This window comes from Podarcis liolepis, assembly GCF_965112155.1.
Source record: "Podarcis liolepis genome assembly, chromosome: 4".
Taxonomy (NCBI): domain Eukaryota; kingdom Metazoa; phylum Chordata; class Lepidosauria; order Squamata; family Lacertidae; genus Podarcis; species Podarcis liolepis.
Window position 1 is genome coordinate 72,608,584 of NC_139558.1, and position 243,793 is coordinate 72,852,376.

A 243,793-nucleotide genomic window follows, 5' to 3' on the forward strand; every position below is an offset into this window, starting at 1 on the left:
TTGTGTCTGTGCCTCCTCTGTGAATGAGAGAGAGAGAGAGAGAGAGAGAGAGAGAGAGAGAGAGAGAGAGAGAAATGATTCAATGGTGCTGTCTAGTGAAATTAATTCTGCATCATTTTGCAGTTTGGGGACATCAGCAACAGGAGTCAATTGCTTTTTCCAATGGACTGTAAATAGGTCAGCATTCTTTCTACAGAGTTTATGACCAGCACGTTGAACATGGACAAATGTTGGAGCCACGAGTATTTTACCTGCCAACATGGAACAGTTTTGCAATTCCCTGTGTTACTAAAGGAAATATACAGTGTTATGTATAGGGTTTTGTAATAACAGAGAATGTATTTTGCACAGCATTAAGCCAGATAGTCCATAAATGGGCCACAAATTGCCTCGTTACTCTTGCCACTCCCTTCATGTATTTTTTACAACACGCAATAAATGTGAATGTATTGTAATGTTAAATATTTAAAATTACAGTAATATGCAGCATTAAGTGGTAGTAGCATGGTTGTGAGGAATTACCAGCTGCACGGTGAAGCAGAGTGTGTTTTCTAGTCATAAGTGGGATCTCTGGTGGCTTTCCTTGAGCCTCTTTATGGTTCAGGGCCCACTAGTTGCCAATTTCTACTTTTTCTGTATATAAAACACTAGATACAAAATAACACAAGTGACAACAAAAATACACTATTAACTTTAAAAAGACTACCAATGCAAAACATTTGTATCATTTCAAGCCCATTTTATATTTCATAAAACTGATGTAGAGAGTCCAAGCTCTCTACGTCAGAAATGTCTGAATTAGAGAGAGGGAGATTTAGATAAGTTTCATTGCCAACTTCCACTTTAAAATACTGAGTTATCAGCAACTCAAACCTTTTCTGAAGCATAGTCTAAACACATATTGTGGGATAAAAAGCTGCCTGAATCAGCTTCCCCTTTGATCATTTCAATCTTCCAAAGCCGTGAAGAGTCCAAAACTAGCTAAAGTGAGGGAGACATTCCAGGCACACAGAACATTTGAAGTGTTAAGTTCTACTTCCGAGATAATACTTGTAAGGGTGACTAAATACTGACATATTATTGCACTAATTCTTGAAGACTAAGAATTTTAGGAATTGTCCAGAATGCTAACAGGACCATAAGTACAAGCTCAATGATAAAAAGTAATGAATGCCCAAATAAATACATTTCTCATGGTAGAAGTCTTGCAAGTAAGGTTTTGGGTTGCTTAGCACAATATAGCACAGGAACAGATGGTAAGGATCTTTACTCCATAACGTTAAGCTGTATACCATATGCTTGTTATTTCAGTGTGCCTCCTTTTCGGCTCAGCAGGCTTGAAAAGATTTTTCCATAGTTCAAATTTTTCTTCCTACTTTGAGTTCATGTGTTGACTGGTTGCTTAGAATTCTTAAGCTGATACATTTCAAACGGTCTTACTTAACTTTAAAACGTTGCCACAATATCAGCAGCAATATAGATTTTCAAAGCTGATACAGCCCGTTTATGTGCCTATAACATAAATTCGGGAATTTAAAGGCATGTGACTCTAATTCCAGCCTTGTTGAAGCTTCGGTCCTAATTTCCCATTCGTGTTTCAGAATCAACAGTTCTCTTGCGATCGTTCCTCCTTGCTGATTCCCAGATTGCTTCTGCCAATGAGAACATAAGAAACAGCCCTGCTGAATCAGGCCAAAGGCCCATCTCATCTAGCAGCCTGTTCTCACTGTGGCCAACCAGATGCTTATGGGTAGCCCTCAAACAGAGCCTGAGAGCAATAGGACTCTCCTCACTTGTGCTCCCCAGCTGGTACTGAGCCATACTGCATCCAGAAGTGAAGGTAGAACATAGCCGTCATTATTATTATTATTATTATTATTATTATTATTATTATTAATGCCCCACCCATCTAGCTGGGTTTCCCCAGGCATTCTGGGTGGCTCCCAACAGAATATTAAAAACACGATTAAAAATTGAGCTTCCCTAAACAGGGCTGCCTTCAGATGTCTTCTAAAAGTCAGTGAGTTGTTTATTTCCTCAACATCTGATGGGAGGGTGTTCCACAGGGTGGGAGCCACTCCCGAGAAGGCCCTCTGCTTGGTTCCCTGTAACTTCACTTCTCGAAGTGAGGGAACCGCCAGAAGACCCTCAGAACTGGACCTCAGTGTCCGGGCTGCACGATGGGGGTGGAGATGCTCCTTCAGGTATACTGGGCCCAGGCCATTTAGGGCTTTAAAGGTCAGCACCAACACTTTGAATTGTGCTCAGAGACGTACTGGGATCCATCACACTTAGTAGCCATGAATAGCCTTTTCCTCTATGTTCAGGGAAAACCTGCATGCCATCATTCCTTAAGATGATTCAGTTGGCTCCCTTGTCAAACAGGGGACACATTGAGATGTTATTCTGTGTAGTATCTACCAAGTACAAGGCAGGGTCAGGAGAGGCTCTTTTGGTGGGACAGTGCCATGGAGCAGCCTCCTTTGCAGTGGCATCAATGCTGCTTACCTGGATGGCCTAGGTCCGTTCCCCCTGCCCCCCCCCTGCCCCCCGCCCCCCCCGCCCCCGTATTCACAAACTGTAATTCAGTGGCAAGGCCCATGAGTACATAGATTAGTAAGCAGGGCTTTTTTCAGCCAGAATTTGCTGGAACTCACTTCTGGCACCTCTCAGGTGGGCGCCATTGCCATTGTAAGAGAATAAGGGAGGCATTTGTGGTGCGTTCCGGCACCTCTTTTTCTAGAAAAACATTACTGCTAGTAAGAGAGAATAGAAGGATAAATTCATGATGGAAAAAAAGGTGTGCTAAGGGTCCTGGTGCTTCCGGAGATTAACATCAGCATATGGTTCCTTTCTCTTCCCAATTACCGGCTCAAATCCAGCTAGATCAGCATTTACCATCTGTTTTTGTTACCATCTGTTAATTTATTACCCCAGAGAAGTTAACTGGGGTACTCAATCCAGTTTAGAATGGACAGGTGGTCATAATGACAGCTCAACTCTGCAGTCATTAACGTGGAGATCTGGCTCAACTTCCTTGTGGGCAGCCAAAACTGACCACCTCAGCCAGGAGGACTTTTCCTTAATTACATTTCGCTTTCTCCTGAGAGGCATTTTCCAATGCGTTTTTCCAACTAAATAGACATTTTCCACTGAAGGAAAAAGTTGCCTCACAAATCTATTAAGCTCTGTTCTTCATCTCCAAATTTAGTACTTGTGTCTCCTAAATGCTTTTGCCCCCAAATGATTTGAAGAATGGCCAAAATCTTTATATTATCAGAAGTCTGTACTAAATAATACTAAACACAGACATAGTATTGTATGGAAAACAGAGTGAATCTGAATAGTTAGGAGTCGGGCTGAGTTGAAAGTGGGGAGCTCATATTGTGAAAATTGTCTTTCGGCTATTGTTCAAGCAGGAGTTTGCAAAATAAGCTAAAATTTCAAATGAAGAAAAAGAAGCACTTATTTGGTTTTGTGTGATCATTATAAAGCATAATTCGATTGTTTACATGAGGCATCGAAGCAAGGCTTCCTATCCTCACTCCTGACTTTGTGAAGTTAGTATGTATCCAAAATTTTATTTGCTGTTTAAAAAATTGCTGTTTAACTCCATGTTGCCCAGATGACCCCTGGATTGGCTGGGATAACCTCAGGAGGACCCTCCAAGGCTTCCTTCGCACATGAAGTCAACAATAATTATGAGAGGAAAGTGTTTCTGAAAACAACATCATGTCTTCACAATAACCGGAAGCGTTTGTATGGGAAGCCATGTGAAAAATCTTTCGATTTAAGTTCGCCCACCTGCTGCACTGTGCTATTTCCTCAGCCACAGCAGAGCACTTGCTTTTCACCTTTGCTGTTCACCTTTACGCCTAGGCATTTTACCTCAACTATACCTTATTAAGAGTGATGTCAAAGCCAGGTGTCCTGGATAGTGGAGTCATTACTGATCTTTGGCTTAAAACCAAACAACCACACAACAGTGCTAGATTTAAGAGAGAGAGAAAGCATGCAAAATGCAATTGGGGGAAGGAACACTGCACTTCCTTTAGTTGAAAGGAATTTAAAGTTCCATTGGAAGAGATTAAAAAACACACCCAGTTGCCATGGTAACTGTGGAATAAAATCTCTGTTAAACTGACAGGCTCTGTCCCCTCCTCTTCCCTCCTGAGGCTGGGAAAATGTATGCTGTATGATTTCCCATAAGTCAGATGAGCTCCTTTATCTCAGCTGATGGCAAGTGCTAGGTTAAATATAGGCTATTGCCATGCCAGCAGCTATCTAACTAATTAAGCATGAAATTCAATAGGCATTTGCCACAAGTTAATTGATCCAAACATTAATCAGATGATGCGATCTCAGCAGTGATAAGTCCTAACAGAAATGTACAGCAACTCAACAAACACAGCAACAAACGGGGTTCAAATCCTGAAGACCCCATCCCACTACAACTGATATCATTAAACAATAAATAAATAAATAGACTATTGTAAGAGGAAAGGAAGCATTGGGTGTGTGAAAATTGCCTAAAAGTGCTTATTTAGATATGAGCTTATGGTTTTTTCCCCCTCAACTGTGGGACACTTCTATTTGGCTGTGGTTTTATATAAACCACACTTAGGATGATTGCAAACTGCTAAGGATTAATGGCTGATATTTATATACCTACACCAGCACAATTGGGCACCTTCATCTGCCCCAGCTGCAACAAAGCATGTCTCTTCCGTATTGGTTTCTACAGCCACAGCAGGCGCTATAACTCTCCAATGGTTTGGCTTCACCCCCAAAGGCACACACTTCCATTTTCTCCTGAACCAAATGGATGCCAACACCAGGGGGAGATTCCTTTTCTAGAAGGAGTTAACTGCAGGTTTCTGGACATCTGTTGCTGATGCAACGTGCTAAAGTCAGACTGTGTGGGAAGGGCTAAATCATGAGCTCACAGACAGGCCTGCTTACCTTGTGTGACCACAAGGGCTCCTTTTTTGTCTCTCAGGTCCCCTGCCAAGAAGGAATTCCATCCAACTCCCACAATGGTTTATGTATGGTAGCACGGTCAAAAGTAAACTGGGATTATGTGAACTGTCTGACAGAGAACAATCTAAATTCACTTATGGTTTGAGACTCACAGAAGAACAGAAAGCTACAAATGTTTGCTGTTTATACTAAAGTATATACTAAAGTACAGTGGTACCTCGGGTTACATATGCTTCAGGTTACATTCGCTTCAGGTTACAGATTCTGCTAACCCAGAAATAGCACCTTGGGTTAAGAACTTTGCTTCAGGATGAGAACAGAAATTGTGCTCTGGGGGTGCGGCAGCAGCAGGAGGCCCCATTAGCTAAAGTGGTGCTTCAGGTTAAGAACGGACCTCCGGAATGAATTAAGTTCTGAACCCGAGGTACCACTGTATGCTAAAGTTATACTAAAGTATATACTGATGCCCAGTAGTCATGGTCCATAAGCTAAGTAGTTGCCCAGGAGCCCAGTCCTATGCTTCAACTCTGATTTCTACATCAGTAATAGAGGCTTTTTAAAATTTCAGCTACAGCAGCATCCTATGCTAATCAAGTGGGTTTAAGAGTTTTCTACTTCCCATTGGACCTCCTAAACTAGGTCTATACAACCCGCTAGGTCCAAGACTCAGTCCACTGGTATGGCATATATGCGAATTATTCTAATAATTTATAGCCTTGCCATTTCAGGAGATTTTCTGGGGGCTGAGCACTGCAGATACATACATATATATATATATTCAAAATGTACAGAAAATGCAATGAATATCAACATAAATATCAATACAGGAGGGATCAAGAATTGAAGATTTAAGTACTTGCTAAAATGTCTTGAATTTACATTGAAAACTAAGATCAGCCAATATTGTGCAGCCAGGTTAGAGAAATGTGGGTGGGTGTCATGTCATACGTCTCTAATTAGATATTACAGTGAGAAGAGGGGGAATGAGAAGCACGGCTGCCATTTTGAGTTGAGGCATCTGATCAAGGCCTGTATTTTAAAATGAGCTTAAAGATATATTTGCAAATGTTTGTATGTTTCATGCCAGGCAGAAACCAGCTGGCTAAGTACTTTGGCAGTTGTTTATCTTCCTGCTCTCCTGAACAAGGGCCCCCCTGATTTATAGCAGTAGCAGGAGACAAGTTTCTCAAAGTTGTAAAAGGAAATTACAGGCTGGGAGCAAATGTTACACTGACCCTACATATTACAGAATACAATCAAGCTGCAAAAACACTAATTAAGAGTTGGTAAATAGTAAGATTTATTGTTTAACAGAAAATAATACCATGTGCCTCCCATCAGACTCTAGCCATATTTTCCTAAGGTTTAAGGTATACTGAGAGAGTTAAAGGGCAATAAATTTTGGGAAGAGCTAATGGGAAAAGCAGCTGGCTGGGAAAGGGAGGTGTAAACTGAAGAGGCTTCTTTTGAAGCTGTTTTTACTGAGTTCCTTTTTTACTTTGCAAAGGCCTTTTCTTCTAAAAAGCTATCTATGTTATGTATGAGATTTGTTGGCTTAATGTAATTATGCAAAGGATTTAGAAAGTAAGAAATGTTAGATTCTTATGTTAGATTCTTATTTCATTGATGGTGTGTGAGAATGTGAACCCAAGATCTCTGTTTAGATAGAATTTAATACCATGAGCCATTTGTTTTAGCCATTTGTTTTGGAATGCAGGGGCAACAGGGGCAAAAGGTGATCTGGTAATTAAGGTGCCTTGTCAAGGCAAATGTAAGATATATGGCTACTTGTCTGCCATTTATGGATAGAAGGAAATATAGCTCTTTGTCTCCCATAAAAGGTAATAGGAAATGGGTGTATCTTTTATGATTGGTTCTAGCAAACAGCCAATAGGAATTTCAACCAGGCTGATTGGACAGAGGCAGCTAAAGGAGGAGCAAGGGGGCTGGGCTGAGAAAATATAAGTGCTGGCCATCAGGGCTGGAAGAGGCAGAGCTTTGGTAACCATATACCACTGTGCCTATCATTTATTTGTCTGACAAATAAATTATTATTTTAATTTCTCTATTGCTGCGTTAATATTTCATTCCAGCTAAGCGTTAACCACAAGCAGGGTGCTACAGAGTGACAAATTCCTAGTTAACAGAATGTCTAGGTTGAGCCTGTTGAAGGACACAGACCCCATACAGATCTTTTGAAGACCTTCAGTGATTACATTCCTCCATTCAGCAAACTATGGTATCTTTCATATCATCATGATTAAATTAAATTTTCAGTCTGACCCACAATTAATACTTGGAGTAATCCTGGTTGGAAGTAGAGAGCCAGTGTGGTGTAGTGGTTAGATCAATGTGGGGAAGAAGCAGGGAGGGAAGATCAACATTGGTAAAGCGGCGACTTCGGCTTCTCCTCCTCCTCCAGCTGCCACTCTTCTCCTAACTCAGCAAAAAGAAGGCAGAGTTGCTGCACGGGGGTCTCTGGGCAAAAAGGAGGCAGAAGCTACTTCCAAAGCCAAGCTGGAAGGCAAGGCCAGAAGAAGAGAGGAGTGGGTGGCAGATCTTGCCTCCCAAGGTAGTCACCTCACATGGCCTCATGGGCTGGCTGGCCCTGGACTTTGGCATGTTTTCTTGCTCCAGCCACTGAAGGGAAACAGGAAAAAATATTACAGCTGGAAGAAAAACAAGTGGCTTAGAGGAACCTGCCTTTTCTTTTAAAAACCACAGATTTCTGAACATGCCAGCTTGCCATTTACTAACATCTTCCAGTTTTCCATTGTAACACAACAATCACTGGGAACTTTCCAACTGTATTGTCTTTTTTAAAAAGGGAGTACTTGTTAGGAAGCTGCTCCGGGTGGCAGATTGGCACAAGAGATTGGCAGAAACCCTGTCTTGAAAATGAGATGCAATTTAAGTGGCATTTGCTTTTCTTGTTCCTGTCCTGTTATAAGTACCAGAGCTGCCACTGGGCTTTTGGAAGCAGTTCAGGGATCCTGAATTCAGTTGGTAAGTGCAGAAAAAGGTTCCTTATAAATTGTAGTACAGTTCTCCCGTCTCCATCAACACTGATTTATCTATAATCAAAACATTGTCACATTTCTTTCCCTTCTGTGTGTTCTATAAGAATAAATGCATGAACAAAACCTCACTGTTAAAGTTGAAAGAGAATAGAATGCAGGTGAAATGCTGAATTTATCGGCCACTGTTGGTTCAGCCCCTTTTGTCACTGAAAAACCTGCTGCTTTTCCATATGCCGTTTCTGCTTGGAAGTCAGCAAAGGTCCACTGATCCTATTTAGGGAGCTCTTGCAATCAAACTAGATTACAACTTGTGTGCTGATGGGACTAAAGGAATTGTATTGCCTAGTCTTAGTTAAGATAGTTGTACAATACTGAGAGCTACTTAAGAAGGAGGACAATTAATTCTGTTACTTCTTACACATCTTGGAAGCCACGGATAATGTAGCTGATAAAAGGTCCCTTCAGACTAGTGGGGGGGGGGGCAGTTTAGAGATGTATTCTGCAGCATGATATTGATGCAATTATTGTGCATTAGTGGTTGACTTAAACGTTACTGCATTATCGCTGTCTGGAGGGTATTCTTTCACTAAGGTAAAGGTAAAGGGACCCCTGACTATTAGGTCCAGTCGTGACCGACTCTGGGGTTGCTGCGCTCATCTCGCTTTATTGTCCAAGGGAGCCGGCGTACAGCTTCCGGGTCATGTGGCCAGCAAGGCTAAGCTGCTTCTGGCGAACCAGAGCAGCGCACGGAAACACCGTTTACCTTCCCTCCGGAGTGGTACCTATTTATCTACTTGCACTTTGACGTGCTTTCAAACTGCTAGGTTAGCAGGATCTGGGACCAAGCAACGGGAGCTCACCCCGTTGCAGGGATTCGAACCGCCGACCTTCTGATCAGCAAGCCCTAGGCTCTGTGGTTTAACCCACAGCCCAACAAATGCAGGACAAAAACAAATAAACTTGGTACAAAAAGTTACAAGCTTTCATCAGGAACTTAGGGAACACACACTGATGGGAAACAAAGCACAATGTCTGCTCTGAAACTTTTGCAGGCAAGAACAGCATTGAAAGGGATTGTGTATAAGTGTCCTGGTACCATCATGAGCACAAATAATCAAGAAGGCACAATAAAAATGGCATCTGAAAGGCACCTGAAGGTCCATAACTCTAGATCAGGAATAAAGGCAGAAATATGCCTGTGTTGTGAGAACCTTCACCAGAGGAAGATGAAGTTTGCTTCTACTTCAGTTTGCCTAGAAACTGTACAATCTTATCAAGTCTCATTTTGTGGTGAGAAAGCTGACAGAGCAAAGACAAAAAAGAATTATGCATTTGGTACTCAGAATGGATCAGTAAATCTCCACTTTTTAAAAAGCATGCTGGTTGTGCAAGGGCAGCTGAGTGCTTAAATCTACTTTAACTGGGCAGAATTATATTTCCTGATATGCGTTTGATTCCATCCTGCAAAACAGTGACAGTCAGGAAGCACCCTTAGTCCCAATCCAAACTGACTGCAGCTGTTAAATATATTTCTGAATGCTCTTATTGCTGTGCCTTATAAATTTTATTTTGCAGTGTCCACATGTTTAATGTTCTATGTAAACCTAAGACTTTTCTGAAAATCACAGCGTTGTTGGGGTTTTATATTAATTCTTTTGGGCATATGTTCTTTTTTGAATACATTCTTTTAACACAATAACATTTAACATTTTGCTCCCTTCAAACATCTGTCCTTTATTTAGAGCATCTCACTAGAGGGCAGTAGAAGCTCACAGTATTATATCATCTTGAACGCTCAAATCAAGAGATATGCAAAAGTGTTAGATTAAATGTATCCTTAGTATGGATCAGTAACTGATTCAGAAAACGGAAACAGAGAGTAAAAATAAATGACAGATCTCTCAATGGAGATGTGGAAAGTAGAGTCTCCCAAAGATTGGTATTGGGACCAGTGCTTTTTAACTTGTAAATAAATGTCACCAGCTATTTCCATCCTGAACCCAGATAATGTGTTTCCTCAAACAAGACGTGCAACTGGAACTGCATTGCACAACCATCTCCAGTACTTTGCCCCAAAAGGAGGTTTTTGCAACTGGATTGTTAAATACTGTCAGATCCAGAATAGTACCTCCTACCCCAGAAATGGCCACAGTACTGCCTCCTTCAAAGTGGAAGGCTCCATCCCTTCACACAAAGACATGTTCACCAAACTCTGGACCCACCAGTCATGTTCTTCTGACTACCATGTGAGTACGCGCACAGCAGTGTTCCATCTTGACCTTCATAGCTGATTGGTCAGGGTGGAACATTGTGCGCATACTCACAAGCACCTGGTCAATGTTTAAATTCAGGCTAACTTATTAATAATTTTAATGAATACTTTATGTAAACTGCTTTGAGCTTTTGATGATGAAGCATGTAAATATACACACGCAGCATGTAAATATATACACGGAGCATGTAAATATACACACACACACATACGATAACACCAACAGGCTGCAAAAACATGAGGTCCCTGGCTTAGACATGGAGCCAATACATAACCAACCAACACAGGCCACAATTTCATTAGGCAACTCAACCATTTGATGAAAATAGAAGCAATGGGCCCTCCCTCAAAACTGGAAAGTCTATAATGAATCTTGATACAAGGTAAACAAAGACTTTATCAGCAAAATATGGCTCCTTTTCAAACTAAAACTCAGCTGCCTGTTTCCTGCTACTGCTCTTTTCTCCTAGGGGTAACCCTGCTGCAGGCCTGTGTTAGGAGCCCTGCTAGCAAGCTGTTAATAAATCTGTGAAATTACTAACTTATTGGAGAAGCTTGTATTCCATTGTCAATTTTCAACAGACAAAACAAGTTTGCTGCTGGGAACCCCTCAGCCTCCGAGGGTCGGAGTATTGTTATCATCACAGCTTGCGTAAGGATATGGCAATGAGTACTGTTGAGGACTTGGGGATGAAAAGGAGGGAAAGTACTAGTGCTGTCAAACCCTTTTAATCAAGCTCATTTTATTTTTGCGCAATGTGGTAACATCTGTACATATTTGCAAAGGGCACATCAGGACATTTTATACTTTGTCTCAGCTTGTGCTATATAAGAGTTCTGGGTCTCTGCCCCCCCCCCTTTTAATATAATCATGCTATTATGGGAATGTTAACAAGTTAAGTCTCCAGGCTAAAAAAGAACAAGAAAATAAAAAGAAACTGCTCTAAATACCTTACTTATATGTAATGTTTCTTTCCATTCAGATACGATGGGTGAAGGAAAAAAAGTCTCGCTCAAGTCTCATTTTAAGCACGACACATTCTCTGGTTGTTCCAATATATCCTGGCAAAGAGTTTTATGACTTCACACTTTGCAGTTCTCAAGCGCCTAGCAAGATGATACAGAATTTTGAATTTGTTGCTTGTGGAGAAGTACATAGAGGAATGTGCATTCCAGAATAAGCCTCTCTTTTCCAAATGGAGTTGAATCTTTTGCAACAATTATGCAGAGGTTTTCAACCTTTCTGAGTCTCTGCTCCCTTAACCAACTACACTCTTGCTGCAGCTCCCTTGTGGGGCTCAGGTACCCAGTTATGTCACCCCTTGCCTGCAGAGCTGGCAGCCCCTCACCCCTTTTCGAACGCCCTCCCTCTCCTTGAGAGTCCTCTGGGCAGCCGCTGCTGCAGCCCCTGGTCTCTGAGCTGCTGCCCCCCACCCCACCTCACCCCAAACACAGATGCCTCACATAGGCACCATTCGCCTGTGGAGCTTATAGCCAGGGCTGCCACAATGAACAGCTGTGCAAGCCTTTGGGAGGCAGAGACTTGAGAGGGCATCAGAGGAGGGAGGGAAGGAAAGAGGGACAGAGGCCGGTGTTGCCTGTGGCACCCCTGACCATCATTCAAGGCACCTCAGGGTGCCACGGCACACTGGTTGAAAGCTACTGATGTAAGGAAATAAAAGGGCTGAGAATGGCACAGCAGTGGGTACTGGGAGCAGTATAGAAAGATATGGAGAAAATATCAGTGAAGGTGGAGAAGATATTCAAATAACGGTGTTGCCCACAGGCCCTTTATTGATGAAGGGGGATCTACAGCACAATTTGAGATCCTCCTATAAGGAAATCTACTGAAGCAGAAACAGTTTCCTGTTTCACTGACAGTGGAGGGAACTATGTGTTGCATTCCAGCCCAGTAAAGACGCACAAGGGGAAGGAAACAACAACAAGCCTTGCAGCATTTTGAGGACGAACATATTTACTACGACATCAAGTTTTATGGACTCCAGCACGCCTCATTAGACAAATGAAGTGTTATCCCAAGTCATGTGGTTGAAAAGGGGGGTTGTAAATACTGAGGTCAGAAGCAAAGGAAATGTAGAAAGTACTGTGATAATTGCATTGGCAATGCTGAATTTCCACGCACACAAATTGTTGATGAAACAGACATTCTAACATTGGTGAGCCAGTTAACACATGTGGTGTGGCAAGCATAATTATAAAGATGGTTAATAGCACAGTCTTTGTACGTGATAGCACTGAACCTCTTGATAAATTGTAATTGTGCAGTTTTACTTTCCAGTCTCCCTTTAAAGTTCAAGAATTGGTGGTTTTGAGGTCCTTTTCAGGATGTACTAGGGGTTTTAAAAATTCCCCTACTAGCTTTTGCATATTCTCATTTCTGATGTCAGATACATGTCCATTCATTCTTTTGGGTAGAGACTGGCCTGAGGGAGAATGCAAAAGGGCATTGTTGGGAGATTTTGGCATAGATCCCCTCAAAAGATGAGCAGCTGAATGAATCCCTGATGTTGCAGATGACATTATTGTATCCTGTAATAATCTTTCAGGATTAGGCATGGAGACAGAGTGGGCATCTGAGTCTGCTGCACGGTCTAGTCCCTGTGCCTCTTTCCATATATAAAACATCATTGTACTAAAACATCCAAGCGGTTTGCAATAAATATTAAAATTATCAATAAAACAGTCAAAAACATTTCAAACCAATCAACGTATTTTATTTAACAGAATTTAAAGTTTCACACTTTCTAAAACTAGTGGCCTAAAGCGAAACACCAGTCTTGCCCATAAGTGCTTATATATAAAGCAGCTGCTACAGATGATTAAAACAACTCCCATGCAGTATCCAAACAGGTGAAAAGGGGGGAAGCAGAAAATACAGAGTGGATGGAATTCCTGCCTGCCTACATGCCTAGATCACTTGCCTTAAATCTATCCTCAACACAGTTGGATCCAAGCTGTATCTTCCATCAGTTACAACTACAATGCAATACTTATTTCCAATGAACTGTCCAAAGTTTAGGACTTCGTCACTTGGCTAATACTTTGGTGCACTTGCCTTTTCAATTATTTGTGACTATCGGCAATTCTGATTGCAGTGTGCATAGCCCACAAGGGAAAACATCTGCCAGGATAGCCTTTCCAGCAAGAGATTTGTTCAGGCCCTTTCTTATTCCAGCAGGTGTGTTTGGGTTTCTGCTTGGTTTCATGATGAATTTTCATTCTATTTTCATTCTCTTTATGGTCATTTTTTAATGTACGCCACTTAGAAATGCTAATGATTAAGCGGTAGATAAATGCCTTAAATAATAAAAAAAATTAAAACAATCACCTGAGCCCTCTGAACTGCTATTCCCATTTCTTGCTGTTGCTGCCTGTTCCCCTTTAAGTGAATGAGGAGTGACAAGAGCAAGGGGGAGGAGCAGGAGGAGGAGCTTTCACTTGCCATGCTCTCTCCCTCTGGCATTGGGCCCAGAAGAGCAAGGCAATTGAATGGGCAATTGAATGGGCACCAATGGAAGCGAGGAGGTGGGGCTACTCAGGAGGTGGGTCATCTGAAGGCATCTTGCCCAAAGGACTCACAAAACATGGAATTAACATCATACTGCATTCTGCCTGAAAGCCTTCAGGGCTTGAGACAGGTGGTTGTTGGTTTACAGCACGCTGCAGGTGATGTGACATAGTTATTATTAGCCACTTTCTCCTATGCTAAGCAGGCATGACAGGAATTCACATACCTGCAAGTCTCTTTCAGCAGAAATGACAGTGCGGCCAAAGAAATGTATGTAGACTATGGGCAATGAAGCCTCTCTCATTGCATTTTCAACTCTCTTAAAATTGTTAGTCTGTGTCCAGCCCAGATGTTAGCTAGCTGTTAAGCAGAAGTCTATCTTCTACCTATCTTTCTGTTTCTCTTTCACTCGGTACATCAACAGCAAGTCTACCCAATCATGGTTTGGCATCAAATCACCTTAGAATATCGCCACACACAAGGGGGCATTCTTGGTAACCCATTGACAGACCCTATGATGGACCATATCTATTCTGTTTTGGTCAGACCCCACCTGGAGAACTGTGTCCAGTTCTGGACATCACAGTTTGAGAAGGATTTTGACAATCTGGAATTTGTGCAGGGGAGGGCAACCAAAATGATAAACGGGGGTGGGTGGGTCCCATTGAACCCGTGGGACTTGTCGATTGTTATACGATTCAAGTAGTAATGGGTTACTTTAGAAGTCAGTACTTTAGAAGTATTGTAGACAGAGACTCAACATATCTGTGCTGTCTGTAAGATTTACTAGTTGCATAAATAATCTTTCTAGGAAGGCAAAGCGCCCCCCTAAAAAGCAAAAACCCAACCTAATTTTTATATTTATCTTCAGTTTCTAAGTGCAATTCACACAGATCATAGATAGCAATGAAAACACTTCCATAAGTATGTTGGTAGGTTCAGATTGGCTTCACACTGTCATTCCATTCTTGTCCAGTATTTCATATTCATAACTAGTCCAATGTTCATCAAATTCTGCCTGCCTCTTCAAAGAAAAATCTGACTTGAATTAATCTCATGATTATCTTCTTTGTGAGTAAGATACTGCCTCAGAGGAAATTACATAAGAATTTCCTTTTTTCTTAGCGTGGCTGTTAGCATAATTACTTGAATGCATTTTATTGAAACCATATTGATAAGTATAGGGTTGAACAAAAAAGGGGGTAATATCCTGCAAAGCAGAAATGATCCAGCCATTTAAATTATCATACTTTTTGGTGAAAAAGCGTCCAATCAAGTTTCAGATCCAATTTATCTCCCATCTTGTGTGTGTGTAGCTGCAGACTAGCTTGTGATGTACATATTTGCAAAAAAGATAAAAAAGGACCCTAACTCAAGTAAAGGCAAAATTAGAATGGATGCAAACAAGGGGAACAAAACATTATGTTGAACTCTGTTCATAACAATTCACTATTCCCTTTTTCTTTGAATGTCTCCTTCCATGGGCATCTGAAACACATTTCTTTAGAGTGTAAATCCAGGGATTTTTATTTTATTTCAGAAAAGCATTTCAATGAAGGCTGAAATAGGGTGAGGTGATGAGACCAGAAGAACAAATAAGGACAAGGAAGAAGTAAAGCAAAATGTGCGAGGCCACCTCAAGTGAAAATAAGACTCAGGACATCAGTATTGGGTTGAAGTAGGCCACAAATTTTATCGATTGCAGATGTAAGTAGGCTTGGGCAAAAGCATTGGGTCTGCATCAGGTATCAGGCAGCCCACCTGCAGGTTGATAAGAGGTTGGGTCAACCCTGTATAAGGAGTCACCCAGTGGTGGGGGGTGCGGTGAGGACGGCCCACCCCTGGTGTCATCTAGGATGGGGGTGACAAAATGCCCCCTGGGCGGATCGCTGCCCTTCCCCCCGGGACGCTCGCCTCGCCCCACGGGTAGCTAGCCCCACCCCTGGGTGCATAGCATGTGCGCCACTCCGGGTGCCGGAGCAGCTAGCTCCGCCTCTGGAGTCACACTATGGCATACATCTAATTGGGATGAACCCAACAGGGCCACCACTTAGCCCCTGCTTGGTCTCCAGGACAGAGGCACCCCTTCCCAGACCCCCCCCCCTTATTATTAGGCAACCAAATGTATCATTCTATAACACCTCATACAGAAATGATTTCTTCCTGGGGAACCTGCCTTTTTTCTCCCAGATCAACTACAAGAGCAAGACCACAGCTTTAACAAAATGGCAGCCCAAACAGGATGACACCTGGGAGCAATGGTACTGCTTTGAAGTGTTCCGGATCCATTTCCTGTTCTCCCAGTGAGCAGGGCAGCTGTGGGCAAAATTATAAAGAAGAAGTCAATACTGTAATGATTTCATTCTTAGTCCTAGGATCTAGTAAGCCTTCAAACCCAACAGTTGGAATTTCATAATTCCAATGCTTTAACCATATTAGGGAACATGTATAGTTAGAAAACCAATTGCTAGTTTTGTGAGAAATAACACTTCACTGAAGTGGATAATGCTTTGGCCAAGAGCTCAGTTTTGGCAATCTTGTAGAACATGTTGCATATGTAGCAGTTCTTTCTAGCTAGAGTGAAACTGAAACCTGACATTTACAGTATCAGATAGAATTGTTCTGGAATGCCCTGGCTGTGTCTGTAGTACAACAGTTTTGGAAATCTGTAGGAGAGCATCCCACCAATCTCTTGTCATACTTCACTGCTATCAACTAACAATCAAAAGTGCTAAAATTTTAGCTACATTGGCAACAGGATGTTGGCTAGAAGCAACTGGAAACAGTTTGGTTTTCTGAAGCTAAAACTTACAGTTTTGTTCTAGGAGTTACTTGCTCACAGTATAGAACTATTTGTTTATTCCTTATGAGTTTTACACATGATGAGAACGTATACTGAAGCAGATACTTTTATAATCACTGTGCTATACTGTAATACAGTGCATAATGAGCATCCACATTCAGTTAGTCTGTGTACCATCCCCCTTCAGATTCAGCACAGAGTGCACCAAGTGACTCAGAAACAAATCAGAATTTTAAAAAGTCATGATACAAAATGAATCTTGGGGCCTGTGTGCATACCTAATGAATGGATCATAATATACATTTATATACATGCAACTCCCACTTACCAAACACAATACATTCCCAGGAAATCATTCTTTAGGCAAGTCTTTGCATAACAGGCTGACAATTTCCATTATCTCCTATGTAAACATTGTACTCCAACAATGGTTTCTTCCAAAAATAGGTGCAGCCCACCCGCAAAAGAGAAACCAAGTAAAAACTTTGTCAGATCTCCCTCCCTCCCTCCCTGGTTTCTGCCTCTAAATGGCAGCCACCAATCAGCTAAGGACAAACATGTAAGGAATCTGATCAAACTCTGGCTGCTGGGATATCTGAATGAGTCATGCATATAATGAGGTTTAGGTATAATTATTTGTGTACAATTTGTGCACATTGTGGTCGGATAGTGGGACCTACATGTATTATTTTGAGAGAACTACATATATGACTACAGTATGCATTTTGAGAGAAAATACGCATTTAATTATATAGTAACAAATGTATTTAAATGGTATATTGAGGGTTTTTTAAAATTCTAAAATTAATGTAGGGGTGGAATAGAATTGTAGGTAAAAGCATGCAAAAGTCACGCAGATCAGAAATTGACAAATTAATTCCTTCTCATAAGGGATTGCTACTTTAATGAGTTTTTGCTATCCATCCTGGAAGAGTTTGATCATAGTAGACTTAAATAATAACCATTACCACTTTTGATTTGTATAATTTATTGTAATTGTTGTCTAAAGAATAAAGTATGTGGAATAAGCAAGTGATGTATTCTTATTGACCCTCGAAACCAAAAAAAAAAATGACAGTCCAATTACAAGTATGTTGACTTGGAACAAAGTAATTCGACTGATTTAAATAGGATCTAGGTGGGATTTCATAGGATTGCAGGCATCATAATAGATGGGAATGAAGAGAGAAAAGGCATCATGATATTACATATACAATACAATACAGAGAAATAGGACAGTTCAGTAAATCTCCACTCTCTTGCCCATTCTGAGCACTTTTGCCAATACTGCAAATCTTTACAAATTTACTGTCCAACATTTAGCATCACAAGAAGTACAACTTAAGTAGAAAAAGACAAAGTGTGCTGCCTTTCTGTAATACCATACCAGCTGTGATGCTCATTTATAGACTTGGCCCATTGCTGGTGACATTTACTGTAAGACAGCTTTCCAAATACCACTGTGATGGCCAACTTTTCCCTCTTTCTGTTGCAACCAGCTCAGTCTTTTATGACCCATTTTTAATATAAGAAGCTGATTGTTAAACCATCTTCTTGATATAGGTATCCTGGACAATGTCAAGCTCACTGACGGCTAATTAGTTTTGGGGTTGTTGCTTTTTAATGCTGTGGCATAGTTAGTTGAGCTTTTCATTTTTAAAAGGGCAAACACTATGGATGGAGAGGGAACTTCTAAGTGCTGCACGCTGTACAGTTCTTCACACTTCCTGTGGGCACTCAACCATCCAAAGTGTGATCCAGTACGTACACTCAAACTTCTGTTCCCTTCAACTCTGTAATTCCCAGTGGATATGTGTAGGAATGCAACCTAAAAGTATTTGCCACAAGGGTGGTTTCATTCTTTGCAGACCTATCATATGGCAAACGTTTATTTGATCTATTTGCAGAGGCCAGGGTAGAATCTACACACATATTAAAAAAATTCTGAAAATGCTTTTTTTAAAAAAAAGTGTTTAAAAATACATTGATTTTTCCATAAGGCTCACCATCGTCATCTAGTATCACATTGTATATTGCACTTAAAACACACTTAAAACGTTTCATTTGCAGCTGTATAGCTGAGTCCCTAGTAATACTGGTCTTCCTAACTTGGGTTTAGCTAGCTGACACTTGCTGTAAGAGAATCCCACAAGATGTTGTGTACTACAGTGGTACCTCAGGTTAAGAACTTAATTCGTTCTGGAGGTCCGTTTTTAACCTGAAACTGTTCTTAACCTGAGGTACCACTTTAGTTAATGGGGCCTCCTGCTGCCGCCGCACTGCCACCACACGATTTCTGTTCTCATCCTGAAGCAAAGTTCTTAATCCCAGGTACTATTTCTGGGTTAGCGGAGTCTGTAACCTGAAGTGTTTGTAACCTGAAGCGTCTGTAACCCGAGGTACCACTGTAGTTTCTCCTCAAAATAAGCTCAGGGATTTAGTTAAGTGACATCCGATAGCCCTTTTGTAATGGCTGCCTGACAGCTGCCTCTGCAAGTGCTCTGCAAAAAGACTTCCGGTCGGCGCCAGTGTTTAATGGCGGTCCTTGCCTCGAGCTCCGAGGGAGGACTGCTCCGCAAGTTCGGGTCTGACCCGCTACGGCGAGCGGGGGACCCCTAAAATTACAGGCGCTGAAGCCTGTAAGCAAGGAGACTCGGCGGGCACCTTTTGCGCCCCCCGGTACTGTGAAAGAGCCTTTTTAAAGGCTACGGAGCGGCATCGGGTGTGAGCGCGGTGCTGAGAGTCGTCACCCAGCCTGTGGAGTGAAGCCGCGTCGCCATTGAACAGAGAGCGCCGATTCCTTCCTGAAATTGAATTTGGACTGCAAAACCCGTGAGTAAGATTGACAGACGGAACGGGACACTTAAAGTGGAATTTTTGAAATTTGGCTGAAAACGGGAAAGGCATAAAGTAAGGAAGTCTGCCTCCCCGGACTGCATGTAAATAAAGCAACGAAAGAACAAAGCTGCATTTAAATGAAGGCTAACTTCTAAGTTGTTTAAAACCCGACATCGGACTTAAACTTCCCCCCAGTAAGCAGGAGAAGGGGGGGAGTAAGAGTGAAATTTATTAACCTGCTTGAAGGAGCGGAGGAAAGAGATCTTTCACTGTCAAAACCCCGAGTCGGGCTGCCGGAGCAAGCACCGGGCAACTGAACTGTCAATTTAAACTGGATACAAAGTTGGGGTTTTGACTGAAACAAAGTTATAAGACTTTAATGGAGTTATTCTGTGAACATTTCAGGATATTGAAACTGTAAAAAGTGCTTTGATTGTGGACTTTTGGACTCTGTCTGTTGGATTCTTTGTTCCCTACCTTATGTGTTTCTGACTTTCTAAACTGGATACAATTAAATGCTCCCTCTAGAGGACTTAAAGAAAATTTGTTACCGTGAGAGGGAAAGAGTGGAACTTTCCACTTCTAAGCCTTTCCTGTGAGAATTGACCTTGAGGACATGAGTAGCCAACCAGATGAGATAACAACTAGATCCAAAGCAAAACAAACTCAGCAAACTCAAAAGAAAAGGGGTTCTATGCAAGGCACAACACCAGCTGGACAGGAAAAAGCACCAACTGCATCTATGGAGTCAATGACACAGGCATTGCTCAAAATAAATCAGTCTTTGGAAGCACTGACAAAGCAGTCAGCGGAGAATACAAAAAAATTGAATGACCTGACAACAAGATTGGACTTGAACACAGCAAGTGTAGCCTCTAATACGGACTCTATAAATAAACTTATTCAAGAAAATTCAGAAACAAGAAAGATTGCTCAAAGTGCAAAAGACACAGCAGAAGAAACTAAGAGGGAGCTTGCACCAATCACAAAAAAGGTGAATGAACATGATGCAACCTTGTCTTTGTGGGAACTTCAGAGAAAGGAGAAAAATCTTAAATTAAGATCAGTTCCAGAGGAGGAGAAAGATAGTCTTGCAGAATTCCTTACAGAAAGTATTCTGGAATTTTGGCAGGACGAATTTCAGGAGGAAGAATTCGAAATAACAACGGCCTTCCGGTTGGGCAGAAGGCAAGGCAAGAAACCTAGGGACTGCTTGATTACACTGAGATCTAAAGAAGAAAGAGACAAAATACTAGATTTACATTACCAAAAGGCTCTTGTAATCCAGAACTGCCAAGTTCAGATCTTTAAAGACATCCCTAAATATATTTTGGAGGTGAGGGCCTTTTACAAAGATCTGGTTTACCTTCTGAAGAAGAACAACATACCTTTCAGGTGGGAGTTCCCACAAGGACTGTCCTTTAACTACGCAGGAAAGAAGATTAAAATAAAAACAGTTCAAGACAAAGAATTCTTTTTGGAAAGAAACCAGGAGGATCTACAGAAAGGAACAGTAGACACAACAGCAGAGAAAGAACCGACAGATATTGCAAACCTCTCATTTGGACTTCTACCACCATCAGAGGAGGAACAAAAACTTGGAGCAGTTGGAGGAGTAGGTACATAGTACCAAAATGTCTCTGCAACTTCTTAGTTGGAATTGTAATGGTCTTAACCTCCCCAGGAAGAGGCGCCAAGTCTTTCATATCTTGAAAAGAGAGCAATTGGACTTAATTTGCCTACAAGAAACGCATGTGACCAGGACACACAGGAAACTACTTATAAATAAGAGGCTTGGACAAGAATTCATCTCATCAGATAAAGTTAAAAAAAGAGGTGTTGTGATTTATGCAAAAGAGAAATTGGCTCCTAAAATGATCTTTAAAGACGAACAAGGAAGATACCTGGCAATAGAAATACAAGTTCAAGGAGAAAAAATTATGATATTGGGAATATATGCACCAAATGAGGGGAAGGCGGAATTCTTTAAGAAGTTGCATGAGACTTTAATGGACTATCTGGACTTTAAAATCATAATGATGGGAGACATGAATGGTGTTGTTTCCACTAACATGGATAAGGCACAGAGACAGACAATCTCCAATGATGGGAGACTTCCAAAGACCTTTTTTGAAATGACTGAAACACTGGATTTGATTGACATTTGGAGAGTAAAGAACCCTCTGGAGAGGGAGGGAACTTTCTTTTCTGAAGCAAAGATGACTTGGACAAGGATTGACCAAATTTGGGTAACTAGTTGTATGGCACCGAAGATAAAAAAAGCAGAAATCTGCCCAAAGACTTGCTCCGACCATAATGCAGTGAAGATAGAGATGAAACTAACAACAACTGGAACCTTCAGATGGAGGATGAATGACGCCCTATTTAGAGATGAAGAGATTTACAAAAAGGCCCAAAAAGCACTGAAAGACTATTTTGAAATAAATTTGAGAACTGATGTGGAAAAAAGAATAATTTGGGACGCTAGCAAGGCCGTGATGCGAGGTTTCCTAATACAACAAAACTCCATAAAGAGGAAAAAACAGAATGAGAGAAAAGAAAAACTTTTGGAAAAGATAAAAGAAGCCGAAAAGAAATTGAGGTCCAAACCAAACTCTCACGAGATTTTGAGAGAAATAAAGTATTATCAGACACAATATATGGAACTGATGAATCAAGAGATAGAATGGAAGATAAAGCAAATGAGACAAAGAACATTTGAATCGGCAGACAAATGTGGGAAACTCCTGTCATGGCAACTGAAAAAGAGACAAAAATTGAATACTGTGACAAGTTTGGAAATGGAAGGAAAAATTATCCACAAACCAAATGAGATAAATAACTGTTTCCAAAGTTTCTTTAGGAAACTATATGCACAAGGGCCGGTTAATGAGCAGGAAATAGAAGAATTTATTAAAAAGCACGGATTACCAAAGATCTCAGATCAAAGTAAAAGGATTTTGAATGAGAAAATAACAGGACTAGAAATAGAGGACGCCATTCAGAAGATGAAACTGGGGAAATCTCCAGGCCCAGATGGTTTGACTGCTAGATACTATAAGGCACTGAAGGATTGGATAATACAACCACTGAAGGAAGTTTGTAATGAAATTTTGGAAGGTAAAAAGGCACCCGAATCGTGGAAAGAAGCTTTTATTTCACTTATACCGAAAACAGAGACTGAAAAGAATCAGGTCAAAAACTACCGCCCTATATCATTACTCAATGTGGATTACAAAATCTTTGCAGACATTCTAGCAAAAAGACTGAAGAGAGTTTTGGTGCAGGAGATTCATAAGGACCAAACAGGCTTTCTCCCAGGGAGACATATGTCAGACAATGTAAGGAACATTATAGACATCTTAGAGTTGTTGGAAGTAAAGATTAATAGAAAGGCAGTGATAATTTTTGTGGACGCGGAGAAAGCCTTTGATAACATTGGTTGGACCTTTATGAAGAAGAATCTTCAAGGGATGGGGGTAGGCCAAAGATTTGAAAACGGTATAGGTGCTATATATTCTAAGCAAAAAGCAAAGTTGATCGTTAACAATGTGGTAACGGAAGAGATTCCTATAGAAAAAGGTACACGACAGGGATGCCCAATATCACCCTTACTTTTCATAACAGTCCTGGAGGTCTTGCTGAACATGATTAGAGGGGACCAATTGGTTAAAGGTGTTCAGCTCGGAGCAAAAGACTATAAATTAAGGGCGTTTGCAGATGATTTGGTATTGACTTTGCAACAGCCAGAGACTAGTACTAAAAGAGTCTTAGAACTAATTGAGGAATTTGGTCAAGTAGCAGGATTTAAACTGAATATGCAAAAAACCAAAGTGTTAGAGAAAAATCTAACAATGGCAGAAAAAGACAAGTTTCAGAGGGAAACAGGTTTAACAATAACAAAAAAAGGTGAAATATCTGGGTGTGAACTTGACTTCTAAAAATGTAAACCTATTTAAAGACAATTATGATAAATGTTGGACAGAAGTGAAGAAAGATCTAGAAATATGGTCAAGATTGAGACTTTCCTTGTTAGGCCGAATTGCTGTTATCAAGATGAATGTATTGCCTAGAATGTTGTTTTTGTTCCAGACACTCCAGATCTTGGATAAGATGGACTGTTTCAAGAGGTGGCAAAAAGACATAGCAAAATTTGTCTGGCAGGGCAAAAAGCCCAGAATAAACTTTAAGATTTTAACTGATGCAAAAGATAGAGGGGGTTTTGCCCTGCCGGACTTGAAACTTTATTATGAATCGGCAGCTTTTTGCTGGCTGAAACAGTGGCTACTTCTTGAGAATACAGACATTTTGGATCTGGAAGGATATGATAATAGATTTGGCTGCCATGCATACATATGGTATGACAAGGTAAAATTACATAAAGGCTTTAAAAACCATATCGTGAGGAAAGCACTGTATAATGTTTGGATAAGATATAAAGATTTGCTGGAAAGTAAAACCCCTAGGTGGTTATCACCAATGGAGGCTAAAGAGATAAAAAAACTAAATATGGAGTCCAAATGGCCAAAATATTGTGAAATTTTAGAACAAGATGGTGAAAGAGTTAAATTGCAGAGTTTTGACAAATTAAAGTCTAAGGTACGAGACTGGTTGCACTACCGTCAGATAAATGAGGTATTTAAACAGGACAGGAAAATAGGTTTCCAGATGGAGAGGTCGAAATTAGAAACAGAACTGTTAGAACCCAATACTAAGAACTTGTCGAGAATGTACGATTTGCTGCTGAAGTGGAATACACAAGATGAAGTAGTAAAACCAGCCATGATCAAATGGGCACAAGACATAGGTCATGACATAATGTTTGATGACTGGGAACAGTTATGGAATACAGGCATTAAGTTTACAGCTTGTAATGCATTAAGAGAGAATATAATGAAAATGATCTATAGGTGGTACATGACCCCAGTCAAACTTGCAAAAATTTATCATCTGCCCAGTAACAAATGTTGGAAATGTAATGAGACTGAAGGTACCTTCTATCACCTTTGGTGGACCTGCCCGAAGGTAAAGGCCTACTGGGAAATGATCTATAATGAAATTAAAAAGGTCCTTAAATGGACATTTTTGAAAAAGCCAGAGGCCTTTCTTTTGGGTATGGTAGGCCAATTGGTGCCAAGGAAGGACAAAACTTTTTTTATGTATGCTACCACAGCGGCAAGAATTCTTTTGGCAAAGTATTGGAAGACGCAGCAGCTACCTACTCTGGAAGAATGGCAAGCGAAGGTGATCGAGTACATGGGTATGGCTGAGATGACCGGCAGAATCCGTGACCAGGGGAGAGAGACGGTGGAAGAAGACTGGAATAAATTTAAAAAATATCTTAAAGACTGTTGTAAAATTGATGATGGCTGAGATGTTATGGTTACAAGAAATAGAGAATTGCAGCTGTAAATCATAACTTTAAAGAATGCATAACGAAAATGAGCGAATTAACCGAAACGAAGGGTTGCTGAGAAAGGGTTAACATAAGGATGCAGAAAAAGGGAGGTATGGGGAAGTCCGGGAAAGAAGGTTTATGAAAATAAGTTTAAGAAATTATACATGTTTATTTGTTTGTATGTCTTGTATGGTTTTGTTTTGTTATTTGTTTTATTATATGTTTGGAAAATTAATAAAAATTATTATAAAAAAAAAAACAAGTGCTCTGCAAATGTTTGCTAATTTTTACAGCTAAAGTGTGGATAAATGGACTCCATAACGGATTTCTGAAGTTTAAGCTAAACTACACTGTTCAGTATGTGGCAAGGACCCCCAGAGTATTCATAGCCTTTTTGTAACGCAGTGACTCCTATGAGGTTGAACCAGAAATCCAAGTACAACTCTGATTCTCCAGTATATGACTCTTGGCATCAAGTAAGTTTTGTTCTCTAGGTTACCTGTGTTTAACCCTGGGAAGTGCCACAGATCACTGGTAGAACACCTGCTCTTCATGCAGAAGTTGCCAGGTTCAATCTTCAATCTAGATAGGGTTGGGAGAGGCCCCTGTCTCAACCCCTGAAGAGAAGCTGCTAGTCGGTGTAGACAATATATGGACCAGTGGTCTGCATTGGTGTAAGACAACTTCCTACAGTCTAACGTTTTCCCCAAACTGGGAAAATGGGAACTGTCCTCCTATTTACAAGGTAACAGAATAGACACAATGTTTTGAAAAACATGGGAATTTCAGAGGGGTACCAAACAAGAAATAGTCTTAATCTCAAGACCAAGGATGGGGAACCTGTGCCATGCTGACTTAGGCTGGAGTCTAACAACACCTGGCGGACAACAACTTTCCCATCCTAGCACAAGCAGGGAGCCTCTTGGGTAATATATTTACTTCAGAGTTCTACTCCTGTATCAGGTTTACACTCAAGCCCTGACAGTGACTCTAAACATTGTCAGTTGCAATTAGATGTCCAAACCCAATCTTTGTTGACTGCAGGTAGCCAGCCATGTCAACATTCAACAGACATTCAAGTAAGCACGTTGTCTAAACTCAAAGATACAGATACCAGGATTTGGTCTATGATACCTCCCACGATAAATTTGCCAAACCATTTTACTTACTGAAACTCACATCAAAACAACTGGGTACAAAGTCATTTTAATACTTCTCTGAAAACAGCTAAAGCCTAAAGAACATTAGTGCATAAAATTTGAGGTTTGAAAGTGGTATTTTCTCCATATGCTAATATTTTATTCTGTAAGCTTGATGTGGATTCAGAAGCTGACATGTTAACGCTACTCTGTCTTCAGCTTGTGGGATGTTTTCCAGATGTGGAATCCCAGAATATGTTTTTTTCAGGCTCGGAATTCTCCTTTTAAAGAAAGGATGGTTGTTGTTGTCATCAACATTAACGTGATTACAGTGTGCAGTGCTCCTGTTCAGGGTTCCTGACAGCCACATCCTCTCCCAGCATGCTCCATTCCACCCCTCCTCTTTTCCATTTCCCCCCTCCCCAACAGTCACCATTCTGTGGCTTCTGAATGTTCTCAGTCATCACTGGGTTGTATTGGATATTTCCCCTCCTTAGGTGTTTTATCCCAACCTTTCTTTCATTTTCTGAGCCCTTTGGCAAACCTTGGAGCTCTCCTAAGTCTGATAAACCCCCCACTTCTGTGTAGATTTTGGCTGTATAAGGATCAGATTCAGTGCTCAGCAAATGAGTTCACTATTTGCACACAGGATTAACACTCGAGTTACTTGTGGAGAACAAAGAAAAAAGTATCAATAGACAGGAGAATATACTTATCTAATTTTTTAATAATGAAGACTCGCAAATGTGCACACAGGTTTTCTTTCTTGAATAGATGTTCAAGAAGAACTTGAGACCATCTCTGATCATCTTCACATATATAAACTTACTTCACCCATGGACCCAGCCCTGAGCAGGCCTTCTCTTCTATACAATTTACTTCTGCCCACATTAACCAAAAACTTCAATTTGAGGGGTTTCAAAACAGTGTATGACTCTTCTCCAGGAGATGTTGAATTTTCCCAAAAATGATGTTGGGTGGGAAAAGATTCACTCAAAAATTCTAAATATTAAAAAAAGGGTTCTAGGCATATAATATTAATACATGGCCTGCTTTGTTGTTGTTGTTGTTGTTGCTATCTAGGCTCTGAAATAAGACGTTTTGTGGTTGGGGAGGAAATCAATTTGGTTTAGCCTGACAGGACAAAGTGATAGTGCATGAAACAAGCAATAATTATTAAAGGTACTGAGGGAGCAAAGGGAGCCCAAATGCAGCAGCTGAAACAACACTGACTGGGAAAGCTTTGAAAGACAGCACTATTATAAATCGTTTACTTATGAGATGACCCTAACAGAATTCTGTTGCCAAGATAAGTTTCTGTAGCCCTTATATTCATTTTCATTGCTTACTGCTTTTCCTCCCCCCCCCAAAAAAAGCTGTCTTTCGAGATAGTATTAAGGGCTGTTATGAAATTATTAAGCAAAAGCATTTCCCTCTAAATCTAGGTGATGAGAGGAAGAGTGAGAAACTTTATTTGTTTATGTGTTGACACATGCAGTCATTTTACATCCTGGTTTGCTTGTCTATGTTCTTCTTTTATGCCAGCCCTAGCACATTCAGTTTACTAGAAAACAGTGCTCATGGAGGCACATAACTGCTACAGAAAGAGCATTAAAACACCATGGCGCTATGGCTCAAGTGATACAGAAACAGGCACCGGAGTAATAAATATATTTGAGAAGAAAATAAGAATGCACATGAATTCTCTCTTAAATTCATTTAAGAGAGAAAATTCCAATTGCTTTAAATCTTAACCTTAGTTAAAGAGAAGCATTTTTACATCAATACTTTTAATTTTTCATAAATGCATCTGGAGACTTCTGTTGTTTTCTTCTCTGCGATGTTAATCTATTCATTATAGTCGCTTTCATCTGCATTCACTTGTGGAAGAACAAAACACAATTGTTTTTAGTAGAGTATAATAGGTCTGTGACAAAAGCCAGGACATTTTCAAGGCTTCACTCATCCATGTCTTTGTTACTGCAACACTAAATATTCGTTACACAAGCAGCAGAAAGATCAGAGGCCTTTGCATTGCCTTGTCAGTGGAGGAAATGAGCAGTTTTTTTGAAGGATACTGCTGGCTGCTGCTCCAACCGCCTCAAGGACTAGCACTAGGGGTCTCCCTGCAACAGCCATGTGGCAAATAACAGCCTGGTGCTCTCAAGACTCCAGTGGTCGACAGCATCTTCCAGACTGTAAAGGACCTACCTCGTAAATTACTGGGCAGCGGTGGAGTGGGAGAAACACCTTGTAAGTGACCTTTCTACTGGGTCTCCTGTTGTCATACTTGAGAAATATCACAGCGTAGTTACAAACAACACTGTCTGGGGCTCATAGCAGCTAAGAATCCAACAGCACCTGTAGAGATGCAAGTTTCCCATCCCTATGATACATAAATGACTCTCTGTTCTACTCAACTCTAGAAAAGTCAGTCCTAATGGAGTCACATCTGGGCTGGGCTGGTGGCACAACGCCAGTGATGGTGCTGTTGACTGAGCCATCACTTATGGTGGATTCAGGTCCAACAAGAGGGAGCAAGTTGTGCCAGCATTGAAACACATACAGTATCAGACTGGGGTGAAGGTGCCTACTAGCGCTCATGGCAGGTGAGTCATTGCTGCTTACCAGGATGTGGGGACAGCAGCAAGGCCAGCGCAGTGCAAGCACGCCAGCAAGAGCACAGGATTCACTTGGCTGGTGTGTTTGCACCACACTGTGCCAACTTTGCCCCTTGCAACTTATCTGCTGGGTGCTTAGATAAGTGCCATCTGCTGTTGGACACACAGATGTGATTCTAGGATCTGCAGCCTCAGTTACTATTGTGTCTCTACTGATATCAAAACTATAAGTCAAAAGTAAACCATAAATATTGTCTGGCAGCATCCATTTAGTAGATAATGGAATTTATTACTAGATTTCTATGGCTGCACATCAACACATGTTCCCTTGGTGGGAATAATAGCTAGCATAGCTATATGGCAGCCAGTGGAATAATCAAGTCAGTGATAAATCAGGGCACAGGCTAGGAAAAATGTGGTAGAAAAGGGGTATCTTCTAATCTGAATTGATTATGAACAGAGCACATCCACTGGCACAGAAGAACGAAGAATAAAGAGAATTTTACAATGGCTAAACATTTCAATATGAGACTTTAAAATGGGATTTAAAGTTGCTCCAAAACTGGGTAAACCACAAGGCTCCCAGGTTCTTCACAATGTCTCTTACACAAATGAAGCAATGTCATTCATTTAATTTTATATAATTCGTATAATTGAGGTTTTTAAATGCTAAAACTGTAAAACTGTCACACACTTTTTTCACTCTGTGCACTGCATTTTGAGCCATAACCAAGTATATTGATGTAAAACTGGTTCCTTAGGAACACATTCAACATCTGAATAAAATATCCCAGGGACAATAGGCACTATGGCAGGGGTCAGCAACTTTTGGGGGGCCCATGGGCATATTTCAAAGTGGAGAAACTATCATGGACAACTGCCCCCCTCTCCCCCAATCTAGCACACACTGCAGTATGTTCTACAGGTAACAATAGAATGTTTATTTCAAGCCTAATTTCAGAGCAGGCACCAGAAATGGCCTCTGTGGGCACACATGGCCACATTGGTGACCCTGCACTTTGGGAACTAATCTTTCCATGGTTCCCAGCAGCACTTGGATCCTGATGCACATGCTTGTAACAGGGCCTATGACTTAACAGATCATGGCACCCATTGCAACCAAGCCATCAGCATGAGTCTTTGCCATCAACATAACCTCCAGGCAGGGATTAGGATCCTCCAGAAAATGTTGAATCACAAATTTGCTTCAGAATTTTTCATGAACTGAAAATTTGTGATACCCTAGACAGTGATTTATTTTAGTGTGTTTCTTTTATTTGCATTTTGGAAACAAAGCAAAAACCTTTGGAAACTGCCACACCTGCCTGATATTGTATCTGTAGTTAGCATCCATTCATTGTTACGAATGAACTTGGAAGATGGATATTTCATAGCCTCCAACATTTTTACCTTAGAATCCAGGACATAGCCCCACTCCCACATGGGTCCTGTCACCTGCACAGAATCAGGGAGCCTTAAAACATACGTTTTTGGGCAAAATGTGTGGGAACACGACCTCACACGATACCATGGAGCCCAAAATTGGCAGTTCCATGGAACACTTAATATGGATTCCCCAGCAGTGTCGTTGTCCATGATTTGTTTGTGCACAAAATTCTCACCAGTGTGAATTAAACATTTATTGTTTGCAGGTCTTCGTGCTTAGGGATTCCTAATGCATAGCTTCTTAATCACCCCTTGAAGATCCTCATTCTGTTGCTCCAATGTCAGTTTCAGTTCCTTTATACTGGGTTTAATTACTGGTTTCCTTGCACTATTAAAAATTATTCGTATATGCGTACATGCATGTTTCCCTTTCTGTAGCTCGGTTCCAGGGGAATGATTCACAATGGGAAGATCAGCAGGGTGTGGGGGTTAACCTGCTTTCCCCTGCATGGCAGCTCTGATCCAAATCAATGGTTCCTGCCGTCACTGTGGAAGATATCAGGAAATCTCATCACAGACCTTCCATGTCATGTATACTTTGACCCTTACAAGCAGAAATTTTATTGCTGTTTCTGTATACCTCCAAAGTCTTGTGACAAGTGAAAGTCTGACCCAGTCCCTCTCCCAGAGATTGACTACAAGCAATGGCTGGCTAGCAAGAGCAGCCAAAACTTGTAGACCCCTACTGATTTCAAGCACATTGAATTCAAGGCTTATAGGCTTATATCTGATATCATGTGCTTGAATAAAAGCATCATATAAAAGTCTGAATTTATGAACCTGACATAAATCTCTCCTTTATTTTGTGTGTCCCACTCTTTACATAGTTGTGGGTTTGCCATATTCAGCACTTTCCTATCCAAGCATGGAACAATCAACAATAAATTTGAAATGTGTGGGAGGATATGAAGAAACCTGCTCCATAATAAAAAAAGGCTCTTTTAAACTATTCCATTGCTTACAAACAAAGGTTTTTTGCCAGCCTTTTCAAACTTCTGACAAAGCGGTGCCAGACTTAAATGGTAATCATCTGCTGTTTATAGCATAGTAATTCTTGAATTAAATAGGGTAGCTAAAATTTTAAGCCTCTAGTAAGACAGCAAATGGTCAGAAAGCAATGCTAGGAAAAGGGGCTGTAGCTCAGGCCTTTGCATGTGCAAGGTCCCAAATTCAAGTCCTGATATATCCAACTCAAAAGGTCTCTGTCTGAGACCCTGGAGAACTACCAATGGCTAGAATCTAGTGGTTAGATGAACAAAGCATTTGATCTGATGAAGACAGCTTCCCAATTTTTGTGTGTAGCTCAGTTGGTAGAGCATGATAATTTCTCCTGTAAGTCCTTCTCTTTGGTGTTTCAGCTAGACTGGTAAAGAAAAAGTGATTAATATGTGTTGTATATGCGATATAACATTGTGCCACCTGAAGGCGCCGCGGAGTTCCGTTTTTCTCTACCTGTTTTCCCTGTTTAAATTTACAGTGTGTTTAACTGAAATGCTTCTTTGATATGTCTAGATCCAGCCTCTGTTATTACACATGCATCCCACGTGTGACCCTAATCCATACTTATGAGAGGTGGGAACTATTGCAGGAATCAGACCTGATGCTTGTTTATAAAATGTGTTCCAGCCGTTTATTCATACCACACCAAAGGCTTCTTTAGACACAAGAAACATCCATTTACTATAATATACAAAGAGGGGTAGGACTCGAACCAATGGAATCAAATTGCAAGAAAGGAGATTCCAACTAAACTTCAGGAAGAACTTTCTGATGGTAAGAGATGTTTGACTCCCTCAGAAGGTGGTGGACTCTCCTTCCTTAGAGGCTTTCAAGCAGAGATTGAATGACCATCTTTCACGGATGCTTCAGATGAGATTCTTGCATTACAGGGGGTTGGACGATGTTCCTTGGGATACCTTCCAACTCTACAATTCTATGATTCTGTAACATTAATAGGAAGAGGAGCAAAGCTGTACTTTCCTCAGCTTCTCATTAGAGTAATCCTGCATTTGAATGAAAGGAAGGAGATCAGGAGCTATGGTTAAGATTGAGAATTCCAGGCTATGAGAGTTAAGCTCACTGCTTCTTCATTAACAGGCAACCAGGAAATAGAGACCTTACCTATTCCTTGGTCTGCTGTCCCCTGAAATGTTAAAGCTGTTCCTTTGAAAGTGATGCAAAGGTTTGTGTTCAGTAAGCCATGTAAAACCTTGATCTTCCTCAGAAGATACCAATTCTGGGGGGATGAACATTTATTCTCTCATACCAAGGACATTTCTCCAGTGGGTGGCAGGATCAGAGTACTGGGTGATTTGATCATTAGGTACATAGAAGGTTGGGTGTGCAATGGGCATACAGACAACAGGGTGAATTGCCTACCTGGCATGAAGACTGTGGATGTTGCCAGTTGCCTAGATAGCTTGAGAGTTAATGCTAGGGAGGAGTCAGTGGTCATGGTACGTGTTGGCATCAATGATATGAGATAATGTAGCTATGAGGTCCTGGAAGCCAAATGTAGGTTGCTAGGTAGGATGTTGAAAGCCAGGACCTCCAAGGTAGCTTTTTCTGAAATGCTATCTCTTCCATTTGCAGGGCCAGTTAGACAGGAGCAGATTTGTGGTCCCAATGTGTTGATGCGATGATGGTGTTGGAAGTACGGAACATTCTCTTTGTAAACTGCTTTGAGGGTTGTTTCTTTTTCTGTTTAATCAAGCATGCATTTTATGAAATATAAGTAAATATATTAACAAATTGGCTAAATACTGACTAATGGAAAAGTACTGTCCAAGTGAAAGAACTCTGACTTGTGTTTGAGACCAGCGATAAAGAACACTGGGATGCTTTAAAGCACTCCTATCACCACAGCATGCACTCCAAGCTGAGATAATGGCTTTGAATAAAGTATGGAGATAGCAAGCCCTTTTGTTTTGTTAATTGTGAATACTGCCTGTAACAGGCTGGATGAGAACTGTTTAGTCTGAAAGGTGATTGTTTTGTCTAAAAGGGAAAATATTAATTGATGACAAAGATCTGATAGTTTATTCCAGGAAAGAGAAATACCTTTGGCTAATATATGCATGTTCTTTTTTTGTTAATCTCTCTATTTATCTGCCTTTGGAGAATGTGATATGTTTGCTATTGACAAAGATGCAATCGCTATTTCCAGGAAAAGAGAAATACATTTGCTAACACAAAGAGCTACCATGTACATTCTTTTTGTTAATCTGACCATTCGGAGAATGTGATGTGGGCAGAGGCAGTATCAGAGTGCCGTGACCACAGCAATGCTGTATAACGGAGTGCAAGTTTTGGTGGGCACAATATTTTAGCGTTGCATAAGGCGCCCCTGAAATATGAGAGCCCAAAGTCCACCATTGATAGGGGCTAGCCGTACTTCCTTAACAGAGCTTTATAAAGCTCTGTTAATGAGCTTCCAGAACATGATTAGTATTGCATGGAGATTGTGGATATTAAGTTGTGGTTGAACATATCAGACGACATAGCGATTCTTCAAACAGCTCTTGTTTATTCACAGGCCCAGAACAAAACAGGACTGAACCGTTCAGCCAACCTGCTTATATAGAGCTCAACTACAAAGCAACAGTAACAACTTTCTGTAACTTATCCAATCACTGAACGTCACTTTCAGTTCCTTATTTGCATATGTGGACCTGAGTGAAAACTATCTACAGTATCCCCCTGCTGGCCCAGGGTGAGAACTTCAGTACATAACAGTGGAGCCCCAGAACTATATTTCCCAACAGCTCTTGCTGTGTCTCTGACCTAGAAAGAAGAGTTTATTTCCTGAAAGGGGGGGAGGAGAAGCTGAAAACAGAGGCAGGCTATGCCACAGCTCCTAATTTGGCCATCAAGGCTATTTGGCCAAGCCAAAACTCCTGTACTAGACCTGATGTCATATGTTATGTCCAGTATGGGGCAGGTAAAGATGCAACTGAGTCAGAAGGGAATTGAATCAGTGGTGCCCACAGAGCATTGGACACTGGACTTGGCAAACCCCAACAATCAGCCTGTGTGGTTTGCTTTCAACTTGTGTGGGCGAAAACAGCATACATGATGTCATTGTGACCCCACCTGTGAAACTTGGCCTGCAGGGTGGGCGGGTGAGGTAAAAATCTGGCCTGCTGGAAACAGTCAATTTCCTGCCCCTGGACTATACAGCCTGACAACAGCACCCAAAGAAGCAGGTCTTTAATGCCACTCTGGAAATACTTCAGTTCCACCTGGAAGGCAGACTTCCAGCTTGGATTTTGGTTGGGGAAGAATTTCACTCAATATCAAATATTGTATATTAAAAATGCAGGGTATAGTTTCTAAAACAAGATGTAGAAATTCCTTCCTGCATATTAAAAAAAACACACAACACCAACTGGGAGCCATTATCACAGATTACCCATAATCCAAGATGTACAGATTATGAGGGGAAAGCACTCTGCACATGTTAACAGCTTTTTAAAATTATTAATACATTTTTTTCAAAGCAATGAAAACAGGTAACAGAGCTCAGCCTGAGGACCCCTAGCTCAAATTAACCCATTACAAAACAACTCCAAGCTATCTTGATTTAGCAACTATGAGAGAATTTGTACACCGTCCTCCAGGCTGATTTTAAATGACAGACACGAAGCAGCTGCTTGGTTTGACATGGTTTTCCTCGAGCAGCTGCTCCTGTGCTAAGAGAGTGTCATTCTGCTTTGCCTCTCAGTGGAATTGTGCCATTTTATAACCTGGCACCCCTACTGTGCACAGCTCTCTGGGGTACATGGATATAGAGCACTGCGAAGCAGCCAACAGTTGCCTCTGCCGTGTTATGGAAAACACCTGAAATGTCACTTTTGGTAGTTTACAAGTGCTGCACACCTCAGGCAGGGCAGGGCAGTGTGTGGCTGTCTTTCGGCTTCTTTCATTCTCTTTCCACGTTTTATCATTCTCCTAAATTCTATTTTTAAGTTGTATGAGTTAAATTTGTTCAGGAGCGGGGCCAATTATTTTGTTCTGTTTGTAAGTTAGGCCTATTATTAGTAGGCAAGGGGCTTGTTAACATCCTTTGGGCCAACTGTGGCATTAGTGGGACTTACAAGGGAGACATAAAGACCATGTGCAGCTTGGAAGGTTCTTCAGAGTGTGATTTGTTAGGCTCCCAAGAATTGCAATGCACATTTGTTTTAAAAATATGCCATAGTGTATAAAGTCCTAAAAAAAACCACACCTCTCCCCTCCTTCCTTCTCAAACTTTGCCAGTTTAACCAGAACTAGCTCCCACCTGTGTCACAACTTTTACCCCAACACTCTTGATACACAACTTTCTTTATGGATGATGTTACAGTAAGTTCATAGACACTGTGGAGGCCAATGAAAATTTAAACCAAGGATTGAAAACAATGAAGCTAATAAAAAGGACCATAGACTTAGTTTTTATTTTAGCATTCATGACTGTTGCACCACATCCGTCAAGTGTTGAAGGAATAATTTTCATTTTTCTTTTTTGTATTTATATAAAACTGTGTGTTGGGACACGGGTGGTGCTGTGGGTTAAACCACAGAGCCTAGGACTTGCCGATCAGAAGGTTGGCGGTTCGAATTCCCACGACAGGGTGAGCTCCTGTTGCTCGGTCCCTGCTCCTGCCAACCTAGCAGTTCGAAAGCACAGCAAAGTGCAAGTAGATAAATTAGGTACTGCTCCGATGGGAAGGTAAACGGTGTTTCCGTGCACTGCTCTGGTTCGCCAGAAGCGGCTTAGTCATGCTGGCCACATGACCCGGAAGCTGTACGCTGGCTCCCTCAGCCAATAAAGCGAGATGAACGCCGCAACCGCAGAGTTAGTCACGACTGGACCTAATGGTCAGGGCTCCCTTTACCTTTTATAACTGTGTCAGAAAGATAACATACATATCTGACATGTTAATCTCTACTCTGGTATATCCAATGTGCTGAGAAATATAATGAAGCAGTACTAGAATCGTTCTCTCTGAAATACTAATTTTGTGTGAACAGGGATTACGTACAGAGGCAGTCAAATGCACATTTCGCCACCTGCAATCTCGTGTGAGTAGTCTGATAAGTGTGTTTTTGGCCCAATCATTTTGTATTCTGTCGCATTCCATGTCTTGACCATGTGCTAGGACTTTTCTGTTAACTTCAAATCAGATCCAGAGGTTTTTCTGTTGCCCAGCTTCACAGCAACTTAGTTTCCAGACCCAGTGAGATAGTTAATGTAGGGGTGGCTGTATATTGTAGGCTGCATATAGACAATTGCCTATGGAACTTAGAATTTGGGAAAATCAGAAATTAGGCCTGAGTTATAGCCTAGGTGGCCAGCCAAGCTAACTGCACTGTGCACCACAATGTTTCTGTTCCTCTAGGACTGATATTATTTGCCATCATGTACTCAAGAAAAAGAAGAAAAAATAACCACTATGTTTGTGTGTATAGCAGACCCTCCAAGTGTCCCTGTTTTCCAGGGACACCCCTGATTTAGAGAAGCCATTCCAGTTTCTGATTTGATTCCAGAATGTCCTGCTTTTCCTTAGGATGTCCCTATTTTCACTGTCGGCGGGTATGGAGTTATCAGACCCCAGAGCTGTCAGAAGGCAGTCCTGTATAGGGAAGGGTTTTTTATATTTAATGATTTATTATGTTTTTATATATGTTGGAAGCTGCCCAGAGTTGCTGGGGCAACCCAGTAAGATGTGTGGGGTATAAATAGCAAAGTTATCATTATAGAATGGGACGTCACTATTTTCATCAGAGAAGTGTTGGAGGGTATGGTATAGGGAGTGCTTTAGAAGAGGAAAGATACTTTTTCAGATCACTTTTTGGTAACTCTTTATTTTAATAAGCATCAAACCCTGCTGTGCTCATCACAATAACTGCAGAATAAGCCAACTTTTGCTTCTTATTGCAGGAAAAACAAATATGCTTCTTTATTACTGGCTGGGTGGAGAACACAGCTGAAACTGAAAATCAGAGCAATGGAAAGTCCAAGGGGTGGAGTCTAACTCTAGCACATACTACAAAGTACTAATATTTTACTCTTCAAGGGTCATGTCAATTATCCGGTGATTGTGATAATGAAAATTCCACTCTCAAATCAGATTGAGTGAGCAGACTTTTGGAGACTCTTCCAGGTGTGGCTTTCGTTGTGCGCTCTCCCTGCCTTAATCACTGAATCTTTCAGAGGTTCGATTCCTAAATTGCTTCTGTTCTTAAAACAAGCTGTCATTCTTTAAATGGAGGCTGCCATTGTATGACATATCACAAATGAAAAATACATTTTTTAAAAACAACCCAGGGCTGGTAGTAAAGCATAGCTCTGGGGCAGGGGTGCACCCATTTGCCTCACCCTGACTACATTGAAGGTTAGATACAATGGTTCCCGCCCCATATCCCTTGCCCCAGTTTTCCAGATAAGTGGCAATATTTAATCGCATCAGATCCAGAGACTCCTGTTTCCCCCTCCTCAATAGGTGGAGATTCTCGTATACAGCAGCCTCCTTTAGCATCTGATGGGCGGTGCCTTAAGATCAGAAGTGTGTCTTTAAATATCTAACCTAAAGTGGGTCTACCAGGTCTCCTGAGACAAATACTAGTCTTTAATTACCATTACTGCTACACAATGTTTTATTTTGAGGCTGAATTGGTCTCAGATTAACTTACAGTTGCTGAATTCCATTTTGCTTGGAAGGAGGCTGACTATTCTATGTTAAGAGCTATGCATAACATACCAGGATATCTGTCAGCCTAATATTTGATCAGTTCTAGAGACTGAATTATTTAGACCACTTATCAGCAAGCTTGTTTCTAGACTTTAAGGCTAAAATTATGCACATGCTTTCTGGGAAATAAATTTGACTGAATTGATTGGGAATTACTTCCAAAGAAACATATATTGCAGATCTCTTATGAAATGATCATCTGCTTGATCTTATTTTCTTTCTTCCTTTTTATTACTGTTGTTGTTTTAATTAATTAATATATAAATACAATATGTGTGTTAGCCACTAACAAAACAGTATTTTTTATTTATGTGGCAAAACATTTCGGCTTCCACCTTTAGCTGCTCTGATAAAAAGGACACACACACACAAATGTTCCATTTTTACAACAGATGAAAATCACTGTATGACATACCTATAGATAGATATTCTGAAATTTATCGTTCCAAAATATAACAAATGAAGACCAGTTTTCTTTAAAATCTGTTAGCTTGAACATTTACATGCAGCCGCTGGGAGAGATAATCAGGAGGTTTGGGCTGGGTGTTCATCAGTATGCCGATGATACCCAGCTCTACCTCTCTTTTAAATCAGAAAATTTGGGCTATAGTAATTATGTTGTTGGTTCTTTGGTGGTGGGGAAGCGGTGTGTGGTGGGTCAGGCATGGAAGGCGGAGGAGGGCCGAGCGACATCGACGAGGCTCGGGCAGCATGATGCCTCTCGGGCAGCATGATGCCTCTCTTCCCATCAGCCCCAATCCCATTCCTACTTGCGTGCAAGCAGGAGGGGGTGGGGATCCCACAGCTGGGAAGGGAGGCTTCCCGTTTCCTAACTGAGAGATCCCTGCCCCCTCCGATAGGCAGCATGAAGCCTCCCTTCACAGCTTAGTTGCAGGGGTCAGGGAAGGTGGAGCAGCCTGGAAGCTGCATCTTAGAGTCCCTGCACCACCATCATATGGGGACTTCCTAGCAGCTCCTGAAGCCAGCCAGAGTCAACTGCTCCGGACTGCTGAGGCTGCATTTCCCAGGGACATTAGATAAAATCCGGGGACATTCCAGGGATGGAATTTGTCTGGGGACTTATTCGCAAATCCAGGGACTGTCCCCAGGAAATGGGGATTTCTGGTAACCCTATCTTAGAAGTCCAACATAGTATTTCTTTAACTGTAGCTCTCACAATGCCTTTTTAGGTGAGAATGAAGTGGGAATCGTTCATCATAAATCGTGGGTGGAGGTGTTTTGGTCTGAATACGTATGTTGGTATGGCAAATACTCCCATTAAGAAACATTTAACATGTGAGCTTAAGAGTTTTTCAAAACAAGCAAGGAATGTTCCAGGAAAACTATGCTATGTGAGCACAGTGTTTGTTTCACTGTGTGCCAGGAAGATTTCAGAGTTCTTAGTTGGAAAAGTAGAAAATCTGAAAGGCATGATTTAATTCTGTTTAATAGCTGTAATTGTCATGGCACAAGCTAGTTCCAGAATTGTGGTGACATCATTTTCCTGTTGTGTAAAAAGAGACATTAGATGCTTCATCTTTTAGTATAGTAGCCTCGCCTGCTCTTTCTGAGTGTGCGAATGAGCTTGAATTGTATATCCATTGCTATATACATGATTTCTTTTGCTCTTATTTTTCCTACAAAATATGTCCCATGTCCCTTCAGTGATTTTGGAGATGATAGCTAGCTAGATGATAGCTAGGTGATAGATAGATGATAGATAGATAGATGATAGATAAAAATGGAAATCCATTGATGTCCAGATTGGGCAAGGCCTTGTATTACTGTTGGGCTTTTTAAACTGCTAGTAACGTGAATGTGTTTCCAAGCTGGCTTGACTCTTCATTTTCACTGTTAATATAATAACTTCTCAGGCAAGTTATAAATGGATACCTTGTTGGATATGATTCTAAAGAGGAGAGTGTAACTCATTTATCCTTAACATCAATCCATAGTGGATCTGGTTAGCGTCTGTCTTGAATGTCTTTGTAAACTATTCTGTTGGCACACTCTCCTGAAAGCGAGTTGGAGTCCTAGAAACGAGCAGTGCAATATCCATATGTTGGTAAACAGTTTAAATTACTGGCACATCTCTCTTTTCGCGCAGCAGGTGTCACACGCTGTAGTGTTAAGAAATTATGACACAATTTTGTCTCAGCTGCTGCTCAAAGCTTTTCTTTGAGCCTTTAGGATAACACGGAGAGCAAACTTTCAGAATAGAGCTTTGCAGAATTGAGAGGTAATGTTAAAGGCCAACCATGCAAGCTAATTTGAGTAAGAATGTGTATGGCAGCTGCGCACTTGGCTGACATACAGAGGGACTGAAACACAGACCTCCTGACTTCATCTTAAACAAAAAAGCAGCAGACTCTCTACATTGTAGCACTAGAGGCACACTCGGGGTCCGATCATATCACACTTGTGTTCATGCAAAGTCCACTTAGTACTGTTTATTTTTATTCTGTGGTCAAAGAATGAGCTTGTGGTAGAATGGCTGTGTAGCCGGCATAAGGACATCTTGGCTCTGTATAACACACTGCTCAATGTGCATTAGGAAAACAGAAACTGGTGTGCCAAACTGGAGTCTGCATTGTTCACTTCTCATATACTTGACTTGCTAAGAGTTTCAAGGTACTTTCCACTTCTATAAGACTCTCATAATGCAATGCAGGGAGTACCTTGTGATCCTTCACAGCCTCATTCCTGAGTCAGGTAGGTAGCCGTGTTGGTCTGACACAGTCGGGGAAAAATAAAAAATTGTCCAGTAGCACCTTAGAGTCCAACTAAGTGTGTTCTGGGTATAAGCTTTCATGTGCATGCAAACTTCTTCAGATACACTGAAACAGAAGTCACCAGACCCTTATATATAGTGGGAGGGTAGGGTGGGGTTTTTCTCAGAAGGGTGGTAGGAGATGGGTGATTGACTCAATGGGTATGGTGAACCTGTTGACGACAGTCAACCCCGCCCCACCCCACCCTCCCACTATAAATACAGAAGTCTGGTGACTTCTGTTTCAGTGTATCTGAAGAAGTGTGCATGCACACGAAAGCTTATACCCAGAACAAACTTAGTTGGTCTCTAAGGCTCCCTCGGCCAATAAAGCGAGATGAGCACCGCAACCCCAGAGTAGTGCGCGACTGGATCTAATGGTCAGGGGTCCCTTTACCTTTAGCTTTTTAGGTGCTACTGGACAAATTTTAAGCCTCATTCCTGTCCCTTTTAAATTTATCCTAATGTTTTGAAATGTTTTAACTCATAATGCCAATAAAGGTATTTGTATTTGTATTTTGTAATGCAGGGATAGCCAATTTGATGCTCTCCCAATGTTGCTGGACTCTATCTCCCATCAGCCCCAGCCAGCATGGGCAGTGGCCAGGGATGATGGGAGCTGGAGTCGGACAACATCTGAAGGGTGCCATGTTGGCTAGCCCTAATGTAACATAATGGAAACAATGGGTGGACTCAGCTAACTTTTACTCCCCATTGAAATTAGAATCATAGAATCATAGAGTTGGAATAGACCACAAGGGCCATCGAGTCCAACCCCCTGCCAAGCAGGAAACACCATCAGAGCACTCCTGACATATGGTTGTCAAGCCTCTGCTTAAAGACCTCCAAAGAAGGAGACTCCACCACACTCCTTGGCAGCAAATTCCACTGTCGAACAGCTCTTACTGTCAGGAAGTTCTTCCTAATGTTTAGGTGGAATCTTCTTTCTTGTAGTTTGGATCCATTGCTCCGTGTCCGCTTCTCTGGAGCAGCAGAAAACAACCTTTCTCCCTCCTCTATGTGACATCCTTTTATATATTTGAACATGGCTATCATATCACCCCTTAACCTCCTCTTCTCCAGGCTAAACATGCCCAGCTCCCTTAGCTGTTCCTCATAAGGCATCGTTTCCAGGCCTTTGACCATTTTAGTTGCCCTCCTCTGGACACGTTCCAGTTTGTCAGTGTCCTTCTTGAACTGTGGTGCCCAGAACTGGACACAGTACTCCAGGTGAGGTCTGACCAGAGCAGAATACAGTGGCACTATTACTTCCCTTGATCTAGATGCTATACTCCTATTGATGCAGCCCAGAATTGCATTGGCTTTTTTAGCTGTCGCGTCACACTGTTGGCTCATGTCAGGTTTGTGGTCAACCAAGACTCCTAGATCCTTTTCACATGTACTGCTCTCAAGCCAGGTGTCACCCATCTTGTATTTGTGCCTCTCGTTTTTTTTGCCCAAGTGCAATACTTTACATTTCTCCCTGTTAAAGTTCATCTTGTTTGTTTTGGCCCAGTTCTCTAATCCGTCAACGTCGTTTTGAAGTGTGATCCTGTCCTCTGGGGTGTTAGCCACCCCTCCCAGTTTGGTGTCACCTGCAAATTTGATCAGGATGCCCTTGAGTCCATCATCCAAGTCGTTGATAAAGATGTTGAATAAGACCGGGCCCAAGACAGAACCCTGTGGCACCCCACTAGTCACTCTTCTCCAGGATGAAGAGGAACCATTGATGAGCACCCTTTGGGTTCGGTCAGTCAGCCAGTTACAAATCCACTGAGTGGTAGCATAGTCAAGACCGCATTTTACCAGCTTCTTTATAAGAATATCATGGGGCACCTTGTTGAATGCCTTGCTGAAATCAAGGTAGGCTACATCCACTGCGTTCCCTTCATCTACCAGGCTTGTAATTCTGTCAAAAAATGAGATCAGGTTAGTCTGACATGACTTATTTTTCAGAAATCCATGCTGACTATTGGTGATCACAGCATTCCTTTCTAGGTGCTCACAGACTGTTTGCTTAATGATCTGCTCCAGAATCTTCCCTGGTATTGATGTCAGACTGACTGGGCGATAATTATTTGGGTCCTCTCTTTCCCCCTTTTTGAAAATAGGGACAACATTTGCCCTCCTCCAGTCTGCCAGGACTTCACCTGTTCTCCAGGAATTCTCAAAGATGACTGCCAGTGGTTCTGAGATCACATCTGCCAGTTCTTTTAATACTCTTGGATGCAGTTCGTCTGGCCCTGGAGACTTGTGTTTGTGATTGTGGCTACAATGGGGAATACTCTATTTCAAAAGTTTTTAACACAGGGGCATTCCCACCAAACATAATTAAATTAACCAAGCTTTCCACAACCCTTCCAACATAGAGAAAAGGGAGGGATTAATTTTTGACTGGCATCTAGTACCAGCGGAGGATGACCTTGAACAAGGCCTCCTGTAAGCAAGCAGATATGGTTTCAAGGTGGGGAGTGGCCCACCGATGGCACACTCTTCCATTGTCTCTCTATACAGCTGGATGCTAACATTATGGCAAAGTTACAGAAAGATATCTCTACCTAAATTTATTAAGCTACAGTACAGTTTTCAGTAAGCAGTAAACGGCATCCACTTCTCAGTCAACACAACTGGAGTAAATGTAAGTTTCTTTCCCCATGGAAATAGCAGGCATAGGGACCCTCGGCCAGATTGAGATGGCTGCAGTGGACAAAGGGTTAACACTCTAACACCCACACACACCCTGCCAAGGCCCTGCTACAGATTGGAGCTCAATAGCTGTGATTTACTTTTCAGCAGCCAGTTTACACAATTGCTTGTTGCTTGAATTGAGCATCTAGTCTTGCCCTGTAACACCTTTCTTCCCTGTACTCATCCAGAGTAGTTTCATGCCAAGCAAGTGTCTCACATCAATTGTCACATATACATTTAATTGTTTTTGAACTGTTTGTTTTCCATAAACCCTTGAGGATTACAGCTTGACTATGATTAATGAAAGAAACTTTCTGATGGCTTGAGTGAGTTTTCATTTGTACAAACAACTTTGAATGATGTAAATATTTGTCCTGAAAATGTCTGCATCCTTTTTCAACTAAGGCTCACAAACAGTACCATGTGTGCATCAGATTAACTACACGTAAGTAGTACAATATTGCTTTCATGTTTTCCCCAACTCTCTCCTGGAGCATAAAAAAACAGCAAAGTGGTTTGTCAAAAAAATTGGGGGAGAGGATATTAACCCCCCCCCTTTCTCTCTCAGATACCATCTCTGTCAATTACCAGTAAAAGCTGGGAATTTTATGAATGGAAATAATGGCATTTTTATGTTGGAGGAGCCAGAGCCAAATTTTAGGTCCAGAGGTTTGGTCTGAACAATAGAAAAATGTGGACAGCCTTCCAGAACTTCATTTGCCTACTTACTCAGTTTGAAATTATTAGAAAAATGGGACATGTGAGAATTCCAGCATTTCCCAATTCTGGCCAAGTCAAAACCCAAATGGGAACAGCCTTTTAAGTGGCATTGTACTGCTTCCAGTTGAAACCTCAACTGAACCCCGTAAAGCAACATTGTATAAGATGACAGTGGAAAAGAAAATGGCTGTTTTGTACGACTTTCCTATTAGCATGTATATCAGTACCAGACAGTTCTGTGTACCAAGTTTATTAAATATTAAATCTTAGGTTCACATATGGAATGCAGATCTTGAAGCATTATTATTATAGCCCACTCCTTAGCTTTTTAATCTGGGCTTCTCAAATGGTTCACAATTCTAAAAACCAAAATGGTTGCAGTTTTGCTGGCGACTTCCCTACCTAACTCCCTTTGTTTTGCTCATCAGATCTGCTTTTTTACCACTTGGGAGTTGCTATTGTACAGGGCTATGGATGGCGGTCAGCCACTGATGGGCAGAGCTATGTAGGGATTTTAACCACGGGCGCAATTGGGCCTTGCTCTGCAGTGGGGGCGGGGTTCTTCCTCATAGCAAAAGGGGAGAAGTAGACATGCTTGACATTGTCACAACTTCCTTCTGCTGGGAAGGATCCATAGTCAGGTTAAGCACGGGGTGGGCACATCACTTTCCCAAGGGGGTGGAGCCCCATAAGGGATCTTGGGTGCTGCCGTATGCCCACAGCCCCAGCTTGGGGGGGGGGTGTTGACTGGCTACAAGGTCACCACACTCCCAGGTTTCCTGAAGGCACCATAGAAATTATTCCATCAGTGATGGACTCATGAATCATGCTCACTCCCCTAAAGCTGAACCCCAGGACTTGGGTCAGTACTAGAATATTAGCCAGCAGTTGGGTCCTCATCCAATGCGATGTTAAACTTGTGTAGTTGCCCAGTAAACTTGTGTAGTTGAGGTAAGCCCAAGTTTAACTGTGGTATTATTCTTCACCAGGGGTCACCAACCCAGCACCCATGGGCACCATTATGCTCCTGAAGGCTTCCAATGGAGCCCTTGGGCAGGTTCCCCAGACTGAACTTTTTATTTTAAATTTAAAGTTAACCCTCTAGCCATCCTTTCTAAGTGATTTCTATGAAGTGGGAATATTATGGCTACCTTGTATATTTTCCTGGGTGCTGAGAAATGCTCCCTGTTATTAGACAGGAACAGGAGCACTCTCTGTGAACATGAGAGGGAGACACACACACACACACACACACAGAGAGAGAGAGAGAGAGAGAGAGAGAGAGAGAGAGAGAGAGATTTCCATAATTAAGACCAGCACGATATAGCAGAAGTTCTGTCATGAACTGGTAGGACAATGGGAAGGAGGAAGAGGATCCTGGTGAGGGATGTAGCCGGGACTGGGACACACTGGGGCAAGCTAGGGATGGGGAAGGAGAGGTTGGTGTGGGAAGTACTTGAGGGGGTGACAGAGGATGAGGAGGAGATGGGAGTAAGGGCACTGGAACCAGAGCAGCAGGCCCCTGTCTCTCTGGACATGGTGGGCTCTGAGGCATAGGGAGCAGCAAGCAGGGTGCTCCAGGAGGTTGAGGCAAGCAAGGGCCCACAGCCCAGCTCCGTAGCTGGCCAGGTGGGATTCATTAGCTCTGAGAGGCAGAGTGTGATTCCTCAGCTGGAGTAGGCTTGGAACAGGTGAGGGTCAATTGCCTCATCAAGCCCAGATGCTGCAATCAGCATGTAAAGTCTAAAAGGGCAGCAGAGCTGAGGTGCTGTGTCTACTCAACTGCCCATGTTGATGGATCTTGACTTGGATGCTCCTGGACCTCCATGGGACTCTGCTTCATGTTTGACTCTAGGCTGCATTATTTGGTTGTGTGGATTGACCCTTGGGCTTTGAACTTTGGACCTGGCCTACTGACTTGCTGCCAGGTAGGCAAGGCGTTCGGAACACTTTGGTAAACATAAGTTGTTGAGGGTGGTTGTCTGTTTAATTTTGTGTCATGCCATTTAGTGGTGCAATGGGTCAGTGGGTCTGACTGTTAACCAGAAGGTTGGTGGTTCAAGCCCACCCAAGGACTGCTGTGGACAGGATTCTTGCATTGCAGGGTTTAGAATAGATGACTTTCAACTCTACAATTCTATGATTCCTCATGGCACCCATGTTGTGACTGATGCCCACATTGCTCTCTCAAAATTCGGAATGTGTTCATTAGCCCAAAAAAAGCTAGCAAACTCTGCACTACATCCTGCCTTTATCCAGGTTCACAATATGGTATTATTCATTTTTTGTTTTCTTTTATACTTTTATATTATTGTAGGCTGCCCTAAGCACTGTGATCTCAGAGTGGGATATACATTATTGTGATTAAACAACTGAACAAGGTGCATCACAAATCATACTGAAATAAACTAGGATAAGTGAGAAGTGCCTGGATGTCTTTTAACACAAAAAAACAGCACTGTCCTATCCAAAAAGGTTAGTCTGTAGCAGAAGGTGGCAGAAGGAGAATTTGTATTAGAGAGAGAAATGGTGTCTGGCTGGATTTTGTGATAATTTATCAAAGTTTTGTTTAATAGGATTGGTCATATATGACAAAATGGGCTTAAGTAAGTTACCAGAGATGAAGATTTGGCCCGTGAGAGTCAAAATGAGTGATTATTGCCACATGGAAAGGTGTTTTCTTGTACTGATACTGTGGTTTAAAATATATTGTTTATATAGTATTCAACACACTGACAGGGAAAATGAACAGCAGTACAGAGACGAGCCATGAACAAAGATCAACTCAAAACATTTTCTTAAAATGTTCCTAATGAAGTTTGTTTTATCTTGCAGAATTCTTATAGTAAGAAAGTAGCTAAAGAATTGTCCTTCCTGGACAAGGTTTTGCTTCTCCTGCAGTGAAATGAAAACCAACAAAGTTTTAACCTTTCAACACCAGCTGATCATGCTGTCATGTACAACGCAAAGTAACAGCTGTTGGTGTTCGGGGTGAAAAATATCTAGAAACCCAAAACGTATTCACCACAGTCCAGAACTTCCTTGTCTGTGTGCACACAAGGGATTCAGACTTTTCAAACTTTTCCTTTTCAAACAACAATATTCTTTTCAAAAGTAGGTGGCTGCTTGCAGGCTGCTCAACATACCTAATGCAGCTCTTTGGACTAAGGCCAATAGCGACAATATTTATTTAACACCCTAGTCAGGGTACTTGCCAGAAGGGTTAATTAAGTCAAAACAGAAAGTCTAGAAGCAATCATATAATTTGCACATTTTAACTAGAGCACCCTACAGAAAAATGCTAGAGTTTTGAGATTTTGGGGGGGAGGTGATTCTCCGGAGTTGAGAGGGTGCTGCTGTTTGGGCACATAATTGCGTGGGCTGTTGATTGCTGATGCTTTATGACTTCCCAGCATGACTTTAGCAGCCTAGGTTGAACGAAACATTCTAGCAAAACTTGGGTTGTCAGAAACAGGTTGCTGACCTTATGCCATGCCACTTGTCTCTGTGTAGCTGTATCCAGTAATGTTTGCAGCCATTATACACTCAGTTTCGGTGGCCATTGCATGTTTCTTCCAAGAGGCTTCATCCACTATGCTTCTGCCTGTGGGGCACAAGTAACCTGCCTCTGTAAGTTCCTGTTAATTTCTATGCAACAGTTGTAGAACTTGTATGTAGAACTTGCTGTTCAGAACGTTGAACAGAATGTTAACAGTACAGGGTTTATATTTAGAAACACTACATTTCCAAGAAGTATAAACATTTTAAGAAGTTGACAAATTTGTTTATCCTTGCATGCACTTTCAACTTTCCTCCATTAACTAGAGAATGAGCTGTGTGTGTTGAAACTCTTATATAAAATGTCACCATGCACTTTAAATAAGGACAAAAGAAAATTTAGGTAGACGTTAGCTTTTCAGAAATGGATGATAATTTTGGCTGCCTAAATTAAGGGCAGCAAATATGCCCAAGCTCAGTATGGCTCAGCTTTTATGAGCCTTCTCAGAGACTGTGGATAAAAAGTTGTTTTCTCCCAGCTAATGTTAGTATAACCAAGCTGGTGGTGCTAAATACATGCATTTTATAATATTCTCCAAGAACTGAATTTTTGTTTTACCACTCCTACCCCAGAGCATTTGCATAACCCTAACCCATATGCATACAGTGGTGCCTCACAAGACGAAATTAATCCGTTCCGCGAGTCTCTTCGTCTAGCGTTTTTTTCATCTTGTGAAGCAACCCTATTAGCGGCTTAGCGGATTAGCGCTATTAGCGGTTTAGCGGCTATTAAAGGCTTAGCGGCTATTAAAGGCTTAGCGGATTAGCGGCTGAAAGGCTATTAGCGGCTTAGCGGCTTAGAAAAAGGGGGGGTGGAAAAAAATCGGAACACTTGCAAGACGTTTTCGTCTTGCAAAGCAAGCCCATAGGGAAAATCGTCTTGCGAAGCAGCTCAGAAACGGAAAACCCTTTCGTCTAGCGGGTTTTCCGTCTTGCGAGGCATTCGTCTTGCGGGGCACCACTGTATTTCATTACATTTTTTGAAATAGCCTTTGAGAGAACTGACACAAAGATATTCCCAAAATGAAAGGCTGCTATGGGGGATGGTCTGATCATATAGTACATAGCAACCAATGAGAGCTTAATTTAGAATAGTGGGTTAACATTAAAGAACTTAGGTGCATGTTCCCACATAACAGTTGTCTAGTCTGCTGAATGCTGATCACATAGGTGCTAGAAAGTCCTTTAACATTCTGAGCAGGAGCTTCACGACCAGATGAAAAGATGTTCAGTTCATACTACACCTGAATTTGACAAATGGGACCATCACAGACATAAATGTTTGGTTGTCTTGACTTGCAATGTCTGAAATTAATAGAATGTATGATCAGATACGGGGGGCCACCAGGTGGCGCATTGGAAGATGGCTGACAATAACATCTCTCTGACCCACACGAGGTAATTAAGAGGCTGCTATGGGAAGTATGCAGCCTTCCCGACCCCCCAAGGAGATGGGGGGACTGCCTTGCCAGCGGTGTCCATAATGTACCCCCGGAATCGAAAGAAGGGGGTGCCCGGTCACTTGGCACAAGCCCTCAGTGAAGTTGGCTCTTCCTGGCGCTTTCTCCAATCGCGCTCTGGTTCGCTACAGCTCGAAAATATAATTGGAAATATCTAATTGGAAAGAAGCTGAAGCACATACATCAAGCGAAGTTCGGGAGTTCAGACTGCTGATTAATGGATCTCTGTGACCGGAGCGATGGGCGGGACAAATAAATCAAGTGATGAACCACCATTAAGAGACTGGTATGTTTGGAGTGAAACGGAAGGGGGGTGGAGGAAAAAACTTCTTTTCTTTGCCTTATGTGAGTATTAATAACCCTCCCCCCCAGAAAGATGAATCGTTGCACTTTATTAATCACAAGCAGGAATTTAAGAACTGTGTGGAGTGAATTATTGATCAAAGAGAGGATTGGTAAATATCGGAGAACGGAGGAAAATTTTATGATGCAGTTTTAAATGGCGCCTCGCTAAGACAGGCTTGTCTAAGAAAGACAGGGGGAGGAGGACCAGGACCATCGAAATGTGAATGATGAATGGAATGTGTTCTAAACCTGGCAGAGCCCTCGGATATACTTGGCAGGCCTGGGAAAATTAATGGACAGACCGAGGATAAATTCTCTACGGAGGTGTGGAATGGAGGCTGTCCCTATGTGATATGATTTTTGGAGAGTGTAAAACCCACATAGAGGATGTTTGTTTCCAACCCGCTTGTGAAGATTATCAGAGATCGCAAAGAAAGGAAAATACGATAACAAGAAGATGAAGAAAGTAATAGAGACTATCTGGACAGAACTGGATAGAACTGTCTAATTAAAGCAGCAATAAAAGTGATGTTTGGACCCCTGTTCGGAGCTTGGAGTATGGGCACCCCCAACAAAATTTAAAAATCTGGCTGTATAATTTGGAACTAATGTGATTTGGAAATAATGTGATTTGATTGGCCTGTTAATAAAAATTATATTTAAAAAAAAATGTATGATCGGATACAAAGATTTGTGAGGCAGATGGAGACCACAGTGCAACAGGCTCTAAGTTTAAACAGGACACAACTTTAAGATATTTTACAAGCTAGTAGGCACACCATAAGTGACAAGATAACTCAGGTACGCTGAGCAGCACACAGAACAAAGATAATTGATTCTATCACCCTTCATGAAAAAAATTTCAGGGAGGTTCACAAGATCAAAACATGAAATAAAAGCACAAATAGTTAGAAACAATGAAACAATAACCACCCCCTTGACAAACACTAATTTTTATTTATAGTTTTGTGAAGTCCTAGCATGTGGTAGCTTTGTCTACTTTGTTCAGTAATCTGACCTCAACAATATTGCGACCCAAGATCCAGTCATCGGAGTTTGGAAGAATTTAAACTGTGAATTAGTTCTTATGATATTGTCTTTGAATTCCTGACTTGTCTTCTGCATGCATGCCTCTGTGTTACATCAGAATTATGTTAGTTATGATTTCTTTATGGCTATTTGAAGAGACAAATATGACCTTGTTGAAGCATGGAGCGCTCCTGTTCAAGGTGCCAGCCAGCCAGCTTTCTTCCAAGTTTCTCCAGTCTCCCCCTCTTGGGTTTTTCATTACCCTACGCTGACAGACAGTATTCTGTTCCAACTGAGCATGGTCAGTTATTTGGCCATTTTAAGGTTCCTCCCCTGAGTATTTTTTTAAAGGTTTTTGTTTGGGTACTATTTCAATTTTTTTGTTTTCCCTCAGGCCTGCTGATATTTGCCCCTTGTGCAGGGATGGTAAAGTTCTGACTGCATACGAGTCCACAATGGGGAAACCCAGCCAGATGGGTGGTGTATAAATAATAAATTATTTTTATTATTGGAGAATAATTTTGCTATTAGTATATAGGATGGTTATGGATCAGCTGTCAAGTGCACATTTAGTTAGACAGAATATGAATTTTGTCATACGAATTCTGCCAAAGCAGAGGTTTGTAATACTGCCTTTTAATGCCAGATGCATCTTGTGCTAACACATGTTGGCTGTCTACAACGGGAAGTGTACAATACATTTTAAATGAAGTTGATGGATTTTGGATGGTGGAAGGAAATTTGATGTACAAGCTCGACTGGTAATATCCTTTCCTAGTAAGAAGATGCTATATACTGGAAACTAACATGGCTGAAATGTGAAGACGTCACTGTCAAACTTTTAGTTTAACCATGTACGTGACTTACAAAGAGGCTCACATTCAAGCAGAACTGAATGTTTGCAAATATTTGAAATGTGCTAAGCATTACAACCTAATAATTCAATATTAAGCAAGGAATATGATATAACCATCCATAGGGAACCAGGGATTCTGCAGAAGCTAACTGGGAATTCCTTAATTAGAAGAACAACTGAAAAGACCACATTATCCGAGGGCAATGCAATAATCACGTTTTTAGGGTCTCTCAGTTCACATTTGGCAATTCTGAGGTCCAACACTCTAGAATCGACCTTGGCAGACATCAGTGTGGATGTGTTGCATAGGAATGTAGGAAGTTACCTTATACTGACTTAGATCATTGGTCCAAGTAGCTTGATACTACTGACACTGGCTGACAGCTGTTGTGGACTGTCTGGCTGCAGAGGAGTGGTAGGAGGCACCTGCTGGGGAACCATCAAGGGAACCCCCACTGCTGGGAGGAGTGCAGAGAGAAGAAATGCCGTGGTGCAAGCGCAGTAGCATAACTGGGCGCCTTCATCTGCCCCAGCTGCAACAAAACATGTGTCTCCCACATCAGTCTCTACAGTTACAGCAAGTAACTTTGTGGTCAACTGTTTGACCACAAAGGCGTACTCCTCTATTGTCTCCCGAGATACAGATGCCAACGGTGTGAATGTAGTGTTCCTTTATGCCACCCTCCCCAAAAGCACCTCCACCAAATGTTCCTTCAGTTCTTTTGTGACTGCTTGCAGCAGCAGAAGTTAACTGTGGAAGAAAGCTACTATATCTGCCTTTCCCATGGCTTCCAGCAAGAGCACAGGAAATGTAGGAAGCACTGGGCAGCAATTTGATTCCACTGGGGGTAGTAGTCAAATACTGAAATAAAATTATTTTATGCATGAATAAAGCATGGCCTCCCAAGTCAGATTCATGTGATATTTACATGGATTTGGGGAGCTGTTTTTATTTTGAGCTTACTGAAAGTAATGTTGGCTTTTTAAAATCCTCCTTGACCTGTTAACTGTATTTCTTGATGTCAGTAACCATTACTTCATACAATGTCTCTATAACTCAGAGGTTTCTTTAACATATGGAGGACATTTAAGTGAAGCTGCTGAAGAGATGAAAGATGGTGTTCACTAAAGACATGGGGAAATAGAAATGATTTAGGAAAAGTATGAGGACAGGAACATAGTGACAATGGTGACCCTGTTGCCTACCCAACATGCAAGCTTCTTTACCCCATCAAGATAGCTTGAAAATTACTAGTTGTAGAGCAGGGGTCAGCAACCTTTTTCAGCTGTGGGCCGGTCCACCATCCATCAGACCATATGGTGGGCCAGACTATATTTTGAAAAAAAATATGAATGAATTCCTATGCCCCACAAATAACCCAGAGATGCATTTTTTTTTAAAGGACACATTCTACTCATGTAAAAACACGCTGATTCCCAGACCGTCTGTGGGCCAGATTGAGAAGGTGATTGGGCCACATCTGGCCCATGGGCCTTAGGTTGCCTACCCCTGTTGTAGAGCATATGCTTCTTATTTGTTATGCCATACTTAAAGTAAGCAATTGAAAAGGCTTGGGCCATCCCAATATAATGTTGCTTTATTATATCTGAAAACATTATTAGATGGGGGACATCCACAGAATTGTACCTGAATGCTAAGTTCAACAATAAAAGTGGATAAAATGATTTCCTGGAACTGTTATGTGCTGGTTCTCCATACCAGTCCCTTCCTGCCACTTTTGTGGAAGCTACGCTTTATACAGGCCTTACTCTGGCCTAGTTTTTCACTTGCAACTGCGTAAAGCTCTGTGAAGGTGGTTATTTGCTGTCAGCTGTTGATAGCATGCAACTAAATGAGACAGAAGACTTTCTAAATCCCTATTCTTTCCCACCACTGCCATCAGATTTCTTTTTATAATTGGCATATCAGAACCCTCTGGCATTGTTCACAGATCAAAGCATGCCATCAGAATGTGTTAATTTATCGTTCAAAGCTCTTTTATCTTTTAGGGATTAACATTGCAAATAAGAAGAACATTAGAATTTGCAGTAAGTGTTTCTAGATGTGTAGGCTTTGACTTTTTGGAGGCAGGCCAGTGCTACATACAAGCCAAGAGAAGTGCAACATTAAGACTCTCTGAATTCTTGAACATATTTTCCAGATGAAGATCAACAAGTGAAAAACAACAGTCTTAAAATGATTAGAGCAATTCATGGAGGATGAAAATAATACTTAACCATTACTCTTGACACTCAAGAATTTCTGCCTCTTCTTCCTTCTCCCATTTCTCTGGTGCTTCACTGTTGTTGTTGTTGTTGTTGTTGTTGTTGTTGTTGTTGTTGTTGTCCTCCTGCTGTTGTTGCAGTTGCTGCATCCTTTTTCTACTGTGGTAAAAAGTGGTGGAGAAAAGATGGTGTGATTAGAGTGGCTGCTTTTGTGGTATCTGCTCCAGCCACACAGCTCAATCTCAAATGCTCTTCCTCCCCCACTCTGTGCATGAAGATGGCAGAGGCTGTTTGGGCAGTGGGGGGAGGGACGACTACGGAGGGGACCCTGCCTGCAAGGTTGGGAGAATCTGCAGCTAATGAGAGCAGGCAGCTACTGATGCTACAATAGCATTATGAACAAGCTGTTGCTGTGTGGTTAGGCACCAAAGACCTTGTGCAACCAGGGCTTAGAGCAAGAGAACAGGGGGCAAGTCAGAAATGGAGAAAAGAAAGCCAAAGACATTTTCGGGAGGGACAACTGGAGAGGAAACATGAGAAGAGTGTAGACCCAGAGGTGGAGAGTGGGGAGGAAAGAGCGATCCAGGAGGCCCGGGGGGGGGGCACCTGGATGAAAAGGGAGGTGCATAACTCTGCCTGTGAAATGCCTCGCTATAGAATATTTTATGTCCAAAACAGTTCATAGCCTTTGCCCTAAAGTCTAGACGATATTCAGTGTGACCTGGGCAAGGCCTGGTGAACCCAACCCACTTTCCCCTGCTGCCCAGTTTATCAACCATAAACTGGGTGGCAGGGGGAATTATGGCTGTTCCTGTGCCATGCTGGGACAGTGATCTGACCTGCATTTGAATTGTCGAGGGGTGTAGGTTAAAACCTGCTCTCCCCAGCCATCCTGTGGCAGCTGTTGCATGTGTACTGTTGGAAGGCTGTGTGTTTGTGAAGAATGTGGGGGTGTAACAGGGAAATGCTGGGCCTGACCACACCCACAATCATGTGGCCTTTCACTGCTTGCTCATCTGCATGTGCTTCTTAGCGTCAAAAAGGATGCCCACCCCACCCTAGTGTGACCAAGAAACACAATCCAGCAAAGAGCTATGCAGATGGGAGCAGCCTTTCATCTCTGTAACTAGAATTAAAGGAGGCAGGAGCTGGTTGAACATCTATCCAAGTGTTGCCCTGAATGCAACCCTAAACAAATGTTATAATTCCCAGCAATATTGCACTTGTGCCTTTTTCAATAGGACAGAAACTAAACTCTGCTAGAGAGCTTTTTAGGTATGGGAAAAACTGAAACACAGATGTTAAATGAAAACTGTGCAGAGCGCAGCATAGCTGTTGAACTAAACGACCAGACGCAACCCTGCCCTTCCAAGGAACTGACTCCTTCATCTCTGTGTCAATGAAAGTCCAATGCCATAACTCATTTGGCTGCCTGCGTTTGTTGTGCCTCTGACAAATCCCATTACTGACTGCAGGCTCTATAGTACTGTTCCCCTAGTCATCTGGTGCCACTGACACACAATTCACCTTGACAATGCTGAAGTCTACTCATCATCTAGCCAGAACTATTGTAACGTAAGTGGCCAGGTATCTCCTGCACCTTCCCAGTTATAGCTTTACAGGGCTAGGCAGAGGGAAAGAATTTAGAATATGAACAGCTATACATAAAGCAGAACTTGAAGGGAAGAAGTAGATGTCATTGTTTTATTTAGAAAATAAACTATCACTATGGTATCAAAACTGGATCTGGGTGAGCTTGGGCCCGTCTCCCACTTGTCTCCTGCTGAGCAAATCACTGGGAATACCTCCAAGCACAACATGTGGGATAATTCAGCTGAAGAATTTATTTCATGGATATATATAAAAAACCCAATAACCCCACAAACGACATAATTGGAAATCCCCCTGTCTTTTGCCAGTAGATTCCCCACTTGCTTCACTTCAGGGAAGTACACCAGTGCAATTATCATACTAGTACAATTATGGTAATGCTTTGTTTGTCTGAGGGGAAAAGAGTGAGGCTGTTCAGTCATATTTCAGGGATATTTTTGATGGGGAATGTTTCCCTTTCTGAGGAATCTTGGTGGAAAAAATAATTACTTCTATGCCCTTTCCATTTTTCTAACGCTCATACTCTGCAATAAAAGAATGAATGTCTCAAAGACAGTAGATAATATTGTCTATTTTAGATTTTAAATGAGGAATAGTTCCCCAAGAATGGAAACTAGGCATATAAAATATAAGCTATGGCATATGTGAGCAAAAGTTCTCAGTGTGTGAAGTAGACTTCTCTAAGTTTGTATGTGTGGCTATACAGGCAAAAGCACAAATGATTTCTTCTTAGATTTTTGAAATGAGTGATACCACAAAATTGGGAATCATACAACTGGATGGGTTCAAAATGCAATATAGTCAATTAGAATAGGCTGCAGAAAGCATGAGATATATGGTGGCAATTTGTCCTGGGTAAAGCCTGGGTAAAAATCCTGGGCAGACCCTGGGCAAATTGTGCCTGCAGCTCCTCTCGCACCACTTGTTTGGGTGGAGTGTAACAGTACTGACATTCTAGAGTTTGTAAAGTGGGATATCTCTAACAGAATCACCATAAGATGTGCTACCTGTACATAACAAGTCAGAAGTGTTAAGTCACACAGGTCCTATTGAAATCCACATTAAAAACTTAGTCATAACTAACACATTCCATTAATTTCAGTGGGACCTAAGTGTGGATAACTTTGTCTGGGTCTGAGCCATTGTATGAAATGGTCTACAAATAGCAGTATAGACATTATGTTACAGTCTAGCAAAATTGTTTTTTTAAAAAACACACATGCGATCAGTTATGCTATCAGTGCTTTCCTAAATTTGCAAAATACTGGCTGAATGCATCTGGATTAAGGGCATGTATCCATATGTTTCTCATATGAGCCACATATTTCTTATGCTAGTAAAATCAACTCCACAGTTGCTTTTCAATGGTATTTTGAAGCAGTTCATACACTATAGAAACAGTGTGTGATATGTTATAGGAGCAAGGGAGTGCTCCTATAGTTAAGGTAGATAGATTTTTTATTTTTTTACTGGCACCGTCTCTCTACCAACATTTGGTGACTGGTAGACCTCAGTAATTTTTAGCCCCTTCTCAAGTGCTCTCTGGGGGTAGGAAGTATGGGAATCCCTGTTGAAGAGGAACAACCTGTTTTATGCTTTGTCTTAAAACGATAGCAGTTTGGAAAGAGAAGAAGCTCTCATTTCTAAAATGTTTTATTTGTGGATTTGTAATATATCAAAGCAGAAAACACCACAGAACAGATAATAAATTATAAAACTGTTGCACGTCACCCCAATATCCGTGTGGTGTGAGATTCCAGGGGTTCCAGGCGCATACCCAGGGTTCATATTTCCTTTTGGAGCGATGGTGGTGACTTTTTAATATCTGGTTTATTTACACATATGTACAACCTGAGCCTATGAAGGAGAGGCTCACAGCATTAATACCCCCAAAGTGTTTTGTTTCTTCTATAGCCACAGCGTTAGATTCAAACAGAAATCAAGCATTGCTCTCTGCCTTTTTGTTGCTTTGCTTTACTGAACACTCAGCTCTTGCCTTTGTCTTTTTCCAACTACCAGCCAGTTGAGGGGCGGGAAGGATGACACCCATTTGCCATCTCACACAGATCCATTTCCTTTGGTCCCTTTAATGGCCCATCACCCAGGCAATCACCTCCTCAGGAAGCTAGCCTGGCTTATATTTTAACACTTGCTGTATCCAGGGTTTAGAAGGGTCTCGGCAAACAGCCTATTCCCCTCAAACTCATAACAGTATGTTTTTTAAAATGGTCACAGCATCGGGGGGGGGGGATCTGTAGTCCACATTAAACAAGATTTTCTTAAAAAGCAAAATCATAATGGCTCACTGGGAAGTTTCGCCTTACAGAATGCTGAGGCAAATGGCAGTTTGACTGACTGAATTGCCTCAGAAGTCAAAGAGTTCTGAGGTAACTCTGGACATATAGATCCAAAAGCCTTCAGTTTCTATTGGCAAACCATTTTTTTAAAAAAACTTTTGTTAATTGAGAAATAATTGTAAATAATATCATTTGTCTGTAATTCCATGACCTGAATACCAGCCTCCTATTCTTTGTCCCTATGATAAGGATAATATATCACTACACAGCAAAGGATTAAAACAATTACTGCAGCAGGCTGCTTCCTCAGGATCTTCTGAGGTAAGTGGATATAGGGATATACGTACTGTTAGGTTACATTTCAGTGGGGGGGGGGATTAGACTTTTCATCCCTTTCAGTTCCTTTTGAATATTTACCAGGAAAAACAAATGCAACATCACAGCAATTGCATTCCCAGAACAGCGTGTAAAACAAATAAGCCCAGTTTCATTTCCCCCCATAGTGTTATGGGGGAATTGTCACAAACAATTCATTTTTATATTTGATTATAATTATCATACTTTATTTAGCTAGCATAGTTTTATATTCTTTTTTAAAAAAAAATAATTGAAGAAGGTGGCAGAGTTCATCTTGATAAAATGGGGTTTCTTGCTGTAGAACTATTTTAAACCTTATGGAGTCCATAGTACAGGTCCCAAACCAAAGAATTATTCAGGTAGGTAGCCGTGTTGGTCTGACGCAGTCGAAATATATATAAAAAATTTAAAAAAATTGTCCAGTAGCACCTTAGAGACCAATTAAGTTTGTTCTTGGTATAAGCTTTTGTGTGCATGTACACTTCTTCAGATACACAAAGAATTATTGTTGGTCTTGCATTCTATTGGAATGAATGGGATAAGTTAGTCACAAAAGAACCATAGCTGCAGTCCTGAACCAGCCAAAGATCCTCTCAGGAATCATTGGATGTGACACAAGTGCCACTCCACAGCTGGAGTAGGCAGCCCAAAAGTGAATTGACACTGAAGGCTCCATGGTACGTTCATGGAAAGTTCTGCAGGTGTCCTGCCAGCAGTGAGGTGTTCTTGGGGCAAGATGGTGCTCAGGATTCTAAGCCTCATTCCCCTGACATACGCACCTCCTGGAGCATTGTAGTCAGTGGGGGAGAGGACAATGGAAGGGTGAAAAAGGGACAGCTCTCCCACACCCCTTGTCCAGGCTGCATCTGCATGGCAGGAGATTGGGTGTGCCAGTTGCTCTGCTATGGATTTCTGTCCCACCTCCATAGGGTAAGTCTCATGGAATTTAATATTGGGGTTTGAGGCTATTTTGTAGTTTATTGCACTAAATCTGTTTTAGTGAGCTGTTATCATAAGAGGGTCATGTGTTGTGTTATACTGATTGGCACGGGGAAAACATTGCGTGGTCTGCTGAGATTTTGTAGTCCTTGATGTTACAGATTTTTACTCCGGGCAATCAGTCAAGTTCTTAGAATTTATAGAAAGATGCTTTCTATATCAACATAAAGGGCTGCTGACACAAAACTTTCTCTTTTTTACTCTCATCGAAAAGTAATTCTATTAATATGCAACACATGCTAATTTACAGGCCAAAGGAGGATACGCCATGAAACAAGATTTTTCTTGTGAAAAGTTATATTTTCAATAATTATTCGCAATTGCTATTTGCATGTAAACTTGCATGCCATAATCTTTCAGATGGAATGAGATACTGGGTATTAAATTCATGCGGAAATATGGTGTCAGGCTGGAAAAACCAAATGACACTTTATAATTGGACTTCTGCTTTGAATCATTTGGCCATTGCAAACTTGGGTGTGAAAGTTAATAATTCAAGTATGAATTGAATGTGAGACATAAACAATTTTAAAGGCTAGTTACCCAACTTTAACGCCCATTCACATGTTTAGCTCTGCTTATCATTAGCATCGCCTTCGCCTTGAAATGTTTTTGTTGATAGACTAGGGATAGGTTCATCAAATTTATAGAATATAAAATGGGACTGGGACAGGACACCAGCGAGCGCAATGGCACTAAATTATTTTCCCCCCTATTGCCATTGGACCCGCTCTCACTTGGTTATGTTGCCCCCCCCCCAGAACAACCATTAACCACAGGCATACAAACGTTCCAAGAATATAATGTTGGGGGACCTTCGTGAGGGGAAAACTAAGAATTGGAGTCTCAGTCGGGTTTTCTTTTTAAATAAACAAGAATGCTTTATTTAAATCCAAGGTAGCATAACAACGTAGAGCAGCCTTTCTCAACCTGTGGGTCCCCAGATGTTGAACTACAACTCCCATCACCCCTAGCTAGCAAGGCCAGAGCTCAGGGATGATGGGAATTGTAGTCCAACAACATCTGGGGACCCACAGGTTGAGAGCTGCTGACATAGAGGGAATAAAACTTAGGCACTGCTTTTGAGTTTGGCTCCTTTCCAGGGTTGTACTTTACTTCAGACACATACCCCTTTAAACAGTCCTGCTCCTGAGGTACCTTCCGTATTACACTCAGAGTGGATGTTTATCTTGAACTAACTCTCTCTCCTGACTGTCCCAAAATCCCTACCTATCTCCCTATCTAACTAACCTCAGTTCCAAAACCCACCTCCGAACCAACCAACCTCACTCCCTTTCCCTCCTCACATCAACCAACTTCTGAAATCCAGCCAACAACAAGCCCTCCTTCCTGACCAACCTACTGTCTCTCCAAAATCTGTTCCTTTTATACTTTCGTTCCTGGAACCTCAGCCAATCAGAGGCTGCCATGTGTTAACCCTTTTTTAAACCAACTTTTCCGTCACAGGGGCAATCTGATATTTTTTAAATATGGAATTAATACCATACACTTGAACCTTAAAGGTAAAGGGACCATTAGGTCCAGTCGTGACCAACTCTGGGGTTGCGGTGCTCATCTCGCTTTATTGGCTGAGGGAGCTGACGTACAGCTTCCGGGTCATGTGGCCAGCATGACTAAGCCGCTTCTGGCTAACCAGAGCAGCACACAGAAATGCCGTTTACCTTCTTGCCGGAGCAGTACCTATTTATCTACTTGCACTTTGAAGTGCTTTCGAACTGCTAGGTTGGCAGGAGCAGGGACCGAGCAACGGGAGCTCACCCCGTTGCGGGGATTCGAACCACCAACCCTCTGATCAGCAAGTCCTAGGCTCTGTGGTTTAACCCACAGTGCCACCCGCATCCCTTAAAAGGGTTAGAATAAAATTAATTAAAAGAAGAACATTAAAAAACAAACATTTTTCTCTATATAACTATGTGCTGCTGCTTTCATGGGCTGGTCTGTTCCCACCGCAGAGGCCATCAGAACCAAGTGCCTTGAGAAAAAGCAGTAGGGCCCCACTGCTGAGGTACAACATCTGGACCCCCTTGAAACTGAGAGCCAGTGTGGTGTAGTGGTTAAGAGCGGTAGTCTCGTAATCTGGGGAACCGGGTTCGTGTCTCCGCTCCTCCACCTGCAGCTGCTGGGTGACCTTGGGCTAGTCACACTTCTCTGAAGTCTCTCAGCCCCACTCACCTCACAGAGTGTTTGTTGTGGGGGAGGAAGGGAAAGGAGAATGTTAGCTGCTTTGAGACTCCTGAAGGGGAGTGAAAGGCGGGATATCAAATCCAAACTCTTCTTCGTCGTCGTCCTTTGGAGGGAACAGCTGGATGTTGGCAGATTGCAGTAAGACCTCAAATGGCCGAGACCAAAAGCCTGCAAGGCTGAGAGTCCCCAACTTGGCTCTGCCAGAAATACAGAAGTCCCTCCAGCCGACTCAGCCAAAGCTGGCCCAACCAAAGTTGGTGTAAGTCCCCAGAAGGGCATCCTGGAGGCAGGATAGGGTGAGACTTACACCAAATCGAAACCTCATTCAGCTCAGTCCCATGACCTGGCAAACTGGCAGAACTTAGCTTGGCAAAATGGATGGTGCTGGCAAAAGGGAATGCAGCCTAAACGTTGCATTTTTTGCCAGATGTCACAAAACATGTTTCTCCCATAATATACAACCTAACCACAGCGTAACTAATGCTAGGCATATTTTTGTTCCCTGGCTAATATTCTTGTACTCTGCTTGCTTCTCTTTTAATGTCAGGATTTATGGCTATTTCAACATGTGTATTTCTTCCAATAATACCATGTTAGCAGTTTGGATAATATTTCTATGTACATACACCATAAGCCGTGTGTGACTATAAGAGATTTGGCGCTTTTATTTGAACAAGAGTTAGTGACATGATGAAATGAAAAATGTACGTAATAGGGTTCTTTCCCCTCCCCTCACATTCCTTCCATGGAAATTATTTAAATGAAACACATTTGGAAAGTTTTACCAGTAAGCCAATACCTTCTTTTCCTGACTTTATAAGTTACTTTCAAAACCCTGTTTCTTTCATTTTACTCATTTAAATCTAAAAGGTCACAGAACTGTAGGACAGTCAAATTCTTTTTGACTTTGTAAGGTCTCTGTATGGTACCCAACAGGATGGTATTTACTTGCACAAGACAAATTGGAAGTGTAGCAGGCAGATTTTAAATAGTGAAGGATCTCTGAAAACATAAAAAATGCAAGCATAACACCAATACATTATGAGATAGAACTATGAGGTGAATAATATCTTTCTTCTTAAGGGATTCACATCTCACTGAATAGAGTATGACATTATAGAATTATGAAAGTGCAGTTTACTGGACTCTTAGTTGTAGCCAATATTAGTCATACTCTGAGAAAACCCTTTAAATGTCAATAAATTTAAATGTCAGGCAATTTCAGTTTTGCTTTTGAGCTGCAGGTTTTCATTTTTCTTTTTTCAGTCAAAGAAACTACCAGTAAATGCTTTTTTGGATCACATAAAACAAAGCATCATTGGGGGGCGGGGCAGATATGTTTATTACAAACTCCTCTGGAAAGTCCCTCTGAGCTCTGTATGGTTTTTCTCTTGTTTCACATGATTTTCAAAAAATACCTTCAAGTGTTGTGCTCACAATGGATTGTCAAAGGACTATTCAAAGGGCTGTGTTGTGTGGACTGAGTTCTATATCATGATCAAATATTTCAATACTTGCATGCATTTACTAACGTCTTCCATCTGCAAACATAATGTATGAAAGAAAACCCACATATCTCAATTTCTGTAATCAGCTTTTAATGGAGGACAGGGATAATATTAACATTTCTATTTTCTATTCCTTTTTAATGTTTCGGTTTAAAAAACGAAATTGTGGGGTGGGGGAGGGAGGATGTCACTCTGTTTCTAGTGAGGCATTTCTTTGGATATCTTAGTTTTTTCCTTTTTTTACCATGGTTGAGGGGAGGCTGCAAACCCCAAAGTGATCAGCATTTCTGCAGCAGTGGGTCCTTTAACGTAAGTACCCGCAAAATGGAGCAAAAGTTCTGTTCAAGCCACACACTGTAGAGCAGGGATGAAGAACCCGTGATGCCCTTCCCATGTTTTTGGACTCCCCTCAGCCAGCATGGCCAAAGATCAGGGTTGATGGGAGTTGGCTTTTGGGAAAGAGCTGTGGCTTGGTGGTGGAGCATCTGCTTTGCGTGCAGACAGTCACTTGTTTGCTCTCTGACATCTCCAGATAAGGCTGGGAGAGATTCCATGCCTGGAACAGTGGAAAGCCACTGTAGATGGGCCAGTGGTTTGACTCAGTCTTGCGCAGCTTCCTCTGTTCCTACACCACCGTAAATGTATTTTAGGATGCAGACAAATAGCCCAATCCAATGCATGTTTACTCGGAAGCATTCCCTACTGGTATCAAATGTGGTTATTCCTTAGCAAGTAAGCCATATAGCAACCATGGCTGCAGGACAGAGTCTTCCATTGCAGCAGAGGGCAGCAGGCTAGTTTAGGCAGTGTAGGGCAACTTGTGTGGCTCAGTTGCTCAAGGCCAGTGGGCTGCTGCTGCTGCCGCCCACTTCAGCATCTACTGCCTGAGGCAGCCACCTCACCCTGTGTAATGGTAGGGCCGGGCCTGTCAGGCACTCAGAATGAAGAACCTTGTCAAAAGTTTTGATATATTAGTACTTTTAAAGCTGTTTTATGGACCTTAGGTGGTATATTTTCCCATAGAACCATGAACCCATGCTGGCAGCAAGGTGTGGACAGCTTAGGGGCTGAGCTCTGCCTTTTCTTTGTTTACTTTGTTGTTTTCCCCTAGCCAACAATAGCATGAATGGACAATGAATCATTCTTTAAGTACCACCATCCTTTCAAGATGGCTTCAAATAGATTGTGATTCTTGGATGGAAAGAACTATAAATGTCAAAACTATATTAGTAGAATTTTACTATGTTAATATTTTAACATGGTCTCCAGAGATGCAGCAATGTGCTTGGCATATATAATATTTAGCTTTCACACAAATTTACATAACATATGTTTTTTGTGGTTTTTTTAAAAGAAAAGTTAAGACTGGTTTAGGCAAGAGTTTACAGTAAAACGATACTTTTGTGTTTGTTTTGTTTTATGTGCTAACTTTTGTTTTAATTCATCCAAATCATGCATGAGCTGTTAAACATGTGCAGTAAGAAACATTTGTAGAAATCTCTTGAGAAAAAAAGGATGGGAATGAACTGAAAACTGAAAGATGGTCAGGAATGGCTGCAAAAGAAATTTTCAGACTACCCGCCGCATTCTTTCAGAATAAACTAATTCCCCCCCCCTCCCTCTTGGATTAAAGTCCAGAATTTCTGGTTGCATTAGAATGTTTTTCAAAATTCTTCATACGATTGTTGGCCTTGCTTAGGAATATGTACATTGGTTTTATTTTTCTCTCTATAAAATCTTATCTTGGTTCTAACCATAGCGAAGCGCTTTGAACAGAAATGTCTGCAGAAGGCATTTTCGAAGCCATGGCCATTCACAATGGGGAGGAGAGCACAGATGCATAATTTATCTGTTATCCTTGCAAACATCCATCATGTCTGGAGCGCGTCGCCAAGGAAATAATTTCTTTCTGGAAAGAAGTTTGGTCCAACAGTCAAATCATTACAGACATTAAGAGCCCCTTTTTGAATGGAAAACGCTATGCCCCCCCCACCTCACCCAATTTTGTGGGTCTCTCCATTTTCTTAGTGGCTGAGAACTCCTTCTTGCCTCAGTAGCAATTTACAGAAATCATGTTTGCATTTTGTTTTAGTCCATTCTCATCTTTTCACTTCCCCGAGATTCCATATGCAATAACTTCCTGAGGGACTTGTTGCAGAATATCACATCTGAGCAGAATCTTTTCGAAAGCTGTTAGTTTGATTGTATGAGTCACCCTGTACAGCAGAACCCATTTACTCGTGTAAGCGTAAGGATGTGACTCAGCCCCAAAAGAGCCAGTCCCTGTCCCCTTGCATTGTAGGGGATCCAATTTTCATGCCAGGAACAGGGAGAGGCCAGAATATTAAATGGATACTCAGCTCACAATGGAGATGATTGTGTTGATATGGAAGAGTTGCAACTCAAACACCTTCAGCACCACTTACGATCTAGAAAAGCAGTTATGAAGGCATGAAATGTAGCTAGTCACACATGCTGTATCTGCATTCATTGAATGGGTGGATGAACAGTGTGGGATCACATCCATTTCCCCCTTTCTCTGCACATTCAGACAAAGGTTTGAATAGAAGCTACACACAGATGCATGCCCACAGGCTACTTACATAATACTGGGGATCATGTCCTTTCCAGCTTCCCCAAAATAGTTATCTACATGTATATATCTACATGTATCATAAGCATTCAGAGCTCAGCTTCAAATCAATGCAGATGTTGTGCATAAAGCCCAGTTTTAAATAGTAGACGTGACAACGGCACAACCCCTTTCTTTCCACCTCTCCAATGGTCTTTTGTTGTTGCTGCTACAAGTGACAGCACCAGCCATTGGTAACCTGGCCACCATTTTGTTGTCATTCCAAGGGGTGGGAAGGAATGGCAGCTCCCACAGAAGAATGGTGGCCAGTATCCAGATAAAATTCTGCAAAGTGACAATCTCAGAAGTTTTCTTAGAAAAATATATTTCAAGACATTGTCACTCCACTCAGATATATTCTATGTCTCAACAACCATAAGGGATTTCAACCAAAATAAATTGATATTTACTTTAATAAGCATCTTATAAATGTGATGAATTGCCTGGTTTACTGTTTTAATGTGTATTTCAACTGAAACTAAAATTCATTTTGTTTCCTTTCATAAATGTATACTAAAATTTCCTATACATTCAAAACATATAGTTTAACAAAGATCAGTAATATTAATACTTTTCTTAAGCTTGCTGTGTTTATAGAAAGTATTTAAGGATAATTAATTAATAATCTGTAAGGTTCTTTTTTTAATGAGAACTGTTCCTAATGCCCAAATACTACTTTGATGTTGCCCTCTAGTGTCAGAAAAGCTTGTTTCTGTCTACAAATTTGATGTTATTGTGATCAGAATGTGGAAATAATGATAACTAAGTTCTAATTGATGACATAGTTACAAAGCAAATATCTGGTAACAAGACTGCAATCAGGACATGGCAAAGAACTGAAAATAAGTGTTGAAAAACAGGTTCTTAACTTGGTTATCACACAGTATTCTCTGAAATCTCATCACAAGCTATTCCAGGGGTGGGCAGATTTTAGGTTTTGGGGATTTGTTTAGCTTTTTTGCTAGAGCCACAAGTTCTTTCAAGCAAAAGCGAAAGATACAGAAGAAAATAGGGTGCCCCCAAGTACGTTCTGGGTCTAGAAATTTGTTTTCGGTACTAGTACTGAACTGAGCTCACAGTCCTCTCACACAAATCTACCCTAGTTATCCTCCTTCATATCAGCAGCCCTAACATAGGTCAGAAAATTTGTTTTGTTGTTGTTTCTATTTGCTGTTAGATCTTCTGCAAATCAGCCAGAAATATAATGGTAGATCCTGATCTACCTTCAAGCTGGCTAGGAGATTTGTTTCTGTATAAATGCATTCATTTGCTTTGTGCTGAATTGTCTCCACTACCACTAATACCTACCAGGCATGGCTATTGGCTGGTCAGTGGCATTGTTTATTTAGATCGCTGAGATATATGCATGCATGCATGCTTCTATGTGTAGCATGCATATGTCTAGTTATCTTTAGCTGATAATCACAAAACTGCCCCATACTATGTTGCCTGCTAGGAGCCTTGTCACTCATTGGTTGGTGTGCCTTTGAGAGTGAATTCAAACTGTGGGAAGGTTACAGCGCCTTCTGTGGCTGTGGAGACCGATGCATGAGGGACATGTTTTGTTGCAGCTGGGGCAGATGAAGGTGTCCGGTTGTGCTGCGCAGACTCATCATGGCGTTTCTTCTTTCTGTAAGCCTCCCAGTGGTCATTTCTCCTCTGGTGAACAACAGAGAGTTAGCTCACTGAATGCAACACAGTACATGCTTCCTGATGTAATATGTTTCATCCATGTTAAGGAAAGCTGTTTACTTCCTAGAGTAGGAAGGGGGACTCTGGTAACAACGCTGGATGGAACAGTGTGCTAAAGTGACTCACTATGTGTGCACAGTTGGGGGGGGCACACCCAGATTTCCAGCTGTAGCCCTGGGCAAGGCTTCTCCTTTCAGCCCTGCTCAGATGCACAACATGGATGAATTTATTGCCTAGCTCCAGAGACACAATTTTTCTTTTACAGCAGTTTTCCAAAGCGGCAAGTTTCCAAAGATGTGAGCTCTAGTGATAAAAACAAAACAAAACCGCACAGCAAATCACAAAAGCTATTTATCCTGCCACCCTCCAATCCCCATGAATCATCCATGCCATCTCTCCGTAGGAGAAGACTATGCACATCTCATTTACGAGCTATTTCAAGTAAACATTTCCTCGTTCTCAACAGCTTGGCCATTGCAAAATGAGGCTTTTAGTAAGTGATGCAGGCTTAATGGCAATTGACATTCCCCGAGCTAGGAATGCGGATCGAACCTGCTTGCCGGATGCATGATGGTGAAACCGAGAGTAAACTTGGCGTTGGCTGAACCCATTTTGGATTGTGCCAAATTCCTACATTGCAGGGGCCAGGTGATTTAAAGTGCAGTATAGGAAGCAGGAAAGCTAAGCTGAACCCTTCCCTGCATAAGCTTTTCTTCATGCAACCCAGTTGTTCTCCCAGCAGGATTTTCTTCCACCAGGATTTTCTTCCACCCTTGGAAGAAAAACAGTTTGGATGAAACAATGAGGGCATGTGAGGGAACACAAGCAGAAGTGGAGTTAACATCTCCTTTGCCTCTGCCCATGCTGCCCTTTAAAGGCATATTGCTTTAAATCGCCGTGTATATATTTCTCGTGCAGGAAGTCAACAAAGAAGCTGTTTCAATCAAAGCAAGAGTTGGAGAAAGTAAGGTTTTTCTGCTTGTTGACAAGTCGTGGTAGTCTTGGGCTGCTGCAAGAGTAAGCAGTTGCTTTGGGGAAACTTGTGGAGATCTGCTTTAAAGGCTGGAATGATCTGTCTGGAAGTTTTTCTATGTCAATATCTCAGAGCCTCAGTTTCAGGGGCTAAACATGGCTCATCAGGCATCTTTCTCTCTGGCCTTTGGGCCATTACCCGTCCTCATGCCACACCTCTTGCCAGCCCTCTTCAAGTGTTGGAATGTGTCCTTGCAGTGTGGTAATCTATCTTGCTTGCCTGGTGGAGGACAGAACATAAGAAAAGAACCCTCTGAATCAGGCCAATGGTCCATCTCATCCAACATCATATTCTTGCACACTCAGGTGCCAGTGGGAAGCCAGCAAGCAAGATCTGAGTACAAGAGCACTCCCACCTTCTGTGGCTTCCAGCAACTTGTACTCAGAAGCATGACTGCCATGGAAGGAATTGTGGCTCTCAAGCTGAAAACGATTCACCAATGCTGATCTACCTACTCCACCCTGCTGGCCTTGTATGTTTGTAGATAAACAGATACTAAATACCACAAGTCACCAGCACTAGCTGATCCCTAGTACTTACCACCCTGAGCAAGTGCAGAGCATGAAATATCAAACATTAAAATTGAACTACGATTTAAAAAGACAAAAAACCCATGAAGGCGAGTTTAAAACCAGACAAGCAGCAATACAGTGGTACCTCGGGTTACAGACACTTCAGGTTACACACGTTTCAGGCTACAGACTCCGCTAACCCAAAAATAGTACCTCGGGTTAAGAACTTTGCTTCAGGATGAGAACAGAAATCGCACAGCAGTGGGAGGCCCCATTAGCTAAAATGGTACCTCGTGTTAAGAACAGTTCAGGTTAAGAACGGACCTCCAGAACAAAGTAACCCAAGGTACCACTGTACTATGATCACTAAATCATATAGTAGGGTATGTATACTAACTTTCCTGCCCTGACAGTTACCGGTGTTGTAGTGAAAGGGGGATGTTAAGGAGCACTTTTTTCAGAGCAGGAGCAACAACGTCCTCCACAAGAACCTCAGGGTAATTGATGGACTCTATTCTTCTGGCAAGCGAACGTGTGAATGAAGAAAGTAGTCAAGCGAAGACTGGATACTACTGCTTATTGGGTTCTTTGAAACCTGCAGTTCAAATAGTAACACTTACTGGCAAGATTGGCTGCATCTCTAATTAAAAGTTAAAGATCGCGTTTCAGCTGACTAGAAATCTTTTGTTAAAGCTGATAGTGTTTTACATGTTGAATCTGTGCAGTCATGGTTTATAAGTTTATTGTTCTAGCCAAAGGCCAGAAGAAATTAACACTGGAGTCAGAAGTAAGCACCACTGAGTTCTATGGAGCTTCCTCCCTTGAAGCTATGGGCAGATCCACAGTATACAGTGGTACCTCGGGTTAAGAACTTGATTCGTTCTGGAGATCCATTCTGAATCTGAAGCTGTTCTTAACCTGAGGTACCACTTTAGCTAATGGGGCCTCCCGCTGCCGCTATGCCGCTGCCACACGATTTCTGTTCTCATCCTGAAGCAAAGTTCTTAACCCGAGGTACTATTTCTGGGTTAGTGGAGTCTGTAACCTGAAGCGTCTGTAACCCGAGGTACCACTGTACATTTATTTATTTTTTTAAAAAAGATATTTATTGAAGTTTCAAAAATTATATGTATATATAAAAAAACAATAATACAAGCAAAACACAGACAAAAATAAGTATAATTTCAATCCCTTATTTTCTTATAACTTACTTCCAAATTTAAAACACAGTTAAAAACACGTAGAATTTCAATTGCTTATTTTCTTTTAACTTATTTTCTCAGACCTCCTCGCACCTCCCCTTCTTGTATTCCAATTCTAATTATTAGCTCAGCAAATCCTTTATTACTTATTTCTCGACTTTAACTTAATAGTTTATCTTAACATATCATTCTTTACTTTATCTCCTTCATCCCTTTCTTCAATTTATTTTTGCTAACCTTATTTTCATTTAATTTAATTCATTCTAAAAATCCAATTTTACCTTGTCCAAACTTAAAACTCGAACTTATACATCAAAACTTATTCTTAAAACATTTTTTCTAAGATCGACCAAGATTCCCTTCCATGGATTTCCCTATTTACATGCCAACAACAAACAAAATAAAAGCAAAATAAATTGTAATTATGAACCCTTGGATTCCCAAGCTCCACCCCCCCTTTCCCGGTCTCAGTCCCCACAAGTATCCATCAGTCTTAATCTATTATCAGCCTGGAGACCTCACGTCCGAGGCTCTTAATTCTCTCTCAGTTCCTCTCTGACGGTCTTTTTGATAGTCTTTAATATTAAGTACCAAATCTTGGAGAAGCTCCAGCCCAACAGGATCCATGTTTCTTCCAGCTAGGCCTCTATACTTAAAAGTAGAGCCTATGGGGTGTTCCAATTCTTGTTTCTTGTTCCTTTCAAGTCCAAAACCCCCCAAAGCTCTAACTTCCACCTTAATCACATTTGTAATCCTTAGGTCTTCTGATCTCCACATAAGAAGATCTCTCCATTTCTCAATCTCCAATTCAGGCCGGACTTTCCACATCAAATTTTTATTCTCCTTTATTACCACCATGTCAGGCCTCAGGGTACAGCTCTCCTTTAACATCTGCAAAATTTCAGTTCCTCCTTCCTTTTCTTCAGGGGCAACATATGTCTCCTTCTCCATATCCTCAAAACTCTCAGATTTCTCTATTTGTCCAGTTGAATAGGCTTCCTGTTTCAAATCCTTATCAGATTCAAGAATGTTATTTACTGTTGAGTCCAGAGTTGTAACATTTGTAGCCAAAACATCAAATTGGCCTTGTAACTTTCCCAAGAGAACAAATACTCTGTCCAATTCAGCCTGAATTTTCCCTCCTCCAGCCATTCCTGTAATGTCACTAAGTCCCTCTAGGGGGATTTTAGTTCCTTAATATTCTTTTCAGCTCAAGTCCAACAATCAAATTATTTTGTATCAGCCCTTCCTTGTTTTCAACAGATTGTAGCAAATATAACCAGCAGAAGCGACAGAAACATAGTTCTCTTTTTCCGTCTTGACAGCTAACTTGACAGCTGTCAAGCTCTTCAGTATTTTATCAACAGGCTTTCTCACGGGGCGATCCCGGGTCCGGGGGGGGGGTGGTAAAACTTCAGCTCTCAAAATTAATCTTTTCTCCTCCAGTAAAAAATCTTGTAATATCAAACCGTGAAATTAAAGTCTTTTGCGAAAAAAAGGAAAATTCTCTCAACCTTAGCTAGCAGGTCCTTTGCTTTAAGTTGTCTACAAAGGGGGGGGGCGGACTTCCTTTTTAACCCTTCCCCGCTCGTTCCTAATTCAACAAATTTTTCCTTTAAAGCCCGAATTTCCATGCTACTCACGGGTTGTTACTTTAGAGTCCGATTGTTCAAAAGAAGAAGTCAGCGCTCTCCGACAATGGCTTGCGGCTTCACTCCACAGAGAAAGCAGTACTCTCAGCACCGCGCCGCACCCCGTCCCCGTTCCGAAGCCTTTAAAAAGGCTCCTTCGCAGTTTGGGGGGGCGCAAATGGTGCCCGCCGAGTCACCACGCTCACAGGCTTCCCCCGCCTGTGATTTTTAAGGGTCCCCGCTTCGCCGCAGTGGCAAGACCCGATTCTGCAGAGCCGATTCCCTCCGGAGCTCGGAGGAAATCCGCCATTACTCTCTGGCGCTGGCGCTGACCCAGAAGTCCCCCGAGGTACCCCTGTACATTTAAAACACATGACTTCCCCCAAATCCTGGTATCTGTAGTTTACCCTTTACAGAGCTACTTTTTTTCCTGCACCTCTAACAAACTACAGTTGCCAGGATTCTTTGGGGGAATCATGCCCTTTTAAATTTGCATGCTTTAAATTTATTGTTTGGATCTGCCCAAAGCATAGGATTGAAGCCATGCTGAACCTAATAAATTGGGTGGCATACTGCTGCTGTCTTGGCTTATTATTATTATTATTATTATTATTATTATTATTATTATTATTATTAAAATACTGGCTAAACACAGCTTCTTGTGTTTTGGACTGCCCCTTTGGGGATGGCTATGATACCTATCATTAGAACACTACACCACTGCTTCCTATACAGTGGTGCCTCGCAAGACGAACGCCTTGCAAAACGAAAAACTCGCAAGACAAAAGAGTTTTCCGTTTTTGAGTCGTTCCGCAAGACGAATTTCCCTATGGGCTTGCTTCGCAAGAAGAAAGCCCATAGGGAAATCTCCGGGGACCTCTTTTAAAATGCTGGCGGTCGGGAGCAAAGACTTTCGCCCACCGCCGGCCTTCAGAAGAAGTCCTGGATTTTAAAATGCTGGCGGGCTCCAGCGAAGCCTCCGCTGTCCCGGGGTGATTTTAAAATGCTGGCGGGCGGCAGCGAAGCCTCCGCTGTCCCGGGGCGATTTTAAAATGCTGGCGGGCAGCAGCGAAGCCTTCACTGCCGACCCCCAGCATTTTAAAAGCCCCCGGGGCAGCGGAGACTTCTCTGCTGTCCCGGGCGATCTTAAAATGCTGGCGGGCGGCAGCAAAGCCTTCGCTGCTGCCCGCCAGCATTTTAAAATCGCCCCGGGACAGCGGAGGCTTCGCTGCCGCCCGCCAGCATTTTAAAATCGCCCTGGGACAGCGGGGGCTTTTAAAATGCTGGCGGTCGGCAGCAAAGCGCTCCTGTCCCCGGAGCTTGCGGGGCGGGAGGTGAGGAGAAGGGCTTTTCTTCCCACCGCCAGCCTTCAGAACAGCCTTCTGAAGGCTGGCGGTGGGAAAAAAGCCCTTGCCCCCCCCCCAGCCTTCAGAAGAGGTCGGGGGACAGACTGTCCCCGGACCTGGTCTGAAGGCGGTTTCCATAGGAACGCATTGATTGATTTTCAATGCATTCCTATGGGAAACCGTGCTTCGCAAGAAGAAAAACTCGCAAGAAGAAAAAACTTGTGTAACGAATTAATTTCGTCTTGCGAGGCACCACTGTATAACTGCTCCCCTCCCCCCCCAAAAAAATTCAAAAGTTACAATACAGAAACAATACATTTTCAATTGATATATCCCCTCCACAGACACCTCTGTGATGATGGTGGCATTAAAATATCCTGTTCTTCAATAAAAGATAAAAAGGGAGCTTCTGAATCTGCCAAGGACATTGGAAGGTCATGCAAATCCCAGTGAAACCAAATGATGCGATCTCCAGCCTCAGTCTGGTAAAAGTGCTCTGATATCTGCTCCAGATGCAACTGATACGGAATGGAGTCTGGGTCAATCAGCTCTCCTGACATCCACTTCTGCTTCTTACTGTACAGAATGGTAGCGTTCTTAGAAGTGTCCAGCATGGACAGCTATGCGGAATGGGAAATATATTGGTATTTGCTCTGGCAGTATTTGTTCACTAGCAGAAAAATGACACCAAGAATGTGTGCATGGAGGGGGGAAGGGGGTTGCTCATGGCACGCTGCCATTAATCATGCCAGCAAGCCCAGCTTTAGAAAGTGGATGAAAGCCATGCTAAGATGCCAGTGATGCATTCTGCAGGAGTCCTATATAAATATCTCTGCAGGATTTATTGTGATATACTGCAGCCTTGATAAAATTTGGATGGAATATACATACACTGAAGAGGGGGGAAACAGTGCTTCTTTTTTCAATTACAGGCACATTAAGTTAAGGCAGACCAAGTTACCAGTATATAGGGAAGAATATTGGCTAATCCTAGGTCCTTCTCCTACAGTATTTTGCCTTTATTTAATACTGTACAAACTCAAGGACAAGCCATATGACAGCTAATAATAATGTTTAAAACAACCGTGCTGTGGAATGTTCAGCTACTGAGCTTCCCTACCTATGATAGGGAGTTTGGAATGTCAGAAATTACCTTTGACTTTGTATTATGGGCCCATCCTGCTGTGACAGGCAATTGTATGAACACTCTGCAAAAGGTCTTGTTTCAGTTAGGATAAATGAAAGGAAATGTTCTACACAGTGTGTTGTAAGCCAATGGAATCCACTGCAGCGGGAGGTCATGGAATGCTTTGCTAGAAAGGGCTGGACACTTTTAATTGTGATATCAGTGCCAAGACTGACAAACATGTTTTGGAGAATGAAGAAACCAAAAACTGCCACATAGACACAGAATTAAGACAGATGATGTTCCATCCTCCCCTTTTTTTTCTTAACGCATTCAAAAATTGTCCATAGCCACTTTTCAATCTTCTTAGGCATGCTATTATGGAGTCCTAAAGGATATATACATTTCAAAAAGCAGAGCGAGGAAAATAAATGCAAGGCAGACTTTAGTGCTGATAAGGATGAACTAGAAGAGGAAGTACTCGCAGAAGAGAGGACTCACTAATCACTACCTGCTGCTTTAGTGCAGAAGATATGACTAGGCGATCTTAATATCTCTTACATCCCATTGATATTAGAAACAGGATGCTTGTGTGAGAATGGAAAGTTCTATACTGACTTTTCTAGAGATGAGAAGAAAGGCCTGCTTTCATTCTCAGGTGTAAAGACTGATGAGGAAAAATGAATGTGGATAGCAGCACTGCACCAATAGCAAATGTAAATTTCTCAGGAGAATATAATGGGAATAATGCTAGGCAAATAAGCTATTAGCGGAGATTTAAGTTGCCAAAAAGACAAGGGATGGCAATCCATTAGGATAATCAAGCCAAACATGTGATGAAAACATCAGGATCCAATAACAGGGCACACAACAGTTCACAATGCAGAGCAGCTTCAGTGGGGTAAAGAAGTTGCATTTCAGTCCAAGACTCAAGGTCTGTAAAATAACTCTTAAAGTAACATCCTTTCTTTAAAGCACTTTATCAAGTCTATTTGTCCTTCCACCTGACAGTCCTTTGGCAAATCCATCTATGTCATTGCTTGACTGATTTTCAGAGTTACTTCACCTCATAAGAATAAAAATATGACCTCTTCTGTCACTGTCTCCTTGTTCCATATTGTTCTGCTTATTTCCTTCCTCTTAGAATATATGTGATACTTGGTTCAGAGAGTAAACACAAAAATGGAGATCTCTCTCTCTCTCTCTCTCTCTCTCTCTCTCTCTCTCACTCACACACACACACACACACCCCTCTACTTTCCCCCTTGGTGGGATTTAAGGCAACTCACAGGTAAAGTCAAGAATTGCTGAAAACATAGAAAATACAATTGAACCTCTTCCCCTTCAATTCTGGCATTCTGGAACATATTTTGCATTAAGAGAATTCTGTATTTCCCTGTGTGTTTTCCTCCTGTAAAGTAGAGCATATTCACACTTCCTCTTGTCCTGCTGCTTTCACCCAGGGAAAACTGCTCTTTAGCACTCAATCAGAGCAAATGGCAGTCAGGTTTTCTGCAGATTGCCATTTGCTCTGATTTATAGCAAAGCAGCACGCAGGGGTGCCAACTTGAATAACATATTGGGAGGGCCCAGGTAAGCTCCACCCCACATAATCATTCTCATACTGTTTGAATGGCAATGTCCATCACTGGGGGGGGGGCAGGAACCTCGGCCCCTAAGAGTTTGCTCCTATGACGGGGGTATTCCCTGAGAAAGGAATGGGGAAAGAGGAAAACCGCTTGGACCTGTGATTTCTAGGCAGTGGATGAGCCCTTACCCTTTCCCCACAAGTTGCTACCTGCTCCACTTTAGAAAACATGTACAAGTGTTTTGGCAGTGCTTGGTAACACTGATTCTGTCCAACGCCATTTTTCTTTTCTAAGAAACAATGCCTTTTACATAATAGAACCATGGACAGTTGTGTTTCGTATGTTATTGAGGTCTAAGAAATCCGTAAATTTTACAACAATTCTGCTTCCACAAGTACTAGAATGTAGCTGTGCAGTTGCTTAGAGTAAAGGAATAACAAAGTAATTTATGGATTTCGTCGTGAGCATTTTTAAAGGGTTTTCTTTCTTGCTTTCTTTTTGGTAGCAGATCTGAGACAATGTTCTTTGGCATCTCAATTTTCCTGAAACCTTTCAACACATCTTGTGACAGATTTATGGCAAAGATAAGAAGTCCAATAAATGAGTCATATACTATGGAAGCCTCATACAACTGAATGTTTATTTAATCATAAAGTACCCCAACATGTGGGATTTGTAATATACATAGAACAGGAAGTACAGTCAAGTCAACTTTGAAGGGACAGTGGCAGCCAGCTGGTAGATGTCATGGGCAGCTAAGACAAAAAAATGGAAATAAACTGAGTGATGAGAATTGTACAACTTGTTGTAAATTAGGCTTACTAACTCTTGAAAGATAAAATTAGGATACCCAAACAGGTGGAGCTCAGGGAAACGTGTGTTAAAGACATGGTATTTAGAAGGGATTGGGGGCAAGAGGCTGTTGGTGGCAAGAAGTAGAACCAAATGGCAAAACCCAGCATAAATGGCAGAGCCCACAGAAAACGCTGCATTTTAAGAAATTATTTTTATTAAATTTTTATACCACCCTTCACCTAAAGATCATGGAGAGGTTTAAAACATGAAGATGCAAAATGGAAAAAAACAACATAATAAAATAAACCATGGATTGCTAATTAGTCAAAGGCCTGGAAGAAGAGGAATGTTTTTGCCTGGTGCCTAAAGATATGCAATGAAGGCACCAGACAAGCCTCTCTAGGAAGAGTAGTCCACAAAATGGGGAGCTACCACTGAAAAGTCCCATTCTTGTGGCACCAAAGAACTCGTCCAATATATAAGACTAGCCCACAGGCCAGCCAAATACATTTTGCTGCCTGAAGCAAAGGACAAGATGGCTCCCCTTTCCCACTTCATGGGCAGGCAGTTGAATCTCAATTCAACATTGGTGATAGGGTAGCATTCCCCACCATACTCAAGGCAGCAAGCCAGATTGGAAGTGGGGAGCAGGAACAGGCATATGTGAACAGAAGGGAATCAGCCACCTGAGACTATTGCCTCACTCTGCCCAATGGTAGGGCTAGCCGTCTTATGTCAAAGTAAACAGCAGTCAAGATCCCAGTTATGCCACAAGCATAAGGAGTAAAAAGTGCATAATATAAGCAGATGAGTTGTATATATGCTGCAGATTATGGAAGAACTAAGCATCTAGAAGACATTCTAGGAAGAAATATTTGGTGAATCCATGGACAGAACTCTAAATCTGTGCAAAGCTGGTAACTCCAACATGAACCTAAGGGCAAGAACAATAGGTGAATTTATGACAGAACTGAAAACAGAGTGGATCACTCAAGAAACTGAGCCAATTCTTTAAGGTCCAAAACAGATGTAACATGGTAAGATATAAAGATCTATTGGAAAACAAAACCCCTAGATGGGTGTCGCCAGTGGAGGCTAAAGCAGTGAAGAAACTCAATATGGAGGTCGGATGGCCGAAGTATTGGGAAATTTTAGAACAGGATGGAGATAAGTTTAAACTACAAAGTCAGGAGAAATTGAAGCATAAAGTAGAAAATTGGTTCCAATACCGCCAAATAATGGAATTTTTTAAACAGGACAGGAAAGTCGGTTTCCAGGTGGAAAAATCAAAATTAGAAACTGAACTGTTAGAACCCAACACTAAGAATTTATCTAGAATGTACAACTTGTTGTTGAAATGGAATACACAGGATGAAACAGTTAAATCGGCAATGATTAAGTGGGCTCAGGATGTTGGACACAATATTATGTCAGCTGACTGGGAATGGTTATGGAACACCGGTATAAAATTTACGGCATGTAATGCCTTAAAGGAAAACATTATGAAAATGGTATACAGGTGGTACATGACCCCAGTCAAGCTGGCAAAAATCTATCATTTGCCCGATAACAAATGTTGGAAGTGTAAAGAGACTGAAGGTACCTTTTATCACCTTTGGTGGACATGCCCGAAGATTAAGGCCTTCTGGGAAACGATCTATAATGAAATGAAAAAGGTACTTAAATGTACCTTTCCTAAAAAACCAGAGGCCTTTCTCTTGGGCATTGTCGGCCAACTGGTGACAAAGAAAGATAGAGCTTTTTTCATGTATGCCACAACAGCAGCAAGAATACTCATCGCAAAGTATTGGAAGACACAAGATTTACCCACTTTGGAAGAATGGCAGATGAAAGTGATGGACTATATGACACTGGCCGAGATGACAGGCAGAATCCGTGATCAACGAAAAGAGACGGTGGAAGAAGAATGGAGAAAATTTAAAAGCTACCTTAAGGACTACTATAAACTTAATGAATGCTAAAGTGTCGTGGTTTTCAGAGACAAAGGGGTACAGGGATATAAGGTTAGACTATAAAAGAGGACTAAGATGATTGAGATTGGAAAGTAACAATTGGGAGTTGCTAGTTGAACTACGGACATTGGGATGCAGAGAGGGGGGGTATGGGGAAGTCCAAGAAAAGAGGTTTATGAAAATATGTTTGAAACTATACGTGTATGTTTGTCATTTTTAATGTTTGTTTGTTTTTCTTAAAAATGTTGTAAAACCAATAAAAATTTTATAAAAAAAAAAAAAACAGATGTAACATGGGAAATTTATGATTTTGATGTTAGAGCTTTTTAAAAGTGTTTGAAGCAGATGCAGGAAGCTCTGGTTTTGATAGCAGTGGCAGCCCTGTTAGAGGAGTGGTCATTTAATCCCTTTTCACCGTGCCTTTTTGATGATCTTTTCTCTTTTTTTTTAAATTCTTTTTATTTTATTTCCAGCATAAAATACATCAAAAAAAGAAAACCACAAACATTCCAAAAAGGAAAGGGAAAAAAAAGCAAATTACATAAGCACATTAAACTACATAAAAGAACATTAGTTCATACTATATTGTTAATCTGACTTCCCTCCACCACGGTTTGAGCTATGTCGCAATGTTATCTTCTGCAGTGTCTTTTTACCACTTTTATCTCTACATCGCAGGTTTTATGTTATTGATGATGCTCTTTTCTCAACCCAAGTTGCTTTGCTCAAGTTACTGTGAGCCCCATAGCAGAAAAATTATAGTCGTATCTTGGAAGTTGAATGTAATCCGTTCCGGAAGTCCTTTCGACTTCCAAAATATTTGGAAACCAAAGCGCAACTTCTGGTTGGCTGCATGAAGCTCCTGCAGCCAATCAGAAGTCGCGGAAGCCCCGCTGGGCATTCAGCTTCCAAAAATAGTTCGCAAACCGGAACAGTCACTTCTGGGTTTGCAGCATTCGGGAGCCAAAATGTTCGAGAACTAAGGTGTTCGACTTCCAAGGTACGACTGTACTGCTATCTAGTAGCTTCTCACATAGGTAATAGCGGCTCAGGATAGCAGTTTACAGTGGTACCTCGGGTTAAGTACTTAATTCGTTCTGGAGGTCCGTTCTTAACCTGAAACTGTTCTTAACCTGAAGCACCACTTTAACTAATGGGGCCTCCCAGTGCTGCCGCGCCACCGGAGCACGATTTCTGTTCTCATCCTGAAGCAAAGTTCTTAACCTGAGGTGCTATTTCTGAGTTAGCGGAGTCTGTAACCTGAAGCGTATGTAACCTGAGCGTATGTAACCTGAGGTACCACTGTATTTCAAAATAATAGCATGGGGGAAAGGGGTTAAATGGAATGGGGAAAAGTTTAAACACCCCTTTAGCTGATTCACCGGACAAAATTGGGCGGAATGGGGCGGGGGAGGACAAGATTTCTGCTATATAATTTATACACACACCCCTCTCTTACCTCACCATCTCTTTCTCATTCATACACACCCACCCCACTGTTTTTCACTGACTCATTTCATCACACTCACACTCCTGAACCCTATTCCAACTCTGACTGATTTGGCTGCTGGTAAAGATGTTTCAGCCTGTTTCCTCTTCCCTGGGCTGCACAGCTTTCAGCTGAGGGCTAAACAGCAGGCCAGCTCCCATGGCTAAGGAACCTAAACACGAGTGGAGAAAAACTCCAGTCGAATGTAATCGAACCCTGGTGAAGGCTCATCATTGAGTCTATTTAGTGGCAGTGAAGGCAGCAAAGAAGGCATGCTTTGCTGCCTCCATTGCATCCTTGCCAGAAGCAGTTTCGTCATGCTGGCCACATGACCCAGAAAGCTGTCTGTGGACAAATGCCGGCTCCCTCAGCCTGAAGCAAGATGAGCACTGCAACTCCATAGTCGTATTTGACTGGACTTAACCATCCAGGGGTCCTTTACCTTTACCTCATTGTGCCATCTGGCAGAGCATTTCTTTGTAGTGCAGGGCCTTTTACAGTCTGGCCTGAAGGAGGTGACACAACTGACTTGTATGCAAAGCATTTTGAGGATAAAATCACTTGCATCCATTGGGACCTTGACTTCACTGTTGCAACAGATGAATCTCAAGATGTGTCCAGAGCACAGTCTAGTCCTACTACAGTGGTACCTCAGGTTACATAGGCTTCAGGTTTCAGACTCCGCTAACCCAGAAATATTACCTTGGGTTAAGAACTTTGCTTCAGGATGAGAACAGAAATCATGCAGTGGCGGCATGGCAGCAGCAGGAGGCCCCATTAGCTTAAGTGGTGCTTCAGGTTAAGAACAGTTTCAGGTTAAGAACGGACCTCTGGAATGAATTAAATACTTAACCCTAGCTACCACTGTATGTTGGATGAGTAGTAAGGTTTGAAGATGTGGACAAGTAGCTTGGATTGGTCCAGGTTGACCACTTGTGTTCTCGACTCTTGCTTCTCTTGGCTGATAAAAACTGGTAAGGAGGGCTGGACCAGGAAGGTGATTAATACCTTCTTGCAGGGGGCCTGCTTGACTGAAGCAGTGGTAAGACCATTCCTTAAAAAGTAAAGGTAAAGGGACCCCTGACCATTAGGTCCAGTTGCAGATGACTCTGGGGTTGCGGCGCTCATCTCGCCATATTGACGGAGAGAGTTGGCGTAAAATTTCCAGGTCATGTGGCCAGCATGACTAAGCCGCTTCTGGTGAACCAGAGTAGCGCATGGAAACGCTGTTTACTTTCCTGGCAGAACGATACCTATTTATCTACTTGCACTTGAACTGCTAGGTTGGCAGGAGCAGGGACCAAGCAAAGGGAGCTCACCCCATTGCGGGGATTCGAACCGCCGACCTTCTGATCGGCAAGCCCTCGGCTCTGTGGTTTAGACCACAGCGCCACCCGCATCCCAAGACCATTCCTTAAGAAGCCGTAAATGAGGAAAATCTAAGTAATTACTGGCCAGTTGCCAATTTCATCTTCTTGGGCAAGGTTCCTGAGTAGGTGGTCATGGACCAGATCCAGGCACTCTTGGAGAAAACTGATTTTCTAGATCCATTTCAATCAGGGTTTAGGTCTGATTTTGGCACAGAAAGTTCTTTGGTTACCCTGTGTGATGACTTATGTCAGGAGAGAGGCAGGGGAAATGTGCCCTTGTTAATTCTCAACCTCTCAGCAGCTTTTGATACCATCAGCCATAGTATCCTTCTGGAGCAGTTGTCCCTCTTTGCCGTTTAGCTGTCTGGCCCAAGCTTGGGCCAACATTAAATGTGCTGGGCTGCTACTGCTGCCACCTATCTGCACTTCTAAATGTTGAGTCTGAAGCAGCACACATACAATAATATAGCCTCTTCTGGGGCTAATTCTTCCCTATAAATGCATGACCATCCAACACGCATGCATTTAAAGTAAATAAATTGCAGGGAGGGAAAATAGCTTTCCCCTTTAAACCAACACCTCATTTGGCAATCAGTCAGTATCAAACCTGAACAGCTGTCTATGCCAATCAAAGGCATGGTCATTTGGGAATCCTGCTAGTTAAAGGATGTTCTCCAGCTCCCCAGAAACACATCATACCCAAAGTAGGAAAGGATGGAAGGTACCAGAACAGAAACAAGGAGAAGAGGAAATGTTAATGACGCTCTGGAGACTCTTCATTGGAGTCAGCTAACACAGTTTCTTCAGAAGAATGGCATGAACGGTCTAGTATACTCAGAGCTGACTGAAGACATTTTGCTGCCTGTGGTGAACTTGAAAATGGTGCCTCCCTGGAAATCGTAGTTTAAGGGTGCTCAGTTACAGCATGGGTAGGGAATATGAGGCTCAGGGACCAAATGCAGCCCTCCAAACCTCTCTGTTGGGGCTCAGGCCACCCACTCTCTACCTCAGTTCTGCCCATGCTGTTCTTTGATGATGGAAGACCATCTTATTGGACTGAGAGGGTGCTGGTGTTCAGGAAGGCTACACTAAGTGACACCTCAGTATCAATGCCTTCAGTATTATCAGTGACATTGAAATATCACCATCCAGCTCATCAGTTACAAAATCCAAGGCTAAGCAGCCTTCCTCTTTTGGAACAACAACAAAAAGAGGGATATGTGTGGGGGGACTTCATCAAAAACCTCCTTTTGACTCAGCTTGTGTTCAATTCTCATACTACATTCCCCTCTCCCTGCCCCTCACCAGCCAGTTCTGGAAACACTGAGGTGAGTCTGTCTTTGTTCAGCACCTACTCCTGGATAAGGTGGTGTTAAATGATTCAAATGAGATCTAGGTGATTGGGTTGATGCTCAGAGAAGATTGGAAACTCTTGACTCTCTTACAGGTACCAGACTCTGCCCTCTCCATGGCATAGCCACTTGGCACGTTTTGTTCACAACTCCCTTGAATCAAGGAGGTCTCAGATCTTGTCTGTCTAGTGATTATTACTATACAGTGGTACCTCTGGTTATGTACTTAATTCGTCCCAGAGGTCCGTTCTTAACCTGAAACTGTTCTTAACCTGAAGTACCACTTTAACTAATGGGGCCTCCTGCTGCTGTCGCGCCACCAGAGCACGATTTCTGTTCTCATCCTGAAGCAAAGTTCTTAACCTGAGGTGCTATTTCTGGGTTAGCGGAGTCTGTAACCTGAAGCATATGTAACCCAAGGTACCACTGCAGTTGTGACTTTGTACCTGACTTAGGTCTCATTGAAATCAATGAGTCTTTAGAATGCCTATGTTTTGGATTATGTTTATTAACTATATCTTATCTGGCTGCATGCTTCTTTTGGTTCAGAGCTCTAATTCGATGTTCCTTTTTTTTTTTTTTTTTGCAAAGATTGGTTGTTTCTCTTCATTTACCACTTCATATTAATGACTGTATTCATTAAGCATGTTGCATTGTTTCTTGAACACATCTGCTTTGTATCCACTAATCCCCCCTCTTTCTTGTTAAACCAATTAGGTCAAGCTTTGTTTTCTATGTGCTTCAAAAGTCTGCTTCCACAGACTTCTACTTGGTCTCCTTAAATACAGTAACATATCTTCCTTGTATAATTATTCCTGCCAATCTAAACGGGAAGCACAAGTGATTGCACGTTAAGATTTTGTAAATCTCAGCGACGGAGTGCTCAGTTGACAGCAACAGGAATTCTGTTTCAGGCAAGAGATTGATAATATCATTTGTATTTTAATTCTCTTCTCATTTCAAGTGAGATGGTGTGATGTCATACTGTCTCCTCCCACAGTGTAAGCTAAACTCCTGTCAAAGTTTTGCTGCCTCTGTGACAGAGAACAGTTTTGCAGCTTGCACTACCTTGCATGACACTCTCAGCATCTTTAACTGTACACGTTTGGGTTTGAAAGCATGATATCAAGGCTGGTCTTTCTACTTTTCTGTGGAAATATTGCACTAAACCTTGGAAATGCTCAGAAATTGCCAAGAGGCAAGTAGATGTGATATTTTTATACTTTATTTGAGGGTGAGGGGGAGTGATTGGTCTTAAAGAGACAATCTTGTTTTCAGCATGTGTGAAAGGAGAGTGAGAAAGAAATGTAATGGGGAAAAGGGCAAAAATCATGTATGAGAGAATAGCTTAAAATTCTTTCACAAAACAAAGCAAATGATTTGTAGTTTCATGATTCAAACTAATGAAAACTGATTTTGCTGGCTGTTTGCACATTTACTTCTTATTCACACTGGTGATGTGACCACTAGGAAATGTGGGTGGGGTGCACCCCATCTTTGTAAGGATTCTGTTTTTCAAAGTGCTTGTGTTTTCTACTGAAATGCATGTTTGGAAGAGGCAAGGGGGGGGGTGTTACAAGAACTGTACTTGATTTCCTTCTCTATAGTCTGAAAGAAGATATGTAAAATCTAAGGCATAACCCCAATCCCTATTAATTTAATTTTATCTGTGTTGTTCAGGCAGTTGGCAAGTGTTCTCTTGCTACACAAACATCCAGCTGTAATGTAAAATTGATACCATATTTCTAAATCAAGATCAAGAAATACTTTGCAACACCTTGGCACGAAAGCAGCATGCTTCACTACAGTTTGTGGACTTGACATTTTTCTGTTGACTTTGCTTAAATGCTTTTTAAGTACACAGTGTGCTTTGCAGATACTTCAAGAAGACAATTTATATGAGAAACATTATTATTTTTCTCTTTTTAAATGTTCAGTTGCTTAGAGGAATGCTAAGTCAGAGAACAGCATCCATGAAGATGTCTGTATGACCAAGTTGAGGTCATAACAGCAATATTCTTTCACCTGCAAAATACTGAATAATCCTTCATCTTGACTTTCCTTCTGAAAGTTTGCAATTTTGGAATGCTATCCCATTTATCGTTGAATGGAAGTTGTGTTCATTATCCTTCCTGATGAAATATATTGAGTTGTTACATAGACTATATTTTTGCACTGCTCCTAGATAAGTATTCCTTTGGTGTGCGGCTATGCCTCAAATTCTGAAGCATCTAAACATTAAAAAATACATGAATATAGGTTAACAGTTAGCAGTGTCATTACACTCTGGAGTTAAATAGTATGTATTGTCTGCATTTGGAATATGGATCTTTTCCAAGGCGCAAACCTTGCAGATGGTTTTATTTGTCTTTCCTATCCATTTTTGTGGGATGATAGCCATAACTATCCTTGAGTGTAGATTTCTGGCAAGGAAAAATGCTTTACATTTTATGCTTGAGTCACTGGAGGAATATTCCCTCAGCATAGTAAAACAAAGCCACAAGTCTACCTCTCAAATTATGTCAACAGCTGAGAAACTTGTGTATTATTCTTCAGTTGGTTTCAAATGGCTCTCCCTTTTGCAAATTATTAAGTGTGAGCAGCCACACCAACATCTATAGCTGTAGTATGAGATTATTTTTTATTGTTGAACACGCTGCACATTTTTTAAAAAATATTATTTTGCTGTGTTAACTATTCAGAAATATACTGAAGGGTTGTGTCCTTTGTCGAAACACTTCAGTTTGGCTGGAATTGCATTCTAGAAACAAGATTTGTCTCTTGTTCCACTGTCTTGTCAAATAAAAAAGTCAAAGCACACTGAAGTGCAAACAATGCACACTTTTCTCAGTATTGTTTAATCCTATTCACAAGGCACACATATACATTCAGCATAAGGACTCCCACCGAAGAGAGTGCTTTCAAGTCACTTCATAATCCCTATGAGATTCTCTTGCCAGATTTATTTCTGGGTAGACTTAACCATTCCAGTGTCTGAACTTTCCCACTCTATGGTTCTAGAATCCCAGTACTCTGTTTTCCATGCCAGGATGTGAAATCTACTTCTTCCTGGCCTTATGTCATGAAATTGGATTTCCTTTCCCTGGTACAAGCAAGGAAAGAAAATTTGCTTCCTGCAGCTGTGGGAAAGAGAGCCAGTGAGACATTTGTATGCCAATTGCTTGCAGGGCCATTGGAGAAGCTGTTTGCACAAATATGCTATTCCTGAAGCTTACAACGTGAAGGTTCTACTTTCTGAGGTGCTGCCACTTCCACAGGCACCTGACTGAATATCATGATGAGAAACATCTGTTTTAAAATGTCAGTTTTGGAATTGTCAGCAGGGAAAATACTACTTTCTGTAGGAGTTCTTGGAAAGTTGGTTTGCTACTTAGAGAAATGCAGTGGAAAGAGAATTAATAACGGCACTCGTCACTGCATGAAAAAACAAGTTATGTGACTGCAAAAGCAGGTGTGCAAAGGTTAGCTCATTATGTTTGCACGTGCATGATTTTGACAGACTGTCCTAATGCCACATAACTGGTCTGTGACTTTTTGCAGCTAGAAGTCACAGTGGTTAATGCTGGTAGAAAAAATTCTTTCCTTCCACCCTCTGCCTTCACTTTAAACATAACAAAATCACTTGTGTCTTCTGACACTTTATTTTAAAACTCTCCTGTGTACCGATGAATAGGATGGTTCTGTTAAACAAATGCTTTGTAATTTACACTATTACTTACTTAATTTCAGTCCTGCCCTTCCTTCCTTCCCACAATAGCTCAGGGCAGCAAACACCAAAATGGTAAAACAGCAAAATTACAAGTAAACAAATCCATTTAAAACAAGTAAAAACATTTTAAAAAAAACATGTAAAACAGTCACATAGACTCACAGTTTATAATTTTAAGGTTGCCAGGAACACTATTCAGCCCTCAAATGGCTGAATAAACAGGAAAGCTTAAAATTACTACTCTCAAAGTGAATAGTGAGGGAGACAGAGGCACTTCACCAAGGAGGGCATTCCATAAATTGGAAACAACCACCAAGAAGGCCCTGTCAAGTTCAGTGCCAACTGAGCAGCACCAGTTGAAATTTAAATGTTATTTTTATGCACAGGCAAGGATTTTCAATTGAAGTCGCACATAGTTCAGCTGTTTATGGGTATTTTGAAGCAAGATATGACTTTCTCAGAGGAATTTAGCAACCAGATAACAGTTCCCAGTCCAGAAAAGATCTCTGCCACTGTACTAGTCAGCAAACTAGTACATGTATATGTGTGAGAGAAGTAGTGGGAAGGCTGTATGAGAGTCAGTGGTCAGGGGCTAGTTTGGTGTGTGTGTTAATGGCCCCACCCACCATTGGCCACACTCTGTCCATTGCCAGCCACACCCTCTCGCCACTGCATGTCACCTTTGTGGGCAAAAAGCTTGCCTAGTCCTACTTTACATAGCTATGACCAGAGCATCTTTAATCAAGAGCCTGAACACTTGCAGGCATCAGCGTAACTAATAAGCCTGGTTACAGCAGACCTTGAATTGTGTGAACCACGTGGCATTGCAATCTATGAAATGTTGACTATGGTATCCCATTTATTTAGCTTTTGGGCATGCATTAGTGCCAGCTGCTCTTACTTATAGTCATGGCAGCATTCATGCTGAGCTCACCATTGGCAATGCTGGTGCTGTTGCATAAACTTGGTAGCAGATATGGCAAGTGCTCTGTGCACAGTGGAATGCAGGTAGTTAAGTTGGGTGAAAAGAGTTGATTTAGTAGCTTGGTGCCACGCAGGTTTACACTGGCAGGTAGATTTTATCAGCTGTTCAGATAATTCAGGAAGAGAGTGTCGCCAAAAGGAATGAGGTGTGGTTTTCTTCCCAAGCTATTTTGGGTTATGACGGAAGGGGACATAATGCTACCATTCTGAAAACCAGGGTGACACAATCACCAGCTCTGGCCATTTTTGCAAAATCCTACAGATTTTGAGGAGCAGTACTACCGTTGCTTTTAGATGTGGCCATTCAAGGCTTGATGTCTGCCAGCTGGACACATGAAGCAGAAACAGCTTGTAAATATGAAGGTGTGGTGGCAAATAAAAAAATTGGAAAGGCTAGTGCTGGCTGCTGTCGTAGGATTAAATGTTGGCTGTATGGACAGCAGAAAAGGGGACCATACAGGGTTACTTTTTCTCTTAATTTTAAGGACAGGGTTTCCATTAGGCAAACTGTTACATCACCTTGGGTGGCAGGAGCAAGGATAGTCCTTCTTAGAGCAAGACATTTTGATTGAACTGGCCTGGGGGGAAACAGTTGCATTTCCACAGCAGCTAGAAAATCTATTTAAAAACCACGTAAAGGTTTAAAGTGAACTTTGCAGCTTTAAACTAAACATAGAAGATAATTTCTCACGCTTGCAGAGAAATGGCAGTGTTGCAGACATTCCCCAAGGCCACCTTGCCCAAAATATTTTGCTGTGAGGAAGGACCCTCCTTGGGAAAGCAAGGCAAAGAGGAGGGGAAAGCAGAGAGGCAGTCGGTGTCACCGCCACATTTAGCAGCAGCAAACCACTTTAAATACGGTAAGTATGGGATGTGGGGAGAAATGCTGCAGGGGCAGTGGAGCCACCCACCTCAGTTGGCACAATGTCCGTCCTCAGCCCTGCTGTCCAGACTCTCCCAGCTGCCAAAGCTAGCAATAATATTAAGAACATACCATGAGCTTGCTGGATCAGGCCAGTGACCCATCTAGGCAAGCATCCTTTTGTCACAGGGCCAGACAGATGCCTGTGGGAAGCATGCAAGCAGGACATGGGCACAGCAGCACTCTGCCTACCTGCAATTTCCAGCAACTGGGAAGAATTCCTCTGGCAGTGATGGAGGAAGATGGTCATCAGGGCTCGTAGCTACTGATAACCTTATGCTCCGTGAACTACGTCTTCATGCAGCACATAGTTAAATTGTGGAACAGGCATCCACAGGAGGCAATGGTGAACCCCAACTTGAATGGCTTTAAAAGAGGATGAGAGGAATTCATAGAAGATAAGTCTATCCATGGCTCCTAGCCATGTGTCCTGAGCCCGGGGGTAACCCGCGAAACGCGGTCCAGGACCAGTCCAGAACCCGAAGGTTCTGCTGGGAGTCAGTCCAACAGGGCCAAGGCAGGACACGAGGCAGGAAACCAGGCAAGGCAAAGACAGGTACAGGATCTCAGGCAGGATCTAGCATACAGCGATGTTGCTTCCGCAACCTGGGGCGGGGTCCGACAGCCTTTTATCTTTGTCGGGGTAGCGGCCAGTCCTGATCCGCCAGTGAGTCACCTCCCTGTTTTGCCCAAAGGCGAGCACTCCTCCTGTAAGTACTCAGGTCTCTCTTTCTCTCAGACCTTAGTCTCTGCAGCTCGGGAGACGTCGGTGGGTTACTAGACCCAGGGCCGCCTCAGCCTCCCCTGACCAAACCGGTAGTGGAGCAGCTGTAAAGTGATGGCCCAGCTGAAGGCAACGAGGTAATCCCCAAATCTGGAGCCAGGGCGGGCTCAGGCCCCTGACTTGGCCCAGCTGGTGTGTGTTGCAGGAGAACCTGTGCAGACTGGGACTCTTCGGGATCAGGCCCCAGACTTGGTTCAGATGATGCCTGAGGCAAAGGATCCAGTGCAGAGCCCGAGTCCCAGGCCATCACACCATGATGGAACCTATGCTCTGCCTGCATGATCAGAGGCAGCATGCTTCTGAAAATGAGCTGCTCAAAACTGCAGGAAGGTAGAGTGTTCTGGTGCTTGGGTCTAGCTTGCAGGTTTCCCATAGGAACCTGACTGGCCACTGTGAGAACTGGATGTCAGACTACCCATAGTCCTGATTCATCAGTCTCTTTTTAGGTTCTTATTCTGGAGGCAATTTTGCCCCACACCTTCTTGGCATGGAATGAGGCACCATGGGATATTTTTGGACAGGGGCCACCAAATTAGTGGTAAGGGAGCTAGCATTTCTATGGTCTATCTTCTCCCAAATGTGACATCTTCATCAGACACTTCATCCCATTTGTAATTGTGGGTGTAGCTGGTTGCCTTCTGGAGGACGTATGATTTTATAAATAAATGATTGCTGGTCTTTCCACTGTTTGGGGGCAACCATATTTTTTTGCTTTCTCCATGCTGCTTGATTCAGCTGGGATGTAATGGCATATTTCACTTGCCATTCACTTTTGTCACTTGTTGACAGGTAGTGTGGGCAAGTAAGAATAGGCTTTGGTGAGCACTAGGAGGCATCTCATGGAAGGTGGAGAGAAGTCTTCTCAACCTACCTCTTATTGCTGGCTGACTTGAGGGAGGGGAGGCCTTTTCTCACTGAACACTGAACAGTGGAGGTGAGATGGAACAGCATAAACACAAACTCAGGTTGCATTTAAAGCAGACCCACAATGTATCATCCAGCCTTACGAAGCCAGGGCAGTGTTGCCCAAGGCAGAAAATCTGGGCTTCCTCGGAGTTTCTTCCTGCTATTTATTCCTGCTGGGAAGAGTTAGATTTTGAGTCAGCCCATTACAGATCCTTGATTAAATAAATATGATCCCTTAATTCCAATGGTTGTCTAGTGTCTTCATTCCAGGGGTGTGGTGGCAATGAAACTTTTAGCTGAACTGATACTAGAGCACTCCTTATTTTTCACATTTTGAATTGATGATTCTTTATTTCATTGAGAAGGTTGATCACCTCTTGGGATTATTTTGTCAGCAAGTTCAGGTGGATCTTCTGAATTGATTATCCTTATTCTGCATTGATGCTAAAACAGTGTTGCTCTCTGAACAGTCAAAAAGGGCAGTCTAATTCTGACGCCAAAGTGCACCAGAAGGAAACTTTGTTATTACATGTTCCCCAGTGTATTGAAACATTACTGTGAGCAGTTTGAAATAAAAACAAATGCTCCAGTTTTTCCATAGTGCCTCATATTCTTATTAGCCTTCAGGCTGTTCTTACAAGGGTACCTCCCAGAACTGTATTCAATAAGGCAAGACTAACTCATCCAACCCCAAATACTTCCTGGGTTTGAGGGTACAAGTCAGCAAAGTAGATCAGATGACAGATTTAGCTTTACCTGACTACAATGACAAAAGAGTTCCAGGCTTCTTGAATTAAGTCTCAAACAGTATGCTGATTATATGCGACTCTGTAAAATAAAAACATTCACTTATTGACAGAAATATAGTGAAACAGAAAACACTTGGCATGATATGGAACTTGGTAAACATTGCAGAGTAAATACTATGTAGCCAAAAAAGAATCTGTGATATAGAAACAAGACCAAACAAGTTGGGTCTTAGAGTCTGTTTTAGATGCTTTATTGTGCAGCAGACTATTGCTCTGTTTCCCATTTCCTGGAGCTTATTTTGTAAAGCTGGTGAACTTTACCAGGTAAAGAAAACATAATGCTTTTGCTTTTATGGACGGCGTAGCAAAAGATGAGTTTACAGATATTCATTCTCTAGTGTATTGTGGATGTTGTGTGTGGTGGAATGAGCCAAGATGCTGTCTGGAAGTGCAATGGAAGGCAGTCATGTTAGAACTGGAACCCATAGGCAACAAAATGTAGGTCAACTTTTTTCTTACTTTCCCCAAGGACAAGAACCAGCCAGCATTTTAGAATTAACACCAGATGACTAGCCTATTCCTTTTCTCTTTTGTTTGCCATAACCTTCCATTTTCATTGCTATTCCACATACCCCTTTCTAGCATGGCAAGAAAATCTATATTGGTGTTAACAAATGCTCTTAAACTTGTATCATCTTAACCCTTTTCACCATTTTGCAGTGTAAACAAAAATGTGTGTGAAGGTGCAGCAGACTCCAACGTATGCGCCTTCAGTCTGAAGAATTGACTATTCAATCCCTATTCAAGAACCCTGTAAAAGCAGGTTCCCAAAGGCAGAGCCCACTATGCGTGTATGGAGATGTCTTGTCAAATGGTACAATCAGTGGGTTGTATCCAGTGTTGCCATTCCACTCACACAACAGATTTCCACTTGCACAATGGAACTTCCCCCTCTCATTGCACACAAATGAAGGTAATGGATGGTTGGTGAAGGACCCTGTGTGAAAGGCAGGGAAGGGAAGCTCCCAGGAGAGAGCTGGGAGGGTTCACCTCTTTCTGTGTGGGAAAAATCTACTTGAGAGAGAGAGGACTTTGTTTTTTATTGCAATATACTATGAAAAGTCTTAATAAAATCTTATTTTTTACAAAGGAACTTTCCCCTGTCTTGTGGAGCCTCAAAATCTGCCCCAGAGGGTTGGGAAGACCCTTCGGAGCAGCTTTGGCGGCAACATGATGAAAAGAAGGGAAAGTTCTGCGGCACAAGTTGAATAACATTTGCACAGCACTGGACAAAATCCTGTGAATATACATAAGGGAGATACAGTTATGAGATTGCCTTCATTACAGGCATCTTCATTGTTGTTGTTGTTTAGTCATTTAGTCATGTCTGACTCTTCGTGACCCCATGGACCAGAGCACCTTCATTGTACCCATGGATAAATGATAAGAAATTACCTTGTGGTGAAAATAAATCTAACTGATGCAATGGTTAACTTTGATTTTAGCAGAAGGAGCAAGGTGAACGGTGTGAAATAATCAAGATAAACAGGAAAAAGGTCAGAATGGATTACCTATGACTTTCTCAGTGAAATTACCAAGTCTAATGCTATCCAACAGTATTTCAGTTTACTAACTGGGATATTGATGGTGCACTAGAAAATACTCTCAGGCTGAGGTGTGTTTTGTTTTTCCCTTTGGAAAGTTCAACCTTTGCCCCAGTCGCTAACCCTAGAAGATGCACTTCTGTGCCAATGCCTGGCAGTCCTGTGCCACCCACTGTTCTCCATTACAAATCGCTTGTTATTTGGCTCTTTCAAAGAGTATAGTTAGCTGTAATCATTTCTACATTTGATCATCTGTGTTGCATTAGGTAACACTTGCCCTTAACCTCAACATGTGCTTTCATTTATTTTTGTCAAACAATGTAATTTCTTACAGTGTATTCTGTGGCAGCTGATAACTTTGACTTTTTACATTTATTTTTTTGCTAAAGGTTTTCTGGCTTCCACGTAATATTTATAAATAATTGGTGGCTGTAAGCCATACACGATCCTATAAAATTGCAGCACAACTGTATTCTAAACACCAGCCCCAGCAGTGCAAAAGTCATATAGAGTTCCATGGATTTGCCATTTACTGATTTGAGGGGAGACTTTTAAAGCAATGTCAGCTTCCTGAAAATGGGCATTAAAGTTGGGAACATAGGAAGCTGATACAATCAAATGTAATAAAATAAATAAAGGAAGCAATACAAATGCAATTAAAAATCATACAGCATCTAGCACAGCACAATGAATCCAAACCCTGGTTTGATCAGGAATGTATTGCTACAAAGCGTTCTTTGCTGGATAAGTACAGGAATTACAAATCAGCACAGCACAATGCAACCATACAGCAGGCAGAAAAATAATATTAAGTAGTCCTCCAAGACCATCAGCAATTTTCAAGGGTCCTTGTGCGGGGGCAATTTTGGGAGCCACTGTCCTCGGTCAACCTGAAAATGCTGGGAACTGCTGACATGCAAAGCTGAGCTGCAGCCCTTTCTGTTAAAATTACCTTGATTATTAGCTCCATGGCAACTGAAAGCACAATCCTATGTAAGCTTACATAGAAGTAAGTCCTACTGTATTAAGTGTGGCTTCCTTGCAGCTAAGCATGCATAGGATTTTACCCTTAGACACAACATTAATCTATATCTTTGAAATGAAATCATTGCTTATTTCTGAACTGTTTACTTTCCATTTCCATTTGCAATTTTAATATATGCCTAGTTTTGCAAATTATTTGTTGAAGGTGAACTGCAAGTGCTCTTCGATGTGACACTATACTGTCATTAATACTGCAGTTGAGTTAGTGCCGAAGTCCATGTTACGTTCATTTATTGGAACACAAGGACTGTTATTCTGAGCCTGAGGTAATCTAGCTGAGGATTTTCTTTCTGGCTAAGGATAGCACTAGATGTTTCAGAGCAGTCACATGATGAAGGAATGATTTATCCCCTCTTGTATGTGCTCCATGAAGTATTTATTTAAACTTGTCCTGTGACTGAATGCTGAACTTGAGAAAATGGCCAAGAGCACAAGTAAGAACCTATTCCAGCAAGGTTTCAGTAAGAAAGTGCTAAAACTTCTCTTGTTAAAGGTATTCCAGACGCTGCCAAGTTGAATTTGAAGAAGCTTGCTAAGATTAGCATAGGAAGAAGTTTGCTAGATCAGACCAAATGTCCATCACCTCAAACATCCTGCTCTCCACCTGGGGCAGCCAGATGCCTCCAAGAAACCCACAAGCAGGGCATAAGCTACCCACTCTGCAGTTGCTTCCACCAACTTGTGGGCATAACTCATTATGACCGATTATCATTCAGGAACCCATTAACCAAATATTTGTGTAACCCTCCTCTAAAGCGATCCATGTTGTTAGCTGTCACTGTATTTTGTGGCAGCAAAATCCATGAATTATGAGTTTCTTTGTCTAGTCTGAATCTGCTAGCAATAAATTTCATTGAATGACAGGGAATTTCTAGTGTTACACTCCACCAGCTTTTGTGCCCTCTTTGCTGTGTGTCTCCAATTAAAATCGCCCACACAAAATTACAGCAAAGCAAATGCAGCACCATAAACACATGTCCATAATTGCTCTTACCAGAGATCTCTATAAACTTGCAGGCCACATAATTGTGACATGCAGTGACATTACTTTGGGCAGGGCAAGGATAGTTTAGGACAAAGGCAGTTTGGATTTGATATCCTACTTTATCAATACCCGAAGGAGTCTTAAAGCGACTAACATTCTCCTTTCCCTTCCTCCCCCACAACAAACACTCTGTGAGGTGAGTGAGGCTGAGAGAATTCAAAGAAGTGTCACTGACCCAAGGTCACCCAGCAGCTGCATGTGGAGGAGCGGGGACGCGAACCTGGTTCACCAGATTACGAGTCTACCGCTCTTAACCACTACACCACACTGGCTCTCGCATCCTTTGCAGGGAACCCTTGAATCCTTCCCTTATCAAGCAGAATTAGGCCCTTTAGTGTAATGCTCTTATAGCTTTGGAGTGGCAAGTGAGACAAAGGCAGGCAGTTCTGTACCACGTGCTCTGCTTTATTTAAGGCGATTCCCACCCTCCTCTTTCCTACAGTCAGAGGACTCAGGGCAGCTTACAGCAACTTACAGATCAATAAAAGCATCTTCAAAATAATCAGGATCAGTTTTCTATTTTTATAAAACCCCATTCTACTTGCCCTACAAGTCCAGATGCTTGCAAGTCCATGCAGCCCTTGCTCTGCAGCAGTCTTTCAGGCAGTGGATCATTATGAGGGTCTAGGCAGAGGCAGGGCTGAGGCAAAATAAGACAGGTAGCAGAAGCTGGGAATGGAGAATTGGTGCTATCAGGCCTTTGTACACTTCCCTCACTATCTGGCCAGCCGCTGATGCTCCTTCCACCTACACACCCACCCTGTGAAACTCCTGTCCAGTATGGGAAACTCCAGTGCACCTGACCAATCCCCATTCCTAATTCTGAGGAAGGACCCCATTCTTTGGAGTGAGGGATGGGTTCTGCTCCTCCTACAGCTGCTCCCACATTCCTCCGCCTCCTCTAACAGTTGTTTTGCTTTTGCTACCATGGCAACCCTGCCAGTGTAAGCCCTCTTCTCTCCTCCTGAGAAGGGGGTCCAGATTGCCCAGAAGGAGACGTGTCTGTGCTGCTTTGCTGCAGCAACTTGAAACACCTTTTTACAAAAAAATTCTAGCTACAGCAACAAAGCAACAGGCAGCTCACATAATCTTGTTGGCTGCCTCACCAACAGAGAACACTACTGGTGTGGCCACCATATTAGCAGCAGCAAAATGGTTAATTGTATAGTAGGATCAGGGCAGCAGCAGGAAGTGGTTAGAGACCATGAAGGACAAGCTTTTCCATCTACTCTGCCTCCATCTCTCTGCCTTGGATTCTTCATTGCTGCAGGGAAGAAGCTGTGTTATGATGATCAAAGGCATCACCTCTGCAACAATCCCTTTCTGAGAGCAATTCCTCCAGCTTTCCCTTGATGGGCTTAGCACAATCTTGCCAATTTAGCTGCAGCAGTGTCAGCCTTCTTTTGCTCCAGTACAGTTTAAGCGATGTCTTGGCATGTGGCTGTAATTCAGTTTTGGTAACGCTACTATTACTATAGCAACAAGATAAGAAGTTAGCACTGAAGCTGTTCCTTCCTAGCACATAGAGCCTGGCTTTGGATATGGAAAAATGTAACTATTTGTTGCTGTGTTAGCTTAGGGAAATCTCTCTTATTATGTATATTCAGTACATTCCGTCGTCCACATTTTTGTTATTACACAAGGCTGCTCCTTTTTTCGGATAAAAGGAAATTGTGGTTAGTACCAAAACACACACACAAAACTGAGAATTCCTAGAAATGTGTCTTCTCTTTTTGAAGTCATTTACACATGTGCTGGAAAAGTTTTGTTTATTCCATGCCTCATTTCAAGCCTGAAATTAGCAATTAATAAGCACATCTTTGTAAAATACTAGCTAGTAAGTATTTGGGGAAAACACTGGCAAGGATGAGCAAACCAAAATAAATCCAGGCAAGACAGGTGAGTGCATCTGTTTGGGAGAAACTGCCTCCTCAAAATAGGGTCACACTTTCCATTAAAGAGCAGGTTGGAGGTGGGATGTGCGCCTAGATTTGGATTGCTTCTGTGTGCCCTGATGACAACTGTGTCAGGAGTACATTTTATCAACCCTGCCTTATAGGCCACTTGCTAGGGTTACCACATTTTGAAGAGCTAAAAAGAGAACACATGCTGACTTCTACTTTTAACTATGATCGCTATGACGACTCTCATTTTAAATACTCCTACTTTAATAATAATAATAATAATAATTAATAATATAGTAAAAACCCAATTTAAAATTAATTGTAAGTTATATTCCTGTTTTATTGCTCCTGTATAATTTCAACATTTTGTAAACTGTTTTGAGAGGTTGTGTACTTGAAAAATGATGCATCAATGCTTAAAAGTAAATTGTGACATAAACTACAGTCATACCTCGTGTTGCGTTAGGTTCATATTGCGTCTTTTCATGCGCACGCACAGAAGCGTTCCGTGTGCTTCGCACATGCACAGAAGCACTCTATCGCACTCCGCGCTTGCGCAGAAGCACCGCTCTAGTTGCAGACTTTTTGGGGTGCGAACGGTACCCCGGAACTGATCGTGCCCACAACTAGAGGTACCACTGTATTGTTGTGTAGAGCCCCCTTTATCTGATGCATGAGGTGTTATTCCCAACTGACAGATTATATGCTCACATATGTGAGTACAGTCAAAAGAAGGATGGTGGGGAAACATGGTTAGAAAATGAGTCAACCAGAATCTCTGTTGTTTTTGCTGACTCATACTAGCACAACTACCCCTTTGGAATTCATTGTATTCAGTAAAAGTAGCGCTCTACATATTGTGTGAAGGTTTGCTGAGATTTATTTTATCTTCACCACTGGTGCAATTTATTTAAAACAGTAAGTTCCTTACAGCAAACATAAGAGGCAAATAGCAAATTTTGTAAATAGTGAATTGATAGTGAAGGACTGTTGGCTCTGCCAAAGACAGAGTCCATGATTGTTCAGCAACTGCTGTCTGGATCCAATTCCAATATTTTATCACACTTGCTATAGTGCTAGAACTGAGCAGTTGCTTCCTTGGCCTTATGTTTCTTGTTTATAGAGATTATTTACAACTATTCATATCCTGGTGCTTCTCCCTAAGGAGTTTAGAACATTGAAACACTATAAGATATATGTAAACAATAGACTTTTGACTTCTACTCAGGCCTGGAGCTGAGGAATGGGCTGTAACTCAGTGCTAAGAGTCCCAAATTCAGTACTTGGCATTTCCAGGTAAGGCTAGGGAAAACCTGCCTAAAACTCTGGAGAGCTGCTGGTCTTTCCTTCCTTTTCATTCTCTCTATTGAGGGAATGGAGGAGAAATTTGCTCAGTCCCCATCTAACTTAATTAATTATTCACCAGTCCATGATTTCTGTGCAGATTGTTCAGTGTATCTGTCAATCAGATTAGGCATGTTACTGAATTTTGCAAGGCAGTTTTGGTTAAAAATATATATGCACAAAACGTGTATTTTAGAGCAGTGGTTCCCAACCTTTCCCCCCCTTCACTGACCACTTGAAAATTGCTCAGGCCCTTGGCAGACCACTTAATGGTTTTTCTGCCTGTTGTAGCAATTGTAATGCTCTGCGCTCGATGCTGTATGATTTTTAGTTGCAATTATTTTATGGCTTGTGTATTGTATTCCATAGTGTTACAATTTGAATTCCAATTTTTAATACAATAGACTACAAGAAATAAAGGAAGCAATAAAAGTGTGGTTAAAAATCAATAAGAAATTTAGTGCAATGGATGTGCCATTTCACTACTTCAACCACAAATCCACAAACGTGCAATGGTAAAGGTAAGGTAAAGGACCCCTGGACAGTTAAGTCCAGTCGAATTCACTTTCAGGCCGAGAGAGCCGGCATTTGTCCACAGATGGCTTTCCAGGTCATATGGCCAGCATGACTAAACCACTTCTGGTGCAATGGAACACAGTGATGGAAGCCAGAGCACATGGAAACGCTGTTTACCTTCCCACCTATTTATCTACTTGCACTGGTGTGCTTTCGAACTGCTAGGTTGGCAGGAGCTAGGACATAGCAATAGGAGCTCACCCCATCGCGTGTATTCGAACCACCAACCTTCCAATCGACAACCCCAAGAGGCTCAGTGGTTTAGACCACAGCGCCACCGGCTTGTGCAATGCAGTGGATCACATGAGTGAAGCTCATGAACCACCTGTGGTCCAAACAACAGGAACCTCTACTTACAGAAAGGCATACAAAAGTGCATATTTCAATGCATATACAATGTGTATAATTTAAAGACATATTTTTGTGAGTTTAAAAAGAAAATTTGCAAAAACAAGCCTATGATTCAGTGCCTATGATGCTGTTATGAGACGGAAATAGGCTGATCCATCCATTGTTTTCCCTGCTGTCACAATGTAGATGGTAAACTTGTCAGGGCAGAGATATTTCTTTATCTTCTTTTTCTTTAAAGCTCTGTGTGCATGTTGAATAGTGCTACATAAGTAATAATAATAACCTTTTATCTTGCCATCTGGTCTTTTCTATGGCTAATGGCTGAAAACCTGTCTTTCTCCCCCTGCCCCATTTAACTCTACTTAAAGCAAGATTTGTTCATACTTGATTATTTCCTGCTGCTGGATCCAACCTGCATATTGTATGTGAATTGGAAAAATATTTTTCTCTCTAAGTATGAAAGAAAACATTGTCACTGAAACAATTAACTTTGTTTCTCCAGAACACTCTGTTAATTCCTTTCTTCAGTTACAGAGTAATAGTACTTCAGGTTTACTTAATTCTTGTCTACAATAGTTTCTTGGGATTGCAGGGTTTTGATGTGTGTAAATTTCACAGGAATAGATTAGAATACGTAGAAGAACAAAATGGTCAACTCTCATTGTCTTACCTGCAATTTATCTAAGAGGCCAGGTCATCAGTATTCTGGGACTCATTTTCTCTTATGCAAGATGGAATAAATTCTTCCAGCTGTTAGAATCATAAGTATTTCAAGCCAACACTTATAGAACACAAATGGATGCAGCACATGTAATTCATGTGTGAGTAGATTCAGTTTAATGGAGAGACAGATTAAGTTTAATTTATTTTGTAGTTACCCTTGGAACTACAGGGTAAAAATAAAATAAAATTTATATTCATAGGACCGTAGATGTACAAACATTCTGCTAGTGTACTTAGTACAACCTGAGAGATCTAAGTAAAAAACAGATTGCTACTTTCATTTCAATATTATTTCATTTGTGGGTTATTATGATAGAACTGATAAATCAACCAAGCAGAAGTAACTTGTATTTTGCCAATTTTGAGATTTCACCAAGAACAAATTCAAAATGAAGATCTTTTACATAGAGCTAAGAACTATAATTGATTTATCAGATAAGAACTGATTTAAAAGTAGGACACAATGTCTCAATGGAGGATATGACACATCACCCATATTAGTGTCATCATGCTTAGGGTTTTTGTGTGTGTGTTTTGCAATGTAGCAAAAAGAAGTAATAGAACTCAAATTGCTACTAGGATTTGACCTTATTCCAGTAAACGTGCAACCTGTGCTTGTAGTCAGAACAGCAGAAAATTCCTAGACATTTCTGGAAGGCAATAAATTTTAATAGCTACAATCTCTTTGCTTTCCTCTCATTTTCCAGCTACTGTACAAGTTTCCAAACCATGAATCTTGATAAAGTGGGGGTGGGGGGGGTGAATGACGGGCAGATATGGATAAGCATTGCTTGCCTCTTGCCAGGTATCAAATGAATTCTTGAACAAGAATGAGCCCCAATGAAGGACGAATGAGAATAAAATGTCAAAACCCCCAGAAAAGATAAATTACCAAGAAATATCTCCTTTGTGGTCAGAAATAAGTAGTCATAATGCTTTCCAAAGAAGCATCCCAGAGGCAAGCATTGTCAGCCAGGCATCTTTTCTTTAAAACCTTCATGTCAGCTTATTGCCAGATGAACCTGGGGAACAACGATGAGTAGTTAGTGGGAGAAGAGGTAGCAGACTGGGAGGAGGAGGTGTCGGAAGCCGAAGAAGTAATGGGGTTTAGTGAGCAGGAAGAGGCTGTGGCAGAAGGCAGTCCAGAGGCAGAGGCAGAGGCAGAGGCAGAGGCAGAGGCAGAGGCAGAGGCAGAGATCAGGCAGGCTGCTGAAGAAGCCTGGGGGCCTCTCCCTAGTGCTGCGATCAGCTTCTCTCCCTCCTGGACTCCCAGAACATGCAGAGAATGAAGAGGGTGGAGTAATGAGAGGCAAGACAATGAAGCCTTAGGCTGCTGAGGAAGGAACCAGGGCAGGAGCCTTAGAAAGCAATGGGAAGGTGGGGGCCTTCAGTCCTCACAACTGCCTCATTGAGGGCAAGACCTACTAGGAAGAGTTGCTGTGATCACCTGCACTGTTTTTCGGTTCTTTGAATAAAGAGTAAAATTCACCAACACCAGTGGTTGTTTTTTTATTGCTGACCTTTTCCTGGCTCTGGCTCCTGACAATTACTCATGTAGACTTGCCCCTGGATTAATCAGACATTTAAGAATGGCACCAGGTGAACCTAGTTCTCTCAGATGAGCTGGTTTGATCGGTTTAGAAATGTCATTTTTAAAGAGAGAATTCCAGGGTGGAATCAGAATCTGAAACTGGTATCAAATCTGTGGATATAATCCTGGAGAATTAGGACAGGCAAATGGAAGTACGTAGTAGACAGAGTTAATTTATGGGATTTGCTTCCAGAAGGATATGGTGATGTCCACCAACATAGATAGCCTAATCCTACACAAATTTCTCCTTTAAAAGCTATCAATGACCACTGGTCAAGATGGCTACATATAACCTGCAAGATCAGATGGACCATGCTCTGGATACCAGTTCCTGGAAAGAACAGCATTAGAAGGCTATTGCCCTCTCATTCTGCTTGCAGGCTTTCTAGAGATACCTGGTTAATCACTGTAGGTCTGATCCAGGAGGTCTTCTATGACTTAAGGCATGGTAAAGATCAGTTTAGTTTATTGGGCAGCAACTTTTAATTATGTCCAAATATAGATATGCATAGCACAACTACTCAACCCATACTACAAGATGATTCAGCTAAAACAACAACACAAAGTTGGAACTGGACCTAAAGTTGTTTACCTAAGAGCTCTCATGCAAAGCTTTAGGTGGAGCTGCTTCAAACCACATATGCTGTTACTTAATTGTCCGTTGTTATTATTATGAAATTCAGGGTTGTGGAAGTGTTATTGTGACAGCGCTTGGGGATAGAGATCCTATAGAAGCTAAAGGAAAGAAATGGGAAGAAAGGCTCCATTATGTCCTGGAAAACACTTTTTGAAAGTGTGTGTACTTTCTAATGTCATATGACCAAAGTCTGCTTTCTAACTTACTGAGCAGTATATACAGGATCTCTCCTTTGAAATCATCCAATTTACTTTGAACCTATACCAAAGAGAGAGAACATTGCCTTTCAAATGTACTATGCCATGGATTCTAAAAACTGAGCTAAATTTAAACTAATGGAAATGAGATTGGTGAATAAGAGTTTAATCTTGAATTCAAGCAAAGAGATTTCCATGCAAGGTTTTTTCCACCTTCATGAAACTTATGCTAAGTGTTTCTGTTTAAAACCACCCAAGGCCCAATCCTCTCTTGTGCTCCTCTGTATTAATCCCTTGTGTCAAGGACAAAGATTTTCTGGCACATTGTGTTAACTAATACCACATGTTCCAACTCCTTAGAGAGAATGTATCTGTAGCACTTGTTTTTAATGTTGGGAACTTTACATGCTGTTCGTTTTGTTTAACAAAAAAGAACAACATTACATGCAGAGGGTAAAACTGTGCTGTTAAACTTCTGTATCCTGTATGTGAAATGGATGCCATGTGCCAAAATAATGTGCCAAGACTGGTGTTAGTGGATGAGGCCACTAGGCAGGAGCAAGCTGCTGCTGTTCATGGTAGAATTTAAACAAGGACCTCCAAAATAAATGCTGTGCTTAATTTGAACTATTTTTACATCTGATCACTGTTTGTAAAAGAGCAAAACTGCTGTGAATATGGCGCCATGAATTGTCCTACCAGAGACACTAACTGGCAGGTTCCTTTGCCCACTTTTTAAACCCTGGCTGCTCTTTAATGCATGCAAAACTGGCAACATCTTGTACCTGAGATTGTGGTATACTCAAACTCATAAGCAGAGCTGGCCTTCAGGCTTCCTCAGGTGGCAGAGGGTAGGAGGGAGGCAGGTAGTCGTGATGAGGTGGTGGAGGTCAAAGTTGTGTGTGTCAAGAGGTCCATGCTGCACTCACTAGCCTGGTGCCCTGGAGGCAGCTAGTTCCAAAGTGAGGTTCAACTGCTGGCTTTGGTTGCCCTGATGGATGACTGTTACAGGGAGCAGGACAAGTTGGGGAAATGGCAATCCCAAACATCTGGAGGACCCCAGGTTGAAGAAGGCTGTTTTAACAAAAGGTGGGAAATGTGTGGATCATGTCTATCTATAATTGTGTCTCTAGGTAGCACTGAACTTACTGTATTTGGATGGAGTTGGGCATTTCCTGCTGTTGCTCTGCCGTTTTTGTTTAAGACAGCCAAACACGTTCTTGTCTAGCTTCCTACTGGTGTGCCCTAAGCCTTCCACAACAGAAGACTTGGACTACATGCAGCAGCCAATGAACTAAATCAGCTATCACACCCCCATTGCTCGTACTGAAGTCAAGCAAAAAGAGAGTGGTACTTTGGGCCCAAAAACTATTGCGTGGTTCTTGTCCTTTAGAGCATATTGTGGAAAAGCATTGCAAAGACATCACCCTCTATTATTACAAATATACTAGCCCATAATACTACTATAAGTAAAAAGCTGGAAATGGCAAACGGCAGGAGCAGTTTCCTCTTTGACTGTGGCAACAAGAGGAGTCCTCCAGCAACAAGGAGGCACAGGTATTGTGGCTTCTGTTTGCTGGACTTGTTCCACAGCTGTTGTCTCTGCTTGTGGCTCCATGGGTATATACTTATCATTGTAAACAAAGCTCATAGGATAATATCTGATAAGAGAAGGAATGGTGTGTGAGGTAGAAAAGAATGGCACACACTCATTCCCAGTATGCACTTTGGTGATGTGTATCTGCAAAAATGCAGATATGTTTTGAAAGATTTTAAGAGAAGAGAGCTCTTGCATCAGTTTATAACATTAGGTTTGCAGCTTGGTTGCTAGATTCCAATTTGGAACAGGATCATTTTCCATCACCTAGGTAAACAATCCTTAAATAAATTCTAACAGTGCTAGTAATATAAAGTTACCCGCCATGTAGAAAACATGGAAAGAGTTAGCCTGAAGACTTGCTTTCTGCTATAGACTGTGCCTTCCTTTATCCATTTAATTGTGTTCTTGCAGTCCAGAAAGTAATGAACCAATTTCAGGGTATAGTTGAATGAAGCCACCAACCTGTCTTTTCCCAGCATTTCATTGGTTGCAAGAATGGAGTTCTTCAGTTGGGTCCTGGGTTCTCATCCTAATATTCAGAAAACTGCCAGTGCTAACTTAATTACTGTGACTATCCTATACTGAGGTTTCAAGTAAGTAACTGAAATTTACTGTAGTGCATTAAATTGAATCCAGATTTATAAAATGCCTTATGTTTCCAGTTACATATAAAACGAGAAAAAATGGCACAATTCAGGCTGTTAATATCCATAATTAGATAACTATTTGTCATCCATGTTTCAGTGATGAGGTATGTTCTAATTATAGCAAATAAGTCTTCAGCAGTTGTTAATATCTATTTAAATACAAGGCCAAAAATGTCAAATGGGGAATTGTATGCAGACTATTAATATTTTATTTACTAATGGATTTTGAGCCTGCCTTTCAAGGCATAATGGTCCTAAGGTGGCTCACAAAATTAAAGCAGCATAAAACAATGAAATGCTCAATAACTCCATCAAAATCTAAACTCTAAAAACAACAGCAATTTAAATACCCAACATGCCACATGTCTTTCTTTCAAAAAGAAGATAGAAATAAAAGCCTCTTTCAGAGTTTACTTAAAGGCCAATGCAGAATGGGCCATGCATTCCTTTCTAGGGTAATAAATCCTTACATGTGGGAGCACCATCAGAAAGGCTCTGGAAGCCACCCACATAATGGACCTTACTGTTGTGCTGGAGAACAAAGCCCAGGAGGCTGGATTTGAGACCTAGGCTAACTCATATGTACAGTACATTCAGATAACCTACTGTCAAACTGCCGGGCTTAAGACCAACACTTAAAATGGGAATGGAAATAAATAGGCAGTTATTGCAGGTGGTAGGGTGGCCAATTTAACATTTCCAAAAAAAGAGGAAAACATCACCAGAAAAAGGACAGATTTGCATAAAATGCACATATTCTAATACATATGCACAGATGCAAATCTAGAAATAATTATGACAGAAGAACAATACCAGGGAAGGCTGTGACTAGGTGACCTGTATGCCTGCTCAATCTGCTCTCCATGTGCTACCTGCAGATAAGCAACAACAAATCTACTTCTTAGGATTCTTTATCATTCTCTCTTTGCCATCAGCTCATCCCAGAGAGGCAGTGGAAATTCCTAACAGGTGTTTGGAGACAGTATTGGGATGGATGAAGGCAAACAAACTGAATCATAATCCTGGTAACACAGTACAGAATTAGTAGCGCTCTTCAGATATTATAGCCATGCAGTGGGGAGGTGGGGTGTCACCAGTTGTAGCCCTGGCCTCAGTTACACATGCTCCTATCACATCCAGACTGAAATATTGTAATGTGTTCTACACAGGGTTGTCTTTAAAGATGGTTTAGGAACGTCAAGTGGTACAGATTGCACTTGCTATGTTTATGCTATGTGAAGAGTGGCTTGGCCCAAGTCTGTTTTAAAGATAAAGAATCCTAAGAAGTAGATTTGTTGTTGCTTATTTGCAAGTGCACAAGACTGAGTCTGATATCTCAGTGTTCAGTAGACATATCTAGACCCTTTCTCTCCTATTTGGTAAGTTCAGGGTTTTTAGTTTTTGGTTTTAACTTGAAATGTAGGATTGTGTCCACTTGTGAGATTTCATTGTAGCAGCTCTGTTTTTAAAGGAGATTACAAACTAAGAGAAAGCCAAACTGTGGAGTTAAACTGCCTCACTTTGTTCAGCCTGTTAAACAGATAGCATCATTTACTGATTTGGTGTGTGGTGTTAATTTCTTTCATACTCAGCTGTACAATAGGGATCTTCGGAGAAAAGGCAGAAGAGGAAAAATGCAGAAAGCCCCCAAATCTTAACTACAACATGAACTTTAACATGCTAATTTCAGCTATGATCATGGGAATTGTACAGATGGACTGGAAGTGATATACAAAGTGCAGATGTCCCTTTTGTTCATCTGGCTCTTCGATGACGAGGTAGTCACAGCTGGACAAAATTCCCCAATAATTTCTTTTCAGTGATTGCAGGCCAGCCCCGTTAAAATGAGTGGGAGTTTTGCCATTGACCTCAATAAGATGTGGATTGAACTTTGCATGTTTTTGAAGAAATGTGTCTTGGTAATACTATTTTTTTCCAGCGGGTGATCAGCTACTTGATTTCACATTCAGGTGCAAAGGAAATGCAGGCAGGCCTAGGATAATATAAAGCTGAGCACATAGTCTGGATTGAGTTAATTGGAACTTCAACTCAAAGAGCAAAGCAGCTTATAGTATATTATTATTAATTAATAAAGGTATTAATAATAATATTTTTATTACTATAAATTACCTTGGTCCTCCTGATGGACAAGGGGCAGCAAACAGAATGAGTCCTGCTAAGACTGAGATTCTGCAGGCAGGCACTTCCCAGATCTAGGGGTTAGGGAATTCACTAGTTCCGGATAGGGTTGCACACATCTTGAAACATACGTTGTGTAGTTTGGGAGTGCTCCTGGATCAATCTCTGTCACCAGGGGCTCTGGTGACACCTGTTACAATGAACACCTATTATCAGCTTAGGATGACATGCCAACTATACCCTTTCCTTGACAAGGATAGCTTAGCCATTCATGCATTGGGACAATTCTGCCTATGAAACCACACCCCATAGAATATTGTAGGGCAGTGACCCCAGACAGACATTTTCTGCTGTTGCCCCTCTACTGTAGAATGCCCTTCTCTATCATTAATGAACCATCATTTGCTTCAGATGGCTTGGGAAGACTTATCTTTTGGCCTAGGCTTACCCTGACCCATAAGATTCGACCCTGTTTTGCATGTTTGGATCCTCTCAATTTGTTTTATTTGTTTTTATATGCTTTTTATGGGTTGTTAGACCGCTGTTTTATTGGTGCAAATTAGGTGAGTTCATTTTTAAATGTGAACTGAATTGGAAGTTGTACGAGCAGACCACCTGATTACAGTCTCCCACACTATGTTTTTGTATTTATATTTAAATTGCCATTGTTTCTTAGTTTGCATCAATACATCTACAATATGCAATCAGTGCCCTTTTTTTGGTGAAGCATTTTCCTCTTTTCGGCAATAAAAAAATAAGTGACCAGCCTATAAAGAACGAAAATTATTCTTTAGCAGAAATCCTGCTTTAACACCATGTTCAACTGATTTAAAGTGGTTAAGTAATGACTTAGACCTGTATCAGATTTGTCCACTGGAGTTTTTTTAAAAATAAAAATAAAAATAAACATTAACCAGCTAGTATGAATTAGTTATTTCTCTCTGGGTCATCTTGACATAACTGTAAAGTTCAAAAGCAGAAGTCTGAGGAAAGCAAGGAATCTGACATAATTTAAGACACAATATTTGGGGACATGCCAGAAGTGGAACCAAATGCCTTATACAGTATCCTTAGAAAGCTTTCTATTGACTCTGTGTGACTGTGTGCCTGAAAGGGGAGTAGGTGTCAATAAAATCCTAATACAGCAAAATTATCACCTTTTAAAAGCAGGCTATAAGACCTAAAGTGATTGCTACCTTAGAAATGTTTTTAGCCCTTCTGCAAGGTAAAGCAGGTTATTCCAATTGGTACTTTAATCAATTTACTTATTCAAAATATTTATAACTCTCCCTTCATCAAAACTAACACCAGGGCAGGGCATATCATGCTACAAGTACAGTGGATGGAGCTTTAAAGGGAAACTATGTGAAGCTGTGAGAGAATAAAGAAAGGAGGAAATAGAATGACCAATGAGCAAAAGGAGAGCTAAACTGGGAGCTGTCCGACTTTCCAGTCGGAAGCCAGGAAGTTTTGCAGTAGGAGGAAAAAGCCACTGGTGAACACTGTCCTTGGCTGGAGGACTATTAAAAGGCAGGAAAGGGCAGAGAGTGTGTCTCTTCTTATTTAAAGTACAACTCAGATGAAGACTAAGGAGTTCTAGAATGGAAGGAGAACGAAGCAAATGATGCAAACTCACCTGGCAGAGAAAGTACTTTAGTGGAGCCTTCCTATACTTACCTGTGCCCTGATGTCCCCAAAAAAGAGAGAACTGTAAAAGAAGGAAGAGTGAAACATGCCTGACTCTTACATTTCACTGCATATGTCAGATGGTTGGATTGCCTTTACACTCTTTTTGGGAACTTCCTTGGAGCTTCTGACTGGCCAGATGTGGAAACAGAATGCTGGATTAGACTCCTGGCTCTGACCCAGATGTTCTCTGATTTGTCCTGGTTCCCTAAGGAATTTTCTGCTGTAGCTCTTCAGATTGCAGGTGTGCAGCTGTTATGTTTTTGAATGGTTCTATGCTAAAAAATAAAATAAAATAAAATCTCCCTGCTTTATAATAAATTTAGCATATTGGGAAGAGAGTTACACCAAACCTCTCAGATGTATTATTTACTTTACTACATGAAGGGAATTCTTACTTGGGGTAGTAGTCAAAATTTAACTCCTTTTGTGTAATATGAAGTGCTGCATTGCAGAATCCTGCCACTTCAATGCAGCACTTCATTCTGGCTGTATTCACCCCATAGTTTATTCCATTTCCCCGTTTCCTAACAGTTAATATCTGCATTATATGTGAGCTTTCACATGATGTAAAAACCGCTTTCAGAAAACTAAAGGACTACATAACATGTTTAAGTCTGGTATCCCTTTAATTTGATTTCAGATAAAAGTCTGTTTGCGCCTTAAAATGAAGGTGCACATTTATAATGCGTATGCTACACATGTCAAAGAAAACGCATAATGAAGAGTTGTGCTGAACAATGAGAGCACACTGGCTTGGACTTGGCACTTAAGGATTTCAGTGTGATGACTATACCGCTGTTGGCAAGCACAGTGACATTTTGACATAGATTGAATTATACCTGTTTTATGACAAGAGCATTTTCTAGACGAGTAACTGTGACTACCTGTCATTTTGTTAATAGCAAGCAGACTCCAATGATTTGTAGCGTGTATGTGATAGCATATTTTAATTAGCGTGACTGTTTATGTAAGCACTAGCTAAGATGGGGTAATGTTACTAAGAATTACAGCATTGGCTCTGGACAGGGTAATGTGTCAGGATGAGGAATCTGGTCACTGTAATGCTATTGTGGTTGTTTATCAGTCCAGTTTTGATGCCACGAAGCCTCTGTTGCAGTAGTGAAAATATAGCATACTAACACTGTTTGAAACCCACTGGTATTTTGTTTTACTGTACTTCGCATGTTGTTAAATATACAATTTCCCTGGGTTTATTTTTATTGACCGTACATCACTTCAAGCACCCAAATGGTGGGAAATATGAGTAATAAGTGGATATATAGCAAAGAACTCAAAGAGAAAAACTGGCAAAGCTTAAAAACTATCAAGATCAGGCTATGGCTAACACTTAACTACAGTTGGCAAACACAACGGAATGATCGCTCCCCACATCAAATGGGGGGCCTTTGGGTGGTCACACGCAGCCCCCTGGATCCCATGTGGCTCCAGGTAGTTTGGGCTGGCTTCGCCCTCCCCAGGCTAGATACCTGGAGGTCTCAGCCTACCTCAGCCAATCACCCAATCCTGCCTGGGGAGGCATTGCTCCCCAGGTAGGCGGAAGGACTGCCCTGCCCACACAACAGAGGGTGGATCTTACCTGTGAATCGTCAGTTGGATCTTCTCCCACCCTGCCCTCCCTCAGTGAAGCCTTCTTTTACAGGTTAACTTCTTCTCCACAGGTACACGGGCGCTGCTACATCATGGTCACTGTTGAAGGGCCAGAAAGGAATCTTCCTGCATTGGCAGGTTTTCCCTTCCCCGTAGCAAAACGTCACAACTTTGGCAGTTTCAGGCCTTAGGCGGAATCCTTTAGTCTATCTTCCCTAAATTGGGGGGGGCATGAAGCGGTGACCCACGCCCCCCTTGCAGCGGTGATCCCAGGGTTCCCCATTAAAGAGGTCTTGAAGGGAGGCATTGGCCAGACACCAAGAGGTTGTCATTGCTCTCCCCTGCGAAGGCAGCAAAATGGGGGGGGGCGGGCTCTCTGCTTGAACATATGTTCTCCAGAGCCAGCCCAATCCCCCACACATTCTGGATAACGCTGATGTCCCCGAGATCCCCAGCTGGAGACTGGGAAGGATAAACACCCAATGCCTGAGCCAAGGTCTCCCTATATCTGAAACTTAATAAAGTTGTGGCCAATTTTAATCCCACAGCACGTTGTCTTGAGTCATTGTTCCACTCGGGAGCCACCTGGGGTTGGGGGGACTCTGCCTGTCCACGCAATGACCTACTGCTCTTTTTAATTTCTCGACTGTTCACACTGAGTAGACTTAACATAAAGGACAAACAGAATTGGGCCTTTCTTAAATAAATTTTAAAGAGAAGTAATATTCTATCATTTGCAGTATCTGTCATATGAACATTACAGGAATGGCTACTAGTGGTATGCTACTGGCTAGTGTATGATGACTATTGTGGTACGCTACTGAATACCAGTTGCTGGACACTGCAGGAGAGGAGAGTGCTGTTGTGCCTGGGCCCTGCTTATGGGTTTCCCACAGGCATCTGATTGGCCACTTTGAGAACAGGTTGCTGGACAAGATGGGCCATTGGCATGATCCAGCGGGCTCTTCTTATGTTCTTAATGGGACCCACTCTATCCTTTCTCAGAGCACATCACTGCGGCACCATAACAAGATTATTGTAAACGGTTGTGATGCGACGGTGAAATCACTGAAGACTTTTGGGAAATTACTGCAAACGGCTTCCTGTAGACTGGCTTTCATGTGATTGCAGCTGCCGCTTTGCAAATGTTTTCTTGCTTTACAAATGTATTATCCACTTCACAGTGTAAGACATAATACAAATAAGATAAAATACAAAAAGTTACAAACTCTAGAAACAATTAAGACTATTTGTACAGACTCTAAAGGCACCATCCCTGTAAATGGACAATTAATATTTCATAAATGACAGGGGTCACACCTCAGAGAAAGCCTTCTTAAGTAAAGCAGTAGGCATCTAAACATTATGATGCAGAGTGCCTTTCTAATTTCATCTGGCCATTGATTCCAGAAAGCTGTAGCTGCAATACCAAAAGCCTGATTTCTAGCACAAACTAGGTGCACCTGTGGGGCATGTGGTACTCTCAGCTGTGCCACATCTGTTGCTACATGATGCCACTCTGAAGCATCTGTTGAGACAGCATTGGCTACCACACATTTATGCTGTTGAAAACATGTCCTATATGTATGCTGAAAAGTTTGTTCTGCTTGAGTTGGTAACATCCCATACTTTTCTGCTTTCTCTCCCCCAACCTCAGTTAAGAGACAAAGCCTGAAAGTTCAGATCAATGCAACTGGTGATGCAGTGTGCATGAGATACATTCGACCCAGTCCAAGCACCAAACTGGAAGGCTTCATCTTGGGGTACGGCAGCAGCTTCTTCTCTAACCAGTATATTCCTCTGCCATCAGACGGGAAATCTTACATAACCGAAGTTGGTAAGCCAATGTCCAGATCTGAATCTTGGAGAGATGGTTGTGGCGTCTGAAATTGCATTTACTTGTGGTCTGGATAGGGATACCCAAGGCTTAAAACCAAAGGAAATATCGAATTTCAACAGTGGCAAACACATCTGTATTTTCTGAATTGTTTGTTATTTTGTTCCCTTCTTTGCAATTTTCAGTTACTGACATTTTCCAGAGGCACTGAATATGTAAATGAAAGAGGCTAATTTGACACAAATGCAATTGAAATGTTGAACAGGCAATCCAAACAGATCTTTAATATAAGCACTGCATGTTAGCCAGTTACTTGTTGATTTGTAGCTAAAGCTGTGGGTCTTAGCACCATAATCCTTAAGAAGTGAATCTAAGCTTTTAGATCATCATTCATTACTATTAAGTCAGCTTGCATATTCTTTGTTTCACTCTTCACGGATCTCTTATTTCAATATTAATTCTAATGTGGAATGAAATATCGCCCTCCAAATTTTGTTGAACTACAACTCCTATCACCATTGGCCCTGCTGCCTGGGGTTGCTGGGAGTTGTAGTCCACATCTCCTAACCTAGCATGCCTAGGAGATTGATGTAGTCAAAAGTGTTGTTGCTTGTTGTTGGGAGAAAGGCAAAGAATAACCTTATTTGCGGAATTTAGTACCTACAATTAACACTATGTGAATTGAATATTATGAATAATAATTCTAGTCTGCTCCACGTACAGTGGTACCTCAGGTTAAGTACTTAATTTGTTCCAGAGGTCCGTTCTTAACCTGAAGCACCACTTTAAATAATGGGTCCTCCTGCTGCGCTGCTGGAGCCCGATTTCTGTTCTTATCCTGAAGCAAAGTTCTTAACCTGAAGCACTATTTCTGGGTTAGTGGAGCATGTAACCTGAAACATATGTAACCTGAAGCGTATGTAACCCGAGGTACCACTGTATTAGTCTTGGGAGATGTGAATTAGCTCAGCTCATTTAAGCCTGTGGGCAAATAAAATTCTCCCTCCCTTTGTAGTTGCAACTCACAGGAACTGTGCATGTTGGCACATTGCCCTACTGCAAATATTCTTCCAAAAATGTGATTAGTATTGAGGAGGGGGGTGGGCAGGCTGTAACCATGGGGACCAGGTGGGAATAGCCTTGTACTTCTGTCTCACATGTTAATAGTATGGGCTGATAACCCAAATAGAGTTGTTAATCCTACTTGGTACAAGGTAAAGGTAAAAGACCCCTGACAGTTAAGTCCAGTCGCAAATGACTCTGGGGTTGCGGCGCTTATCTTGGTTTACTGGCCAAGGGAGTTGATGTTTGTCCACAGACAGTTTTTCTGGGTCATGTGGCTAGCATGACTAAGTCACTTCTGGCAAAACCAGAGCAGCGCACGGAAGCACCGTTTACCTTCCCTCTGGAGCAGTACTTGCACTTTGATGTGCTTTTGAACTGCTAGGTTTACCACTAATTTGGAATTTTGTCTACTAACATCAATTTGGCTTTCAATTCTAGATGCTCTTACCTAAAGTGCTATAAATAGTGAATTTATTCATCAGAGGTCTCTTTAACAAAGGCATGATCCCTGCTGCTAGATGAAAGTGGAGTTACTTGAAGCAGCTCTTGTTCTGGTTATTTTGTTCTGGTGCCTGCTAGGACTAGTTCACACATGGCATTTCTCTTACATGAAGATAATCTATGCAATGTGTGAAGGGGGGAGAGGAGAATTTTGTTTGGCCCACCTTTTTAAGCAAGCAGAAGTAATTTGCATAGTCCCAGACTAGTTTGAATATAATTATCATTTGGATTTTGCACATCTTTGAATCTGGCAATACAGTTTTCAGCAGAAGAAATATATCAAAATGTGGATTTTTAAGGTAACATAGAAATGCATGTATTGAGATAAAATAGGTATTCAAATGCAAATTTTGGTGGGGGTGGAACAGATGTTTGAATGACCATATGCAAAACTGATACAGTCCAGAAATAGGCTGATCTGTCCTTCCCTAGTGAAGAACATACAAGTATTTATTTTGTTGCACTTAGATTTTGGGAAGGCAATTCAATCATTCATACATATGTAAAGTAACCATGTGGCAGGAAAGTGTGACATTGTTATTCTAGGATAACCCCAGGAAGAACAAGGACATGCGTCAAGATCATTCCTAGGAGAAAAAAACAGAACATAAATTCAGAAATGCAAGACAACAAGAAAACAGGATAGTAAAATAAAGTACGGACTTAATGAGGATATTAAAATGGTTGTAAGATGGGCCAAAACAATTTGGAAGCTCCTAAAGTTTATTTTACTTAACACATGGCTTCCAAAAAGCAAATCTGTTTCTGGCTTAAAGATTCAGTTCATTTGGATAAGCTGCTTTGTGTCCATAGAAACAGGTACAGCTGAACAAAACTGATCACACCCTCTGTGAGGAAAACAGGCCTTTAATGGGAAAAAGATTATTTGACCATACTCTCACACTTATGCATGGCCAATTACAAAAGTCATTGCTGTTATTTAGTCTGCACATTAGACGCAAAAAGAGTAAATAAGCTAAGGAAACTCTGGTTGCTCTTATCAGTCCTCGTCTCAAGAAGAGAATTGTATTCTTGCCTATCAGGAATATGGTTAAAATTGACCAAAAAGTCAGAAATATATACTTAGAATGCCTCCTGGAATAAGGGTGGATTTGCCACTCTTTTTAAAGATGTCATTTGACTCTTCATCACTTTTAGCTATACTATTGCAGTCCAATGCTGTTATTGCCTACTCAGAAGTAAGTCCCATTGAATTCAGTGGCAGTTATATTTCCAGCTAAGAATGCATAGGATTGTAGCCTAAACTGATTAAAATATAACTTTTCAGGAACTATAATCTCTCTGTAGATAAAAGTGTTAATGTCATTGTGCTCCATTGGAGAGCTATAGTACTGGAGCCAAAGGCAAAGGCATCCATATTGTTAGGTGTACTCAACACCATTTCGTTCAGTGGATTTAAGAACACCTGACAGTGTTGGTTTGTATTTTCCATAATCCTTATAGCCTATCCAGTTGGCTTTAACAGAACATGTCAATTGTTTTCTCTACTAGGAATTACAAAAACGGAGAGAAACTACATATACAGTTCAGCAGCCGACTCACATTTGCTTAAAACTATTGCTGTTAAAACATTCATGGAACAGTGAAAATTCAAAACAAAAGATTAAAAATAAAATTACACAAAGAGTTTGGAATGAAAAGCTGTATACTCCCTAACCTAGCCAGACACAACAAAGCACATTGATGACCTTCACAAAGTGCTTTGCTCTGCTTCAGTTATAGAGTTTGTGTGGCCATGCTTCACTAAGATTAAGTGATACACTCTGATATAATCTGGTGGTGCACTGCATTTTGTTTTGAAGTTGTGTTTTAAATCAGCTGGATAGCTCAGTTGGTTAGGGCATGGTGCTGATAACACCAAGGTTGCAGGCTCGATCCTGCATATTCCTGCATTGAGTGGTGGCAGGAGTTTGGACTAGATGACCCTAAGAGTCACTTCCAATTAAAGAGGTAAATTAATATACACTTAATATACAGTGGTAACTCAGGTTACATATGCTTCAGGTTACAGACTCCGCTAACCTAGAAATATTACCTCAGGTTAAGAGCTTTGCTTCAGGTTGAGAACAGAAATCGTGCTCCGGCGGTACGGTGGCAGCAGGAAGCCCCATTAGCTAAAGTGGTGCTTCAGGTTAAGAACAGTTTCCAGAACGAATTAAGTACTTAACCCGAGGTACCACTGTACTTGTTTATTTGAATATAAATACAGTGGTACCTTGGGTTACAAACACTTCAGGTTACAGATTCCACTAACCCAGAAATAGTACCTCGTGTTAAGAACTTTGCTTCAGGATGAGAACAGAAATCGCGCAGCAGTGGGAGGCCCATTAGCTAAAGTGGTCTTCAGGTTAAGAACAGTTTCAGGTTAAGAATGGACCTCCAGAACAAATTAAGTTCTTAACCTGAGGTACCAGTGTATTCACTTTTATGTTTCTTATTAAAAAAATAGACCTATTGAAGTCTTCCCTCATATTGCAACATGCCTGCTTAAAGCAGATTACCCTAGGCCAGGATTCAATGCTTGATGCTCTTTGAGATAAGGAAAACACATAAAAGAGCACTAATCCTAAAATCAGCTGCTGGCACACATTAGAACAGCCACAAGGATGTTAATAGCTTGAATAGTTGCCTGCAAGGCTGTATCTGACAATTTTTTCATACATGGAAGAGCAGCTGGTCTGGAGATTTTGAATACCCTCTGGTGATTTGGGGCAACTTTATGTCTTTGTACTCCTGGGGTGGGCTTCCTACACACACAGTTTCTGGGAAGTGACTCCCACTGAATTTAGTTCTGAGTAAACACATTTAGCATCACCTTCCATGTTTCTTAATCCTGTTTTGTATCAAAATGATGAGATTGGTCACAATCTTCATAAAGAATGCAGATTGCTTTGCGAGCTTGCAATTTGAAAGTGCTGCAAGGCCCTTTCTAGTAGAAATAGCTCTACCATGGTACGTTCAAATTATTTCCATGAAGAGAGCTAATTGTCATTGCAAAAACATCATAAGAAAGTATCATTGACAGGTGGAAGTTAGAAGAGCACAAAAGCTTCTAAAGTCTCCTGCTGTGTTTACATTTAGGACAGCAGCATGATTGAAACTGACACTAAAAGGAAAGAGCTGTGGTGATCTTTCAAATATGATTCAGTCAGAAAGAGGATGCCCAAGCTCGGATTAAAAACTACTATTAAAAACTGAAATAACTTGAGAAATTGTAATAACCTCCAATTTTAAGATATGTCTTTAAGCCTTATTAAGCAAAATGTGCAGACTTCATGACAGCATCTGTAGCATTTTTTACATTGCACTCAAAAAAGCCATTAGACGAAGTTTGTGTTTATGTGTTTGTGCACACACATGCACAACAATGTTTTACTTCAGTGTAACAACAATGTAGTCTGTAGTTGTGCCATCTTTCTGCCCTTTACAGAAGTACAGTGTGAATCCACAGAGAAGTCAAATTCAGCCAATTCCGTTAGGGTATACATGATTTCAGAAACCAAGTAATGACTTGCTTTATTTTGGTTATTTATATGTTCAGTATACTGTACAGAGTGGTCCACTGTCCAAACTGAGGGGTTAAGACTGCAGTCATAGTTATTTTCCAATCAAACTCAATAGGTTTTGTTTCCAGGAAGACATCATATAGTATTGCAGGCTGAATGACTTACCTGTTTCTTAGTAATGATCATCACATCTCAAAAGAGATCCTGGAAGTACAGAGGAGTCTTAGAGAAGAGAATGTAACAAGTTTGAGGACATCGTGAAATACTCATACGCTGTTCCCTGCCAAGTCTCAACATTTTCTAGATGGAATAGATAGTGATTAATGTCAGCTTTGGACAAAACTCAAGCAGAAATTGTGTGCTTCTTCCAAAGTTGGAAGTCAACCATTGTGAATTGCTCAGAAACTTTAGTTGACCAAAGTCTACAGAATGCTGTGTTTCATACTTTTATAGTTATTGTTCTCACAAACATTTACTGACATGACCTGTGCACAGTTGAAACTGTGTGATTTCCAGCTCTTAATGGTTTGATATGCATATATAATCATTGATTTTTGTGTATCAAAACATTTACCCCTTCAAAAACAAAAACAAAAACAGAGAGAGGAAGAATTGGGTCACTGAATGAATTTATAGTTTGCACCCACCCATTCTTATGAGGAACAGTGTGTGTGCTGTTGCATGCAAGAATTTCTGCATAAGAATCTCTTAAACTGGCAGGTTCTCTTATGCTGGGTTGGGGATGGAGAGGCTTCTCTAGGGAAACCTCTTTCCTTAATAGCTGTCCACAGTCACTGCTAGCAGACGGCGCATAGGAAGGCAGGGCAGGGGGGCAGTCTGCCCCAGGTGCCATCATGGTGGGCGGTGACAAATTAACAAGGAAGCATTACTGCCCTACTAGGGTGGTTCATAAAAACAACAACAAAAAAACAAATGCCTGCTCCAAAGGTCTTATTTTACTGCACTAGGGATTATATAGCTACATATGAAATTTCATGCATATCAGTTAATATCTTGACCCTCCTCCACAAAAATAGCTGTTTACTTGGCCATTTTCCTATGTCATGAAGGCTGAAATTTCAACAAAGCACGTGCCTTTGCTAGACTCTTTTCAGGCACCCGCTAAATGCATTCTTCTTTAGGCAAGCATACCTAGATGCTTAGGAAGTTGAAGTAATTTTAATATTGATATGTTAGCTTTTGTACGTGTTAAAGTAGGAATGTTAATTTTTCTTTATTTTACTGCTGTGGTTTCTTTTGTTTTTTGTTTTGGTAAACCACTTTGCAGGTTTTTAAAAAATAAATTTTATTAAATAAATAAACAATAAATATAAATAAAATAACACAAGCCAAAACACAATCCATCCTGTAGATTTAAGTATCTGTCCATAGTCGCCTACTTGTTATCAGAGGCTCAGAAGCCACATTCTTTTGTAAGAAAATATGATATAAATAAAACCATTTTTGCAGGCAAACAAACAACAAACAAACAAACATGTGGGGGGGGGGTGACAAGAATTTTTCCACACTTGGTACCACCTGACCTTCCTACACCTCTGCTAGCAGAGAATTAGCACCTGAGCTTAACTGACATGCTTTCTCCTCAACAACATGCAAGCATTGCCCTTAGATCAGGGGTCTGCAACCTGCGGCTCCGGAGCCGCATGTGGCTCTTTTACACCTTTGCCGCAGCTCCGGGGCAGATACTAGCGAGGGGAGGAGGCGCATTGTGCGCCCCAACACTCCCCACTGTGGCAGGCGCTGTACTGGCTGTGACGTCGCATGGGGGCGGTGTGTGCGTTAGTCATGCACCGTCCCGACATCACCTTCCCGTCCGCCCGCCCGCTACATTGTAAGGGGCATGTATGCTGGTCACTGCATTGAAAGGGGAGTGAAGAACACACACACAAAAAAGGTAACTTGTTAATTTAACGTTTATTTCTATGAGGAGGAGTAATTCTGAGGGGTCAAACAAAGAAATAATAAAAAAATGTGACAAAAAAGTTATTTTTATAATGACGAGTTTTGCGGCTCCCAGTTTTTTCTCTCTTCGGAAACGGGTCCAAGTGGCTCTTTTTGTCTTAAAGGTTGCAGACCCCTGCCTTAGATAATACTAATATTGCTCACTTATCTCTCTGCTGCTGTTGCATAAAGTGCACTATGGACAGATACTGAACAAAATGTGCAAATAGTAGAGTTCCTGCAAAAAGGTTTACAGCATAATAAAAACAAGACTCAGAAGGAGAATAATAATAATAATAATAATAATAATAATAATAATAATAATAATAATAATAGACCTAGATGAGGTGATATAATTTAGAGATGGTGAAGATTAGTTACAAGGATGGAAGCTGGGTTGTTTAAAAAATTAGCTTGTAATCTTCTAGAATACTTCAAGAAGGAACTGCAAGGGAAAATGTTGAATTGCAGCTTGTAATAATCATTTCAAAAGGACAAAGAGCTGCAGCACTGTGAATGTAACAATGGAAAGAGTTTAAAAGACTCCAAGAAGCACAAGAAAAGAGTGAACATGAATCAAAGTGAATTATAGGACTGGGACAAAAGTCACTGACAGACTGAAGGGAATAGGTAGAAGAATGATGAGAAATTAGGATAGACAGAGAAGAACCACCATATAAGTATTAAAAGGTAAAGGGGAAGATACAGTGGTACCTCAGGTTAACTACTTAATTCATTCAGGAGGTCCGTTCTTAACCTGAAACTGTTCTTAACCTGAAGCACCACTTTAGCTAATGGGGCCTCCTGCTGCTGCCGCAGTGCCGGATCACGATTTCTGTTCTCATCCTGAAGCAAAGTTCTTAACCTGAGGTACTATTTCTGGGTTAGCGGAGTCTGTAACCTGAAGCATATGTAACCTGAAGCGTATGTAACCCGAGGTACCACTGTATATTGAAAATGAAAAGGAGCATGAAAACAATGAAGAAAGCAGCAATTGAGAACAGAAATTAAAGGTTTGAGTTGTGAAACATGAAGCCAGTGTAAATAATTTTATATTGCTAATGAAAGCCTTGAATAATGGTTTTACATTCTGGTTTTGTCCTGTAAACTGCACTGAGACCTGTGGGAATAGGGCAGTATATAAATTCAATAAATAGTAATGATGATGATTTATTGGTTCTGATGGAGACAAAAGGATGAATTGAGGTTATCAAAGGAGAAAGAATCAATTAGTTTTAGCAGGTAGCATTTATTAACCTAGGAGAGGGAGAAGGGAGAAGAATGTGGCACCTCACAGTGCCAACAATCTTCTTTCTGCCACCTAAACAGATGCCCATAATCTGTACTGGAGGGCAATGGTCATCTGGGCAAGGCGCCTTCCTGCCAGTAGAAGGAAAAGAGGGAAACTGGGTTAGCCCTGAGCTTCCCAAGAACAGTAGGGCGAGAAGCGTCTCCCTTCCTAATTCTGCAAGAAAGGAAGAAAGAGAATTTGTATTCAGCTCCAGTCCTACATGAGAGCAAATTGGACCTGCATGCTAAGTCTCTGCCCACATCTGTGATTTTTCACAGATTGCATTTTTCTAAAATATTAATCAATGAATAGATACCAGTTTAAAACTTTCTTTTATTGAAAATTAATGTTTTGTTTTGTTTTTTTAATCTCTTTGAAGTTTTGTTACAATCAAGTCTTTTAAAATTCAGTAGTCATAGAATCATAGTATTCTTTATATTCAATTTTTAAAAGTCTGATTAAAATGTTTACACCTTGAAGGCTTTGGTTAGTCCAAATAATTTTGAATTTGCACAACTAAATATTTTAAAAGGTCAGAAAGATCCTTTTATCAATGGAGGAAATAGATATATTCAAAAAGCAAACAAAAAAACCTTATATTTTTGCAACAAAAAAGCTTTTCTCTCATAAGCATTGTTTTAATCAGTTTATTATGATCAACTCTTGGATGAAGTTAGCTGGTTTTCACTAGAAACATTTACGTGAACTTATGGCCTCTAACCACAAAAGCATGTGTTCTTCCAGAGCATATCAAATGTACTAAGAATTTCTTAGCTAGAGAGTAAAAATATCAGTGAGTTTGGCTTTGGTTTACTTCATTTCATTGTTTCCGACAAAGAACAATGTTTCTGAAACAATTGCAAGCTGGTTCTCAGAAAATACACCCAGACAGCAATTTATTCTGACACTGGAAAAAATGTGGTTAGGTTTATAAAAGAATCCTCTGCTTATGCAAATTATTACTATTGTAACAGAGTTGTAAAAATATCGATATGTGTGTATTTTGACATTCTCATGTGGCCTAATTTATCTGCAACTGTTTCTAAAGAATTATTAGCTATCTGATTTACAGCTTTATCTTTATAGAAATAGCATTTCCACAGCTAAATTATATACCATCTATAAAATACTCTACAATTTAGCTTTTTTATGCTTCCTTATGTGTCAGTAGCTGAAAGGGCAGCATTTTATAGAGACCAAATCCACACAGAGTTAGGCATGGTCCCATTGAAATGGACTTAAGCATGTCTAACTCTTTAGGCCAATGTGTTTGCAGCAGACTTGGTAATAAAGAGGTGAGATACTTTGTTGGCAAAGACTCTCCTCCCTGAAAGAGAGGGGAGTGCTTGTGGGCGGGAGCCCGAACACCGCTCCTAGCAGGGGGCGTTGCCCCCTGCCTCCAGCTCACCTGGCTGGCACTCACGCCCCCCCGGTGGCCGCCCAACCAGGTGCCATGGGGGGGGGGGCGTGTCCAGCAGCCTCTATGCTGCAGTGCCAGCCTCTCCCCGGCCTCATTTCTCTTCGTCGTCCTGTGCGAGTCACCCACCCTCCACTCCCTTTGAGTTAGGGCTTAGGTCATTGGCCTTGCTATGGACCTTAGGTTGGTCGCCCCGGTTGCCCGGGGGGCCTGGTAGGAGTTTTTCCATTTGGCATTAGGCTTTTTGGTTTTTTCGCCTACCTCGTAGCAATCGTCACAACTTTCTGGTGGTATTGGTGGGTAGGTTAGGCATTGGAATAATGTGTTGTGGTGTGTCGAAGTGCTAGGTGTGGCCATTGCCTATGCCTTCAATTTATAGGGGTATTCCGGTAAAGGAATCTGGGGGTCGTGTATTCCGTCCGATGCCTGCTTGGCGGGAGGCCTTGGCACGACCCTCGGTGACAGCAGGGGTGAGCCTATAGTTGGATTAGCATCAACAGGCTCCACCTACTGGTGAATAACCCACTTGTTTCGATCCAATGCCTAAGCCAATACCTTTCCATTGCTGTAATCAATAAAGTTGTGGCCTTTTCTAGCCCCTTTGTTGGCAAATAACTGCAGCGGGTTAATTACTGCCTATTAATGTTAAATCCTAACTTCCAGTATGGGTAACTATTTGCTGTAGGCATCATTTTACTGCCAGTAAAGCCCAAATTTTACAGCAAGCTCTTCTTGGCTCAGTTGATTGATATATGTCCTGATCCTGGCACCTTCAAGCCCCACATGTTAAGGTGTCATGGGAGGGTCCTGTCCTCATCACTGTCCCGTGAGCTTCAGATGAGTGAGTTCGAATGAGCTCAAGAAATTCACATCCCATGTTGCCCCAAACTATTAAGACTTTGGCTTATCCACTTAAAAATTGAAATAATTGTTAATTGGTTCATTGCTATATGTCACAGTAGCTGCTTAATTCAAAGGCATAAATCTCTAAACCAACACAACTGTCCTGTTTTAATAGCTTCAGAGCTTGTCCCTTGAGATGGTCTTTCCTTCTTTTTCTTCTTTCTTAAAAAATAATTAAATAAAAATGTATACAGTGGTACCTCGGTTTTCGAATGTCTCCATTGACAAACATTTCAGTTTTCGGACACCGTAAACCCAGAAGTAAATGCTTCAGTTTTCAAACACGCCTCAGAAGTCGAACATGCCGTACGGCTTCCGCTGAGTGCAAGATCCTCAGGCCTAGCTGTTGGCTACTGAGTTTTTGGTTTTCAAACGTTTCAGAACTCAGACAGGTCTTCTGTAACGGATTACGTTCAAAAACCGAGGTACCACTGTATATCACTATCGTGTTAGTTCAAGTATTTCTATTCCTACTTAACCCTCAACTTTTTTCCTCATACTTTTATTACTTGCAGGAAAATGACATGACTACTTATAATGAGGTTGATCTAGGGAACACAATGAAACTCTGCTCGTGCAATAGGGCTTCCTTGCGTCTTCCCCCTCCTCCTCGCAGCCCCCGATGTCCCTCAAAGTCAACTCCTAGTGGTTAGAGGACCCTGTGGAGTGGTATAGGATGGAGTGCAAGGGGCTGCAGTGGATTAATCAGAATTGAAGGCAGGGAAATGCCTTGCATAAGTAGTAATGCCCTCCCACTGGAGAAAGGCGCATTTGGATCCAAATCAATAAGTAGGTATGTTTTTGTTTTCAAAACGTATCAAAATTTTGTCATCTCATAGACAGAGATGTTCTTCTACAGCTCTCATCATCACTAACCGTTGACCATACTGACTGGGACTGGTGGGAATTTAAGTCCAACATACGGTTCTCCATCCCTGCCATAGGTAATAATAAGATGCAATGTACACTCTTGAGTTTGTTGGATTTTACAAATGATCATCCTAATGCTTTTCAGACGCAGAGCCAAGATACTTGATTGCAGTGAGGCCAGCACCTGTTCCAAATTACAAGAAACCATGCTCAGGTATTGTAACAGTATTAAACATTTTTTTCCATAAACAGTTAGAAGAGAAAACATTTATTTGAGATGGCAGATAATAATTCTGCTAGTTCTGTGTGTTTATGTCAAGATATCCCCAGAGTGTTGAGATAGTGCCATGAGGGAGTCAGGGAGTATGCCTGCGGTACAACACATTTCTGCAACGGCCTTTAATGTTCAATGATGATGATGAAATGTCTATCTGCCATAGATAAACAGTGATGGAATATGTACTTTCCCAGGCCCCTTCACTCTGAGGAAGGCCATGTTGTGCTTCCTCTACTCATGCATGTAAATTCATGGGGGGGGGGCGGCAATGTGAAGCATTGGAATGTTGAATGGTGGTCCTGAAATTTTAGATGCTATGGAAATAAATACTTAAGTAACAGAAGGTAGTATTAACCTTCTAACCAGGTTACATGTTTATATGCTTTTGTAGTCTCTCTGGCAAGCACCATACACATCAAATTGCATACAAATTTGTTTCCTTTGCCTTGAAACACAACCAATGTAATTCTTCAGGTAAGGCTCAGATTTATTCCTGTCCTCTATTAGGTGACAAACTAAACTGAATTCAGTTTACTAGCTATGCCACATGCTACACACACACACACACACACACACACACACACACACACACACACCTGTTTGTGCAGTTTTGGGTGATCTGCCAAAAAATTTAAAAAGGACCGGTGAACTGCTGGAAGACCACAGTACATGGTTGAGTCAAAAGTTATGCAGGCCCTTCAGATACATTTTCTGATATATAAAATTGTTTAAAGTTTCTATTTTTTCTTACATAGGTAAAACGAATACACCAAAGCCCCTCCAGCTGGTAATAGGCACTTTAACTCCAACTTCGGTCTTCTTGTCCTGGGGGATCTTAGTCAACCCAAAGCATGATTGGACCACAATGAATAACTGTGCAAATGACAGGTAATCAACTGAAAGATACGGCTAATGAAGATTACAGGATGGCGTTTTGCCCATTTGGCTTGGATTCCAAGTTGCTGCATTCACAGAAGGATAGATGAGCTTGTGCCTATGCCACATGCTTCACACACACTCTGTGCCATTTTTGATGGTCACTCAGAACAAAACAATTGTTGAAGGGGTTCTTCCATGGGTGCAAGATCCTAGTCACAGAGCAGAAGCATAGGATCCAAGCCTTTATAATTAAGAGGCATCAGAATGACGCAATGAAACCTAACAATTTTGGTCAGAGCTTACCTTTTTCATGTTCCTTTTTATGTGCCAAAAATACCTTCCACTTTTGGCACATTGCAAACACATATGCTATTTCAGTGCTATTTCTTTGAACTTCTTTGGGCTCACATTCCTCAGCCGCATTTGCCCACAATGCCTGTTGGCTGTGGTGGTCCACATTATTTTGTCAACAATGCCACGGTGGAATGATAACGTTACAGGTACTAGTAAACAAATTCACATTGCTCATGCCAGATGAATTGGTGTGAGACTAAATGAGGGCTGTGAGATGAAGATGAAGGAAAATGGGAGCATTAGCTGAGCAGTAGCAGCAAAAAAAATGTGAATGTATGGCAGGGTAAGTATTTTTCAGCTGTCTGATCAGCCGTGGCAAACATGCTACTTTTTGAGATGACTATCAAAAGTAGAGAACATTGACACAAATATAGTGTTGGAATAATTCCTGTAACAGTTTTGGACTTGAAGTCTCCCTTCCCTAAGTCACAATTCTATGTTATTTATAGTTTAATTTATCAGGTGGCTGTTGCCTAAGAGCTGTTGGCACCTTTTTCCATATTGCTTTCCCTGCATGAACCTCATATTGCTCTCAAAATGCTGCCAGGCTTGATTTTAATCTCAATTAGATCAAGCTAAATCTGTAAGAACTGCTGAATTAAGTGGCATAGTTGGAATAAGTTGAGAGGACATTTAAGATTCCTTCATGTTTTTATTCCTGGAGGCCAATCAGTTATGAACATGATGCAGTAACAACAAAAATCAATGCTGATTCTTTTCCCCCCTTGATTGATTGATGAGTTCCATGGAAAAAATAAAATAAGCAGATTAGAAAACTAGGGCATATTTTTAAGGTGGGAAATTCTAGAGAAGACATGTAGTTGAAACAGATTTACATCAAGCATTAAAGTAAGCTTTAAACAACTATCATTCTGTTAGAAAAGTAGTTTATGAAAGCTGTTGCTTTCTTATGCTTTACTTAGATTTTCAGGTCAAATTTATCAAAATCAGAAATTCTAATTCTGGGGTTTCTTAAATGTTAAATCAGTGATATGTTGCTTAATGGTGTCTGTTGATTAGACAATACAACTCAGTAATGTTTTAAACCCATATTTGTTTATTCTAATGAACTGTGGAGCTTGGATTTACTATACTGGCAATAAGCAAATGGTCATTTTGGCTGCTCAGAATAGTCACTTTCCAGTGACTGAAATGAGTCTAAACTAACAGAGAATCCAATATTTGCAAAGAGAATCCTCAGGAAGGCTATAGTAAATTTCAGTCTAGTCTTGCTTGAATCCCAGAAGCAAAATGATACTGACTATATCACCTATTGTTCCTTAGATGAAAAAAAACACCACAGTACCTTATTTTAAATTGTATTTCCCCCTTTAATTAGAAGTATCAATTTTATTTTTCTCAACTAGGTTTTATACAGTCCGCTACAGAGAAAAGGACAAGAATAAGAAGTGGGTTCTCCAGCTTTGTCCAACAACAGAAACTGTGGTGGATAATCTGAAACCCAACACAATTTATGAATTTGGAGTGAAAGACAATACAGATAATGGGGTCTGGAGCAAGATTTTCAATCACAAAGTGGCTGTGCCTGGTAAGTAATGCCTCTTTCTGAGCAGAACAAGATGCTACAGGGTAGGCATTTTGGCACATGTCAGCTCTTTTCAGACGTAAAGTAGGTGTGGCTTCTATTCTTTACCCCCCAAAAATGAGCACATGGGTGAAGGAAGTGAAACCTTCCATTTCCTGCCTCGCTGTACTGTGTGCTATTGCTTTCAGCAAACTTCCCTCTGCCAGGCTCACTTCCATTATTGAAATTGACCTGGGGAGAAACTATTTAAAGCCAAGTGAGGATTCCCAGGTAAGATCCTCCCTCTGTTGTGTGGGCAGGTAATCCCTCCCCTACCTAGCCTGGTCTCCTTGGCAACGCTTCCCCCAGGTGGGATTGGACAACTGACTGAGGTAGGCAGAGACCTCCAGATATCCCACCTGAGGGAAGGCAAAGCCAAGCCTATGCTGATGGGGCCGCTCCAGATGGGGACGCGTCCATGCAAAGGGCGCCCCCCCCCATTTTAAGCGGGGAGCGGTCATTAAAGCAGCAGAGCAAAGTGAGGTATGGCTGGGCTGTGCATGGGTTTCACTCACATCCCCTGTGCTCTCTTTTCTTATTGCAATAATAGACTCCCTACATCTATGCATGATGCAGACTTAAGCACAGCTGTCCCATCATGTCATAGCTTGGCTCTATGTTATTGAAGGGAAAGGTCAGATTATTGGCATGTTATGCAGTCGTTAAAATTATTAATGTCAAGACTTGCACTTGACTGTACTGCATGTTGATAATCAATAAAAATTTAGAGATGGTTTTAAATTCTTTTTTTACAAATCTGACATCACAGCATGCCCCCAAACAGATTTAGTTTGCTCTCCAGTATTAATCTGCACTTTGAGACATTTCATGAACTCACATCTGCCTTTTTCTCTAGGGTTTCTTGCAGTCAAATCAGTGCAGTGCAACATGTCATATTTTAATAACCTGCTTCATTGTTGTTGTTCGCAATAACATGTAGCACTAGCCTGTACAGTGTGAACTGTTGAGGCTGTTCAGGGTGCATGTACCTTTAATTAGAAGTTTCCTGTTTGCAGATCTTTCTGGATTTCTTTCTTTCTATTGATCACAGCTAGGAGGTTAATGTTTTAATTGCCCTTTGAATAGCCTTTCTTAATTTGACAACTATTGATTTCTGCTCCTGCAAAATCAGAGTGGATGTCTCTAGTTCCTGTTTCCCTTGGATTGCTTTCCTCTCCCATTTTACATGGCAAAATAGCATCATATCCATTTTGTTACATCCGTCTATTCCTACAGTACTAGCATCTGTTAGTGCTTGGCATTGTCTCTCACACATAATTGAAGATTCCCCTTTTCTGCTCATTCACCTGAAAAACTACCATATGTTTCCATCTATTAGACGCCCTGTGTATAGTCCATTTTGGGGGACTAAGTTTTAAGAAAATGAGGGGAGATGCCCCAAAGTTGTAGAGCCTCTCCCCCCACGCATCTGTGGGCAGGAAACACTCCCTAGATCGTTTCCCCTGCCCAGATAGGGAGTGTTTCCCATGCTCAGCACCATCGAGGGAAGTTGTGCTTCAGCCAGCCAGCATCCCCAGATCGCTCTCTGCTTGCAACAGCATCTCCCCCCATGGCCACTGTCTGTGTATGGGACGACCCCAGTTTTTTGACATGATTTTTGTGTCAAAAAACCTCACCCAATACAAGGGAAAATACAGTAGGTTCTGAAGCAGCATATTTGCTTCCTTAATTTGGGTTATGGTTGTTTCATTTTATTTATGGCATACATTTTTGTTTTATTCTGATTTAAAATCTTTCATGCATGCAGTAGAAAACCCTTTGTGTCTGTATGGAATGTTTCTCAAGCTGTGTAATGTCCTCTATTTTCTATATTAATTGCTGAGCCCACACTACAATAATCTACATAAATTCAGATTAAAATAGACAATTTACAAATACTACAAATACAGTTTACAAATACTAAACCAAAAACAGGTCTTTGGGCTTTGTCCCAACCAGCAAACCAGCCACATGTATAGAGCTCCCAATCTCTGCAGGCCTGCATGCTCTCTTGTCACTCATATGCCAGTTCCTTCCTTTTCAAAGTATTGCTTCAAACCATAGTTACAATGGAAACTCTAGCTCACATTAATAATGGTTAAGCATGGTGCAGCCATAACCATTACTATAGCTAAGCTGTCAATGTGGATTTTGTGTGCAAGAATAAATATTTTGATGAAACAAGAGGATCCATTCCCTACCCTTGAACTGTTGTGTGTGTCTGAACTGGACAAAAAGTGGGAGCTCTATACTGTTGAGAATGTAAATAGAAGGAGAATAAATAAGAGTTTGATCATTAACAGCCATAAACATTGGGGACCAACTGGAATAGATCTCCCTATGTTTGAATATTAAAAGGGGTTTTGTGTGTTGAAAAACACAGAGTTATTTTGTTGTGTTTTTCAACCAGGTAAAAACAAAGAAAATGGACAACTCCAGAATAATTACAAAATACCAAGAATCCCAACTCAGGTATGAAACTAAGCTTATTTTAGGGTCTAATACTGTATAAATGACTAATATATCAAATCTGGTAGTTCTGGGGGTTTTATACTTTCTCTCAACTAAAGTTATGCAAACAATATTATTACATCCTCTCAAGGAACACACAAGTACTTCTCACTTCCTCAAATCAGAAGAGTACCCTGTCCTTCGCAATTTCACAGAAAACTGAATTGTCCTAGTAGCTTTTTTTGGGTGCAGTATATCAAATTTATACCAAATCCAGCTCTGGCAGATGAGAATTATTTTTGGAGATGGAAAAACATGGTATATAATTGCTTTATCGTTGCAATTTGATACACAAATACTGTTCTCTGGGGGGCTTTTACAGTGTAGAAGGACTTTGTTTGATTCTATTTCTGCAACAAGCATGGATAACAGATATAGATTATATCAATTTCAAAGTTTTCCCCAAACACTGTTTCTGTCAAAAACATTTGAGTTGTTGATAGAATCAATGTTTGGGAGTAAATTAGAAAATCAGGTGTCAACCTGATTTTACTTTGCTTTTCTGCCTAACAATGCCAGAACAGAATTCATGGTTAGATAGAACTGCTAATATCATAATCAAAATGAATTGGCCATCATTACAAATCTACTGTGTGACTTCACTTGGAATACTATGCACATTTCCAGTCACTTCAGCTCAAAAAATATATTGTAGAGCTGGAAAAGATTCACAAAAGATCAACTAAAATGATCAAAAGGCTGAAGCAACTCCCTTAAGAGGAAAGTTTAAATATTTGGCAGCTTTTTTGTTTAGGTAAAAAGCAAGTAAGAGGCGACACATAAAAGTGTTTAAGACTATGCATATGTAGAGAAAGTGGATAGAGCAAAGATTTTCTCCCTCATAATACTGGAATTCACAGCAGGCCCAGCACCAGTGGTTGGTGAGATCAGATCATTCAGTGATGGATAGGCAAATCTCCCAACATTCTATCTCATATGTGGATTGGCTTGTTAAGAATACTGCTTATTACAATGTTCACTGTAAATATTCCATTTTCATACTAGTCTAGCAATTAATTAAGTGTAACTAATAAAGAACTAAAGAGAGTGCCATTGCATGTGAACTGAATTTCAGCTTCGTGGCTCATGTGGGAAAATGTTAAATCATTTTGGGATGTAGTTTAACTCAGAAGTTTGAACCAGAGATGAACCAGAGACATATCCTATTTTTTTCAGTTTGTGGTTGTGCATTTTTGGAATCGGGGTACGTTTGTCTGCATGTATACCAAATGTCAAGTTTCTAAGTTGTGTGGGAAAGAATTAAAACACTCTTCATCCAGTTCTGCTCTCTTAACCTCCTTGCAAGCCAGATACAGGGTCATAGGAAAGCTGTAAAAATTACGGTACATGCCATCCTTTGGTCTGTTGTCTATTATATTCTATAAGCCATGAGTATGGAAGAGGCAGAAGAAAACACTGTCAGAAGATGTATTTCACTTCTGCTTGATTCCGATGCAACAGTTTTATAATGTCAAGTTCCAAGGTGGAGTCCTTTACTTGATTCTCTGACTGAGAAGGCAGGAACTTTAGTTTCTTCTGTTTATCTCCAAAGAAAAACAAGATTTTCTCAAAGATTTGTCCAGTCAAATGGAGCAGGCCTGACTTAAAGTCTTGCATCTTTAAAATGTATGTATGTTATTTTGGCCATTTCCCAAAAAGTCAGCAAAAAAGAAAGAAAGAAAAGATGTATTATCTGCCAAAAACTACATGGCTACTTCCTACTCTTTTATGTTTTTGCCAGACCAGATGAACGTGAAACATAGATGGTTAAGTGCATTAGGCATACAATCAGGAGTCAATATGTCTGGTTTCTGGCACTGCTTGTATAACTAATCTTCTCTTAGTTATGCAGTGCTCACTTCTATTAATCTCCCATTTTTCTGTCACATATAATTTTATGGCACATCAATCTCCGTCTGTATTCTGTGTAGGATGGATAGGTCTGCAGTCCCTATGCAAACGAATAAAAGAACACAAATCTTACAGTAATGTTTAGCCATCTCTAGAATCTCAGGCCTGGGACTCTCCCCAGGCAAAACACTCTCCTGGGCCACTCATCAGTTTGCTTTGCACCTTCCATATGTGATTTTGCCTGGCTGGAATGTGTCCTTTGACAATGCTCCTTGCTTGTCTGAGTGGAGGATAGAGAGGATAGTGAAGAAACTCATAGTGTTCAAAGCCAAAAATCATATTTATTGCTCCAGCCACATTTGCCTTTAGCCCTTCCCTTCCCATCACTGGCATGTGGCCCCCAGAAGGTTATCCAGAAGAGAATGTGGCCCTTGGGCTGAAAAAGGTTCCTGAGCGGAATTGATGTCTGGGGGGAATTTCTGAGAAATTGATGTTAGGCAAGTCAGTTTAATAAATGTTTTATTACTATTATCTTATATATTTTTAAAAAACAACCAACAACTTTTGGGGTGTCCTGGTTTTTACTTTTTGAAATATGGCAACCCTATTTATGGCCATCCTTGAACAAAGGAACTTCAAAAGGAAACACCAACATGAAACTGCTAAATTACAGCTAGGAGAAATTTGATTCAGTTTGCATTCACACCTAACTCCTTGCAACTCAAACTTTGAAACAATATGAGAACACAGCCATCCGAAAATCACACTTGAATTTTGCAGTGGAATTCTCCAACCAAACAAGATTTACAAAAATGGATTTATTGCGTAAAAAATTGTGGAACAAAGGAAGATATTCGTGAAAATATACAAAAATGGACTATGTTGTGAAAAACCACATACAAAAACTGTGTGTTAGGAGAAATTCACACTCAAATGTTGAAGAATTTTCATGAGATATTCTTTTTAAAAAATAATAATCACAGAAGTGATTTATCCACATCATAGAAATGTGAAGAATTAATTTAAGATCAGAAAAATAACCAACTGAGAAAACAAAAAATGGCAGATCCTTCCATCACTAATTAAAACTTTTCAAAGATTCTATTAAATTGGTCCTGAATATTTTTTTACTCAGCAATGCTAACATACTGTAATTATGTTATCACTAATTACTGTTACTGTGAAGGGTCACTCAGGAGGGTTCCTTTTGCATGAATTTAAGTTCTAATTTAATTGTCAGACTGTACGTTTTCAATTTCATTGCCATTTAATTCCAACTTTCACTTTTTAATATGTGCCTGAGGATTACATTTTATGCATCTGATGAAGTAGATTGTAGTCATGAAAGCTTAAGTCATAATTATTTGTTACTCTTTAAGATGCCACAAGATTCTTTGCTTTTTTTATATACTTGCAGTAGTGTCTTTAAGTCCTTCATTTCTCACATTTGTTCTCTGTGAAATAAAAGCTTAACGAACCTCACATCAATCAGTAAAGCTGTCAGTGTAAATTATGATATTGCATAATGTATCCTCTCTTTGTGATAACCATGTTTGTTTAATTTTTAGATGTCTTCTGAATATCAAATCATGCTTTCATTGCACCTTATATTGTAGGTAGACTTAGTTACACAACCTGATTTATAGTCTGGGGTTGAGACAGGTAATTCTTACAACTACAGTATCTACAGCCAGGCTGGTGCCTGATCCCTGGGAATGCCAAAGGTCTTTTAACATGATGTCAGAATTTCCTTCCCCTTTAGGAGGAAATGAGATAAGTAAATAAAACATAGGAGCTGCTTCCAGCCTTTTTGTTACAAAGTTCCTTAAATAATATACTTAACTATCAACTGGGACTAAGAATGAAGGAAACATTTTCAAGATTGTTGAGTCTTTTGAGCAGAAACTGGGTTAACACAGATACTTAACTTCTGCTCCAACTATTGATATGTAATTATTATTATTATTTCTAGTGTAAATAGTTTAGTTTCCTATGCTTTTATCATTTTTTGAACCTGCTGTCTCATAACCTAGCTGTTTTGGAAGGCTTTTTGACAAGCTTCTGAAAACCAGATGTAGAAAAACAACCATTTCCCTTCTGCCCATATGCCTGCTGACCACAAATAATTATATTAGATCCTTGTACAATTATCACCAAGTTATGCGGCAGTTTTACTCACATTCTGTCCTGGGGTCTAACCGTTTCAGGCCTGTTTAAGATCGAATCGCAAAATCTTGATTCTTCTGCTAAAGCTGTTTTGTAATTGAACCTGCCGCACCCTTTGCACTTCCTTCCCAAAACCAGATGCCTCCTTGCCCACCTTTGGGGAGGCAGAGTGAGGTTGGGGTCGCCAATTTTGGACCATGCATAGGGCACCATAATTCCCAAGTCTGCCACTCGGGAAAGTTAATGAAAAGTGTAACAAGTGTCATACTCCTGCTGGATCATGCCCAGTGCACATGTTTCCAAATTATGGACAGGATCTAAAGGAGCACTTGGGCTATTCCAGATCCCATTACCTCTGGTACCCCATATAAAGCTGCTCCTCAAGGCCAGGAGAGGGTCTGTTTGGACTGCAATCCATATAGAATTATAGTTCTGATGCATGTGATAAGTTGGCCATTTTAATATATACACACTCCCATACTGAAAAATGGACAGAATGCATGTGTTCCGTTACATTCTTACATTAGCCTTATACTCAGAGAAGATTTAAGAGTTATTGCTGATTTGAGTTTTCCACATTTCTGGCATTTCTTGTACTTTCCAGACTTTCTACAGTTAAAATGTTGGCTGTGGGAGCTGCCTAAGGCAGTGGCTATCCAGAAGGTCCAATAGGAGAGAGCTGAAGTTTGCCACTTCTGTGACACAGAAAGCTAGTTTTTTAAGACGATGGATCTTATTTTCCTTGTAAAGACAAAGAGATTTTTATTCCGTTGGAAAGCAATCATTATCAAATAAAAACACACTATACAATTGCCAGATCTAAAATCCAGTTTCTATCATGTCAGGTGGGATGTTGTCTCTGTGTGGTTGAAACTTCAAAGCAACAATATATTCCTCTGCCTTGTCCAAATTGGGTGGTAGCATAAGGTTACCAGACGTCCCCGTTTCCCAGGGACAGTCCCCGGATTTACAAATCAGTCCCCATACAAAATCCATTGAAGTTGAAAAGTGTCCCCAGATTCATTGGAAAAAAATCTGGTTACCTTATGGTAGTGCTTGGGTATGAAATGCACATCAAAGGTTTGTTTTCTGTTGCCCAAACTGAACCCCTGTTTTTTTGGCAATCCACTGCATGGATAGTGCATTTGCAGATTCAGCAATCAAAAGCCATAGGTTGTCCTGCAAGGCTGTTAGCAGGCAGGACAGCATGGGTCATTTGCATTTATGAAGTTAAACATGTACTGGCTGTATAGCTAGATAAAACTGAAGCAGCAGTATTATTTTTCTATGCACTTGGAAGATATGTCCATTCTTGGGACAACTGAGCTTTAGGAAAAACTTATTTTGCCACCTCAAAAAAAAAAAAAAGCAAGTAACATTCGCATTTTTATAGAATGTTTTCTTTTCCTCTCCAGTTTATACCAGCAGATTCAAAAGTTCAGCTTCCTTATACAATAATCAAACAAGGTAATGTGTGTGACTTCTCATACTTGATTTCCATAGAATGGAAGACATTTCTTTATGCATGAAAATAATTGGGGTGTGTTGGGGGGGGCGTGTCCATGAACAGAAAGGAATATTCTTGTCTTAAGACTGGAGGAAACATTCTCAAATCTAATCTCTTTAACCAAATTCCATTGTCGCACTGAATGCAAAACTTAACTTATTCTGATCAGTTCTTATAACATGACTTCTTATCCCTGCAGAAAAGAAAAAATCTTGGGTTAAATTAATATTTTTTGGCAACAACCAAGTCCCATTATCTCTTCTGGCTACAAAAAAAGGGGAAGATTTTGAAGATGCACACCAAACTGTCCTAGGGACACAATCCCAGGGCAATACAGCATTTCATCTGGCTATATCCATTCCAAGAGCCCAGTTTTGTATAGGTCAAATGGAATTTTGGAACCTGGAAACATATTGTGGGACACCTAAAGTTAAACATTGAATAGGAACAGAGTGACCTGGATTTGATTCCTTTGAGAGGACAGATTACTGGAGAATAAAAGCATTATGATATACTTCAGATTATTTACACATGGGACATAAGTGGAAGCAGACCTCTTAGATACTCCAACAGCAGTCACATTGCCCTACATCAGTCCCCCAAAGAGGGAGATCCAAAAGGCACTTTCCAGAACCGAAGACTGTTACCTCTTTTTGAGACCCACTCTAAAAGCTGCTTCTTTGTTTCTTTTCATGCACAGGCTTAGATCACATCAGTCTTAGCTGGGGTACCTGAAAACAACAATGTATCCCTCTGCCTTCTCAAAAATGGGAGGTATGAAGCGCACATCAAAAGCTTGTTTCTGGCACAACAGCTGAATCACTGTGTTTGTGGCTATCCAACATGTAGTCAGTGCATTGACAGCTTCAGCAATCAGTGGCCCAAAACTGATCGCAGACTGAGGCTCATGGAGGAGTGTCCCATTTCACCTAATAGATTAGCCTCTACTGCCCCTCTATCCAACAACTTTATTGATGATCTCGTGATGCTAACATCTTTAGGAGGAAACACAAAGGCCATTTTAAATTCCTACTCTCCTTCTCTTGGCCAGGCAGCACATTGATCTGTGCACCATCTAATAATAATCTATGTTTCTTCTCTTCTTTTGATGTCCTGAGAAGGCCCCACAATCTGCTTGGATCCTTGTCTCTTTCAGTTAAAAAATGAAGTTATTTGTATTAAGCTCTTTACCTACCTTTCTTACTGTATTGCTCCTGCCTACTAGCCAGGATGGCTATGGTCCAGCTCCATGGGAGGGGAGAGTACTCTTCTGCTTTCATCCTGCTTGCAGGTTCCCACAGGCATCTGGTTGGCCACTATGGAAAAAAGTGTAGATGGCCTGATCCAGAGGGGTGTTCTTACGTTCTTGGATTCCTTCTGAAAACCCCGCCATCTCTGAGAATCATTTATTCCTTGTATCTTCAACCTTTTCAGACCCAAGACCTGCTTTTAACCCAAACATGTGTTTTGGGCCCCATTTCTTAATCTTTTCTCATGTATTTGCATGGTGGTAGTGCTCCTGTTGTGACCCACCTTAGATCAGAGCACAACCTGCCTGTTGAAGACCAGTGTTTTATTCTTTCTCCCACCTCACCTTTAATATATTTCAGTGAGACGTCCACACTTCTTCCTTAGTTTCATCTGTCTTCAATTCCCCTTGACCCTTTCCACTCCTGTCAGCCATCTACTCTGTGGTTATTCCACTACCACATCAGCAACCTGTCTCTTCTGTCTTTCCACACTTCCTTCGAATACACCACCATTTCCCCCATTCTTATGACCCCCCCCCCTCAATCAGTTAGAGGGCAATAATGAATGGAGTTAATGAGGTTCTATCTGCATTTATCTCAAAACACCTGACATAGGGTGGTGTCTTATGAAATATCTCCCCCCAGAGAGGCTCACCTGCCATCTTTGCTGCCTTTTCATTATGAGCCATTGGTACTTCACTTGTACACCAAGTCTCCAATTGCTGGTTTATGTGCTGGTTTTAATTGTTTACATTTTTTCAGCTGCTATGTTTTATGTTGATTTTAGCTGAAGTCTTTCTCTGGACTTTTTTTGCTTTGGTGATTTATTTTGTTTTGGTTTCTATATTTTTTATTTGTGAATTGTATTTTATTTATGTTAATTGCCCTGATAACTATGGTTGGATCGGTGACATGCAAATGTAATAAACAAACAAATTTATGCCGCCTTGACTTCCTCTCTTCCAACTCTTATTTTGATTCCTGCAACCTAGCCTCTGCCTTTTTTTCTCTCCACTGAAACTACTTTCATTAAAATCCCCTGTGGTTTCCTTATTGCCTAATCAAATGGACTCTATTCTTCTCATTGCTGACATTTATATCTGTCTCTTTACTTACTTAACTTGATGGCATAGTATTAATGGACCTTACTGAATTTGGCTGCATATTGTCACAAGTACTGAACATGTGTGTGAGAGAATTTGATTTGTAATTTAGCAGCAACTTAGAGGCAATGTAGATAATGAGAATTGTTCCATTCCATTCTTGTTTTCACAGTACTTCAAAATGTCACACATCGGGCACAATCTAAAATCCCAGAGAAGGCTCCGTTAGCAGGACCAATACTAGGTGACTAAGATGTCCATTATTCTGGATAGGTGCACTAGGGTTCACCTTCAACCCTTACCTTTTAGAGTTTTCTCTTTTCTTATAATTATTTGCTTTGCATCTTTCTTACTTACTACAGTATCTGAGCACAGAGAGATAAGGAAAGATATATTCTTAAAACTGCTGGTTAGCTACATTGTTTTTATCATTCTTTATGAGTGAAGTGGGGACAACCCTTTACTTGTCTCCAGCAAGTAAGTAAAAAATGTTTTCCATAAAGGTAAAATGCTTGCATGGGAACTTGGTTGGGGCTGTTAAGGAGGTTGTAGGACTTGCAATATGAAACTAGTACCTTCGTCGTGATTATATCTTCTTTGCCTACTGCTCTCTCTCCACACCGCTAACACTTTATATTAGTTTTTATTTACAAACATCAATTTTAAAAAATTACTCCTGAATGAACAACTCCTTTACCTTCCTGTGTAGTGCACCTTATTGTACCAGATTTCAATGGAACCCGACAGAAACTGCCATCACTGGATATCTCTGAAAGACCAGAGAAAAAACCAGGTAAGCAGAAACAAGTAGCTGGATTTGGGAAGCATGTAAATCAGGTCTGCCCAGCTTCTGACATTCCAAGATGGCTAGACATCCATGTTTGGAAATTGAGTGGGAATGTTTCGCCATTGTGGGTCACTGAGACCATCACACAGCCTGTTAGCCTTGTTTTACCAAGTATTTGAGAGTGCCTAGGGGGCAACTGGAGCTGATCCCTGCTGAAAGTGGAATTTGCCACTGGCACTGATTTGGTGATTGCTGGTGGCTGGCAAACCAGACAGGGATTGGCCACACTGAGGAGTTGCTGATCCGGAATCACCAAGTGGAACTGTTCCCTGCCTAAAGCAAATTTCATAGCTGGCACCAATGAGCTGATCAAAGGTGGCTGCAAAGGGGTGTAGAAATCTTTAAAAAGGTAAATAAATTGGAAAGTTTAAAATATAAACTTCTTTTTACAAAATTAAATTGTCTAAAATACATGAATGGTCTAAATATGTTTTACTGTTTAGGACAGTATATCAATGGTCAAAACTGTGTTTCCCCCAACAAAAAACTCTTCTTTTTCAAGTAAACCCACTTGACCTGCAAGATCAAAAGCTTAGTAGATGACAGACTGTCTTAACTAGGAGGAAAACGTAGACTAAGCAAAAAAAGCACCATTCAAAGATTTTGCTCATGAAAGATGAGGAATACCGAACATAAATGGTATCACGGTGCCTCACACTTAAAATTATCCCTTGATGGCGCATCACATGTATCCACATTTGCCAGTTAAAATAGCTAAGTCAATAGATTCAAAATGTTGGAAAGACTATGGAAGCTTAGGTGAACATACCCTTTATTTGGTCAGTTTTGTCTAAAAGATTTTACGGAGATGGAATATATTACAAGACAACATTGTTGGGGCTCCACGTATATATTGCAGCAGAGTACAGAAATAAACAGTCTGCTAAGAATGCTGTTTGGACGAATAAATAAACAAGGTTTATTACTCCTACAGTCTGAGTAGAAGCTTACATGTGGAGTTATGATGTTAAACACCAACTGACTAGGAGAAGAAGCAGAAAGGAACTAAATGTCTGAGAAACAATATGGAAAGATATTTTGGTGTGAAAGGACTTACAGAAAAATAAGGGTGAATCCCGGTGATGAATAGACTCTACAGGGTTCTTGAGTTTGTTGTGGTTTTCTGAAAATCAGTAACGTTTTTTTGGGTTTTTTTAATGACATTATTTTGGAAGACCATCTTCTGTTCAGGCTTCAAAGTTGATGAGACACTGAATTGCCATTTAATGAGAAAATTCAAAATAATAATTTGCAGATGAAGTTCAGTATCCTGAAATTTGTGGTTGTGGTATCCTAACTTCGTTTGCTAATGCTTGCCTTCTGAAAAATTGAAAATTAGTGGTTTTGAATTTTTCCTTTACTCACTTGTGCATGTACCAAGGTCCATCAGACTAGCTAATGTGAAACACTATTATGATGTGATCTGGTTTGGAAGGGGTGTTCAACCGTCTCCCGTTTTGAGACCACTGGCGACATCAGGGATGTTAGTGTTTATGGTAGTCATGCTGGGTCAATTATTATTAAGAAAAGCAGAACAATGAGAAGTTAGGGAATTTACTTTCCAAAAATTTAGATCCTTTGCTTCTTGTCACATTCTTTGTAGTTGTAATGGATAATATATGTGTTTACTAAATCCTACATTTTCTTTAAAAAGCTAAGAATGAAACCCAGGAATGGCCTGCGGAATCCAAGACACCAGAAGTACAAGAAATCTCTCCCCAATCCCAGCCCGGTGATTATTTTTTTCTGTTTATTTCTATTATTTATTTTATTTTAATTAGATTGTGTGCTCAATTAACAATTCATTCATTTATGTAGACCACATTCATAAAATACTACATAAAACTGAGCTTACATCAGTTAGGCAAAATGTATTGAGGGATTCTCATTTTCCTGCATGTTAACTATTTCCCTCAACATCTCTATACAGTGGTACCTCGCGTTACATATGCTTCAGGTTACAGATTCCGCTAACCCAGAAATAGTACCTCGGGTTAAGAACTTTACTTCAGGATGACAACAGAAATCGTGCTCTGGCGGCGCGGCGGCAGCAGGAGGCCCCATTAGCTGAACTGGTGCTTCAGGTTAAGAACAGTTTCAGGTTAAGAACAGACCTCTGGAACGAATTAAGTACTTAACCCGAGGTACCACTGTACCCCCATATTGTTTTTGTATGAATTATAAACTTCAGAAATTTTCTGATTTGGAAGCTCATTTATTATTCTGTTGGTGTGTTGTGCTTATTAAACCTTTACAGAGGTCAACTGCACTCCCATCTAATATTTTTACACTTCTGTATACTGAACAAACTGTTACAGATGGAACAGCCTGCTTGATAGCTGAGGTGTCTTTAGTTAGGATAGTGTTTAAATGAGTCATACCCAGCAATCAGGGACCTGCTTGATAGCTGAGGTGTCTTTAGTTAGGATAGTGTTTAAATGAGTCATACCCAGCAATCAGGGACATGCTCTGGCACTTGTCCAGTTTAATGCTTTCTGTTGCATTATTGCAAGCTGTTTTTTGGGGGGGTTTCTTTTTGGCCTGAGATATTTTGGCTGCCATCCAATGTGCACATATTTACGGGCAGGACTGTCTTTAGCATATGCGCCCCCGGTGTGCAAAGAGGGGAGGGCGGGAACCCAGAGTTGTAGACTTTTTTTTAGGGGGAGTGAACTCAAAGTTGAGATTCTTTGGGGAGGGGGGAAGCCAAAGTTGTTGACCTTTTTTAGGGGGGAAATCTCTCACCTGTAACAACAACATAGTGGACAAAAACTGCTTTTGTTTCCCGACTCGTCGGGAATATTTGATGCTACAGAGTAACAGAGCGATGGTGGAGGGGGCCGGGGACTTTCGCTCCATTGCTTTTCACTGCCGGCGATCAAGAGGGACTGGTATACAGTAGGTATACATTTGGCACCCCCCAGAATTTGGCACCCAGGTGCCCCAAACCCCTTGCACCCGCGGGTAAAGATGGCCCTGTTTAAGGGGAACCACAACGGAAGCCAAAGAGATATGCATAGGATTGCACTGCTAGTTGTTTCAGTAACATGGAAGAGGCAAACTATGAAGCAGAAGACGATGGATATCTTTTAGAACACTGGTTTTAAAAAGGGGTATACAGGGAAGTTGGAAACATTAATCAGACATCTACAGCTTGCGGCTGGTTTTTAGATCCAGCATTGCCACTGGTTATGTAAATAACATCCAATAACTTGGTAGTGCTGCTACCAGCTGCTGAACCAGCTGTATCCCTTCTTGGAGATGGAGAGGTGGCCTGGATGCACTGTTCTATCTTTTCTACAGAGTCTTAGGTAGCCACTAAAATTATCCAGATATTTTTTCATGCATGATCTTTAAGGGAAAGTTGAGTGAATGGTTTTCAATCACAAGCTGAAAAAACTATTTCATGGAGTTTCAGTGACAGTACATTTCTGGTGAAATACTGTATATGTGTTTTTATGCTCAGTGTAATATTTGGTTCACTATCAAGTTTCTAAACTTATGTGAAAATGATGGTGGTGTCCTTTCATTAGCAGAACATTTTCATCCTTTTTTTGTTTGTTTTTCAAAACCCAGTAAATGTACTTTTCCATTATTTGATCCCTTCCATGCTCCATTTACCACTTTTCTCTTTATAATACAGCTTGTATTTATTCACGCTTTCTGATATGTCTTCACTCCTCTAACTTGGTCTCTTAAATTACTCAAACCACCAATGAATTGTACCCTTGCATAAATCCAAAATGATCACTGGAATGGTTTCTATTTGACTTGCATGACAGTGGGACTGGCTATTGTTAGCTACACCCTTGCCTATTTACAAGGAGAAATTACTTTGAAAGAAAGCACAAATATACTGTGTTTTATAAATCGTTGTACATGCCCTTCCTTGACTGAATGATCAAAGGATTTTAAATGTCTAACAATGGCCTTATATTCTGAAATGAGGTTTCTTTTGTTACATGCTGCTTGACCTAATTCAATTATACTTGGATATCCTACCCTACACTAAGAATTATGCTAACTTTTTTAATCTTGCAGCTATGACTGAACTAGACTGGGGAAGCAGCAAACCTACAGCTGCCAGTGCCTCAGAAGAAACAAAGAGCTCTCCAGGTAAAGTACAACCTTCCTGTGCTGCAAGTACTATTTAGTGAGAGAGCCCTTGCAGAGATTTAAAATCACAAAACATGCAGCAAAGTAAAGTGTGAAACTATAAGCTGTTAGATCTTTTAAATGTTCCCTTCTAAGTTTCTTTCAAAACTCCCCACTTCCCCTTTGCAGAGAAAGAGACTACATGTTTGGTAAGTTAAAAATAGTTTACTTACAAACTCTTCAAAGGTCAGATCCATGTGCTTTTCCATACAGCAGCAAAAAAAGAGAGGACAGTACAACTTAGTTTCAAAAAGTGGTAAGAGTTTCTATATTTTTTGTATAGCAACACAAAGATGGCTTGTGGAAGCCTTTCTAAGTCTAAACTTAGAGCATCCATCTTAAACATCCTTACTGGTCAGGTTCATATGGTGGAAGTAGAAAAAAAAGAATAATTTGGTAACATTTCCTCCAAGGTGAGGGAATGTGACCTTGCTAAGCCTGGCAGGACAACTTACTCTCTGGTCTTAACCCCTTCATGCATTAATTACAGTTAAGCATGTTGGTTATATGAGACTACATATACGCCACATTCTCAATGTGACCAACTTTTGATAACAGCACTTTAGGAACATTATGGTAGAATTGTAACTGCTGTGCTAGCAGAATGTGGTGTCCTCATTCCAATAAAGAAATAATATTAACCCTTTTCTCTTTCTTTTTTAAAGCTCATTCTGAAAGTGAACCAGAATCCTCAAAACTAAATAAAACTCCTTTGGCTAAATTGCCACTTGACACACTGGGTAAATACTTTGTTTATGGCATTTCCATTGCAGACCTAGGGCTACTGAAGGCTACCTCTGATATGTGTGGGTGCAGACATATGAAACAGAATCAACTGCTACATAATAGATAAGCAAGTAGTTGCTGCCATACAGGGGAATGCAATCAGTCTTGCATCAGCTTCCTGTATTTATGGAGCATTCTTGAAATATAGTTGTGATCCTATACCTGTTTGCTCAATATTGAATTTAGTGTGACTTAAAGCTAAGGAAGCATGCATAAGACTGTGGTCTCTGTTGCTTTTTAGCATCTTTTTCAGTGTTTCTTTCAGTGATTTTGGAAAACATGCTTGCTAGCTGGGAGAGATATTTAATGTCTTTTGTATTGTCAACTAAAAAAATCCATTTTTATTCAGCAAAATCCATCACAGCTATTCAAGTAGTGAGACAAAAGATGCTTCTGGGTGACCTCTTTGTTGAGCATTTATCCTGAAGTGTTTGCACAAAGTTTGCAGGCAATGTTGGCTATTTATTGAGTATTCGTTGTGATTTGTTCGCAGAGTTGCATCAAGCAATCATTATCCTTCACTTCCCTTGTCACTAGCAGTCTGGTTTATTTATTTATTTATTTATTTATTGAGGAGGGGAGCAGGTTTGTTACACAAGAGTACAAAATCAGCTTTAATTGTGCAACCTGAATCTGCAGGTATGTGGCTGAATACCACCCAAAGATAGTGGGAGTCTGGAAGCTCCATTGAAGACAAAATATTATCTCTGTGAAGTTGTCTTCATCACCCTGTCCTGCTTTGCATAATGTGGCCATAGTGTCCTGAATGTCTAAAGAAAGGATATTAACTCTCTCTTTTTTTAGCTCACACTGAAAGGGAAGTGGAGTCTTCAAAACCTTTGGTTGAATTGCCACTTGACACACAGGATAAATACTCTGTACATAGTATTTCTGCTGCAGACACAGGGCTGCTGAAGGCTACCTCTGGTATGTGTAGGTGCATATATGTTAAAGAGAAACAATTCTATTGTATTACTGAAGTCATGGCTGTCGTATAATAAGCAAGTAATCACTGCAACGTGGTGGTGGGGAGTGTATGGACATCAATAAGTAAACCTGTTTCAATTAAAGCTGATCATTACAACTTTACAAAGCCTGCAAAGCACCTTTCTCATTCATTATTTTAAAGATAATCGTTCTAATTAAATAAGATGAGTATATAAAGAAGAATATATTTTGATGGAATTAAATGTGAAGCACAATGGAGAGTTTGGAATCTTATGAACAAGTGGCCTTTGAGAAATTAATTCAAAACTATTATTATTAATGGAAAGGAAAGCTTTGGGTGTCAAAATGAATCTATGGTTCCTTACATCATTGATGTAAGACAATAAAAATAGGCTCATATAATATATATTGCTAGCACTTGTTTAAAATTGTAAGGAATTATACTGAGTATGAACAGAAATACCATGCAGATCACAAAGGTTCACTCATAAAGAAAAAGAAAAAAAATCATAAAGAACCAAAAATAAGGTTTAAGAGAGTTATGTGTTAATTCTTAAGAAAAGGTGTCTGGAATCATTAGAAAATGTCAGGCATAAGCCATAGAGTACATCTATAGGTTTCTAGATACATATGAAAATAATCACAAATAACCAGATAATTAATTTCCAAAATGTGTGTGTGTTGTTCTTATATTCATAATAAAAGATAATGGTTTGGGTATATATTATCACAATCTTTGTCATATGCCACATCATCTTCACCCTATGGCAGGTTTAGGGAAGTTTGTAATGTTTAATGTTTTGTCGCTTTATTATTATTATTATTATTATTATTATTATTATTATTATTATTATTAACAACATTCTGTTGGGAGTTGCCCAGGGTGGCTGGGGAAACCCAGCCAGATGGGCGGGGTATAAATAATAAATTATTATTATTACTATTGGCACTTTCAGCTATTTTGAATTAAAACCTCAGTTATGATTCATACCTGTGTGATCACTCCTGTATTTGGCTCAGTCTTTGTAAATTTGCTCCTTGTAATTTGGTCAGTCTATATGTGCAACTAGTTTAGGCCTGTTTTGTCTTGCTGTTTGGTATTGATTCAGTGGAGCTTAGCAAACAAAATAGTTGCTTACCACAGCCTAATCAAGTGAGGTTGTCCACCATCACCGAAACATAGAGATTAATAAGATTTTCTGGCTGTTTGTTACACCAAATTACAAAGTAGTAAGTATTTATTTTCAGTATTTTGAATACTGATACATTGGGTTTCTTTTTCTTTTTCCAACTTCTAGCTCCACACGAGTTGCCAGAAATTCCTAAAACTAAAACACCTCACACACTTCAAATGCCCACGGAAATATTGGGTAATGGCAAGTTTTTAAAATACGACTAACAATCATTTTAACTTCACTTCTTTAATAATTCATTAAAAAGCTATATTGCAATGGTAATGTTTTCTTTAGTTCAGTACATGATGGATTATGATGCAACCAATTTCCACTTCCCTCAGTTATCTTTCTATAATTTGCAAAATTATGTCCCCAGAAGGCCCTGTATGACAATGGGGGGTCTTACAGACTTGTAAGGTGAATTTTGCACCGATGCTCTTTATAAAGGTTTGGCCATTTCTTTCACTATAGCTTCAAGTGAAATGCAGCCAGTTCCTTCAGCACCCCAGCCACCTGCTCCAAAAGCTACACCAACAAGGCTGGGTAATTATTATTATTACTTTTCTCTTACGTTGCCTTTTTCAGGACAGATGTTATTTGAATAGTTTGGTACTCCGGACAAAAATAAATAAGTAAGTAAAATGCAACAATAAGCCTAAATCTCTCAAGTTTATATGCACATACGGAAAAGTAATATGGGGAGACCACACAAATTTTGGTGCCCATAATCATAAGAACATTCAGCTGAGCAGCACTTCCATAGTCTCTCCACATTGCGGGTAATGCAGAGGGAGAGGACAAGATTCAGTAGGCTCAAACAGGATTTCTGGGCAATTTGTAGCAGCTCAGCTGGCAGCGTCAAACAAGCTGTCCAGACTAGATACTACATTAGCTCCACATCTTTGCCCTTAAGTACAAAATTGCCAGTGCAGGGGGAGCAATCTGGATTAGAATTTTAGCATGGAGGGGGTAAGTGAGCTTTGATTCCCCCCCCCCTCTGATATGACTCTGATGCAGATTGGTGGCCCCACACTATCAATTTGCATAGGGGAAAAATTATATACATAGGCACAAATTCAGAAGGGGGGGAAATCTAGAATTTAAATAGAAATACAATAAGTCTCACCTTAACAAAGAAGACATTAGATGAGTTGTTTGTCAGTTTGCTGACTAGCAAACTGCTGATGGGCAATGTCAAGGCTTTTGCTCTCCCTTTTTATAATTACTTAGCTTTGAACCAGATTTGGACTGGACAACCCTCACATAGAGGGTTCCTAGAAACAGAGGATTGTCCTCTGGCAGCCCTTCCAACAGAGGACCGTCCTCTGTAAAGTAGAACACATGGCTACCCTATTAAACCAACAGTTTTTATCTGCCTGCAAGCTGCTTCGGTAGAAAGAGCTGTAGGTCTTTGAGACACCTTGCCCCTTACATATTGAACTGGCAAGAAAGAAGCCATCAGGATGCTATTGTTGCTGTCATAAAAGTCCCGTTGAGGTATTAGGAACTCCCTTTTATCTTAGAAGGGAAAACGGTATGTTTGCATAACATGCTGAAGTGGATCTTAGTGCCCAAGACACCGTTTCAAATAATGTGATTGAGCATGGGCCAAACGACACATCATGCAATCACATGTTTTAACAGTGCATGTATTGTTTTTATGGTAAATAAGAGCCACTGGAGAGCCCAGTCAGAATCAGAACCTTTCCTCCTACACCTACCCCACAAAGCTGTACTTTGGAGGGAAACTCCCATTGGTGCCAGTGGCCAATGGTGGGAGCCAGCACATCTGAGTGGGTGTGTTCCGTCAATGCTCCTGAACTGTTTGTGAACTGCTAGTCTGGCGCTTGCATGGAGGCAAGCTGGATTCCATGCCCTTTTTACATCCCAAAGAGGTGATCACCATTGTCAAATGTGGACATGCCGACAATCTGGCAAATCCTTGATTGGGATCTCCTAGTCCTTCTGGCTTATAGAAGTTATGGCTTATTTTGATTGCAGATTTTTGGTATGTTCAAGTTTCCAAGGCACGCTTTACTCTTAATGTGGATATTGATCAGATAACAGGAACAATCACCTTCATAATTTAATTTTTCTTTTCTTAAATTAACTTACTTGAGTCTGAGATCCACAAATTCCTTCATAATTTCAGAAGTCAGTCCATCAGGTTTTACTATTTACCTGGCATTTTAGTTACTATTTCAAGCACACTTTCTTGGAAGGCTTCATTGAAATTTTCCCTGGATTTCCTCTGCAATATTTAAAGTATACCGGAGGGAGACATTTCTTTTCATTTAGAAACACTCTGGGTGGCCAATTTATGGTGAGGTTTAAGTTTCTGAAAAGATGCCTTTGTTAAGATGGTTGTTATATTTTGCACAGAACTCTGATAGCTCTTCATTTATGCAAAAAGGAAAAACCTAGTTCCTTTAGCCAAGAGCTATGAATCATGCAACTTTTTCCTTGTAAAATCTCCAAGGTTGCTTGTGTACTTTCTGTTGGCAATGAACCATTTATCCAAGTCTGCCATATTTGCAAACAAATCCTTTAATTCAATTGACGTAAATTAATTTGGTTGGCGGTTTGTGGGCATTTTCTGTATAATGCATACAGCATTATACAGAATTCTTCCTTCCATATGTTTTTAGAATTTCTTCTAAAAAAAATTTTTTTTTAATCACTTTTCCCTCTAAAAATAACAAAGTACACATCACCCTAAAATTATATGGGAAAGGGTTCCTATTTCATGTAGTGTACATGACTTGTCCCCATAATTTTTTCCTTGTTGGTCATCCTATTGATGAAATTATATTGTTGGAAGGACTCACACTCATTTCTGCTCATGAGCCCAGCAAATATATGTTTCTCTAACTCTGGCTTATGTCTAGACATGAGTGTCTGTCCTAATACAGATTTAATCATGGGAGTAACTTGTAGCTTATTCCCAGGAGTGAAACTGGTAATATTAGATGTGACCTAAAGTCTATTCTTGATGTTTCTTGGATGTGACCCCTCAGCACAGGGGCTCCCATTCACTTCTATGAGCAGCAGTGATTTTTTTCTGGAGGTACGCAGAGTACGCAGTACCAGCACCTTTTTTTCTAGAAAAAAGCAATGGTTAAAGTTGTGGGGCTTAACTATAACAACTACATGGTGAGTACCGGCACATTTTTTCTAGAAGAAAAGCACTGATGAGGAGGGAAATGCTCAGCACAGTATATGTAGTAGGAAATATGAACTCCAAAAGTTAGTGAAGCAGATCGTGAGTTTATGTGGTGGACTGTTTAGCTTTTTATACCACAGAATTCAGACTGGAGATGCATTTTTAAATATCTTGCAGTCCCTTGTCAAAATGTGTTCTTAAACTTTCTTTGCTTTCTTTATGGAACATATTATGAAATTTCCTATTAATTCATCTGTTCCAGGACACATAAAGAACACACGTATTGTGTGACTCTAACATGGCACATGGTTTTCTGATTTTCAATATCTCCATTGTCTGGTCTTTGTGAACAGCTTTCTGTTTTCCTAAAAAACAAAAAACAAACAAACCCCTGACCACTGCAATTTGCTGATTGCTCAGAACCTAGCCTCCTGGTACTAATTAATTTTGTACAGACATGTTGTCCTGAGCAATTCAGGTTGCATGTAAAAGTGCACCTACAAAATTCACACTTTCCAAAACAACGCGCAAACTGAAACACAGCCATCTTTCAAAATTTGCACTCCTCCAAATTTTGCAGTGCAGTTCTCCAGCCAAATAACATTTACAAAAATGCACATACAACAAGCCTGTAATGTATGTGCATTTAACTTGCGCACATTCAGCTGTACATCTCGGGACAAAACCAATGAAAATATTTCAATAAAACAGTAATACCAAAAGAGAGAGAGAGAGAAATATGGTTAATAAGGAGCCAGTGTGGTGTAGTGGTTAAGAGCGGTAGTCTCGTAATCTGGGGAACTGGGTTCGCGTCTCCGCTCCTCCACATGCAGCTGCTGGGTGACCTTGGGCCAGTCACACTTCTTTGAAGTCTCTCAGCCCCACTCACCTCACAGAGTGTTTGTTGTGGGGGAGGAAGGGAAAGGAGAATGTTAGCCGCTTTGAGACTCCTGAAGGGGAGTGAAAGGCGGGATATCAATTCCAAACTCTTCTTCTTCTCTTCTTAATCAACCATGTGAACACTGAGATTAAACCAGAAGGTGTTTGGACAGGCAAACTAGTAGAGGATTCTTCAAATTCAGAGGACAATGTGAAATCAAAGCCTTTAACTGTGTGCATGGCAAAGAAGAGAGGTAAAATTTCACAGGTACAGGCACAGCATTAAAGGAATAGTAGGTCAAGGATTCTGCATGGAAGGAGGAGCAATAGCTGGAAGCACTGGAAACTGGGTTAGGTGTGACGGAGATTCTGGAAGAAAGAATAGACACCATTTCTGAGCTGCCTTAGTCAACATTGTTATTTTGATTTCCTTGATGCCAAAAATGTGTCTAAGGACCTCAGAAGGCATGGTCTAAATTTTCTTTTGGCTTTGTGGTAAAATACAGATGCAGAGCCTGAGAGTGACCACAGACTGTATTTGATAATTGCAGCCTGCTAGTTCTAATGGATCATTATCCTTTAATTCAATTTTATATGCTGAAATTTGTTTTTATAGTGAATTACATCTGAATGAAAAGTTAAAACATCCCAATGGTTTGGGTGGAGAGTTGTTTTTTGTCAGTAGGCAATGTTTGTAGCTTGATACAAGAAAATTGGTTCCCTTTCCACATCAGCTAGTATGCTGATGAAGTCCTGGGCATAAATTAGTTGAGATTCCTGCATAGCAGCGGGCTGGACTAGATGACCTTAGGGATTCCTTCCAGCTCTACAGTTTTATTACCTCCATGTGCTAGATTGGCCTTAAATTATCACCAGTTATTAATGGTGGTTGTTTTCCCTTTTTACCTCTGACTTCATAAATGGGAGTTATTTATAGGATATCTTCTCCTGTCCTGAACATTATTTATTCCATTTATAAAGTACTTCCCTACACTGTCCTCAGAGTGAACCTTTTCTTGGCTTTGTGGTACAAAGGGCTTTTTTGTTGGTCTCTGATTTTTGTGGGTGGTTTTAAAGCCTACGGCTTGCGGTGTTGATTGTAATGAGGCCAGCCAACCGCTACAAAAACATCTGCATGAAACGAAAAGGAGGAGTAACTTTTCCGCATGGAAAGTATGCAAAACCATATATAGCATAAATGTTTTTAACAACTAAATACTAGGAAATGATAGGAGAAAAATGGTTGGCTGCATTTGTGGTGGAAAATGTATTGATACATGGTAGGAGGCCTGCCCCATGGGATAGTGAAGGACTTGAAAAAGGAAAACGCAATGCATTTTCGTTCAAGAAATGCTGAATTGCTTCTTCAGAGTTGAAATGTGACACAGCAGTGTAAGATAGTGAGTGAGATGCAATTAGTGCCTTTTCTTGCTTGAATGTTTTAATGAGGGTGAAAGAGGAGAGCGCAAAATATGGTTTGAAGTGCAACATAAAAAAGAAGAAGATCATGGCCACTGGTCCCATCACCTCCTGGCAAATAGAAGGGGAAGAAATGGAGGCAGTGAGAGATTTTACTTTCTTGGGCTCCATGATCACTACAGATGGTGACAGCAGCCACGAAATTAAGACACGCCTGCTTCTTGGGAGTAAAGCAAAGACAAACCTAGACAGCATCTTAAAAAGCAGAGGCATCACCTTGCCAACAAAGGTCCGTATAGTTAAAGCTATGGTTTTCCCAGTAGTGATGTATGGAAGTGAGAGCTGGACCATAAAGAAGGCTGATCGCCGAAGAATTGATGTTTTTGAATTAGGGTGCTGGAGGAGACTCTTGAGAGTCCCATGGACTGCAAGAAGATCAAACCTATCCATTCTTAAGGAAATCAGCCCTGAGTGCTCACTGGAAGGACAGATCCTGAAGCTGAGACTCCAATATTTTGGCCTCCTCATGAGAAGAGAAGAGTCCCTGGAAAAGACCCTGATGTTGGGAAAGATGGAGGGCACAAGGAGAAGGGGATGACAGAGGATGAGATGGTTGGATAGTGTTCTCGAAGCTACTAACATGAGTTTGACCAAACTGCAGGAGGCAGTGGAAGCCAGAAGTGCCTGGCATGCTCTGGTCCATGCGGTCATGAAGAGTCAGACACGACTAAACGACTAAACAACAACATTGCTTGAATGTTAGGTGTATCAATAACCACATCACTGACTTAGTCACCATAAGACTATGGAGATGTGTATCATAAGCAAACACAACCATTGGGGGGGGGTAATCTTGGGGGGAAGCACTTCGTTAGATTTTTTGGTTGTTGCTGTTTTAATCCTGTAAAAGGCATTGGGCCACAACATTGGGTGTCCAGTCCTTCCCCATATAGGCGCAGTGCACCTAGATGAAAGGTCCCCCTTAGGGCTCAGTTCAGGTATTTATGTTCCCCTGTTCTCAGCACAGAATAGCCTGGAGAACAGGTAGTCTGTGCAAACCTGCTGCACCCCATCAAGCTCTTCCCTACCATTCCAGATTGTGTATAATTTAAATGCTAGATGGGGCTAAGAGAGGATGGGAACAGACATGCACACGCCACACAAACACATACGCACATTGTGGCTGGAATCCAAAGCCCTGCACAATGAGTTCCATGTCCGCATGGAAGTTTCAAACTTGTTTTTTAGTACAGTGATTCCCCCTGCCAAATGGCAATCTGGTTTTTGAAAGTGAAGGAGCTGCTATTCCCTACAGAGATCTGCTATTCATATTTTTAAAAAAGGTTAAAATTTCCACTGGGCACCTCAAACCCCTTTGGCATGCCTAACAGAGTTCTTTGGATCCCACCCTGTATGTTTACTTGCTAGTTGAATAGTGCAAAGTGTAATTCTAATATGTAGCTCATGTATAGAATATTCTACCCAAAGGTAAAACTCACCTGGCCCTTTGCATCACTTGCTAGTAGGCAATAGGGCACTATGTAGGTTTGTACAGATGATTATTTCTGTTTTACTGTAGTTGACAGATAGGGTCTAGGGACTTCTGTAACTCCTACTTAGTGACTTCTCCTACCTGCCATTTGCAGGGCAACATAGCACAGGTACCATGTAAATTGATTTCCACAAGAGAAAGCAAAGTGGATCTGATGTTGCTCTCCTGAAATTAATATGTATTTTAAATATAAATATTCAGCAAAAGATACTGACCTCAACATGTTTGTGAAACCTTTAGAATATCCTATGTGTCCAAGTTTGAAGAAGAAGAAAAATATTGGATTCCCCTTTTCTGTTTGTGACAGATGAGTGTAGTTTTTCAAAAGAAAAGGTATTCCCCTTAGTTTAAGATCCTCAAAGACATCTTCATTAAGATGTTGTCATTTGTGAATGTGTTTAAACTTGATTAGTTAAAAACCAACCAAATCAAAAGCTTTTTCCAAAAAATTACTCTTATTATTGATACTAGTTACATGCAAGCAAAGCCACCTCAGAAAATAAAAATTAGATTTAAAAGAAATCATAATTACAACTGCTATCAATTTATTATTTTTAGTTTTCAGCAAAACACAACCTGGTCTTTCAAGCCCCAGAAGATCTGATGAGATTGACATATCAGACTCCGAACCAGGTATACCATTGCATCCTATGCTTACCACCCATGGAAATAAGACTGCAGTCTTCAGACTGCTGTACTTACTTCAGAATAGTTTCACTGAAATCAGTAAAACTGTTCTTAAATGAGAAGCTGGGGGATGTGTCCTTAGGCGCCAGCTCTCAATACTTCTTTCATGTCATTAGAATTTCTGTTTGCAGAATCTTCTGCGGAATGACTCTATCTGAAACTGAATTTAGAGAGCAAAATCTACAGACTACAATTCCAGATAACGCCATCCTCACGGTCTGGCAAATTACACCTGCACATAGAGGATTGCATCCCCCTGACCAGGTGTCCTCTCCCGCAGTCTGCTGGGTTCAAGAGTGTATCTGAAATGGGTAACCAGGACAGATTAAGGATTCTGTTTGTGTACCACCCACCCCACTGATCTCCCTTCCTGAGCTAGCTAGCGTGCTTTCAGGCTTGGTGTTGGAGTCCCTATGGCTGATTGTGCTGGAGGACTTTAATATTCACACTGAGGTTCCCCTCGAAATGGCTCAGGATTTCATGTCCTCCATGACAACCATGGGTCTGTCCTAAGTAATTTCTGGCCCTACCCATGCTGCAGAGAACACTCTGGACTGGTTTTCTGTGTTTGATTGTATAATGGTGATCTTAGAGTGGAGGGACTCTATAGTTCTGTTGCCATGGTCAAACCACTGCCTTGTGGGGTTTAGAACTCAGAGCCTCTGCAGGGGTGGGGGACTGATTAAGATGGTCAACCCCAGTAGGTTGATGGATCCAGATGGTTTCCTGATGGCTTTGGGACAGTTTCCTGTTGTTCTCCCTTATACACCTTCTGTTTTTCCCAGTGTGTGTTGTATGCTGTAAATTCCTAGAGGTTCAAGGCCTGCCTATTTTGGGCTATATGTAAGGCTCCCTATGTGATGTGGATGGGACTCGGGTGGCGCTGTGGGTAAAACCTCAGCGCCTAGGACTTGCCGATCGTATGGTCGGCGGTTCGAATCCCTGCGGCGGGGTGAGCTCCCATCGTTCAGTCCCAGCTCCTGCCCACCTAGCAGTTCGAAAGCACTCTTAAGTGCAAGTAGATAAATAGGTACCGCTTTATAGCGGGAAGGTAAACGGCGTTTCCGTGTGCTGTGTTGGTGCTGGCTCGCCAGAGCAGCTTCGTCACGCTGGCCATGTGACCTGGAAGTGTCTCCGGATAGCGCTGGCCCCCGGCCTCTTAAGTGAGATGGGCGCACAACCCTAGAGTTGGACACGACTGGCCCGTACGGGCAGGGGTACCTTTACCTTTTTATGTGATGTGGATAATAATAGTGCAGTCGTATCTCAGCTCCCGAACGCCTTGCAAGTCGAATGTTCCAGCTCCTGAAGGATCAAAACCCGGAAGTGAGTGTTCCGGTTTTCTAACGTTCTTTCGGAAGCCGAACATCTGACGGGGCTTCTGATTGGCTGCAGGAGCTTCCTGCCACCAATTGGAAGCTGCACTTTGGAAGTCAAACAGACTTCCGGAACAGATTCTGTTTGACTTCCGTGGTATGACTGTATTAAAAATATTGGTATATTTATATCTCATCTTTTTCCCAGTGAGACTCAAGGCAGCTTATCGAGATAAAATAGAACAAGTTAAAAACATAGGAAAGAAAACAGAAAATAAAATAGTCTTAGAGTTAAATCTTATGTCTTAAGTCTCTTCTACTGAAACCAGTGTGGCCAAATGCAAAAGAGAGCAGGGTTTCTGTGCCTGTAATGTCATGTAGAAGAGGGGATTTCTGCTGATATAGGTGACCACCTTAGTTGACCGGAATGGGACTTCAAAGTGCCCCATATGTTCTCACTGCTAGGTTAAGGCTGGAAGCAAGTCACCTGGAAGCAAGTCACTCAAACTATGAGATTTTCTGAGTTTACGTGTTTACATTGCACAGTAACTTTTAGTAGACTATGTTGCTTATTACAGTGTTGCTGCTTGTGGTATTCCACTTTGCTTGGATAATGCCACTTCAGTTGAGTCGTTAATAAAACCTTATGTTTTTCTGTGTGGCACTGATCCAGATACCAAGATGTAATCCAAAACAATTACAGTACAGGTGGGCAGGTGGGCAGGAACTAAACAGATGACCACTCAGCATTTGTTCAAATCCACATACACTACGAAGAAGGAAATCTTTCATACAGTGTGATTTAAACAGATGACTTCATCTGTAACACCTACTAAACTGGTAAACTAAAAACAATGGCCAATAGTCAAGGAAACCCTTCAGGTTTTTCCTACAGAAAAATAGCTTTCTTCCTGCAGAAACTTTCCCCCCCACCAAGCTGGCTTTTCTTCTTATACTTGTCAACATTTCTTCCAGCAGTAACAAATGAACCCACCCTGGAATCTTTCACACCAAAAACATCCAAGCCTCTTGACTGGCCAAAGACACCACAGGGTAATGCTCTTTTTCAACGTGAATGGTCATACTGTGTGTCATGTTTCATCAGAAACATTTTCATTCCACGTGAATCCATTTCTTTCAGAATAAAATCATCACCATCCTTTCCATACTCACCTTTTATCACACTTCTAGCTTCTACAAAGTCTTCAAACCTTTGTAGAAACATGGTTCATCCTTTTATTTTTAATTTCAGTTATGAAAGCTGCATGGGCTCCCTATCATTTATTCTTATTACCCATCTCTTTGCACAACTGTCTTTGAGGGAAATTGACACTTGTCACTGGAGCACTGAGTTATGCAACTCCATCACTTTCATCAGCCTTGCGAGTCCATTCCATTCTGTTCATCATTGCAAGAGTGTTGCATGAACGGTTTGTTTAAATTTTGAAAGATTTTAAATGTTACCATGATGCTCTTTTCAGCTTCATCTGAAACACCATTTATTCCTTTTAAATGGAAGACTTCTGCCACTCCAGAAGGATGGCATGTGAGCCCCGGTAATTAAATACTCACTTTATGTATACGCTACAGATGGCCTTTTTAAAACTCTTCTCTGTTCAGCTGTGCAACAGCTACTAGAGCATCAATCCTATCCCTACTTACAGTACCTGGCGGTAAGCCTCATTGAATTCAGTAGGAGTAACTTCTGCATAGATATGATTAGGATTGCATGCTAAATTACTATCAGTTACTACTTTTCTGTGATAAATCTGAGTACTGTGCTAAATTTTGATTCACACCAAAAAACATTTCTTCTGTTTATTTTTTTCTCAAGAGCTATTGAACCTGGGTTTGGTAATGAAATGCAGATTGTTCACAAATCTATATTACAATCAAAGAAATTTGCACTTTTGCTTTAGATACATTGATTATGAACATGAAATCAATGTATGCAACTATTGATGATTAATTTGAAATTTATTTCTAGCTTTTTTTGCTTTCCAGATCTCATGCATTAAGAGTTTATTTTCCATTGAATAGTCCATGTTGTATTACTGGGGCTTATACAATCAAGCTCAGAAGAGTTTGTGGGTGTGCCCTCTTCCCTTTTGCCATCTTTCTGTTGAAATAGGGGCTGTTGCTGCCAGTTTTGTACATGAGTCGTTATTAAAATGTGTTTAGTGTATTTGGTGATAACGGACCTTCTGTTTTGAATTTGATAGGTTCCCACCCCCAACCCAATCTTTCTATTTTCACATTAAACATTTTTGTTTTATCAATAAATAGGAAATATTTCACTTCAAGATTGGTAACTTTTAGTTATATTTGTCTTTTTCTGTTCAGTTTGAATTCTCTTCTTTTTCTAGCCACTAATCAACCACCTTTGAAGCAGAATACACCTAAAACTTCTAGAATTACTGAACGATTAAAAGCTGCTCCAGGTAACATTCATTTCCTGGAAAAGTTGTAGAACTTGCATTAAAATTCAGTCCCTGAAGAGCCCTGAAAATATTTTTTATTGCCATTTTTCACCACTGCAAATAATAAAAACAGAGTGTACTTTCAAATGTAGTATTTGGCTTACAGCTACAGCATTAATTCCTGAAATTTGAAAACGTTATTGCTCTTAATTGAAATTGCTCGTTGAACTGATGCCCAATGAAATATCTGCCCTTTGATCAATTTAACAATGAGCATTTGTGAAACAGTATGGGCAAATGTGCTTGCTGTTGTTATTTGAAGATTTGCCCCTAGAAATTATAGACGCAGCCATTTCCTGTTTTCAGCAAAAGTGTGACAACTATTTTAAAAGGCCAACGGCAAATTGAGCAAATTGCTTTTCTGAAGGAAAGTAATGCTTATCCACATAAAAAGAAAACATTTATTTAAAAAAAAATATTTATAGTACTTGAATTTGGATGATTTTTAGATAGCTTTCCTTGTGGGCAAAGCACTTGTGAAGTCACAAGCTGCAGAGATACAGTGGGGGAGCCATACCTGTCAGGGAACTGACATCGGAGCGAGAGGCGAAGGGGAGGCTCCCAGATTATGCTGGCGAAGGACCCAGCAGCAGGGGGAGAAACAGCTCAGTAGAGGGGGAAGCCAATCAGCGCAACACCGGGGATAAAGGGAGGCAGACGGGGGAAGCGGAGAGAGGGCTCCAGGACTCTTCACTGGACATCAGTGAGGAGAGCCCAGGTCCTCCGCTACCCACGCCTTCCCTGCGCAGAAGACTCCCGCGCAGTGAGAGGAGGAGGAGACTGGGTGTCAAACAACTTTTATGTTGGAAGAGGTTCAAGAAACGCCCACTGACGGATTCTGCCAGTGACTGAGGCAGCCACCATGAGGAGAGGCTGTGCAGTCAGAAAGTTTTAACAAGGCAAATTAATCAAGAAAGGCACCAGTTTACGCACGAGTAACTCATACCCATTACAATACCAATTCTCCCACTGGTGTATCAGCACATGCCCCATTGTTCCACTTCCTTGCCCCTCCAAGTAAGCAGCAGCTATGCTGTTGTTAGGAAGCTACTGCTGCAGCTACATCCCTCCCCCCAGAAGCTGCTTCTGTCCGTGGTTTGGAACAAACTACAGTTTCCCTTTGTGTCAGGGAACTTGGTTTATCTAAACCATAGTTAGTTAATACAAGGATCAAATTATGGTTTTGAACTACACTTTTATACCAGCTTTACTAATTTTCTCCACACGTATTTCTTGTGAGAGCTACCACAAGCCTTGTCAATTATGCATCAATTCTAGCATTACATAATCAGCATAATCAACCATTACATGAGTAATGAAAATATTATTTAACAGTATATGTAATTGATGCCACTTGAAAGAGTTCAAAGCACTTCACATACGTTATATTTGTAATCCTTATAACAACTTGGTATGGTAGGAATATTGGAATATTGTTATTCCTATAGATAGATCACCTGGGCATGAGGGAGAATGGCTTTCTTAAAGTCATCTGGTGAGTTACTGGGAAAGAATAGACAAATATGATTTTGCTGTTGTCTGAGGCTTTAAGGGGTATATTTTTTTGCAACAAATTTACAATTTTTAAACATCCTGTTTCATCTTCACTTTAGTTTATTTGATTCTAATTTCCTAGGAAGAAAATTTTAAAAGACAGTAAGAAGCAAAAATCTATAATACAACCTGTGTCTTTCAGCTCTGCCGGAAACAGAATTGGTTCCTTCTACACCTAAACCTTCTGCCCATCCCAAAATACCAGAATCTAAACATGGTAATAACAATTCATGCCATGGATTGTAATTATTGTTGTTGTTTGAATTCAAAGTTAGCCTGTCCAAAAGAAGCTATGTTGTTGGTTTGAGGAAATACAAAACCCTTTGGGTCAACTTTGTGTAGGCTTCAGTCTTTGCGCGCTACCTCATATAGTCATATTCATAAAATCTTTCGGTGAAAACAGTTATAATAAGAAAACCATGCAGGAATCAGAAAGAACCCTATTTTTATATTAATTGCAAGTAATCATATACTGATTCTGGGCAATGGGAAATAGATCTAACTTTAAACATCTTTTATGAATAACTGTCTAATTCCCGCATGATTTATTGCTCTCTCTCTTTTCTTTTTCATCAGCAGAAAAAGAACCTCAATGGGAAGCCACTACACTTAAAATTTATAAAACCCCTGAATTGCCAAGAACAACACAGGGTAATAATTAATTAGGTTTACATGAAGTGAAAGATGAATAATTGTAATAGTTAAATAACTCTGTATATGCCTCCATTTATTCTATAAATGGTTGGTCTATTAAATATGGGCCACATGGAATGGACTGCGAATAGACACTGTCAAAAGCTACAGAACAGAGTCAGTTCTTTCCTTTCCCCTTCCTCTCCTGTGCCACTCACCTGCCTAGTTAGAACATTAGAGGGGAAATGTACTATGGACTTTTTCAGCCCACCCCCTGGGCTGGCAGTCCGACTTTTCATAGCTCACGAGGAGGGCGACAAAGTCAGGGATGTTTCAGTTTAGTCCTAACAATTCTACATGGGTGCAAAAAATATGGTGAAGCAGACTTTTGTATACGCATCTCCTGTAGGATCTGGCAAATGCAAATGTACACAGGTACAGTACTTCCCAGTGTTGGTTCTCTGCATGCATTCAGTATTTGGGAGTCTGCCAGGGTGGAGTGGGACCTTTGAACGCAGCACAAAACACAATATTGGTGCTTCAGGTTTTTTATGATGCTTACTATCTCTGGGGTCTGGAAAAAACAAAACAATACCCCCCAACCCCCCAATCATAGAGGAGAACTGGGGAAGTCAAGGTTAGCATTCAGACCTTATCTTTGAAAAACAGGTGATCTGTGCTGTTTGTTGGACAGGAAACTGCTGAAAGAAAAATGCATAGCGGTTTGCAGGCATCCCAGGGAAATAGGTTATTTTCTTCATATATTGATCAAGTTCCAAAAAACGGTGAGACTAGTTCTGTGAGCCCAAGGGGCCATGCCTATAACCCTGTGCAGACTTACCTGTCTGACTTGCTAAGATTTGCTTCGAAATATGCACAGAATAATTTTTTTAACTCAAGTAGCAACCCCTCCATGACGTTTGGCAAACTACTTTTGAGTCTCCCAGACTAGTTTGTAATACGGCTTTATTTTTAAGGGAGAAGGATTGAAAATAAAATAATCACACAGGGATAGCATAAGCCTGTTGTATATGCCATGCAGTTCTTGGTATCTCAGTAACTGTTTGTTTGGGATACTCCTATGTAGTTTTGGACTTAGGTGAGCACACAACACTGGTTGTGAAGGACTCCCCCTCATTTTAAGCTCCCAGTGCTATCTGTGCTGCTTTCTTAGGGCACATACAAATGACCTTTTCATTTTTATTCCTTTCAGCTCCCAGTAAAACAAAAATCCCAGTTTCCAAGCCCCAAATCCCTCCCCATCTGGAAGAGCCAAAGATTGTACCGGGTAATTGCTATGTACTTTCCTATAACTATTTTATTCCACAGCATGGATCAAGCTTTCTTCTAACGGACTTGGACATGCAGTTCACAAAAACAGAACATGTGTTGTTCGTGTGCATTCATTCTTATATAATCTTAGAACATGTAATGCAATATAATTCCATTTGTAATCGCAAGTAACAGTCTGAGATTAAAAACAGCTTCTAAACACCAAATTAGATTTTGCTGTCATGTCAAAGCTTATAGTTCTGTTGTTTTGTAAGTTAAAATATTGTAACGGGGTGAATTAAGTTGCCATTACCTAATTTGTTTGAAATCTGGCTCAGGTTTGACAATTAAGTTAACGTTGGTTGATTTGCTAGCTCAGTCACTACTAGTAATAAATAATGATAGGGATAAAATTCTGAAAGAGGTTTCAAGAAAAATACCAACGAAAACTCAATGAAAGAATATTTTGACTGGAAATAAGTGCTATGCTGCTTCTATTCCATACAAAGCAGTATGGTACTGTGGGTGCTGGGGCTCGCCTGACCTCCCAGCAGCTGAGTTACAGCTATTTATTGGAAGGTGAGGCAGCAGGGAGATTTGTGTGGTGCAAATGTACCACCAGGAGAGCTGTATTGGCTGTGCCAGTTCATTTGCCCAGCACTGATCTCCCTGCCTCCTCGTCCCTCTCTTTCCTGATAAGCAGCAGTGACTCAGCAGTCAGCTGCCCCCTACTTATGTAGATATTTCAGACCCAAGCAAATATTTTTATTTTTCATGCTACCTCTGTTCATGAGAATTTCTGCAGAACTAAACAGACTTATGTGATACATACTAACATTTTGATATTTTTCATATTACAGCTTTGAGAAAGCACAACTAAACCATTCAATCTTAATATGTTCCTCAAAATCTGGCACTTTAATTTGCAATAACCAATTTCTTCAACCTGTGATGGCTAGACCCACTCTAGCCAAGCTCTTTGGGTGAAATTTCCCATTTAGCTATGACTTAATCACCCCCTCACAGTACTTTGACCAGAAAAGCCCATACATTTCTCCCACCCCCCCAAAAATCTAGGTATGTCTCCAATGTGAAAGCAGAAGCAGGGACTTTAAAAACCTCTACTAGGCTTAAAGTAAAACACATAGTATAGGAAGGTGCCATGTGCAGCCCAAGGACTTTGAATTAAATACAGAGGATAAACACACACAGGCACATATAGTTGGAAATATATTTTCCATTCATATATACTATCAGCTTTCAGTCAATAAGAAGTACAGCTGTGCTCTGTGCAACATGTGGTCTTCTCCATCCATGTATAAAGATTAATCCAGAGATTTAAATGAGAGGCAACAGATGTGCCTTTCTCAATGTAAACTGAAATTTCCATATTGTTTATTTTCTTCATGCTTTTGTAGAGTTGAAGGAAAGTCATAGAATTTCACCAAGATTGAAAGGGGAAACTGGCCATTAAAATGATGAGATGCTTTCCATTTGGATAAGTACCATGCATCTATTTTTAGTTATGAGTCAGAAGTAGAACGGGGTTTGTGTTACTTGATCTATATCCTAAAGCTTGCCCTACAGGTCAGCTACTCTCCGGTGTACTCAGCTAAACATACAAATCTGAAATATTAGCTCAGGGGAGTCAAAAGCAGTTGGACTTCCTGTTGGTGACACAATTCCCTTGTGTACTGTTTGCCTTAGCACCAGAGAGGCTTAAATGTGCCAGGTTGACAGTGTGTGTGTGTTGGAATGGATGTTGACGACTGATGTATTATTTTTCACTTTCTTAGGAGGATAATATATGCTGTATGCTAAATATAACTCGTTCATATTTCTATTAAATTAGCCTCAACATTCCTTTCCCTCTTGTTAAGCAGCAACCTGCAGAGTTGGGCATTGTCTTTCCCTTTTAAAAACTTATGGAAGTAATGAAACATTTTGGTTTCATGGATTGTAGACTTTTGCTCTTATCCTTAAGATATTCCACTGGAAGAAGCCTCATTTTCTCCACTTGTACTGGTACTGGTACTGGATCAGGCTGTATTATTCCAACTTTAAAAGAGTACTACCTTCTGCTTTTCATTGTGCTTGAATAACTCAGCCACATGATCTTCTGAATGCTCTGAAGCAGGGGTGAGATATCTGTGGCCTCCATATGTCATTGGAATATCATCAGCTCAAGCCAACATGTCCAATGGTCAATCCAACAATGTTTGGAGGGAGGACTAAAAATTTCCTGCTCTGTTTTAGAGAACTATAGGTGCCACTTCAGATGTTTTGAATTAGTAAAATGACAGCAAATATGAATCTGCTTCCATCTTCTAATAACTCGCTTTGGAGGAGGACTTGATATTTTGTATAATATCATATTTGCCTTTAAATTATTTATGTTTCTCAGGGCAAAATACATCAGACTAAACTATTTTATCTGCACAATAACCTTGAGTGAAATAGGCTGAAATACGGATTTGTCAAAGACCACTAAGTTAACATTAGAGCTGAGCAAGGATTCAATCCCACAAGAACATAAGAAGAGCCCTACTAGATTAGACTGAAGTCTACCTAGTTCAACATCCTGTTTCCCACAATAGTCAGCCAGATGCTCAAGGGAAGCCCATTGGCAGGATGTGAACCCAGTAAATAGCCTATTGCTGCTGCGTATCCAGCAACTGATACTCAGAGACTTGCTACCTCTGAACCTCTGAAAGCCATGCTCTCCATGCATTTTCTAATCAAGGTCTCCCAAATTAAATCCAACAGTGATACTACACTACTTGATTATATTTATGATTAGGTAGACAGTCCAAAAATGCCATTAAAACAGAGTATGCCGCACATTATTTGAATACACATTCTAAAATCCTGAACTCTCGGATTTTCCTTTTTTAAGAGACTATCCTTTACTCCAACAGTTACCAGCAAATTGCTTCCAGTTCCCACCAGCAAATTGCTTCCAGTTCCCACCACAACTAAGATTTCTCACACTGTCGGACATCCAGGGGCAACAATGGGTAATATATTTTACTTCAGCTAATTGTCACTATCCAGCTGGTTCTTTTAATTTCTTCTCATTACTACAAGGAACCTTTCATTTACTACAAGTGCATTTTCTACCACAATTTCATCTTTAGAATTTTGCTAGCCTTTCAAATTTTAGGGTTAGTCTACCATAACATCCACATTAGACATTGCTGCTGCTGCTGTTTTAGGAGAGTAGTTCCCATGTACAGTATGTGAAACATACCCTATCCTACTAGCCCCGTATTTTCTGCAAAAATCTTCAAGATCCTTTTCTTGCATGGGTGAAACTCTTGACCACTAACACATGAGAAACCAAGTCTATGACATGGATGCTACAGTTGCCACATATTGCAGACATTTGTGGCATACCAAGACTGGAGCAACAGGGATCATGAGCATAGCTTTGACAGAGTCAGGTCTATACGTCTGCCTGTCTCTTCTGCAAAGCTGCCAACTCCTCAGGTCAATAGACTGCTGACAAAAAAAAAAAAAAAACCACACCAAAACCCAGTGCTCCTATATGATGTACCATAGTGCTATCAGTATCTCAGACTTGAGACAGAATCTATTGCAACACTTTGCCTTCCCACAAAACAACAACACATTTATTTATTTTTTGGCCCACTTTGCACTAAAGCATGTCATAGGAACTCCTGCTGAGTATAGAATAATTCAAACCAATGCACTGGAGTGGAATGTCATATCCTATTAAGCAAAGCTTGACAGTTTAACTTGGTTTCACTGCTAGGAATTACCGTAGACACATCTAGTTAGCATCTGAATCCCCTCAGCTCCAGTCTTCCTCCCAACTGCCAAATCCTCCAGCCTGTCAGCTTTTATCATACTTCCACAGTCATTGCCAGCAAAAGTATTTGGTAACCCAGCTGCGAAAATTTGTAAACTCTATACATTAAATTAATTTTAATCTCAAAATAAATAGCGCAAATACACTTGGTCTGATTGCCCTTTTGTTTTACCATTAAATCCATAAGGAATCTTTTAGGAATATTTTTGTTTAAAATGTTTAACTGACACAAAACCGTCATATAAAACCCTCCAGAATCAAATAAACTTTCATAATTAGGTTTGAATGTTGATGGTTTGAATCAACTGGTTATTCAAACCAGACTGGCTCAGAAATTTCTGTGGAATCGTGGTTAAATAGATGATGCGCCTGAGAAGGTACAAGCAGACTCTGTAATATATTGAGTTCCGATGTTTTAAAATAAATCATACCAGATAATCAAGGGGAGTAGTTCCTCTGAATGGTGGAGTCCTGCTCAGGGAAAAGAGTTTGTAAAAGGCACCATTTTTCTGTGGCTCAGCAAAAAATTAAAGCTGAAACAATGCATCTAAAAAAAAAAGGTGTTTGTATGTTGGATATAACAGGACAGACTTCATATAGAAAAACGTCTCCTTTCGAGCATGAACAGTAGGAGTGCTTCCATCCTTGTGGAGTACACTTGAGAGTTCTGGAGAGATGAAAGGTAGGAGATATTGAATGTTGGCTCGGTGCATCACAAGAACATGTCGAGTAAGAGACTAAGCCCCATTGAAGGCAGCAAACTTACTTCTGAGTACAGATAGGTAGCCGTGTTGGTCTGCCATAGTCAAAATAAAAAAATTCCTTCCAGTAGCACCTTAAAGACCAACTAAGTTAGTTCTTGGTATGAGCTTTCGTGTGCATGGTATCTGAAGAAGTGTGCATGCACACGAAAGCTCATACCAAGAACTAACTTAGTTGGTCTTTAAGGTGCTACTGGAAGGAATTTTTTTTATTTTTACTTCTGAGTAAACATGCAAAGGAATGCACCATCAATCTTTAAGATAAATGTCATCTGAACCATATGATACAAACACATCCTTTGAGTTGGCATGCGCTTGAATTATTTACCGATGTTTTTTCCCCAGCTGTAACTGAAGCAGATCAGTTTCCTTTTAAACCATCCACAGCACCAGAACCCTCATTTACTAAATCTGGTAATTATGTGTTTTTACAAATGGGCTTAATGAAACCTTGTGTGATGTCATTGCTGGTAGAGATTTTGTTGGTGCTACTCGTGTAGGCATTCCTTGTTCAAGCATAGTCCCTGAATAGGGCTCTGGTGGTATGACTGCAAATATACTGCAGGCGCCATCTTGATTGGTCACTAGACTGTTTCCTGTCTAGACTCCCAGCAATCTAGATCTCAGCATTTTGGCACTTTGGATCAGTAGCGTAGCGTGGGTTGTCAGCACCCGGGGCAAGGCAAGTAATTTGCGCCCCCTAACCCTAACCCCCAGATGTTGCGCCCGGTGCGGCCGGGCCCCCCCTTTACCCCCCACGCTATGCCACTGCTTTGGATTGTTAGGTTGTGAGCAATTGATCCTGCCTGCTGAGCTGACGGTCTGAAACAATCACAAACATGGCCTCTGGTTAACAGTTTGACTATTCAACTGTTTTAACATTTCCAGACGTTCTTGAAGAATGTGAATGGGAGGTCTGATTGAATAACAGAGCAAATCAATTACAAATAAAAATAGAATAACTGCCTCTCAGAGAGGTACATTTCAAAACGAGGTTGCATAAGGCATTTGATTGTATGTAAAATATCGCTCTAGTCCGCCTTTCCCAGTGTCAGAAAAGTATTTTGAAAACTAATACAATAAATAATCCATTAAAATTCTATGACTGCAAAAACAGAACGATAACCGAAATAATAGCAACATCCATCCATCCACCTATCCCCAAGCCTTCACAAATAGGGTAGTCCTTACAGAAGCAAGTGAAGCAGGAGTGGTTAACTGTTTTCAGGATGAAGGGCACTTTGACCCATGGACAACCTTCCACATCCTGCATAGCAAGGTGGGAATGACGAAGATGGGAAACCACTTTCCCCCCATATATTTTTTTAAAATTGTAAACAAAACACCACAGAATTATTAGACCCTAACAGAAATCTCTTGGTTGACCATACATGAGCCACAGATTAGCCACCCCTGACCTAAAGATTAAGAGGCAGAAATGTACTTCCAGATTGTGGATCTTCAGTAATATTTTCTTGCGTGTATGTTTTCCACTGTTAACTTGCTTGATTCTAAGATTTTGTATCAAACTCTGACTTTAAAATAGTCGTATAGCCTTATGCTTATAGGGTAATGCAATAGTTACATTCATTCTGAAAGGTTTTCCTCATTTTAATCATTACCTTTTTTTCTGGCGCAGTTTCGGAGCCTATTACATTTAGCAATGAACTTCCAATAGTAGGTAATGGTGTTTTCCTCGTGCACTGACTGGTCTTGTTCACTTTCTTTTCTCAGAAACCATTTGCATTTTCTCCTTCTGAAAGGTCATCTAACACCATCCTTCTCTTCCCCCCCCCCCATTAAAATTCACCCTTTCTCTAGGTATGTTGATCACTTAGCACATTTGTAACCATTTTCATTTCCACCCCACAGAATTACTTTTTCTTTCCTCGCACAGTGATTCTGTCACCTTTTGAAAACAGCTGGAAGTAGCCACATTACACTGCAGTCAAGTCTTTCGTGTGTGATTCACATTCCTTTTTTAAGCTAGGCTCCAGAAATGGCCACGAATCATATGAATCACTTTAACCAACCTTATACATGTATTATGGCAACTTTCCAATGTCTCTTGTGTTGTCTGCCTTGGTACACTTCTTTCCCACAGCATGATTTTGTTTCATCACCTTCACCTTCGCATCTGAAAAGCCAGAGCCAAACATATTGGTCTTTAACAGCTCCTAACCAAGTTTTCTCTTTCAGCTCCAGAAGTCAAGCATCGTGTTTCGAGTCCTAAGACAACCATTGGCCCTCATGTGCTGCATACTAAACCTGGTAATTTCCCTCAGTTGTCACATTTAAAATGGTCTGTGTATGCATCTCAGTAACACTGCATGGGTGTAGTTGCCTTTGGTAATACATGAATACACCCCATTCAGTTTAAAGGAAATTTTGCAACCAAAATGAAGTGCAGGATTTCATTCTAAGCCCATAATGGCTTGCATTCAGTGGTGCCCTAGCAAGAGCAGAAGGGGCAGTTTCAGACCCTCTCCTTCACATTGCATCAAACAGCAGTCCAGAGGGTCCTCTGAGGGCTGCAGGTGCTTTTGTGGAAAGAGAAAGTTGGGAATGATGCGTTCTGCAAATGGAACTCTTTTTACAGTTCTTTGGATCTAAGACATTGATAGTAATTATATAATTATCTCGTTTTGGGGTGCTTGAGCATTTTGTTTGGTCTACATTTTTAAGCAAACTGATTTGATCTGCACTGCCAGGACTAATATTATCTTTACACAGAATATAGTTAAATGTTTCATTCTCACACACTTCTCCGAATTTTGCAATAACAGTTCTTTGCTCAAAAATTTACCAAAACGCACATATATAAGCATGTTTTAAGTTAAAATGCATACAAAGGTTGAGGAAGAAATAGAATGATTCCTCCATCCTTAGCATTATTATAAAACCAGGCCTCTTACAAGTATGTTGTCAAGATAGCCTCTTGTTACCCACCCCACAATTCCCATTTCACATCTCCGTGCATAATCATCACTGTTGATGTCTGACCACTTTCCTTCCCTTCCTCACTTTGCTCATTAGCATGACATCTAGATTATCCTTTGATTTGATACAATTTTGGAAAGAAAATTATTAAGAATACATGCATGGACATTTTAAAGGCACATAGATTAATAAGTATTGATTTATCTTTAGTAAAATTTAATAATTCTTCTGATCTACCAGCAGACATTAGTAATATTGTTTTCAGTGTAAATTAAGATTTTTTTCATATTTTATTTTATACGTTTACTCCTTGTTATGTTTTACTATTTTTGTTTGTCATTGTTCTGATGATTTTGTTCATCACTTTGGCAAGAAGCATCATTTATTATATATAAAAGTTTTGTTTTGTTTTTGTATAGATATGAAACCTGTTGCGCATAGAACTGAGCCACCCAAGTCTGAACTAGGTAATGATGCTTCACTGAAATTTACATTCTTCTGTTTTTTATTTTGTTGATGTATGCCGCTCTGAGTACACTATCAACAGAAGATAAAAATATGTAAACATTAAGTAAAACCAAGTGGTATTATAGGAAATACATTTTATTTTCTGAAATGCACATGTGTCTTGTTCTTATCTCATATGTGACTCAGACAAGACAAGCCTAATCTCAGATCCACCCCACCTTTTTATTTCCAACAGTACCATTTATTACGGACTTGGACTCAATTAACCTCCATATTCATGTTTTCAATGGTCCCAAAGCTACTCCAGGTAATGGATTATTTACTTCCTTGAAAAGTATATTTTATCTGTTTATCCTTCTTACAACTTTATGAAACACTAATTGCACTTTGATTCTTCTGCTTGTCATGACTTCCAAACCATTTCTTTGCTGTTCCATCAAAGAACAACCACCCCCCAAAAAATCTTCTTCATAAGAAGATTGCCATCAAACACAGCTTCCACACTTCTCTATACTTTTTGGTCAAACTTCTATTTGATTTGAAGAAGGCACTGTGTACACTTAGTAAGTTCAAATGTTTTGATTTTCATTTCATCCAAGCTCTTCAGTGGTGTAACAACAAGAACAGAAGGTCCAAATTTGAAAGCTGGTAATTTTTTATTAATTTTTTATTAATGGGACACGGGTGGCGCTGTGGGTTAAACCACAGAGCCTAGGACTTGCCTATCAGAAGGTCGGCGGTTCAAATCCCCACGACGGGGTGAGCTCCCATTGCTTGGTCCCTGCTCCTGCCAACCTAGCAGTTCGAAAGCACATCAAAGTGCAAGTAGATAAATAGGTACCACTCCGGCGGGAACATAAATGGCGTTTCTGTGCGCTGTTCTGGTTCGCATGACCCGGAAGCTGTACACCAGCTCCCTTGGCCAGTAAAGCAAGATGAGCGCCACAACCCCAGAGTCGGACACGACTGGACCTAATGGTCAGGGGTCCCTTTACCTTTACCTTTAATTTTATTAATGTGTTGCTGATTCACTTGAATTTATCCAGTATTTTGAGTGTTTGTTAAGCAGCTCCTTTTGCATTCATTTTTTGTTCATATCCTAATAGTATATATAACTACTCTCAGTTTTACTTTTATGTAAGAGTATTTGTTATCTTTCCTTCATCACAATGCAATACCAAGGCAGAGCCAGGAAAATAAGAAAATCACATCAATAGCAGTCATCAACAAAAATCCAGAACTCATCCTATAGATAGAAGTGGAACCACTGACTCACCATGCCTCCAACTCTTGAACTGCAGTCAGTCTAGCAGTACAACGGTTGAGAGATTAATAAACAACAGTGTCCTACTTGTCTCTCTCCAAATCCATCTGATCATATAACTGAGTGACCCAAATCTGTTTCATTCCCAAAGCTAGACTTAAAGTGAGACTGTAATGGGTCCAGATAAACCACTTCTTCCAATAGCACCTGAAGTTAAGCAGCTACCACCTTCCCTAAGAAGGAAATATTTGCAATTGGGGGATTTGCCACAAACCTCTTGATCCACGAGGGCTTCTTAATTAGTGGTCAAGCCATCACCTCTTGCAGTGCACCACTCATTTAAGGATGCTTTCAGCATTCCCTGGAACCATCCTTTCAACCCCTTCTGGCTGCGTTGTATCAGTCAAGCTTTGTGCCGTTGGTCACAAATTTCCAAGGGTCTTATCTGCCTTCTCCAGCCATAAAACCTGAAACTGATCCAATGACACCTGGGCAGATGGCACACTTCTCTAATCCTGCCCCTGATTCAATACCTAGTCATGGAGCTTTGCCAAATCAAAGCAGTTTGGGTCTCTCTGGATCAATATTTGTGTGTTTAAATGTCTGTCAAGTTTCCAAGGGCAGCCAGCCTGTTGTATCCATTCTTATAATCTGCGCCTAAAGTCAAAACATGCTTTTTAAAAATTCCTTTGCATGTCTCTCCTTTATCCTTCTTCATTATCTTTAGTAGGAAGTAAGACAGAGGCATGCTGTACCCACATTCATTGCATCTGACCTCACACTGAGATTTCTGAACAATGTACCAATTTATAACTTGCATGCTCTATTTTGTTTCCAGAAGAAAGAGACCCTGTGCCTTCCAGACCAAAAACTTGGCTCAGCCCTGATGTGCCCCAGACCAAGCCTGGTAAATTCATCTTTGTTTTGTATGAATTCATTCATCAGTATAGCTTTTTATCTATTTTGGCACAGCCTGGAATACTTCATTCTTTTTCCTAAAAATGCAGTCAAATATTCTAAGGGGGCAGAACAGGGTGTTTGCAGGCTTTTATACGTGATTTCACTGACACACGCGGTGCCTCAGAATGTAACCCTTGCATAAACGGGGGGGCACTGCCTGTACTTATTTCATTTTTAGAACCCTCTTCCTCCCAACTGCTAGATGCTAGGACACACCCCACATGGTGCAGTCTAGAGAAACTGCACAGAATTACAGTGCAGCTAGCAATAGCAAAATAGAAAGAAGCATGAGTACTGTGGTCTACTGGAAATCCACTTCTCTCTCTTCTTAAGGAAAACAGCCTCTGTAGTAGCTGCACTTGGAACTTCATCCTTGGGAAAATAGTAAAGGTAAAGGGACCCCTGACCGTTAGGTCCAGTCGCAGATGACTGCGGCACTCATCTCGCTTTATTGGCTGAGGGAGCCGCCGTACAGCTTCTGGGTCACGTGGCCAGCATGACTAAGCCGCTTCTGGCAAACCAGAGCAGTGCACGGAAACCTTCCCACTGCATACTTTCAAACTGCTAGGTTGGCAGGAGCAGGGACCGAGCAACGGGAGCTCACCCCATCACAGGGATTTGAACCGCCGACCTTCTGATCAGCAAGTCCTAGGCTCTGTAGTTTAACCCACAGTGCCACCTGCATCCCATGCAGGGAAAACAGTAAGAAAACACAGAATAATGTACATTCATTGCCACTACACTGGAAATACTTCCACTTAGAGTTATCAGAGGACAAACTTGTACCCACTTGAAGTTGTAACTTGAAGTTAATAAAAATAAAGTGCATTAAATGAGTGCTAGCTGCAAATGAAGCAAAGCTGTGTTTTTTCATGTTATGCTTATAATGACTTGTAAGCTTATTATTGAATACATGCCTTTTTATTTACTAATGTTATTGATGATGCAGACATGGAAGCAGTTACTTTTAGAACTGAACAACCAAAGTCAACAATGGGTAAAACATTTTAATCATGGATGATCATATTTGCTTGCCTTCATAATTTCCAATAGAATTTCAAATCCTTTCTGTACCATACTGTACTTTCTTGTTCATCATTTCACCTTGACATTCAGCTTTCTTAGCTGCTAGTGTCTCTTCCATAACATTACTAAAATCACCATGCTGCACTGGGCCTAGAAAAGGATGACATTGCACTGAAACCCCACATCTTTTAAAACTGGACTCCTAAAAGATTTAGGGGATGGGGTCTTGCAGAGTATATGTTCACAAGAAATCACAGCAACTCGAACCCAGAGATGCTCTTTGGCTGGCAAAAATCTTCCTCTGCTCTTTCTGACCCTACCATAAGAGTGTTGTTTGAGCAAAGTGACCGAAATATAATGAAGCCATTGCAGCTGCAGAAGACAGTTGCCCTCTTCAGACGTTCTATATTTGTGTTAAGTACACATGCAAGAGGAATACCCAAGCTCCACTCCCCATCCGGATAAAGCCATTCCTGTCGCTCTCCATGAGTTGGAGGGCAAGCTTCACAAGTGGAGGTTCCCCAGGCATTTTATTGCTCTGGGAAGTCACAGCTTCAAAATATGAAGAGAGATTGCAGGAGCATAGGAGGCTACTCCCTTAAGAAGATCTCCCTCAGCTGAAACGGTGATAGGGCTTGAAACGGTGATAGGTGATCTAATCCCCTGCCCCATCCAGCCTTGCGTGTTCACTTACGATTGAGTATAGAATGTCTAAAGAGGTCCTTTGCACAAATACTTTTCAAGACCTATTAATGGCCCACTAGAGCCTATATGCTACAGCCTGAGACAAAACAAGATGTGATGAAAAATACCACTGAGGTACTGGAAGCCTGTTATATGAGATCATGTTGATTTGTTTTCAACTGCCTTGTATTATTTTTCATTCTGTATTTTAGAGTTAGACTTCAAATCTCTCTGAACTACTAATTCCATCAGTGACTTTATGCCTTCATTTATATCACCCATCTTCATTCAGCATGCACACTCTAATTATCACTGGTGGCTTATTATTTGTTGTTACTTCTTATGCATATGTTTTGTAAAAGTGATGCTTGTGGGCATCCGCTCCTACCTGCATTTGGCAGCCCTGTGGTATTGTAGTAAAATGGCTCATGTTCAATTCCTTTTAGTTCCTAAAGAAACTCGCCGTGTCCCTGCCAGACCAAGAACATCCCCCAGCCCTGGTTTAACAACAACCAAGCCTAGTAAGTGGTTCATTATTTTGAGTTTCTGCTCAATTATATTCAGTATGTGATTACTACTAAGAACTATTTAACATATAGAGGTGCTTCATGAATATCTACTCAGGGAAAAGTCTTCAAAATAAATGCCATAATAATAATAATAATAATAATAATAATAATAATAATAATAATAATTTATTTGTACCCCACCCTCCCCGGCTGGAGCTGGGTTCAGGGCGGCTAACATCATAAAACTAAAACAGTATACAAAGAACATAAAAACAGGCAATAAATTAAAATACATCTTAAAATTAGTTCAGAGCAAATTAAAATCTGGACAGATGGCAGTCCACGGGTAAAATTGAGAGTGGTTAATATTCTCCAGGACCAACTGTTACCACTGGTCTTATAAAGGACTTGTGAGCAGGCTAGGAGGCTTTTTTGATGCTTGTTCTTACACAGAAAGAAAAGAATCAGACTGAACCCCAACCAAAGGTCTGGTGGAACAGCTCCGTCTTGCAGACCCTGCAGAAAGATGTCAAATCCCGCAGGGCCCTGGTCTCTTGTGAGAGAGCATTTCACCAGGCTGGGGCCATGGCCAAAAAGGCCTGGCTCTGGTCTAGGCCAGTCTAATCTCCCTGGGGCCTGGGATCTTCAGGGTGTTATTATTTGCAGACCTTAAGGTCCTCCGTGGGGTATACCAGGAGAGGTGGTCCCCGATCACTGAAATTTACTAGCATCTTAAAATACAGGGGAAATCTGTTTAAATTTTGTTTTTTATTCCTTTTACTTTCTTGCCAAATGGGACTTTCTCCTACCCCATACATAAAAATACCATATATACACCAAATATATACACAGGTGAACACCTTTCCCCATAACAGTCCTGCTTGTACCTTGAAATCTCCTAGAGTGGCCCTTTTAGCGATACCATCTGTACATGAGGTCAGATGATGTATTAGTTTGCCAGAAGGCCTTCCTGGTATCAGCATCCCGATTGTGGAACACCCTCCTTGCTTTGGTTCTGTTGAGGCTAACACTGTCCATCTTTTGGTGCCAACTGAAGACCTTCTGAATACGCAGACCTTCTGAATCTGAAGACCTTTGGTGCCCTTCTGAATACGTACATTGATATTCCTCACTGATACACAGTGATCGCTGTATTTTTCTTTTGTAATGGATTAGTTTGACGGTTTCAACTGTATCATATTTTATTGTATTCTATGTCGTTGTTAACGGCCCTGAGATCATCTATGATGAAGGGAGCGATATGGATTTTAAGAATAAAAATAAAAACTTTATAAAACAAAGAACAATTACAAAAACATTATAAAATATGTACATAAATAACAGCCATATACCTATATCTATGTTGAGTCTCTTAGCAGTTGGCATGCTCAACAGATAACACAATATCAAAGCACGGGATGAATCACTGCTTAGCAACCAGAACAATGTTTCCCCTTTCTAAACACACTTTTAGCCAACTGAACAAGTCATTTATCTTGTACTGCCTTCTGTAAACAACATTTCCATACATAATGTGCTATGTCTTTTATTCTGCCCATGTAGCCATTTTCTACTTCTAAGAGTCAGTGTTATTCGACCCAACAATGCAAGTTGTTGTCTGGCTAAAGCGACTTGCACTAACAATTTGGATATTGGCCAAGTACAGATATTATGGGTTATAAGGGGGCCATGCACAACTTATTTTATAATCAGCATATCATTCTGTATCTTGGTATCAATACACATTTGATTGACTTCCAGCTTTTCTTTCTGTGTGGGAAGGCCTTTTGTAGAAATCTGTTGGGTTTTTTTTAATCTTCGGATTTTTTGATTACTTTAGAAACACCCACTACATGCATTTTAGATTCTCTGCTTGTTGAATAATTTTTTCTTCTTTTTAACCAGCAGTTAATAGTTAGCATTTGTCCTAAGGTAGTTCGTTAAGCGCCCTTCTCTGCCAATAGATCTGTTGGAAATGCAGGGAGAAGGAGGCAGTGGTTGCAGTCATTAATGCAAGGATGGGAGAACCAGTGGCACTGACCACTGGGTTTTTTTCTTTTCTTTTTTTAGAAAAGGCTTAGGGGTACTGTCATTTTGACTCAAGAAAATCACCATTTTAGAGTTCAAATTGGGAAAAATAAATACAGTAAATGGACAAAAGTACAAAGAACATGCATTACCTCATATTACACAGCTGACAGATCACAGTAACTTCACACATTAAATGCTCGCTTCCATCTGAGACTCGGGAAACACCATGACAAGAAATGAGGCTGCCATCAGGGGTAGCAATGGAACTGATGATTTACCGTGCTAGAGAATGAACTAAAATATTTTAATTTTTTAGTTTCTTCTCCCGTTAGATTCACAAAATGTTTAGGGGTATGCATACCCCTGCGTACCCCCAGGGGAAAAGCACTGGCTCTGACCATTGGCCATGCTGTCTGGGGCATAGCTGCCAACATTTCCCTTTTTTTAAGGGAAATTCCCTTATTCCGAATAGGATTCCTCGCAAGAAAAGGGAAAAGTTGACAGCTATGGTCTGGGGCTGATGGGAGTTCAACAACATGTGGAGAACCCCAGTTTCACCATTCCTGCCTTAATGGCACTCGCAAAAAAGGGCTGCAGCATGATATGCGGATCTGCTGCAAGGCTGGTTCAGCAATTTCCCAGCAATTCCATTTGTGAGGGAAAGCATTATTCTGTCTTGTGCAGTAGGCCAGAGCCCTTTCCTGAAAACATGCAAAATGTAGCACAGAAACGTAATCGGATCCAGACGAAAACTCAAAGGTGATAGTTTGTTGCATCAAGAAGAAATAGGATGGTATAGATGCAGCTTTAATTCAACTTTTGTACCTTTCAGATCAAAAAGGGAGTCGCCGTGTTCCACCCAAGCCTAAAACGTCACCCAGCCCAAAAACACCTCAAACAAAACCAGGTAAGCACATCACTTTCAACAATTATTTTACATCAAAGTGTGTCTTTGGCCAAACCTGTGTCATTGAAACTTACTTTTGCAGTAGTTCACTGTTTATGAATGTATAAAACTGTCGTATACTGAATCAAGCCATTGGTCCACCTAGCCCAGTATTCTGTACTCTGACTGGCAGCAGTTCTTTGGGAACCAAAGCAGAGGCTCTTTCTCATCCCCAGTACCTGATTTTGTTTTAACTGGAGATGCCAGGGATCGCATCTAGAGCCATATGCAAATGCATGCCCTAAAATCAAAGGCGGATCCCTGCTGGATCACACCACAGACCCATATACTCTAAAACATCCTGCTCTCACTGTGGCTGACCATATGCCTATGAGGAGCAAAACCTGAATGCATAAGAACAGAAGCGGAGGCTGCTGGACAGATGGCCTATTTAGTCCAGCATCTGTTCTCACCATGGCCACCAAGATGCCTGTGGGAAACCCTCAAGCACCAGAACACTGTCCTCACCTATGGCTTGAATCCTCATGACAGAGTGAGCTCCTCTTGCTCTGTCCTAGCTTCTGCCAACATAGCAGTTCAAAACCATAACAATGCGAGTAAATAAATAGGTACTGCTGCGCCGGGAAGGTAAATGGAGTTTCCGTGCGTTCTGGCTTCTATCATGGTGTCCCATTGTGCCAGAAGCGGTTTAGTCATGCTGGCCAAATGACCTGGAAAGCTGTCTGTGGACAAACGCTGGCTCCCTTGGCCTGAAGCAAAGTGAGCGCCGTACCCCATAGTCAAATTTGACTGGACTTAACTGTCCAGGGGTCCTTTACCTTTACCTTTTTACTGTTGCACTCATGGAAGATAAGGCTATTGGTGGCTAGTTGCCAGTTTCTGGACATGCCTGGTTCTTCTCACAATCTATTTCCAAATGGATTTCCACGGTAAGCTGACTTCAAAATGTCAGTTTATGTTGGGGTGTGAGGGGTGATGGCAAATGTGATATGAGCCATCCAAAATTCTGCTGAGTCAATGTATATGTCTCTGAACCAGGTGGTAAGTTTCTTTTTTATATGGATATTTATAACACATCATGGCATGACAGAGGGTTAAATTCAGTAGTGTTTTGGATCCCTTTCACCTTTTTTTAATAACTGCTTTTCTAATGCGTAGACCCATACAATAAACCTCATTGGTTTTGTCACAGGACTAATGCAAGATCATTTCTCGTCAGTTAAGATTTAGAGCTTAATTTGATTTATAGCTCACAACAAAGGATAAGGTGCATGGGCAGAGTGCTTTTTACTTTACCACTGAGTGACAACCACCAGTTCTGATTCATCTGGAATTAGTTCTGTGATGGGCTTGCAGGGCAGGATGTGGTTTCTAATGAGGCTTGGAATGTTTCAGAGATTATGTGGTTAAAATTGAGAGATGGAAAGTAGAGGGTATTTAATGCTAAAGGCTTTTGTTGCTATAATTCAGCTCTCCTTTTCTGTGGATTGTTTGAATGGAATGTGACCGTACAATATTTACATCTTATATTAAAGCATTTCATTTTCTAGCACATTTGTCTTTTAAAGAAGCTTTGTGTATATAAAAAGATTTCCTGGTGAGGTTTGAAATAATGTTGAAATGCAGTGGAGCTGATTTACATTCTGTGGAGACTGGAATTATAAATAGTGTCACTTTTTCCACTATATAATAGTCTGAAGAAGGCAGCTCTTGAGCATCCTCCTTAAAAAGAAGCATTTGTTTCAATACATTAGACATATGAGAGTGTTTATTTTCTGAGGCAATTGACTTTCCAAAAAGAAGGCTAAGGCACCAAGAGCTATCAAAATACAATGGTGGGAATCAAGCCCTGGCTTTAAGAATGAAACTCTCCTGTCTGTTGAGAACAAATGGTTCCTGTCGACACAAGTCCCTTGTACAGTGCTATCTTCTGTTCCCTACAGTATCAAAGTTAAGGATATATCTTCTGAGATATCTTGGGCAACTACTCAAGCGTTTTATTTATTTGGGATGCTTGAACACCCTTAGAACTCTCCTCTCAGAATTTATTCTCAATGTGGGAAAGTTGGGATGGGGAAGATGAGTGGTTGAGGACATGGGAGCTGGCACATACACCCTACTTTTACAGAGTTAACGCCTTCTCACATGTGGCTGTATGCCTCAAAGGGGCTTTAAAGAGCTCCTGGTGTGTGTTTAAGTATTCTGCTTGCAAAGAGGGCAGGAATTACAGTTTCTTTGGGATAAGGTAGAATTGAAAACACAAATTTAGAGCACATGATTTCACCCAAAGAGTCCTGGGAATTGTAGTTTCCTCCTCAGAGTTACCATATTGGCCTGAATATAAGCTGCACCCAAACATAAGCCACACCTTTAAAATTGGGGGGGGGGGAGAGAAAAAAAAGACCTGAATATAAGCCGCTCCATTCCTCGCTATTCCTGGCTGCATACTGCGGGGGGGGGGGCGGAATCTGTGCTGCGTTGCCAGCAGCCTTTCCCCTTCCTCACTCTCTCCCGGCCTTGGGGGAGAGGGCGGGGACTACACACGGGGCGGGCACCACTTTGCCCCTCTCCTGACTCTGTTTGCCCCACGCTCCTGACAGCATGCCATAAGGTGGCAAATGTAAGCCGCACTTTAACTTTTCACGTGGGGGAAAAATGAGGCTTATATTCAGGCCAATACAGTACAATTAGCAGCACCTATGGGCTTGCCCTGCCACTGCTGCCATTCCCACCACTCCCGCCACCACCATACCTGACACTGCCTACGCCGCCCACTCTGCTGCCACCACACACCTTGCTGCATCTGCCTCTGGGGAAGACTTGGTGCCACAATCAGTTTCAATTCCAGGCAAGATTGCGCTGCTTTGGGGTAAGATTTTGTGTGCTCCACAAGATCTCACCCTAAATGGACATGATCCCTCCTAAAATCAGTGATGGTGGCAACACTGCTTCTGCACTACTAGCAGAGGGGGCTGGGCAGGCAGGAAGCACAGGGGGTGCTGCCTCAGCAGCTCCTGCCACCTGAGGCAGTGGGCTCATCCTTCCTAATGGCTGAGTGGGCTCTGGCAGCATCCTTAACAAACAACTCTTCATGTGATTCTTTGGGATAAGTAAATGCACATTGGATATGCTTTAAATGGATCTGCCCAGAGAGTCCACAGCAAATTTACTGTCTCACATTAGGAGAAAACAACTTGCAGAAATAATTAAGCAACCATCCTAATTTTGCTCTCATTAAAAATCATTATTTATGGTAAGAATTGTTTTAACAATGAGAACATTTATCTCAGTGCTGGTGGTCTTTCCATTTTGCTGGAGGCTTTAATCAGACGCAGGGCAGCCATCTATCAGAGATGCCATGAGTCACATATCTTCTAAGAACAAAATATGATTCCCCCCCCCTTCAAAATATAGTTTTATTCAGGGGCAAATTCATGCAGACTTAATTACTGATCAATTGGCTGAAACAACTGGCATACAAACAAGTGGCTGAGATTTCCTAAGAGGAGGAACTCGCCAATTTTAATGTATTCTTGAGTTCTTGTCCTAATTTATGTTCTTCAAACAGGATCAGGTTTGTTTTCTTTTTGTTATTGCTTTCTTAATGTTATTAAAAGCAAAGCTGTCTTTTCTTTGTTTAAAGTTTGTGTATATATCAGATTCAGTGTTCTTTTTTTATCCAGATATATTTTATTTGCCTGTGGAAGGAGAGACACAAGCTTTGTTGTACAGACACACAAATTTCTGTTCCAGGAAAACATTAAAAAATATAACACTCCTGGTTATTTTTTCAGTTCGAAAGGAAATGCAGCCTGTTCCTTCCAAATCTAAAATCTCTTCAACCACAGACACACCACAGACTGGACCTGGTAAATAACTTTTACATCTGAACATTTTAAATGATCCAGTTTAGGAGATGGAATATGATATGAAAAGCTTTCTTTTAATTTCATTGTTGTAAAGAAGCAGGTATTCATTAAGGCAGAATAAATGTCAAACTCCTTGGAAACAGTGACCGCAAAGTTGTCAAGCTCAACATATATGTTTATTCAAAATTTTCTCAAATAGCCAATGCTGTTCAGGATAGGGAGTTAGAAAAAAAAGTTGGGATAGTTCAAATGAAGCTGAAAGGGAAAGTCTGGAAGGTCAATCATTTCAGAGGCTTAGTGGCTATTTCAAAAGCACCATTATGGCTCAGTCAATAGGGTCAGATAAAATCTCTACCTCCAATTAGAATGGGCACAAACAAGTGCCCAAAGATTCCTATGTGGTTAAAGAACATAGTTTTATAAAAGCCATTAAAGGCAAGAAAACTTCATCTGTGAAATAATGTCATGCCAGAGCCAGTGTGGTGCAGTGGTTAAGAGCGGTGGACTCATAATCTGGTGAACCGGGTTCACGTCTCCGCTCCTCCACATGCAGCTGCTGGGTGACCTTGGGCTAGTCACACTTCTCTGAAGTCTCTCAGCCCCACTCACCTCACAGAGTGTTTGTTGTGAGGGAGGGAAAGGAGAATGTTAGCCGCTTTGAGACTCCTTCGGGTAGCGATAAAGCAGGATATCAAATCCAAACTCCTCTTCTTCTAAATAAGAGGATGAGGGGAATCTATATATTACAAAAACACATCACAAGTAAGAAACCTTTCAGAGAGCAAGAAGGTAAGGACCATTACAGCAGTAACTGGTGAAGTAGTTCACTTGTGGGACCTGACAGAGGCCATTGGTTGGCAGTGTGGGGAAGAGAGAGCCTATCTTTGCCAATAATCATTGAGCCATATGGAAGTGGGCAGCAGTTCAGACAGCACTGTGCAAACCTGCTGTTGTTGTTGACTAACTAGCAGCCTTCTGGTGTTGGAATGGGCTGCTGTTGCCAGCCAATCTGTAACTTCATGCTTGCAAAGTGGTGACTGAATCATCTGCCGCCTTCACTATCATTGCCCTACAATCGCTGTTGTTAAATTTCTATCCTGCCTTTCCTCCAAGAAACCCAAGGTTGCATAAATGTCTCTCTTCCCCATTCTGTCCTAACGACAACCCTGTGAGGTACAATAGGCTGAGAGACAGTGACTGGCCCAAAAGTCACCCAGTGAGCTTCAAGGCTAAGTGTGGATTTGAATGCTGGTCTCCCTGGTCCTAGCCAAAAGCTTATCCAGTCATGGCAGCAGAAGATTCCCATCAGAGAATCATTTCATTAGGCACTGCTTATGGCAACGGCTTTAAATGGATTCTCAAGGAAGACAGTCAAATTGCAAAGAAAACAAATGGTTTTCTGCTCAGAAGTACCGTTCTGTTCAGTGGGGCTTACACCTGGGTTAGTGAGCATAGCATTGCAGCCTAAATAAGTTATTTGCATCAGTACTCTCCGCAATGTTGCCTAGGGAAGTGACGGAGCCATATCATGCAATCCAGCCTATTGCCGAATCCTGACTAAACTCCAACCCGAATATAAATCAAGGGCATTTCTTCAGCACACCAAAATCTTTTTTATATAAATATGTAGCTTTTTCCTTTCAAACTATAGTTTAAGAAACATAATAAAAGTCTCAGTCGAGAAAATTCTGCTATCTTACAGCTTTCAGCTCTTTAGAACGATCTGGGCACACACACTAATGTAAAATAAATAGTTGTATTAATCTTCTCCAGTTCTCTCACGATGTGTCTCAATTTTTTCCCTAGCAGAAATTATTCCATTCTCTCAAGGTCCTGCCACCACCATCATACCTCATGTTCCTGAAAAGGCAAAGGCAGTGCCGGGTAATCCTATTATTTACTCACAGTCATGTTTTTTCTCATAATTCTTTCAGGCAAAGGCATTCTCTGAAGAACCTTGCATCTTAGTACTGCAGCTAGTAACTAGCCTCTCTTTCCATTTACTCAACTGCCGTTTGATACAAAACATACAATAATTGTTGAACCTCACATGAAGAAATTATTAAGTCGATGGCATTTCTGCTTATTCTCAGTCTTTGAGACATCAAGATTAATTTTGTTCAACACCATTTCTGTATGAAAGTTCCTCCATTGCTTAAAAAAAAAAACACACATTATCATGATTTCCCTTGAACAAGAGTACAATTTGCCTTACTTGAATGTGGTGTACTTTATAGGGATATTTAGAACAGACTGCAAAACAGCAAATTATGGCACCATACGAGACTGAGACTACAATTATAGTGCACCCTTACCTGGAAGTAGGATCCATTGAGCTTATCATATATAGGATTGCAGCCTTGGCCTGGAAATAAGTATCATTGAACTAAATGATACTTCTGACACACAGGATTACACTGTAAAGCTGCAGCCTAAAGCAATATATATACATAGGTGACAGGGAGAAGGAAAATCTCACATGCAAACAAACCACTGACATTTTACTACAGCAGTTCCTCTGCCAAGGAACCGTTGCTTCTGTTCAATTTCGTAAGTAGTGAGTCTTGCCACTACTGTTGCTGTGAAAATGTCAAGTAAAGGTCTGGCTGACTGCATACACTTTCTCCTATGCAGCCTGGGTAGTTTATCATAATGTAAAACCCTACTTCATCAGGTACATGAAGTGCAGAGACAAGGTGTTGGGTATGTGTACATGGTCTGGAGTACAAAGAAGGAAACCATGACTAAAATGATGCTGGTAATTTGGGCATGAAACATAAATACACAGCACCATCAAACTGATCTGCATTCGCTTGTGCATACAAACATGATTTGGCACTAAATTAATGGGGCACGTGTATGAATTTTGTTGCAGAGACAAAGCATTGCTATTCTTCCCTGGATTTTGTTTTTAAGGGCCTTGTTGGGTCTTACATTTCAGGCAGGCAGGGTAAGCATTGGGAAGGTTTGATATCTCTGTTCTCACAGAGATCTCAGCACAAATGAAAATATCAGGTTCATCATCCTGTGGGTGGTTAAGTTTTCTTAATTTTGGTTTTGGTTTTTTGTATTTTCGTTGTTGTTGTTGTTGTCTGCTTCTCTTCTCCCTGCACAGGGAATACTACTTGAAAGAATATTTGTTATTCAGAAGTTCATCCTCCTCCTCCTCATCATCATCACTGTTGTCTTCCCTTTTGGTCCTCCTTCCTAGTTGGCTTCTGCATTTTTGCTTTCACATTCTTAGCTTCCTTCAGGCTGAGAGACAAATATGTTCTTGTGGGTTATAATCCAGGTTTGCATTTTATCTCTCTCTTCTATTTCAGCTTCAACAGTAGAACAGTTCATTCCTAATAAATCAAAACCAACTACCAGGCCAAGAATGCTAGAGACCAAACCTGGTAATTGAGTCACTTTTGTAATTCTATACATTCATATAATTATATTGTTAGCCAAACCTTGCTTTCTGTATTTTTAGAGGAAAAATAGCCAAATTCCTCCTGGTTATTCCTGAGCAGCTATACTCATAAGGGGAAAATACGATACCATGGCCCTTGTTTTCTGTGGAAACTATTATATGGTTGCCAGATTTAGCAAAATATCCCAACCTGAGAAGCCAGAAATGTCAGGGGTATTATCATGGATAGTCAGAGCTTTCTTCTTCTTGAAAGGGTATCCTAATTGTTATGTATTTATTTTGTTACTGAAACTAACAATAAAGACATAAATATAAGCGGCAGAACACTTGTAGGGACTGGAAGGAGCTGCAGTGGTGAATTAAAGCCTTTTGCTGTTATCAGCATCCTTTTCACCATGCCCAGTTAGCTAAGATACTGTTTGGAACACAATACGCGGCTAGTGAGCCATTGCTGCTTATATTGTTGACTTTCTACACTTATTTGTGCTCACGCATTCTGAACAATCACACAGCTTGTGTTTGGAATCTATGGGTTGCATTCAGCTCAGTTTTACTCAGGGTAGAGCCATTGAAATTAACGGGTAGTCATTAGCCATCATCAATTTCAGTGAGTCTACTCTGAGTTAGAATTAGTTGAATATACCCCATTTGTGACATTTTGAAGGACACAATCCACAGAGCTCCCTCAGTAAGGGACTGTGTGGATGCAAAGGAGCTTTACCTTTTCTTTTCAGTCCCCAGATCCCACAGCAATCTACTTCGTAAACTGTTTCAAACTGATATGTGTAAAGCTTTATGCGTTGAAACGTTTGCAGATACTTCAATAATCACCCTTTGTCATCTCTCTGTAATGCTGGAGATCACTTAAGTTAGAAAAGAAATTATATCGAATAATATTTTCCAAGCAATTGTTTCCATTTCAGTGTGTTTTTCATTTTTCAACATTATTCTTGTATGAAACTTACCCTGACTGAACATGATATTAAATGCATCTTTGCAGTCGTGTGTGCAAATAGCTGGTCTCACTTGGGACTGCAAGGTAGTGGTAACTGTTTGCGCTATATGGGAAGCTGTTCCTATTCTCAGTGTTGTTTTGATTTGTACATACTATCTTTTATATTTCCTTTATTTCAGCTTTGTAAAGATGTTCACTTTTTCCTTCCAACAGCAGTACACCGTACAACCCCACAACCACTTATAATCAAACCTACCATATCATCTGAACGACAAAAGTCAACTATGGGTAAAAACTTCCACATTGAAACTAATGCTCTGTTTCTTCCCTCTTCAGCAAAAAGAACAATTTGCGTCATTATTTTGTGTTGTGACGTCCCATTATTTTATTTTCTGCTTCTCCATATATGTTGCTGTAATCTCTCATAGCTACCTTAGAACTGGTTTCCCAGGAGCTGAAAACACCATGTTGACCAGTGGTATAATGGTAAATTTGAAATGCACAAACTTATTGTGACAGCTCTCAAAGCCACACCCCCAAAGAGAATCCATAGCCACCCCCCCCAAGAAGAGTAAGAAATGCATGAGCTAGCATAGGAGAATATAGTAGATGGCATGTTGGACATGGCTAGGGAAAGACGTATGTTTGCATACTTGGTCAACCCAAGAAATTCACTGGATGACCTTTGGGCCAGTCACTGTCTGTGCCTAGCCATCCCAACAAAGGGATCATATGCCAGGCAATCCCTGCTAGAGTTGTACAAAAATAGCCACAGTGAAGATACATACCTGTAAATATATTTTTTCCCTCCTCTCATAATAGTAGAACCTGGGGTCATCCATATTGGAATTATCAGAACAGACAAACACATCACATAGTTACACTGTTCACTTTGCTAGTACAAGATGTAATGATAGCCACCAACTTGGGTGATTTTCAAAAGGGATTGGACAATTCATGGAGGATGCAGCTGTCAAATTATGGCTGCTAGTGGTGATGGCTATGTACTATCTCCAGTATCAGTTGCTGGGGGACACAAGTAGGGAGAGTCCCATTACACTCACGTCCTCCTTGTGGGCTTCCCATAGACATCCCATAGGTTGGCCACTGTGAGAACAGGATGCTGGACTAGATGGGCCTTTGGGTTGATTATACAGTGCTCTTCTTATGTTGTCCAACCCCAGAGCTTACACCAATGCCAAATACCACCCCAACAGATGGCATCATCACTCCTGTTGTGAAAAAATATTTCAAAGCTGTGCTCCCTCATGTTCCAGCTCCAATACGCCACTGCTGTGGACATCCTGTTTTCTGTCTTTCAGACCTGCAATATTGTTTTCTACAGAGCTTGACCATTCTTCTTTATCATTTATTTTGTATCGCACTTTATATCATCGCACTCTTCTAATTTTCAAAGTCTTTTTTCATCAGCTGTCAGAAACACATGGAATCATTGTTTTTTTGCTTAATGCTTTTAAGGCATGTACTCTCACTTGAGCTAAACATGGCATGAATCTGAATTCTAAAGACTATAATAACAATCCTACTCCTTTTTTCCAGCTCCAAAAGAAACACGGTTTATTCCTCCTAAACCCAAAACATCTGGCAAACCAGAAGTACCCCAGACAAAACCTGGTAATTGCATTCTTTGTAACATTCAGGGTAGGTAGGATTTTAGCAGACTTTGAAAATGGTGTCATTGTGCTTTTAGACTTAGCACATGTGGTATCTTGGAGTATATTAGTCACATCTTTTTTCAATATATTGTGAATTGTAATAGAAATAGACTGAAAGCTGAATTAAAACAACAACCCCCCCAAAAACTAGATGTAAGTCTGCCACTGGTCTGCTCCTAGAATCCAAAACAGATGGAGATTTCAGTTTTATCATTGTATATGTTGCTTCAGTATCCATTGCTGTGTTTGTTCTCTGTACAGTAAATAGTAATGTCAGAAAACAGTGGTAGGGAGAGGGCTGGCCTTCCCTCTCTCTGCCTCGCTCCTTGGGAAATACTGACAGAGTAGCAAAGGAGCAATTGGATCCCTGTGTTGTCTCCTTCCATGAGAGGAGACAGGCAGAAGAATCCCACATGAGACAACTTAACATAACATGACTTTTTAAAACTTTGCAGCTGGCTAAATCCGCATATGAACTTACATAACATCATCTTTTTAAAGTTTTAGCAGGATCCCAAGTATTAGTACACGTTTTAACTTCTTTATTTGTTGGAGTGGGTTATTAATTACGTCTTTTTATATTGATTTAGCTTTGGGTTCTTTAAGAGAAACATATTCAGGGTGTGATCCCACCGCCCTCTATCATAGTGGGACTTTATGGAGTAGATGTGGTAGGAGGTTGGGGCAGAGGTAGGAGGTTTACTGGCCAAGGGAGCTGGCATTTGTCTGCAGACAATTTTTCCAGGTCATGTGGCCAGCATGACTAAGCCGCTTCTGGCGAAACCAGAGCAGCACACGGAAACACCGTTTACCTTCCAGCCAGAGTGGTACCTATTTATCTACTTGCACTTTGACGTGCTTTCGAACTGCTAGGTGGGCAGGAGCAGGGACAGAGCAGCAGGAGCTCAGCCCATCATGGGGATTCAAACCGCCGACCTTCCAATCAGCAAGCCCTAGGCTCAGTGGTTTAGACCACAGCGCTACCTGTGGGCAGAGAGACATAGGTAGGTTTAATATAAATAGCTATTCCTTTAGTCTTAGTATCTGCCCAGGAGGCATGTTGTTGTTTAGTCGTTTAGTCATATCTGACTCTTCATGGCCCCGTGGACCAGAGCACGCCAGGCACTTCTGTCTTCCACTGCCTCCCGCAGTTTGGTCAAACTCCTACTGGTAGCTTCGGGAACACTGTCCAACCATCTCGTCCTCTGTCGTCCCCTTCTCCTTGTGCCCTCAATCTTTCCCAACATTTCCCAGGAAGCATACAACGTACCTAATTACAGACTTAATAAAAATATCAAATGTTACTTTGTAATATGTCTGTCCTGCAAGAAAATAGCATCTTGTGTCTTATTATTCTCAAACAAAATAAAGAAAGACTCATGCTTGTTTTCATCTCATGTGTGACTCAGACAAACTATGCCCTAATCTCAGTTGGCAATCCTATGTTGTTCTCTGTAGCACCAATTGCAACGGACCTGGGGTCAATTAACCTCCACATTCATGTTTTCGATGGCTCCAAAGATACTTTGGGTAATATTTATTTTATGTTTTCTTCCTTGGCTGAAATTATTTCTTTACCTTTCCTACAGGTTTATGCTGGGGTTAGGGCAGGGGGAACAATGTTAACTTGCTTGATTTATGTCTTAAATTGCTTCTAGGCCAGCTTCTTTGCTGTTCCATTTAGAAACAACCACCTCATGCATTAGCCTTGATTGTCATCAAAACACTACCTCATCATTCTGTTTCTCAGTCTCAGTCTGTTAATGCTGAATTTTCTCCTGGTCTCAAAATTCCCATCATCTATGAATGCATGACTTTGTAAATGGCTTAAAGGTTTTCTTACAATCAAGCAGTATAAATATGTTGTTAAATGAATAAAAATAAATAATGCCTTCCTACCAGATTTCCAGCAACGAGCATTTTAATTTCTGCGCTGCTTTGGAAAAGGGTCTACTTTTTGTTTGAAATCCATAGCATTCCATTTAAAGAAGACACTGTGTACACTAATTCAGATGTTTTCTTTTTAGCCTCATCCAAGCCCTTCAGAGGTGTAACAGCAACTGAAAGTCCACATTTGAAAACTGGTAATCTTGTTTATTTGATGCTGTTTCATTTGAAATAATTCAGTATTTTGAGTGTTTGCTAAGTAGCTCCTGAATGTTAACCATATATTTCCCATTCGTTGTATTATAATAATACAGTGGTACCTTGGGATGCAAACCGGAGCCCCGTTCACATCCCAAATGGAACGCAAGACGCGACGGCACGTCTGCATGTGCGCGGGTCGCGTTTCACTGCTACCGCGCATGCGTGTGATGTCATTTTGAGCGTCTGCGCGAGCAGTGAAACCCGGAAGTAATGCGCTCCATTACTTCCGGTTTGCCACGGAGCGCAACTCAAATGCGCTCAACCCAAAGCACATTCAACTCTAGGTATGACTGTACACACATTTTAACCCTCCAAAAACTACTTTTTGAACATTTGATTGTAACAGAGATAACTCTTCCCTCTTCTTCCTCCATCAACATGCTCAACCTTCTAAGTGCAAGTTCACAGGTTAGGAGAGGGGCGGCAACTATTTTTCTACTGAAGGCTGTGATCCCCAAATTTGGGACCTCAAAGATAATCTGTTAGGGGCTGCATGCTGACAATAAAATAAAAGTGGACAAAGCCATTGCTGACAATAAAAATGAAAACAAACAAACCCTTCAACCATTCTATGGGTTTCAGTTTTGGCTGTGGATCTGTTGTGCTCAACTCCCAAAGTGGGGTTTGAATTATTTTACCTATATCTTAGCTGCTACATTATAGTATCAACATTTATGTATCATATAAAATTATGATAAGGACCACAGAATTTATCTTGGTAGGGTGAGTGATGTCTTGAGATAACACCTGAGGGGTTTTTTTGTTTTGTTTTTTTTAAAAAATCAAATGTCAAATGTTGGGATAATTGCTGAAATAGCAGAAATAGTGGATTTGGTTATATAAATGCTTTGTAAGCTTGCATAATCCTCTAAAACAGATTTTAGATCATGCAAGACTTTTTTTAACATAACAGACTCCTATTTTGCCTTTAGTTGCAGTACCTGGATCATCTCTTACGCTGCATGTTATCTTTACTGTACTTCATATCCTTAGAAATTAAACTAGTTTTGTTTTCCTTCTAGCAGCACCACATAAAGTATACTTCACTACTGCAAAACCCAAGATGACTGATAAGTCACAGACCAGACCTGGTAATATATTGCTTTTGGGATTTTTAAAAAAGTTGGTCAAATGCTTACAGATCCGTATTGTTACTCACAGCCCAATATCTAAGCAGTACATACCAGCAATTTTGTTTCCTAAGTTTTGAGGGAAGCACATGTTAGTTTATTTCCGAAAAAGCTTTTTGCAGCCTTTTTCCATAGAGTAAGATTCCAGTTCTGACTGTTTGTTTGTTTGTTTGTTTGTTTGTTTATTAATTGTTGTATTAGGATAGTATTACTTCTTTTATTACTTTGAGTTGGCTTAGATGCTAATCGCTACAAAAGACTGAAGCATTGTTTTGCAATTCTAACCTGCATATTCTGAGATAATCCAGATATTGGGGATGATCGCATTTACAAAAAGTTCTAGTCCAATTTTTGGAGGGTCTCCAATGGTAATTTAATTCAATATTAAAATACATAATTTTATCCATACATCATTACTGATTTAATATACATTTAATGTATAAATAATAATAATCTGTTGTCCAGATACTTCAAGTAAAATGTGCCTTGAAAAGAACTTGTTTTTGCAGTTATCTGTATTTGCATTGTTAGTCATTTTTTGAGCAGCAAAGTTAGTGGAGGAACACACATGTATGATCAGTATTTACCTTTCTGATATTTCCTGATAAATGTTATTTTTAATTTTTCAGATTTTTACAAAAACAGGGAAACTAACAGCCATAAAACCATAACCTCAGCTCCCTGCCTAGAAATAGTCGGCAGTGGAAATAAATGTATCATTACCTTCTATTGATTTTACTTTTCTTTGCAAATTCTTTTCAGTTGTTGGTAAAACAACACCAGCCCCTGGCAGAACAAGAACATCTGGAGGCTTGACGTGGGATAAAGTACCAAAAGGTAACAGAGGTTTTCATTATAATGGTTATTATTGTTAAGGTTTAAATATAAATATTGTTTGTGCCCAGGATGAGCAACAAATTATTTATCAGTTGCATATTTAATTTCTTTTGAAAGCCATTTAGCACTTCAATTATATGTACACTTAAAGGTAAAGGGACCCCTGACCATTAGGTCCAGCTCATCTCGCTTTATTGGCCGAGGAAGCCGGCGTACAGCTTCCGGGTCATGTGGCCAGCATGACTAAGCCGCTTCTGGCGAACCAGAGCAGCGCACAGAAATGCTGTTTACCTTCCCACCAGAGCGGTACCTATTTATCTACTTGCACTTTGACGTGCTTTCGAACTGCTAGGTTGGCAGGAGCTAGAACCGAGCAACGGGAGCTCACCCCGTCGCAGGGATTCGAACCGCCGACCTTCTGTTCGGCAAGCCCTAGGCTCTGTTGTTTAACCCACAGCGCCACCCGCGTACCTGGGACCAAACTCCACTTAATTCAATGGAATTTACTTCAGAGTAAACATCCTTAGGATTCCATTGTGTTTTGCATATTTCTGTTTGGGCTTTCATATTGAACTGCCTACAAAACAGCTGAAAAGGAAGGTAGAAAGGTGATATAATTAATATTTGCATGATGTTTATGCAGCTAAAAGGGTAGTGGTCAAATGCTTACAGAATGCTTACAATCAAATGCTGGAATCCTAAACACACATACCTGAAAGAAAGTTTATTTAAATTATTTTGAAATGATGTGTTTAGGTTATGGAGGTGGAGCAATAATCTCCAAGTGAATTGTCTGGATGATGGAATGTATTGATCCTGATCCCCAGTACATTCCCCTGTGGGCTCCCAAAATATACTTGAGTGGAGGACTGTCAGGAGCAGATTCTGAGGCTGTGCAGGGCTGATGATAAGTGGGGAGGAGAGGAAAGAAGAAGTTCTGGTGTTCAAGTGGAAAACTCCATGCACAACATTGGATTCTGCACATTATATGGTGAACTAATAAAGATAATCTGCGTTATGTAGGTCAAGTTTGAGTTTTACAGTTTCTTTCAAACTGTGTTCAGTAAATTATTCCAATCTCTGAAATGTAGTAACTGTTTCTGCTTAACAATTTGGGTAGTGACCTTTATGTAGACTTTTTATGTACTGCTGCCATTCAGTAATAACCCTTGCCAATTCAAAGAGTATTTCACCATAAAACAGTTTCCAAACAACAAATCAAATACGCAATCACATGAGGCTGCTTATATTGGTTGAGGCATCAAAGAATTGGATCATTCAATTGGTTATTAAGTGGTAGGCCAAGAGAAGACAAATTCGTAAGTGTAATAGACATGACAATTTTATTTTCATGGACTTTGGAGGAAGTCAGCTATTCAAACATGGGACAGCCTTAGTCAACTTTTGTAAGGACCATGCAGTTTTTGTAAGAAATCTCTAATATTCATAAAGGGTATTAAAATAGTGATAAGCCATGTATTTGAATTCCTACCCCCAGTATTTCATCTGGACAATGTCTATAAATGAATCAAATATTTCCTATAATCTAGATTTTCATGTGAGGGTTTAACAGCGAAGGCCAAATGTAGAAATTGTTAAAAGTCCTTCACCCACCTCTTGAATTATTAAAATTATGGATTTACAGTAATGAATGTGTTACTGGTCACTGGATTTTTGACCAGATCCACTGACCTTGGGCATTTCACCAGATGTCTGGAGGAAATCCCTTGTGTTTCTTTGAATATGTGCAATATGACATATGCATTTTTAAATGTTATTTCACAGGCAACAAACTAATAGACCAGGATGCTGCTAGGCTTCTTAGTACAAGCTCTAGTACGGGTTCAAACACATCAGTGCATTCCTCAGTCGCAAGAAAAAAACCAGACCCTGGTAAGTAAAGAATCTTCTATTACTATGTCCAGCAACATTTACTGGAAATAATTTCCCATTTAAATTTAAACCATTATATATTAAAAGCATTTTTTAAAAAAACATGCCACTTGTCCTCTTTCCCACTGGCGTTCATTAGCTGAGGAGAGTATCTAGGTCTTAAAGTTGGGGGCATTGGAATATCACCCTTGTTATCCCACTGAAGCCTTCAGGAGGGAATGGGTACAAATCAAAGTGCATACAGATATTCCTGCTAAATTTTTAACCGGAGACCCAATACTAGAAAAGGATATAAACACACTTTGTCCAGTCACTCTATGAAGAGAGCACAAGACAAGGAAATGAAATATGTTGTAACTATTCCATGGATTAATTAATAAAAAGTCTCTGTCTTCAAAGCCTGAAGTGTCACTATTATCTTACACATTATACTGTGCATTAAGCATATTTAAATGATAGATTTCCAACGATGTAAAAATGCATTTTGGCTTGGATTTATTTGAGAACTTAAGCAAATGGAGGGCACTTTTGCTTGTGTAAAAGGCAATCTCGGGTTCCTGGCCATTTTTCTTGCTCCTGCCACCCAGGTTTCATCAGGTTCCTCCAATCCCCAGTATGGGTGGAGAAGACAATTTGGTTTGTTTAGGATCTTAATGTGAACCTGCCTCCACAGGTTCCAAAATAATAAGCAAATCAAAATACTGAATTCCTTTGAATTTTTCACTTTTCTGAAATTTCTGATGCGGTTCTGCAACCAAATACCGTATTTTTTGCACCATAACACTCACTTTTTTCCTCCTAGAAAGTAAGGGGAAATGTCTGTGCGTGTTATGGAGGGAATGCCTACGGGTGGCATGCCTACGGATTTTCCTCCTCTAAAAACTACGTGCGTGTTATGGTCGGGTGCGTGTTATAGAGCGAAAAATACGGTAATATGTACAAAAATGAATGAATGTTTATTGTTATGGCTAAACAGCCAGCATAGTTGTACAAAAATTGGTATATTGGGGGAAAGTGCATAAAAATGGATACGCTAGTGAGTACCATATTTTTTCGTGTATAAGACACCCCCATTTATAAGATGACCCCTATTTTTTGAGCCCCAAATTAAGAAATAATTAATTGCAACATTCCGTGTATAAGATGACCTCCAATTTTAAACTTAAAAAACAGGGAAAATTACAGTATTTAATTAATTTAATTTATTTATTTATTAGTCTTACATACAGCTCTCCATTATAGGATCTCAGGGCTGTTCACAAGATTGAAATACAAGGTGAAAACAACAAAACAATAACCACCCCTCCCACAAACATATTTAAAAGGCTGTATTTTATTTAAAAGGCCTGATTGAAGGGAACGTTTTTGCCTGGCACCTAAAGATATATAATGAAGGTGCCAGACAAACCTCCCTGGAGAGAGCATTCCACAAACAAAAATGCCATGAAATACATTAAATGAGGGGAAATTGCTTGCAAAAGTGATACCTTTTTATTTTTTAAAAAATTCACAAACTGATGAAGAACTGAAGTAAGAGAATGAGAGCAACTGGAACTGACAGATGTGTTAATTTCCAGTGCGTTGGAGCTGTTTTCTAAGACAGGCATAGGCAAACTCCGGCCCTCCAGATGTTTTGGAACTACAACTCCCATCATCCCTGGCTAACAGGACCAGTGGTCAGGGATGATGGGAATTGTAGTCTCAAAAACATTTGGAGGGTTGAAATTTGCCTATGCCTGTTCTAAGAGATGCCAGGAGCAGCAGAGAAAATGAGGAGGCAGGGAATCCCCATTCCACAAATGGAATGCTGCTCACTGTTTTTAGCATTGAAGACACTTTTAACGAGTAGAAAAAATCAGTTAATAAATTAACGGCCCAGTCTTAAACTTGATAACCTGAAACCAAACCCCACCGAGTCCCAATGGAACTTGCTTTCCAGTAAGTGTGCATACAACTGACGTTTAAATTACTTTCTATTTAGAGGGAATGATTGATAATCATCTTGGGAATCTGTGTGCTCCTGTTGAAAAGAATGTATACATGATAATAATTTGCATTCATCACAGTAGTCCATACTGCTCAGTGCTGCTTTGGCATCTCTGTTTGCTGGTCTTCAATTCACGTACTACAACCTCTCTGAAGCTATGCATGAGCTTGTTATACTGAAGCTTGTTATAGTTTCTCCCTTCAAATTCTATCTAGCATTAATTAAATCTTGGAAAGAATGCATGGAAAGAAAAGCTTTAAAAATATAAACTACAGAATGCTTTTAACCCTGTAAAGGACAGTGGGCTTTAATTTACGTGAACATAAAAGGGCTGGTTACTGCAGTCTTGACACCAAGTTAAATAACATAACAATTGCAACATTTAACAGATAGGCACCTGGAGCACAAATGGAATTAAATTATCCATCAACTGACTTTTCGTAGTATCCATTATAATAGTTCTGAAATCAGAGTATATCCAGCTAAGATTATACACTCCACCTGCATTGTATCTAGAGAGCCCTTACATTCCAAACCTAGGAATATATCCTGCGTTAGCATGGGCAACTTACTTTTTAAGAGCTGTGTGTTGAGCCTTCCTCCCTTCACCGGCCAACACATGGATGGGTCAAATGCTTTTGGCACGATCCCTTCCAACTCTACAATTCTATGGTTCTCATTAATTCACAGTGGATTTCTGAAGATCACCGCTCTCCCACTAGGGCCATCATCTGAACTTGATGTGGGAAGAGCTGTGGGTTCTGCTCTAGGAGAGATCAGGGATGTCTTATTCTATTCCTTTGACCAATACCAGTGTTATATTAGTGCCCAATCTCATATTTTTGCATTGGTGGCAATAGCCTTATTGCAAGAAATTATTGGTTTTTGTGCTCACCTTGACCTAACTGGCTTGTCAATGCCACTTAATTCTGTTTTCTATCAATGTAAGGTCATGAAAGAAGGGTTCTCAACTGAACAGGAGGCATACATTTTTATGAACTAGCTTAGCTGCCTTGCTGTGCTGTTGTTTTGGTCTGATGCTGGAAGCATGCATATTTTCATGCAAGAAATGTAAAAGCTCAAAATAACTCCTTTCAGCTATTCCCTGTCTTGTGTTTTGTGTTCTTTTGCAGTTCTTATCGCTGAAGCTCATGCCTTAAAATTTTGCTTGAGAAGTGTAGCTATTAGCCATTTTTCTCTTTCTGATTACGTGGTGTGCGGTTCCTCCGTTAACAGTGGTGTCTTGTAACGTTATACAGTAGCTACACCACCTGACTCTCCGCGACCTCCCTTAGCTCCTGCCAAGCCTACACCAATGCGAAGAAAACCTTTGCCACCAAACACGGTGACCGGTAAACCTGGAGGTTCAGGTATGTTGTCTCATGAGGCAGTTGTTCTACATTCATTCATTCATTCATTCATTATTTTATTTAAGGCACTTCTAGACCACTCTTCACTAAATTCAATTTCAAGGCAAGGTGCAATATATTAAAAACCATGCATAAAACTACATTATAAATTAATATAACCTTCTAAAAATGTTGTTGAAAGAAACAACAAATTAGCAAGTCCAGCAAGGGCTGGGCTCATCTCCAACAGCAACAATTCAGTCAAGCCAAATACCTGGGCAAATAAATGTTTTTGACCATGGGCATAATCCAGAAATCTTGCTTTTTTTCATATGCTCAAGCACTTGAGGCTTTTGTAATTTGTTTCTAACAAACACTGTTTTTCTCAGTGTTGAATCAGTTACAATTACAGAATGTGTCAGAGGTATCCAGACAAGAAGGATTATTTTGCATTCATTTTGAACTATGATAATATTTTTACAGCTATCCTGGGAATGATTAAAAGCCCCAGTCTTGATTACAAGCCCCAGTTATCCCAAGAAAGGAAAGGAGCTGGCTTTCTAGGTTGATGTTCCATTGCATACTATAGTACAAGCATCTGGGTTCTTTCCTGGTACAGCAGCAATTAAGTCAGAAGGTTTACATGATCAACCTTGTCCACGTGTTTGTGATATACACACACCTGCACACACACACACAAAACCACCTGGGATATTACCATAGAACATAGTTCAGTGTTCAGATGAAGATGAACTGACTTCATTTAGTGGTTCTGATGTATGCACGGAGTTCTAAATGCACTGGGGCTTTCCTAGTTTCTTCTTTGAACATTGCAGAGAACTAACCACGTGTGCAGTAGAGAATCTGTATGGAGTCTTCACAACTATAGCATATGTGAAGGGGGTCTTGGATAATAGCATTCCACAAAAAATGGTGTTTTAACATGTCCCCCGTTGTTGGTTTTTTACATTCTCATTAAATTTCATCTGAATGTAAGATACTAAACTGCTGATACCTTTTTATATTTCCGTTTTTCCTAAAATGGAAGACAGTTTACACATGAACTGGAAGCTACTTGTATAGTAAATTCTAGAGGAGAAAAAGAAAACCTATTAATATGGGGATTTTATATATATTTTTAAGATAGGGTATTTCAAGACTCAGCATAATTTTGTGTAAGGAGGGTTTTTAAATAATAATAATAATAATAATAATAATAATAATAATAATAATAATAATAGACTGCTTTAATTTTATCTTTCAAACTATCTCATTTTTCTTTCTGGCATTATGTAAAAAGTGCTTTGTTTGTGCCCTGTGTGACGTGATATCATTAATCACTTAAAATGGAAGGAGTAATCAGACATATTAATAAATCTGCTGCAAGCTTCTGAATGTTTACTGGCAGGGCATATCTGTTAATATATCCCCGCATCCATCTTCAACCATGAAAAGTGCCAAACAGCTTTTTAAGCAGAACTTCAGTTCTTTTGAGTATACAGAAAAGTACTTGTAATAACAAATAACAAGCAACCTTCTTTGAATTTGCTAAAAGAATTAAGTCTCTCTAGTTTGGATAAATTCTGCCAACATTTCTTCAATGCTCACCGAATTACAGGACAGGAATAACAGTTTGTAATTGTCTCCCATTTTTAATGGGAGGAAGAAATTAGATTTCTCATCGTAACTAATCTTTTTCCATTGATAATTCAGCACAGAAGTGGGAAAATAATTAAAGGCAAGCCTCAATGAGGGAAGAGTGCATATATTTCAGTAACCTCTACAGTACTTAAGTTTAATTTAATTTTAGTTGCAGTAGGCTATGGAGATGAGAGCATGGTTTCAAAAGCTTCATGGAAAAGATGGGTCCTGAGGGGAAATTCAAAGAATGTTGGAGAGGTGGCATCACACAGGTGTTCTGGAAGGCAATTCAAGGCAGGAGGGACAGCAGCTGAGAAAGGCTTTTGTCCATAGAGGAAGCCAAGCAAAAGACCATAGGCAGAGAGGCATTGGAATGGAAGAGAACAGACATAGCAGGAATGGTCAGGGAAGGAGTTTGTCTGGATTGAAGAGAAGAAAGGAAGCTAGTTAGGGATTTACAAAAGATATTTTAATTGTTTTCCTCAATCTCCCAGAATGGGGATGGAGATTCACAATAAATATGAAAATTCCACTGAAAGCTATTAAGCATGGATAGACAGCATTTATGCCTGTGTTTATGTCAATTTATGCCTATGGGCAGACCCACACTATATAATTAAAGCCTATTTGATTCATAATTTAAGCACATGTCTTCCTTCCCAAAGTTCTGGAAGCTGGAGCCTTTACCTTCACAAAGCTACCATTTCTAGCACCCTTAATAAACTACAGTTCCCAGGATTCTTTGGAGGTGAAAGGTGCTTTGAAAATACTTTAATACATGTCTGGATCTCTCACTTTCTCTCTCTTAGCTGAGCCTGATCCAGTCTACCGTTGTTTATCCATTTATCCCTTTCAACACATAGAGTATGGCACAAATGAACCAAGAAAAAAACCACAGAAAGTTGCATAGATATGCAATATAAAAATGTAAATTTATATCTAAATCATTTTATCACTTGAAGCTGACATAAGAATTTGTATCTGCTTGTACATCTCTAGAATCAAGCAAGAAGATTACTTTAAAAGTTGAATTTCTTCAATGGGCTGTGAAATGTTTTATTTAAAATCAATGCTACATTAATTCTAAGTGGACATTCAGATTTGTTTCTATTTTCCAATAGGAAATGTCTTGATGCCACGAGCCTCTTCATTTTCCACAGCAAAGCCTACAGGGCCAGCAGCTCATGGGAAAACAAGCTCACATAAAAAACCCCCTACAGCATCATCATCTCCAGATTATAGTAAGAATTTTAGGTGTACATTTGTAGCTTGTTGTTGTTGTTGTTGTTGTGGATTAAATTTGTTTACAGCCCGTCATCTGTAGATCACAGGGTAATCACAACATAAAAATACAAGATATATAAAATCTTGTGTACAAAATACATAATAAAAAGAACAAAATAAAACAATGACCCCCTCCCCAAACCACAAACTCTTTTAAAAAGGCATAGGGTGTTAATCAGGCAAAGGCTGATGGTTGAAGAAGAATGTCTTTGCTTGGTGCCTAAAGGTGTATAATGAAAGTGCCAGCTGATCCTCCTGGGGGGGAGAGCATTCACAAACAGAGAACCACTTCAGAAAAGACCTGTTCTTGTGTCACCACCCTCCAGATCTTTTGTGGAGGAGGCGCACATAGAAAGGCCCCACCTGGTGATCACAGGATCTGGGTAGGTTCATATGGTGAGAGGCAGTTTTCTCTGGCTATTTTATTATGTCAAATTAGCAGCGTAAATCATAGGTTAATATTCCAGCAGCACCAACAGCAGTTTTAGCAGTACAAGTAATGTCACTTCGTTCCAAATATATATCAGACCCTCCAAGTGTCCCTGTTTTCCAGGGACATCCTTGATTTATCTGACTCCCAAGCTGTCTGAAGGCAATCCTGTACAGGGAAGGTTATTTAATGTGTAATGTTTTATCATGTTTATATATATGTTGGAAGCTGCCCAGAGTTGCTGGGGCAACCCAGTCAGATGTGTGGGGTATAAATAATAAAATTATCTTTATGGAAGGGTACGTCCCTATTTTCATCGGAGAAATGTCAGAGAGTGTGATATACGTATTGGAGTTATAGCTCACACATCTTGCACCAACCTATCAAATCCCACATAGTAATACTGCAGATAGCAAGAGTTACTACATGGTTGAAATAGTGCAGAATAAGCAGGTGAGATGGAGGAAACCTCAGTACTGTAGACACAACAGTGTATGCTAGTTTATGCTTAGTTCTTTGGAAATATTACAGCTGTAAACTATAGTCTGGGCAGTGAAGGGGCACTTAGAAAAGTGTTGTCTGATGGGCTGTGATCTCCAAGGTTCGTGGGATGACAAGAAACATTAAAACATTATATGTTCCTGGTGGCAACTATGCTTTTCCTCCGCGGTGCCCTAGAGGTCAACTCAACTTCCAGGGCATTAAAGAACATGGCATGCTATGGAAAGGGGAATTGACTCAGGTTTCCCTTCCACCTTTTTAAAAGTGTTGCTAAGTACAAGACCCATGTGCCTCCCTAAGGACTGGAGCATCAGCAAAACATAAAAGAATCTTTTTTAGAAATTCAGAGAGGGTTTTGTATATTATGCATGAAGTGACTCCAACAGCAATAATGAGCTCAGCCATTTATTTCATGATTATCTTTGTTTTGGCAGTGCAAAGAGGCTTTTATTTTCCATCACAGCCAAATTCAGCTCACTCCTAATAGAAAGTGAACATGATTCCAAACAGGCACTAAGGAGTGGATTGAAGGTTAAAATGAGAGATGAAATATGAGGTGCCATTTCAACTTTACAAAGGAGTGCTTTTATTAAAATTGTGTTGTGGTTTTCCTCTCCTTAGGTAATAGAACTTTGTTCAATTCACAGCCTACATCAGATACTGATGCGTCTGGCAAACGAAGGTTCACAGGTATGTCTAAAATAGCTGCAGTAATGTCAGATTGTGAAAATGATATTTAACCATATTATTTTTGCTCATCATCCAAGTTCCCAAATTAAAAGCTCTTTTAATCATTCTCCCTCTCATGAACTTAATCCCTGCAGCTCCTGATGTTCAGTGTGCAGCTTTTTGATGATGACTTATTCAATTTGTATACCTCCCTTTATCAAAAGATCCCAGGGCAGTGTACAACATTAAAACACATTTGTTGTTGTTGTTTAGTCATGTCCGACTCTTCGTGGCCCCATGGACAAGAGCACGCCAGGCACTCCTGTCTTCCACTGCCTCCCGCAGTTTGGTCAAACTCATGCTGGTAGCTTCGAGAACACTGTCCAACCATCTCGTCCTCTGTCGTCCCCTTCTCCTTGTGCCCTCCATCTTTCCCAACATAAGGGTCTTTTCCAGGTAGTCTTCTCTTCTCATGAGGTGGCCAAAGTATTGGAGCCTCAGCTTCAGGGTCTACCCTTCCAGTGAGCACTCAGGGCTGATTTCCTTAAGAATGGATACGTTTGATCTTCTTGCAGTCCATGGGACTCTCAAGAGTCTCCTCCAGCACCATAAAACACATTACAGAACATTAATGATAAAACATAATGAAAAGCCTAATAATAAAATAGTCATCAGAATAACAGTCCTCTCCAAAACACTTTCAAGGGTCTCAGGCTTCTACAAAACTTTTCATGCAACTGATCATCACTTACATAACTATATTTTTTTAAAAAACCAAGAACCTTAAAAATCGATATCAGGAGAGATATCTGACATGCTAACTTACTTTCAGTTTTTTTTATGGAGAAGCATTCAGCTGTGGGCCCTACCACCTGAAAAAGTCCAGTTCTGGCAATTTTACCACCACATTTGCTACTTGGATATTTTTTTTAAAGCACCTTAACACAGATGCTATTTTTCTAGGTGAAGGTGTGTTGTATATAAAGAAACCAGAAGATGTGCCATGCTCCATCACAGACACGCTCCAATACTTTCCAACGGAAGAGGGGGACAGCACAGAGGTACCTACTAGCCCTCCACGAAAGCCTCCTACCAACCTCACTGTGGTAACTGTCGAAGGCTGCCCAACCTTTGTCGTACTGGATTGGGAAAAACCACCAAATGAAACTGTTACAGGTTAGACTTTGGTTCTCTTAAAGTTTAGAGCCTGAACAATATTGCTAGTCTTTCTTTACTAGCCTGCACTTTCCCCCACAGCTATTCTTGCCTGGTTCTAAAAACTAGAGGTGTTACTTAGGCTCCTGAATGACATGTTTATTATTATTATTATTATTATTATTATTATTATTATTATTATTATTATTACTATTTTTATTATTGCTCACCCTGACCTTTCAGTCGGTGAGCCCAAGAGGCTCAGTGGTTTAGACCACAGCGCCATCCACTCCCTTTATTATTATCCTACTCATCTGGCTGGTACACTAACTAATGTCCTTTAGATTGTGCTTTCCATCCCTCGCATATTATGTCAGGATTGTTCGGTTTGGGGGATAATTTGTATTCAATTTTCAAATAAACAGAAACAACAAAGACTAATCAAGACACCATTAACATACAAAGGAGTTAAGAGGGGTGGAGTCTGGAGATCTGCAGTACTGTCCCTAAGATCTTAGTCTCAGATTATGGTTCTGACACCACTTGAATTCCAACCCTGCGTAGGTTCTCCTCCTTGTGCATAGGAAGTGTCAGCAGGAACTCTGGGATTTGTAGTTCTTGCTTGAGGGAATGTGTCACACCAGACACATCTCTCTTTCTCCCAAAGGTCAAGTCACTGAGTTTCCTACACAAGCTCTCATTTGATCTCCCTGTTCTGGGCTGGCACTTTGACATTCCGAATGTTGTTTGCTTTGTTCTATTACTGTTTCTGATTCACTCCAGGAGATTAAAGGAAACAAATGAAACTGACAGGATAACAGCACACAAATCTTCTTCATCATTTCAGAATATAAAGTTGTATCGACTGAAAATGGAAGCCCTGCAGGAAAGGACAAGACTATTATAACGACAAATCAAACTCATTCTACTGTAGAAAACCTGAAACCTAACACGAGGTAATACAATTAGAAAATACTACCATGTGATATATGATGGGGTTCTAAGCACCCAGGAGTTGCTTCTTTGAAGGTGTGCTCTTCCCAAGTCCCACTCTTGACTTCTGCAGTAACTCCCCTTCCTGAATTACTCTCAGAGGGAGGGGAGGGGAGAGAGAATGTGTTTTATAGTTGATGTCTAGCATTTCAACATTATATTTCATAAGATGCAAACAGCCAGTTGTACAAGCAAGCTGACAAGTGTGCATGTTTGTATATATGATTTATGCATTAGACAGGTGCTACTATAGTCACACCTAAGGATGGGGAGAAATTTGATTCAGCTCATGCTTAAAGGCAAACCTACCTCATTCACACTTTCTGAAACAATACACAAACTGAAACACAGCCATCCTTCAAAATTTGCAATGCTCAAAATTTTGCCAAGGAATGTGTACAAAATGCATATATTTGAATAAAGTGTGCACAAAATAGTAAACATAAATGAAAACAGCATTAAAAAGGCATTATAATATAGGGAAATTGCTTAAGCAAAATTGCACATAAAACTATGTATATTGAAATAAATTTGCACTAAAATGCTGCTGAATTTTCACAACACCTTTTGAAAAAGAAGATTTGCAAACTGATGTGGAAATGTGAAACAAGACTGGGAAAATGAGAATCTGAAGGAAACTGAAATTCACAGATTTGCTTATCCCTACTCCCCCCCCCCCCCACCATCTAAGGGCATCTCTAGCTGCAACTGAAGGTTATCTACATAGATGCATCTTCTCGTGTCAGGAAGATATCAGGAACAGCGTCCCAGGCCTTGTTTGTTCATTATGGGCAAGAAATTATTGTCCTAAACATATCTGAGAATTTGCGCTGTAGCCGGAATTGTGAATGCTGCAAATGAAGGCTAAACCCACTAGAAAGACTAAATGAAATAACTTGGATGACTGTTGTGACAGGGCTAGTGGTTGCTTGTAAGCTTGCTGCATATCTCTTTATTGCAGTCTTATGCACACTGAACAAAATTACCACAATGAGGTTTCCTTCCAAGTAACTAAACACAGGATGGCCCTGCTAAAAACATAACTTTGTAGGAACTAGAAGGGTAGAGACATGACATCATGAACTTATTCTTCTGCCCCACAGTGTTGCTTTAAGGGATATTCATACTGTCCATTACCTGTTTAACACAGTCACAGTTTTAAAACTTGCTGACACTTTCTTGCCTTTTGATTTTGTTGGACAGCTGGATTGCTGGAAAATTCCATGTGCTTTTTGCAGACCCGATGCAGGTGTTCCATTCTCTCATAGTAACTCATGTCTGATAATCTGTCCTTTTCATTGGTTATTTTGATTTTGTTTTCCATAGGTGAGGAGTGTTTTGGCTTTTGAACCTGGCGAGCTATCAAAAATAATGTGTGCAGCATTTCAGAGTGGGGAAAAATAACATCTTTAGACTTGACAAAATGCAAGCAGCTAGGAAAATACAAAGCATCTTACCCCATAATTTGGTTCACTCAGCATTCTTCAAATTATTAAATGTTGTTGGAGCGAATAACATTTGGCTGGATCGTCAAGCAAAACAACATTTGTGTATTATGAATCTTCCTACTCAAATGTCTTGATCTTTCAACAGTTGCTTTCATGTGAGGAGTTTAAAGCAAATCACTCACAATAAATAAAAACTCCGCATAGAATAAGTTATGGTTGATCAACTAACAATAATAGTTGGACCACCATTGAATACTATGCACCCATAGCAAGCCGTGACTAGTTGTATACTTTGGCTACAATCCAATACAGACTTTAGCATGTTTGGGTCTGTGTTGGAATGGAACCTATGCTGTTAAATCCAGCTTGGATAATGTTGGCTTAACTAGCATGCAGACTCTCCTCCGGATGAAATAGAAAAAAGTCATTGTTGACATATTATGTTACCGTGGATTCACAGGCTTAGCAGCTATCCAGCTGGAGCCATTGGCTGAGATTTATCCATACTGCCTATACTGCCCCATTATTTTTAGTAGAGTTGTCAAACATACACTTTCCTGTGTGAGGTGATTATGTACTGAGAGGTGTGGCAGGTGTCACTGAATCAGCCACAAGCATCACTGAGCAAACAGGCCAGGTAAAGGAGGGGTCCATGCTCTTACCTACTAGCATCCCAAAGCAGCTGTGGAGGCAAGGGGGCTGGATCAACATCATGCAAACAGCTGCTAGTATCTAGTCAGCAGCACCCAGTGTGATCTGATGATGTCAGAAGTGATGTCTGCACTAGGGATGCCTTTCCAGTTACCAACGATATGCTTGCATAGTGCTTACCCAGACTCCACCACCAATATGTTCAAGAGGTCTTCATGATTACTGTAAGAGCCATTTATTGCTCTCTGTCCCATCATACTGGCCATTGCTGGTGGTTATTCCATGGTTGTCTTCCTCCCACAATGTTTTCTTCAGAAAGATGCCTTTTCATATTCTGAAATCCACAATTTCTTGCCCTTTTCACATTTGAGTTTACTCAGATTATGGGGCTCATGCTTAACTTTTGTTCTTGTTCCTGCAAAGTTCTCCGGATTATGTAGCTTTCAATTATCGCTTTCCTTATGTTTTTGAAAGTAAAGTCTCAGGTTGCTCATATGTTGATGTATATAGTTTTGAATCTCTCTATATGCCATCTCCATTTCACACCTTAGCTAGAATTGGGTCTCTAAAGAAATTTATGTGTGCCTTCTTGAGATATGAAAAATATTTCAAGGTTGTTTAATACAACCTGCCCTCTTCCATTCCAATTAAATTATCCATCTCTGCTATCCATGTCTGGTAAATGGCCAGTTCTGTGTGCCTAAAGATTAAGGGAACATCAATGGAATTGGTCTCACTGAATGCCTACTCAGCCGAACAGCTTTGACACTGAACCGGAAAACAGGTTTCTTGCTTTGGGCCATAGATTAAAAGCTTTAAGATTTAACAATTCACAATTTGTCTATATAATTTGAGCACGAACAATAATAAAAATTAAGGGGGAATGTGTGTGCGTCCTATGGGGCGAGTGCAGGCTTTCGCTGAAGCTTGGAGAGCGAGAGGGGTCGGTGCGCACCGACCCCTCTTGCTCTCCAGGCTTCAGGAAGCTCTGCGCAACCCTTGGGAGACCGGCGCGACTTCACACCGGTCTCCTGAGGGTTGCGCAGAGCTGCCTGCATTCCCGGGCTTCGCTCAGCTCTGCGCAACCCTAGGGAGCCTGGCTCGAAGTCGCGCTGGGCTCCCTAGGGTTGCACAGAGCTGCCTGCATTCCCGGGCTTCGCGGGGGGGGGGGGAATAATTTTTTTTCATTATTTCCCCCCAAAAAAAGCAAGGTGCGCCCTATGGGGTGAAAAATACGGTATTTTTTTCAAAACACAGTACTGTGAGCAGAAGCAATGGAAAGAAGGGAAAGAAGTCTAAAGTTCAAACTTCCTCTAGATCTAAATACTAGTAGGTAAAATGGTGTACAAGCTCAGCAAAGTGGTTAGAAATATTTTCTAGTAACTTTCTGAATATGCCAATAAATCTAAATAAAGAGATTTCATGATAGATGTACCTTTTCTGCTTGAGATTTTAAGCCAGCAACTCAACTGAAAACTGCATATTGAGAGGGTTTTTTATTCCCCTTTTCTATGCACATACATTTCTGCACTGTTGCAAGATCTGGAAAATAGTGCCATTCCTTCTGCTTGCCAAGATTCCATATGGGATAGCAATTTCCTATGGAAAAAGTCTTTACTGCAATACAAATAATGTTCACTTAATCTGTGCGAGAACATTTTTCTTATATGTGATGTGGTGGACTTCTTTGGCATACACTGTTTAGGGGTTCCGTGGCCTTGTAATCTAGCTTGCACTTGAGTGCTGATTGCATATCTGTCTTAGGACTTCAGACAATGTACAACTACAGTGCTTGTCTCAGGAGCTGCATAAACGTAAAGGGACCCCTGACTGTTAGGTCCAGTTGCGGATGACTCTGGGGTTGCGGCGCTCATCTCGCTTTACTGGCCGAGGGAGCCAGCATACAGCTTCCGGGTCATGTGGCCAGCATGACTAAGCTGCTTCTGGTAAACCAGAGCAGCGCACGGAAACGCTGTTTACCTTCCCTCTGGAATGGTACCTATTTATCTACTTGCACTTTGAGGTGCTTTCGAACTGCTAAGTTGGCAGGAGCAGGGACCGAGCAATGGGAGCTCACCCCATCGTGGGGATTTGAACCGCCGACCTTCTAATCGGCAAGCCCTAGGCTCTGTGGTTTAGACCACAGCACCACCCACGTTCCCAAAGAGCTGCATAGACCACACAAAAGAAATGAAGCTAAAAGCTGTTTCTTGGCATTAAAACACTAGATAGTAAACATGTAGAGGACACAGTGCACTGTTTTATGCATCTTTGACATGTTGATTTGGGACCTACACACTTCCACTTTTTACACAGTCATTGTCCCTGATGCCTGTGTTTCCACAGCTTTCTAGTGGTGAAAAAATATGTAATTACATTACAAAATAGATGTAGGTGCATGGTAACTACTATAACACCTAAAGTGGCCCTGAGGCCTGTCACAGAGCCACTTAAACAAGCTTTGAGGGTGAGTTCATTGTGCAAGGAATTCCCCTCAAGAGGAGAGAGAGGACCATATACACTTACCCATATATCTTAAATGTTTTCATGAAAACTTACACATTCAGAGAGGCTTCATACAAAATGAGTTTCTAACACACGTCACTAGGATACAGAAATGTGCTTTCATCCTGTTTCCAAATAATCGCAAGTAACAAATTCATGTGTGTGTTTTGTGTTGTTTGTGTATGCATATACAGCAGGATTGCATTGCAGGGGGTTGGACTAGATGACTCTTGGGATCCCTTCCAACTCTACAATTCTCTGATTCTAGATTACCTTACTGATTGTGGGTCCCAGTAGCATGTATATGGTGCAAAATATGCATGTATGCATTTGGTCCATGTGATTATATATGTGCAACATTCGTGCAATTTTCATTGTAGAAATTATAGCTATGTAGCAAAATCATAGTACAGTGGTACCTTGGGTTACATATGCTTCAGGTTACATACGCTTCAGGTTACAGACTCCGCTAACCCAGAAATAGTAGCTTGGGTTAAGAACTTTGCTTCAGGATGAGAACAGAAATCGTGCTCTGGCGGCGCAGCAGCAGTGGGAGGCCCCATTAGCTAAAGTGGTGCTTCAGGTTAAGAACAGTTTCAGGTTAAGAACAGACCTCAAGAACGAATTAAGTTCTTAACCCAAGGTACCACTGTATTCTTAGGAATACTTACAACAGTCCTTTTAGATAAACCAATGATAAACTTTACCATGCAATGCTTGATGTTTGTAATAAAGAACTGGGTGTATCCCCCCTTCCATTTTCTTCCTAGTTATGAATTTGTTGTGATACCTAGCAACCCCCTTGGTGAAGGACCAAGCACCGAATCAAAGCCATTTAAAACTGAATCAGGTAAGAGTTTTAATAAGTGTACCAATTAGCTACAAGCCTCTCTAGCTCTTTACGCGTTTTAATATCTACCTGCTGTAAGAAAAATCAGCAGATAAAGTGAAAGCTATATGGGAATTATGCATTTACACAAACTTCCTCAAGAATGACGTTTTAATCTGGTACCTGGAAATGTTGTTAATTTTTATTTTATTTTTAAATACAACTCCCTGCCTGGTTTAAAATGCCATTAATTAATTAATTACTCTCAAAATTGCTATGACCTCATTTAAGGCCTTGTTGTTGTTTACAATGTAAAGACACAAAATACAATGTAAAGACACAAAAAATATACCCCCCTGACACATTTAAAAGGTCCTAAAATACATCAAAACATCAGGTAGACAGCACTTTTAAAAGCACAGTATTTGGTATTTCAAAGTAGTCATGAGCAGCTTATTAGTTTAACGTAAGCTCACAAGTGTTCTGTCTTGATTTCAAACCACGTTGCAGTTGTACAGATTACAATTCATGTCAACTGAAGAAGTAAACCCTTTTCCCCAGCATACTTCTGAAATGCTAGAAGTTATTTTGCAGTCTGACCCAGCACTTGTTTTTTCTCCTTAGCGGACCCAAGAGTGACTGAGCCAATTTCAAGTAAGTCCTTTATACATTATAGTATACTCTGGTGAGAGCATTTTTCTGAGGTGAGATAATGTACTGCTGTATGACAGAGTGGATTTGGAAGAGAAAGGCATTTTGCATATGATTTCACAGGGTTTTTTTGGGGGGGGGGGTGTTTTTTTGACCTGCACTGTTTGCAAAGAGTTCCTGCCAGTCTAAATGTTTACCTGAGGCCTGCCCAATCAATTGGAGGTGGCGCTCCACTGGCTCAGAACCAAGGGGCAGAAATGAGCCAGGCACAGCTCATATTTTCTCGGGCCTGTCATTAAATTAAAAGACAGCTCTCTGAAATGAATAGGCTGTTTCTCACTTAATAAGTGATTTAACAGAGCATGCAGCAGTGTCCAGCCACTGCTATAGAAAATCTGCCATCAGCTTCTGCAGCTCTCTGAAAAATGTTGGCTGCCATCAGCTTTATAGTGGGGGACTGTAAGCTCCGTATAAGGTCTTTAACTAGAAGGAAAGGATCTGATACGGTTGAGGTAGGGTAAGTTTCTTAATTCATTTAGGAGATTCATGTTTAATATGGCGTAAAAGGTAGTCTTCCTTTCTGTGGTTCGTCCCCCCCAACAGAATGTGTTTCTCAGCATTTATTTTAGTTACAAAATCCATTTTTACCCCACTTTTCAGCCCCCAAAGGGGCCTCCAATGCAGCTTAGATCATCAATTGAAACAATAATATAATCAAAGCAATAAAGTGAATAGTGCCGGCTATAGCAACAGCAGAAACGCGAACTAGAAAAGCTCAGAACAAACAGTAATTTAAATGCAATAGGGAAGTTACCAGACATTGGTATAAGGAAGGAACCTGCCTGGCTTACTTAGGTACCAAGTTCTGCAATCTCAGTGCTGCATCGCAGAAGACCCTTTCACACATCCCGTATTTCTCTTGCTACAATGTATTAAACCTTTTTATTGGTTGAAACCTAAACTTCAAAGAAATGTACAAATCAGTTGTCCCATCAATTCAGCTGAGCAAATTAGAGCTGTTATTCCTGTCTAACTGGTTACTACGCTTTTGTGCCTGAGTTCTGATCAGAAATTGGTGTAAATATGAGACCTTTTCATAACCTTTTATTTCCTATTTATACCTACTTTCCTTTTTATCTGCTAGTTCTTCTGGTTTATCTTCCAAGTCTTGTTTATTATACTGTTTTGTTTTGTTTTGTTTTGTTTTGTTTTGTTTTGTTATTGTGAGCTGCCTTGAGGCCATTTCATAGTGGAAGACAGGGTAAAAATTAAAAAATGTTCCTATATGTCTCTTTCTTTCACTTCATTCCAATATCTACGCACATATTTTTGAACATAGATTATTTGTTGCTCCCTTACAGTGGGAAAAGATGCCATCTGGACTCAAATCAAATTCAATTCTGATTCCTATTCCGAATGCAAGGGGAAACAGTTTGTCAAGAGGACTTGGTACAAGAAGTTTGTTGGTGTACAGTTGTGCAACTCCCTCCGATACAAAATTTACCTCAGCGATTCACTTACAGGTATGAAATTGAGGGCAGCAGTATGGGATGGTTGGTGCTGTGAGCTGACCAGGGGCATCATGCCATCAGAGCACTTTGTCAATGCTGCCGTCTGGAGAAAAAGCTTCTCTTAACTGCTTTGGGTGGCAATGCTGTGCTCCATCTGCCATGTGGAAGAACACTGGGCAATGACCGACTATGGCTCTCAGTGCTAGCAATGACTCATCTCTGTGCGATCAAAAATCCAGAAGCCATCCCAGCACCAGCTGCATCAGTATGTTGTTTTAAGGATTGAACAGGATGTACAGCATTGTAGGCTAGCTCATCCCCACTTGCTTCATTCAGTGCTTCACTGATGGTAAAGTGGAACAAAGATTCTTGCCTTCAACTTTAAAGGGCATGGAATCTGTAGTCACCTGAAAAGGCTGCTGCCGGCTTAGCAGAGATTGTCACTGACAGGGTACATGCTTGAGATGGCAAATGATCCAGGTAGTGGGCCATATACCCATGGAACAGGCTTCCACAGATGTACGACCAGCTAAATGAGGACCAGCACACACAGATGTGAATGTGCAAAGCTATGTAAAGTAAGTTGCAATTGGGTCGGTTAGCTTTTTGGGGGTGGGGAGCAGCAAATTGGATTTGGCCAAACATGTTTATAGGGCTGTAGGCATGGTCTACTGGTCAGGGACTGGTCAGTTTTATGCACCTGTTGTCAAATTCTTTAGGACGGTCATAACACTCCTCTAATCATTATTTAATGGCATTTGAATTTCACTCATTTTTTAAAAGTGATCTTCATGTTTTCAGGTAAATTTTACGACATAGGAGATCAGAGGGGGCATGGAGAAGATCACTGTCAATTTGTGGACTCGTATTTAGATGGAAAAACAGGGCCACATGTTCAGTCGGATCAACTACCTACCAAAGATGGTATGTTCTAAAGGGTTTGTGTCTTGACTTTTTGGACACTTGACATGGATCCACAGCCAAGCCTGGCTTCCTAAAAGCTTATTTAGGACACACATTTGCAAACTAAAATTTGCTCATGCTTGTCGTTGTCTTGCCCTATGGGCTAGAGAACTTCAGGCCCAGAGGCTGAATGCCTCCAGGCCTCTCTGGTCAGCTCTTCAGATTCTCCTCAGGCCACACTTCCAAGTGGCCTTGCTCTATGCCCTACTTGAATGCTTTTGGCTGGCTGGAATGAATCATTCAACTGTGAAAATGGTTGCCAGATGGAGAAAAGGGATGTATCAATCTCAGACTTTTCCATGGCTAAAACACAAACTACTGCACTAAGAGTCACTCTGCCCACTTTTGTCTGTAGCTGTACCCATGTTTGCCTCTGGCCCTAATCACCATGGACATGCGGTTTCCCCCAAAGGTATAAGGGAATGTGCCCCACAGGTGGAAAAAGTCCACTACCCTTGCTTTACACTTTTAAATGTGCACTTTAAAAATCTTAGGTGTGGTGTGGTGTTGTTGTTGTTGTTTAGTCGTGTCCGACCAGAGCACGCCAGGCACTCCTGTCTTCCACTGCCTCCTGCAGTTTGATCAGACTCATGTTGGTAGCTTCGAGAACACTGTCCAACCATCTCGTCCTCTGTCGTCCCCTTCTCCTTGTGCCCTCCATCTTTCCCAACATCAGGGTCTTCTCCAGAGAGTCTTCTCTTCTCATGAGGTGGCCAAAGTATTGGAGCCTCAGCTACAGGATCTGTCCTTCCAGTGAGCACTCAGGGCTGATTTCCCAAAGAATGGATAGGTTTGATCTTCTTGCAGTCCATGGGACTCTCAAGAGTCTCGTCCAGCACCATAATTCAAAAGCATCAATTCTTTGGCACTCAGCCTTCTTTATGGTCCAGCTCTCACTTCCATACATTACTACTGGGAAAACCATAGCTTTAACTATACGGACCTTTGTTGGCAAGGTGATGTCTTAAGATGCTGTCTAGGTTTGTCATTGCTTTTCTCCCAAGCAGGTGTCTTTTAATTTCGTGGCTGCTGTCACCATCTGCAGTGATCATGGAGCCCAAAAACGTAAAATCTCTCACGGCCTCCCTTTCTTCTCCTTCTATTTGCCAGGAGGTGATGGGACCAGCAGCCATGGTCTTAGTTTTTTTGATGTTGAGCTTCAAACCATATTTGAAGCTCCACATCAAAAAAACTAAGATAATGGCCACTGGTCCCATCACCTCCTGGCAAATAGAAGGAGAAGAAAGGGAGGCCGTGAGAGATTTTACACCTAGTGTACACCTAGGCAAATGTTAATACCAGAACCAGCATTTCAGTGTTCAACTTCTACTTTCCCTCATTTTGTTTTACCAGGCTTTTTTAGAGCGGTGCGACAGGAGCCGGTCAAGTTTGGGAAAATAGGCGCCGAGACGCATACTAACTACGTCCACTGGTATGAGTGTGGAGCAACAATACCTGGAAAATGGTAGAGCAAGAGATAAGACAAATGGCAGAGCAAAGGATGATACCAAATGGCCGCAATCCAGCTATGGCTAAGCCAGGCAAGCTGAGAGATGGAAATGTGTTGTGGGTGTAGTATTGTTCATTCTGAAATCTAACAATACTGTGTTAACTGTTTGATAGCATTGGCTGCTTAATTATAGTTGTCCAGATTTATGGATCTGTTGTAGGAACTTAGAACATGTCATAAAATACTTGGGAAGCTGGCTCCCTCTTAAGTCTCTTCTGGTGCCTTCTACATATTTTGAAAGATGTAGTTTATTATTTATCATTGTTTGAGGCACTTTTTATGGAAAAGTATGTATTCTGAATTTTATTGATGCATACTGCCGAAGTACGTGTTCTGATTTATTTTTCGAACTCATTTAAGTTATTCTGTCAGGTTAGCTTTTCTGCTACTTTATATGCCCATGCTGCAAATATACAGTTCTCTATTTGAACACTCTGGAAAGCTAATGATGCTCTCTGTACAGCTCTGTACTCAGATAGCCTGTGTTTTTAAACATGGCAGCCATATGCCAGAGAACCATTTGACTGAGCCCATGTCAATAATCGTTCTGCCATTTGAAAGTGTGGCAAAATGCTCACCACTTGGCCTGGGGTAGATTGGATGCCTGCATCATTTTGTGGAGAACTCACCTAAGGGTAGGTTTTATTCTCTATTCGTTTTAATTTTGTATGTCCGACAGGACTTTTATTTGGCAAAAGCAGGTTACAGCTTGCTTGTAAGGCCTGCTCCTCAAGACGCTTGTCTTGCATAGATGGAGCTAACTATTGAAGGGACTGTATACACATGCTTCTATGGTGCTTTTGGAGTAACTGGAAGCTATGTCTCTGCAGATTTTTGCCGCTCTATAGTGGATTGATTTCAGCTCTGCTCGAAAGGTAGAATGCAGCCACCTAAAGGTAAAATCTGTTGCTACAGCAAACAACAGGGAGATGATCTGTACAAACCTTAACCTTGTGATCACTATCATTATAATGGAGCAAAACAGGATGTTGCATCTCAAAATACTGTGTGCTCTAATACTTACCAAGGTCATATATTTTAAGCACTATGTTTGCCTTTACAGTACAAAGCAGAGAATCATTCACTGCTTCCAGTGAAACCTGCCTTCCCAACATGTATGCAATATTCATAATTTATAAAGTGCTCCCAAAAAATCAAGACATAAAATCAAGAATAAGCAGGTTTAAATGTACCCTTAACAAGCTAGTATGATTATTAGGTTTTAACTGTGTTGAGTAAAGATGAATGCAGACTTCAGTCAAATACCATGTAGAATATATTACGGCTGAAGCATACAAAAATCTTTATATACAGTTGAAACAGTAATGTGATCTGTTTTGTAGAATGGAAAAATGAAAGCAGTATTTTTAAAATGGCTCTGTGCTTCCCCTCTACACAAAGTGATATATTTGTATTGCTTAAACATTTAAACATTATATATATAAAGAGATGTAGGTTTTTAAAGGTGTTTATTCAGCGTATTAAAAAAGAACACAAGGAATATTGGATTGGTTGTTTATAATAAAAAAAACTTTTAAGTACATTGCCGGTACACTGTACTCTTAATAAAGTATTTTAAATCATAAGTAGTATTTGATCCATTGGTATATTCAGCAGACACAAAACTGAAAAATTCTGAAAACAATTCTAAATTCTCTTGAGAGCTGCTTCAAAGACTTTCCAGTAACCTTTAGTTGCAATTTTGAAATTATAACTGAAATTATCGGATAGTTTGGGGGAGGTGGGAGTGTCCTGTTTCAGTACAACAGATTGACAGCAAACTCAAGAGTGTGCCACATCCTTCCTTAACTAAGATTTTGTAAACAATGTGAAATAGAGCATCTCCCTCAATATGGCTTAGCTGAGAGGCTCCATAGCCTCATGTGGTTGCCTAAATGAATGTGCTGGGTTTGTCTTACATGGAAGCATTGTGTGACATATTGTGCTCCCGTACAGGACATGCACATGCAACCTTAGCAAGTTGTGCTTTTGTGGCAGCTGCACATATATAAATCGAAATGGTTTTGCAGTATCACAAGGAGCTATTGGTTCATACAGTTGTAATAGCTGGGTACCTTAAGTCTATTATTGGTTGAAATAGTTAAATCACGTTACTTTATGAACTTTAACATATATGGGGGCTTTTGAAAATGTAACCTCTAATAGTTCAATTGCTTCATTCCACAGAACTAAATGCGAATGGGTTGTCTCCAACGTTAATCATGAAATTAATGGGCACGACTTAGAGCACACTCATTGAAATCAACAGACCTGAGTAGAATTTAGCTGGCTATAACCCAATGTGTTTCAATACATGCTCTTAACAGGTTATGATTCCCATGCACTATAATAACCCTGTCGCATGAGTACTTCACAGAACATTCACTGTCACATTAAGTTTGTGAATCCATTTTGATACAACCATTAATTTGTTGCTCTTGAGTCAGTAAACAGCTATTTCCAAGATTCCCTTGGATGGTGAAAAGGACATGGTGCATGTGATTCAATAGCTGTGAATACCATGAAGTAGACATCAATCCTTCCTAGTATAGTGCACAGGCAGTGCCTCAGGCCATTATAGGGATTAGTAGTCACTACACCTAGGACACAGGTACAATGCCTTACACAGTGACTATCATTTCACCTAGTTAACTATTACCTACACTTGCTGGTAACAATTTGCCAGCATCCAAGGTCTTCTGAAGCCCCCCAGTAAAGCTGGGATGGCTTACATGAAGAATTATATTGGTTGAAGCATTCCTGATTGGGGGGTGGGGGTTCTTTACTATAGCTGCAGACGTTGCAATGGATGTAGTAAAAACACAATGCCCGGCAATTGAACAAAAAAGGATGATTTGAATATTTTATTCAATTTCAGTGTGCATGTTACAATTTAAACATCATACCTAGTTTTAACAAGTGGGTCTAATTTAGTACATATTTTATTAGTAAAAACAAGCCAGATTTCAGCTAGATTTTTTCACCTAGTAGTTTAATATGGCAAGTCAGAATGTCATTACTTTACAAACATTTAGGTAGTGTTTCCAATATTAAACTAGAAAGCCAATACAATTTAAAGCAGGAAACAAGATTCATTTGGTCATTTATCCCAGCAAATTATACAGCAACAGTGATACCATAGAATATTCTGCCTTTCATTAGTTTCCATATTTTAGTTAAAGAACCTTGGAGTCTGTATGGATGGAATAGCAACAGCAACAACTTGGACTTACTTGGGGCCCATCAACAGCACAGCTTCCTTATCGATAGCCAGGACCTGGCTGGGTGTAACCCTGGCCAAAAGGAGGGCGATTGCGTGCATATGGATTAGGGCCACTTGGAGGGGGTGTCATAGTAGTTCCAGGCGGTGGAGTGAAGCCTGGTCTTGGCTGATAAGCACCTGGCTGGCTGGGAGCCATTCCAGGTTGCGAAGCTGGGGTCACATTATAGCTGGCCGACTGTGAAGCTTGTGTTGTGTAGTTCTGTGCAGGAAAGGTGCCTGCCTGATACTGCTGGGGAGGCTGAGCTGGCAGCTGCTGAGGTTGAGGCTGGCCAGGAAACCCAGGAGCTGGAGCCTGTGAGGGCTGCTGGCTGTAGGCTTGGAACTGCTGTGCTTGTTGAGGAGCAGTCTGCTGGCTGTAGCCTGCTGGAAGAGCCAAACAGCAGTGCAGATAAGTGAAAGTAACACAACGGTTCACTTTGTAATGCATTCTTAAAAAATACAGACATTCCAGACAAAAGCTAAAAACATACATGAAAAACAACAGGGGGTGGGGGGTAAAACATGAATTGCATTTTTTAATGTAAAAAAACCCAGCCTGGATACATACTAGCCAACTCCAGTGCATAAAAGTGCAGGTGGAGTAACATTCTCCAATAGTGTTGCTCTAAAGCAGGAGTGGAGATGTTGTAAGTCTCTACTTCCCACAAGTCCCAACTATCATGGCCAAAACATATTGGAAATAATTGCCTAAATGGTTGTTGGATTAAAACTCCCGTTTTAATCCAACAACCATTTAAGCAATTATTTCCAATATGTTTTAAAATCTTTCTTTAAAATGCAGATATATTCAGTGATAATTTACTAAAGTGCAATTTCATAAATAATCAAGCTATGTATTCTTCTTAGTCTGAAACAAGTCAGCTCACACAACTACTTGAACATATTTAGTTCTGCACACACAAAAATTTCTCCAGACACTAATCTCAAAAGTAGATGCTGGCAACAGTTTAGGTGCTTTTAATACTTGTGCTTCACTATCAGTCTGACTGAAAAGAATTTCAGATTGCAAATGTAAAAAAAAAAGCTGGTACAAAGACTGATACTCCATTTATTTCTGGCATGAAACACACCTGAAACTACTTGCAATGAAACATCTCCATTGACTGGAATCCTGTTAGCATTAAACACCAGATATATAACAATTATTAAAAAGGCAAGACCCTGAACAGAGAAAGCAAGGATGAGAGAATACAGTGGAGTAAATTTTGAACTCACCTGGAACTTGGGCTCAAATTTACTTTTTAAAACAAGAGCACTACCAAGCTTAGGTGTGCTTTGGATAGCTCAGTCTAGTCCTACCAAAACTGACACGTGGCGATGATCAGGAGAAACAAATCCTACTACCTGGTATCAATATATAAGAAACTGCCTCGTATTGGAAAAAGCACACACGACAGCCAAATAAAAAGGGAATGGCTTCACTGCAACACCACCAAACTCAGAAACTTCTACCTCAGGAAATAGTTAACTTTGCCTATAATCGCTTGACTTAGTAGCATCTCTGTGGTATTCACAGGGAAATGGGCCTCAAAAATTGCCCTGGTACGGATAAAAGCAGCTTATAGTAAGGACTTCAATGGGTCAATGTTCGAGGCAAATGTAAACACCAGATCTGAGTTTTCTTCAAAAGAAAAAAATGCATTGTTTTCTCAACCTCTCCCAATTTATTGAGCATTTTAAGGGAGTATTTGACTAATTTCACTTCAACTGAAGAGTTCCAGATGCTTTCTGGAGGCCAATCAGGGGAGAATAGGGAAGCAAGAAAAACCTCATGCAGGCCTTTTCTTTTGATGCTCCACATGTTAATGCAAAAAAACCCCACCGCCCACCAGCTCCAAAACAGTGTGTTCTAACTGGATCATCCTCAGTAAACTTTGGGGGGCACAACCTCTTAGCAAGAACAAGTAGGATTGAATGCTATTTCTCCAATAACCTCTGAGATGCTCTTCATACTTAGAAACAACTATTTCGGAGCTACCTTTCAGTAAGGTTATCCCGCATTATCTGGGGCCTGTATCAAAACGGTAATCGTTATGTGAACGATGTAACCACTTGGAAAAAACTAATCTGCCCTGTCCCCATGGTTGCATTATTCAGATGTTGTCCAGGATCCCCTACTTTCTCTCCCACACACGCAAAGTTTTCATGCTTCTGCAACTGAATTGCACCCAAGAAGATAGTTGCTGAGTAAAGTCTTAAGGTCCTTTGCACAGTGGTATTTTGCAAAAAAATACTGAAGTTTACAGAAAATCAGTTTGATTTCAGAACAGAATTAGAGAGCATGCATTTCAGGATACAGTTAAGTGAACACATTTTGTACTATATACAAAAATTTTGAGGTACCTTCCACCTGCTTACCTGGATACTGCATACCATACTGTGGCTGAGGCTGAGGCTGCTGAGCAGGGTATCCAGCTTGTTGTGGATATTGTGGATATATCTGGCCTACCAATTTAAATTAAAAGCTTTAAGAAATTTAAGAAATATGAGCAGCTCAGTCTTACCTGCCTCAAATATTTTTTCTTAAGGTTAACCTATATATTTTTTAAAACTGAGAAGCTACTGAATCTAACTAAACATGTTTTCTTGAAGAAATTGAGATTTCCCAAGAAAACTGTTTATCTGGTGTAACAAAAAGTGAGGCCCCCTCCAACTCCCTTTCTTTTCTTTTATATTAAAAAAAACTCATATTATCCAAACATGATTTGAAAGAGGTTATTGGCTAGTAACAGTCAGGTCTTTGGAAAGGCTTAAGCGTTGAAGGCAATCTTGTATGTGTGCATGTACTTTATTTATTTATAGAAATATTTATATACCACTATCATAAAAATATATCAGTGGTTTTGAAGAATATAAAAACATACCAGTAAAAATAAAAAAGTTAAAAGCAAAAGAATTAAAAATGTATCTGAGATATTTGAAGTCTGTCCTTCACTCAAGAATCCCAGGGCATTAAACACCATTAAAATCATAATTAAGAATAAAAATTAAACACCAAGTAAATCAACCGTTCAAGAAGTTGGTTCCCACAACTCTCTAGAGCAGATTTGGGAAAGGTATAGGGGTGCACAAATGGGGCAAGAGCAGAGGGAGGGGAAGTTGTGCTGCTCAGCCGGAAATCCTTGCACCAACAGAACTATTCATTGGATAGCGCCCAAAAATTATTATTTTAATCTACAATATAGAATACATGCATTTCGAGGCAAACATTCATTTTATAGTTACACAGAACCTAGCATGAGAAATGTAAACACTGCTCTGCAAAGTCAGTTTCTACACTGTTGAAGGGAAGGTTTTAAGTTTTCTGGAGTATTAACTGGACAGAGCAGATGTTTCTAATACAAAAATTAGCTGTTTGACAGTACTGCTAAACAATATTGAACTGTCACTTCAACCCTTTTAAACCACTACAATAATCCTGCAAAATAGTTTTCATGTACTTTGTTTTCATTTTATAGGACTGCCTTGCTTGCAAACACTGTAGCACCATCTACTGTTTTAAATGCTGCATAATCAGAACTGAGCCTTCTTAATTTGTTTTATACCTGTTTGTTTTGTGAGCGTTATGCTAAAACAACTAATGGAATCATCTGCAATGTTATTATTTATTTTTAGCAGTTATTTATGCAGTGCTATTGGTATACACAGCACTTTGCCAGGGTAGCATAATAACAAGTCCTTGCCTCAAAGGAGCTTACAGTCTAAATTTTGACAGAAGACAAAGGGAGGGAAGATACAAGCATAGTGGGTGATGAATGTGAGATGTGCAGCTAAATGTAATTAGGCTTGGTTAGAGTTGGAAAAGAAGGTCTGGCAAAACAGCTGCATTTGAGAGATTGTTGGGGGTGTAGAGAGATGGAGCACATGGAGTGAGGGCCAGCAACTGACAATGGATACAGTAGTTTAAAAGAGCAAGACATCTACATGCAGATGAGAATGGTAGAGCTGAAGAAGAAAAGAGCATAGGCAGCATCGTATTAGGAGAGACGGGTAGGGCAAGTAAACACCCCATCTGCAGGATAATGGAGCACAGGTATTGCTCACCTTCCATCTGACCAGTTTGTGGCTGAGTTCCTCCATATGGTGGCTGCTGTGGTTGAACTCCAGGTGGATGAGCTGCAGAAGATGAAGAAGCAATGCTATCGGGTGTTCCGGAACGTTCTTCTACAGGGGCACTGGGGGGTCCTGGGGAAAACAATGCAGACACAGGATTCTAGTGATCTCTCTGACTTTCATTAATAAAATTTGGTGTACCATTTCATGTTTCCATATTTAAAAGGCGTAATATACAATCTACTATACTCCAAAAGGGACACGGGTGGCGCTGTGGTCTAAACCAGAGCCTAGGGCTTGCCAATCAGAAGGTTGGCAGTTCGAAGCCCCACAATGGTGTGAGCGCCCATTGTTTCGGTCCCAGCTTCTGCCCACCTGGCAGTTCGAAAGCACGACAAAGTGCAAGTAGACAGGTACCACTCTGGCGGGAAGGTAAACGGCATTTCTGTGTGCTGCTCTGGTTCGCCAGAAGTGGCTTAGTCATGCTGGCCACATGACCTGGAAGCTGTCTGCGGACAAACACCGGCTCCCTCGGCCTATAGAGCGAGATGAGCGCCACAACCCTAGAGTCGCCCGCGACTGGACCTAATGGTCAGGGGTACCTTTACCTTTATACTCCAAAATCTGGCAATTTCTTTCAGCAGCACAAACATAGCTGAACAAGTTCCCAATGTGTTTTAAAACCTCTTTACCAAGGGAAACTCTTATTCCTTAATAAAACATCTTTCAACAGGTCTGTACAATTTCTTGGTGTGTCGGGGCTAATATTATTGTTGTCATTTTCCACAAAGTTATGGCTGGCTTATACTGATGTACCTGCTTTAAAGGCTTTGCAGTTTGAATGCTAGCTATACTCAGCTTAATGAAATCTGAATGAAGTTTTTTTTTAAATTAAGAATGTTCAGAAATGTCAATTTCAAAGGCACAATAAGGAAACATCCCTGTTACTACATACATATTTTTGCAAAAATAAATAAATGACAATCTATAGGGAAGCAGCTACAAGACTGATGTGAAGCCTGGGATGATTTAAAAATATTAGTTCAATAACTATTTAATAAGTATTTCAATTTCAACACTCAACACACTGTTTCTGGTAATTTGCTCAGACTGACGACAAATTATCAAATCCAGTGCCCTGAAACTTCTACAGCACCTTCCTGTCCCCACATTCTTTCATTAGATGTCAGGGCATCCTCCCTGCTAATAAAACCATTACAGTCTGTTCAGCAAGGAAACCACTAAGTACAGGAGGTGGTGACCTGCGTGTGTGATCGCCGACATATGCACTGCTTTCAGCCCCAGAGAGGGAGTTGAAACGGGGTGGCGGCAGCACAGGCTTATCCACAACCACTGACATGTGCAATGACCCAGAATGCAACCCACACATTAAAGGTGAGTTGCTTGTACATAAAGGATATCTAGGTTCCAGGTTAGTCATTTTTATACTATAGGCTGAGTAGAGATGTTAACTTTGAAGGAAGCCATGACTGTTTAAGGTAGCATCATTGTGCTTTAAATGTATGATGTGAATGTGGCCATAGTAGCACTAAAAGGTAATTATTGCCGTTGCTCTTCAGAAATCATTTATATATAGACACGAACCCTCCAAATATATCCCTATTTTATAGAGCCAGAGCACCAAATTTACGCAACCCAAGGGTAACCTAAGCATGTAGCAAATTCAAACCATGCAACAGCTATGGCATGAATTCATCATCTGACTGCTTTGGGGCAGATCAATTTTCACTACTCAAAGTACAGTCTACATGGACAGCTGTAACATGCTAAATTTGCCTTGCACAAGGCTAATTTTGCATCAAGAAAACAAACTCAACACCCCATTTTCTCTTGAGAATACTTTTTTGTTTGTTTTTTACAGTGAATATAAACAGTGATTAGTCCAAGCAATGGGGCAAGCAACTTACTCTGCACTATGAAACATTATAGCAATGTAGCAAACTAAAGTTCTCCCTATTTATAATTAATGTGATAATTACATGTGCTTGTCAATTACCAGATCACAACTTTGGAGTATGTTTAATCCCTTAAAGTGAGCCACGTACCACAGTCTCAGGAGTTTCCATTTTGTATTATAGATTGTTTTCACACACAGAGAGAGAAAAGCTATCCAGTCATTACTGTTAAGATACTATTGTTAATGTATCACCAAAAAACCCTCTTACATGTATTTTCTGTTTTCTGGCTCTTTCAGACATACTGCATTCCTTTTCAATTTTTTATGTGTGATCACAAGGGCAGTGCTTTTGCTTTTACAACATAAAATACTATTCTCAATTCTTTAAACTAAGAATGAGCACAATTTAACCATGAGTTGTATGTCTTTAGGTTGACCATCCATGTGGCATTCGTGCTGTAAGCACATAAAAATCCAGAAACAACGCTTTTCGTGTACATATGGCATGATGGTTCTAGGGCTTTGGTGTCGTCCACATCTAATGATCCTAGTGCAAAATTAAAATCAAGACCTTCAGGAAGTGCAAGCTAAATTTGGAGCATCCTAATCATCCAACCACTTTTGCAGATGACAGAAAAATAGTCTAAAACAAGAATTATGCTACTGAGAGAGGCAAAGGTAGTATACTATGCAGGAATGCCACGCTGTGCATACATTGTTTCCTTCAAATTAAGATCACAGACAAGCCCTTGGAATGGATTAATGATGCTACAGAAATCGATGTGTCTAATTTGCTGCCACATGTCTGGGGGGAAATGCTTTATCTAAGGAAAGGGGAGGAATTTGTTGTCCATTTTTCACAGTGGTCCTAACCGATTCAACTTGATGAACTTGCTTGCAGATCAGAACACCACTATCAGTAGGATTACTTGTCACCAAAAAAAATATGGATATTTATGGGGGGAGTGCATTGAAAGGCCCTGAGAAGTGTGCGTTTTACAGGAAATGCCACACAAAAGGCATAAAAAATTATAGACTTTTGTGTATTTTGGGCAAGTTCATGAGACATTAAGACTGAGTATCAGCTGACACCAAACAGATGTTAGCTGACCTACCATATCTAATTACATTTTGGGACTTGTCAAGACATTTCGATATTGGAAAAGTATTGTCGTTTAATTGTTACCAATATTTTTAACTACAATAAAATAAGAATTTTGTAACTTCCTCAAGTTCATTCTACAAGATCCTCATGATGCATGGATGATTTTGAAAGGTTCAAACTTCAACAAGGGTTTCAATAAAATATGTATTCTTACCCGACACCTGATCATCTGCCAGCCCAAACGCTGACATGACATTTTTGTTGATTTCATCTTGATTTTTTAATGGATCAAAAGCAGACATACTTGCTGCTATAACTTGAGTAGAAGGCTTGACAGTGGAGTCAGTAGTAGCAGGCTTATCTTCCCTACTCTCTGCAACATCTGCAAGACAAAAAAAAAATAACTTTTAAGAGGCCTTGTTGATTGGAGTATCCAAGTTTGTTTCAAGGACTATGACAGCTTGCTTAGGAAACTCAAAGCCCACATCAGAAGTGTTACTATCTTATACTAAAATTACTCTGCATGCAGAAAGGCTACTTTAACAAAACAAAACAAAAAGTTGCTTCTTCGAATTTTAACATTTACTGTCAAATGTTTTTCCACAAGAAATATAAATTATACCCCCACCCTGAAGATGGTACAAATACATTCCAGTACACATCACCACCTCATGCTTTCGTTTGTGTTCAACAACTCTGACCAAACACAATGGAGCGTGTAAAGTTCATTTGACTTATTGACTAGCAAAATGGAGATCTATTTTGCAAACAGCAAAGCAGATTAAGTGAAATGCCCTATTTCAGATCCACACAAAACAGATTTTGATCTAATATAAGGTAACAATCTAATGATGATACACCCAACTGATACTGTATAACCTAGAGAAGCAGACAACAAATGAGGTGATATTCTTTCCAGATCAAAAGAAAAGTAGCATTGTCATCTGTAAGAATATGATACAAAATGAGACTAAGATTTGGGAAGAATTAATAACCTCCTCAGGTTCCTGCCAACTGCACAAGAGAAATTCAGGTATCATGATTGTACCCAGAACAATTGCTCATGCCTTCTTTATTAAGTTCTAGGTGATGAGCCATTAAGGGAAACAGGCTGGCAGTTAAAAAAAATACAAAGGCGAGAGTTGAGGGTTTGCAGTGATGTGGGCCAGAAGCAAAGCAGCAAGCTGGAGAGAGAGAGTTCATGGGGTTTCCCCATGGTGCACAATAAATGTTTATCTCTCAAAGACAGTAACTGGAAGTTCATATATGAAGAAGGTTCAATATACACATGCAGGGGCTTGATTGCCGCATGTCTGAGTATTTCAAATAACATCTGGCAAGGCAGCTGACCAACTAGTGGTAGTTAAACACACATTCAAAACTCTCAGGATTTTCTGATTCAGTCATCTCCCTCTTCCCACAGAGGATGTGCCAGACATGCCTAAGAACCACTCCCGACTTATCCCCAGAGATAGGGTCAGCATGAATGCAGTAAACTGAAGAATGTATTCCATCTCAGCACACCATAATAACCAATATTACACAAGTTATTTAAAATGGGGATTCTTTAGGGCACTTGGTCATGTTGCATATTAAGGTGATGACTTTTCATAAGTTTTATTTATTCAACAAATTATATCCCATTTTCTTTACACCTTAGCACAACAAATTTGGTGTATGTTGAGCAAGATACTAGCACAGAATTTTTACCCCAAGCTGCAACAGAGATCGTAGAAAAGATATCCAATATTTAGATACTTATTTTTAAGAGAGATAGCCATCAAAGATTACAGAGTCTTATTAAGTAGAACTCTGGTTGGGAAAAGGATGGGGTAGTGGGTTCTACATGGGAAATTAGATTGTATGTGCATTAGATTGTGTGTACATGCACACACAATTACGGAAGCTCAAGCAATTATTTGGCAGTGCCAATCGTCAACCTACCATTTTCAGGGAGGCTTGTGGAAAGCCCTGGTTCAGCTGGGGGCTCTAGGCAATCCAGCAGACGATTCACTTTGTTACGAAGTTCTATCAGCTCTCGACGGAGGTATTTCACTTGATTAGATTCTAGAGGCCTTGGCTGCCCATTCACTGTAAAAAAATATTATACTAATGAGTCTTTATGGCACAAGAATTTATGGCCTGTAAGAATTAAAGCAAAAGCATTGCACAGCCTGTATGCAACCTTAACTGTGAAAATGGAATGCACTTTGTGGAAACCTGCCTTAAGATCTTACAGTAAAGAGTGCCTATGAAATCAAATTTACTATATTTTGGGAAATGGTTTGTTCGTCTGCCCATCCATTTGTTCGTTTGCTATATATCTGAACACCTGTCAAGATATCATCCCCAAACTTGGCATGGGGATTCCTGAGGTGGGGGCAGTGCTCTTTGTCAACATTTGAATGCTAGAGGCCATCTTGAATAAAGATGGCAGACTAAAACTTTAGGTAACTTTGTCCACTTTTTGGCTTAGGTTTAGCAGTCTCTCAATACAGTGGTACCTCGGGTTAAGTACTTAATTCGTTCCGGAGGTCCGTTCTTAACCTGAAATTTTTCTTAATCTGAAGCACCACTTTAGCTAATGGGGCCTCCTGCTGCCGCCGCACCACCGGAGCACGATTTCTGTTCTCATCCTGAAGAAAGTTCTTAACCCGAGGTAATATTTCTGGGTTAGTGGACTCGGTAACCTGAAGCATACGTAACCCGAGGTACCACTGTATATCGTCACTGAACTCAGCATAAAGTTTTCCTGTGGTAAGGGTCTTTCTTGGACTCCAATAACCAATTTGAATCAAGATGGCAGACTAATACATGACTTTGGCATAACTTTACCCATTTTTGGTGTGATGCATCCAAACTGACAAATTACCCTATCCATATAAAAAACAAAATGTTTTTTGGTTTCTAAAAGCTCCTGGGCAGTTCTGGGTACTCCAACCTAGCAAATAAATAAATGCCCTTTTCCAAGACAACGTGGCTTATGCCACCTGTAAATGCCTGAATTGCTGGGTGGGCATGAAGGGAAGTTTATTACCGAGATGCATAATAGTTAAGGGAAAAGAACTAGTTTGCTAAGAATCCCCCCAAGTACAAGAATTTCATGTGACTCAAAAATCATCAGTACTTACCAAACAGTGTCAATTTCAGTATCCTACTGCACTGAATTGCAAAAGAAAGATCTGAGCTATCAAAGATTGTTATAAGATCTCCATCTGTTAATTAAAGAGAATTAGGAATCAGATCTAATGCACATTAATAAAAATAATCACTTTACAGATAGTCATTTGCATCATACAGGAGTGCACACAGGACATTATATTTTTCTTTGCAGTGTGTCCATGATGAAAGCTTATTTTATGCACTCCAAATAATACTGTGATCATGGTTAAAGAGCATCAATTAGAGGTAAACACATCCTCCTTGCCACAAATTAAAAAATTGTATCTGTAATGAGAAAATGGCTCTTGATAATAAAGTTAGCAGGTCCCCCCCCACACACACACACATACACTACATACCCATAGAACAATTTATGGCAGAATATTATTTAGCCTCTCCTATTCCAATTTCCTCTAAAATATTCACCAGCATTACATCAACTTTACATAGCAGTTACTTATATAAATACTGAATGGAAGTAATGCAAAGACTATGTCCACAGAATCTGCTCTCTAAAACATGTCCAGTGACCATATCACAGTACTTGGCGCTACATTATGAAAGCTGCTGGCTGATGCCCCAATGCCCTGTGGTAGATAAGCACATCTGCTAATTTTGGAGTTCCTAGGGAGCCCCAAAATCATAATGGAGAAGTACCAGTGGAAAACATACCACCTCAGTCTTAATGGGAGTCATTTCTCCCAGTAAATTCCAAAGCAACAAAACACAGTTTTTGTCGGTTTACAAGCCCCCTCCAGAGAGGCTGGCTCCTCTCACTGCTCTCGGAGCTTGCTTCCCGGTAACCTCCTCTGGCTGACATCCTGGACAGACCAGGGAGATTTTGATAGGTGACATTTTCCCAGTGTGGGTAAATGCACACCCTCTCCTCCTGCTTCCCTAGCAGGGAAAGGAGATAGTCAGAAACGTCTATTTACATCCTTTTATTTCTGACTTTACAGCACTACAGAAAAACATGTCCGATCAATTCAGTTCTTCTAGCAAGTCTGACAAACTTCCTGTACATACGCAAACGGAAGGTTTCAAATTACACTCTTCACAGAGCTCTGAGAAGCCTTCCGGGGATATTCTTTCCCACAAATAGCCGCATCATGTGATGTCAACAAGCTACCAGTTTGCAGCTGCGTTGCTTTCATATACTGACAGTTTTCCCCCTAAATATAGATTATTCCATATGAGACTGAGCCAGGAGCCAAAAGTCTTGTTCAGTCCCCAAATTACTAGTAATTTCAAGAAAAGCTAAGAAGCAGAGAAACACTCTGGGCATGTTCAGACAGGAGCTACTTTGTGAAATGCATGCCAACATGCTCTTCCACTTTACACTGGTGCTGCTCTCTGGATTATACTGCAGATATAGGCGAGACTTGCCCAATCCCTTACTTCAGGTAATTATAGGAACTGTGTGCATACAGGCCTAATACAGTATTTATTATATAGCAAATGTCCTTTGGGGTACAAGTCAGGTGTCTGGAGAGTCACAGCTCTACTTGCATCTTAGTTCGGGGGTGCAAGCCTCCAATATAGAACCGTATGAGACCCCTGGGACTGCTGACAGGATTCAGCAATGTCAATTTCCAACTTTCTCCTGTTGGTGTCAGTATCCAGTTGTAGAACAAAGCCCTAACCCTTTCCTGTGCTAATGAAGGCTCAGAACCACTGGTTCCCCGAGTCTCACAGTTGTCTCCCTCTTGACTCTCTACAAATATTAATTCTTGGGCTCATTCAAGACAAGCATCTGTCCCAGACTAGTTCTAAATCTTGAGGGAGTGCCTTTGCTTTTAAGTTTTTGCTGGAAAACCCAAGGTAGTTATTAAAGTCCCAGAAAAGGCTGAAATTTTCTAGGTTGATGGAACTGCCCCATTACGTTAGGCAATATTGAGAGTAGAAACACTTAAGTTCATTGATTTCAATTTCTATTCTATGTATAACTTAGTTGGAGATCACTCACGGATACATCATCACAGAATGCATGACTTTTAAGCTCAGCATTACCACCTACACGGAGGTAAGAAACTCAGTTATACAGTGCAATGCACAATATAAATAAGCAATATCTATGACATGCTGCCGTAACTTTTGTTTCCTACCACACTTCCTGCAGGATACTAGCACTGTGCTGACATACCAAGAACAGAGCTCTACACTGGTCAGAAAAAGAAGAGAAATGTGCCATAACAAAAACAACTGGAACACCAAAAATATTTTTGTACTATTAGTTAACACTAAAAGTTCAAAGAAATCCTACCTTCGTCTTTGTATTTTATTGTAACTTCATCATTGCTCAGAAGCTTTCCCCTGAAAACTCTCTGCATCATCAGCACTAACTCGTCATAGGTGATGTCCTCATTGTGAATGGGAATTCTTCTAATATCATCACCCATTTGAGCTTTAATTATAAGCTTTCCACTCAAATCCAGTTGTCCATTCATGGTTAACTCTGGCCTTCTTACACAGCTATTCAAAATGAAAGACATTTACATTAGTATATCCTGAGAAACAATTACACGATTCATTCCAGTCAAAGCACAATTTTACGTTACTAGATTAGGGAGGAAAATAATGTATTACTGAATGGCATGATGCTAGAAAGAAGTGCACATATAATAATGTATACTACCTAAAACAGATTTAAAAACTGTTAACAATTCAAAAAATGTTCTAGGCATTCAGAGAGGAGAATGAAATGAGGGGTAATGGTGATGCCAACTTCCTGGGAAAAGACATGATCTATAAGCAGCCTAAGATAAGCAGAGGATCAAAACCCAATAAATCTGATCACTCCTTGATACTTTACACCAGGTGTGGCTAACTCCCAGCCTGAAGACCTGAGTCAGCCTCCATTTTTTTCTGGCCCCTGAACCTCACAATTGTGGTAGTGGCAGAAAAAGAGCAAATAATCAAAGGAGGCATGGCACTGGTGCCATCAAGCTGAGGGGGGTGCAAACTGCTCGGATGGGGGGGCACTGTTTGTTCTGTACAGTCTGTCTGGTGTGAGTACAAGAGTGTAGGGCAGCCCCATGACTTTTGGTCACATACTCCACTAGCATGCACCCACCAGAGGGTTGGCCAAGGCTGAATATGATCCTTCAGCAGACCCCCTGCTTACATTCTAGTAGGATCTTCACAAAGATTATGTGGAGGTAATGTTTTAGTTTTTTTTTTACTGTAGGGTCATTCCACATCATTTCAACGAGGTTATGTCAACCTCTGTCTCAGATGTTGATGAAATTTGGGGTATCTGGTGTACACCCTTCCCTTATCGTTGAAAGAAACCCCCTTAATTTCCCCCCCTCTATCTCAAACAGTTTTACTTTTATAGGAGTTCGAAGTTTCATTAAATTTACGTTGTCTGTCCCTCTTGAGACTCTCGGCACAAGTTACCCTTGTGTACATTTTATTTTTTTCTCCATAACCAATGATCAGATCTCTTTGAAATTTTACACAGAGCTCAATAAAATAACGAAAATTTCAGAAAAAATACACCAGCACTCAAAAGATTTTATAAATGACTAAAAAAAATTATAAATGTACTTGTAGCCTAGGATTTTTTGCGGAAAAACTAGGTTTATAAAACCTGAATTTTCAGCGTGTAGGCATGATGGAACCCAAAGTTTTTGATGTTGAAAATTATTGCAAATACATGCTCTATCTCGACAAAGAATAAAATTTATGGGTTTTTTATTCCTTGCAATGAAAATTTTACATTTTTTGGACATCTTGGGGCAGCCATTTTGTACAACTTTCCTACAATCCATAGCTGAAATAGAAGAAAAATTATGAAACAAAGTTGTACATCTTAAAAATTAGCATAATATTGGTGTGTTTTTTTAAAGAGCATACTTGTTTTAATTTTGGGATATTTGAATTTGAAGTTAAAACTGGCTATCAGGAAATCAATAAAGGGAAGGGTGTGACCAAGTCTCATCAAAATCTGAGATGGTGGGTGACAAAACCCTTGTTTTTTGCATTGATTTGATGTGGAATGGCCCTATAATTAAAATAGTTGAAGCATTATTTTAATTTAACAGATAAAACTAAATGGCTATTCTGAACTATCACCGATAACTTTTCAAAATGACATTTTCAGCTTGAAAAAGTGAACATAGTACTAAGAATTTCCAGACAAGGCACTATCACTGTGAACTTTACAGTACAATTCACTTTCTTTATCAATAACTTTATTTCATCAAATATTAAGTGTACCTGTCTTGTAAAATGTATTGAATAGCTGGGCAGATTATCCCTTTTACTTTCAGCTGGAGGTCAGATGTCCCGCCATGCAGCAGTGGTTAGTAAAATATAACAATAGGCAGCAGTATGTGGAATCTGCATTAAAACACAAAGGCAACTTAGTTAAGTCTTAGTCACCATCAAAGTCTTTCATTAATTAGCATAGACATTCATTCTTATATTATTATTATTATACAGAAGGCAAGTAACAGAGTAATCCAAACCCTCCTTATGCGTTTGCCCAGCTGTCTGGGCTAGGCAGCCTCTCACTGTGCACTACAGAAAGCATCATTTATTTGTGTGGCACTCCCCCTTCCACCCTACTGATCATGTGGGCAAGAGTTCCACTGGCAGGATACTGCCAGCAGTGTCCAGCAGAAACTCCAAAACAAGCAAGCACAGTAGATACAATAATCCAAATATGCCCTTGAAAGAAAATAATTCTTAGAATGTGATTCATTCTAAGGGACCCCTGACCATTAGGTCCAGTCATGACCGACTCTGGGGTTGCGGCGCTCATCTCACTTTATTGGCCGAGGGAGCCGGCGTACAGCTTCCGGGTCATGTGGCCAGAATGACTAAGCCACTTCTGGTGAACCAGAGCAGCACATGGAAACGCTGTTTACCTTCCCGCCGGAGCAGTATCTATTTATCTACTTGCACTCTGACGTGCTTTCGAACTGCTAGGTTGGCAGAAGCAGGGGCCGAGCAACAGGAGCTCACCCCATCGCGGGGATTCAAATCGCCGACCTTCTGATCGGCAAGTCCTAGGCTCTGTGGTTTAACCCACAGCACCACCCGCATCCTTCATACCTATTAACCCCAGCTTTTGACACCTAAGATGTGTTTTAGTAGTACCTACCTCCTAGTACCTATGCTTCTAATTACATTTTTAAAAATGAGTAACATTTTATACAAACCCTAGAACCGTGAGGTGAAGGATGCTTAAGAATCTATGAATAATAATAGATATTCCCAATATGTACACTTAAAACTGTTGAAACATTTGTATGACGTGCTTTCAGAGCCAGAGTGTTACATTCCGCTGCACTAATTCTACAGAGTCTAGGCCAGATAAAAGTGAAATCTAAAGTGGCATGTGTCATCAGCTTATTTGTAAGGTTTATCGGGGATCTGCTACGATTATCAAAGACAAACAAAGTTGTTTTGAATATGTGGTTCTCTTTTTCATATCATTATGCATGTTCTCCTTTGGTTCAAAGCCAAAGCTTCTATTTTCCATAAAATAGTTGGAAATTTCTAGACTATACCATGAAAGAGACAATCATTTGTTCCTATACAGCCAAATTGGAGAATTAAGATTATAATATTAAATGTTAAAATTGCCACTTATTTTTTTTTAATAAAAAACCCCACTACATTTCTTAAGTAACACGAATTTGTTAAAAGTAAATGCCCTGTAACAATTTTAAGAACAGAATCTTTAAACAAGTGTGGGATTCAAGGCAGTTTATGTTTTATAGAAATCAGACTTAATTTGAGCTTCAAATCTATTTACCAATAATTTCAGTTGTAAAGTATGATACACCTACATATCACTAGTAGCTCACTAGCTAAACTGTTGCTGGCAATATCTTTTATTACTACAACCACCAGATTTTCCTTACAGCAAACCCTTATGAAGATGCTTTTACTATGCTGTTATGAGTTACTTTATTAACTTAAACACTGTATTCTTTATTGTAGTAAAATTTCTAAGCTGTTCACAAGCCTCTGTTGAATGTAGACTCCAATATTCCTGTTCCTGTTGAGTGTATGTCTTACTTTCAGTTTGTGATACATGTTAAAAAGGTATTATTAACTGATATTGCTGTGATTTATATTTCTGTTTGCAACCCACCTGGAGACTGATTTCATAACATCATAAAATTGTAGTTGGAAGGGATCCAAGGGGTCATCTACTCCAACTCCCTTCAATGCAGGAATCACAGCTAAAGAACCCCTGGCAGATGAATTCCTAAATACCCTTTGGTATTTAGATCCCTAATACAAATACCATTTCAGATGCATCTGATAAAAGTGGGCTCCAATTCATGAAAGTTTAAATTAAGTAAACCTGTTAGCTGTTAAAGGTACAATAAAAACTGGCACTTTAGTTGCAGTAGATTAAATTAGCGTAGAGGATATTTGAGAAAAGTAATTCCTTTAAGGATCATTAACTTTGTAATCACAAGAGACTGCCAACTATCTTAGTAACTGAGCTTCTAGTGCTGGCTATGTATCAGTTTATGAAATTTCAATGGCAGAAATTTTATTTAGAAGCAGGCAACTCAGTTGTGTCTCTATATCTATTTAAGGTTTCAATCCTATATCATCTTATCTAGAAGCATGTCCTATTGAACTCAACAAGGCTTACTTCTAATAGACATGTACCAATTGCACTGCACAAATATTAAATGACTAGTTGTATGCTTAATATTGTAATGGGTCTCTGGTATAGAACAAAAGCTAATACTTGGGACAGTATTAAAGCTTAATTATGTAAGAGAAACACAAAAAAGTCTCTTGCCATAAATTTTTCCAAGTATATGTACTTATGAATGCAACTGTTTTGCAAGAACAGGATTTCCTTCCACCACTGTCATATCAGCCATGACAGATCTCTTCAATCCCAATGACTTGCCCTGATCACACCCCAACTTCTCTGAAGGAGTAAACAAGACAAAAAAGCAATGACAGGAAGAGTTGCTGGCTCATGCCCCAGCTGACTCAGAATGTCAAGTAACTAAATACTGACAGCAGGTCTGAGCACTTTTAAAAGCTGCATCGCTGGGCTAATAACAATTTCTTTGCATGAACGAAATGAACAGTACTCGAACTTTTGAGATTCTGAACCGTGAACATTTCCACGACTTCTAATTATACAAATTAGAGTAGAAGACATAAAAGAATTAAGAGTCCAGCAAGCCAGATATAACAACTGTCCCGTTGGCCTCTTGGGGTGACCTTGGATAAACAACTTTCCTCCTCACAAGACTCCAAGTACGAAGAGGCCGCTTGAGGAAGAAACAAACAAACTTCGAAGATGTACAAAGAAGATGAAGAATTTAAATAAAGGGAGCTGTGTGTATTCTGCAGAGCCTTCCTCAGTGACAAAGAATCAGAAACCCCAAATGACCTCTTCCCATTTTAGGCTCTCCAGCCCTGGTGGGGCAGAGAGGGAAGAAGAAACTGAAAGCGGGGGAGGCAGGGAAAGAACTTTTCCCTCAGAAATGGGAAGTGCATCTTTTCCAAGGGTGTTTTTTTTGGGGGGGGGGGGAGCAAAACCTCGTTACAACACAATTAAATCTACACTGCTTTGGCACTGCTGTTTGCTGCAGTAGGCTAACGCAGCGCCCACAAACTAGAAAATGAATTATGTGGGGAAGGAGGGGAGAGCAAGAACCAGGACTCAAGGCCGATGGGCTGATTAAGGTTGATGTGGCAACAGCTGAGCCAGTGCGTGGCCTTCCCCTGTCTCGAGTGGACGGGGAAGGGCGCGGCCTAGCCTCATCCAGGCGCCCTGAGGCCCCCCCCCCCCGGTCGGCTACCCGCTCCTTCCCCGGTGGGCAGCGGCTCGGCCTCTCCCATTCAAACAGGGGCAGCGGCTCCCCCACCCCACTCGCTCCGTTTCTTCCATGAAGTGGAGGCCGCGGCGCCAGCCAGCCCCACGACCCTGTATCCCCCCACCCGCTCCCCGCCTCCTCACTCACTGCTGCCGCCGCTGCCGTACGTGGCAAAGAGACTCGGCCAAGGCGGTTGCTGCTGCCGCTGCTGCTGCCGGGCCGCCACGCATGCGCACTCCGCCCATAACCTGACGGCGGAGACTGCTGTACCGAAGAGCTTCGTCAGAGGAAACCGGTACCGCGCAGGCGCAAAATGAAGGTGTGGGGCACGCACGCGTGCTGACGTACAGGACAGCGACGTAGAGCGACCCAGATTTTTCTTGACCTTAAAAAAAATAAAAAGGCAACGCGAGTCCAGTTAACGCGCATGCGCGGGAATGAATGGTCCTGACTCTAGTCTCCCAACATTGAGCCTGTTGTTGGTTTCTGGCAGTCAGTTGCGTGCAGTAGGCGTCTCTTCTGGACAGAGGAGCGTCTTTGCAAAAACGTCATTCACGGGTCCTCCTTCTTCCAGGCCAAGCCGTGTTCAGTGGCTGAGGCTGCTCCGCAGTGCCTGCCCCGATGTTCATTGATCTCAATGGGGTGCGCTCTCAGGAGAGTAAAGGACTGGACCCAATAGGGCTTCTGAGCAGTATACAGTAGAGGATTGCAAATGTGCTTTACTGTGCTAAGCTGTGAACATAGAACCAATGGAAAGCAAAGAGAGGGTCACTCACCCCCCACCCTATCAAGCCCCAAATATCTACCTACTTCCTCATCTACCATCCTGAAAGCCAGTCTGCTGCAGTCTATGGCTTGTCTAATCACTCACAGATACCTCAGAGGACTGGCCTTCACATGCCCTATTCACCTAACCAGTTAAGCAAAGTGTTGTTATTATTATATTTATATGCCACCCATCCGGCTGGTGTTTGTAAAGCATTCGACATTAAAAAATTCCCAATACAGGATTGCCTCCAGATGTCTTCTAAAAGCCAGGTACTGTAGTTGTTTATTTCCTTGACATCTGATGGGAGGGCGTTCCACAGGGCAGGCGCCACTACTGAGAAGGCCCTCTGCCTGGTTCCCTGTAACCTCACTTCTCACAGTAAGGCAACCACCAGAAGACCCTCAGAGCTGGACCTATATCCACACACACACTCATGGAATCAGAGCTGAAAGGGATCTTGGGAGATCAAGGCCTACATTCTCCATGTTATTCCTGATAGCCTGAGTGCCTTTCTTGATGTATATGTGCTCCTGGCCATCAAGAAGAAACAGTCTAAAGTTCGCATTGCATGGAATATCAAAGTTCATGAGGCTTTACACTGCACAGATAATATTAATTGTGCTTCTTGAACTTAGGTCTTTTGTTGAACAAGGAACACTAGTTACTCACTAGTTATCCATTATTAGTAACAGAAAATTGATAATCCTTCAGTTGCTACAATGAAACACGAAAGAAACAGATTGTGAAAAGAAAGAGATTGCACCAATGTGTCAATATTTGCTCAAATTGACCACACACCCTTCAACCTACCAACTCAGCATGGTCACTGCTATTCATAGTCACACCTGTATGCAAGTCCTAGAAATAAGACATTCGGTACTAATAAACTAGCAAGCTCTGCAAAAGCAGCAAATAAAGGTGCCAGGGAAGAAGCAGAGATTTTATGGGCTTCATTTGCACTGATTGTCACTATAAAAGTAATTAAGTTGTGAATGTAAGTTTTGAATGCACTTCAATTAAAAAGATCAACATTGCATATTTCTTCATAACCACAAATTCCCATTCTAATGAACATGACATGGTTTCAAAAGTGTATATATGATCATATTCCAGAAGGTTGTCAGAAGATGCTTGTCTCTCTAATTTTGTGTTATATCATGCTGATTCCATGGCATCCGTTCTGCGGTTGGTTCCCTGAAATATACTCAGAGTCGCAAAGTGATTTCATGCTCTTTATTCAGCTCATAGTGGTGAGGAGGAATGAATGAAAGTCCCCTCACAGTATCTGCTTTATATACATTATTTACACAATGGGCTGCACATGATTGGCTAATTCCGGAATTCTACTGTAAGCCAATCAGGTTGTGGATTCACTTCTATCTGGAGCAGGATTGGGTGGTTCCTGCCAACCAATCATACTGCTGCATTGTTCTAGGACCAATCAGACTGCTGCATTCTGAATCCTATTGTTCTAGGACCAATCAGACTGCTGCATTTTGGATCCTATTGTTCTAGGACCAATCAGACTGCTGCATTTTGGATCCTATTTAACTCAGTACATAACATTCCCCCAGCACTCTCTCAAAATTTTAGATGTGTCCACTAGTCTAAAAATGTTGGTGACCCTGAGCTAGAGCCTAGGCCATTCACACAACTGAATGACATTCAGAGAACCAGTATGATGTAGAGGCTTAGTGTCAGATGGGCAACTGGGAGACCGCAGTTCAAATCCTCTCTCCACCATGAAATTTATAGAGTGAGCTTGGGACAGTTTCTCTCTCAGCCTAACGTACTTCACAGGGTTCTTGTGAGGAAAAAATATGAGGTCAAAGACTGAAGACCATTTATTACATTTTAGTTAAGTAATATTACTTCCTATGTAAAATAAATGCATGTTTTTCATGAAATAAGTGCCTTTTAAAAATTTGTAATTATTCTTCAACATCAGTCATTCCAAATATTTCCTACATTCATTATCCCATGTATCATATCATAGTTCTAAGAACACTTCCAGACGTGTTTTTTTAAATATAAAAACACATTGATTGAGTTTGAGCAATGGCACACCTCAAATTTTAAAAAAGAATGTACAAAGCCCTGTGCAATTTTATTCCTCGTTTTTTCTCCCAATACTTCTTATTTGGCAGAAAAATCAGTAAAAATGAGAAGCCTAGCTTTTAAACAGCTTGTTTATTTAATATTCACTAGATGGCAGTGCAGCCTCAGTAATGGGAATTTTTAGGTCCATAGCAGGTTAAACTGATTTCATCCAATACTGTATATACTAAAGCCTGTTTCAAACTTTGAACAGTCCATTAACAGAGAGCACTTTTGCGTCTTTTTCTTACCCCAGACTTGGACTGGATATCCCTTCAAACAGAGGATGGCTGTCCTTTTTTAAGTAGTACCCAAGTAGTAAAGTAGTACTTCCAATCAATATGAGATTTTCATATTGGCCTTTTCAGAGAAGCCAAGTAGGGTCACATTGCAATTCAAGTTAGGAGGTTCAAGAGTTCAAGGTTCTAGTGTCCATCCGAGTTGCTTTAGGAACACCACCTGTAAATATTGTGGAAAATATTTAAAGTACCATATTCCATGCAGGGCTGACTTAACTGTAAGGTACTCACAACATTCCTATGGTATTAATCGTCTTATCTGTCTGAGAAATGTATATACTGAAAGGGTTGGTAGTGTTCTGTGAAGGATTTCTCATTCCATTCTCTTTTCCCAAACTAACCCTTCATTGTTTCAGGACATTCTTTATTTAAACTATTCTGCGATTTATGAGGTCATGCAAACTGTGCTCAGATCTGCTATGTATCTGTGTAATTCTACAGATATTTACAGCCTGTAACATTAAGGTTGGTTGTAGTGTACTTCTCATCCTATACATTAATTTTCCAGTGCTGAAAGGAATCATAACATAATCGTAACGTAATTATGACATAAGCATGCTGTGTTTTGGGGGGAGATTTACCATATGATAGAGTTTATAAAGGTAATATTGCTAGATAGAACATATAGCAGACTGCAGAACCTGTGACTCTCTTCTGGGAAGATGGGTGTTAGGAATTCAGAAACATCTGGATGCCTGGATTTCCCAATCCCTGGCATTGATTTTACAACATTGCATCATTTTTGCATGCATGGCAAAAAACTGGGCATTGCATTTTAAAATTTCCAGCCACCTCTAAGCTTCAATTGTGCCCATTTCTTATTGTGAAACTCTAATCAAAATGAGTGAAAGATGGTGCATAAAAAAAAAAAATCCAGTTCAAACTTAATCATCAGCCTACCCGACCACCCCATGTTCAATTTGCATCTGGCAAATAGACTGTAATGCCCCTGCATTCACTTGGGGACTTTTATCTGCTGGTTTGAGACCACAAGTCTAATTACTCACTTTACTGAAACAGAGGAGGAAAGGGAACGAAGGAAAAACATACACATACTATTGGCAGTATTGTTGTCACACTTTTCCCTGGAATATCCATACCTGCCAACGATAATTATCTCAAAGCTTAGAGTATCTTGAGAAGAGTTGACTACGTAAGTACTTGCGTCACAGAGGTTAAGGCAGGGGGGAAACATCTCCATGTTAAAAGTGTTTCATCATATAGAACAATTTTCAAGAACATGGCGGGGGGAGACACACAGATCTGGACCTGGATTCCTTTCAGAACTTCAGTCTTACGTTAAAGTTATACTTGTCAGATAAAAATTAAAAACATGGAGTGCTCTGCTCCTGCGATACTTGTGGCCACCATACCACTGAAGAAGAAATGGAACAAGTAGGACTTGGAGCAGTCCTAATTTGGCCAGGTCCGCTCCCTCACAATGGATGACCCATGTGACCTTCATGCCCACACCCATTAAGGAATTCCAAGGCAGTCTCCTTCAGACCAGGGATCACTAGTGTAGCTTGGGGGGAGGGGTACACTGGATGGCAATTTACCATGGTGCCTGCAGCGCCCTGCAGCTGAGGGGGAGACAGTGGGCAGACGTGAACCCCACACCACATTTTCAGGCGGCACAGTGCCTGCAACTGAGGGGGAGGCAGTGTGGGATGTGATACATAAGCAGCAGTCAAGTACAACATTCCTTGTTTTCCTAGAGTGGACATGCGGGGGAATGTTTGGTCCAGCCAGTCGAAAGCTTCCTGTTTCCTCCTGGCTGGGACATTCTTCCTTTGCATGTGACTAGAGGTGGACATTACCTTACCTGTCCAGGTAACAAAAAGGACAAGGCACGCAGCTCTCTCTCTCTCTCTCTCTTTCTCTCTCTCTCTCTCTCTCTTTGACTTCCTCCGTCGTTGGAGCAGCATTTAGCTAGAGATGCTCTGCCAACAGAGGACACTGGGATTATCCCCATACAGTCATACCTCGTGTTGCATTAGGTTCATGTTGCGTCTTTTCGGCTTGCGAACGTGGCAAACCCTGGAAGTATATACTTCCAGGTTTCGCTGCATGTGTGTGCACAGAAGCGTTATGCGTGCTTCACACATGCGCAGAAGTGCACTGTTGCGTCGTGTGCATGCACAGAGGCTGGCTCTCTTGTTACGGACTTTTCGGGGTGCAAATGGCACCCCGAAACAGATCAAGTCCGTAACTAGAGGTACCACTGTATGGGATAGCTCCACATGCATATGCTTTGTAACGAAATCTGCCTTCTGGGATCCAACTGAGAACAGAATGTGAGTAAACTACTTTTATACACAGTGGTACCTCGGGTTAAGTACTTAATTCGTTCCGAAGGTCCATTCTTAACCTGAAACTGTTCTTAATCTGAAGCACAACTTTAGCTAATGGGTGCTTAGCTACTGCTGCCGCGCCACCAGAGCACAATTTCTGTTCTCATCCTGAAGCAAAGTTCTTAACCCGAGGTACTATTTCTGGGTTAGCGGAGTCTGTAACCTGAAGTGTATGTAACCTGAGGTACCACTGTACTTTGCACAAGATTGTGGCATGTTTATTCTTTTAAGAGGGATATACTGTAAGGGATCTTACCAGGAACCTAATAGTGAGAGGCTTATACAAGCCTACAACCCGCTGTGCGTTTAATAGGGGAATGTGAAACTCAGCTAAGTAAAGGAACTTGATAGCGCAAGTTAGGAAGCATATTAATAAACTATATATCCTCTCCTGCCTCTCTGAACATTCCCACAGGCAGCGGGCAGAGCAGACTCCATGCAAGCCCCAGCTCTGCACAGCACACCCTGCCCCAGATTGCCCCACCCTGTGGACGGCTCACCCCACCCCATGGACGGTTCACCCCACCCACCAGGCACACGCACAGCCCCACGTGCCCAAGCAGCTAGCTATGCCACTCTCAGGGATGGAGCAAATTTGCAGGAACATCATTCTCAAAGAGCACTACAGAGCTCAAGCTTCCTTGAGATACTGGAAATCAGGGGTGGGTAAGCTTTTTGGTCTGAGGGCCATATTCCCTCATGGGTGACCTTCTGGGGGCCACATGCCAGTGGTGGGTGGGGTCAAAAGCAAAAGTGGGCAGAACAAGGGACAAAAATTGGGCAGAGACCAATAGATGACTCTTAGGTTTGTACAGTTGGTGGCATTCCAGCTATGTCTATCCAGGCAAGGAAGAGGCTTTGTCAGAGTTAAGGCACATTCTAGCCCGGGGGAAGCACTTGAAGGCCCTTGCTGGGGACATGGTGCTAGTAAGACAATTCTGGACTATATGGACTTTTCCATTAATAAGCCAGTTTCCTGTGTACCTATCTTAGCTGTAACAAGTGGGGCTACTCCAGAACTATTTTGGAGCAAGTGCTTTGAAGACTACAGCCTGCGTGAGAAACAGGAGTCCCTTCATCCACATTTGTAGATGATGCAAGTTCAAGACCCCACCAGTAATTATAGCTATTTGTAAAGCCACAAACTACATCAAACACCTGCCTCATTTACAGGAAAAAGAAACCACTTGCTAGGGATAACATTTTCTGGGATATGTATTAGCAATTTCATTTGCAATGATTTCACTTAACGATAGTTCACAGTAAATCACTTCCAGAAAGGCACACAAAAGGAAATGGGAATTTGGTCATCTAATGTAGCACACGCACAAAAGCTCTCTAATGCAATTTTGAAATGCTTTTCTGCTGTGGCCATTTATTCCTATTCTAGGCTAAACTGTGCACCGTTTAACCATCCCTCTCATTGGGAAATGAATTTTCCCAAGCATTATACTGTCATGAGCAATGGCAAGAAGCAAATGGTTCACAAATTTTAACAGTACAAATTCTACAAACACCCTCCATATCTCCTCAAAATCATTCTCCTGCAAATTCCCCGTCTTACTTTAATGGCACATGTTAATTTATCCTTAATAGCTATATCCCACACCTTTTTATACCATTCTTCGATTTTATATTCTGCTTGCCCCTTCCACTTCCTAGCTATAATAATTTGTGCAACTGTCAATAAATGGAAAGAAGAAGAAGAAGAAGAAGAAGAGTTTGGATTTGATATCCCGCCTTTCACTCCCCTTCAGGAGTCTCAAAGCGGCTAACAATCTCCTTTCCCTTCCTCCCCCACAACAAACACTCTGTGAGGTGAGTGGGGCTGAGAGACTTCACAGAAGTGTGACTGGCCCAAGGTCACCCAGCAGCTGCATGTGGAGGAGCGGAGACGCGAACCCGGTTCCCCAGATTACGTGACTACCGCTCTTAACCACTACACCACACTGGCTCTCCCAAGGGGTCAAACCATCGTAAGAGGTGTTGAAATTTTGGGAGGTTGGATACTTACAATGGAATGGTCTCAGTAGTGGGGTGCACATTTTAATTCTTATATATTTATGATTATTACTTTGTAAAAAGAAAAGAAAAGAACCAAAACAGACACGTGTAATGTGAGGTGTATGGAACAAAATAAACACACATAGGAAGTTGCTTTATATTGAGTCAGGCAATTGGTTCATCTAGCTCAGTGTTGCCTACACTGATTGGCAGGTGTCCCATCAGACTTTCGGACAGGAGTCTTTTCCAGTCTTAGCTGGAGACGTCAGTGATTGCATCTGTGACCTCGTGTGTGCAAACCATTTCTTCTGCCATTGAGCTACAGCCCTCCAGTCTTGTGGAGTTGCACACGGTAGGCATCATGTTTAAACTGGGCCACTGGTGTCTACACATGCAGTGGAAGCTACCACTATGGCGTGCACCCACATCACAGATTGTAAGTACCTACTAATACTTCAGTTGAAGGAACCATAACCAGAGTTAAATATGGCACCAAGCATACAGAATCCAATGGAACAACACATTCCTATACATGTCTACTCAGAAATAAGTCCCACTGAGTTCGGTTGTGCTTATTCCCAGGTAAATGGGAATATAAATGCACCCTTTTTAACATACCTGGTATCATCAAACACAAGTGTTCAGTGGTAAGAGAAGACCTTTTGCTAAACAGCACCAAGTAACTTCTGCTCATTTGCTCCCAACATGCAAAAACTGCATTAACTGATGAAAGAGTAGACTGACTTTACTGATCTATCTCAAAGTGGTAGCCTATCCATTCCTCTGGACAAAGGCATAAGCGATCTGGACAGATTCCATTGTTTTGGCAAAAGCATGGAGGTTCTGCTGGAGGTGTGGTATCTGTTCAAAGAAAATGTAAACATGAAACAAAGAAAATAGTTCTTGCAAGGATTGTACGAAGATATATATCCTTTATTGTACTTGTCGGCATGGCAGGAAATAAGAGCATTCCATATCTCAAGGCTATTGCTCTCACAGTGATGAGAAAAGGATGCCACATAAGCCCCCCTGTCTAAAATGTCCCACCATTGCATCACCACACCATAACATTGCTAATGTAATGTGGTGAAAGTTGCCTGATCTTATTCTAAAATGCACCTAGGTATGGTTAAAAAATAATAATCAGCAGATCAAGAGCTCTGTTGATTCAACGCTTGTAAAAGATCAAAGGGCAATATGCCTCTCATACACCATAGCAACTATTGTAGTCAATACTTTATCATCTTTCTCTGACAGCGCAACAGTCATGTGACATATGTGGTTGTTTTTCCAACAGGGAACAGAGGCTGAAAGACCGACATGTCCACAGAATCACTGAATGAGTCCATGAGACAGACTGAATATAAACTGAGCCAGGGGTGTTGCTGGGTACTTAAAGAACTAGGGGCCCAGGCCTGAGCTGGGACACAAAGGTGCATAAATATATGTGTCCAAAGCTGCTGTTCTGCTCATATAGCAGGCTTCCACTTGCACAGTGGATCTTTCTCCTCCTCTCCTCATCCTCATAATCTGCTCTAGGGGGCTGCCAGACCTTTGCGGCAACTTTTAGAGGAGGTTGGGAGGAAGAGAGGAATGTGAAGTCCCACTGTGTGTACAGAATTCCTGTTGTGTTGCATTTATATATGTATGTAGTTATTTATATTTTTACATTTATAGCCCACCTTTTCTCCAAGTTGCTCAAGGTGGCGTACAAACATGGTGGTCCCTCTCCCCCATTTTATCTTCACAAAAACTCCTCTGAGGTGGGTTAGACTGAGATTCTGGGTCACCCAGAGAGCTTTGTGGACGAGTGTCCATTTGAACCCTAGGGTTGTATCCAACGAAGTTCTGTCAAGAAGGTCTTGCTTCTCCCATAGTTACAGCCTTGCCTTCAAGCAGAAGTCAAGCATGGCTCTGTTTCTCTGATTTCTGCCTGCTTCTAGCCCAGCTCTCTCACACAACTCTGGATTTACCTTTCTCAGCGCCAGCCAGGTGAGAGAGGGGAACACCCATCTGCCCTCTGGGACAGAGCAGCTTCCTCTGTTAGACTGTACTTAGACTGTACTTAGGCGGTAACTATGGCCCTTGCCTGGCTAATTCAACAATGGAATCGTCCATTAGATGTTAAGCCTTGCTGGATCCAGGAATTAGAAGGGACTCGAGCCTCATGCAGCCTAACCCACACACCCACAACCTGCCAACTCACAACAATAATTCATAGGCTCTGTGGAACACTGCAGGGCACACTTCCAAAGAAACATAGTTAGGAGCCATCTGTTGATCAGATAAATTAAATCCATCCAAGCTAGCCAGCACACTGTGTAGAACATCCTGTTACATACATAAGTTAATTCAAATAATAATAAAAAACACTTCCGCAACACACTTCTGATTTAACAGCCAGTACTACTAGTTATGGGGACGTGGGTGGCACTGTGGGTAAAACCTCAGTGCCTAGGACTTGCTGATCGTAAGGTCAGCGGTTCGAATCCCCACGGCGGGGTGAGCTCCCGCCGTTTGGTCCCAGCTCCTGCCCACCTAGCAGTTCAAAAGCACCCCTAAATGCAAGTAGATAAATAGGTACCGCTTTATAGTGGGAAGGTAAATGGCGTTTCCGTGTGCGGCACTGGTGCTGGCTCACCAGTGCAGCTTCGTCACGCTGGCCACGTGACCCGGAAGTGTCTTCGGACGGCGCCGGCTCCCGGCCTCTTGAGTGAGATGAGTGCACAACCCTAGAGTCGGTCATGACTGGCCCGTATGGGCAGGGGTACCTTTACCTTTACCTTTTACTACTAGCTATGAGCTCACAATTCTTATCTTAAATCAGGTAGGTAGACTGAAACTTACAGAGAGTACTTTATTTACCTGATGCAAACCTGATAAGGAGCTGCCAAATGCATAGTGCCCAAAGGACAATGATCACTGTGGCACAGAAAATGCCAATGACGGTTTTCAGGTCGGGCCGCTATGAAGGCATACAGTGTTGTAGCAGGCCCCCTCTCCTGCTTTACTGGGGAGCTTATGCTCCACACATTTCCTTGTTATCAATCAGCTATTAACTACTTTTCCGACCTTTAATGACAGCTGCTTAGCCCTTGTTTCATCTTAAAGAGGCTACATACTGAGGCATCAGGCATAAGCCTGCATTTTATTAATGTTTGATCAGGACTTGTATATTAAAGAGGGCTTAGATTTTCAAAAGTAGATTTTCAAATGTTTCAATGCCAGGCAGAGAAAACCTTGGCCATTCTCCTAAGACAAGGGGCCCCTTTTGATTGATAGCAGAAAGCAATTCTCAAAGTCGTAAAAGCTGAAATTACAGACTAAAAGCAGGACATTGACCCTACATGTTACAGAAGATAACAAAGGCAGAGATAAATATAATTAGGAATGGGCAAATAGTAAAATGATACCATGGGCCTCTCTTAAACCTTGAGCTGTATTTTCTAAGGCCAGAGGCAAATGGGAGAAAAAAAAGCATCTAGCTGGGAAGTCTTTTTAAAGCATCTAGCTGGGAAGTCTTTTTAAAGCTGTTTCTTCCTTAAACAGATAATGGGAAAAGCAGCTTGCTGAAGGGGGGGGATGTGAACTGAAGAGCCTTCTTCTGAAACTGTTTTAAACTGAGTTCTTTTTTTTCTTTCTCTCTCTACTTTAAAAAGGCCTTATTCCTTTTAAAAGGTTACCTATGATAATGTATGAAATATATTAGCTTAAATATATTGGCTTAAATGTAATTATGCAAAGGATTTAACAAATGCTAGAAGAGTTGTATTTATCCTGGAATTAAGTCAGCCAGCAGTTTAGCCCCCCAGCCAGACAAGAAGACGCCATCAAATGCTGTCCTGATATATTAGCTGTCAGACATTTGTTTAGAAACCTTCAAATGAAGGATATCTTTCAATGTTGATGTGAAACTCAAGATCCTTGACATATGTTTAAGATAAAAATTTAAGATTAACCATTTGTTTTAGAAGGCAATAGGGCAGGGAGGGCAAGAGGTGAGCTGGTAATTAAGATTCCTTGTTGAGACACATGTAAGATATATTACTACTTATTTGTCATTTATAGATGTAACAATATATAGCTGTTTGTGTTCCTTATAAGGACAGAAGGATATGGGTGTATCTTTTTGTGATTGGTTATAGCAATCAGCCAATAGGAAATCCAACCAGGCTGATTGGACAGAGGCAGCCCAAGGAGGAGCAAAGGGGGCTGGATTAAGGGAATATAAGTGCTGGCCATAATGGCAGGAGGCAGGCCAGAGCTTGGTAACCATATACCACTGTGCCTCTCATTTATTTGTCTGACAAATAAATAATTATTTTAAATTCTCTATTGCTGCGTTGAATATTTCATTCCAGCTAAGCGTTAACCACAAGCAGGGTGCTACATTTTATGGTGCCCTGTGACTCGGATAAGTGGTCTGCTGGAACGCAGCCCCTTCGCTCTACTGAGCAGGGTACAAGAGAGAGGATCTCTAAACTGCTTACCCAAGCGCGCACTGGTAATTTTTTCCAGGGGGAACGCAGAAGTCTCGTCTGTCTGATACCCTGCTCACTGGCGGCGACGGACCGGGGGGAAACGGAACCAACCAGGGGTAAGTGCACAAAGGGATTTTTGGCCCTCCAATTAATTGGGAGGAAGAGAAGTCTTGATCAAACTTCTGCGTCTCAGTAAGTGGGAACTGAGTACGCTAGGTGGTTGGGTATATCAGATGGTGGTCTGGTGGGGGAAAAGGGAAAGTTGGGAGGTAGAGTGTGTGGTGAAGTATCCAGCGCATTGTATGTGTGAGAAAGTACAGAGCAATCTGTAGCTGACCTGAGTGTGGAGTGGGTAGTACTTCGGTTCCCAGTGAGGCGACTCCATCTGGGCAAGAAACCCCACGAAGCGTGTGTGTGAGTGACTGA

At 40.8% G+C, this 243,793-nt stretch overlaps 2 protein-coding genes and 1 long non-coding RNA gene across 34 annotated transcripts; 1 reads left to right on the forward strand and 2 right to left on the reverse strand.

The window, feature by feature from the left end:
* Positions 1-83,153: 83,153 nt before the first annotated feature.
* On the forward strand, positions 83,154-211,614 carry ABI3BP (ABI family member 3 binding protein). Of its 22 annotated transcripts, none has more exons than XM_083500745.1 (52): positions 83,155-83,348; positions 110,582-110,761; positions 122,443-122,511; positions 123,330-123,462; positions 125,175-125,356; positions 127,803-127,864; positions 133,336-133,387; positions 135,953-136,024; positions 136,490-136,573; positions 138,282-138,359; positions 140,669-140,743; positions 141,448-141,522; positions 142,373-142,495; positions 143,815-143,886; positions 144,163-144,234; positions 151,263-151,337; positions 153,683-153,760; positions 154,189-154,263; positions 155,074-155,148; positions 156,884-156,958; positions 157,318-157,392; positions 158,588-158,662; positions 161,586-161,663; positions 163,585-163,653; positions 164,879-164,920; positions 165,439-165,510; positions 166,599-166,646; positions 166,883-166,954; positions 168,750-168,818; positions 169,821-169,868; positions 171,028-171,102; positions 173,954-174,028; positions 177,823-177,897; positions 179,704-179,781; positions 181,221-181,295; positions 182,481-182,555; positions 183,828-183,902; positions 185,402-185,473; positions 185,971-186,027; positions 187,114-187,182; positions 187,984-188,058; positions 189,844-189,951; positions 193,198-193,308; positions 196,050-196,169; positions 197,765-197,833; positions 198,776-198,988; positions 199,815-199,923; positions 205,335-205,414; positions 206,018-206,047; positions 207,406-207,567; positions 208,357-208,479; positions 209,872-211,614. In XM_083500745.1, the coding sequence occupies exons 1-52, from the start codon at positions 83,270-83,272 to the stop codon at positions 209,985-209,987; spliced, it is 4,476 nt and encodes a 1,491-aa protein (XP_083356871.1). In that variant the 5' UTR covers positions 83,155-83,269; the 3' UTR covers positions 209,988-211,614. The 22 variants fall into 22 exon arrangements, with proteins under 22 accessions (XP_083356874.1, XP_083356875.1, XP_083356876.1 ...); XM_083500756.1 differs by having other exon boundaries at positions 187,117-187,182; XM_083500760.1 differs by having other exon boundaries at positions 179,707-179,781; positions 187,117-187,182.
* TFG (trafficking from ER to golgi regulator) lies at positions 211,481-231,690 on the reverse strand. 11 transcript variants are annotated; one of them, XM_083500797.1, is made up of 9 exons: positions 231,511-231,690; positions 227,771-227,893; positions 225,813-226,021; positions 223,519-223,602; positions 222,332-222,478; positions 220,602-220,769; positions 217,356-217,496; positions 215,670-215,756; positions 211,481-213,674 (listed from the first exon to the last, which is right to left on the reverse strand). In XM_083500797.1, exons 3-9 carry the CDS (start codon positions 225,994-225,996, stop codon positions 213,289-213,291), a joined length of 1,197 nt encoding a protein of 398 aa, XP_083356923.1. In that variant the 5' UTR covers positions 225,997-226,021; positions 227,771-227,893; positions 231,511-231,690; the 3' UTR covers positions 211,481-213,288. The 11 variants fall into 11 exon arrangements, with proteins under 11 accessions (XP_083356923.1, XP_083356918.1, XP_083356925.1 ...); XM_083500792.1 differs by having other exon boundaries at positions 220,692-220,769; positions 231,511-231,657; XM_083500799.1 differs by having other exon boundaries at positions 211,481-213,671; positions 231,511-231,657.
* A 7,920-nt stretch (positions 231,691-239,610) lies between these two features.
* LOC310705901 lies at positions 239,611-241,878 on the reverse strand. Its single transcript, XR_014525514.1, has 2 exons — positions 241,752-241,878; positions 239,611-239,747 (listed from the first exon to the last, which is right to left on the reverse strand). It is a non-coding gene; the product is annotated as an uncharacterized lncRNA (long non-coding RNA).
* Positions 241,879-243,793: the final 1,915 nt, after the last annotated feature.

Excerpts from the sequence above, each read along its gene's own strand:
- TFG (XM_083500791.1), bottom strand. The coding sequence starts at position 231,608 with ATGGGCGGAGTGCGCATGCGTGGCGGCCCGGCAGCAGCAGCGGCAGCA. Across the intron at positions 222,479-223,518 it reads ACTGAAATTGACACTGTTTG|TGAATGGGCAGCCAAGGCCT; the intron begins GTAAGTACTGAT and ends ATTTTTTTACAG. Across the intron at positions 220,770-222,331 it reads CACAAGCCTCCCTGAAAATG|ATGTTGCAGAGAGTAGGGAA; the intron begins GTAGGTTGACGA and ends TTTGTCTTGCAG.
- ABI3BP (XM_083500745.1), top strand. The coding sequence starts at position 83,270 with ATGATATCAAGGCTGGTCTTTCTACTTTTCTGTGGAAATATTGCACTA. Across the intron at positions 141,523-142,372 it reads ATTGCCACTTGACACACTGG|CTCACACTGAAAGGGAAGTG; the intron begins GTAAATACTTTG and ends CTCTTTTTTTAG. Across the intron at positions 144,235-151,262 it reads AGCTACACCAACAAGGCTGG|TTTTCAGCAAAACACAACCT; the intron begins GTAATTATTATT and ends TATTATTTTTAG.